The 272,912-nt window shown below is 46.0% G+C and overlaps 27 protein-coding genes and 2 long non-coding RNA genes across 51 annotated transcripts; 15 read left to right on the forward strand and 14 right to left on the reverse strand.

Moving 5' to 3' along the window:
• The first annotated feature begins 1,394 nt into the window (after positions 1–1,394).
• otofa (otoferlin a) lies at positions 1,395–92,750 on the forward strand. Of its 3 annotated transcripts, XM_037244116.1 has the most exons (55): positions 1,395–1,535; positions 15,588–15,655; positions 25,008–25,073; positions 31,496–31,619; positions 49,060–49,261; positions 49,529–49,610; positions 72,626–72,825; positions 74,742–74,800; positions 77,051–77,139; positions 78,037–78,136; positions 79,111–79,310; positions 81,572–81,642; positions 81,716–81,842; positions 81,909–81,963; positions 82,059–82,190; positions 82,605–82,667; positions 82,736–82,820; positions 82,885–83,044; positions 83,111–83,297; positions 83,364–83,550; positions 83,610–83,833; positions 83,902–84,010; positions 84,084–84,270; positions 84,347–84,467; positions 84,537–84,637; positions 84,709–84,799; positions 84,861–84,977; positions 85,036–85,188; positions 85,254–85,449; positions 85,517–85,641; positions 85,711–85,845; positions 86,484–86,645; positions 86,826–86,897; positions 87,097–87,216; positions 87,285–87,446; positions 87,521–87,683; positions 87,806–87,879; positions 87,994–88,023; positions 88,132–88,269; positions 88,342–88,417; positions 88,485–88,630; positions 88,768–88,902; positions 88,978–89,115; positions 89,181–89,308; positions 89,377–89,547; positions 89,617–89,777; positions 89,845–89,987; positions 90,053–90,141; positions 90,679–90,777; positions 90,945–91,043; positions 91,208–91,449; positions 91,514–91,692; positions 91,776–91,876; positions 92,106–92,298; positions 92,447–92,581. In XM_037244116.1, the coding sequence occupies exons 6-54, from the start codon at positions 49,558–49,560 to the stop codon at positions 92,284–92,286; spliced, it is 6,336 nt and encodes a 2,111-aa protein (XP_037100011.1). In that variant the 5' UTR covers positions 1,395–1,535; positions 15,588–15,655; positions 25,008–25,073; positions 31,496–31,619; positions 49,060–49,261; positions 49,529–49,557; the 3' UTR covers positions 92,287–92,298; positions 92,447–92,581. The 3 variants fall into 3 exon arrangements, with proteins under 3 accessions (XP_037100011.1, XP_037100014.1, XP_037100012.1); XM_037244119.1 differs by lacking the exon at positions 92,106–92,298 and having other exon boundaries at positions 49,060–49,244; positions 92,447–92,750; XM_037244117.1 differs by lacking the exons at positions 1,395–1,535; positions 15,588–15,655; positions 25,008–25,073; positions 31,496–31,619; positions 49,060–49,261 and having other exon boundaries at positions 49,488–49,610.
• syndig1l (synapse differentiation inducing 1-like) lies at positions 12,472–24,233 on the reverse strand. The gene is made up of 4 exons (XM_037244149.1): positions 23,846–24,233; positions 20,946–21,514; positions 15,384–15,521; positions 12,472–14,204 (listed from the first exon to the last, which is right to left on the reverse strand). Exons 2-4 carry the CDS (start codon positions 21,432–21,434, stop codon positions 14,046–14,048), a joined length of 786 nt encoding a protein of 261 aa, XP_037100044.1. The 5' UTR covers positions 21,435–21,514; positions 23,846–24,233; the 3' UTR covers positions 12,472–14,045.
• Positions 45,005–48,441, reverse strand: vrtn (vertebrae development associated). 2 transcript variants are annotated; one of them, XM_037244135.1, is made up of 3 exons: positions 48,063–48,441; positions 47,334–47,647; positions 45,005–47,227 (listed from the first exon to the last, which is right to left on the reverse strand). In XM_037244135.1, the coding sequence occupies exons 2-3, from the start codon at positions 47,643–47,645 to the stop codon at positions 45,554–45,556; spliced, it is 1,986 nt and encodes a 661-aa protein (XP_037100030.1). In that variant the 5' UTR covers positions 47,646–47,647; positions 48,063–48,441; the 3' UTR covers positions 45,005–45,553. The 2 variants fall into 2 exon arrangements, with proteins under 2 accessions (XP_037100030.1, XP_037100029.1); XM_037244134.1 differs by having other exon boundaries at positions 47,996–48,441.
• LOC119117700 lies at positions 50,241–51,761 on the reverse strand. The gene is made up of 7 exons (XM_037244144.1): positions 51,657–51,761; positions 51,338–51,589; positions 50,948–51,253; positions 50,823–50,882; positions 50,640–50,744; positions 50,523–50,563; positions 50,241–50,461 (listed from the first exon to the last, which is right to left on the reverse strand). Exons 1-7 carry the CDS (start codon positions 51,706–51,708, stop codon positions 50,354–50,356), a joined length of 924 nt encoding a protein of 307 aa, XP_037100039.1. The 5' UTR covers positions 51,709–51,761; the 3' UTR covers positions 50,241–50,353.
• On the reverse strand, positions 56,182–70,778 carry fndc1 (fibronectin type III domain containing 1). Of its 4 annotated transcripts, none has more exons than XM_037244121.1 (21): positions 70,654–70,778; positions 68,651–68,833; positions 68,232–68,300; positions 67,568–67,810; positions 67,317–67,412; positions 67,121–67,238; positions 66,864–67,051; positions 66,463–66,570; positions 66,181–66,369; positions 63,861–66,104; positions 63,661–63,764; positions 63,482–63,593; positions 63,082–63,414; positions 62,253–62,432; positions 60,527–60,763; positions 59,578–59,686; positions 57,694–57,773; positions 57,509–57,538; positions 57,120–57,281; positions 56,820–56,942; positions 56,182–56,606 (listed from the first exon to the last, which is right to left on the reverse strand). In XM_037244121.1, the coding sequence occupies exons 1-21, from the start codon at positions 70,724–70,726 to the stop codon at positions 56,491–56,493; spliced, it is 5,097 nt and encodes a 1,698-aa protein (XP_037100016.1). In that variant the 5' UTR covers positions 70,727–70,778; the 3' UTR covers positions 56,182–56,490. The 4 variants fall into 4 exon arrangements, with proteins under 4 accessions (XP_037100016.1, XP_037100015.1, XP_037100018.1 ...); XM_037244120.1 differs by having other exon boundaries at positions 67,121–67,241; XM_037244123.1 differs by lacking the exons at positions 68,232–68,300; positions 68,651–68,833; positions 70,654–70,778 and having other exon boundaries at positions 67,317–67,380; positions 67,568–67,704.
• A 1,369-nt stretch (positions 92,751–94,119) lies between the features above and the next one.
• Positions 94,120–101,298, forward strand: dpf3 (D4, zinc and double PHD fingers, family 3). Of its 2 annotated transcripts, XM_037244139.1 has the most exons (12): positions 94,120–94,280; positions 97,100–97,260; positions 97,732–97,839; positions 98,591–98,724; positions 98,794–98,889; positions 98,961–99,033; positions 99,347–99,388; positions 100,029–100,166; positions 100,232–100,360; positions 100,498–100,610; positions 100,684–100,765; positions 100,862–101,298. In XM_037244139.1, exons 1-12 carry the CDS (start codon positions 94,249–94,251, stop codon positions 100,927–100,929), a joined length of 1,176 nt encoding a protein of 391 aa, XP_037100034.1. In that variant the 5' UTR covers positions 94,120–94,248; the 3' UTR covers positions 100,930–101,298. The 2 variants fall into 2 exon arrangements, with proteins under 2 accessions (XP_037100034.1, XP_037100036.1); XM_037244141.1 differs by lacking the exon at positions 99,347–99,388 and having other exon boundaries at positions 94,122–94,280.
• Positions 101,299–101,513: 215 nt separating this feature from the next.
• ttc13 (tetratricopeptide repeat domain 13) lies at positions 101,514–106,856 on the forward strand. Of its 2 annotated transcripts, none has more exons than XM_037244130.1 (23): positions 101,514–101,737; positions 102,352–102,446; positions 102,530–102,605; positions 102,686–102,756; positions 102,833–102,898; positions 102,976–103,068; positions 103,176–103,292; positions 103,375–103,485; positions 103,546–103,628; positions 103,702–103,843; positions 103,923–104,097; positions 104,178–104,334; positions 104,405–104,535; positions 104,596–104,728; positions 104,831–104,923; positions 105,009–105,092; positions 105,159–105,243; positions 105,323–105,432; positions 105,503–105,638; positions 105,726–105,805; positions 105,957–106,035; positions 106,134–106,213; positions 106,279–106,856. In XM_037244130.1, the coding sequence occupies exons 1-23, from the start codon at positions 101,572–101,574 to the stop codon at positions 106,391–106,393; spliced, it is 2,478 nt and encodes an 825-aa protein (XP_037100025.1). In that variant the 5' UTR covers positions 101,514–101,571; the 3' UTR covers positions 106,394–106,856. The 2 variants fall into 2 exon arrangements, with proteins under 2 accessions (XP_037100025.1, XP_037100026.1); XM_037244131.1 differs by having other exon boundaries at positions 105,326–105,432.
• Positions 106,857–107,060: 204 nt separating this feature from the next.
• selenol (selenoprotein L) lies at positions 107,061–109,763 on the forward strand. Of its 2 annotated transcripts, none has more exons than XR_005096577.1 (10): positions 107,061–107,269; positions 107,545–107,623; positions 107,702–107,755; positions 107,973–108,018; positions 108,095–108,225; positions 108,330–108,444; positions 108,514–108,636; positions 108,723–108,860; positions 108,992–109,396; positions 109,431–109,763. XR_005096577.1 is itself a non-coding variant. In XM_037244142.1 (10 exons), the coding sequence occupies exons 1-9, from the start codon at positions 107,167–107,169 to the stop codon at positions 109,256–109,258; spliced, it is 1,056 nt and encodes a 351-aa protein (XP_037100037.1). In that variant the 5' UTR covers positions 107,061–107,166; the 3' UTR covers positions 109,259–109,278; positions 109,406–109,763. The 2 variants fall into 2 exon arrangements, 1 of the variants encoding a protein (XP_037100037.1); XM_037244142.1 differs by having other exon boundaries at positions 108,992–109,278; positions 109,406–109,763.
• On the reverse strand, positions 109,465–112,050 carry c24h1orf198 (chromosome 24 C1orf198 homolog). Its single transcript, XM_037244143.1, has 6 exons — positions 111,712–112,050; positions 111,397–111,447; positions 111,122–111,244; positions 110,814–110,981; positions 110,381–110,719; positions 109,465–110,317 (listed from the first exon to the last, which is right to left on the reverse strand). The coding sequence occupies exons 1-6, from the start codon at positions 112,015–112,017 to the stop codon at positions 110,264–110,266; spliced, it is 1,041 nt and encodes a 346-aa protein (XP_037100038.1). The 5' UTR covers positions 112,018–112,050; the 3' UTR covers positions 109,465–110,263.
• A 265-nt stretch (positions 112,051–112,315) lies between these two features.
• Positions 112,316–113,127, forward strand: ost4 (oligosaccharyltransferase complex subunit 4 (non-catalytic)). Of its 4 annotated transcripts, none has more exons than XR_005096578.1 (3): positions 112,316–112,431; positions 112,592–112,728; positions 113,017–113,127. XR_005096578.1 is itself a non-coding variant. In XM_037244152.1 (2 exons), exon 1 carries the CDS (start codon positions 112,593–112,595, stop codon positions 112,704–112,706), a length of 114 nt encoding a protein of 37 aa, XP_037100047.1. In that variant the 5' UTR covers position 112,592; the 3' UTR covers positions 112,707–112,743; positions 113,017–113,124. The 4 variants fall into 4 exon arrangements, 2 of the variants coding, with proteins under 2 accessions (XP_037100047.1, XP_037100046.1); XR_005096579.1 differs by having other exon boundaries at positions 112,592–112,743; positions 113,017–113,124; XM_037244152.1 differs by lacking the exon at positions 112,316–112,431 and having other exon boundaries at positions 112,592–112,743; positions 113,017–113,124.
• A 75-nt stretch (positions 113,128–113,202) lies between these two features.
• agbl5 (ATP/GTP binding protein-like 5) lies at positions 113,203–119,129 on the reverse strand. Of its 5 annotated transcripts, none has more exons than XM_037244125.1 (16): positions 118,913–119,129; positions 117,705–117,973; positions 117,263–117,434; positions 117,035–117,201; positions 116,790–116,967; positions 116,534–116,712; positions 115,928–116,450; positions 115,680–115,849; positions 115,476–115,611; positions 115,192–115,409; positions 114,921–115,132; positions 114,628–114,837; positions 114,398–114,519; positions 114,265–114,317; positions 114,064–114,167; positions 113,203–113,975 (listed from the first exon to the last, which is right to left on the reverse strand). In XM_037244125.1, the coding sequence occupies exons 2-16, from the start codon at positions 117,914–117,916 to the stop codon at positions 113,896–113,898; spliced, it is 2,736 nt and encodes a 911-aa protein (XP_037100020.1). In that variant the 5' UTR covers positions 117,917–117,973; positions 118,913–119,129; the 3' UTR covers positions 113,203–113,895. The 5 variants fall into 5 exon arrangements, with proteins under 5 accessions (XP_037100020.1, XP_037100021.1, XP_037100019.1 ...); XM_037244126.1 differs by lacking the exon at positions 118,913–119,129 and adding an exon at positions 118,280–118,785 and having other exon boundaries at positions 117,705–117,964; XM_037244124.1 differs by lacking the exon at positions 118,913–119,129 and adding an exon at positions 118,280–118,785.
• A 391-nt stretch (positions 119,130–119,520) lies between these two features.
• On the forward strand, positions 119,521–123,960 carry selenoi (selenoprotein I). The gene is made up of 10 exons (XM_037244138.1): positions 119,521–119,762; positions 120,639–120,707; positions 121,009–121,117; positions 121,207–121,281; positions 121,337–121,599; positions 121,679–121,787; positions 121,868–121,916; positions 121,980–122,160; positions 122,238–122,417; positions 122,611–123,960. The coding sequence occupies exons 1-10, from the start codon at positions 119,703–119,705 to the stop codon at positions 122,719–122,721; spliced, it is 1,206 nt and encodes a 401-aa protein (XP_037100033.1). The 5' UTR covers positions 119,521–119,702; the 3' UTR covers positions 122,722–123,960.
• Positions 123,961–124,185: 225 nt separating this feature from the next.
• hsp90aa1.1 (heat shock protein 90, alpha (cytosolic), class A member 1, tandem duplicate 1) lies at positions 124,186–127,926 on the forward strand. The gene is made up of 11 exons (XM_037244133.1): positions 124,186–124,378; positions 124,868–125,017; positions 125,095–125,461; positions 125,534–125,667; positions 125,733–126,038; positions 126,111–126,276; positions 126,352–126,542; positions 126,614–126,761; positions 126,830–127,098; positions 127,172–127,505; positions 127,592–127,926. The coding sequence occupies exons 2-11, from the start codon at positions 124,868–124,870 to the stop codon at positions 127,699–127,701; spliced, it is 2,175 nt and encodes a 724-aa protein (XP_037100028.1). The 5' UTR covers positions 124,186–124,378; the 3' UTR covers positions 127,702–127,926.
• Positions 127,927–128,114: 188 nt separating this feature from the next.
• LOC119117691 (heat shock protein HSP 90-alpha) lies at positions 128,115–132,550 on the forward strand. Its single transcript, XM_037244132.1, has 11 exons — positions 128,115–128,310; positions 129,230–129,376; positions 129,569–129,935; positions 130,007–130,143; positions 130,262–130,588; positions 130,666–130,831; positions 130,916–131,106; positions 131,182–131,329; positions 131,413–131,681; positions 131,776–132,109; positions 132,200–132,550. The coding sequence occupies exons 2-11, from the start codon at positions 129,230–129,232 to the stop codon at positions 132,304–132,306; spliced, it is 2,193 nt and encodes a 730-aa protein (XP_037100027.1). The 5' UTR covers positions 128,115–128,310; the 3' UTR covers positions 132,307–132,550.
• Positions 132,551–132,797: 247 nt separating this feature from the next.
• LOC119117694 (serine/threonine-protein phosphatase 2A 56 kDa regulatory subunit gamma isoform-like) lies at positions 132,798–142,271 on the forward strand. Of its 2 annotated transcripts, none has more exons than XM_037244136.1 (15): positions 132,798–132,917; positions 133,329–133,391; positions 134,541–134,706; positions 138,130–138,329; positions 138,771–138,881; positions 138,963–139,055; positions 139,126–139,256; positions 139,333–139,392; positions 139,486–139,594; positions 139,673–139,726; positions 139,806–140,104; positions 140,180–140,281; positions 140,359–140,431; positions 140,506–140,622; positions 140,738–142,271. In XM_037244136.1, exons 1-15 carry the CDS (start codon positions 132,891–132,893, stop codon positions 140,870–140,872), a joined length of 1,740 nt encoding a protein of 579 aa, XP_037100031.1. In that variant the 5' UTR covers positions 132,798–132,890; the 3' UTR covers positions 140,873–142,271. The 2 variants fall into 2 exon arrangements, with proteins under 2 accessions (XP_037100031.1, XP_037100032.1); XM_037244137.1 differs by having other exon boundaries at positions 134,544–134,706.
• Positions 142,272–148,229: 5,958 nt separating this feature from the next.
• LOC119117703 (thyroxine 5-deiodinase-like) lies at positions 148,230–150,183 on the reverse strand. The gene is made up of 2 exons (XM_037244147.1): positions 148,963–150,183; positions 148,230–148,511 (listed from the first exon to the last, which is right to left on the reverse strand). The coding sequence occupies exon 1, from the start codon at positions 150,024–150,026 to the stop codon at positions 149,229–149,231; it is 798 nt and encodes a 265-aa protein (XP_037100042.1). The 5' UTR covers positions 150,027–150,183; the 3' UTR covers positions 148,230–148,511; positions 148,963–149,228.
• Positions 150,184–159,879: 9,696 nt separating this feature from the next.
• On the reverse strand, positions 159,880–161,964 carry slc25a47a (solute carrier family 25 member 47a). The gene is made up of 6 exons (XM_037244146.1): positions 161,807–161,964; positions 161,162–161,205; positions 161,018–161,089; positions 160,609–160,788; positions 160,284–160,539; positions 159,880–160,218 (listed from the first exon to the last, which is right to left on the reverse strand). The coding sequence occupies exons 1-6, from the start codon at positions 161,841–161,843 to the stop codon at positions 159,905–159,907; spliced, it is 903 nt and encodes a 300-aa protein (XP_037100041.1). The 5' UTR covers positions 161,844–161,964; the 3' UTR covers positions 159,880–159,904.
• Positions 161,965–162,371: 407 nt separating this feature from the next.
• On the forward strand, positions 162,372–165,969 carry LOC119117701 (mitochondrial basic amino acids transporter-like). The gene is made up of 4 exons (XM_037244145.1): positions 162,372–162,995; positions 163,861–163,904; positions 164,036–164,119; positions 164,259–165,969. The coding sequence occupies exons 1-4, from the start codon at positions 162,968–162,970 to the stop codon at positions 165,033–165,035; spliced, it is 933 nt and encodes a 310-aa protein (XP_037100040.1). The 5' UTR covers positions 162,372–162,967; the 3' UTR covers positions 165,036–165,969.
• Positions 165,970–167,667, reverse strand: sod2 (superoxide dismutase 2, mitochondrial). The gene is made up of 5 exons (XM_037244150.1): positions 167,513–167,667; positions 166,881–167,080; positions 166,696–166,812; positions 166,422–166,601; positions 165,970–166,351 (listed from the first exon to the last, which is right to left on the reverse strand). The coding sequence occupies exons 1-5, from the start codon at positions 167,539–167,541 to the stop codon at positions 166,206–166,208; spliced, it is 672 nt and encodes a 223-aa protein (XP_037100045.1). The 5' UTR covers positions 167,542–167,667; the 3' UTR covers positions 165,970–166,205.
• A 729-nt stretch (positions 167,668–168,396) lies between these two features.
• Positions 168,397–172,705, forward strand: LOC119118082 (WT1 associated protein). The gene is made up of 8 exons (XM_037244828.1): positions 168,397–168,611; positions 169,073–169,110; positions 169,197–169,252; positions 169,332–169,390; positions 169,510–169,628; positions 169,930–170,108; positions 171,376–171,530; positions 171,617–172,705. Exons 2-8 carry the CDS (start codon positions 169,081–169,083, stop codon positions 172,231–172,233), a joined length of 1,215 nt encoding a protein of 404 aa, XP_037100723.1. The 5' UTR covers positions 168,397–168,611; positions 169,073–169,080; the 3' UTR covers positions 172,234–172,705.
• Positions 172,706–172,903: 198 nt separating this feature from the next.
• Positions 172,904–175,795, forward strand: acat2 (acetyl-CoA acetyltransferase 2). Its single transcript, XM_037244734.1, has 9 exons — positions 172,904–173,030; positions 173,652–173,786; positions 173,856–174,037; positions 174,123–174,240; positions 174,333–174,476; positions 174,564–174,686; positions 174,751–174,905; positions 175,014–175,124; positions 175,186–175,795. Exons 1-9 carry the CDS (start codon positions 172,982–172,984, stop codon positions 175,354–175,356), a joined length of 1,188 nt encoding a protein of 395 aa, XP_037100629.1. The 5' UTR covers positions 172,904–172,981; the 3' UTR covers positions 175,357–175,795.
• Positions 175,697–177,097, reverse strand: LOC119118032 (enhancer of rudimentary homolog). The gene is made up of 4 exons (XM_037244736.1): positions 176,937–177,097; positions 176,638–176,725; positions 176,268–176,388; positions 175,697–176,193 (listed from the first exon to the last, which is right to left on the reverse strand). Exons 1-4 carry the CDS (start codon positions 177,081–177,083, stop codon positions 176,091–176,093), a joined length of 459 nt encoding a protein of 152 aa, XP_037100631.1. The 5' UTR covers positions 177,084–177,097; the 3' UTR covers positions 175,697–176,090.
• Positions 177,098–177,351: 254 nt separating this feature from the next.
• On the reverse strand, positions 177,352–180,689 carry paplnb (papilin b, proteoglycan-like sulfated glycoprotein). Its single transcript, XM_037244733.1, has 13 exons — positions 180,525–180,689; positions 180,279–180,345; positions 179,977–180,086; positions 179,852–179,912; positions 179,574–179,676; positions 179,371–179,498; positions 178,982–179,293; positions 178,727–178,903; positions 178,509–178,659; positions 178,361–178,441; positions 178,075–178,225; positions 177,930–178,008; positions 177,352–177,709 (listed from the first exon to the last, which is right to left on the reverse strand). The coding sequence occupies exons 2-13, from the start codon at positions 180,333–180,335 to the stop codon at positions 177,497–177,499; spliced, it is 1,623 nt and encodes a 540-aa protein (XP_037100628.1). The 5' UTR covers positions 180,336–180,345; positions 180,525–180,689; the 3' UTR covers positions 177,352–177,496.
• Positions 180,690–190,343: 9,654 nt separating this feature from the next.
• Positions 190,344–207,301, forward strand: LOC119117928 (pleckstrin homology domain-containing family G member 1). 2 transcript variants are annotated; one of them, XM_037244575.1, is made up of 17 exons: positions 190,344–190,531; positions 195,661–196,235; positions 198,958–199,055; positions 199,511–199,580; positions 200,793–200,839; positions 201,275–201,425; positions 201,497–201,628; positions 201,696–201,878; positions 201,953–202,048; positions 202,215–202,301; positions 202,384–202,417; positions 202,497–202,589; positions 202,745–202,806; positions 202,899–203,090; positions 203,166–203,285; positions 203,360–205,052; positions 205,124–207,301. In XM_037244575.1, the coding sequence occupies exons 2-17, from the start codon at positions 195,810–195,812 to the stop codon at positions 206,047–206,049; spliced, it is 4,410 nt and encodes a 1,469-aa protein (XP_037100470.1). In that variant the 5' UTR covers positions 190,344–190,531; positions 195,661–195,809; the 3' UTR covers positions 206,050–207,301. The 2 variants fall into 2 exon arrangements, with proteins under 2 accessions (XP_037100470.1, XP_037100469.1); XM_037244574.1 differs by lacking the exon at positions 190,344–190,531 and adding an exon at positions 192,477–192,795.
• A 471-nt stretch (positions 207,302–207,772) lies between these two features.
• Positions 207,773–211,240, forward strand: tcp1 (t-complex 1). The gene is made up of 12 exons (XM_037244213.1): positions 207,773–207,890; positions 208,295–208,380; positions 208,447–208,575; positions 208,839–208,936; positions 209,010–209,120; positions 209,192–209,373; positions 209,612–209,738; positions 209,848–210,023; positions 210,101–210,224; positions 210,311–210,503; positions 210,578–210,741; positions 210,848–211,240. Exons 1-12 carry the CDS (start codon positions 207,818–207,820, stop codon positions 211,059–211,061), a joined length of 1,677 nt encoding a protein of 558 aa, XP_037100108.1. The 5' UTR covers positions 207,773–207,817; the 3' UTR covers positions 211,062–211,240.
• Positions 211,241–211,883: 643 nt separating this feature from the next.
• On the forward strand, positions 211,884–217,914 carry smek1 (SMEK homolog 1, suppressor of mek1 (Dictyostelium)). 3 transcript variants are annotated; one of them, XM_037244210.1, is made up of 15 exons: positions 211,885–212,909; positions 213,025–213,080; positions 213,162–213,260; positions 213,334–213,951; positions 214,425–214,502; positions 214,578–214,694; positions 214,785–214,901; positions 214,978–215,109; positions 215,175–215,277; positions 215,344–215,502; positions 215,584–215,753; positions 215,968–216,110; positions 216,175–216,365; positions 216,494–216,705; positions 216,787–217,914. In XM_037244210.1, the coding sequence occupies exons 1-15, from the start codon at positions 212,768–212,770 to the stop codon at positions 216,910–216,912; spliced, it is 2,463 nt and encodes an 820-aa protein (XP_037100105.1). In that variant the 5' UTR covers positions 211,885–212,767; the 3' UTR covers positions 216,913–217,914. The 3 variants fall into 3 exon arrangements, with proteins under 3 accessions (XP_037100104.1, XP_037100105.1, XP_037100106.1); XM_037244211.1 differs by having other exon boundaries at positions 215,971–216,110; XM_037244209.1 differs by having other exon boundaries at positions 211,884–212,909; positions 215,175–215,502.
• A 20,936-nt stretch (positions 217,915–238,850) lies between these two features.
• Positions 238,851–241,149, reverse strand: LOC119118256. The gene is made up of 2 exons (XR_005096682.1): positions 240,842–241,149; positions 238,851–240,611 (listed from the first exon to the last, which is right to left on the reverse strand). It is a non-coding gene; the product is annotated as an uncharacterized LOC119118256 (long non-coding RNA).
• Positions 241,150–244,286: 3,137 nt separating this feature from the next.
• Positions 244,287–245,705, reverse strand: LOC119118097. Its single transcript, XR_005096646.1, has 4 exons — positions 245,349–245,705; positions 244,947–245,053; positions 244,502–244,574; positions 244,287–244,408 (listed from the first exon to the last, which is right to left on the reverse strand). It is a non-coding gene; the product is annotated as an uncharacterized LOC119118097 (long non-coding RNA).
• Positions 245,706–266,340: 20,635 nt separating this feature from the next.
• Positions 266,341–271,262, reverse strand: mycn (MYCN proto-oncogene, bHLH transcription factor). Of its 3 annotated transcripts, none has more exons than XM_037244739.1 (3): positions 271,110–271,262; positions 270,171–270,870; positions 266,341–268,942 (listed from the first exon to the last, which is right to left on the reverse strand). In XM_037244739.1, the coding sequence occupies exons 2-3, from the start codon at positions 270,847–270,849 to the stop codon at positions 268,245–268,247; spliced, it is 1,377 nt and encodes a 458-aa protein (XP_037100634.1). In that variant the 5' UTR covers positions 270,850–270,870; positions 271,110–271,262; the 3' UTR covers positions 266,341–268,244. The 3 variants fall into 3 exon arrangements, with proteins under 3 accessions (XP_037100634.1, XP_037100633.1, XP_037100632.1); XM_037244738.1 differs by having other exon boundaries at positions 266,341–268,945; XM_037244737.1 differs by having other exon boundaries at positions 266,341–268,948.
• Positions 271,263–272,912: the final 1,650 nt, after the last annotated feature.

Consider the following 272,912-nt stretch of genomic DNA (forward strand, 5'->3'; position numbering starts at 1 on the left):
CCTTGACACCGATTGTTATTTTCATAATTGCCAGGACTTTGGAGCCATCTTGTGGCATCTTGAAAAGAGCACCATTGTTCACTCACTGAACTGCAAATAGGTTGAGGTCGACTGTAATTCCGCTCGTGGCCTTCACTCCAACCTTTCCCTGCTGAGACCCCCCCATGGCTTTGACAAGCCTCCCTAAATTAGGCTCATGGCGAGGGATCCACAGCCCGGAGGCCACTGAGCATCTCTGATTGTTGCTCTTCAGGTTTCTTTGTGTTTCTTTGGCACGTCCGACTTGTTCTTGGACCTCACTTGCAGCTGTCCAAACGGATGAGGCGGGGAGGGGATGTCGGACGCATCCGAGCCTGCCGTGTGCCGAGAGATCATGAAAATAATCAGCGTGGCCCGAGCAAACAGCGTGCAGGTGCTCCAGATGAAACAAGGGGTGTGGGGGGGGGGAGCACTTTGCAAGGACCAAGTAGCGGCAGCAGGTTGCCTTGGGAACACTTAACACACCCTTTTTTAATCTCTGGCAACCCCCACCACAACCACCTTTTTTTTTTTTTTTTTGCACTTCTTGATATAGTAGACACACAATACACGCGTGTGCACATTCACATGCGTGCATGGACACCGGGCCCATAAAGATAAGCGCACTATTATATCCATCACCGAGCCTCGTAAAAAGCCATTTCAGTCCGTCTGTGACCGTCTCTGGAACGAAATACAGAACCAAATAAAAATAGGTATTTATAAAAGCGTTTTAATTTCAGTTATTATGTTTCCAAAATACCCTCAGCCTTCATTTAAGCATCATCAAAGGCTCCTTAAACCACCCCCAAGCCCCTCTCGGTCCCGCCCCCTCCCTCCTCCTTTGTTTTCCTTATGTATACAAAATATAAATGACATTCAGTCTCTCTCCAGAGTGCTCCTTTTCTTTCCTGAAGAGGAACAAGATTAAGATGTTAAATGTGTAATTTAGTTTGTTAGTGTTTGTGTGTTTCTTCTTTACAACAAGAAACCATGCATGACATCCGAAATGTGTAAACTAGTGCCAGCTGGGTGTGTGAGTTTGTCTTCTGCAGGATAAATTAGAAGGTTTAAACCCAAGGGACTCTTTTAGAACGCAATGAATTCCAAGTTTGGTCACCAAATGTGTGTTTGTTGACAGCCAGGAGCACTTTGCGCGTCATCGGTGTAATCCTAATACTTTGCTGCCCTCTTGTGGTCACCAACTGAAATGTGCTGTAAATCAACTGCTGTCAATCATAAACCAAAAAAAAAAAATTTCACAATTTTGTCCCCCTCTTAATGGCACAGTTCCCCCCATATGAAAGGGGACAATACTCTGAATAAAGTTGCATTTAAATGTGACAGTTCATCACTTTCCCCTCTCCCACAGGGTCGAATAAAGCAAATGGGGTCCCTAAAATCCCCCCCAACCGACCAGCCACCATCTGCCACTGATCAGGCTGCCGGGAAAAAAAGGCCCATAAAGGCACCAGAAGAAGTTGATCATGGAGACCCAACAAGAACTTCAGAATAAGGTGAGAACACAATAGACATGTCTGAACACGTAACGCGCCACTAGAGGGCAGTGCAGCTTTTAAACTAAACTTCTACTACTTGGCTTTTTTTCGCCATTACAACCAATGTCATGTTTATTTTATCTTGTTGTGTACTTCGAGTTGAGCAAAAATACTGCTATTTCAAGTTGTAGATATTTGCCAATTTTATTTCGTGTACTCCTCAGATTTAAGGTCAGGATTTTAACATTATAACCAAGCGAAGGTTATCGCTCATATTATCAGTCGAAGCATATCCACCTTAAGGGTGTGTGCACATCTCACTTGAGAGGCTCCCCCTGCAAAAAGAATGTAAATGTGACATTTTGGCATGACTAGGCCTCAGTCGTCTGGACAAATGTTGACATTTGTCTTGATAAAGTATCCGACTTTAACAGGGAAAAAAGAAAAAGTCACATCTAAAAAAAAAAAATTTTAAAAATCAAGGAATATTGGGACGTTTGTTTCATTAATGGAATGGTTTGGCACGCACATTGCTAAAGAGGCTAGACAATTGTGCAGAGAGAAGCCATGTAGAAAAAGCCAATGTTTGCTATGGACTACATTAAACCCGCCATTGATCTCCCTCGGTCTCGCGCCGGCATCGATCGCCCGTGCCAGGGGAGGGCCATAGGTAACATCCCTTCTGCGTAGTTTAAAGGTCATAGACCCCCCGCCCTCCCGCCAAAGCCACCCGAGAGTCACGGCGGACATCGCTCACTGTCCGGCTGAATGAGAACGGCCACGCCATTCAGCGAGTCATTGATTGAGCCGAGCTCCATCGTCTCCACTCCTATGTTGTTCCTTGATTTGCCAATTAGCGCTCTTTTCACACTCAATAGCTTTCAGGCCAAGCGTTAAATGGCCAACTGTTTGCAAGATGGCGCTCATGTCGAGGGTCCAGAAGATGATAGATTGATTTATAGTGCACCCCCCTCCTTTCCCCGCGTCCACCTACCTGATGCTAACAGCACATTGCTGCAAACTAGCATAGCTCTGGTATTTTATTTTATTTGGTATTTTATTCAAATCGGGTATTTTATTTATAGTTCTTAGGCTCTGTAGATATTTGTTATTTAGCGCTCGCTTTGTTTGCTAGTTTCCAATTGAAATGACCTGCAACAGCATTCAAATGTGTTATTTATTTAAATCGTAGACACGATATGAAGTCTGCAGTCAGGGACAGAGCAAGTGTGTTGTTATGAATAATAATAAATAATAATGAACAGTGAAACGAATCAAAAAGAGAGGCACGGCGACATCGCTGGCCATTAGCATGACTGACACGATGCTACGCCGGGCCGGTCGCTAATGAAACGTCAATTCAGTCTACCGTCCATCCTGATCAAATGTTAATTGAGGGAGTGATGGATGGAAGCTACACGGTTCCTTTCTTATTATCGTCCTTTCCTTATTTCGACACTTTCTGTCTTCGTTCCGCTATTATGGGTCGGAGATGACCAATGATTAGGGAGAAGGTTGCTAGGAGTACAGGTGGAAAAGGTAGTGAGGCTCGATTTTTGTTTTTTAGAAGCTTCGTTTCATCGTGGAGTAGGTAGAAAGAATTCTTGACGACGGGGTTATCGCAGAGGAAGAGTTTAAGAACGCCCCGGAGGGAAAAAGATTGTCCGATGCGGTCACAAGCTCCAAATTGAGGTCGCGGGTATCGTGTGAACTACATGAGAGGGAAATATTCAGGAAGTAGCTCAACAAAGCACTTCTGGTAGAGTGAGAGAGAAAAATAACTGGGGCGGATTTCATTGGACGAAATTTTGGAACCAGGACAGGAACGGAGGAAAGCATATTAGAAGCATGCGGGGCTTGTCTGAGAGTACTATGGGTGTCACCGAGGAGTTTGGAACGGAGATGGGATTGCGTCAGGGATGGGCTCCTCGCGTCCCCCTGCTTGCCAAGCTGATAGATGGGCTGACAGATGAGCTTAGACAGGAATCCCCGCAGAGCGTGATGTTCGCAGATGACATCGTGAGTTGCAGATGGAGGAAGTTGGAAAGGTGGAATGGGAATTAGGCAAAGTAAGTGAATGAGACAAGGGCGGGGGGGGGGGGGGCGGAGAAGAGCGAGCGAGGGCGGAGGACTTTGAATCCATGAAGTTGTCAACGTTACATGGAGAGTATCTGCCTGCACGTCGGAGGCCATTAGCGCTCCTGAGGAAAATTCCGAGTGTTTACTAATGCTCATTGCTTTTTATTGACTATCATAGCTAATGAGATGGAGCGGCTACATGGAGGGCGAGGTTGGGTTGGGTGGCGGTTAAAAGAAAAATGAAAAAGAAAGAGGAATCGTACTCCGTGTTTGGTCTGTGCATGAGTAATGGAGTGTGCAAACTCCCACTTGCACATCAAGACCCCGAAGCGTTTATTTTTACTCGACTACTACGGCTAGCACGGACCATTAAGACCAGGATTTACTCGTTAAAAAAAAAAAACCCACATTGATTTCACTGGACGTTCCAATTTTGGCTTTCACTTTGCACACTGGAGGCAATGATACCATCCTTTTAGTAATAATTCTCAAAATACAAATTATTACCTGTTGCTCATTTATTTTGACTCGCTGCTTGATGAGAAGCTAGCTTGGGATCTCTGTCCAAAACCAGGGGGATCCATCTTTGTGTTCCTGTCCAAAGGGACCTTTTAGGTTCCTAAGAATAGACCATCATCCCCCTCCTCGTTTTTCTCTTCCTTCTTCCGGCCTCCCGGGGTGTTTTATCTTAGACGGCGGGCGGTAATTGCTTTGGAGAGTTTTTGGCTGCCGCAAATTCTTCATTTGCGAGGCAAATATTTGTGTTTTTTCCCCCCTCCCGGAGTTATGTCTGTGCTGTCTCGGTATAGCTGTGACGCCTCGGGATGCCACAATTCCCCGTCGCTTGCGTAGAGCTTCGTCAAGGGAGGGCTAATTTTAGCTCTCGTCGCAGAATTTGAAAAAGTTAATCTACTCGCAGGACGCCCTGAGTTATCTCGTACCATTTAATGGAAGATTTATTTATTGTCATCTCTACTCTGTATAAAAAAAATGGCGACGTGAGGTGCACTAGTTGATCAAAAACAATGTGGAAAGCTCTTCAAGCCCCCTCCAGCAACGGAGGCTGGCGTCGCTCGCTCTCTCGCTTTCTTTGTTTGTGTTTGAGAGTTTTTCCTTTCACACACACACAAAAAAAAAAACTCGAGGGGCAGGAGGAGGCTGTGTTTCATGCTGCCTCGTTATAGCCAGCTTTTATCAAACAGCACAAACGGTGTTTTTCCACCTTCCCTGCTTGAACGCATTTGATTCAAACAGAATAAAAAAAAAAACAAGACCACAATGGTGGTATTTCCTTTTTTTTTTTTTTTTTTGTTCCCCTCCCCCCCCTAACATGATATTTTCCCAAATAGATTGTGAGCGGACCCTTCAGAGACGATTTCATTTCTCAGATTTACCTGCCGCCTCTGTTATTTTGCGCCAAGATCATCCTCAGGTGAACATGGAAGCCAATTGGAGCGTCATTCATTCGTCGCGACAGTTTGCTCGTCGGGCTTTCGGGGAGGAAACGCGCTTTGATGCCAAGACCCGACCCGAGCCGCGAGACGTCGAATGACGCCAGCGCTTTGTTCAAGCCGCCAATCAAATGGGGTGACCTATTTATAGCAGCAGTTGCACCTCTGACAAGAAAATGCAACTTTTTCTTCACCTGTCTTTTGCACCTTTGCTACTTTAACCTTTGGTGCTGGTGTTTGACATTTTCAAGCAAAAAAAAAAAGCCCATACATGTGTTGTGATGTCACTTTGACCAGAGGTTGGAAATATAACATCTGTGGCGTGGAGGTTTTCGTAGATTGACCTGTTGCCATGGAAACAACCCAGCACTTTTACACTGGCCGTACATTGGCGTCTTCCCATGACTTTGTGTGACGCGGCTCTCGTAATAGTAGAGTGCAGCTGGTCCTAATATTTTGCAGCCACTCTCTTTTGATTCAATAAACGGGATTTTTATTTTTTTATTTTTAAAAAAGCTTGTTTTTACAGAAAGATGAGGCAGTTGCGAACTTTTAAAGCTGATGGATGTGTCAAAGCTCAACAATACACATACACACACACACGCACCCACCCCCCCTCCCACACAGATTAAGAGCAAGGCTGTCCATAAAGCCTACAGGATCCAGTGTGTTGTTAGACCTGTGTACCATTTCCATATAGATTGCCTGTCCATCATTTCCATTTTGACACTGCAGGCGAAGCTGCGGGGATCCCAACGTATAGAAGCACAACGAGCTCCGAGCTCCACTCGGGCTGTATTGTGGATTGCGTACAACACCTTATTTGTCCCCAAAATATTTTTTCGACGCGATCCATCCCGAGACGAATTTATTGAGTTAGCATTGTTGGTCAGAGCTAGATAGTAAAAGTGGTCAATGACATCACCGTCGCCATTTTGTTTTTGTCCATGCGACGGCACCTTGTCTGCCCTCGCACCTTCCGAATGAAGAACCCCATTAAGAATCCAACATTGACCTCGCAGCACCCCAATTATAGCAAACATTAATCCCATCGCTCGGCCGCCTCCAACACACGCGCACACTCGGAGTGCTTTAGCGCTCAAATCAATCAAGCTCCATTTGCACTCACTTCAAAAAGCTGCGAGGCACTTATCAGTGTCCATCGGACTCTCGGTCAACGTGACACTTTCACTTTCAAATCACGGAAAATAATTTTGAAGGAATGAAATCAACTCGTATCCGTTGTGTTTCTTGTATTCGGCAGGTCGGCATCAATAAAACACACAACCGATTCCCTCGAGTAGGAGAAGTCCTTGTAATTCTCGTTTTGTTTTGGTCATGACGCCGCCGCGGTTGACAATTTCAATCAACCAGGACACAGAAATCATGTTGGTTTGTTTCAAAGCAAAGTCATATAAAGGTCGCACCTGCGAGGGAGGGGCGGGGCTAACAAGAGCCGGAGGCTCCATTGTGAGAGTTCACGTTGGCCGTCACGCAGCTCATTTGTCTTCTCGGAGGAGCGTCAAAGGTCACCTATTGTCTGCTCATCTTCGGCCCGTTACGGCAGCGCCAGTCATTAACAATGGCCTTGATAAGCGCTAATTTATGACCCGTGTCACCGTAATTAAATGTTTGTGCAGATCTGTCGGGCTCAGATAAGAACCAAAGGCCTGCTGGGAAATGACGTCCACAGGATTTGGTACCGCTTTGCAATGACCGATGACGGCTTTTTACCTAGCAAATTACAATCTTCCGTCTTATTTTTATTTATTTTATGAAACATATCAAGGCAACAATTGCCATATGTCACTATTAGAGAAAATATTATCTGTTGTATGAACCGAGTACATTCAGTATTCCGTGCAAATGTTTCTTCCTTGGACTCCAATATGGAAACATTCGATATAAATTGCTATGCAAAGAAGCAGACATGCAGATAAATATCGTGTGCAACTTTGTTTCTTTAATGAGAATCCTTTTTGTGAACTGTGTGCGCCTGTGTGTGTACATATATATGTATGTGTGTGTGTGTGTGAGAGCTGGGAGGCACAAGAGGCAACACGAGGTCCAAATAATAATAGAAGAAGAAAAAAAAATGTGACGGATGGAGACAAAACATCCATTAACAACATACCAAGAGGCAAGCTTGCGCTTTCCTGAACGCACATGAACGGTATTTTTCCACTCGCACCTTGTATTAGTCTTTACGACAGACTCGCAGCCGCTTTATTATAAAAATCTGCTCAGGGGTCCCAATCCGCACGATAATTCAATCTCTCCTTTATGAATTAAACATCCGGCAGGCATAACAAGCCGCATGCGCTGACAATGAAATGATTTGCATGTCGCTTTAAACAGCTACACAGCGCGCCTGTTTGTTACTTTTTACGGGCGCTGGAGCGTGGAAATGAAAAATGCATTATTATTATTATTAGGGTGATGATTATTTTGACGGCCACGAGGCTGAGAAAGAAATAGCGGCGGCGTGGTGTAAGTACCCGCGGGAGGTCAATATCGTACACCTGACCCTGGCGAGTTGTTCTGCTCGTCTAAGCCTGGAGGCTTTTTTGGCCACCGCTTCTCCAAAGTGCTTCTGGCTGTCCTCCACCGTGCGCCTTTCAAAGTTTTTACATCGACATAAAAAAAAAATAAATACAGAAAATCCAGTGTTAGGCGCTTGTATTCTCTCAAGCTGCTGGCTAGTGGTTGTCGCTGAGCTCGCTGAGGCCAGGAGGTCACATGGCGAGGAAAACGCAAGCCAAAATGCCCATGAGGCGTGTGTGTGTGTGTGTGTGTGTGTGTTGGGTGGGCAAAAGTTCATGGATTTATTTTTAATGTACTGGCAAAGTTTTTGGACAGATATCTGTAGTCTCACTGAAACCTTTTGCACCGAATAAAATCTTGGCTGCTCGCATGCATAGAGCTCGTTAACTAGCTAACACTTGACTAGGTAGGGAGATTATAAAATTAATAGGGCGTTAAAATATTACCCAAAAAAATAATGCTTAAATAGCCTTTCATCTCGAGGTGAAGAGTAGAATTTAATTTTTCAGGCATTTTTTTATTCTATTTTTTTTTACAACATGGAGAATGAGCGATGGCGACAGTAGTGAACTATATTAGAATTCCTACTCTGTATTAATTATGAAATAAGGCCTGATTGTCAATTTTATACCAAAAAAAAAATTCCCCAGATTCAATCGAGGTCAATGCAACACGGCAGCCAGCCTGTCATGAGAGTGAACTTTCAATCAGCTAGTGGATCTCCAGCCCGATAAGAAAGCTGAGGCCACAATTGCTTCTGACAGCTTGAGCCAGTGGATAAAGTGTTTTTTTTTTTTTTTTCTTCCCCCTCCATCAGCTCAAAACCAGGATTTCAAGACTCTTGTAAAAGTAAAGAAATGAGCTATAGGCTTGCCGGGGTGAATAACGATGCCGTTTCCCTTCGCTGCATTGAAGCACGGACATATTGAAAGACATTTATTGCTCGCATTTTTTATCCATTACTAGAATTCCTTTTCATTGTCTATATGCAGCGGTGGAAATTTAGCATAAAAATATTGGTTTTGGCTGGCCAGTTTTCCTTGTGTGCTGTCACAAATTGTTACAGAATCAAAAGTTACTGGTGCTTGTAGTCCTGTCCTCTTTTCATCACGATCGGAACGTTGCCAGTGACAGTGTCGATATTGAATTCATCCCTTTTGACAGCATTTCATCATCCCAAACGTGAAACAAGACAACGTGCCAAATGGATCCCGCTAACACCAAGCAAGCGTAGCGGTGAATAATTGATGTGAAGTGTGACACAAAATGAGACATTGTGAGAAAGGACGCAGTACGATCGCTCCAATGCCTGCAGTCATCGTGTCACTTTCGGGGCTTTTCAGCTGAATTATCGCTTTAATCTACCGTCCAGCTGGGAGGAATTATTATTATTTACTGTTCCTAGTCAGAGGGGGGGGGAAAAATCGCTTCCCTTCAGTAATGCCAGGTAGCTGCTAGACGTGACGTATTTAATGCTCTTACGGGGCATTTGGAGGCGGCGCACGCTCCCCTTGTGTGGTGTAGTCACCCCCAAATTTCAAATGACTCCCATGTGCACCTATAAATATACAAAAGTGAGTCATTTTAATCTAATTCATTCTCATATATATATATATATATATATAAATCATGTGCCACAACAGCAAGCAAGGAAGCAATTCCCTTCCCAAAACAAAGCTTTCCATCTAATCCTGCTCTGTGCATCAATTCTTCATCGCGAGGTCTCCGGCGTGAAGGTCGCGAGATGGGGGTCAAGAGGCCTGCTACCTGCACCCACCGAGGACTCGTTTGGAATGAAAAACAACAAGGTCAGGAAAGTGAACTTGTGACTTGCAATGTTTGAGAGAAATGTGGCAAAGGATAAAACCAGGGGCTAGTTTGGAGAAATGTTTTTTTTTTTTTTTAAAAGGTGAGATATTGCACAGGCTCCCACACTGTTAGCCTCCATTAGCGGGAGCACAAAGGAAACCGAAGAGCCTGGGAATAAAGCAAACCGCTCAGGCGGAATAAGAAATATTCAGGACGGTGAATGTTTTAGGGCATGCAGTGACTTCCCCTGACAGAAAATAGAGAAAATTCACCAAGGGTGAACCGCAACTCAGCGGGCCGTCAGTGTACGTTCGTCAAAGATCCCATCGTATCATTTGGAAAATAAGTGCTGTGAATCAAAATAAAGCCCCGGGTGTGCTTCGAACCTCGTCACCTTTGCGATTAGTCGTAAAGAAATTGTAGAAGTCAAGCGTCCTCACCGCTAACGTTTCCAATCAATTCCACGCGGCACTTTTGCGGAAAGGTCAAGCGATAATTATCGGCCGGATGAATGTCAGCGTAATCAATAAATAATAAGTTGCATAAATCATCATGCGGAATGAAAAAAAAAATGAACGGGCACATTCCCAATCCGTACACTTTGATGCTCGCTGTTTGAACCACTCGTTCTCGAATATGCACCTTACACAAAGGCAAGCAAACAAACGAGATCATTAATAACAACAACTCGGCCGCATCTGCGTTCCTGTGAATAATTTGTTTCAATTACCAAAAACACAATTAGAGCTTTGATTGCAATGCGGGGTGGATTGCGGCGAGCTGCGCAAATGCATTCAGGCCAAATTAGCCGCCGCGCGGTTGTAGAGGCGCTAATTATCGGAGAATGATAGAAATGCCGATGCTGCCGAGAGACGCTTCACCTAAATGTCCGCGTCGTCGTCTCGCAGTTTCGACCCCGCCGTGCCTTTCTGTTCAGCTCTCAGCGGAATCCCTTTTCAATCGCAGCGAGCGAGCGAGCGCCCCGCAGTGCTCAAAAAGCCATTTCGGAAAAAAAGTGCTGAGTGCACGGAGCAAAGAAAAATGAGCTCATCACTAAAAATCTCTCCGGGGGTGAAGGCGAGCGGTCAATTTACACCGGCGGAAGGTGTTTGGCGGCGCCCTTCTCGGCGGGATGACGCCATTAAATAAGTCCATTTAGCACCGACGGGGACGCTTTGTTAATTAAACATTAATGAGAAAGCTCGTCGGAAGGAGACCTGCGGGCGCTCAACAGTTGGTCCCGCCTCCCAACAGAACTTTAACTGAGAGTGACATTCTCAAATGAAGACCGCACCAATCATTTACAATGAGGAAAACTTGCGGCCATGTTGTGAGAGCGTTAGCACAAAGCTAACAGCGTACGAAATTCCGAGTTGACCAGAGGTCGAAATAACTTTCCACTGTAATCTGGAAACTCACTGTTTGCTCTTCTGGCGGCCTCTGGGCAAACTTCCCTCACACACTCTATATTAATGCAACACACTGTGTGTGTGTATGTGTGTTGTCGTTCTCTCTCGCTTGTATTTGTCACAGAAAGTAGCTTTTAGTTTAGGATCAACTGCTTTGGAACACAAAAGGGGGAGCCCCCACCCACCTGCCCCCCAAAAAATCAATTTCCCTTTTCTTAAGCCTCCAAACAATTCTCTCCCTCAGGACCCGGGCCAGCTCCAGAACCGATCAGGCAGAGAGTCTGGGTCCGCCCGGGTGCCTGCCAGAATGCTGTTGGCCTTTTTCGCCTACAATTGGAATTCCATCTGAAGCGCTTGATTGTTGCGGCTATGCCCTGGGTGTGTGTGTGTGTGTGTGTGAGAGTGTTTTTGAGTCAAAGCTAGCAGAAATCCGTCTGATTTTATGCTCGGCCGACCGCGGAATTGCCGATTGTGGGCACCTTTGCCAGCTAGAATCGTCGGGTGCGTTTGATGTCGAGAAAGCCACTCGGTGGCTTTTCCACTAGTGAACGCGAATACTACGAGATACCGTACGAGATTTTTAGGCACGCTCCGTTTGAAAATCTGCTCGTTACTCGACTCCGTAAAAGACTCCCAGTGAAAGCGAGAGAGGCGGAAGATAAAACGAGAAAGCGAGATCAGAGCGTGTCTGTGGGAAAAAAAACGAGAGTTGGAAGTGGGCGGGGCGGAAAGAAAGTTAAAAGGGAAACGATGGCTGCCAGGGAATATTCACGTTAGCTCATTGTCACGCATGATCGTCAGCCTGCTCAAGTCGCCAGAAGCGGGATGGATCCGTCGACCGGAGTGCCGGCTTCGGGGATGTCGACGGCGCTTCTAGCGTTAGCGGCGGACGATAATTGAGTGTCAATTAGAGGCGGCGACGACAGGCCGTTAATCAAGTCAGGTGACCTTGCGAGTTTGTCTTAATCGTTCCACGTCTTGCTTTCTGCCCTTTTATGGACAACTGGCTTCCTTCTCGATCCTCTTTTGTGTCTCGCCGCCGCTATTTACAACCAAGGCCACCTGACTCCCGCATTCAACCTTTCACAGCCTCCCCACTGCTCCTCGCTCATTGTTAGCGCTCATGTCTTCCTTTGATCCAAAGGCCAAACAGTCACGACGATGTCTTCATCTTATCGACCGGTATCTTGGCGGAAGGTCGCTAAGCCGCCATTTATCCTGGGCTTTTTTTGGTGTTGACCAGGTTGTGAAAAATACTCATGGGGGAGATGCATTTCTCATGACAAACATCTCCACCAAACGCGCCATTGGGTGACTCACGGAGCGTGCACCCCCATTTGTTCCTCGCCAAGTCCATAATGGGAGCGCCTCCTCCCACCCGCCGCACGCATCAACTCACTCGCGTCTTCATCGTGTCCGTTCCGGAGGGGGATCGTTGTTAGTTTGCTTGTATGTACACATGGAGGAAGCTGGCGGCGTGCGCAAAGCTGCCTACACTCTGTGAGTCAGTGCTCGCTGTCGCTCCGAGAACGCCACATGCATCTCAATGACTGAGTTGCGTGGACCCGACAAGAAACGCACATCCAATTTCGTTTTTTTTGTTTTTCCAAGAAAGACCCTTTTCCATTTATTTCCCCATTACATTTGAATGTCTTTTTTTTTTGTACACACCACCTATGCACACACGCACACACATGCACACTCAGGTCCTTTAGGTGCTGATCCACTCATTGAACAAAAGCAGGTTGCCAAAACAGCACAACACAAAGCATGTGGTCATGTCGTTGTGAGCTTAAACCAGGAGGTCGGGCAAATTTTTATACATATTACATATATATATATTAATATATGTAATATATAAGTGCACCTTGTGGTTCTGAAATCAAAATGTCGCCATGTTTACCCCGGAAAGCGTTCAAGCTAGCATGTTGCATCTAAGCGGTCCCTGGTGGACTTCTTTAGCGGATCGTTTACTCTCCGCTGACGCCGCCGCCTATTATTGAAATGAATGCGCTTGTGCTATTTTAGGGCCACGCTCGGGAGAGTACACAATCCCTCGGAGAAGGGTGAGAAAAAAAAAAAGAAAAGAAAAAAAAGAGGCCATTACACGGAGCTAATTGCGCTCCATAAATGTCAGCTATGACTGATGCCGGGGGAGCTAAGCCGAATGTCGCCTTTGTGATCTCGCGGCTTGAACTCGCAATTAAAAATAAAGTCACCTGGGTAATTAATCAGTCTTTTTTTATTTTTTTATTAATACTTTTTCTTGTTCTCGACTATTTGCTGTCACGGAATCTTGCTTGTATCTCAAACGGAGTTGCCTTTTACAGCATGATCAATTTTAATTCAAGCTTTTTTTTTTTAACCCCTCCCGAAAAAGAAAAAAAATCGATATTGGGTGGAATGCTACTGGCAGAACACGCCGAATTGATCGCCCACTCAGTCTGACGCTGTCAGAACGTCGACACAATTCTGCCTGATTTATAACTTCTGTTACCGACCAAACTTGCTTTTTGGCTTCTAGTATTTTTTTTTTTTAGCGCTCATACTTTTTGGAGACAACAGCAAAAGTTCCGTACAAGGCAGTGACTTTTAAATATGTAGAGAAAAACAGCCTTTAAAAAATATGTTAACACGGATTTACCTTAATCGTTCCCGTCGCGGTTATTTTTAGCTTTCAGGCTGCCGTGTTTACATTCTCCAATGCGCGGTGAGTCGAAAACGTAAGCCCTCTACTATTTTCTTTTTTACTTTAATTTGTCCCAGGTGCTTCATAACCCCCGCTACGCTATCGCCACAGGCCGTTTAACAAAATATCTTTAGACACAGGAAGGGAAAAAAAACAAAAAAGCACATTTGGTTCGTAGGCAAACAACATCTGGCATGAGACAATTGTCTTGTCGGGGCTTTGACATCTTCCCGTGAGTCAAATAAAAGCTACGTGATGTTTTATTCATTGGAAATGATGCTCTTATTAGTCCTGGTCTTTGTTGAAAGTTCTTTTCGGATCCGGGGGGAGAGCAAAGTTGTGGTTTGTGGTTCAGGATAACCTCAATATGATGCAAATTGGGCCAACATCCATTTCAACTTTTCTTTGTGTTTGCCGCACCTTCTTTGCTAATTCTGGCTGACAGGGAATCTTCGGGGAAAAGAAATGAGAGGGGCGGGGTAAAACTGTACAGCCACCAAAGAACGCATCGGGTAGCTCTCCTCGCCCCGGCAGATATGAGCCTTGGCTACACGTGTCCCGGTTTGGAAAGGTAGGCGATGAGCGCCACCACCACCCCGACGTAAACGCCGGTGCCGATGGTGATGGAGAGGGCGGCCAGGAACAGAGCGCGACGGGAGGCGATGTTGGCCAGCGGGAAGTCGCCTTTGTGGACCGCCTTGGTGGTCTAAAAGAAAGAGCAAAAAAATTAATAAAATCAGGTTTTGGTATTGACGCAAGCTAGCTGTTGATGAAAGTTGGAGGACGCGCCTCTTGACAGATGAAGCCGGTCGGCGGCAATTAGCAAGCAAATGTCAAGGACTGCGGCTTGTGCTAATCTGCGCCGTCGGATGATAAATGGCAAATTTAACATCATTTGAAAACAGGCATCGACAACCTCGTCTAAATATACGAGCGGGGCAGAAATACTGACATTTTGACGGCGGGTAAACAAATGTGAAAAATGCGCCCGACGGGTCGATCGCAACGAGACGCTCACAAACAACAATCTACAAACTCTGCGGAACAAACTTGACCAAATTCTATTTTCATCATATGGTAACTTGGTGGGGGGGCGGCGAGTGTGGCGTGCCCATTTGCATAATCACGAGAGGGATCTCTGCGACGCGCGACACTTATCAGCATCTCCAAATAACACTCACACTATTAGTGGCACTAATGGAAGTCAGATCCGCTCTCTAATCAAACGCCGTATTTCCACCGTGAAGGTTTTCATATTCAGACATCATTTTTGTTTGTTTTTTTACGCCCATTGCTGTCTTTGTCCGATGACCTTCCGATGGGACAAAGCCGCTATTGATCGGCCAAGCGCAAACCTTATTACGCTCGCTAACGTTGTTTGTCTTTGTTGTCCTCGCGGAGGAACGCCGGAGCGGAATCTTTTCAGCTGTACGCGGAATGCGCCGAAGGCCATCGCGCGGAAAAAAAGATGGGAATGAAAGCTTGCGTGTGTGTGGAAAATCCTTGAAACTTTGTCGACAATGGTGACCATTAAACATATCGACAAGGAGCATGTGAATTAGTGACACATTTGACATCAATGACAAATTTTTCCGGATATGCAGTACTTCAATCGTAAAAAAAAATAATCCCCATTGAGGTTTGAAGTGATTTTTTTTTTTATTGCTTAAGAAAAATCAGCAGGATTCTTGCTAGTTCCGTTTTTGAAGGATGCGTTATACGCTGACAGAATTCATTTTTTTCTGGGTCAAAAATGTTGAGCAGTGTGTGTATCAAGAGTGTGTTAAGGATTTGCTGGGAGAGATGCAGTACAGCTTTTTCTGGAAGTGAACTCATAATAATGCATTGTGTACCCGTGTGTGTGTGTGGCGAGTTGTGCTCTCACCCCTTGCGAGAAGTAAAATGCTGCAATTCCCAGAGGCCAGAAGCAGCAGAGCATAGAGAAGATGGCCAAGCCCAGGTGGTCCCGCGGCGGCACCACGATGAAATTGTCCTCACTCTCGCTGTCGCTAGAGCAGTCTGTCTGAAAGACATCGAAATTTGAATTTGTGATGATCATCTGGCTTCAACTTGTTTGTTTTTTTGACAGGCACGTCCTCGTGTACGACATCACTTCCTGTGTCGGCCCACCTGTGACCTTGACTTCCTCTGATCATGGTGAGCCGCTATTTATTTGTCAAGTGTTTGTATCCTATGGAAGCTTGCGCAAGATGTTACTACTTATATGACTTAAGTCGACATGGGAGTGGAATAATTGCCACGGTCAGTCGTCATGGTAACAGAAGCCAAAGCGGAAAGAGGCGGAGCGAGCAGTGGCTCATATCATGAGACGGGAGAAACGTAAACAGCCCGTTTTTATATTTGATTGCTTTTTGTGTCGTGCGTCCTTGTCGCTACACGGCTATTTAGCTGTCAGCGGAATAAACGGCGGCTCACTTCATTGTTAACGCTTTTGTATGGTCTTCCTTTGTGCCGATTGCTAACCAGTGTGCTCATCAGCTCGCACAATTTATGAGGCATTGAAGTAGAACGGAACTCAAGTCGGAGTGGGAGTGAAAAGAATACGAGTTTAGACAATGGGGAAGTCAGACGAGTCTCTGCCTGCTTGCGCGTAAGACGAATGCGCGTGTTCGTGGCGGACGGCGTGTCGCCGCTCCATTAGCTTCTCATTAGTTTGGGGAGCTGGAGATGCTCACATTTTGTCAGTCCGACCACAAAAGACGTCAAGCTTGAATGCACACTTTGAATGAAACTTTTGGGGTGCAATGAGTTCACCAGTCTGGGGGGAAAAAAATTATATAATAATAATATTAAATAAAAAATAATAAAAATAATAAATATTTTCGTAGCTGCTCTCCATATATATCAATAACCTTCCACTGCAGAGCCAAGACGTGTTGTGTCATAAAAAGACACCAGAGATTAAGACCACATTAAGCCGCAGCCGGCCCACATCATCCCGTTTGAAGGATGATCCAACACAAGGATGGAACACGACAAATAAATGAATGGGGGGAAAAAAGCAGGTTTAATGATGTATTTTTATACCCAAAGAGAATTCTGAACCATGGCGGGGTGCAGCATCCTTAAGATTTGTTTTTTTTTCTCATTTGAGCAACATGAGGCAATGTTATCCTTTTATTACATTTAATCCCGGCATGTTTTCTGTGGTCCGTCTAATAAATGTGAATATTTATTCCATCTCTATTTGCCGTTGAGGGAATTGTCTTCAAGATAAAAAGGGCAGCATAGAAAAACAACTGTAGTGCACGAGTTGTAATTATTCTAAAGAGATGTTCTCAACACTTAGCCTGGAGCTCAAATACTCAGATCAGAAATGTCGATGTCAAAACTCCAAAAGTACTTTGCGCTAGCGAAATCACTTTGAAAGTGCCAGAACAATTTAGCCAAGTCATCCAGTGGTATTTTGTTTTCCAGGACCCACTTTATAATCCAATAAAACCTCATTTTGTGAACGAAGCTCATCAGGCTGTGAGTCGCTTGCTATTCCAAGCTTGTTGTCCTCAACTTGCGCAAGTCCGTCCGTACTTTGTGGGAGTGAAGCAATTAAATTGTACTCGCACGGCCCGCTTCCTTGATTGATGTCAGGATTAGCGAGGGGGCGGTCAAGTTTTGCCCACCTGCCACGCTGATGCTCGCACAGACGCTGGATTAATGGACTCCCAAAATAGAAGAAAACGAGCTAAAAGTCATTCAAAGAAGAAAAAGTGCTTTGCAGATGCAAATCGGGGACACCCTATGCTAAAAAAAAAAAATCCATTCATGACTGGGTTATTGATTAAAATTTCCGACAAGTGACGACGCGAGGCATGCTGGGATATGCGCAGATCCTTCCAGCCAATTACCAGCAACCCAAAAAGAACAACCTTTCCGTTCTAAGTCTGCAAGCACGGCGATGTAGGTCACACGTTTAACCGGCAACTGAAGGCTTCGTAGGGATGAATCACTCAGAGCGTAAATCCTGTCAACGCCTGACCGGTAACAAAGAAATAATGGATGCTTTCACGATGCTCCTGAGACAGTTCTGCAAAGAAGTTGGCCTGTTTTTCCTCCCCTATCAATGTCCTTTCATTTTCATCCGGTGGCTCTTGATCTTATCTGGCAGGTTTGTAGTAGGTTCATGAGTCAGACAATAATCCGGAGATGAAATTTGAGGATTGTTTGTTGTTTCACCTGCAATTGCGTTTGAAGGTCAACAATCCCTTTTGCAACAAATAATAGGTCAAGCTAAAGGCCACAATGAGAGCGTTGGAGGTCATGGGTGGTTCTCAGAAACAGCGGGCCCCCGGAAAAATATAGCAAATTATGCCGGATGCATATTAAATTTCCTTTTAATGAATGAATGAATATTCTAACGCGTGACATACATACTGCGGGCACAGCGGCGTAAATGAAACGACAGACAAATCCGAGAGCAATTAAAGACCTCAACAGAAACAAGCGCCGGCTTTTTAAATGGTCTTATTACTCCAAAGTCGGTGTTGGAAATTACACAAATGAATTGCACGGCACGCGCCCGAGTTGGAATGAAAGAAACTAACGACTTCACCGCCAACAGGGATTCAATTACGTGGCTGAATGAAAGAGCCACGTCAATAAGAAATTGCCACACGGGATGATTTGGCAATTGATTAAATATGCGGCCGGTGTAGGAGCCCAAGGCCCCAGAGGTGAGCAGGGTGCTTGTCTTAAGACTTAATAATTCCAAGGCGCTGTGACAGGCCACTTCCCAAAGGGGAGTGGCTTCACCGCACCGCTGATAAAAGTCCTTGAGAAGAGCTCGGCCGTGATGTACGAGTCTTACGAACGGCGCTACGCTGTCAAATCCGTTTTGTCGTTAAATCAAAAAGACTTTCCACCTGACGTTTCAAATTTCCTATTGTGATGCCGACCCTTTTGTTTTGTTGTCTGAAATAACTCAAGTGCCTCATTTTCTCTTCACTGTCTTTTTTTATAATGTCAGGAAAAAGCTTTTGGAGCTGATCCCATTTGGGATCTTGTGAGAAAAAAAGAAAGAAAAGAAAACACTGCTGAGTTGAGGTAAAAATAGATATCTTAATATGCGTCTTTATAAAAAAGCTAGCAGGATGCTAACGAGTCGCGGTAAGAAAAGACATATTTATGCTCATGTTATTTTCCTACGAGATGCAATCAACCCCCCCCCCCCCCCCCCCCCTCTGCGTCAAAACAAAGCGCATCAAAACATCCCAACAACAAACCCATTTCTTGTTGAGAGATCAGAGCGCCGTGATTGTGGCAGCCCAAACGAGTGAGCCGCAAAACTGTAATTTGCAAAAATGTGATTAGACGCTGCCTATCGCCCGTAATGGGGCCGATATAATTAGCTGCATTTGGTGGAGCTTAGGCCCGCGGGGAATTTTGCTCTCCGCTGATTGCAAAAGCAACCATATCAGCTTGTAAATTAAACATTTAGCCGCGTCGCACGCATCCGTCTGCGAGGGAGCTGATAGCAAACTGTTTGGAACAAGCCACTTTGGTTGAATCCCATTTTTCCTCATCGTCCCTGAAGTTACCTGCTCCTCTTTACTTCACCTATTAGCAATTTTTTTTGTAGCGTTGACCCTAACCGCCATTATTGACTGCAAAAACTTTCCCATTTAATGCTTTTATGTTCTCTCAGTCAGTTTGAGGTTTCGAATGGAAGGACGCTTTCAACCTTTAGCATCATACCACTTTTTCCCTTTCCTTTTCAATTTTGCCTTGGCTGTGGGATTTTTTTGGAATTAGTCCCAAGGCTGCCATTGGAACATCTGTGACATTTCATAGAGCTGCCTGCTCAATAAATCAACAGCCGGAGAGCGTCAAGTACAATCATGCGGCGTATTTTCTTTTATTTTCCAAAGAGTAGCGACTAGCTTAAGACAAATGGTTGTTTTTTTTTTGTTATTTATTCCACCGCATCATGTCTCAAGGTCCGCTCGCTTGGCTTTACTGCATTTTTTTTTTCTCCCCCAGTCGTATATTTTGACACGAGGCTATTACATTCCCGGAGTCACCGAGGGACACTTATGGTTTTTATAGGCGGGGGAGACACGGCGTGCGACGGGATAAATATCATCCGTTAGCGGAGGACAGCCAGTGGTCAAATCAATCGCGCCGGCCGGCGCTTACTGCCGCGTTGAAATGATTCGATCGTTATTGTCGTTTACTGCTAAATGAGAGAAAGGATACCTGTGGAAGATTTCATGAGGATTTACGACTCGGGCTTTTGCCGTCGCCGTGGCTGCCGGCCGGCCTTTCGGCAATATGTGTGCGCTAAACTGAGACCACATTTTAGATTTAATGAAGGCATAAAGGTCTTTTTCCTCTTAGTGAATATGGATCGCCCTTCCAATCGCACCTGCCGTTATGTTTTTTTCATTTTTTTGGCATTGAAATTGCGCCTGAGCAGTCAGTCAGACCACATGGCCAGATTATCAAGTCACTAGCAATCGCACTGATAAATGCAGATTTCATGCACCGGCGCTGGCAGAACAGATGGCCGTCAAATTCAAATATAGCTTCCTACTCCGGCGCCGCCGCTGCTATTTTGTATTCAAGGGAAACTGGCGGATAATTTTAAAGGCGGGAAGGCGTGAGGATCAAACGGACAAGCGCACGGGCGCGCCCCGAGTACTTGAGCCGTGAAGCTACAGTGGCTAACAAGCATGTCAAAGGCAATCTTTGATGGCCTTATTAGACTCACGCTAGCATTAAACGCGTTAGCACCTTTTAATTGGTTGTCGACAATTTCCCGCTTGCGGTGAAAACGAGCTGTACTCATCACATTGCGGTATCGAGGCTCTTATGCACGACTTGAGCGGCGTCTGAAATTTCGAGAAGGTCAAATTGGCTTCCGGTGCATTTCATGTGAAAACGTTTTGCGAATGATGTAACTTGTTGCTCTAGCACTAATAAATAAACAATTTCATGACGTCCAAAATAAAAACCATACAATCTTAAGTAGTCGTGGGATTCCCTCCTCGTGTCCGACTGGAGGCGAGTCGTTGCCGGAGGCAGAAGTCGACTCCATAATTAGCCCCACTGAGTATTTTCTTCGCTTTATATCAGGAAAAAGCGGCCTCAGATGATGTTTTTATTCATTTGTGAAGTTTAAAAAAAACAACTGGACACCCAATCCCCACGTGGCAATCCTAAATCCTTTGGAGCACGATCGACTGTGCCAAAACAGTTTGCTAATGCAGCATTTTGACTTAATATCCCCGGGTAGACTCAGTCAGCCATGGAGACTTATGACCATATGAATCTAGAGCTGCGGGAAAATGGATGACGAGCTAGTGAAATGTTGATATTTTATATTCTGGGCCTGCTCGGCTAATCCAGAACAGCCTGTCTTGAATCTGTGCCGAACACATTGAAGGCTGTTAAGCAGAAGGCCACAAAGAAAACAAAATGGCGGCCTTACCTCGTACTCGACGTACTCTTCCTCCTCCACCTCGTACGAGACGGTCTGGATTTTGACGTGTTCGCCGTCCTCCGGCACCTTGGCCTGAGGTTCCTCCGAGCCGGCGGCGTCGCCTCCGCCGGAGTTGCTGGTCTCCTTGGTCTTCTTCTCGGTGAAGGTGGTCTCGCAGCACTCGCTTTTGTATTCCTTGGCCTTGATGCTGCCATTGTCCTCTTTGTACAAGATGAAGTTGGGCCTGTAGAAGGCCTCCACGGCCAAATGCAGCGAGGTGGCGTCCAGCAGCTGCTGCGACTTCATCTTGCCGTTGCTATTGTAGCCGCCCCCGCCGCTCACCACGTTGCCCGACTTCCCACCGCCGCTTTCACCGCCAAAGTAGTTGATAATGTTCTCCTGGCACTGATTCTTGGGGAAATCTCCTCCGTAACCGTTGATGGTATGCTTGCTATTTTTGTCCAGCAAAGGATTCTGGAGCTCGCTGAGATTCTCCATAGCAACGCAAAAGACTTTTGAACGATAGGCGATTCCTTGACGGGTACTTGACACGCTAGCGGCATTCAGCACTCGAAGATCTGCCGATGAAGGAGACAGTAATGGAGAGGAAGGGGGGTTTAGAGAGATTTTGGAAAGTCCAGTTTGCGACTCAATTAGCTTCAATTTGCTTCCTGGATTTAAACACGTGTTGACACACACAGGATTGTTTTCACTCCAATTATTGGCTTCTTGTTTAGATAAGACCAAAGAAATGCCTTGGCATAAACTCGGTGATCATTCATTTCCATTAATGAGATTCAAATATTCGGAGTTTAGACCACGACAAGCGAATAACAAAACACAATCAAGCCATTCGACCCCGGCCCCCCTTTCCGAAACCTTCCTCTGATGAATGTGCCGGAAATAGAAATGCCAAATGCAGATTCATTCAGGGTCCCGACCCCAATCGCTCGGCGCTGCACTTTTTGTCGACGCGCTTAATGAGACAACAAGCGTACAAACAAGCCTTGTCAGTGTTATTGGCTGTGAATAATGCTTGATGGTTAACCTGTAATCATGTGCAAGTACGCCTTATTAGCTGAGGTCGCATTTGCACGGGACGCTAGATGTCGGTCTAGATGTCCTCTTCAACGTAATTTGCAATGACTTAGAGCTAGTTGAATTTTTTTTTTCAGTTTTAGAGTGCGTCGTTGTTCGCCATGAGTACCTGCAGGTCACTCAGGGGGAAAAGGTTTTTCAATTTGGACATGTTGAGGAGCAGCAGTTGAAAAATGATGGGGGAATCGTAATTAATACTGTATGAAGTATTTTGGTGCAGAAAAAAAAATCCAAGATATATTCCACTCTTTCCCCTCCTCACCTCCATGAATAAATCACAATTCCCACCCTTGCAGTTTTCCTGAAAAACAGCCTCAACCAGCAGCCAACCAACTCTCAGGAACTCCTCCCAGTTGCTCTTCTCTCCTGACATTGCAGTTCTAGCGCTCTCACAAAGTCCGCAAATAGCTCCGAGGATGCAGACTCATGCAGTTCCTCTCTAAAAGCGGACTTGATTATTCACGGCAACCGAAATAAAAATGGATCCCGTCCTCGCTGTCTGCCGACCCAAACGCGGAGACACGTGTCGTCATGACAAGCCAACGTAACCCCGATGGACTTCAGTCCCATCAGACTGTCAGTCAGCTCCTTGCCGTCTGCCTCCGTCAGCCCGCCGCCAATCATCCTCCCACCCTTTGACCCCTCCCTCTTCGCCAAGCTGAGAATTATCAGCCCGGGGGGGCCCCCGAGACCGGCGTGGCGCACCTGAATACCAATGCGCCTTATCTGTCGGCCGCGTTTATCAAGCCACTCCATCCCGGGCGACGCCGACAAATTCATCTCTCTGTGATTTAATTTTGAGCGCAGCGACGGCCCGCGCGGGGCATAATGAAAGCCGACGTTCGCTCGTTATTGATGGGCGCGTGCCAAGGCTCCGAGCGGGGGATGCATATTCCAGACGGAAGTGGAATCAGTCAATAGCGCTGACGTCCACCACAATGACCCCCCCCGAACCCTCCAAAACCTGCTTGATCATATTTTAATCTAACATACCACAAGATGGCGCCAAAGCCATGACTAATAGGAAAGTAGTAATTCAACGAGACTGAGAAAGCAGCCTTTTTGTATTGATAAAACCAAACAGGCTTCCATAACCCCCCACCCCCGGTGGATGATTTTTAAATGTTCCTTGATGTGTAAATCCGCCAGTGGAAATGGAAGCGTTGAATAATTCAACGGGGCCTCGTTGTCAATATAGCAGGCTGCTGCCTGCCAGCGCTGAGTCTGACCTGTCTTCATGGCCAATTGATTGAGGCAACACAATGGAGAGTGTTTTGTCCACTATCATTATGTCTGCCGTTAGTTTTGTGGCTTTTAAGAACGCTGACTCCACTCTCAAGCAGGCTGCCTCGCTTCGGAAACAACATTGAAATTGCATTCTGCCTGGAAATAGAGCGCCTCGTTGTTGGTCGCGAGTGCATGGATGGCATGCATTGGCGCCGGCGTGGCCGCTTAAGTATGCCTCGTTGTTTCCATGAGGAAAATTTGATTGACAGTTGAGTGGGCGTGATTTTTTTTTTAATGATTCAAATTTGACAGGGTTGCGGTATGCCAAATTCAAATTGTTTTTACTTCAAATCATCAGAAAAAAAACTACGCTAATTTCTTTCTCGCTCGCACACTCCCATGTGCGCACTAACAAAAGGAGTGTGTTGATGCCGTGAGCAGCTGGAAGTTGTGGACTAGCAACCTGTACCTCCTCCCTCATGATGATGATGATGATGAGGAGGAGGATGGTGGACACCTCGCTCGCATTTTCATAATGGACCCCCAAAACAGTGACTTTGAAAATCAAATAGCAAACGTCCTACCTGTGAGTTCTCGCCAATCCGGATCCAACCACCGACTGGCGCATCACGACGCATAATGTTGGACTTTCCCACGCGGAGGAACAGCGGACGTGTCCCGCCGAGCTGGTGTGCGCGCGCCCCGGCGGCGGAGCGGCAACTGCGCTCCCCTCCTCCGCGTAAAGCTCTCTCCCGTGCGCCGACAAAGCTCCCCTTTCCCCCATCAAACACTTTTGTTTCCCCCCGAGTGGCGCCCTGCTAAAACATCTCAGCGTGGCGGAAGAGAAACAACGAGTCCACCGTTTGGCGTCCTCCTTCGCTTGACGACGGGTGCGGAGCTGAAGCAGGCGGCGTCCGCCCTCTCCCGTGCGCGTCTTTACTCTCGCTCACTATTTGGATGTGTGGACGAGGTGAACCATGTGGGGGAGGAGGGGGGGGGGGGAGTGGGCGGCTGCTGCTCATCTCCCTCCTCCCGTGCTGCTGCATCATAAAGACCTTTGATGAAAACACCAATCTTATTTTGTCTCATCTTGCAGGTGCATGACAAAAAAAAAAAAAAAAAAAGATCCAGTTCATCACTGTATGCTTAATATTGAGCCGCCCAAATATTAGGAACAGCCAGCACGACGATGCCATGAGTTTGAATCTTTAAACCTGGCTTTAAAAAAGAAACAGCAAGAGCTCACGTGGCCTGTAATAAATCAAATAAAAGTTTGGGCCTCCTCCCAAATGTGTCGTTTTAACATGCTGTGAGAAAGTGGTGTAATTACGGCTTGTTTGAATTGCAATATCTCCGGCGGAGCAGTTGTTTACGTTTGCGCGACTCGTAAATCATACGCTGATTGTCCCCATTAAAATGCAGGGAAACCACTTCAAGCATCCACAACTGATTCGTTATTGTAATAAAGTGGTCTATTTGCAATTCTACAACCAAAAAAGATCATTACAATATTTCAACTCGGCTGTGTACGCCGGGTGCTAAATGATCAATTTGAGTTCTCGCTGGCTGGTGACCTCATCTTGCATTTTTTAGCTAACAGGAAGTTTAGATGTTGAGATGATTCCTTGGCTACGTGTCTTCAGGGATGTGCCACCTGATCACAGCAGCTCTTGGCATAATGATGCAAAAAAGAGGAATTTTTTTTTTGGACCAAAGTAACCTTCTCCTTGTGTTCCATTATCACAGGATGGGAGCGGCTCGAACGAAAAAGCGAGGCGCCCACTAATTACATCGTTGACATTCAGCGTAAAGGTGCGTCATGCTTTGAATTTTTTTTTTTTTTTTTTTTTTTTTAAAATGTCTGTCAAACTGTAGCTGTGCTCCTCAACCACACACATTTATTGTCACATCAGTGAAAGCTATAGATTGTGTTTTCCTAGCAACAAAGACACAAGCCATTGCGTTATTCCTTTGACCACTAGTGAGAACTTCTCCTTCTCGCCGGCGGGCGACAACAAAGAACTCGGGTTGGTCGCATCTTGTGTTCTGAGTTGTGAGAGTTAAGGCCGAGCACGCCACAACAAGCGCAGGCAGGTGGTCGTATCAAAGAAGCAGACTGGCGCTCGGCGGGAGACCCAAAGGCGGCTAATGAGATGGACCCTGCGGGATTTCAAAAAAAAAAAACAAATTAGCTTATTCTTCATGACCCGACAAAATCCACGAATTATTCCGCTCGTGTAGCAAGGCAACATTTAATTTCCGTCTCAGACTATTTACCGCGTCTTGTATTCTTTTGCGTGAGAAAGGTGACATTATGTGGAAAATGGATCATTTCAATTGGAAACAACGAGATGGGAAGTAAATTGTGTCTGTGAGCGAGCCCTTTTTGGGATTTTGCCAGATTATCCAATCGTGGGGCTAATTTAAATAATGTCACTCCCACAGTTTTGCTGACTCTGCAAAAAGCGCAGGTCCTCATTTGCCCAATTTCACGTTGGCTTATTTTTTTTTTCCAAAACGTTGCTACTGAGTGACACTCAAAGTAATACACAGTAATACTTACTAGCGGCATTTTTTGTTGCCTGTGTGCATGTTAATCATAGATAATGGGACTTTTGGCAGAGGCTGAGTGACCTTGTTTTTTTTTTTTAGTGGCGCTAATGGATGCGGCAATATAAACGCAAACACTTAGTCTGACGATGTTCCGTTTCAACGCGGCCGCGGGAGTTGACCCGTTCGTCTCGGCACCTTTCGATTCAATCCGCCAGCTTCCATTTTCTCTGTGGGGTTTTAGTTTCGCAATGTGTCTGACTTTGTGTATCTGGCAGTTATCCCTGTCCTTTAGTTAGACATCCTCACCCATCTTGAGCTGTCATTTAGCTGAGGCTAACTTGCGTATGAAAATAGCTTTTCGACGGCCCCCCCCCCCCCCCTGTACACTTTTCAAAGAGACCAAAAGAGCCTTTTTCTTTTTCTCCTTTTCTTCACCTGAGTGCACTCTGATGAAAGCCTTTTTTTCCCCCCCCCAACAATACCAGTTTTCTTCTGCAGGACTTTTGGCATTTTGACCGAGTCATAGGGGGCTTTGTAATGGACGCCGACACGTGTGCGCTGAGACAAATGAGCCTTCGAGTGTTGCGGAGAAAATGTCAACTTGTCGGCTCTTGGGCGTGTGATGATGCAAATTGTGGAAAAGTACATTGAGAAGCGCTTTGAAACTTTTTTAGGGTCATATCTTCTTTTATATCTACATGTGTATCATATAAATGATACCAATTTTATAATATATCATTTTTAATATATATAAATATTAATCAATAAAATAATACAAAATTTCACAATGGAAAAAAAATCATTGGCATATCATAGCTCCACTGACAAGCGTTCCATGCTGATCGTCATGACTACTGAAAGCAAGCTTGTTTTGCAACTGCGTACAAATCAGGCGAGGCTGTCACCGTAGCAACATGTTGCAGGATGGAAGCCGCTTCCATACCTGCACTGCTGAATCGTGATCATCCGAATGGAGTGTTTGCATGGGGGGAGGACGGGGTGGCAAATATTATTCCTCTGCATAAATCAGCGAGCTCCCTCACGAGGGTTTTAGAAAAGGCCGACAATGAGGACGATCTGCTCGGCACCACTGTAAATACAGAAGATAAAGTGATTATAGTTTTCCGCCCGTTGTTAGTCCAGCAGTGGTTCTGTTCTATCTCTTGCCCCAAGGGATTGTCGCCCGTCTGACGTTTGGACCGCGCTTTTCGAGACCCCTCCACCCCGAAATCTGTCTCCCTTCGTCCCTTTTATTATGTTGAAACTCTCCAGAGATGTCTCATCTGCTTGCAGTGACGGATGGATTTAAAAGGGTGGAGTTTCTTCCTTCCGTGATTTGACTTTAATAGACTCACGAGTATGCAAACGTACCGAATTAAATGGTCAGATCATACTTTAGTTGTCTGTAATATTAGTCGGACGCCTGTTAGCGCCGGTGTACGCTTCGTTGTTAGCATTAGCATCACACGTTACTATTCAATTTATGCTAATATGAAATGGCCACTTTTCCTGATATTTATGTTCCTGTTTATCACTCTTCTGAACCGTCACCTCAAGCTGTCTTTATTAAGATGATTTAACAGCAGTGTCCGATCTGTTTCTAATGATCTTTCATTAGATTCTACAGCCAGCACTTGAGTGTTTATGACGCCGTTAAATGGGCTTTGTTGGCGCTGTTTTGAGCACTTATTAGCCTCCGTGTCGGCGCGAGCGCTAAATCTGGATGCTGTTTGGACGCCATGAGGCAAATGGCACAGCGACGATACCGAGCGAGCGGCCGCTATCGCCCAACTTCCTTTTGATGTGAAAACAAAGTGAGCGCCAGATAGGATGTGAGGAAGAAAACACTCCCTGAGGACATGTTTATTTTTTTTTCTATTTTAATTTGAAATCTGGCTTTGTAGTGGCAAAGGAGTGAGACAATCCATCATACATGACAAACACGTTTTAAAGCGGCCCTGAAACTCTCCGGAGTGGAACTGGAAGTTCACCGGGATGCGTCAAAGCCCGCGGGACCGCGTTGCGGTTGTTCGCCTCGGCGCTTATTAGCATTGGCGTCACGCGTGACGGGACAACACGAACGCCGAGCACAAAAGCGTGAAGGAAAAGACAAAAAAAAAAGGACACACTGTGTAAGGGACCAGAACATGTTGATTCAAAGAATTATTATTTTTTTGGTCGCAGTTGGACGCCGTGTTTCAGGCTTGTTTTGTTTTCCCGCGATCGTATCGTCCTTCCTTCTCCGATCAGGCTTTGCCGAGCGCCGATCTACAGTGGCGCCCGTTTCATTTGCTTCCTCATCTCTCTTACTTGAAGTCAGTCGGCCTCGCTCCACTCTGGTCGCATACCTTATTGCAACTCCATTAGGGACCTTGCAGGAGGATGGAATAGGAATGTTCTTCAGCCCCCCCCCCCTCTTCTTCTGGCCCGAAGCACTGCCTAATGTGCTAATGGAGCCGGTGGATTCTGCCTGACCCCGCCAGTAGATTCACCATCGTCACCATCACCGTCTCGGCTCGCGTTGCTCCATTTGAAGTCTTTTTATAGCTCCTCCGAGGCAGGTCGCCGAAATGTGAAGTGTGGTTGTGGAGCGCTGGCTGGACATTTGTGGAGTATATTTGTGTTTCTAATAAATTCCGTGTGGTCCACAGTTTTCAGCCAAGCATCTTGTAGAGGGATTTTTGATGATGTCATCAATATGACATCTAGATTTGAATCATGTCATTTAGGGGCCACATGTTTGGTAAAGCAGGAGAGAATATCACAAGGTAGATTTTCAAGCATATCTAACACCAGCTGCTGTAGGTCAAAGGTCAACATCAAGCAGCTAAAAGGTGATATTTGTCTGAAAAGCAGAGAGCGTGACAGTCGAGCACGCGTGGAAACATCTCGCCCGTCCGTCCTCTTGGCAGTGTCGACAGCGAAGCTGACAGACACATCACAGGAACTTTTTTTCCCGCTCGCTCCGCCTCGCTATGCGGCAAGCGAGGCTTTAAAACGGCGACTGAAGTCAGCCGCAGAGGGCGGAAAAGCACGTTGAAAGCGCGCCGATTGTTTCCTTTGAATCCGCCGCACCAAAGACCACCGGCGCCTTCCCGAAGGGCTGCGACTGGCGATAATGTCGACGCCGATGCGGCTCTCCAGCCGACGACGATGCGGCTCTCCAGCCGACGACGATGCGGCTCTCCAGCCGACGACGGCTATTACACCCATCTACGGCTTCTTATTATACATTTCAAAATCCATCTCCCCAAAAAAAAAAGTCTCAGCTGCACGCCGACATTAGTATGCGGGAAGCCGGGGGAATAATCTCGTGCTTGGCATGCGGCCTAGCGACAGATTCCGTTGCAATCTGTAAGGACTCAGATGTCATTCGAAAACGCAAACAAACACAATTGAAAGCATCTCCACCTTGGCAGGAAGTCAGCATGCGATCAATTGCGGCGCTTTGTTGATTGGAATTACGATTGTGTCGTCGATTTTGCTCGTCGATTTGCTTTCTTAGCAATTCTCTTGTCCTATGAAGTCAGAATTTCATCGTAAATATTTGGATTCGAAAGCTCCTGCGAGGATGGGAGCAGGTGCTTGTGCTAATTTATGCGTCATTTTTTTTGGGTCGGTATTTCTCCGCGGCTTTGTTTGCCTTGTCCGCACATCATTTGCATTATTCAAAGACAAATCCATTTTCAAGCAGAATTTGCTTATAACTCATCCACTGAAAGACAAATAGCATCTCATATTTGAATAAGATGTGTTTGGTTGAGAGGAAGCGCAATGCACGCCCGGGGTCACTTTGACCCAAGCTGTGCAATTACACCTTCCACTCATTTCTGGCACCAGATATTGTCCTATAAAACTGAAAAACTAGAATAAATGAAGTAAACCGTTTGATGGCCTCTTGCTTGCTCTCAGGCTTGTTCTGCTGTTCTTATTTGAATTTCAAATTTAAAACAGCCCACCTATCATATTTGTCAGCGTTCTCTTTGTCTTTCATGAAGTTCTAACTGTCTGCTCTTTTAGCGATAAGCCACCAATGGAGAAAAAGTCCAGTTTTTTTTTTTTTTTTTTTGGACACAGAAGCCTTTCAAATAGACAGCTTATGTGCAAAAGTATTGCAGCGGCCTTCAAAGACCTAATCTGAGCATGGGCTCCTTTCTGTTCGTACAAAAATGACTTCCACAATGCAACTTAGTTAAACGGAAGGAACGGAGACATTGTGCCGCGTTTTTTTTTTTTTTTTTTTTTTTTTTTTCCCAGGGCGAATTCAGATGAAATGCTCAAAGGAGGAAAACAACTTTCTGTCAGCTTTGACTTAATGATGACGGAGAAGGTTGCTCCCTTTAGAAACGGGCCGACGTCTTTTCTTCTGTCTCGCTTTGTACTTGCATTTTCCACACTGGTTGCCTTAAAATTCACCTCAACAAAATGTTGTTCATAAAATATCATTTGTGCTGCTCTTACAATCATTTACGCTTACTTGGCAGCACTTTTGAACAGGTTTTATTTTTGTGGCAGGACTCGGGAGACAAAAAAAACAATTCTACAAATGAATTGTCCCACAGTTGGCGAGTTTTGCATTCTCTATGCAGGTAGCAGCTCGCGCATGTAATATTCCGCTTCTTAATTTTCCACTGGGGTAACTTCATGAAGCCACTCATTATGAATTGTTTTGAGCTGAGGAAATAACTAGCTGGAGGTAGCGCTTGGTCTTCCCTGTAAAACCAAACGGCATAAATTGAAGCACTGTGTTAGCCCGTTCGATACCTGACTTAACTGACGCAACTCCCCGCACACTTTGACCGCCATTGAAGTGGAGAAAGTGGAAAGGGCAGAAAAAAAAAGAAAAAGTGTGAGCTGCATTCTGATTGGAAAAATCCAACCAGTGTGCCCGCTTTCTCTTTTTTTGTGTGTGTTAATACTTATAAAAGGCTACAAGCTGGAAAGCTAATGTCAGCATGACACAAAATTATTTACACAAAAAACTGAATAATTATTTGAAAAATATGAGCATGAAATCAATAGTTGTATTATCCCCAGCCTGAGTTGCATCATGACTTCATCCAACCCTCGTCGGCAAAGTGCTAAATTATAACCAGACTGCGCTGTAACCCTCGTGGTCATTGGCCCCCACTGGCCACCTCATAGCTCCGTCCCTGCTGTATAAAAATATTTGAAGCCCGAGCTAATGTTGTGGCTTGCAGCTTGTGGCTTCTTCTGCTTGTAGTATTTCATCATCATGTGAGTCCCTCTCGTAGTCGGTATGAGAGGCAAAACATGTATTGATCCACCCAGTGCTGTCTTTCTCTTCACGTTGAGTCGACTTGTGCTTCTATGTTGTGTACAATATGATCTTTAATTCTGAACATTATTTTGTCTCTGGGTATGGAGCTCTGCATACTGTAATGTAAAATATATTTTTTAAAAAGCTGCTGTTTTGGTTAGCAATCTCGTTTCAAGGGGTGGAATCATTTGTATTGTTACCAAGACGAAGAGGCACACTCATGGAAGCCAGCAGTTCCAAAGAGCCTCGCGGTGGATTGACTTTATTTTCTAAATGTATCTGATGAAATATGTAAAGATCACTTTGCACATTTTGCTTGAGCGAGCGCCTCAGACAAAGAAAACTACTCTGTGTGTCGCTATGTCTGTGCGCTAACACCCTCGCTCTGGTGCGTTTGCAGCTTTCACGGTTGGTCGGCGCTTACGGGTCGAGCCCGGCGTCCATTTTCTGACGTTCCAGCTGGTGCCCGCCGGTGCGTGAGCGGGGGCAGGTGAGCGGACGCCAGCCCGGACAAATCGCAGCAGGTAGGCATTACCTTGCATGGCGGCGGCCACGTGGGCGCACTGATGCCAAATGTTGTCTATTCCACACTTGGACAGAATGAAAAATAGCAGCAAATAGCTCACTGACACACTCCTGCAGCTTTATCCTATGACACTGTACGGAGACATCATGTTTTGTTTTGTTCCTGCCACTGGTATGATTTAGCATTCAAGATTATGTTATGATTTTATAAAACATGACTATTGCAGATAAAATTGCATTTCAAGCAAAGTTACGACAGATGTCAAAAAGTCTTAATATTACACACCAAAATTGTAGCATAAATAGATTTTTAAAGAAAAATCCGGAACCAACTTTCTATGAAAATACAATATTTAGCCAGGAAAAAAGTTGTGCAAAAATCTTTTAAAAATAGTTTAAATATTAGAAATATATAAGAATATTATTTGGTTTTTTTTTACAAGAGAAGAAAATCCAATTATTTTGATAATAGTTACACTATTCCAAAAATATCTCTTCAAAAATCTTCCTTGCATCTGTATGCCCTCACTCATCCGTGACCCAACTCTCGTATTAAATCATATTCGAATGTTCATCTCGCATCGCTCCCATTCTCTTTTGTAGCTGATTACCGCTTTTCAAAAATTCCACATAATCACCGTGCTGATTAGAATTGAATATGGAGAAAATTGCACGTGAGTGAAGACTAATGACGTGGGCGTGATACAGGCCGCGAGCATTGCCAGCACAATACGAGAGCCTCGTCTCTTTTCATTCATAGTCACGTTGCAACTCTTACACGGCCGCAATCGGCATCATCGGCAAACATCGCGTGCGTGTTGCTCAGATAATGTCAACGTCTATAAATAACGGAGCCGTCCTGCGGAAAGATAACCCGGCGATGATGATGATGTTGTCGGTATCCTAGCAACGCAAGATGTCTTTGATTCTTTCCTAATTGGAGCGGATGCGGCTTCGCCGCGAGACGAGCGAGCCTCTCCGCCGCGTTTGTGCGCGCGTGTCCAACGAGATGCAAGCTGAGAGGAGGCGGCCAGCGAGACGAGGCCACCGAAAAGCACGAGCTGCCGTGCGGGCGAGAGATTAAGTAAGGACTTGAAGTGTCTTGACCCCAGCCGCTCTGCGTCGTAGCGCCTCTTTGAAAGACTTTTAGTTTCTCAGCAAGTCGTGAAAAGTTGCATCTGTATTTATATTCAAATGTTATATATATGCTGAACATTGAGGTTGTCTTCTGACATTGTGCAAGGTTTCAAATACTCATCAGACTTTTCCTCCTGATTGCTTCCCGGGAGACTAATTTGCCGATAACGTCTCATTCTTCCCTCTCACTCCGATTATCTGGATTATTGATCTTTTTTTTTTCCCCCCGCCGGTATCAGATTAGAGTCTTAGTACTGAGACACCACGACGCTTTGTCGGTGACCTCTCCGTCCTCTCGCGGGAGAATCCGCGCAAATCTTATTTCTATGGCAACGTGAGGTGATTCTTTTATTTTTATTTCTCGTCTCACCCTGTCTACCATCTGTCTCTCTGTTTATTTATTTGCCTTTTAGGTGGAGGTTGGCATTGCACCAAACAGCTTCTACTTGTTTACGTGAATTATTCATTTTTCCCTCCCCCCCTCCCCACTTGTTGTCGTTGTTAATGCTTGTAAGCAGGTAGTCATTTGGCCCTGTCTCAGTCTCGCAAGCCTTTTCTGGGCATGGAGCCTGATGAATGCTCGAATAAGAGGATGGAGCTGTGTTTTTTTTTTTTTTTTTAAACGTGCACACGTGCTCATTTGGCAGTGGCTGCGCCTCTCTTATGCAACGCTGCGGGATATTAAAGTAGTCACAATTAGAAACCGCTTTTGTGTGAAAGCGAGCGGTAAACATTTGATGTGGATTCAGTCTTTTCTTCCACCTTTACTTGTGGCTTTTTTTTTTTTTTTTTTTGAGTTTGACTTCATCAGTATGCTGGCTCTTTGCTATTCTTGAGCAAATACACACAGTTGGCCAGACTGCACAAGCTGGTGAAATGGAATTAGCTTCTTTTCAGACGAATGTCCCGTCTTCTCAAATTTAAAAGGCGCTCTTTTAAAACGGCTGCTATTATGTCCCCCCCCTCCCTTAATGCTTACGTTTATGTTGATGATTTGAGTTGAAGTTAGAGGAGAGCGCTCGGTTGTGCAACACAAGCACCTAGCTGCTCGCCAAGACTTATCGCTTGTGTGAAGTGAGGACAGCTCGCCGTCCTCGATTCATCATGATGTCCAAATACAATTGTGGCATCGGGATCGAGTACGCCATTTATTACGCGGTGCGGGCCTCGTTTGTTCCTCCCTCGCCTCGCATCCCACGGGCCTTGTAGTCACAAACTCCCAGCTCTGGCACAAACAAATCGGCACGTTTTTGTCGCGGTGCTTGTAATGATCACCTCGTCTAGCACCTTAGGGATGCAAGGTTGAAAAGTCGGGGGCACAGTTTTTTCCTTTTCTGTCCAGGAAGGAGGAGGAATTTTTTTTAAATATAATCAAATAAAAAAATAAAATTAAATATAATCAAATATAATCAAATACAAAATATTTTTTCCAATTGAGGTTAACATAAAAACAAATCGAATTGCATATTATGTATTTAAAGCAAACATGTAGCTTCGTCAAGTCCGCCGAGCTTGATGCTAATAAACAATACAAAATGAAAAATGGAGAAAAGAAACGTGTGCACGACCATTCTTTCAATCCACTTTGCCTCACTCGCCTGCTCTTGACTTCCAATAAGCCCGCCATCAGTCATCCATCGTCGGATAAACACGTCGTCTCTTCCCTCCTCTCGGCATCCAAACATGACAGATATAAATGGAATCGTCAGACGAGATGCAGCTTTCCCCGGGTCCTCGGGACCTGATTTTCCACCGGGGCCTCATCTCTCACCCTCGTGTCCTCAATTAAATCTTCTCCAGCATGTTCCCAGATGGTCCCCATGCTGCAAAAGACGGACATGTGTGTTCACAGCGGGCTACCTGGCCGCTAAACGGGGCTACGCTAACTTGTTTGTGTTTTGGGCTAATTGTCGGGCCACGCTGGCAAACTGCAATTTTTTTTTTTGTGTCAACACCGCCAAATGATTTACAAGTTCATCAGTCTCCGAATGAGTTCAACTTGTATTTCAAGGCGCTATAATTTTTCATTTGAATGTCCTTATCGTCGTGGCAACCCAATTGCTTTGAACCCCCACCATGAAAATTCACACCGCCGACACCAATACAGCTCTTTCCTGTTCAGACTTAAAAAAAAAAAAAAAGTCATGTAATGTTCTCATCGAGCACCACAAGTCCCAGAAGAGGCCGGATGACAAAATGTCAGAATTCAATCGTAGAAATTGCTCTTTTATTTCCCTGGAGGCGCAAACCTCAATCACTTCGCCTACAGAAGAATTTTTACTGCAGCTCGCTCACAAAGTCGACTTTACCGTCTTGTTTAACCAGAACCGGGACGAGCGCAACTTAGATCAGCGGGGACTCGGCAGCTCGCCTTTTAGAAATTCTGTTTCCGCCACTTATCTTGGGACGGCAGCTTCACTCATCAGCGGTCCATAAAAGCAGAGTACGTTGCCACCGTGGACAACGTGGGCCTTTTATGTCAAGCATTTAAGCCAAATTGCCTCAGCGGCATTGGAGTAGCTGGCAGTAGCTTCATTTCCACCGGAATTTCTCACTCAAGAGAAAAGTTAGCTGCCGGTAGTCTCCACGCCGTATCGCTTTGATGAAGAGAAATTGCCGCTGTCGACTAGCGTTAGCCGCGTCCCGCTGTGAAATCCATCATATTGCGTGGAGGTAATTACGCAGAGATAATTGCATTGTGTACACAGCGTTGACGCTTTTGCTAATGCGTGTTTGTGTTTCTTATGCTAGCAGGAATAACCTTGTCTTGGCCATGTCTCTTCATAAAGCGTGAGCGCGTGTCAACAAATTAGGCCAGTGACTGATGGCCAAAAAAATGATGGCGAGACCGTGTGAGGTGTTCATTGCTACTGCTCTGAAAATCAATTTTGGGAATGTGTTGTTGACTGTGCTGGGCTTAAATGCCATCTGCTCTTAGGGTACTTTATATTTTCCCCCGTTGGCTCCCCTGCTGGATCTCTTTCCTCCTTCCGTTCTCTGGAGATGATATGGCCCATTTTAGTTCAGGAAATGGAGTCTTGGTAATGTCAGCCCCTCCCTCCCTCCTGCATTGCGGGTTTGACATCATGAGTAGGCATCATATCCATAATGGGATTCTATAGTCCGGGGAAGGAGTTCAATATTCTGACAATCCAAGCGATGGAGGACAGTCATGTTTTGTACCTTAGTGTTGACATTTTTCGGAGAATATTTGTTGATCTATTTATAGCACAGAGTTTAGAGGGGTGTGAAACTAATTCGGGCCGCATCAAAGTCTGTTAGTGAAGACAACTTGTAATTTTAGTCTTGACACAAGGTCGATGCAGAATTTGTCTTGGCGGGCCAAACATAATTACACAGTGGGCCAAATTTGGCCCCCGGGCCAGAATTTGACACCCCTGGGTTACAGTATCACATTTCAGATGATTTAAATGGGTTCGGAGCGGCATGGTGATGAAACCTGCCGTGCTAGTCCTTCATTATGTTTTTGCGCCAGGCGAGCTACAGATGAGCGGTGACACGCGACAAATGTTCCGCCGCTGACCGCAACGTTGAGGTCATCGCTAGGCAACAGGCGCACCTAATGAACGTGATCGCATTTGAATGGGTCGGCGTCGGGTCCTCGACTCGGACACGTGTTTAACCTCCGCTCACCCTGCCGCCGCTCATTAAGTCCTCCCCAGGGGGTCCTCGCGAGGAGAAAAGTCTTGACACCTGGTCATTAAAATTTCCCCGTGGAAAGCGGTCAGGAGTGAGGTCGGGGTGAAAGGGACAAAGCCAGGCTAACACTTTGTCTTAAACGACTGGACAGAAATCCTGCAAACTTGATCCGGTATTTATTTGCCTGTGACTTTGACGGGTTAAGTGTCAGGTCACTGCTAGTTTTTTTTTTTTTTTTGTCGACAGGTGCTGTCAGAATCTGCTAAATTGCCATATTAGAGTTCATTAAAAATAATGACCCCTGACCTTTTGCCTTTTTGCCCTTCAGGCCAGCAATCACTGATGCCTCAAATTGTTTGGATATCTTCTCGACGTTGCCATTTCAGCAAGACGTTAAAGGAAAAATAGAAATGTCAAGTGCTTTGTCAGAATCGTCGAGCGGAATGGGACTTTTTATTGATTTATTTCTTGGCGGAGTTTGCGTTCACCCAATTTCATTATCATTTAAATGAGATCGCTTAGCACACATCAATGGTTACTTTGACTTTATCTTCCTCCTCGACGGGACTCTACCCGTTGCTCGCCCGATTCGCTGCCGGGCTTATTTTCATCCAGCGGCGGAACGGAAAACGCTGAAATTAATCACATAATTTTCCCACCTATGTCGCTTGTACACGCTTGGAAAGCAACACAAGAGACAAAAAGATAAGAAACAAAGTGCGTGCTTGAGTCTCCTCCCGGAATCATTTCTCACCTGCCTAAGCCCCACTTCTCTTCTTTTTTTTTTTTTTTTTACCGCCGAAAGCGTTGAAATGCCACCAAGCTGTGAAGAGCTCCGTAATTCCATTTCAGAGGTGATTGGAGCGGCGCATCTGCAAGGCCTCCATACCTGATGCAGCAGACACTCAAGTGACAAAGGACGTTTTCCGCTCGCCGCTTTATGACCCCCCCCCCCCCCCCCCCTCGTTTTCCCTCTCCCGGGGTGCTTAAATGTGAGGAGGCTCCTCCCGATGTGCCGCTTTCAACGTGACAAATGTCTTGCATTTCATTGTTTCAACGTGGCCCCCAACCTGCGCTTTATTATTTGGAGATGGAACATCACGTCTGCTTTTTATAGTCACATCATAAGAAAGTCTCATTCTAGCTTCCATTTCTAAAGAAAGAACAAATGTTTCGCTGAGTACAGCCACATCGGCTCTTTGTCTGCTTTAAGCGGCTGAGCTGAGATTTCTTTTTTTTTTTTGTCCATTCAGAGAAAAGACTTTTGCGTCATCGGTCTCGTACCCAAGGTATTTGCCAAGTGAGAACAAAGAGAAGAAGGAACATTGAATACTCCACGGAGCGTATTATGAAGCAAATGGAGGAGTCGCTGTAAATTACCAGTAATTCGTGTCAGAGGATATAAATCACTGGAATCAATGTCAAGGAGGAGATAGACGCCATCACGCGCCGTCAACATGGTCGGCTGGTAATGGATTGGCGAGCGGACGATTGCTCACGCGTTATTAAAGTTGAAGAATACGCCAGGAGAAGATGATAAGGACACATCGGCAACCTTGATGGGGAAACTTAAGCAAAAAAAATCATAGACTAAAGCCGAATCTCACCTGAAAGTCCGGGGAAATGAATTAGAAGGGGGCGAAAAGGGCCGCGATCCCATTCGGAATTCTACACGCCGGAGATAAAGGGAATCGCATTAGGGGTAAACGTCGAGTCAGCGCTTTGCGGCAGAGAGCCGTGAAGGGAGCGGGTCAGCCTGGGAGGTCAGCGAGGAGATAATGCTCCCTTTGATGGCGACGCTCCAAATGTGTGTAACGGGATAGCACGAGCGCCGTTATCTAAATCGCGAGGGGGGGGGGGCTGAGTTGGATCGGGGCGGGGTGATAGCAGGGTCACATCGGAAACAGCGTTACGCAGAAGAACTTGCCGATAACGTGCTTCAAAGACAGCTTTGATGATCTCGGGGAAAATCGGACTGGACACACTCGGTAAAAATCCAGATGGTATATGTGTCCTTTTTATTTCTGCCAATTTTAATAACTTGACACAATGGGAAAGACAGAGTAAGAAAGAGCCGTGTCGAGGTGGAAGAGAAGGTAGAAGGACTCCAGACAATTTTAGTAACATGTAAAAGTAAAAAAAAGAAAAATTATTACCTATTCATGGGCGGCTATAAAAAAAAAAAAAAGAGCAACTGCTGTTCACAGCAAAAGTGAACCACCTTCAAAATGACAAGATGACATTCAAGATGGGCAGAATTATCTTTTAATTAGGCGTCATCATATTTTAGTAGGAAAAATGGGAACCCCTTGATGGATAACAAATATTTTTGGGATTATTATGTTGTATTCCAAAGGCTGAAAATGTGATAATTTTTCAATTTTCACATCCATCAAGCGGCGCAGTCAGCTTTAAACAAAGTCCGAGGAACGTCACCTCCTTGGCTTTTCCTCTCGTTTCATCTCCTTTCCACTCCCGCCCAGTTTATCTTCCCTCTGTGGGTTTCTCTTTTAATTACCGTCCCCGCTTTACTTGCCGTCAAACAGAAACAATTAAACGAGGAGTGCTTTTAAAGCCATTCCATGCGACTAATGAAAGGATGGCGACGGAAAAGTTCAGCGGGAGGATTTAATTGGGTTTGGGAGGATTGGACGCTTGGTTGGAGGTGCCTTTCCGTGTCGTGCATTAACAACGTCGGCGCTTAGAAGCCATTAGCGTCCCCGGAAGGTGCAATTTACGTACATTGATGCAACCCATAGAAGTCAACGTATCGCTTCCCAGGACCCAAAAAGGTCGTCACAGATATTTTATTCAGACGCCTGGGGAGAAAATGGATGTGCTTGTAAAAAAAAAAAAAGAAAATCTAAGTCCTAATTTGCTTTTTTTTTTTTTTTTAGCCATGATGAAAACATAAGCTCCTTAAGGGACGGAGCAAGACGGCTAAAAGTCAAATGGATTCTGCGCGGTTTGTCAGTCGCCATGGTTACACCAAGCAGAGGCGTCATCAATGATGCTAAAGGAATGTTGCGAGAAATAGGGAGTGAAAGGGAGCGCCGGTGAACGGGGAAAGGTTGTGATGTAAATAGGATTGGCTCGGAGGGGATTGTAAGCATTTGGAAATTAGGATATAGAGCGCGGGTATTTCCGTGATAGACAAAAAATCTGTTTATAAGGGAGGGATCGTAAACTAGAGGCGGAAAAGTCTGATTACGTCGATATTCTCTGACAATACATCTCGGACTGTAAAAAAAAAACAAGAAAAGAAAGAAAAGCGAAATGCTGCTGCCTCTTACAGGCCAAACGACTTGGAAGCTGCTCCTTCCAGTACATAAGATGGCAGTCGAAAAAAAAGAAAAAATCAGGCAGTGAAGAAAGAAACGGAAGTGTTAGCTTTGTTGCATTTATGTTAATTTTGCTCCTGATACCGCGGCGCCACGGCAACAGAGTCGCTGTCAACGACAAAAAACAATAACAAAAAAATGTTCCCCTGTAAAGATAGCTAGTATCACACAACTCTAAATATATCCACTTGTATTTTCTTCTTTGCTGCTTTAATCCCAGCGGTGACGCTAGCATAAACACACCGAAACGAGTCGTTTGACGAGTAGTTACTTTAGCTTTGTTGAACGCGCTACTAGACTCGACACGGATCAGTGAAAATCCACAACATGGAGGGATGAAAAAAAAAAGTCAAATCCCGCTCCGCTAACCACTCCACGTTTCAATTGTTCAATTTTAAACACTGTTCCGAACAGCCGAAAAGCAAGCCACTCACCCCCGTCCGTCCCCCTTGCGGAAACATGCCAGAGCGGTCGATTACGGCCTCCTCGACTACTCCGATCGAGCGGAATGAACAATAAAGACGAAGCGGAAGAGTTTGCTCGTGCTGCTTTCCAGCTAAAACGGATGAAAGAGCACAGTAGGAGACGGGCGGGAGCGCTCTGTCGGGAATCCGTCCTGAATTATTCCACGAGTGAGAGCGGGAAGGCCTGAAGCTGTTTTGGCTGCTGAGGAAAAACTCTCGGCCCCGGGGTCGGAGAGCGGCCGCCAAGCATGTGGCGGCAAGCGCAATCCATATATCGAAATCAACCACACAATGATGGCGGCGTGCTAGCAAAGAAGTGGACACACGCAGTTAGCTGATTGTTTGATAAGCGCGCTTTTGTAGCTAGCAATGTTAATTATTTATTATAATTATAATAATTATTAAGGAGCGAATACCGTTCGGTCGACGGTATCGTCATCATCCACGCCGACGTCTACATTAGTCCGGCCCAAACATGCAGTTGCGTAATCGGAAGCAACCTCAGCACGCTGCGACGAGTTCGTAGGCAAGATGTCAGTTAATTGGCTCCAGTTTGGGCCCTTATCGGCGTATTACTTTCACGGATAACTCGGAACTAATTAATCAGGGCAATGGCGGGAAGGGACGGGATTTGCTTCTCTCTCAATTTCTCCTCAAAGGGAGAGGTCGGAGAAACGGGAACGATGTAGTCTTTGGAGTATTTCTTGATTGGGGAGGCCGCATGGTACACGCGTAATCTGTTTTTGTTTGAACGATTGAAGATGCTCGGCAGGATGTCAATTTCATTGAAGTCCCTGAACAATTCTGCCCGTGCTCAAATAATTGCTATGATACAATCGCAGCATTTCATCTAATAAGGCCCGGGGAAATTCCGACGGAGCGCCGCTTCTCTACGTCCTTTCATTCATGGGGAGGAAATGAGCTCAAAGTCCCAAAATTAAGAGAATTTAGTCCCATTTTACGAGAAAAGCTCTGACTAATAATTCATTGAGAGTTGCTACATTTGACACGCTAACATGTTTGCTAACAACCAGGGAGTGCGACGCAAAAAGATTTCTGCTAAATGTAAATTCAGGTCAAAAGACTCTATGGCCTCGTCTCACTTTTGCGGTGACATGCGGAGGAATAACTCATGCAAAAACCGTCTCGGTAAACAGCCCGTGGGTGGTGCGGGTATTAGAGGAGATTATGCAGGTGGTGCCCTGCGGGGCTAACTGGCCGCCATTAGCATCATATACGCGTTCTGCCGGCTTTGAGGCGCAGGCGGCATGATGCTCCTAAGCCGTGCACCCGGGACCCCTGACGCTCGGCTCCAGATGCGCACCGCCGCTAAGCCCGCCGACATCGGCGGCGAGAGCTCCTTCCAATCAAGGCTTCATTTGGAAAAAAACGTCGGTCGGTCGCACCGTAACGATTTATCTGCCAATTTACGGCGAGATCCCTGAAAGTGTTTTGTTGGAAATAGAGACACACCGGGGCGTCTTTTCGACAAGCCCTTGCGTTTAATTCCGCGTGTTCATCGGATGAAACGCCGCACGTCGAGCGAGGCCGATCCAAACCGCCCACTTTGGGGATTCGGCTCCATCAAAGAGCGGCGCTTGTTTGTGCTAAAACGCTGCAACGTGAATTATTCTGGGGTATCAAATACTTGAATATAATCCTGTCGCCGTGCCTCGCTGGCAAATATGTTTGCACAAAAACAAAAGAAGGAAAAGAAGCTTTTCCATGGCGGCGCATTGATTGCCAATTAGAGTGGTTCTGGTTTTTGGGAACAAGTATTGACGCCCCAGCTCTCGCTGCATCTTTGTATGCTACTTTTTGATTTGCCGTGCCACCGGAGATAGAGCCGTCTCCCAAATTGTTTCCTAACAAGAAGCTACTTTTTGAATGTAAATTGGCGACCGGATTGATCCACCGCCTGTGCATCCGAGCGCTCCGTCAAATCCGGGATCAATGTATCGACTTGCCGGGGAGCTTCGAACTCTCCTGGAATCATAAAGATATTAATCTCTTTCTCGTCAATTGACTGGCGGAATCAACCGACGCGTTAGTTTGCCGTTTGCGTCGGAATCGACGGCAGCTTTTTGTGCTGAGTCACATCCCGCCGGCTGCAGCGAAGAAGATGAGCATGAAATATTCAAGTGGCTTTCTTGATCTTTTATGAACTGTGTCTTACAGAACGCTTCTCTTTAGCCGGAGCGTGCCTCTGCATTTAGCATCGCTTGAATATGAAATGTGCAATTAGTGAGAAGCGCTCGGGCCTCGAGGGTGCCTCACACTTTCCAGACTGTGTGCGTGCAGCTGTTGGAAGATATTTAGCAATTCACCCATTGCATTTCCAATGGCGGACAATTTCGCCTTGAATTATCCAGTGAAACATTTTACACCATGAAAAAAAAAAATCTCTGTAGGAATGCTAGGAGTGCTAGTTTGCGCTAGGCTGTTAACACGATTAGTCTCCCAGTGCTACGCTAGGCTAAAGTTAAATTGTGCTATGCAGAACGTTAATGCTTGTATGGTATCGGTTTTATTTTTTATTTACTCAAGTCTATGACAGGGAGATTTTAAATTCAAAGTTTCCGAGTGTCTCCTGATACAAAATTGGCCCCCCAAGCCCCTTCTGCAATGTCGTTTGAAAAACAGCGATGCCTTGAGGCATATGCGGCACAAACACTTCCGACATTCCTCATGTAAACAAAGAAAATACTGGATTCGAATGCTCTATGAAACTCACTAAATGAGCGGAAACTTTTGCGTTTGATAAAAAGCTGCAGGAAAAAAAAAATTTGAACGAAGTTGACATTGAAAAACAGCAACATTATCGAGTTATCTTTAAAGAATCCCAATGTTTAAAGCAGTTTATTATGTATTGGATGATCGATGATGTTGTGTCCAGGCCCAGGAGGACAACAAGATTTCCGTTAAGTGTAAATTAAACGCAACTTTCGCCCGGTGGGCCCTAACTTGACTCCGCTTTGATTTATTAGCTTGGGAGACAAAGTGCAGGAGGCCTGGCAACAGATGAGCGCCCGAATCCCGCGAGTCGGCCGGCACGTCCGATCGGAAGCAAGCCTTATCCGTCAGGTGAGTATCGGGCGCATTAATCATTATCGGCCGAGGGTGCGTGTTCTGCGCCGGCTGACGCTGTGCCGGACGAAAGGGAAAGGCGTCGCTGCGGGCGCGGGACCATGCCATCATACATCATACATGGTGTCGCCTCCTTCAACCTTTATAGCTTTTTAATCGAGGCGAAAGCAGGGGAAGCCAGATTAGGACGACATGAGAGAAAAGTCAAGACGTGCCCCGAAGAGCCACTTTACATGATTTAAACACAGCTGTAAATGTGAGGAGGCATCACATTCACTCCAAATAGGCGGCCATCTTTTTTTTTTTGGAAGACATTTTTCTCTCTCTGTTTCACTTGTTCTGCAAAAACAACACTTGGGCGGTTCAAATCCCCAGACGGGGACCTTTTAAAGAAGGCAGATGAGCAAATGCAATCAGACGCAGCACTCTAGAACTCCCTTTGGCTTTTTGTGAAACATTACACACTTGATGGCAAGTGACAGTGCTATGATTCTCTCCTCTGGGGGGGGCACTTTGTGTACACACTGTGTCCAGCGTTAAATTCTTTGTTTTTTTTCATGATCAATACACGAACGGGCTTTAACTCAATACGCTGGCCTTTCTTACTACAAAGTGTAAAAATGTCTCTCTTGACAATTCACTCGTTTTTGCAACACTTGCCATTTTTAGGTTGACATAATCCCTTTTTGTTATCCCAATACAAGTCTGTATAGCAACACCAAAGCACTACTTTTTTTATTTGGCAGAGCTTGGTGACATTTTGTGGCATCTTCTGAAAGAACAGAAAAAAATAGTTTATGTTCTTATTTAAATGAACCCGGTGAAAAATATTGTCTGCAGCCTTTTCCAGCCAGTGGCATCTTTTTTAACAGCACGCTACTGACATCTAGTGGACAGAAAGTGAAACTACACGTCATTAAAATGTAAACACGTCGAGCCAGCCCGCACTGATGAAAAGATGATTAACAACAAGGGAACATAACCCGAAAGCTGCTCTTTTGTTGTCACGCCTTTGCAGCATTTTCTCCAATCAAAACTTTAATGAGGAAACCAATCAAGGCTCTCCACATTCTTTTTATTCCCAATTCACTTTCTGCTCTGATGTAAACACACACACACACATATGCTAAATCCTCCCAAGACCTTCCACCCCTCATTAATTCCACATTGTAGCCTGCTGCTCACATCACACTTAAGAATCTGCTCGCCGAGGTCGCTTTGTTCAAACAAAAGTTGGAAACAAAACTCATCAACATTCTAAGCAGATCAAATATTTTAATTCATGGAAATTAATTGGTTGACTTTTTTTTTTTTTTCTCTTGAATTTTAAAGCCCAAAACACAGAAGGAAAAACTTGGTTAAAAGCATCTCATTTAGTTTCATCAACAACTTTTATCATCTCATTTATATCGATCCAAATTGAAGGGATATAAACAAGCACTGTAAGAAAGCCAGGACCGCAAGCGGTTGACTTTTCCACTTTACAAGTGAGTGGTGGTACCCCTTGATCAAAGTGTCTGAGGCAACCCCCACCCGTTCTCTAGACTCGAACCCCCTTCACAAAAACACAACCTCAGGAGTCTTATCTGCACATCCTTGATCCCCTTGCATACAATTAAGACTTCCCCACCCCGCTCCGCTCCGCTCCGCTCGTCCCCACCCTTGACCATTACCTTCATTAACATGAGCACAAAGATGATGAGTGGCTCTCATCGATACTGCCAGGTCCCGTTTTAGTCCACTCTAAAATGAAAGCAAATGTTTTTTTTATTTGATGAGGTTAGAGTAAATTGCTTTGCCCACCGACAGGAAATAAAAACAGCAACTCTGTGGCACTTTTTTTTAATTTTTTTTACACTAATGTAACACTGGACCTCCCAAAAAAAACAAAAAGGAGCTAATAAAAGGTAACCGGGACTAGGTAGTCTAAAAATAATAAATTCATTTACATTCAAGCGTCGTCAGAATAACCATAAAGGTGCGTTTGATCAAAACAGGACATTCACAGCGTTGGTTGGTGCAAGTCATCATAGTGTTGATTATGAAGCAAAAATACAAAATAGGTGAATTAGAAAAAAGAAAAAAAAGAGAATAAGAACCCTGTCTCCTACAAACGAGACGCAAAAAGCATACGACAATGAAAAGGGTGCCCGGTACGAGGCCTAGCGGGACTCCGAGCTTTGAACTGCTGGCCTTGGACACGCCCGCATCTCAGTCCCAGTGTCACCCAATTTTCCAAATGCTTCAGCCGTGAACCAGCGACACCCCGTGGTGCAGAGCCCGCTTCCACATGTAGTAGGTGGAGCGCGGGGTGAAGGGGAAGTGGGAGCGGAATTCCTTGAAGGTGGGGAAGGACTTTTCCTCAAAGCGCGTCTGCAGGAACAGCTTGGCCTTGGCTTTGAAGTTGGCCAGCGCCACCACGTCCACGGCCAGCTTGTCCGGCAGGGGGCATGCCAGGGCTGCGCCTTGGAGATGCGGGACGTCCAGAGGAGCCGTGCTGCAGCCACCGACATACGAGGTCATCTCAGCGCACGGGAGCTCCTTGTGTGCCACGTCGATGACGCTCAACGGCGTTTCTTCAACCTCGGGGTCGTTGACCTTGCTCCTCTTGGTGTTGCCGCTCCTCCACAGCCAGAAGAAGCAAAGGGACAAGGTCGGGAACCTGAGCTTGAACTTGCCCAGGGACAACTTGGACTTCTGGACGAGCAGTTTTGCAAAGTCTCTGAGTTGCTTCTTACTCATGTAGGCCAGACGGAAACTTCTGTGCGTACGCCTGCAGATCTTGGACCGCGGAGCCGCTTCTCCGATGTTCCGCATGACCGGAGAGATACTTTTAGGACTCTTGTCGGCGTCCGAGCTGTCCGAGCTGTTGGCTTTGTAGCCTCCGAAGAACAACATGGCCTCTCTCCTCCAGTTGTAGTAGGTGGACCTGGAGATGCCGGGGAAGTTGCGCTTGAAGACCCTGAAGGGAAAGGAGGCGTTGGTGGCGATGCAGTTCTGCAAGCAACGTTTGGCTTGCTGCATGTGGGCCACGCTCTGGGCCCGCTCCAGATCCAGAGGCCCCACGCTGAGGCCGAACATGCCCGCCACGCTGTCTTGTTGGTCCGACTCGTCTCGTCTGAGCTCGGGAGAGGACCAGGCTTCCTGCTCCGTGCTCTCGCCGGGACTTACCTCCCCCGTGGACGAGGGCGTGGAGAGGGTTCCGCCTGACCTGAGGAGCTCCTGCTTCCAGTTGTAGTAAGAGGACCTGGAGATTTGCGGAAAGAACTCCTTGAACCGGTGCAGCGGCATGAGCTTCCCTTCCAGGTAGCACGCCTGCAGGAAGTACTTGGCCTCGTAGCGGGCTGTGGATTTCTTACAGTGCTCCTGAGACTGCCTCTTCCAGCGGTAGAAGGTCCTCTTGGTGATGTTGTACTTGTCTTTCAGACTCGGGTACGAGAACTTGGAGTTTTGGTCGAGGAGCTCCTTGCTCTTGAGACTACTCGAAGCAAAGTCGCTCAGGTGGACCAGCGCCACAAAGTGATCGGGCCGGAACAAAGTCCCTGACTTCAACTCGCCGGACCACATGATGTGGAAGGTTTGAGCCTCGCGCTCTTTGGACCAAGTCCTGGGCCGGATGACCCGGTTGAAGTAGGATCGGATTTTGTGGTTGAACATGGGGTAGATGGAGTATATGTTCACCTGGAGCACAGACGCCAGCGCGTACAGGTGCCACATGTTGGCGTACGAGTCGGGGAAGCACGAAGCCTTGACGTCGGCGTCAAAGATGGCCTCCAGGACACTCGCCGACAGGTTGGGCATGGCCTCCGACTCCTCGGCGCAGAGGCTGAAGCGGACCGCCTGGAGCATCATCTTGGAGTCGATCATGCCGGACAAGTAGTACCTCTTCCACAGGACCATCTCCACAACTGTCCTCACCTAGCGGGGCAAAAAGAAAACAAAAGAATGAACGGCTGTTTCATTTCAAATTTAAATGCGGCCAACTGTTGCTTCCGGTATGGACCGCTCAGCGCTGGACGCTCACCTGTAGCTCCAAGCTCAGCCCGCTGTTGCCTATTAGCAACATGCTGGCGGCGTCAAACAGCAAGTTGCCCTTTCCTTTGCAACGTAGCGGCAGGAGGTCCGCAGGGGCGTCCTGCGGGCACAGGCCCTGGGCCACGTCATCCACCCCCACCCACTCGGGGAAGTTCTGGCAGGGCAGTCGGGGCAGCGGGAAAGGAGCCAGGAGCCGGTCCACCTCCAGGGCTTTCAGGATGAGTGCGTCCAGGCCCGAGTTCTCCGTGGCCTCCTGGAGCTCCCTCAGGATGGACAGCACCGCCTCGTTCCGCTGAATCATGACTGTCGGGATATGGCAGAACCAGGCAAAGCTCGACCAAAAAGATCAAATACTTTTAAAAAGGTTTATTAAAGCTGCGAATAATATTTGGTCGCTTAGGTAGTCAAAATGGAAAGCGGGCGCACGTTGTAACTCGTCTTGTAACTTTTCTCACAAAAGTGAATCAAATAAATGACATTTAAAACTCACGAATATCCGGATTTTATTTCCCGATGACTCCATTCAAACGAGACTCGTGCAAAATGCGTGCATCCGCCACCCGAACTTTTTTGCAAACTTTGACGAACGCAAAGGTAAACGCCCCGAAAGCAACCAAACATTTCACGCGAGGAACGCGCAAAGGAACAAACCTGCGGAATTGCGCTGGTGACTTGACGTCGCGGAAGAATAGAAACGCAAAAAAAAAAAAGAAGCAACCTCGCTTGCTCAGAAGTCTGCTCCCGCTGCAGCGTCCTCACTCCATCGCGTGCGTCAAAGGTGACAATGACGCGCAGCCAAGAAAGCTCCTCAGGAAATTGTCCATCGGAGAAGAAAGTGCTCCTCCTTCCTCTTTCCTCCTCCGCTTGGTTGGTGCAGTCAGGGTCAACTTCAATGTGAAGTGTTAACAAAAGGACAGGCCCGGTGGGGGGGGGGGGGGACGAATATGTTAGTATTTTGTCAACAGTTCAAGGTTATTTGTCAACTTTGTTTGTTTCGCTTTGTCCGTGCAAACATTTAGTTTTACGCCCGTTGGGCATGCTTTTTTTTTTTTATGGTGCTCCATCAAGCACAAACGTGCATTATTAGCTTTGCAATTTAAATGAATATTGTAAATGCCATGAATCCATTTCAAAACTCTTTGCAGTGTTTTTAATTAAAAAAGAAAAGGACTTATTTTACTTCATAAGATAAATATAGTAATCTGAAAATGGAATGTAAAGAATTTAAAGTTTGTGCATCATGATTAGTTTGAATCAGCATTTTGCAACAACTAAGTGAATATACTGCCGTAATATTCGTCCCAGATGATTCAGAATATATAACTGAATATTTGGAATCATAATTTCTCTTCAAATTCTGAAAAGCCTTAACAGAACCACATTAATTAGTTTGCAGAATTGAATGCAGTCAGGTGATTGTTTGAAATGACCAATCACGTAACATTTGCAAGCTGAGCTGTGATTGGTCGTTACCTGAAGCCTGAGCGCATATGAAAGCATTTTTAAAGGTGTGAAATGTTATCAAATCCATTGTAGACCAAATATGAACTTTTTACAACTAGAAATGGCGAAATAAAGTCTGACTCGAAGTCAGGCCCGGCCAGTGGCCTGCGAATCCCGTTTGCGTATTGGAGAGGAAAGTATTCAGACTGGGCGTGGAGCTCGGCCTCTGCTCCTTTAACACCTTTGCCCTCTCTCTCTCTTGTGTCTTGCAGGATTTCGGTCATCAAGGCTCCTTTTGTTCCACGCACCCCCAGCGAAGTGACACGCGCACACACACAGCAGGGGCCAGCAGCATTTGGCCCCCGCCGACCCGTCAGACACGCTGGTGCCTGGCTCGGACAGGCTTCGCGGCTTTGACCTTATCAGCTGATTGCGTGACACACCTCACAATGCATCGGTGAGTAAATGATGCATGTAAGTTTTTCCACGCTTGAATGGTTGCAGTGTGTGTGTGTCGAAAGGACTTGCGGAGGGCCCACGCCAAAAGGTTTTGAAACGACAATGGGGAAATTGTTGCGCAAGGCAAGGGGCACGCCCAAAAAGTGCATGAAAAAAAATAAAGTTCAGTGGACAAGGACATTTTGACATGAAAAAAAAATCAGTTAAAAATGATTTAAAAAAATAAAACAAACGTGTGGTTGCTTTTATAACACAAAGTGTAACACTCTGTTTTGTGTTTAGTTTGACAGTAAACTTCAACTTGGAGTGGAATGAACGTTTTGACGCATGTGTCACTTTCGGCCAAACTGCCCGCTGCCATGAGGTGAGTCCAAATTTACGTAGCTCAAGAATAATGTATATGCGCAAACATTTAGAATAATATTCTACAAATTTCTCTCCTTGCAAACATTTTTGTCTTATCTGCTCAACACCCCCACTCGCATCGTTCTGTCACGCACGCGCACACACACACACACACCTCTCTTAGGTGTGGAGATGCACTGTGAACAACACAGTAGTGGGCTGACTAAAAAAAAAAAAGCATTTAAAATGCAAATCGGGCAACGCTGGGACCGGCTCCGGCAGTCTCTCGCCTGCTGAGACTGTGTGTTACAGTGTATGCGTGCACGTGTGACCACTGTGTGTGTGACAATGCAAGCTAAAGTCAAAATTCAGGGGGAAAAAATTGTAGAAATGTGTTTTTATTAGAATAGTCATGTGTTTTTGAGGGGGAAAAAAAGAGTGAATTTTTCTATTTAAATGTAATTTAATTAAAATGTCATTTTAATCTTAAATGTTTAATTTTATTCATTTAAATTTTATTTTAATCTTAAATGTTAAACATTTCTGAGGGGAAGAAAATCCATTTAAAATCCCCCCAAAAAAGAACAGAATGTTCACAATACTCCAGGAAGTCACTTTTCTTGTCACGTGATTTGACACAAAGGGGGAAGTAGTATTTGTTGAGGTAGACTATTTATATACGCAAGATACTTTAACAGCTGCTATGTACATTCAAACGGCAAGAAAACCTGATGAATCCAAAAACGAAAAAAAACAAGTTGACTACCGGTAGCGAACGCAGGCGTATTCCGTATCTTGGCCCTGAGTGAAAGAAATTTGATCTGCGCCAACGGGGAAGACCACATCGGCATAAATGACGTCGTCCGCCGCCTGCGGCGACACAAAACTTTGTTAGCGTGCTCCCACTTGAAAGTGTCAGGCTTAAACTTACATGGTTGCGAACTGGCGTGGGACAGGCGGTTATGGACAAGTCTGAAATCATCATTCAAAAACATCAAAATACATTTTTTGTTGCATGTTAGGACCTTCTCTTCTGGTCACTACTTACTCGCTGCCTTTCGTCGCCTGACCACGACAAACATGGCAGCCAAGGCGGTCAACACGGCCAACGCCAACACCGCCAATATCACGCCGACTTGGTAGCGGCTGCCGCCTGGAGGCACGGCGTCAAAGTCACTTTTGTGGCAATTTCAGTCATTTTTAAAAAAAATGAGTGGACTTCATCCCATACCCTGAGGTTCTACGTCATCTAAATTGAAGTTTCCTCTTCCCTTTCCCTTCATTTTGGGAACTAAACAGGCAAAATGGTGTTAGTCGAATCAGAATAAGAGCTCTGTGTTAGTCGTCGGTCCATACCTAGTACTTGGACTCGCATCGCCGCCGAAATCCAGGAGTTTCCAGGAGATTTTCCCACGCGAGCCAGGCACCTGAACGCCTCGCTCCCAGGAGCTTGCAAGGTGACAGTCAAGGTGACGTCGCACTGGGACCTTTGCGATATGTGATAGTTGGAGTTGTCGCGGACTTCCCGGCCATCTTGGTCCACCCACATCAAACGGACGCTGGACCGGTCCGAGATGAGGCAATGGCGCAGCGTCAAGAAGTGCACCAGAGTGCACTGGAAAGATACGCCAAAGCCCGGCGCCACTTTGAATTCAGGAACTTCTAAAGAAACCACAAAAGAAGACGTTGCTCTCTTGTTTTTGTTCTCCAAAAATTGCAACGTTTTGCTCAAATGGATTTACGGACCATTTTGTGGCACGAAGGCGTTCTCTGTTATTTTGCAGTAATGCAAGCCAATGGTGTCGTCCGTCAGACGTCGGAGCTTCTCGCTACATTTTATATCCTGGTTGTTGTCTCCTGTAGATTCCATCATCTGTCCGTTACTTGTTATCGCAACGTCGATGCGCCGGATTTTTGTGCTGAATCTCCAAAAGTGATAACACACGGAATTGTCGCACGGAAACATGAGCTGCAAATTGTCCGTGTCACCATTGAGGCCTGCAAAAGAGAGTTGGGGTGCCTTCAGTTGGAGTTGTATATATCCATATATTTCTTTTTTTCTTACCTGCTATGATGAGAGGAAGCATAAGCAGTGTCATGGCGAAGCACCCGAGCATCCCGAGTATGTGTGCACTGCTGTCAAGATGCACGCTGGAGTCAATTTGCCGTATTTCCTTCCTTTTCATGCAACTTCCTCTAACTAACTCACTAACCGCTGCTTGTGTAAAGACTCGATGACGTCACAAGTGACTGCGTCATTTGATACTTTGAATTCAGCAAGAGTCAACATGTGAACTGGGACTTCATGATCAATGTGTGATGTTATATGCGTTGATGATAATATCACTGCAGTATAAGGCAACGGAATCCTGCGGCATTTAGTTCGGCCACTAGATGGCAGCATTATACCTTTTACTTTCCTATCAATGATTGCGGCGCTCTACTATAAACGCAACAACAGTCTTTCTTCTTTGTGTATAATTGCTTACTTGAAATGTAAACAATTTTAAAGCCATCAATTACTAAGAACTCTGTATTTGTATATATGACAGCGATTTTGATTGCAAATCACAGAAAAAACATCAAACTATACATACCATGTCTGGATGTTGAGTTGTGGTTAATTACGGTTCATTTGAATCCTACCAGAGGACCAGTTTTCCTTGGCAAAGCCCGTCTTGAATATTCTGAGCAAAAGAGAAGGGAGTTATTTTTTTTTTCTTCTTCACAGAAGGGTGTAACCACGGCTGGTTAGGTCTTTGCAGTTATGCAACACTTAAGGATGTCCTCCAGACAGCCGTGTAATAAAAGACGAGCGGCTTTGGGGTCGTTCGGGTTTAGGCTGGTTTGCTTTTACCTGGATATTTAGTTGTACATAGTTGTTGTCATTTTCTAATAATGGGCCAACGTTTGTCAACCTGTGTTTTGTAGTCTCAATCCCATTTGGCATTGGTCCAATTGTTGGATTTGCAATGGAGATTTAATGAGTGCCCGGATATATTTATTTTTGACACAGCAGCTCTTTGGCCACAGACGTGTCATGTGAACGAGGCTCGAAAGAAGCGAATAGCATCTGGTGGCGAGTCGAAAGGGCGGATATTTTCAAGGTCGTTACGCTTGGCCTTTAGAACGCGGCAGACTTGGCTTGATGTCGACGACGTCCTTGACGGCCGTTCTTGAAAGCATCCGTGACCTCACATGAAAATATTTTCCCTCTTGTCACTTACAGCAAGAAAACTGTTGATGTCGGCATTTTTTTCGTCTCTCAATTAGTCTTCCAGTCAGCTTCACTGGCAAAATAATAAACGTACGCAATATACAAATGTTAATTTTCATCCATGTTTGAGTTTGCGTCCACGTGAGCCGTCATCTTGGCCCTTAAAATAAATTATCCAATGGTCAAAGAATCTACAATTGAGCCAGCAGTGAAACAATGGAGGCAAAAGATGTATGAGCTGACAAAGATGAGAAAAATACAATACAAAGGCTAATCACAAAGCATCTCTCAAGATAATATGGAACAGACCGTGGTTTGGAGTCAAAACTTCAAGATAAAAAAAAAAGAAACATGTTTGCATCCAAAGCGGCATGTTCAGAATAGGACAATAGATTAGGTACACTTTTGTTTCTTCAAGGATTGACTGGTCATTTCCAAAACGTCCACAGGTTCCTCTTTGCTGCCTCCCACTTGACAGACTAAGTGTGATCATGCAAAAAAAAAAAAAATTCATTATTGCGGTCTGCTATGTTTAACTGTCTGTCTAAACACGTCCGCACGAAAAAAAAAAGTTGGACTAGTCGGCATGGAAAAGATGACGACAAAAAGCTTGAGGGGCAAAAAAAAAAAAAAGTGGAGGTAGTTTGAAGGTCAAATGTGTCAAATGACAATAGTGGTGACTAATACAAAGATTTCAGGTGAATTTTCTTATAATTTAATTGGGGGGGGGAAATCAAAATTGCCGTCAGCAAAAAAAAAAATTACTGTCCAAAGTCGCTTCTTGGAAATCCTGAGCGTCTCTTTGTTTTGTTTGGCGTTTGCTGCCCCTGAAAGAAATTTCACAAGTGAACCTTTAAGGTTGACAGATGATCACTTTCAGCTACGGCTCATTTTCCATTTTTGATTGAAATGGTGCGGAACATGCGTTTTTTTTTCTGTTTATATTCCGATGTGAGTGCCCCCAAATATCGACGAGAAAAGAAAACCACCTGGAGCACGACGGGATAAAATAAACACTCGTATCACTCGTAGATTTTTTTTTTTACAAGCATAAGATCAGAGTGGGCAATTAATAATTTCCAGATTTGGATTGTTTTTATTGTTCCTTGAGGTTTTTGGTTCATCATATTTTGTGTTTTGGGTTGAGGCGGGTATGTCTAAAACTGAAACTTTCCTAAATGGGGTCCAGATGCCTTTTTTCTTCTCATGCACTTTAAAGCCAACACAATGTAACACACACACACACATACACAAAATCATAAAAATGTCATAAAAGCTATTTTCAGTATTTATCGGCGCAGCTCCTGTGCCAACTACATTCGAATGCCATCTTTTGTTAATGAACCCAAATTTGAATGTTTAATATGTGTGTGTGGTCTTTAGCAGCCAGTCAGCTAAATCTTTGGAAGTGTTTTTGGACGTTTGATTTAGTGCAAACTATTTACAAATATATATATAATATATAATGTAATATAATATAATATATAGTGGACACTGGTGATAAAAAATAAAAATAACAAAATAAATTAAAAATATAAACAAATAAAAAAAAAGTATATTAATGATGCTAAATATCTATAAATGAAATATAAATGTAAGGTTAATGTGAGTAAAACAAAATAGCTTTCTTCCTGTAGGCAGGTTTTGGAGCAATTCCACTCCAAATAAATGCCTGTTAAATATTAGCGATAACAATGTCGAGGCGACATGTCGAAATGCGGAACTCGAGCTGTAAGTCAAACATCTGTTGTCAAATCAGAGGCTTTTAAATACATTTCCTGCCTGTCAGAGGCTTCACTGTGATGATTTAAGCTTTCTTAACTTTTTCCAGGCCAAACGGTGACCCACTTCTCAATAACGTGACGTGTGTTCACATTCTTTAATCATCTGGAATTAAAAAGGTGCTCTTAAATGCTCCACAGTGATGCCAGAAAGAAGCTCATGTACGTGTGGAAAGTAAGCTCGGGCCTGGACTTAATCAAGCCAGCGTGGCCTTTTGCCCTTTATGCTGTAAAAGTTGTGTCTTTCGCCACGTGCACGGACCTTGACGCTCACCGTCCCGCATGAAAACTATCACACGTGCTCCGACAGATTCTGGGAAAATATCTGACAGTCCGCCCGACTAGATCTAATCAGACCTTAATGTGGTCAGCAGCATAGGTGACGCTCACGGGCCAAACTCTTTGTCATCGGCGCATTTATTCCACAAAGACCACCGCGATGAGATGAAGAAAAAAAAGGGGGGGGGGGGCTTAAAGGCACTTTTCGTGGACTTAATCAACAGATGTTTCTTTTTTTTTGGGGGGCAAGATTGGCTAAATGAAGTGAAGCACTGAGCACTGTACAGTTAAATATCAATATAAAAAAATATATAGCATAATATAAAAATAAAAAAAATATATAATATATATAAAATAAATAATAAAATATAAATATAATGTAAAAATATGACATTGACCCTACCGTTTAAAATTTGACAAATGAGCTCAGTATGACTGCAGAAACAAGCATTCATCTCCCTTAATTGCCCAGCGGCAGGAGTGACATCGAATATACATGACATCAACATTTTTGGCTTTAGTTAGCGCTCATGACAAATGCGTTGAATGAAGTATTTTGGCGAGGTAGCCATTTTATAATGACAGGACCCTGAGGCCTTTTCTTCTCGTGGAAGATGAACGCGGCCGGTGGCTACCGCCGCTTATTTGAACGCAACAGCTGCTCGTTGGAAGCAGCCTAACTAACGTGAGCTGCCAATGAATCTCATGACGTAACGATTCAATCGGCGACAAATACGGCGCAGGCTTTTCCACTCATTTTCCAGCCGACACATCACGGGCAAAGTATTTTTCCCTTTCGACACCGCGAGTCATAAAAAGTGACCGTTGGATGTGAAAATCCATGATCAAAGATTTGATCACAAACATATTGAGGAGATTTGTCCGGCGAGCCCGTTGCACTCAAATAACAAAGATTTCGATTCTGCAACAATTAAATGGGTTTTTTTTTTTAATTCCTCACCATTAAAATTGCGACCCGGCTCACCTGCATCTGTGCTCAATATGTTCTTTTTGGATATTTAGTAGTGTTTTAACTGCTCCAGTTGGCCGACAATAATGTTATGACTCAAGTCTCCCAATGGATCGATTGGAACTCGAAAACAAAACCTTGATCAAGCGCTGATTGACTAATAAAATGTGTCTGGGATGATGAAATGATTTGTGCTCTTTTCATCGCTGCGCTTTCCGAGGGCGCCTTTGATTCCTGAGCTCCTTTATTCTTCATCTGCATACATTTAAAAACATAAGTGGTAATGCTTTAAAAATTCCGATGGAAGTAAATGATCAAAAAAAAAAAAGGTCCGATTTCAGACTGAAACTCAACAGACTTCAGTTTATTGCCTATTATGCATGTTCCTTAAATAAGATTGCATATGGACCTGCTGCTTGGGTGCTTGCTTGACAAGAATTTTACAAAGCTCATGCCTTTTCTTCCCTCATATACAGACTGCTTTATGTAAAAAAAACCAAAACAAAACAAAATACACAGGGCTTGCGTCAAAGCATTATGTTCATTTGATTAAAGTGGTGTCTTTTAGTTGCGGCGAGCAAAAGTCTCTGTTTTAGTTGGCGGGGCGACTGATTGGTTGCCCTTTGTAACAGTGCCCCCCCTCCCACTCCTCCTACCACTTTCCAGGGATGGGCACCCCACATTCATACCAGCCCACGAAAGGATGGGATGTTCTTCTGCCAATCACTCCAAATGTGACAGGCTCCTGTCTGTAGGCACGATAATATCCTACAGGGGAGGGGGGGAGGGGATATAGAATTAGCACCGCGTCCTCAACGTCATTGAATTGCTCCCCATTAAACATCAGTCATCACAAACTCCCAAAGGGCAATGTAGATAATTGCGTGTAACTAGTCGCAACCAGTCCAAGCAAAAAAAAACATCGAGCCAAGCCCGCCTGTTTGAAATTCAAAAGAAGCCCAACTATGAGCTCATGTTTACCTTGAGCTGAAGGCAGAGTAAGAGAGAGATACGCGGGCCCAGTCCTGCCGTCCCTGTGCGAGTCCACAAACTGACAATGATCTTCTCCTTCTCCCACCGTGTCTCCGATACTGTAGAAAGGCTCTGCAGGATGAAACGCTTTTGTTCATACAGTTCATCTTCACGGAGTTTGAGTCTTAGCGTGAAAACTAACATCTGTAATGCATAATAGACAATAAACTAACCAGCACGATTGTTTTGACCTGAATAGATTCAAGTAGGGTATTTGTTATTCAATACAAAACGTGGATTCAAACATACCTCTAAGACCGTCTCCCATGAAGATCTTGTATCGCAGAGAGTTGCACAAAACCACGCCCACAAACTTCCGGTACCACGTCCGCTTGACGTACTGACTGCCTTGACAGGAACTGTGGGCCGAGTTGTAGCGGAAGGAGAAAGGGATCCAAATTGGTTCTCCGCCTGAAACAAAAATATACCCCCCAAAAAAAGATTAAATGTAACTGTAGCAACATACAAGTCCTGGCGTCCCTCAGGGCTCCGTTCTAGAGTTATTGCTTTTTTGATTTCTACGAGGTATGTAGTGGTCATTTCGTTTTAAGTTTGACTTACTAGTATGTCAAAAACTAATTGGACTGCACTCATTGAAGTTTTCGTAGGACACGAGTCAAAATAATGTGTAGACTCACCAGGCGGTCTTTCAATGAGAAGAGGATCGTCTGAAAGAAACAACATGGCGGACAATGTTAATGTTTTCACCTGATAGAGAAACACATCTGGTAGCCTGCGATGGCCTCCTTGAGGTCAGACGATTTTTATTTGTGGCAGAATAAATAACCCCGTCATGACATTTTTATGCTGCCCTGTTGCTCACCTGATTCGGTGACATAGGTGAGCGTATCGCTGATGGGTCCCAACCCAAACACATTCTTGGCCTGGACTTTGAAGTAGTACCTGAAAGAAAACAAAAAGCACAACTCAAGAGGGCTTTTAGTGTCATTCTGTTGTGGCTCTGCAAAAGTGAAGCAAATGCTAATGACGATAGCAGACGACTTTGGTCAGCCCGATTCGGGACTCGAGGCCCGTTTCCTATTGGTGGGGATTCAAAGTGGAGCAGATCACTTTGAAGGTAGGAAGTAGGCTGAAGGGACAAGCGTCGATTAGATGATAGCAAGGCAGGATGAACTCACTGGAAGTATCACAACTTCACGGAGGATTTGTTTGTGCAGGAGTCCATTCACGCAAGTTGGCCCTCCGATCATTTTGGGAGCCAAAAAGCCTGCAACCGCCAGGCCTGGTTCCAATCACCGGAGCCACATAACAACAGTGACCGAAATATACAGCACCGAAGCGAGAAAGAGGAGGAAAGAAAAAGCAGATGCAGAGAGCGGTGATGTCATGAAAAACCAAATTGGAGCGGGGTGGAAAAAAAATCGCAAGCAGAATACAAAAACAAAGGAACTCACTCGAAAATATTTGGAAAAAGGGCCTCAGATGATCTCTTGTAGTTTGAAATGGAGTGGCTTGATTCAACCTCTATTATTCCAAAATAACTCAAATGATTTATATTTCTCCTGCATTTGATCTGTTTGCTAACGAGAAACCGTTTCCAAAAATGGTGGAAACTGTGACTGGTCTTCTTTTCACGATCCGGTTCTGATAAAACTGCCGAGGCAATTATTCACAAACTGTTTTCGTCCGCCCTATTTCGTCAGCTGTCGAGGTTCTAAACGACTTATGCTGCATATTTTGTTAATCTAACGAGCAGAACACCTTGTGGAAATATATCCGCATTAGAGCAGCGACGTATAGTGTGTGTGTGCGTGTCTGGAAAGCAGAAGGAGCCTCAAGTTTTGGGAAATGCCAAGAGTGTCCCACAGCAGTGGTCCCATGAGTAACTGTAACCAAGTCAGACAGACAGACATGCCAGCTTGGATACACGCTGGTTGCTAGGGAGGAGCTAGACCAACTTTCGGAAAAGTTGACACTTGAAACACAGCTCCATTGTTTGACTTTTTCAGCAGGTGCTCCGTTCGGCTCTCGGCAGGCCGTAGACGAAACACCTGTGCTTTATCGTGTCGAAATCCACATAGATGGGTCATTTCGACCCGACTTGAAAAAAAAGGAAAGTAGGAGAAGAATGAGTGTCGTACATTGACGTGCTACTTCTTAATGTGAGACAAGCGTTGTTTAGCCTCGTGCAAATGGATTTCATCAGCTGATGACATGTTTGTGATGAATATTCAAAACATATTTCTCCGCATGCCACCGTCGAGTCAAATTGAGTCAGATGTTTGGATGATCAGGAAGCTTGTCAGAGTGCTTGGATCATCATCAAGCTGTTTTGATTTAACAATCGCATCCCCTCATAAAGACAAACAAATCAGTGCCATATAAATGAATATACAAAGAACTATGGGAATATTTTAGGTGTTGTGTCACGGTGAGATGGAGTCCTAACAGTCCAAAATCCAGCAGAGCCAAGAAAGAGCACCAGAGGCTGTTCCACTTCATACCAGACTTGATCAATTTAGACAAGATGTTCTCTTACTTGGAAAACAAGAAGTTAGCCATTTTTATTGGGGCTTGATCTCACGGAGTTCAAAACGGATCCGTTTTACGACGTTATTGTTTTTTGGGCCGCATTTTGGACGGCTTCAACAAAACATGACTCACCAAATATTGCAGGTGTGTGTTTTTGGACAAGTCGGGCATTTTGTTTGAAGCCCGGTGCTACAAAAAACAAAGTGATTGTTACCTGGAGTTGGGTTTGAGATTCTCCACAGCCAGATGAGTCCCATTGGATACCTTTGAGGACCATCGATTGTTGAGCACGTCATCATACGAAGCACTGTACACCATGTAGCCTGTAAGCACAAAACAGAATTTGAATGAGTCCACTCTGGTCTACCGTTACAAAAATAACTTTTCGGGGTCGGCTTTAATCCAGCCACTTCCTGTTTTCTTCTTCGCGTCACTCGTGCAGTCATGCAGTGAAAACACTCCAATCCGGTACGTGACCTGGAGGTCGTGCACCCTGGAGGAATTCCCTCTAAAGCTTTATCGAAACAACATATGGCAGCACATCAAACCTGACCTGTTGAATTTTGAGACTTTTTTTTTATTTTTATTGGAGCCACATCAACGCAGCTGACTGTTGACAGCGGGGAATAGTTTTAATCTACCGTCATTCCCTACTTCAACTATGAATGAAACATTCCAAAAGAAATTGACCAAAAAAAAAAAAAAAAGCTTCAGAAAAATATCTTAAATACTGCAACAGATGATCATTTCATCTTATACGAAGTGGAAAGTAAAGCAAATGATTCACACCAGCGGGAAGGAAACGCTAAGGGCTGAAAAGAAAATACCAAATACACCCCCCCCCCCAAAAAAAAAAGAAAAATGTGGCACTGGAGACACTATCTGTTTTCCACATCAAAAGACGGCGGCCCGTCCCACAACACAAGAAGGGGCTCGTGTGTGTCTGCCAAATCAAACATTCTGCGACTCTTAAAACCTTGCCTCTGATAGTCCCGCATTTTTCACACACAAGCTCCTGGTCTTAAATTATTTTTAACCTCCGTGCGTCACAGACTTTTTTGTTTCCCCTGAGAAACGGAATAGACTGAGAAATTCCAACAAACTGTGATAAAGCTTAAGAGCACAAGAAGCCATTTTGTTAGGCGGCCATTTTGTTCTCTTACCTGAAACCATGTCATCCTTCAATGGACGGCCCCAGTCCAGGATGATGAACGAGTGGCAGCCCTCCATGGCGACCACGGTGAGATTATGGGGTTTATTTTTGGGCGGCTGCTTTTGATTGGAGACGCGAGTGTCGTTCTTGATCAGATCTTCCAGGATGTCAACTTGGAGGTATTCCAGAGCCTCCGTCAGGGAGCACGGAGATCCCGGGTCCTTTTGGATGTAGTTCACATACGGTGCTGATGGGCAGATGGAAATTCAGCAATGAATGATACCATTCATACAAAATCATAGTCGCTGATATTTATATTTCAAAAGGGAAATAATGTCAGGAAAACCTTGGATCTTGGAAACAGATCCTTTTCATTCCATTTGAAATGAAACTCGAGTTTTGACTTATATGATCTTAAACCAAGTCCTTCCGTCGCCTCCGCCTTTGCCTCTTTGTTTTCTGCGTTTCGGAGAAGGCCAGCTGGACCTACAGCTGTGAATTCCGAGTTTAACTGGGATTTGGAAGCAACCGCATGAGGCTGGACCCGTTCCCACCTCTGCAGATGATTGGGCCGAGAGTCTTCCACGTGTCAGTGTCGACATTCCGCAGCTCTCGCTGTGTGTGTGTGCGTGTATGGGACAGTTTACCACTTCTAATTACAATGATAACAATTTCATTTTTTCTTGGTTTTCGTTGAAATCCTGCAGTTTCCTCATCTTTGTTACGGAACCCTCCCTTTTGAGACTCCGCATCCTCCGCTTGTAATCCAAACATATCTGGCATGTGAGACTCCAAAGCGGATAAAATATGACTGGGAAAAGTCTCGCAGCAGAGTTCAGATACAAGATAAAATATGTCGAGACATCCGACTCATCCAGCACAATTCACTCTGTCGACGTGGACGCAATCGTAAAGGGGATTTACGCAATTTATAAGAATGACAAGCTAAGACTCTTTGTTTCATGTTCGTCTGATCGTAGGCCGTAGAACAAATAACTCGAGATAATGTTAGCTTAAGAGAACAAATGTGACTCGTTTTATTCGTTGTTCACTTTTCCTCGGTTCAGTGCCCGTTTTTATCGCCGCACATAATAAGGGAGTATAATAACTTTCAGATGGCGCCATGTGAAAGGAGGTGGTCACGTTACTGACCAAAATAAACGATGTCCAAAAGAACAAATGTTGATTTTGGAGCAAATGAGAGCCCTCGTAAATCTCCACGATAAGGCTGATAAAAGCAAATCTGTCTTCTCGCAGAAAATTGCATGCTGTAATCGACCAGTCTAATCAATCGTTGAGCTAAGTCAAATTTCCAAGTTTCATCTATATAAATAATCGCAAATATACCAAAATATTTCAATTGTGTTATGACTAGCAGGATTTGGCTCATTAAAACCAAATGAGACCGAAACAATAGCACCAAGGTGAGACCACTAACAGGAAATAACAAAAGAATTAGTTCAGATCAGTGTAGCTGTGATTAAGGGCGATTGTTTTGTTTTGGGTAAAAGTCCAGCTTGGGAGATTACAATGCTTATCCCAACACGCTTTTCATATTCTGATTGCTCCAAGAGGCATAAATAAAGGCTTATGTTATTTGGATCAACATTCATTTGGCTGGATTTGATTGCATGAATCGTTAATCCATGTTCAACTTTGGTCATAGAGTCTTTAAATGAGTTTTATCAGGAGGGCCAACGTTGACTGAGCATCAAACATTTTTTTTTATAAATTACCTGTAAATCGCCTCTTCCCACTTTCGTCAAACTCTGCTAAAGGACCTCGGCCGGATCTGGTGTCTGGAGTCGGCATCTCTGTTGTGGTGGTGGCGACGGTGGTTGTGGTTGTCGGCGGTGCCGTCGTAGTAGTAGGTGTCGTAGTAGGCGGAAGCGGCGTAGTCTGGAGTACAAAGTCATCTAGCGACAAAAGTATTTATGAGTATTTGCTAAGAAGTGATTTATACCCAACTCAACAACAGGCTGGATCCTTTATAACGTCCACCATGAAGTATGTCAAACACAATGGAGTCATTAGCGGGCAGCTGGATGAGATCATTTTGAACGCAATCCATTTACTTAAAGCAAAACAATCGTTATTGACGTGTCATGTGTTTTTTCTGCCCACTTTCTCAGAATGCGTGTGTATGTGAATTAGAATCTAGTCAACAAACACATTCAAGGATGGAAAATGTGTGAAGGATTGTTTCAACAGGCCAGTTGCACTTTTAGAGCTTCTTGTCATGCAGTACCAGAAAATGTTTTGTCATAAGCGCTTCAAACTGTGCATTATCTGCCCGTAATGTTTGAAGCAAAAGCAAATCTTGTAGTAAGAGAGGGGAAATATCAAATGGCGCCCATGTGCAGCGTTGTTCTTTAGACAGCCAAACACCTGCAGTGAAAGAGTGACAGCCAACGACTCACAGCGGCCAAAACAACTTGTGTTTGGCTCACTTTATCCATGCGGATCCAAAATCCCAACCTAAGACTCAATTAATCAAATATCGGAAGAGAGAACCAATATCAAGGTTATATATGTCATATTCGTTTGAGTATTTACAAGACTCACCTTCTGAGTAACAGTTTAATATTCCTTCCGAGTCAACCATTAGATCCCCATCTTCATCCATTTTGGCGAAGGTTCCCGGTGGACATGTCGGGAATAGATCTTCAGTGGTGGACTCCGCCGTAGTCCATTCTACGGTGGTGGGTTCCGGTGTAGTGGTTGGAGCTCTGGTGGTGGTGGTAGTGGTGGTCCTGAGGTGAGGCAAGTCCAAGCCAAGTAGCGGTTTTCCTCCAACCATGAGGATCTTCTCTTTGGGGTTGACCACTGGGCGACTATCTCGGCCGTGACCAAACAAAGCCATGCCTTCCTGGTTCAGCAGGGGGCTTCCCAGATGGTCTAGTTGGAAAGAAAGGAGTCGTTATACACTGAACCTGATGAGTGTGTTCTAAAACCGCTGTAATACCAAAAATGGTGCGTCCATCCTCGCCAAGTACGACTCTCTTTGGTTGGCCCTGGGAGTCCTGGAGGACTTTTCCATCCTGGTTCATAAGGATGCCCAACTCCAGATCTACCAACTTAATCAACCGCAATGGATGTTAGATGTTAGAATAATTAAGATCATGTCTAGTCTTGGAATTTTACCCATTTGTTTCCGTCAGGTCCAGTAATAAGCCTTTGCCCAACAGACTTGCTCGTTCCATGATTGTCTGAGGAGTCTTTATCCAGATGCGGTTGTCCATTTTGACCTAGATGATGAGAAGATTTACACAATCATTGTCTTACTCACGAGTTGCCGTGTGACGTCTCCAAACTATTTCATGCATTTTACCATTTGACTTTACCATTTCCATTGGCGGCTATAGCAGCTCCATTGGGTGTTTTGCCTCTGAGGGTAGGATAGCGACTTCTGCCCCCCTGGCTTCTAAAGCCGTCTCGAGGTGAAGATGGTGACAACGATATCGACTGGACTCGACCCTCTGTGATCCCCCCAGTCCTCGTTGGAGTCGAGATTCTGCTTGCGTTGCGATCTGACGTAAACATTGGTCTGAGTCGATTCGAAGAAGAGGAGTGGGTGGATGATGAAGATGAATCAGATGTTGTTGAAGAACCCAGTCTAGAATTGTGTGTTGATTGTGATCTGCTAGGAAGCCTGGATCCACCAAACAGTCTGGTTCCAAGATGAGGAGAGCGTATCCTCCCATTCATCCCGATATTAGGACGGCGGTAAGACGGAGGGACCACGGGCGATGAGCTAGTCCTCGAAGGGTTGTCTCTTGTAGCTACACTCTCATTGTCCTCCGTGTTTCTGTTTGCTTCGGTTGGTGTTGTGGCTGGATTCGTTTGGTCCACTGCGGGTTTTGCAACATTTTTATTGATCCCACTGTTTTCTCTCTTATCAAGGTAGTCCTTTTTATCATAATCGTTATTAGCATCGTCGTTTGATTTCACATTTATAGATAGGCCAGACTTTGAAGAGGGTGAAGGAGCTGGTGGAGTTGGATATCTTGAGTTGCTATGTTCGGAATTTCTGTCAGTCAGTGAGGGTTTGTAAGAACTCCCGCCCAGGTCATCGTTTTTTAGTGAGTCACGAGAAGTGGCAGTTGGGTTTTCACTCGTCTCCTGAATCGAGGAGCCTCCTGCAGTACCTGAGTCCCTACTGGGTGTCCCCTGCAGAATGGGTCTGCCGGCTCCTGTTGAGGATGCAGATCTGCTCCAAGGAGTCCTGCCACCATGTCTGGAAAATGGGACTCTTGTTCCTGAACCCGACCTGGTTAGGAACTTAAATCTCTCCGCAAGGGAAGGACTAACTCTGATACGAGTTGTTTTATGAGAAGGACTCTCCTCGCTTTTCTTTTTCTCCTCTTCCCTGGGATCTTCTTTGTAGCTTGGAGTAGGTTCTTCAACTTTGGGTTCCCCTGTGTTTTTGAAATTGCTCTGGTGAAGTATTCCCTCATTTGTTGCCGCATGTTCTGGTGATGGATTTGACTTTTCTATGTTCTGTAAAGAGCTCTGTGAATCCCGGTTTGAAGTTGCTATTGGTTGATGCGAAGTTAAAATGTTTCTGGTGTTTGTATCTGAAGCTCCAGCGCCATTTGATGGGGCGGATGAAGCGATTTCCGATTTCTCCGTCGTCGATGATATCGTTTTGCCGTTGATCCTTCCTTCCGAAGATGACCCAACTGCCGCTTCATTGATGGACTGCTCCGGTAAGGTGGACTGCAATGTGACCTGATTGTGAGTTCTGCTCGGCAAACGTGACTGTGAAGTTATACCCGGTCTGTAACCGTTGAGCGTTCTGGTTGAATTTCCTCGAAAAGGAATTCCTAGGTTCCTTCGGCCATAACCGTTTCGTCCACCAAAGCCAGATCCATTGGTCCGGCCGGATGATGCAGATCCTTTGCCTCGAGGATCATTGGACATGTCTTTGCTCTGAAGGTGTGTGGACGCTGTGTCCTTTCTTATGTCCTCTGATTGGGTATTACGCAGGGCTGTGGTCGAAGGTGAAGAAGATGATTTTGGATGCAATGGCAATGATGAAGAGGTGCCTCCTTTTTGATGGAGCCTGAGCTTTGTGGGTTTTCTTTGCTGTGGATAAACAGACGAGGGTTTCGTTGGGGAGAGTGTAAAAACTTTCAGGCTGGGGGTCTCGGGAGTTGGAGCTTCATCCACTTCACTATAAATGTCATCCTCAGATTCAGAGGAAACATCATTATATGGCTCTTTTGTCTCAGGTTCAGACTCCATGGTTGTCGTGGCTTCTTCCGGAGAGGAGGTTGTAGGTATTCCCTCATCATCTTCATCCTCCTCCTCCTCATCCTCCCGAGCTGAGGTTCTGCCTTTGTTTACTCCATTCCTGACTCCTCCTCTTACTGAGGACATGATGCTGTGATAAGAGCGTGTCTGAGAAAGTGGGCGCACCCGTCTACTGACGGGTGCAGAGTTGCGTGGCTGAGCGGCTTCGGTCGCTTCTTCTTCTGGTGCCTCCGTTGATTGGAGCTCTGATTTGTCATTGGTAGCGTCGTTTTTGGAAGGCTTGTAGCTAGTCCTCTGGCTGTCCTTGGTCCTTGAAGAGACGGCACTGCTGGCTAGTAGAAGGAAAAGAATGGACCTTCAATTTATGATGTAAACACTGGAATACTGTCCACGTTGAGTCATTCTTACATCCAGGCATGACAACGCTGAAGGCCTTGCTTAGTGGCCCTTGTCCCCTCCTGTTGGTGGCTTTGATCTTGAAGATGTACCGATCTCCAGGTGTTAGACCGTCTATCGTCGCTGAGGTGGTGCTGCCTCGGTACGTCATACTTTTCATCCCAAATGGCTTCAATGCAGGAGCATAAGACAGGATGTACTCTGTGTGGAGACAACTGCTGTGAAGACACATCCTGGAACTCAGGAGCTAAAGATCTTGGGCATTGCGGTAGGTTTTAGACGATCTGCTTCTACCTCGTATCCTCCCATTGGTCTCCTCAGGAGGATCCCAAGTGGCCGTCACAGCAGTCCCTTTACCCCGTAGCGGTTTGACTTCAAAGTTCTCCGGTGGGCCAGATGGTGCTTACAAGTGAGGAGAGAACAAATGAGTAACACAAGGGCAACAACAGACATGAGGAAAAATGTTGCTTGAAGCACTTGAAGCCATAAAATGGACCAGGGTTCTTTAAACTAAGGAAAATATTGCCGCTATATATCGTTTGCTTTCTTTTGACATCATGCATGGAAGTTGACAGAAAACTCAGCAGGGAGGAAATGCCGACATTGCAGTAAATCAACTTTTTGTCCGATACGTGCTCCAGCCGACGTTGAAAGCCAAGAATAAGCTCATCGGGAATTCTTCAGCGTGCTCCTACCTGACTCGGGGGTCCTCTGATAGACGGATACACTCCACTTGCCATCATTTTCTCCTTGAGAGATTTTGACGGCAAATTCATACATGCTATCAGCAGACAGGGTGTCTACCATCACTCTCCTCTGGTTGCTCTCTTTGTACTCCCAGCGGGCTGATTCACCCTTCTCCCGGTACCGGACAGTGTAGGATCTTCAACGAGACAGACGGAGCTTAACTTTCGATTTTTTTTAATTGCAAGATTTTTGGTTTATTCTTCACCTGAATTCCCCAGATTCGATCTTTCCCATTTCCACAGCAGGGTCAACCCAGGTGATGAGGACTGATTTTGCAGACATGACCCTGACACTGATGTCTTTCGCCTCGTATTCAGGCGGCTCTGCTTAGGACATGACAAACAAAATAAAAGGATTCAAATCAATGGCAATGAGAATGATGACCAATCAGCGCGACGTACCTGGAGCGATCATTTTTGTTGCTGCATCGTTTGCAGGAGCTCTCTGGCCTTGGGAGTTCTGTGCCTGCAGTGACACCACATGAACGGACTCAGATGCTATGAATAGAGAAGGATACCAGGCACGACCAGGGTTTACACGAATGACACTAAAAAAACGGAACCAAAAAAATGCACTCATTATACTCCTGTCACTGAATTCTACATGTAGCTAAATCCCTCACCTAATACTCTGCTATGAAACAGTTTCTTACTTAATTTCTGCGAGTTACGGTTCCTCTGGTCAGACTGAGGCTTGGTGTGGTGTCTTCTCGCCAGTGAAGATGTTCTTGCGAAGCTCCTCTCGGGTTGTCGGGGACCGCTGGAAGACTGAGGGGCCCTCCTCCTGTAGGTCCTGGGGCTAGAAGCACTTTGGCGGTGTGTTGTTCTGTTCACCCGAGCAGCACGCTTCAACGCCGTCTGATTTCTCGCCGCAGGGTATGTTAACCTAGCTGCGCCTGTGACAGAAAACAAATATGAGAAATATCAAATATTTGGAACAGCCTGGAAGGCTCAAGGAAGGAAGTTCTCTCAAAAAACGGTCTGCTTTTCCGCTCACCTGCCTGAACTTGGCTTTGACTTGAGAAAAAATGCACTCGAGGTCAATGAGTTCTATTTGAAGCCCCCGGAGGGGTGTCTTGCATTTCAAAGGGGAAGTAAAAATGTGACACTGCGTGAGCGATAACCTTGTGTTTTGCATCCTTCTCAGCACGTAACCATGTCCGAAACTTGGAGGTCAAGTACCATCTTCCCACTGGGCCTCGCTTGGCTTGTCAAGGTTATAGTGCATTTTAGGTTCATGCAGAAATCGGAATCCGCCTACGAGTGATATGGTGCTAAATCTGCCAAATCAATAATATGGCTAACGGTTACTTTTACCTGTTGATGTGTTGCTGACTGGTGCGCTGCTCAGCACAGCAAAGCCATCAAGCTTTACCCATTCAGGATCTAAAAATAAAAATATAGATTTGGAAAATTATATACAGTGGACTCCCACCTCGCTATTCACTAACCTTTTTTTTTTCCTTAAATGAATCTAACTTTTGTGAGTCATCATCACTTTCCTTTTCCATCACAACTTTCCCCCTTTTGTGTTTTATTTTCCTGAAATCTATTCCACTCCGCCTCTCCTTCTGCTGGCTTGCTCGTAATAAGTCAAAACAAATGTGTCTTTGATGTTTCCAACAGTAGCTGGCCAGACACATTTATGAAGCGAAGGCTAGCGCTGCGTGTTATTTACGACGCTGCCGAAGAAATAACACAAGGTGTGTGTGTGTGTGTGTGTGTGGGGGTCTTACCGACATCCTCCACTAAGGGAGCACGACTCTCCTTGCCCACTCGGGTGTAGCGATGAGTCCTCAATGGCCTGTTAAAGCGCTCCACCGGCCTTCCGTCCAGATGGATGGAAGGCTCCCAGCTCTCCCTCAGGCTTTTGACCAATGAAGTCGCTTTGCCATTATGTGTCCGCAAGGGCTTCTCCGCTGCAATACAAATCAGCCATGCGTGCAATTTTAGTTGACAGAGACGAAGCTGCGAGGAGACGAGATCCCTCGGGTCAAAGCAGGCATGTCAAAACTTTGGAAACACCATGGTGAGGTTTTTACAAGAGCACCTCTCACCTTGCCACAAAAAAATCCCAAACGCCGACCCGGCTGCACGACCCCAACAACTGTACCCTTGACCCTAATAATTCAACTTAACAACCCCTCACTAGCTAGGCCCACCCTTGATCTGCCATTGAGTGTCTACCTGTCGGTCTTCCCTCACTCCTGACCCCAAATGAACCCAAATGAAAAATAAAATACATCTGTAACCACTCCCACAGCGGCGCAGCCTTCCCTCTTGCAGATCAACCAACTCGGGCTTGTCTTTTCCTAATGACTTAAAACATGATCTGTAGAATTCCAAGGATTTGACGCAGATTAATTTTATTTTCTCTTTTAAAGCCTTCCAAAATTAATGTTTGAACTTAGCTTAGCGGTTTAATGACCTCATGGCTGCGGTGACAGGTGTGCATTATTTGTGGCTCAGACTGAATATTTTGGAGCGTTGCCCTGACGTGACATCATGACACAAGACATGTCACTGCTGGCATTTGGCATTTGGCCAGTCGAGGCGCAGGTGCTTGGAGATCATTGAGATCATTTCAATTTTTCTCCGTCAAAACACAATAAAAGGCGCTAAAAATTCCTCATTGTGGAAAAGTCTCCTGCAGAATTCCAGCATGTTAAGAGGGGCAGGGAAATTAAATTCCACTGGCTTGCAAGGACATGATCGCCTCTCCCCCACTCACTCTTCTCCGTCTCACTTACTCTCCTGCTTTCCACAAGGAGGTGAGCTGACATGACCCAAATACACTACGCCTCTGTTCTCCTGTTGCCAAGGCGTCCCGATACACCCAGCAGTCCACAAAATAACTTGATAAATATGACGCTGACAACCCGATGACATGTGAATAGAGAAAGTAAATGAGGAGCACTCGCATCTCCATTAACAACTACTGTAAAAAATGCTCGGGGGGGAGGCGTGTAACTGACCTGTGATTGCATTAAGGAGCTCCCCAAAGTGATTCGTCAGTAAGAAACTAAATGGACCCAACCAAAAAAAAAAAAAGGAGGGCTGCTGAGGAGTGAAGAGGAATGTAAACTTGGAAAAATGTTTCCTTGGTCACTTATCCAAGTCTGCTGCTTTGGAGATTTATTTTCGCATGACTGTTGTTACGACGATAATTTCAAGGATGTTTTCGCAGTGAATCATATCAGACTGTAGGCACCAAAGCATTTGGTGCAGTCAAGTTCCAGGAGAGTGGAACTTGGGAATTTAAGGAAATAAATTATAAATTGGCAACATTTCTGGACTGTCCGTAGGGTAAATATATGCCCATATGTACCCCAAAAAACAAATATTTGTAACATAATTTTTGCTATCAGTATGCAGCCAATGAAACCTTCACTGCCACCTAGTGTAGTGGATGAGCAATTACATTTCATTCTAGTACAAAAACAAAAAAAAACAAGCATGCACACCCCACTATGTTAACAACATCTCTAAACTTAATGACAAAGCCTTATAAAATTTTAAAAATAACAGTAAAAAGGAATGACAGACAACAAATTCACAAAATTGATCTTTTTTCCCCTCGTAAAAAAAATTCCAAAACAATATTGAAGAGTAATCGACTCAGCATCAAGCCACCCCAACCACACCTACTCTGCACCCTTTTCTCCATGCTTTCATTGCCACGAAGCAAAAGTAATATTACGACAGAACATTCTTGGTACATGGTAGAAATCAGCATTACCTGTCCACCCGCATCCAGGTGTGCAGAAAGCCACAAAGAAGGCCAGGAGCGTCCTACTTGCGCACAGAGCCATGCTGCGTGTGGCGCACAGTTGCAGCAGAGGCGCAGCAACCGAGAAGGAGCCAAGGGGCTGGGACTCAATGACCCTCCTCCTCCCACATTGGGCTGGGGAGGGGGGCGCGGCTCACACGCTTGTTAAACCGGACACTTTAGAGATGTTTGGTGCCACTTGATGGTGATACGCTCCGTTTTATGGATGCCACACAAGCTCGATCCACTACTTGGTTCAAACTGGGAGCGAAGGGAACTGCGTTTTTTGTCCACTAGATGGCGAGCTAAGCCACATTTGACAAACTCCACTATTACATATAGAGATTGTAAATTAAAAAAAGTATATCGAAATATGAAAAAAATTACCCATTTTTATTAAAATAATAGTTTACATAATTAGACCAAAATAATACTTTTATTATTAAAATTTGATGTATAACTGAATTACCTCAAATTCACTCCCTAATGATTTGTTGACACTTGATGACTCCTGAAGTCTTCAAATTAGGTTTCAATTCTAGACAAACACTCCCCTCTGTTGGTGTGCCTCGTTATCTGCAATGAATGCAGGAACAGCAGATCTTGATACAGCTCTGTCTTTCTCCACACACACAAGCCGGCACACACGGAGAGTTTGCATCCCGTCCAGGGACATTAGCTTCGCCCGTAATCACTGCTTGTCTGATGCTAATTACTTCTTTCACTACGCCGGCCGCTTGAGCAAACCTCCCAACTCTCAGGTCTAATGAATAATCCAATACAATCCAATACTCAAGTATCACAAATCAAGATGAGTCCAACAGTGCACAAAGCTTGTCCGGTAGAGTCTTCCAACATATTCCGGAGCCTTCCGCAAGTCTGAGTAGTCAACCAATTTTTTTTTTTTATTATTATTTATTTATTTGCATTTTTTTTGTAATAAAGTTGACAACTCTTTTGACATCTAAAGTGAGGATAACATTGCATACATAGCTTTATTTTTTTATAGGAATAACAAACGATAGTGTGTTGAACTGATCACATCAATGAACTGCTTCAGAGAGAGCAAAATTGTCTTCAAGAAATAAAAAAGAAAAATACACATCTGAGTAAGGAGAGTCCTGTTGACAAGGTTTACCTGATGTGACTCCAGCATGACCAGAACCCGCCTTGATGGACAGTGGGAAATTGGTTGCCTAGCAACTGGTCAGCATCTGTCCAAGCCGTTTAATCTTTCCTTTTTGAGCAGCTCCGTTCCTTCATTAAAAACAAAATCGTTCAAGCTAAAGATAATGCGAGAATTGACTCAGTAGACCCATCGCATCCATTCAATCGTATCTCAATTTATTTTTAAGCCGGAAATCTCTGTGTGGTTCGATGATAAATCGATTTTCAGGTCCAATTTTTTTGTTGCAATCCTAATATATATCTACTAAAGTTCATGTTGTAATTTGCCAATGAGGAACTCATTGCATCATCGCTCAAACCGAGCCGTACGATATCGAATCGAATGAATCGTAAACTCGCTGAATCGAATCATTACAATTTACAGTGAACTCTTCTTGAATCGTATCGCACTCTATAAATTGACCGATATAACAAATTCTTATATTTATGACATCACATTTTTTTGATGATGCAGCTTGTATTGTATTTTCCTCTTTACTGAGAAGTAATATTGTGCCAAAGGGACACATGAGGTCCAGCTACTTCATTACAGGGATGCTGTAGCACGAGCGCACACACACACACACACACACACACACACACACCCTTCTCCACCTACCCCCTGCCCGCACCCAAGCAGCGAAGAGAGACGCGTGCCGCAGCCTGCGCAGTCGACTCGCATCTTTTGCCGCGCACGTCGAGAAAAAAAAAAATCACAAAACTAAAAAGGAAAGAAAAAGACAATCGAATCTTCATGCCGTGCACATGGATTTAGGATCGCGGAGGATCTACGCAGGAGGAGACGCTCAGCTTCACGGCGGAGAGGCAGCAGGTTCAAGTTTGCTCGTGTGGAGGTGCGAGGTGGACTTCCTCCCCCCAGCCCCGCCGGACTCATGATGTCCCTCACGCTTCACCTCAAGTCGGTCGCCAACCTCCGGGGGAAAGGTGACCGCGTTGCCAAAGTCACATTTCGAGGTACGGCCAAACTTTTCCATCTAGTTGCATGCTCCTAAATAAGCTGCTGGAGATATTGATTGAAGTTTCTTAGGTTGACTGCCAAGCTAATCAAGACATCCATCAAATCCAAACTATTGGAGCAATTGAAGAAGAAGCTGGTCAGAAATCATCTTATGTAATTCTAGCCAGTGTCACTTGAAGACAAAAAACAAAAAGGTTTCCGTTTCCAGGCTACCGAACCCAAATCATTCTTATCAAGTAAAAACAGTCTCTCGTTAAAAGCTCCCTTATCTTCGCTCCTTGTCAGACACACAAGAATGTGTTCACACAGGAATTACAGCTGTCAACAGTGCGTGTCCGAGAATTTATTAGAAGTGATTAGACCCAGCATCACTATTGTGTAGGATGTCACATTGCCGCCTCCCCTTTCCTTTTTCCTGCCTCTGTGTGTGTGTGTGTGTGTGTGTGTGTGTGTGTGTGTGTGTGTGTGTGTTCAGAACAGGCCTTAAAGTGTTGTGTTGCACGCTGCAGCAAACTCACTCGGCTCTGGGTAGTACAGAACCCGTCAGCCGAGTCGGGGGGATTGGACCTGCGCTGCCTTGATCAAAGCTGGAGCTTTGTTGTTGTGTTCCAATGCCCAATTGCTCCCGCCAACGTCATCATCGCTTTGGTTTTTTTGATTGGCAGCCGAGACCAACCGGTGGGATTATTCGATAAGAGAGGAGAATTGAGGAGAGCTATGTAATTGATTTGAAGGCAGAGTCTTATCTGTAATTGTTCCTGCTTGTGCTCAGCACTTGCTCTCCAGCCTGCCAGAATGGAGTTGAAAAGTTAATTGCAACCCAGTTGCAGATTACCCGACATGTGTATGTGCAGTGGTGCTACTTTCTTATCAAACTTTGCCGCTTTATTTCTTATCATTTCGATAAAAAGTCTCTGTGAACTAGGCTGAAATGCAAGCTGATTAGCGGCAGCATTTTTTTTTTTTTTTTTAGTTTGACGCAGCACGCCTTATGTAAGCCTCATAGCATCTACTTTGGCAAACCCACGTCTCAATGGGAAGGCAGCAGAGCTTCTGTTTTGAATAATGTAGGAGGGATCTTGTCATCCTCTTTGCCATCGAAATTTAAAAAAAAAAATCATTTCAAAAGATGTGGGTTTTATAAGGTGAGTGTAGCTATATCAAAAAGCTTTCATTTTGCACTAGATATGAAAATTAATTTAAATTAATAAATTTAATATTATTATTATCATAATCATACTCCTAATTATAATTATTAAAATAATTTCCCAACCACTCCACATCTTTATCGCTGAAAGCTCGTGAGTGCAAACACGAACACACAACACCTGCACAAAGCAAACTGTGACACGCCCGCTGCCATTCATAAACATCACAAAGCAACCAGGTGCAGCAAGTCGCATGACAGTAAGTAATTCATTGCCCCCCCACCCCGAGTTTATATCACACTTTGCACAGTGAGGTGCACCTGCAGCATTGGATCAAGACGTGCCGCTAATTTGGCCTTTGCATAAATAATGATTATGAAAATTGTTTGCTGGATACACCATCGTATCAGATGTCATTGTGATTGTAATTACCACGCTCATTTGTTTTCCTAAGCAGGGGAAAGAGTTCTGGGGGATATTAAAAAGTCTGCACCCCTCCCCTGCTTGAGTCAGATTACTAATCTAATTTTTTTTTTTTTTAAATCATTTCTCTTCTGATTTCCTTTGCAAAACAAAAGGGCTGCTTTTATATCCGCCGTAGATGCGTTCGCTGAATGTCAAGCACAGATAAAACTTAAAGCCTCCACTTAATTGCGCTTATAAGCGATATACAAATGGTCCCCCCGCTCCCAATTGAAAGATCAGTCAGTGACATTTCTTACCATCTCGAACCTGCCGGCCTAATTCATCTTTTACCTTTTCAGGGTCGTCCTTCTTCAGCCGTGTGGCGGCCAACTGCGACGACGTGGCTCACTTTAACGAGGTTGGTTCTTTCTAATTCCCCAATTATTGCTGGGATTCATAGGAAGATTCATTTAGTCGATACAAATTGGGTTTATTTGGAAACAATGCTAATTTTTTTCTGATTAATGACATCGCTTAATGGGGTTTACCATTGTCGCTAATGATATCACAATTGAATCTCGTAACAAAGTGCGTGGGGCTGGATTAGGTTAGAGCAAAGTTTCCGTCTTATAATAAACAAGGTGATGAACAGGAGGGATCCAACTTTTGTTGTCCTGCAGAAAAGCAGCTATAAACGTGTCCATGGATTTCTACCATGACTTTTTTTCCGCTGGCTTGAACCGAAACGAGCGCCCTGTCACTGATTTCTTATGACAGCTTCATTTGTTGCTCTCTGTGCCGGCGAGTTCATTAGCATCACTCAGCATCATGTCCAGAGGAACAACTTCAAGTGACCTCGCTTTGGGGGGGTGCCAGAACATGTCTACATATATGTATAGTCCTCTCCTCGCTCATAAATGTGGCCTTCTCTGGCGTTGAGGGAGCACTGCGAGTGGTGTTGCTTTATGCATGGTCTAGCACAAACGCCTTTCAACTAGTATGCCGCTTGCTTGGATGGGGGAATGTGCATTCATTATTCATTCCATGGTGGGATTTAGCTTTTAGCTACGGCGCGCTACTGCCTCCCCCTCACCAGCTCGACAGAACTAGAGCGCAGAACGGCAAAGATTGCGAGGGGTTGGAAGTTTGGCTGCGCTCCAGTGTGTCATAACTGGGAACAAGATCATATGCAAAAATGGTGATGTTAATATATTTATTTGTACATGAGTGAGCTGCTGCAGCTCCAGCATTATGTTGTCAATTATTCAAATATATAATTTGATAGTTGACTTACTCTTAAGAAATGATGAACCCCCCCCCCCACAAGAATTTTTCCACTGAATTGGAAAACAGACTGCGAATATGAATGCAGTTAAAACAAGCACCAGAGAGAAATGAATGTTGCAGCGATCGAAGGAAAAAAAAAAAAAAAAGCTATTTCTGTTGGTGTTCATTAGCTTGGACTTCTTCTACTTTAACGAGCCCCACTCAGCAGTAACAATGCACCAAACAAACGTTATTAAAGTGTGAGGGGGCGGGGTTAAAATTATTCCAGCAAAGAGAGAAATTGTGTCTCAGCAGATTTTTTTTCCAAGCAAAAGCTACTTCTTATAACCTCTGGGCACCACAGCAATTTTCTTCCCCCTTGAGGAATTCTGGGACTTCAGCTGAGATGGATTTGAGTTCAGAGGTGTCCGTCTACAAATGTATGAAATATTTTCAAGGGTTATAAAAAATCTCTTCTGTTCAACGTTGCCGTCGATTGCTTCATAAAGCATGACATATCTTCTGCTCATCACGGCGTGGTTTTTTCTAACCTCTTCCTTTTTATCCTTTAAAAAGGCTCTGACAGAAGAGGGGGAAAAAAAAATCTGACGGAGGATTTTGTTTACTGTAAGCTTTTACGCATCCAGATGAAAGGCAGGGTTGTTGCAAAAAAAAAAAAAAAAAAACCTCAAGCTTATGCTTCATAAATAACCAGAGGTGTTTTCATGCTCTGTATCCATGGCAACCAAAATTAAAATCATCACAGCTTCTTTTCTTGTGCATTTAACAACTTTGATAGAGCGCAGTGGCCTTTTGCACTTCTGTCACTTTTAACGAGCAGCCCGCCAATTCGGTTGGGGGGCGGGGGGGGGCAATCTCGGAACGGTAATGAGCAGCTCTGAAAAAGAGAGAAAGATCTAAAAAAAAACATTTTTTTGCAGCAGCGTTATCTTCCGTTGGAATGAATGAATGAATCTTGACTTTCATGTGTTGGGAAGCACTTGGACTGTATTTTTCGTCAATGACTTGTGTTCTTTTTTTTTTTCCTCTGGGGAAATTAAAGCGGTCATCCACTGTAGATGTTGGAGTAACAAAAACAGCTTTGCGTTTCTTCTATTTTTTTTTTTTTTTTTGCCGCTGCAGAGGCAGTTGGGGGAACCCCAGGATTTGCTTAATGGGATGAACAAAGGCCTGATTGATAGCCTGCCTGCGGCGGCGTCTTGAATGAGAGCTCCACGTTAGCGGGGGATGTTTAATGAATTTTAAATCACCTTTTCCAACCTTCATCTCTTCTATCTCCTAAAATGCAACAGTGCAGTGAAATCTACTGTTGGCCTTCATAAAAATGTAAAATGTCAAGAATGCTGTTCTGTTGGTAACCACTCGTGTGTGTCTTCTTCAGATGTTTCGATGGCCATTAGCGAGCAGGCTGGACGGCAGCGAGATGCTGGAAATCCAAGTGTACAATCACAGCAAAGTCTTCAGTAACAGGTAAAAAGCTGCAAAAAAAAGAATCTAGTTTTGTCAGTCCAGTTGTGTGTTTTTACACGCCCGCTTGCACATATGATAGCCATATTTTGCCGGCACGCATGCTAAGTGCTCAAACTATTGATTGTACGCATTTGTTTTATGATATGATCGTTCCCTGCGGGGGCTTTGGTGCCGTCAGTTGATCATTTGCATGCGTCATCAGAGCACGTGCAATGGCGTTTTTCACTTTGTTGACGTTTACAATTAGAGTGTAAGCAAGCCTGCAACCATATTGTGTGTTCTTCATATACTTAATGGTTTTGTGGGCTGGAATCACTTCGGGGTGGAGGTGGGGGGAGGGCACTTTCAATTATTCAACAGCTCTAATTGGTCAATTTAATGGTGACTTGATGTTTATATGAAGTGTATGTAAGCAGTATAACCAACACTTGGAGCCTTAATAAAACCATATAGTCAATAAAGTGCACACGCTATGTTAAGATGCCGTTTGTTTCGGTTGCTTTCAAAAAAGACGACATGTTTTTTTTGGGTACGCTTCCATTCTGGAGCCAGTTAAGCGAGAAAAGCTGCAGCGAAGAAGGAATGATTCTCAGCAGGGTGAGCACGTTACACAATGAAGTCTGCTTGGTGCAGGCAATGATAGGCTGTCGAAGCAATCCACACCGTCTGCTTTGGCTGCGGCGCGCGGTAAGTCTTTGCGAGGATTTGTCGAACAACGGTGAAGACTAGTGGGAGGATGAAAATGTGCAGCAAAGCCTCTACCCACATGGTCCATTCCATCAAGTTTGCAAAATATGCTGTGCTTTACTATTTGACTCATTAGTGGGAACAAAGCAAACACGGTGAAGCGGCATTCAGCTGTTACGCCGCAACGTGTGTCATCACTCCTCTCTGCAGGTCGGTGGGGACTTTCTGCATGGTGCTCCAGAAGGTGGCAGAGGAGGGCCGGCTCCAGTTGACTGACACGCTCATCGATGATAACAACACATCCATAAATGTGAGTCGACATGCACCACTGTATTATTTTTATTATTATAACCCACAAGTTCAGGTGTTTTATTTATTATTATTATTAGCCATATAGTTCAGGTTCAGCAGGAGAATGGCTCTTTTAGTCCACCTAAAGTTTTGACAAAGTAAGAATGGATCGGTCTCTAGGCAACAGCAGCCTAATTGTATTCTTGCCATGATTATAGCTCTTGAGGGAAACTTGTTTTTCAGCGCAGCGAAGATTAGCGCGAGGACGACGCTGGTTTTGAACAAGGCGACTTTAAGGCCTTCTGGCGGCGGCAAATTGTGATGGAGGATGGCGGATGTGCTGACTTTTTTTTTTTCTTTTTCAGAACATAACGCGCGCCGTGGGAACGCATTAACAATTCGATTACTGAGGCTCAAGGTTAACGCTTTTGTTATGTGCGCTGGTGTTGTCGCCATAGTAACACAAAATAAAAAGCTCGACAAAGACAGAAAACATTTACTCGCTGCTTATTTTTCTTTTCGCTTGCAATAAATTGGCTTTAATACAAATTAAGTCAAATGAATAGTCACCCCCCCCAAAAAAGACAAAGAAGCACCAAAAACAAATTCCATTGTCACCATTGATTCCAAAAGAGATTTTTAAATGACTCTTAACCAAATTTCGCCTCGCAGGCAACGTTTAGATGATTTACAGGGCCTGCCGAGTCCATTTCTTATAATGACAAATGCATTAGATCTCAGATAAAATGCGAGTTAGCCTTAAGGTGCTTTGAATTATGTGCAACTGCAACAGTCCCAGAAAGAAGAAGAATGGAGCAGAGACGTTCACAAAAAAAAAGCAATACAGTGAAAAAATCCTTCAAAGTTTACTAGTTTAGTGATTTCTTTTTTTTTTTTTTATTGCAAAATCTAATCTGACATTTCCTATAAAAAAGAAAATATTTGAAGTTTTTCCACGTTCTTCATAAACACAAGACACTTTTTGTTTTCCAGACAAGCGTTACCATAGAGATCCGATACCAGTCAATGGATGGCGCAGCGGGCATGTGGAGTAACGGCGAGCATCTGGATGTCCCCGACGATCGCGACGGGATATTTACCTTCGAGACGGACAGCTTGCTGTCGGGGCAAAGCCGCGGATCCGGGACATCTGCCAAACGATCTTTGCAGGGATCCATCCCCACGTTCAGAAAGTGAGTCCAATATGAGCCCGAATCTGGCATCCTTGCGCGCCAAAGCACACTTTTTGCTGCAAAGATTCTTCCTTCTGTGCCACTTTGGAAAAATACTTTCCCCCTTTTCCATGCGGCAAATTCATTTTGATGTTAATCGGACCGGATCCTTGGACCCTTCACGGCACGGATAAGGTCACCGAGGGAGTGACCTCATCTTCCAGTCGGACGTTTTCCGTTTAGGAACCGCATAGTGAAAAGCGAGACGTGCACTATTGGATAAAATTGAGGTCAGGGTCCGCAGCACTTAGAGCCGCGACGTAATTGGGACTGCATTTGACATCGATCTCAGTCGCCAGCAGGGGGCGCTGCTGCTTAAAATATCTCCTTGAATGCCTATTAAGCAGAATGCGCAAACATAGAAGATAGAAAAAGATTGATTTGACTCTAAAGGTCATCCAAGCTGATTTCAGAATGTTTTGTGCTTCTTTTTAGGAACCTCGATTTATTTCACAGCTCTATATGGAGCTAAGTTGACAGGCATGGCTTCCCCCTGTGGGCTGTGTGCCTGCAGGATGATTTATGACAGAACCCTGAACACATTTTTTTTTTTTTGGGATGCACCTCAGCTCTGCAGAGGTTTTGTTCATCCTCATGAATATATCAAGTCCCGAGTGGGTGGACTGTCACTCAGGGGTATTAGCCGTGAAGCAGCTGACACATTTGACCACAACAAAAATAGCAAGTATTGCTGCTGCAAACATACTAAGGAAAAAAACAAATCATAATAGCAAACCCTTAAAACATCGGACACATTTTTTTTTTCACAAACGAGTTGGTGTAACTGCGATGAATTCAAAGTGAATACAGAAGCGTTCCGCTCGCTCGGAGATCCGCAGTCTGTTTTTTTCTTTTTCCTTCATCCTGGCTGCCTGCATTATGTAGGACTCCTTCATTATGACACTATAAAACACACAAAGGAGACTAAAGGGAGTGGAAAGTATTTGGAAGAACAAATAATATCATTTAGAAAGTCAAGCCCAGAGAGATTTTTTGGCATTTAGCTGAGTTGAGTTGAAATAGCCCCAGACTGGGAAAAAAAAAGCTCCACCTCCTCTCATCCGAGTGATGTTCCCGGTACAGAACACACAAATGAATTATTGAACGTGGCTATATTATTCATTTTCATATCCGAGCTCACGTGCGCCAAACTTGTGATGCGAACTTTGCCGCATCTTCAAATATTTCTGCTCACGTGCGCTCTTGACGTTTGGAAATGGAAATGAAGCGTTCTATTACTTGTTGGATCAACTTTGGGATGTCGATTGTTGTTGATTGATGTATTGACCCACAACATCTTTTGACTGATGGTAACAGTACCCAGCCTCATTATCTCCACTCCTCGCCCCCTCCCTTCCTGTGTACCTCCCTCCTTGACATCCATGTGTCACCCACTCGTTGGTTATATCTGCTTGCTTGTTTTGGACCTGCAGCATTTGGCCCATGACAAATATAACGACCCATTAAGTTTATAAAAAGGATTCATCCATTGAGAAGGTAGGTATGTAATGCTTCTTTTGGCATTGTTTTTTTTTTCTCTTCTCTAAATGATTAAGGCCAATTCCTAATTTTTTTTTAATGTTTTTAAAAAAATGTAAATATTTTTTAGGTGATATATTCTAATGACTTGATCTTGTGAATTGGCCAGTTTCATTAGCTGTTAGATAATACAATTTAAATTAATTTTTGAAAAATTCTGTTTTTTACTTTTGAAAAGTTTCAATATTTTCAAATAACGAGATGCGATTTATGTTTTTTAACTTCACCGAGAAGCTCGCTAACGCGAAACATTGCGCCAGTTTTTCCACACGTGAGCTGGGGATTATAGCAGAAACTGGAGCCAGATAGATTCTGAAATGCTTGAGGAGGCAAAAGTGTTTTTCATTCATTTCCTGACATCTTTCCATAGCCGCAGCAAATTAGACGGTCACGCACTTTCTTAATTATTAAGGCCACCCATTCGTGGGCTGTCGCCGATGACATCACAAGTCTTTGTCGTCGGCGGGATATGCGATCCAGATTAAACAAATGTGCAGAAACCGAACACTCTTGTTTTTGTTCGCAATTGTGGCCGGTGCCAACCGGGGGTTATACCGACTTGACTTTAATGTCGCTATGATTGACTTGGCGGTGTTGGGTTGCCTCTTGATCGGTGTCATTGAAAGTGACCTTGAAGGTGCTTGTTTGTGGATGCTATCACTTCCCACTTTCTTCACCAACAGATCAGGGAACAGAGTGTTTGCAGCCATGAAGCTTGGCAAGATCAGGAGCTCACGAGATGATCACAAGAAAGGTACAAAAAAGGTTGATGAGAACTTTCTTGATAGGACTTTACGTTTCGAATAACTTTCCCGTTTGAACCTCAGATGAGCCAGCAGTGCTCGACACGGAGGACCTGGACAAGAAGGCAATGCGTCTGGCCGGAATGTTGGAACCAGACGCCATTTCTCTGGCTTCCGTCACTGCCGTCACCACCAACATCTCCAACAAGAGGTCTCGAAAAGATGTCAAGTCAAATACAAATGAACGAACGAACGTCAATGAGAAATGTTTGTCCAGGTCCAAACCAGACATCAAGATGGAACCGAGTTCTGGACGACCAGTGGATTACCAGGTGTGCTTGCTGAGCTAACATACTAGCTCAGTCACTTTACATTCAATTCACTGTGACTCCAAAAAGATTCAAACGCAGCACTGACAAATTCTCAGATCAGCATCACGATCATCGAGGCCCGCCAGCTTATTGGTCTCAACATGGACCCCGTGGTGTGCGTGGAGATTGGCGATGAGAAGAAGTACACGTCCATGAAGGAGTCCACCAATTGCCCCTACTACAATGAGGTGAGATTCGGTCAGCAGATGATTCTTTGGAGTCGCGCCGTGAGCCCAAGCTCCGGCTTGCGACTTTGTCTGCTATCGATTGTTTTGTCTGTGACACAAACCCCTGCGGACACACAAAGTAAAAGGTAAAGCTATCAGAGTAATGGCCCTCACATCTTCCCAGACTTATTTTCTCACCCTTCAGCGGAGCTTGCTATTCGTGGATATTTATGGTGCCGTGAATGGAGGTGAGGGAGATTAGGAATGACAGTAAACGCTTGGCTTCTTTTTTAAAGGTGAAAGCCAGACTGACTTTCTTCACAAAAGATGACTAGCACAGCTTTCTTTTTTATCGTCTGCTCAATTTTGCCATTGAACATTGATATTGATATCCGCTAACACGATATGAAATGATTTTCTTCTCCCCCCCCGCAGTACTTTGTCTTCGACTTCCACGTCCCGCCTGATGTCATGTTTGATAAGATCGTTAAGCTCTCGGTAAGCTCTCCACCCTTTATTACTGTCCAATCGTTAATTCATCGTGAACGTAACGTTCTTCGGTCAAGGTTATCCACTCGAAAAACCTTCTTCGGAGCGGAACGTTGGTAGGGACCTTCAAGATGGACGTCGGGACTGTTTATCATCAGCCTGGTAAGCGACAATACCTGAGCTATCCACGCTAACGTGTACTAATTGGTTTATCGGTGGATCCCAGAACATCAGTTCTACCACAAGTGGGCCATCCTGTCCGACCCGGTTGATATCACGGCGGGATGCAAAGGCTACTTGAAATGCGACATCGCCGTGGTAGGTAAAGGCGACAACATCAAGACTCCGCACAAAGCCAACGAGACCGACGAGGACGACATCGAGGGGTAGGCCGGATCTCAAATATTAATCCGCCGAGACCTTTAGCTTCTCAAGATCTTAACTTCTTCCAGGAACCTGCTTCTTCCCGAAGGGATTCCGGCCGAGCGTCAGTGGGCGAGATTCTATGTGAAGGTCTACCGTGCCGAGGGTCTTCCTAAGATGAACACCAACATTATGGCTAACGTGAAGAAGGCCTTCATAGGAGAAAATCGGGACCTGGTGGATCCTTACGTTCAAGTGCACTTTTCTGGCCAGAAGGTAAATTCCCGCCAAAGTTGGGCTAACTGCTGCAAGGGTCATTTTCAAAACATGTACCGTCCGCAGGGGAAGACCTCAGTCCAGAAAAGCAGTTACGAACCCATCTGGAACGAGCAGATCGTCTTCACCGAGCTCTTCCCTCCGCTCTGCAAACGCTTGAAAGTCCAAATCCGCGACTCGGATAAGGTGAACGACGTCGCCATCGGAACCCACTTCATCGACCTGCGCAAAATATCCAATGATGGTGACAGAGGTAGGTCATAAAAAGAAAAAAATATAGGATGTCTTCTTAATTGCTTCCACGTGCTTCAGGGTTCTTGCCGACCTTGGGTCCGGCCTGGGCCAACATGTACGGCTCTACACGCCAGTACACCTTGATGGATGAACACCAGGACCTGAACGATGGACTGGGCGAGGGCGTGTCCTTCCGGGCCCGTCTACTGCTATCCGTGGCCGTGGAGGTCCTGGACACCAGCTCCCCGGAGATCCTCAGCTCCACCGACGTGCAGATAGATTCCGTCTCCAACATCTCCGAGGTGAAGAATCGAGCCACTTAATTAGCGCTCAGCGTTTTTTATTGTCCCTGTGTCCTTCTTCCTGTCAGAGCGCCACGGGGAAGATGGAGGAGTTCTTTCTCTTCGGAGCCTTCCTGGAGGCCACCATGATTGACCGAAAGATCGGCGACAAGCCGATTACATTTGAGGTCACCATAGGTACGGAAGTAGCTTTCTTTTCTTCTCGCTGACGCGTGAAGGTTGACCTTGTGATGATGCACCTCCGACAAAGGTAACTATGGCAACCAGATAGACGGCACCAGCAAGCCGTCATTGTCGAGAAAGAAGAAAAAGGATGACGAGAACGACGACGAGGACAGCGAACTCATCCAGAACTCCAGCGAAGACGAGGCCGATGAGGAAAGCGACCTGGAGTCGGTCTCCTGCACGCCCCACGTGAGGCCCGTCATCACGGACAGGTCAGAAAGGTCACATCCTAGAACGCCAAATGACCTTTCACCCCAAAATCCAACGCAGCTGTTTGTTCCTCCACAGGAATTACTTTCACCTTCCCTACTTGGAGAAGAAACCATGCGTGTACATCAAAAGCTGGTGGCAAGACCAGAGACGCCGACTGTACAACTCCAACATGATGGACAAGATTGCCGACAAGCTGGTCGGTGCGCTTCTTTTGCCCTCCACCCTATTTACGGCTTTTCTTCTCACTCTCTTGTTTGGTGCGCAGGAGGAAGGCATCAATGATGTTCAGGAGATCATCAAGACAGAGAAGGCCTTTCCGGAGCGCCGACTCAGAGGAGTTCTGGAGGAACTGAGCGTTGGCTGCAGGTCAGCGCCATTGTTTACATTTGTCAAAATGCCGGCGATATTTTCACGTCCACCTTTTGCTCTTTTCCCAGTCGCTTTATAAATTTGGCCAACAAGGACTTAAACCAGTCCGGGAGAACCAAACTGGATCGAGAAAGACTCAAGTCCTGCATGAGAGAGATGGTAATGCCTCCATTTTTAAACAGTCCAGACAGATTCTCGCTTATTTTCTCGTTTTTTGTAGGACAACATGGGCCAGCAGGCCAAACAGATGAGGACGCAAGTGAAGAAGAACACAGTGAAAGACAAATTAAAAATTGTGCAAAACTTCCTGCAGAGGCTTCGCTTCCTCGCCGACGAGGTAGACGCTCCAATCCAGAATGAAAATGTTCCGATCTCATGATGTGATTCTTGTCCAGCCTCAACACAGCATCCCCGACGTGTTCGTGTGGATGATGAGCAACAATAAACGCATCGCGTACGCCCGGATTCCATCCAAGGACATCCTCTACTCGCTCGTGGATGAGGAGACCGGGAAGGACTGCGGCAAAGTTAAAGCTGTCTTTCTTAAGGTATGATGTCAGCCGCTCGCTGGCTTCCAACCTCCAGAGTCCCACCTCTGCTGTTTTGTCCACAGCTGCCCGGTAAAAAAGGTTTCGGGCCGGCCGGTTGGACCGTTCAGGCCAAGCTGGAGTTATACTTGTGGCTGGGACTCACTAAGCAAAAGAAAGAATTCCTCAGCGGTCTTCCCAACGGTTTTGAGGAGGTTAAAGCTCCTAAAACGGCATCCAACCTTCTTCACACTGTACCGCCCGTCAGCTTGGTGTATAACAGTGAGTGCCAACTTGGTTTTCCGATCAATGTTTTTGGAGCCGATTGGGTTTTTTTTGTGACCGACAGTGAAGCAGGTCTTCCAGCTGAGGGCGCACATGTACCAAGCGCGAAGCCTGTTCGCCGCCGACAGCAGCGGCCTCTCCGACCCCTTCGCCAGAGTCTTCTTCTCCACTCATAGTCAGGTCACTGAGGTAAAGCCTGAATCTCAACATGGCGATGTTTTATTTTGTCATTTTTCAAGACCTAACTATGTTCTGCAGGTTCTGAGCGAGACCCTGTGCCCCACTTGGGACCAGCTGCTGGTTTTCGACAATGTGGAGCTGTTTGGGGAGGCCGGCGAGCTGAGAGACGACCCGCCGATCATCGTGGTGGAAATTTACGACCAAGACACAGTGGTAGGGTTTGCGCTCGGTGACGTCGGAGAAAAACAACGGTCGACTCTCATGAAAGCCCTTTGCTTCTCTTTCCATCTTCTGACCTTCTGTGCACCTCCTGTCTTTGTTTAAATAGAGTGTGAAATCATCATTTTCAGGGGAATATTGTGATTTTTTTTTTCTTCTTCTTGGGGTGGGGATTATTCAATTTCACCCTTTGCAGATTTTGATTGTATCATCCCACAAGTGGCACCATTTTGTTTATTTTTATCCATCCATCCATCCATTTTCTGTACCGCTTAGTCCCCACGGGGGTCGCGGGCATTCTGGAGCCTATCCCAGCTGTCATCGGGCAGTAGGCGGGGGACACCCTGAACCGGTTGCCAGCCAATCGCAGTGTTTATTTTTATCTATTTTTTTATTTATTTTTATTTATTTTAAGTGTAAGATAAAGAAAAAAAAAACACAATTTCCCTAAAAATTTCCCATTTGGCCAAATACCTCCAAATTCCTTTCCATTCCCATTGAAAGTTTGAACCTCACTTTCCATATATATACATCTAACCAACACTGCCCTCAAGTGGGTGGCGGTGGAAACTGCACCCTCCCTCCCATCCTCACCTAACCCCAACTCTCCATCGCTATGATGCCGCGTCCAGGGCAAAGCGGAGTTCATAGGTCGCACGTTCGCCAAGCCCACCATCAAAATGTGCGAAGAGCACTACGGCCCTCCGAGGTTTCCGCCCCAGCTGGAGTACTTTCAGATCTACAGAGGGAACTGCACTGCTGGAGAACTGCTGGCTGCATTTGAGCTCCTTCAGGTAAATGATGTAGGTTAAAAAAAAAAAAAAAGCTTTCCATTTCCTGTCTTGCATACCAACTCCAACTTATTTCTGAATAGAACTCACCTGGTGTTGTTATCATTTTCCCATTTCAAATGAACTACTGGGCATCCCTCTTCCTTTTCCCTCTCTTGTGAAACCACCCGTCCCTCCCTCCAGATCCCTTTCGATGGCGAGGAGGTTAGACGGGCTCTCATCGCTGTCCATAACTTTGCCGTTCCTCAGATAAAGGTGCTCTTCTCTTTTCATCTCTTCAATCTCACTTCCTTAACCTTCATCCAGTCATTCATCATCATGCAGAGGAAGCATCGAAATCCAGGAGACAATGCTAATAGCTAACATGGATGCTTACAAATCAAGTTTATATTTACGGAGCCACACAGAAATCAATAAGTACAGAACCGAAATATTCTCTCCGATCCCTCGTTAGATTGGTCAAGGAGGGACGGCCGATCTTCCTCCGCTGGAAGGAGCGACAGATTCCGAGCGAGGTCCGATTATCCCGGTTCCATTGGGGATCCGACCCGTTCTGAGTCGCTACCGCATCGAGGTGGGATTTAGTTTTGGATTCTATTACAATTGACAACATAATAAGAAGTTGATTTTTGGCCGGTCCAGGTTTTGTTTTGGGGCTTGAGGGACCTCAAGAGGGTCAACCTGGCCCAGGTGGATCGGCCCCGTGTGGACATTGAGTGCGCTGGGAAAGGTGTTCAGTCTGTCGTCATCCAGAACTACAAAAAGAACCCAAATTTCAGCACATTGGTTAAATGGTTTGAGGTGGTGAGTATCTCCAAAGGCAGGAGCAGAAATTGGAAGTTAGGATTTTTAATGTTGACAACAACCTTTCTCATTAGGACCTTCCTGAAAATGAGCTCCTCCACCCGCCGCTCAACATCAGGGTGGTGGACTGCCGAGCTTTCGGTCGCTACACGCTGGTGGGTTCCCATGCGGTCACGTGTCTGAGGCGTTTCCTCTACTGCACCCCCGACAAGACGTCCAGGAACTGGAGCAGCGCAGGTAGCAAACATTAGTTTCTGTTCATTGATTAGATTTTAAAATGTATATAGTATGAGAAAAAAAAAAAAATAATAAAATGTATAATGAGGTTTTTTTTTTTTTTTTCCTTGCGCCCTCTGCAGGCGAAATCGTCATCAACATGGACTCCATGGAACCTGCCATCCGGAAAATGGATACGTGTGTCAAGTTAGATGCTGTAAGTACAAGTTAAAGTGGTACTTTGGATTACGAGCGTTATAGTTTTTATAGAATCTCTAAACATTTTGCAATGAATTAAACTCATCTCTGATATTCTGATGTTTATTTGTAGACATCTGATGCTGTTGTAAAAGTTGACATGGTAAGTGTTTGTTCCGACAGAACAATGAGCATCAAATGACCTCATACTTGGGTAATAGAGTGCTAAAAAAAAAACGAGTGACTTAAATTTCTAATCTGTTTTGAATAGATTGAGGAAGAGAGTGACCGAGACAAAAAGAAGAAGAAAAAGAAAAAGAAGGGAGCTCTGGATGAAGAGGACGACACAGACGAGAGCGTGCTGGATTGGTGGTCCAAATATTTTGCTTCCATAGAGACGTTGAAAGAGGTTTGTGCAAGACAATGAGAATTATTACCCAAAAAAAAGAATAAATCATCATAAATTTCAAAACCTCTGTAGACCATCAGAGCTCAGGAAGCAGCTCAGGCCGAAGCAGAGGAGCGAGAAGACCTGGAAATTGCAGCTGAGACGGCAGGTATGGAACTGACAAGACCTGCCAGAATAATTTTGGATGACTCGACTACAAAACGTTCAACCCACAGATATCAAATACGATGACGTTATTCGGAAAGGCCACAGGATGAGGGAGAGGCACAAGGAGAAGAGAAGTGCCAAGGAGAAGAAGAAGAGTCACACGGTGGATGCGGCCGAAAAACGAACAGTTAAATCCAAAGTGGACGAGTTGATGGTATGCGACAAAATGGGGCTTAAAACAGAGCCCTGCGGAACTTTTTTTTCTTACTTTGCATTTTGTGACATAGATTTTGCAAATTTGACTGATAAATAGCAAACAATTCACGAGTCAAACAAATTGTATCGTCTCAGGTGTACAACAAGGAGCTCGAGACCGAGTACGGTAACTTTGAAGACTGGCTGCATACCTTCAACCTGTACAGAGGGAAAGCTGGCGACGACGATGAACACGCTCTGGATGAGGACCGCATTGTCGGGCGATTTAAGGTCTTTTTTGGGAAGAATCAAAAAGAGTCAACAAAAGAGTTGAATCAAAGAGTCGATTCTGTAACCTGTGTTCAGGGTTCCTTGTGCATGTACAAAGTACCATTGTCCGAGGAGATGACAAAAGACGTGGGATTCGATCCAAACATGGGCATGTTCCAGAGCATTCCTCATAACGACCCCATCGGCGTGCTCGTTCGGGTGTACGTGGTCAGGGTACGTTGCCCGCTACGTCCAAATCCACCCGGACGTCAAACCTTAGCCATCTTATTGTCCTCCAGGCCACGGATCTTCATCCTGCAGACATCAACGGAAAAGCAGACCCATACGTTGTCATTAAACTGGGAAAATCCGAAGTCAAGGACAAAGAGAACTACATCTCCAAACAGCTCAATCCCGTGTTTGGAAAGTGAGTCAACTCCCAGATTTGGATTAAAAGCAAAAATGTGAATCGTATAATCACATATTGTCTTGCAGGGCGTTTGACATCGAAGCGACATTCCCCATGGAGTCCATGCTTACGGTTTCCGTGTACGACTGGGACCTGGTGGGCACGGATGACCTGATCGGAGAGACCAAGATCGATTTAGAGAATCGCTTCTACAGCAAATACAGAGCCACCTGCGGCATCTCCTCCACCTACTCTCTGTAAGCCATCTTTGGTATGTCCACATTTGACTTTGACGACTCCAACTATTTGTGTTTTGTCCACATTAGCCACGGGTACAATATTTGGCGAGATCCTTTGAAGCCAAGCCAGATCCTCGCAAAGCTCTGTAAGGAAGCCAAGATTGATCCTCCTCAGTACAGCCCGGGAGGGAAAGTCAAGGTGGCCAACTGCATTTTCGTGGGACCGACCGAGATCGAGGATGAAAACGGTAGGACGGCACGCCGTAATTAAGCGTTGAAGTATTTCTAACAAAGTGATGCGCTCACACTTAAAAGGTTTGAAGAAGCAGACCGAAGAACATTTAGCTCTGACGGCGTTGAACCACTGGGAGGAGATCCCACGAGTGGGCTGCCGGCTCGTTCCGGAACACGTGGAGACCAGGCCCTTGTTGAACCCGGATAAACCGGGCATTGAGCAGGTAAAGGAGGGGGGGAGAAAAAAAAAAGGCACGCTTGGTTTGACCGATGTCCCCGTGTGCTAAAGGGGCGAATCGAGATGTGGGTGGACATGTTCCCTGCCGACATGCCGGCTCCCGGGCCGGCCATTGAGATAGCACCACGGAAGCCCAAAAGGTGAGCCCGCCAGGCTTGGAACGCAGCGTGCTGCATCCCTGAATAAAAGTGGAACAAAAATATATAGTTTGGTGGTGTGGGAAGATCTTTGGGCCAATGACAAGGTATGGTGCTAAAGTTTTTGCATTACAAGTAACGCCAGTTTGAGTGAACCTTATGTGGCTAATGACATCATTAAAAAAAAAAAAAAACAGTGAAGGTGCCACTATTGCTAAATACAAAAACTAATTTCAAATATTTTTCCAACCAATTCTACTTAAATGAAAAAAATTCTCGTTTACTTTTGATTTATTTTAAAATACATTAATTTTAAATGTAGGTCCCAATTTTAATTGTATTTTTTTCCCCAAGTTGAAGAAATAAAAAAAAATATATACAAATATATTAAAAATAAAAATATACAAAATACCATAAGTATCAATAACATAAAAATATATTAAAAATAAAAATATAAAAAAGAATTCTTATTTTTAGTTTTTCCTACTATTTAGCTCCCCATGTGCAGTGTCTATGTGTATGTCCTCCTCCCTTTACCAGATATGAGCTCAGGGTGATTATTTGGAATACAGACGAAGTAATACTGGAAGACGATGATTACTTCACTGGGGAAAAGTCCAGTGACATATTTGTCAGGGGGTACGTACAGCGGGATGCAGCCAAGCAAATGGCGCCGGCCGCATCCCCAGCTGTGTGTCGTGTGGACTTGTTTTGTTTGCACTTAACTACTTTTTTTTCTTTTGTTTCCATTTGTCGCGTGTGTGTCCGTCTTTGGTGTTTGTGGCGTGTCTCTTGCTTGTGTGCAGCTTTGAGCTTCGTGTTATTATTTGGAACACTGATGACGTAATTCTAGAGGACGATGCTTTCCTGACAGGGGAGAAGATGTCTGACATCTATGTCAGGGGGTAAAAAAAAAAAATAGACTTCATCGCATGGCTCGTATCACTTTGTGCATGTTTACGGAAATGAGGAAAGGCTTGCTCCATTGCTTTGGCGTAACCATTTGAGGCGCATGTACGGCCAAACCCGTCGACTAGGTTCTGATCCACGGTCTCGCCCGTCTTGCCAGGTGGCTGAAGGGGCAGCAGGAAGACCGACAGGACACGGACGTGCACTACCACTCCCTGACCGGAGAGGGTAACTTCAACTGGCGCTTCGTCTTCCCCTTCGATTACCTCATGGCGGAGGAGAAAATCGTCATCTCAAAGAAAGAATCCATGTTCTCCTGGGACGAGACGGAGTACAAGATCCCGGCTCGCCTCACCCTGCAGGTGTGGGACGCTGATCATTTTTCTGCTGATGACTTCCTGGGTAAGTCATGAAATTTGACTCAATATATGAGAATGCGTCGAGACGAGATTTGGACGACTCGCAGGTGCCATCGAACTGGACCTAAATCGATTCCCTCGCGGGGCAAAGACATCTAAGCAGTGCTCCATCGACTTGATCCGAAATGAGCAGGAACTTCCCTCCATTTCCATCTTCAAGCAAAAGAGGGTGAAGGGTTGGTGGCCCTTTGTGGCTCGCGATGAGAACGATGAAATGGAGCTGACGGTAAGACCAAATGTGATCAGGCAATCCGATTTTTTTTTTCTACCCACTCTTGTGACCTTTTGCTCTCTCTGCTGTGTCTCCAGGGCAAAGTGGAGGCTGAACTCCATCTGGTGACTGCGGAAGAGGCAGAGAAAAGTCCAGTGGGACTCGGACGGAACGAGCCCGATCCACTGGAAAAACCAAAGTGAGCTCCAAGTGACTCCCTGCACAGTGAAGACACGCATGGCTGATTTAATTCTTTGCTGCTTAGCGTTCTTTCTCTCAGTGAGGAAAGCGGTGCAATACATGTGACAACCACTGCTTTCCTCACTGATGCCTTCTCTTCCATTTCTTCTTCTACCCCCTCCTCTCTCCTCCTCTTCTGTCTTTTCTTTTCCCACCCCGCGTCCCCCCCCCCCCCCCCCCTTCATAAGTCGCCCGGATACAAGCTTCATGTGGTTGCTGGGTCCTCTCAAGTCCATTCGCTACTTCTTGTGGCACAACTACCGCTGGCTGATCCTCAAGGTGCTGGGTCTCATTCTGCTGCTCCTCATGCTGGGCCTCTTCCTCTACTCCATCCCTGGCTACCTGGTCAAGAAGATTCTGGGTGTCTGATGAGCCGAGCCGGTAGTCTTGGTCCTCCAACCAACCCCTCTTCCTCCTATTCTTCTTCTATGTTCTGTGCATGGCTTTTGCATCCTACTGTCTCGTTTTTTGTTGTTGTTTTTTTCCCACGGCCACTAATGAGTTACTCTTCCTTGTGTCCACCATCAAGTCGGCCAGACACCACCTTCCTGTGGTTCCTGAGCCCGCTGAAAGCCATCCGCTACCTGGTGTGCAACCGCTACAAGTGGCTCATCATCAAGATCGTGCTGGTCCTGCTCCTGCTCATCATGCTGGGCCTTTTCCTGTACAGTATGCCAGGCTACCTGGTCAAGAAGTTGCTCGGGGCCTGAACCAGAACATCAAGTGGGCGGGGAGAGTGGAAGTATATCTATCTATCTATCTATCTATCTATCTATCTATCTATCTATCTATCTATCTATCTATCTATCTATCTATCTATCTATCTATCTATCTATCTATCTATCTATCTATCTATCTATCTATCTGTCTGTCTGTCTGTCTGTCTGTCTGTCTGTCTGTCTGTCTGTCTGTCTGTCTGTCTGTCTGTCTGTCTGTCTGTCTGTCGATAGATATAGATATATGTAGATATAGTAAAGTGTGTATATATATATATATATAGTAAAGTATGAATATATGTCTGTGTGTGAAGTCTCTCTCTCTATTTATATGTATGTATAGTACATATACAACTATGATTTGACTTAATATTTTTCACATTTAAACATTTTCTTGTTTTGTACCAACAAAATAAACGATTGTTTGAATAATCGCAATTTCACTTATTACCAAGCTAATCATAATTAATATTAATTTTTTTTATATAATCAGGCAGCCTTGAGTTAAATCAATTTACAGTTATGTTGATTTTTGGTTTTACGCATAAACTGTATATATGTTCATTTGTTGGTTCCGATATTATGTCAGGATTTTGTACCTAATTTTGCGTCCATTTTTGTAGCTACTTCTTTACAATCTATGCTTGCTTCAGTATAAAATGGCAAATAATAGGAAACACAGATGTATGTACTCAGGACTTGACAGACTCTTGCAAGAGCATGCAAAGTTCTGCTGTTCCAGGTTCTCAATTTCAGGGAAACAATCGGAGATCTTGGTGAGAACAGCCCTGGAAGACAGGCTGTAAATAGGCAACTATTTAAGATTTGGTTGTGCATATGCATTTGTATGGATTCCACTCACTTACTCACTTGTGCTTTTTCAGTGTGATCTCCGTCCCCGCCCACACTTTGTTTATCCTCGGTGATGACGTCAGCCAAACGCTTCCAGTACACTTCGGCTAATTTAGCGGCAACAAATAAACCACAAGTGGTAAATTTCATCCACATATTGGTAAGATACATACTGTTGGACGTTTTTGTATTTTCAAATGATTTCCAAGATTGCAAAATTCGTCTTCCGGCCAATGAGTATACGTCATTTGGTCCCACCTTAGAGTGATCGTCATTGGTTAATCTCTAACAACAGTGCATGACGTTATTGATTTTCATTGGCTGTTTTCATTTTATTGAATGTAAAATGTGGATTTTGTTTATTCTGTTAAATATTAAAAGAAATCAAATGTGACAATTTATTCCTATAATAAAAAATGATTGTCCCCAAAACAATCTCATGTGGCACTTTATTGCATATTTGTTTACATGATTACGTACAGTGTATTTTGAGTTTTCACTATTCGCAACGTGACTAAAATGCAAATCCAGTTATTTTGTGTTACGCCCTGAAAAGTAAAAACATACTAATAAAATGTTTTATTGTTATTCCTTTTGACAGTAATTCTGAGGCCGCGCCCACTGCCGAGACGTTGCTGTTGGCTGCACACATTGGTTGCTTCTATGGGTCAAACCGCACACTCCTCCTCCTCCTCCTCATTTTTGGGTCCGAAACTACATCGAGATTTCGAATACAGTATTACGTTACTGGTCCTGCTGGAAAATGGCGACTGCGATCCAGAATCCATTAAAATCGTAAGTAAGCGCTTATTATTGACGTACGGGAGGTTGCGTCGGAGCAGATTGTGTGAATGCATAAAAGGAGTGCATGTGCTTCACGAAAATCAAATCAAAATAGCACATTTGAGCGATGCTATTGTTAGACCTGTACAATCTGTGCACGCGTGTCTGCAGGTAATGCATGGCAGCCGATTTGATGGATTGCGCAATGATACGCTATGGAAATGTGCATTTGTGCTCCTCTTTGACTTCGGAAAAGTTGTCCTCAATGCATTCAGGTTTAAGAGAAAGATGCATTATGAGACATTGCGTTCACATTTATGACCTCTTATTTTGTTAAAAAAAAAAAAAGTGCAATATTTTGGGGGGGCGTGGAAAATCAATCGTGCCTAAAACACAAGTTGTTTAACTTTTCAAGTTCTGCACGTTTGTGTTTAATCTTTAAGAAATGTTTGTTTTTAAACATTTTGCTATGGGACATTTATGTACCATACCGTTTAATGATACCAAAAATTCAATACAGCTCTATTTTATTTTCAATAACAATAGATATACTTATTATAAATAAAAGCTTAGTTTTGATGAACACTTAGGGCTACTAAGCTACTGTATTTTAGGCTGTCCATCTCTAAATTCTTACACGATACTGCAGAATTTGGAATGACTAAATATGACATTATGACCATATCGGGGACATGTTTGTCTTAAACACTTTACCGCATTTGTTTGGATGTATTGCAGGCTATTCAGAAGCTTTCCTGCTTTCTCCCAACTCTGTTTTTCCAGCAGTGCACTCTCTATTCTCACCATTATTTTCACTTTCCTGAATTCCCGAGTCAAAATGAATAGGGGCACAATGACGCAGAGTGTAACACACTTTAGCAGACTGGCGGCACTTTAAACTCATGTTTCTGCAGAGTAGTTTAGCCCACAGACAGTGTCCAGATACAGGATTGTATTTGCTTGTTTTTGTTGTCGTGCATGTCTGAACATCAGATTAGTGAGCATCCTCCAGAGGCCATCTGGTGTCATAGGAGTAAAAGGAAGAAAGACCTGGAACTGATTGTAGGACCTCCGCCAAGCCGGAATAATCCATCTTTGGATCTGTACCTTCTTATTCGATAATGGAAAATTGCTCAATAGAATACAAATGCACAGGCTAAGCCCGTCTGCATCAACGTTATTGATATTTGTTTGTCTGGGTTAGCCCGGGAGCTCTGTGGGGGTTGTGTTTTTTTTTTTTTATGTTTGTGTTATATGTCGCCACGCACCCCTCCCCCCATAATGGCGTGGGGGGGGGGCGGGGTCTGGAAGTGGAGGGCGGTCGTCTGGCTGCATGTACTTCATACATGCATAAAGCATTACGGGAGAACCTTGCGCTCCATCCATGCATCCAGCTTTTCATCCATTTCAGCCCAGCTGCATCGGGGACATTTTAACCCCCCCCCTCCTGCGCTCCGCATCAATGATGGCCCTGATAATCCCCTATCCACCTTTTCCCCTTTGTGTGTGTCCCCCCTGTCTGCATGTGAGGGTGATTCGGGTCGAAAGGGAACGAGTGTTCCTCCAAGACACATCACTCCCCCCTCACACACACACACAGCCAACCAAATTTATTCTGTTTTGCCCCAATACCCCCCCCCCACGCACACACACACCCACACACACCGCTCCTTCTCTGTTCCCTCAGCCTCCAACAAGCCCGACATGTATTCACTCATCCCGATACATTTAACATATTTTTGTATTGAAATATGTAGAATAAAACAAAATCTTTTATGGGTTTGCAAAAAAAACAATCATACCAACGAAGTAAGGACGAGGATGGAGTCGGTTTCACTTCCTGTATCACCTGACAGTGATTTATCACAGTCCTGATGAGTTTACCATCGATTCATTGCTGTGTTTCGGGAAAAGAGGAAGTCAAAATACTCAAGTGCGCGATATGAATTTAACATGTGGCAGGCGAGGATGATTTGATGCGGTGGAATGACAAGCAGACATGAACTTCCCCCCCCCCCCCCCCCCCCCCCCCCCCCCTTTATAGCTCATATCCACTGTGGAAAAACCACTTGGCACTCACAATAGCTTCCACTCTTCTGGTGACGTTCAAAGCACATTTTGAGTCAAATAAAAATCCAATATTTCTTTTGGATATCTGCCAGTGCAGCGTTAAGTTAGAGATGGCATATAGTACCCCGTTTATGCCTGTTTGACATCATCCGAATACCTCAACTGGTGACTGTATGAAGAAAGGTTATATAAGCATCGAGGAAAAAAAACATGCGTGCAAAGGAGAAACACATAATCCAATCTTTGAAGGGTGAGTCGTGCTGGTCTCAGGACGCACGCCGCCTTTTTCCATTGCATATCATACAAACACACGTGATGGCACACATGAGCGATGACGGCGTTATGTAAGAGCGAATCAAGTCGCCCGAGGAAACGAGGTGACCCAAGGTCAGGCGGTGGAGAAAATGATTATTATTTTTAGGAAAGGCAGAATTTTTCTGAGATGAAATCCCAAATTGTACGTTAGTCAGAATGCACTGGCGGTAAAGTCATAATTATAGAAGTCATGTTGATAGAGTACCTAATGAAATGGCCAGTGAGCCTTCACTCATCTTCTTGACCCGCTCGCTCACCCTTTCATCCAAACAAAGAACATCTTTGTGAAATCCACATGTTGGTCCTTGTCCAGTTTGACATTCTTTACATATCTTCGCCAGGCATCTGCAGAATCTCTCCAGCTTGTTGGCACACAAATACAAAGTCAGATAGCATCCTGTGTACATGCAGGTATCACCATGTTGTCTATCTATCTGTCTGTTCAGGCTGGGCGACCAGTTCTACAAGGACGCCATCGAGCAGTGCCGCAGTTACAATTCCCGCCTGCGCGCTGAGCGCAGCGTGCGGATGCCCTTCCTGGACTCGCAAACCGGCGTTGCTCAGAACAACTGCTACATCTGGATGGAGAAATGCCAGCGGCAGCCAGGTGAGGCTTGAAGATGAGAAGAAAAAGTTTGGGCTTTTTATGCCCTTCAGAATTTCTTCTGCACCTGAAACCCAACACAACAGGAAGATTTGAGCTCGCATCGAGCCGGACACAAATAGCCTGCCCTCCCTCCACGGCGCCGCGCCGGCCGCACCCTGCACTTTGCGGGCGGGCGGGCGGGCGGGCGGGCGCACATTATGTTACATTCAAATCCTCTCCCGCTGCCTTTTCTTTGCCCCGTGCAGACCCAAAAATAAATTCTTCACCATACAAATTGTGACAAACAACCTTAGTGGGACTTCCTGAATGTAAACACTGAAATAATTGTGCGTGTGTGTGACGGTATCAATGGCAGTTTTGTTCCAATACTAAGCTCGCCAGTGCTTGTTAAAATTCTTCTTGTGTCCCCTCATGTATGCACGACTGTGTACAATTTCCTTGTGTGTGTGTGTGTGTGTGTGTGTGTGCCAGGCAGGGTGTCAGGACAGATGTACGCCTACCCGGCACGTTGCTGGCGAAAGAAACGTCGACTCCACCAACCCCTTGATCCCCAACTACGCTTGTGCGAGCTTCGGCTAGGTAGGCAACATATACGCTCAAAACACACACTGTTGCGTAATCAACATCATTTCATCACTATAAGAAAAGCAAACTGACAAAAGGGATAAAAAATATCACATACGGGAAACCCTATAATATGATTGCAATGTGTGTTCAAGGCTCACTATCTGACCATCTGGCTCTGGTTAGTCTGGTCTCCAGGTTGGAAATCAATGCCCCCTCTCTCAATGTTGCATGGAAACACACACACACACACATACGACCATTGCGGCACAGAAGAACCTTAACAGGGCCTCTAATCATTTGGCCATGAGGCATTAGACTGTAAGTGAGTTCTATTCTGGTGTATGATTTTTTTTTATACATACCAGGAACCTGATAAGAAGGGAGGGAAGCTACTGAGGCGAGTGTTTGTTTCTGCTTCGCCGCCATTGTTTTTCCTCTCTGCCTCGTATTCTAAATGAGTTATTTTAGAAACCCAAAAAAATAGAAACGGGTTAGTGGGGGAGAAAAAAAAAAAAGCTGTGCAGCACGGCCCAGATATCAATGACAACACACGGTGAAGGAATGTGACTGCTCCCCTCACAGGATTATTTTTTTTTTGCTTCATGTTTATTTAATACTTCCTGAGCAGCAGTGTGTGTGTGTGTATGGGGAATTGTACAAGGTCAGCGTCAAATAGGTGGAAAGCTGGCTGAATTTAACTACAGTACTTGTTTTGTAGTTCTTGGAAATTAACAAATGATGACCAAAAAAAATATTTCTTCAGAGGCCGAGCTGGCCCCCAAGCGTGAAGGCCCCCCAGGGGAGGCCACAGCCCTGGAGGCCCTTCTTAGGGGAGACAACCTCCTGGAGAAAAAAGGCAACGTGTGCAAGGAGGAGGAGACTTTGCTGGAAATCCAGGTGATTTGAGCAATAATGTCAAATTGTTTAACCTCCCATTTTTGCAACTATTTTTTTTTTTTGCCGTAGAGAGTGCTGGAAGCCGAGGAAAACGGTGACAGCTTTCAAGACGACGAAGATTTTGAAGCGGAAACGCCCAAGAGGAAGAACAGAAACAGAGGCAAAGTGAGTCCAAATACACTCGGAATCAACAACGCATAAAAGAACGTATGTGAATTTTTTATTTTCATTTACAGAACAGAGGCTCCAGTCGCAAGAAGAGCGAAGCGCTCAGCGTGGACGACCAGGACAAACCTTACGTTTGCGACAGTAAGGCACCAAAAAGCAAATTTCATTTTGATCCTGTCTGTGTCGTACATAGCCTAAATTTTGGATTCAATCTGTATGTGAGGGAAAAAAAGCCATTTGAATTCCCGTCAAGTCACTTCCTGTCACCTGGCATGAAGAAAGAGCGGGCTGTTTGTATGACCTGCCTCATAAGCATGCTCCTCTCCTCCAGGAAGGATTGCAGATGCGGACTGAATGAACCTCTATTTGGGGAAAACAAATTGAATGAATCCTGTCCGTCTTTTCTTTCTTTTTTTTTCTTTTTTTTTTTGCCTGTGTGTCTCCTCTGTTCCAGATAGACACAAACAAAAGCATAACTCAAAAAAGGCTGAAGAAGGTATCTGTCTTGCTGTGTTCTTCCTGTGTGTTGTCACTAATAGCTTCTTTTTTTTATTGCTTTTAAGAGCATGTCATTAACGCTTTTCTATTGACTGACGAGGCATGCCGGCAGCAGGCTAACAGGCTGGCTTTATACGCAAGCATGTTTGCAACAGATAGAGATCATTGTGAGAATCTTTGGACAATTTATAAAAAGTCTACACACCCCTGTTTGAATGCAAAGTTTTTAGCGTAGGGAAAAAAAATAAAAAGAACATGAATGGGGATTAAAAAATGTTTTGAAATAATGTGTTGCTCTCATTTTGTCGAACCGAGTATTTCAACAGGGGTGTGTAGACTTTTTATACTCACTGTGGTTCTGCAGCCTGACAAAATGGCTGCCCATTTTTTAGATGTAAAGCTCACAGGTGGATTGTACAACTTTAATCGGGTAATTGTCGTAAAATGTGACTGAAAAATTCATTTTCTCGTATTCACAACTTTCTTGTCGTAGTCCTATTTTCACTTTTGATTGTGACCCTAACCAAAGCTCTAACCTCCTCTGTAGTTTCACTTTTTTGTCCATGAAAGGAATGATTAGCAACAACCTGGCTTCGTCGTAGACAAGCGATCATTTTGGGGTTCTTGTCGATTTACAGTCTGCGGAAAGCGTTACAAGAACCGTCCTGGCCTGAGCTACCACTACACGCACACTCATCTGGCAGAGGAGGAAGGGGGCGATGACGAGAAGGAGAGCGAGCCGGCCTCGTCCCCCCCGCGACCTGACAACCACAAACGTAAGAAGCATTTCACGACACAATCAAATAGAGCGTTTTCCTCACGAGACTTTGTGTCACTGTAGCTCAGAAAGGTCCCGACGGCGTCGTCATTCCCAATGACTACTGCGACTTCTGCTTGGGGGACCAGGACTCCAACAGGAAGACGGGCCAGGCCGAGGAGCTGGTGTCCTGCTCCGATTGCGGACGCTCGGGTAAATGCTTTGAGGGATCAGAATGGTTCAGATGCTAATGTGCTGCAACGTCATCGAGAGGCTTTTCAAATAGCACATTCATTATGAGTTTGACAAAAATGAGCTTGTAATGCTCATTTTGTCGTTTTTTTGGACAGGCCACCCGACATGTCTGCAGTTCACAGACAACATGATGCACGCGGTGAGAACGTACCAGTGGCAGTGCATTGAGTGCAAGTCCTGCAGCCTCTGCGGCACCTCCGAAAATGACGTATGTACCTCAAAGGGAAACCTATTTTCATTTTGATGACATTCTGTAATGGAATCTCGTGCGTGACGCTCAGGACCAGCTGCTGTTTTGTGACGACTGCGACCGAGGCTATCACATGTATTGCCTCAAGCCCCCCATGACCCAGCCTCCAGAAGGTATCATAATGAAAGACGAGAGAATGCAATTTCTGAAATGATGTGCAGTGAAATGAATTGTTGGAATGTCAAATGTTATCTTTTTTGCGTCCACAGGAAGCTGGAGTTGTCACGTGTGCGTTGACCTGTTGAAGGACAAGGCCTCATCCTTTGGCGACGTATAATGGCCGCCTCTCTGGCAGTGTACACACACAATATAGCCTTTAAATTCAGTTTCGTCATGTTTTTTGCTGAATCAGACTGTGTGTGGGTGTACCTAATGAAGTGTCCATTGAGTGTATTTACAATGTACAATACAGCCCCCTCTATACATACACACACACACACACACACGCCAATGCAGTTTTTTGGATTGATTTTTTTTTTCCCCCCTCTCTACCTCTCATGTAGCAGAGACAACCTTATGCTAATCAGTCTACCTCACCGATCAAGCACATCTCTTGATTACTTATGTCAGTTTTTCTCAACAAGCGTAACTTGCGTAATTTCATGTTAGACTTTGTGAAACAAAAATAAATGTCTTGTAAATTTGACACATCACTGGTAAATGTGAATCATTAAAAAAAACCTCCAAATATAAAAAAAGAAGGCTTGAAAAAGGTCAAAATCAGGCCTGCTATCAAACTCAGAGCTGAAACCATGTAATTCACATGTCAGTCCGGTAGATGGCGGTAATGCTCCACAATACAGTTGACTACTGCCATTTAAATCCAACCTATGAATGGACAAGAATGAAAAGAAGAGGTAAGGGGTGTGGCTTACCGCTGTCCGTTCGAAGCGCATACACGCGCCTGTCCCGGCCAAACATGGACCCCGCCGGCCGGGTCATGCTATTTCTCTGGCTGCTCTGCGGCTACCTGTGTCGGATAGCGCTGGGCACCGACTTCTCGACGCTGACGCTGTTCAACAGCGAGCTCCATAAGCAGGGGTGCAGCTCGCTGTCAGACTGGGAAGAGTACGCGACGGACTGCGGTAAGCGGAACGATGTTGTCCTTCTGCTCAACGAGCTAATGCTAACGCACCGTAGTGACTGACAACAATGTTTTTGACAGCCGCGGGCGATCGTATTTCCTCAGTTGATTGTTTGAATGTATTTGAAAACAACTGATTTGGCGTCTTAATTCATTTTTTTATAGTCTTGCAATTGTAGAAAAAAAGTTGCAGCCTGTTTAGTTTTCAAATATTTGTTAGTGACAAGTGTAGTCTGACGTGGGTACTATGAAAACATTGCAAAACTTGTTTGCTCGAGAATTCGTGAACGTCACACAGGAGAACATGGTATTTTCCTTCAAATACATTGAATTTCAAATAAGAGGAGTAGTGCAGAATACCCTGCAATAAAACAGACCAGCAAGTGTGCTAATGTATCCAGAATTGTGTCCCAATTCATTTCATTGTGACACCCTATTATATCATATTCACAACCCCTAAAGAACATACAGGTTTATCAGGACACACTATGCTTTCAAAATCGTTGATGCTTACACGCCCTTCAAAATGAGATAATTTGGCAGACATGTACTCGTGCTGTACCTTACAAGTGTTTGTATGCCTTCTGTAATTGGATCTAACTCGTCTCTTTTCAGAATCCTCCATTTTGCAGCTGGATGACCCAAATTGCGATGAAGGCAGCAACCAGCCCTGCGAGTCAGTTTTCTCGCTCAACGCCGAGAAAATTCTTGTGAGATCACGCATCAAGAAAAATACTTCACAAAGCAATAATGTATTATCTGAGCTGGAGTTTTTTTTTTTTTTTCCTCATAGAATCAAGCCAAACAATTTATAGAACAGAAGAAAATCCCTTACCTTGTCAAAAACGTCAACACAAATGAGGAACTTGGTATGTTGCCCAAATTGAGCCTCTTTTGCAATTCGGTTAAGAGCCTACAATTTATGTGCTTTTTTTATTTTTTATTTAAGCCATTGGTTATGTTCTGATCGGCAACGGCCTCTACGACGAAGCCATTAAACACTTCTCCCTCCTGCTACAGGTACGTCCAAACATCTCACCATAATCTCCAAATCTGAATGATGCTGCATGTTTTTTTTTGTTTTGTTTGGCTGTAGAGTGACCCTGAATTAGTCAGTGCCATTTATGGCAGAGGGATCGCCTATGGCAAGAAAAGTCATCAAGTAAGTGACATTTTTATTTATTTTATTGATTTTATAATACATCTGCAACTGCTGTTCCTTTCCCCTGTACTTTGTAGGACATAAAAAATGCTGACCTGGCACTTTATGAGCTTACCAGAGTCATCACACTGGAGCCCAACTGGCCTGAAGTGTACGAGCAGAGAGCAGAGGTTAGTAGCCAACACCACACACGGCAACAAAAGGTTTTGAAAACCCCACACCCAAAAAAAAAAACCTCACATTTTACTCCCTCCTTCATTGCTGTGTGTGTCTGTAGATTCTGTCTCCTCTGGGTCGCATCAGCGAGGCTCTGGCAGACTTGACCAAAGCCATCCAGCTGCAACCGTCAGCTCGACTCTACAGACATCGAGGAACGCTACTCTTCATCTCAGAGGTTTGAATTATAAGGCACCGCCACTGTTTTCTTCAATCAAACTAATATTTGTGTTTGCACCATCACCTCTCCCTTCTACCAGGACTACGTGTCGGCGTCGGAGGATTTCCAACAGTCTTTGGAGCTGAAGAAGAATCAGCCTATCGCCATGCTCTACAAAGGCCTCACCTTCTTCCACAGAGGGATGCTCAAGGTGTGCTGACCTAAATTATTTTACTCATGGGGACAAGAAAAAACATGTCCGTATCTTTAGGAAGCCATTGAGACGTTCAAAGAGGCGCTGAAGCTCAAGTCTGACTTCATAGACGCTTACAAGAGCCTAGGACAAGCCTACAGGTAGGCTAACTTCCTGTTGTCTTTTCTTTTTTCGTTCTCTCCCTCCTTTCATTGTACTCTTCCGTCGTCGCAGAGAGCTGGGCGACTTTGAGGCGGCAATGGAAAGCTTCCAGAAAGCCCTCCTGCTGAACCAGAACCACATCCAATCCCTGCAGCTCAGAGGCATGATGCTCTACCACCACGGCTCCCTACAGGAGGCCATCGGCAACTTCAAGGTGGACCCAAGTGCACGCCTTTCCGATTCGGAGTGGCCACAAATTGAACAATGTGGGGTTTTTTTTTTTTTGCCTTCAGAGGTGTCTGCAGCTGGAGCCGTACAATGAGGTGTGCCAATACATGAAGGGCCTGAGTCACGTGGCCATGGGGCAGTTCTACGAGGGTATCAAAGCGCAGACCAAAGTCATGCTCAACGACCCACTGCTGGGACAAAAGGCCAGCTCCGAATACCTCAAAGTCAAATACCTCCGAGGTGGGGGCCGTCCGGCGATCAGGATCATTTTCAATCACGCTGATGTGATATTTCATTTTATTTTCTTTCCCACCAACTAGAATACTCTCGCTACCTGCACTCCCACCTGGATGTCCCTGTCGCCGAATACAACGTGGACCAGGACTTGCCGGGCAATTTTAAGAATCACTGGGCCAAGAATTTGCCCTTTCTCATAGAAGACTACGAGGAGCAGCCCGGCCTACAGCCGCATATCAAGTACAAATTTGCTTCCAGACTCCATTTCAAAATGTCGCAAAATAAAACGGCAATTTCACTCCTTTTCCAGGGATGTGCTGCCTCAGAACTTCGAGTCCTACAGCAGTGAAGTCCAGAAGCTGATTTGCACGGCCGATCATCTTGGAGTGATGATGCAGTACGACACGCCGGGCTTCTTGCCCAACAAGAGGATACACAGAGGTGCCTCGAATGACCTCCTGACCTCTTAGTCATCATAATAATGCTCTTTGCTGTGTGCAGCCATGGGCCTGGCCACCTTAGAAGTGATGCAGGCCATGCAGCGCACGTGGAGCAACGCCAAAGTGCGCGTCAACGGCAAGACCAGGCAGATGCAGTGGAGGGACATGTTTGACATCGCCGTCAAGTGGCGGAGGTAGGAAGTCTAAAGAAGGTTGTCGGGATTACAATTTAATCATGAATTCATCCACGACGTTTTTCACGAGCTCTTGACCCGACTTGTTCCCCATGTGTGAAGGATTGCTGATCCCGACCAACCAGTTCTGTGGTTAGACCAGATGCCTGCCAGGAGTCTCAGTCGAGGCTTCAATAATCACATCAACCTTATCAGGTGGTTGCAAGACTCATTAAACACGCCTTCTGTGAACAGTTTTCTCAAATGTCTACACCCCCCTTCTCTCTCTCTCTTCTCTCAGGGGCCAGATTATCAACATTAGATACCTGGCCTACTTTGACAACATCCTGGACTTCATCAAAGACAGAATACTGGTCTACCACGGGTGCGCATTTGCATGTCAAATTGAGAAAGGGAACTAAACCAAATAAATACATTTCCAATTTCCCAGGGCGTACAACCCCAAAGGGCTGGTCGAGGTCCGCCAAGCCCTGGAGAATGTACATAAAGTGGAGGATCTTCTTCCTATCATGAAGGTAAAGATACAATGAGGGGAAGCGGGGCCCCCCGCAGTGTGCTCGTCCTGCATTTGCAGCTCACGTTTGTTTCCTGAAGCAGTTTAACAGTAAAACCAGAGACGGCTTCACGGTGAACTCCAAAGTGCCCAGCATGAAAGATCCGGGCAAAGAGTACGACGGCTTCACCATCACCATCACGGGAGACAGGTGAGCGTGCGGGATTATTATTTTTTTTTAAGTCAGCAGTCAAATAAAATGATTTTTTGCCGTCTTCCAGGGTGGGCAACATGCTGTTCTCGGTGGAGACGCAGACCACGGAGGAGCGCACGCAGCAGTATCAGTCGGAGATCGAGTCCATCTACAGGGAGCTGACGACCAAAGGGAAGGTCTTCGTGCTCTCCACTGAGTTTGCGGTAATGTCAAAGCGCCATATAGTTAATCAATGATATTTTTTTATTGTTGTCTTTCCACCTGACCGAGGCAACCTTTGCTCTTTGCAGGACGCCGACGCCGTGTGCAACCTCATTTTGTCTCTGGCCTATTACTTTTGCAACCTGATGCCACTTTCCAGAGGCTCCAGGTAATCATTACACATCCAGTTTAAAAAAAATAAAAATAATCTCAGGTTGAACGCCAAGATCAAACAGCTCACATAGTCCACAGAGATTGTTTGACACATTTTGTGCATGTTGTGATTTATTGATTGAGACATTTATTGTGTGCGTGGTCAGTGTGGTGGCCTACTCTGTCATGATGGGGGCAGTGATGGCCAGTGGGAATGAGGTCAGTGGGCGGATCCCGAAAGGAAAGGTAACAGACGCATTTCAGCATAACTCAAGTTAAGTTCACGTATTCATGCATGTATTTTAAATGAAACTCAAATGAGGTTGCGTTTATTTTGTTGTCAGCTGGTGGACTTTGAGGCCATGACGACGCCCAGTCCGGAGAGTTTCAGTAAAACAGCAAAGAGCTGGATGCATTTCAAAAGGTGAGATGAACAAAATGTTCATTATGATCAGAAGCGTCATCATTTCTTTTTTTTATTTTTTTTAGTTTACCCTCTTGGTACCAGAGTCTGCCCTCTGTGGCCGAGACCTTCCCATCCATCAGAACCATGATCGAAGTCCTCAACGCAGACTCGTCGTCGCAATGCTCAAAGAAGTCCTAGCACGAAATGCGCAAGAGATAAGTCAGGACAAGTTGAAAATTAGCGGAACAAATGGAAAAGCACAACATTCAGTCTCAAAAGATGGCACAGCTCCGTTTTTATGCTTTATTATCATTTGGCCGTTAATTGCAAGAGGCAGAAAATAATCGTCGACGTGCGAAAGGAAAAAGCACAACATTTTGGTCACACTCGCACAAACGCACAGTTGACCCGCGCAGAAGAAAAAAAAAAAAAAAAAAGCACAACAGTATACAAACCTTAAATGAAGTGATGTTTACGCGGATTCTTTGTGAGCACAAGGTTTGGGAAGGCTTTTTCATCAACTTTGATATTCTAAATTAATTTAAGAAAAAATCTGATCAAACAAAAAGTTCCTTATGATTTGTGATGACCCTTTAAGAGTGCAGAACCTTGCAGGGGATTTGGAGGAAATGTTTTCCAGCCAATAAAGTGGTTGACCCGTGTTGTTTTCTTTGCTATCTTTTTTTCCCAATTATTATTTATATCGCAAACACAAATGTATTTTTTATTATGTAACAAAAATCCTTAACCTGTCGTAATACACCGCTGTTTAGCGTGATGATCATAAAAGTTCAATTTTATTTTCAGTTTTCCTTCTCACCGCTAGAGGCCGCCAATTTGCTGTAAGCCCATTTGGTCACGTGATTTCCCGGAAGTGTACCTCCCACTTTAGTTTTTATCATGTTTCATTGTCGAAGTTAAGCACTGTCCTATACTGTGCTGAAGGCTTTGAGGAGAGACAACGGCCGGGCATGGAGGAAGACGTGATCCCGGAGGAGAGCCTCACTACTGCCTTGAAGCAGCTCGTCAGTCTGGGCAATGTTTTGCTACAGCAGGCCAAGAAAGACGCGGAGGGTAGGATGAATAGTTTTTTGGGGGACCATCACATTTGCAATGATTTTACTGTGTTTGAAACGTGTTGTTTTTTTTTTTAAAAAAGCAATTCGTGGTACCTCACTAAAGTCACAATTCTTTTCATTTTGCACCAAAAACATAACGAGTTGCGCATCCAAGTTGAAAACAACATATTGCGACATATTGCCTTGATAACAACTATTGCAGTATGTCCAGTATTTTGATCATATTCCACTTTAAGAAATCCAAAGAAATCAATTTTCTATGTTTTCTAGTCTCCATGGAGGACTTTGTCCCTTACAAGATTGCCACTTTGTTGGGCCTGATTGCAGCCGGAGCAGAGTTCTATAGGAGGTAAGCATTATTCTCGCTTTTGGTAAAAAAATAATTAACTATTGTATATTAAGAGTGTATTTTCTTGCCATTGCACAGTATCGGAGTGAAGAAGAAAAGCGAAGCCGAGGCTGCCTGGCAGAAGTTGTATGGGTAAGTTTGAACAAACAAACCAAAGTTCACAGATTACCATATAACTTCTCTATATTGATGCGCCACTTTGTTACCTTGTGTAACAAGTTAAAATATCACCATGATAACACATCGACTAATCTACAGGCTTACATGTTTGCTTTTTTTTTTTTCTCAAGGTCACGCACGTCATTATATTAAAGGTAGAATATGTTAAGTGACTATTTCTGTTTCACAGCCGTGCACCAGTGAGAGAGCAGGTGGAGGAGCTCCTCCAGCTCCAGGTCTGGACCAGAAAATCCACACTCTTTATATGGTTGCTTTTCTCTGAACATAGCATGCATGTGTGTGTCTGTACAGAACGAATGGGACTCCTTCCTGGAGTACGTGGATCAAAGTCTTCAATCATCTTGTGCTCCCGTAAAACCAGGAGGAGAAACAGTGGACATCTTTAGCCCCGAAACTTTGTTGACTGATGGACGCAGTGGAAAGTGAGTATGCGTGTTCCTATTTCAACACTGCAAATTCGTCTAAAACTGAAAACAAAAAAGTCCAGTTGACTCTCTGGCTCTGTCAATTTGTGTTGCGTTTGGAGGAGCGTCACCCTGGATCACTACCGGTCTCCGGGTCAGAAGCTTCTGCTGGTCCTCATCAGACACTATGGATGACTGCCGTGACGCGACCACGTGGCCGAGCTGGAGGGCAGCAGGGTTAGTTAGCCTAGAAATCACCAAATAGACATATGTCATGTTTTTAACTTTTTTTTTTGTACTCTGCAGGCTGCCCTGGAGGCTCGGTCTGTGAAGGTCGTCGTGGTGGCTTTCGGGGCCCTGAAGGGGGCTCGTTTGTGGCTGCAGCAGACTGGATGCTCCTTGGACTTAGTACTCGATCCACACAGAAAGGTTAGCAATCACCACGAATCATCTTGTTACCGGAATTTCATTCCAGCAAAAGGTCACATGGTTACCTCGCTGTCATTCAAACTTAGATCTACCGGAGCTTTGGACTGATCTCATCCTGCGCTAAAGTCATGAACTTTGACTCCATGCTTCGGTATTCCGAGTACCAAGCTGCTGACAGAAGCTTCCCAGAATTCCCCATGCACATGCTGGAGGACATCTACCAGGTACACAAGACGCTAGCTAGCCATGTAAAGTTGACCTTTTTTTACTCTAGGTTAGGTTAACCAATATGAGCTAACTTGTTTTGGTATTGTCAGCCACATATTAATTGTTAAAAAAATATATATATTTCCAGATGGGAGGTGACTTTTTGCTGAGCGGTACCAACAAAGTCCTTTTGTCCCACCCAAGCAAGTACCCGATGGACCGACCCACCCTCAGCGACATCCTACGGACAGCGTCTGGCTCGACCGAGCTCGTCGCGCAGGAAGTAAGCGGTAGTGGCACGCCAATGCACGCCGATGACGTCACGCCTCGCACTCACAATACCGTGAAGAGGTGTGACCGATGCCAAGCTGTGCTGACCGGCCTCCCGCTGCTTCCTCTCAGATCCTTGCTGTAACTTAAACATGAACTTTTTGAGCATTTATTCCATATCCTTAATATCAAGCGCATGGAATGCTCTGACGAGGCCTGGGACCACATCACCAGTTCCGATACGACCTCTGATGATCAGCGGATACCCGATGACATTTAATTGGTATGCATTGCATTTCCACATGTCAGAAAATAAGATTTTAACAATTTAGGAATGACACAAAATTGTACTTTTTTCCTGATTTTCCTTTATTGTGTGAGATCAAAATCACGGAATACAAGCTGAGCACATGCACACTAGTCCTGTTGTATTCATATTTGTTCACTAAAATTGTTTTCTAGTGTCATTTAGGACTTTATGCAACATCGCCTTTAAAAAGATGTCTGGTGTATCACTCAGAGCGCATTCCAAAAGATGCAGACGAGCATGCCATGTGGTGCTATCTCGCGTGTGATTGGTTGACACAAGGCTACAAAAAGTACCTGATAAATATCCATCCAAGGACAATAAATGTAACACTTCAATGAGAGCTACAAATGGTAATGCTTTTTTTTCTTTTTTTTTTAACTATGCGGTTGCCATGACTACGTTTGCCGAACAGTAATATTTTGGCCCTCAAGTTGTAACAAAATGTGATTTTCCCACAGTTCCTCATTAGGAATTGGATGTCATTAAATTAGCGGAAGTAGTTAGCATCTGACTAACAAACATAGCAAAGGCTTTACAGCATTACTTGCAAGAAGCGATCATTGTGCTAGTTATCTAATTACTACAAATGAGCCATGTAGTCCTTTTTGCACATATGAAAAGCTCTCTGATTCTCAAAATGTTGGCACACGCTAACACCAATCAAGCTAAGAAATGCTGATGCTATTGGCAGGGCAAAGGTCCAGTAAAAGGAGTCTAGAAGACAGGCAGTGTTAAAAGCGAAAAGTGTTCAAAACAATAAACAGGGCATGTGAGTGGATGATACGAATGTCATGAAGCAGTGATGACATCATCCAGCGGCCCCCATCTTCGCTTCCGTGGTTACCAGTTGTCCAGGAAGTCGAATCCTGTCTTCAGGATGCTGTTGCTGTTCAACTGCAAAGGGAAGGACATGTTAGAGAAATCCAAAAGAATCGAATTGTTGCCTTCAAGGTTTACCTGGGTAAAGGCGGGATTGCCGGGCGCGGCGTTGTCCTCTTTTTCCTTGTTGCTGGGGAGAGTGGGGCTCTTGACAAGGCGACTGGGGGTGGGGAACACCTCATCCACGGTGTAGCTTACAACCGGCAGAGTGCTCTGCGAACGCTCCCAGCCCGCCACCGATGACAAGACGCTGAGGGGAGGGACGGGGCCTGGTGAAATAGAGATGGCAGCGGGAGCTGGGGGTGCGGCGACGGGAGGTTGCGGTGCAGGAGGCTTGGGCGCCCGTTGCTTGGCCGGCCTGGACAGCGCCAGCGGATGGGGTTCCGGCTCTGGCTCTTTGGCGGGGAAAGATGTCTCCTGTGGACACAGCGAGGCTCCGTTCTTATTCCGAAATGAAGGAAAAAAAAAAAACTATGATGTTATAATAAAGAACTTAGGAAAGCTGTCTCACCTGGCGCAGGTACGAGGGCAGCGACTTCTCTCCTTTCTCTAGGGACTTGATCTGGCTGGGCGTCAATGACTGGAAGTCGGCTTGCTCGCCCTCAAGTCGCGAACGCTCAGCGCTGATCTTCCAAAAAGCAGACTCCTCCTCGGGACGCCTGGCCTCGCTCACCGACACCTTGGTAAGACACACAAGAATCAGGAGTAGACGCTGAGCCACTTTGGCTTTGTTTAAATTCAGTTCCAGCATCACAGCAACCTCATACGAAGCATCTGCTTTTTGAGTCATATTGAACAAATTAAAAAACCATTCATTACCTTGGTTCCATTTGCACTTTTGCTAATTTGAGAGGAATGAGAGGTCTTTGCAGATTTAGCGTCCCCCAGAGAGATGGAAATGCCCTGGTCGGGGCCTGGTGTCAAACTGAATTCTAGCTGGCTCTGAAATACAGTGACATGGCTTTCAGTGGGCATATCAGGGTGGGATGGAGGCCGGTTCACATGAGCCGCCCTTAAACCAATCTCACAATGGAAAGAAATGCACTAAAAAAAATGATCATTCTTGTTCCTTGACATTAACATATCATGTTTACCTTGGTTTCCCAGGAGAAGGGGGCTGAATGCTCATCTTGCCATGTCATATCCTGAATACAAAAGAGTACACACAGTTATTGTCGCATAACTTTAATGTACCCAATCAACGTCAGGTGGACCATGAATATGTATATTGAATACTTGTTTTGAGTATACTGTACAAAATTCATACAGAGCAGTTTTATTTTTCCTCAACTTGAACTGCAGTTCGTGACGTCACGACAATCCACCCCTACGTAGCTCGGGATTAGTAATGCAGCTAGCATGGCCTAAAAACATCGATTTTAATTCCCAGGGTGACTTTTTCTAAGCACCTCTTCTCCAAAATGGACGATCTTCTGTCCGGTCTGAATGAGGAGCTTGGGGTAGCAGACCACCTCCTCTCGATCCACCCGGTGCATAGCATATCGGGCTTGGATGTGCGGGTCCATCATCCAGTTGTCGATCGCGTTGTCCTGCTCTTGCGGCGACATCTTGTCCCACGTCGAGCCGTGGTTGTTTTTTATTTTCTCGCGTTCTTGCATGATCTTGTTAGCCATGGAATTGATGGATGAGAAGTACTGGAATTTCTTCTCTTCCATGTTGTGGGCTTCGAACCCCGCGACCGACGCGGCGGCCATCTTGGATGTCTTCCAGCTGTTTATTGTTGTGGGAAGGAAACGTCATAAAATGGGCGGGGCTGGGTGGATTCGGGTACTTATCGTAATATTGAATGTCTTATGATGCAGTTAGGAACACGGTAATCACTCGAAGCCAAGAGAGTTGAGCGAAGGCGGAAAAACGTACCCACAATCAGTTCTAGTGTGATGTAACTTACGACGTTTTTACTCATAAATTGTTGCTTGGATCACAAGGAAAAAAGCGTTAATTGTTATAGGTGAGTCAGATTTACGTGGTGCAATGAACGCAGCATCCAGCCGGGTTAACGTGACGTGTCTTTCCTTTTAAACCGGAAGAGATTGCAAAGGTCGCCTCCTGTGAGCTCACTCACAAAACCATCACGATTCTCTCAGAAACTCTATTAAAAACATAACGTAAGTTGTCGCATTTCCAAACAATCTAACAAGAACCTTTTGTTTTCTTATTTTGTCTGTGTGTCCATAGCTTGTTTGCATAAATTGTGCAGCTTTGGCTGAAATTGGAAAATGTGTGCAATGCTGCATATTAAATGTGCTGTCTGTGATCACTTGACAGAATGGTGACTGACGTGCAGCTGGCAATCTTCGCCAACATGCTTGGTGTGTCCCTATTCCTGCTGGTGGTACTATACCACTACGTGGCCGTCAACAACCCCAAGAAGCAGGACTAAGAACTGGTCGCACCCTGGGCTGGTGAGTGCAATCGTGGTAGGAAAACACCTAGAAAAGATTTAGTGACATTCATGCACAGGAGAACTGGGTTACACCATAATTTAAGATCATTTAATTTATCGCAACGATGTGAACACAAACTAGGTTATCTAATTTTAACTGCTTATGTTCGGTAACTTTAGAGCCCCTGAAAAATCGAGTTAAATGAGAATATTATCAGTAAGTGGAGGTACCACTAAAAAGTCTTCTTTTGTATTCAAGTCAGTGTGGCAAATTTAACGGCAGCAATTTTTTTTTTTCATTCTACAGATGGGAATCGTCGCCACCACACTACCCAGGAAACAAACATTCCCCCCAAAATGATTTCCCAAGGATTATGTAGTTGTTACTTTTTTCAATAAATAATGCCAAGAAAAATTATTTCCTCGTTTATATCGCGCATTTCCCAAACTTATTTTCAGACCAGTTAAGTAAAACAAAATAACCAATGTGAAGTGTGTGGTCATCATTTAGTTTAATGTAGCCACAGTACACATGATGGTGCCAAAATATATTTAACACTTATTGGTCCACAGAGAACATATTGCATGTGATGTGGTTTTATGACAATCGCAGGAGCAGCAACAAATGATAGGGCGTTAAAGCACGTATCTAAAAATTGTGTTGCTCAAACGGAACCTGCTGGAATCTATGAAAACACACAACATCCATTGTGTATAAATGAGCAGCATACAAGTGGATTCTTCCAATAGGCAACATTTTACAGAATGAGATTCGTTAACAAGGTGCTGTGTGCAGTGTTAGCTTGAGAACGGAAATTTGAAATGGTTGAAAGTGTCCTCCTTGCCCATTTGCTTTGCATCTTCAGTGTTAGTTTAAAAAAAATCATTTGCGGTGCTTGTAAGTCAAGCTATCACTGCATTTTTACACGTTAGGGTGTCACAGTATAGTGTTTGATGAATGAATGAATTCGCTTGCTTATACTCACTGTGAAGGCACTTGGACCTGACAACGACAATACGATTGCACTTAATAATATGGAAATAAACAGTACATGACACTCGCTGGCCACTTCATTAGGAACAGATGAAGCAGTGGCCAGTTTCAAGGTTAGCGTTATTTTTTTCCCCGAGGCAATTCAGCGTTGAGGAAATACGCAGTTCCAATTTTGGTCGGCACTGAGGGTCGCTATTTCACAACATGGCTTCGGGACGCGGTCCTCTTGTGGGATTTACTCGTCTGTTGCTTGCTTCGCTCGTCCTCGGCTCCTGCAGGGCACGAAAAATAACAGTAATGCATTCAACGCTACTGGCCCATTATGCTAGCAAGCCATTAGCTTCTGGACCAACACTATACCTTGAATGAGTCCCTTCTGGCGGCTTTTAACGAGACGCGGCACGGTACCGTCGGACGCCCCTGCCTTCTTGTTGCGTACGGCCACGTGTGGCTGCAGCTCGCACCTGCGTGTGTGACACAAGGTTAGAATTCCAAAGCCAAATATCCCAAAATGATGAAAAATGTACGAAAGAAAAGTAAATACTAATTTTGGGGACTCACTTGGTAAATTTGACCGAGGCTAGGATGTGCTCTGGTCCACTCTCTTTAGGAGTCTGTAATAGATGAACACAAAAGACCATCAAAAAACAGTTTCCGTGTAAAAAAAAAAAAAAAAAAAAGAGTAGATGTTAACCGCTGTGGCGGCGCGGTGGCCTGAGTTTCGGTTTCCTCTTCCGTTTCGGCTGGGGCGTGGGGGTAAAGCTGGTTTGGACCAGGCCGCCGACGAGCCCGCGTGGAAGTCTGCGCAGCCCAAACCTGCCGAGAAAAGTCAAAAACCAACAAAACAGGTGATTTTTTATTTATTTTAAATGCATCAGTCTTGCATTGCCACCTGATCCAAAGAGAACAGGAGGGAGTACACACCAACAATGCTGGTGGGGACCACCGCCGCCGCTGCCACCGCGCACACTGACGATGACGAAGACGAAGAGGAAGAGGAGGAATGGGGGGGTGAGGGTGGCGGAGGGGGGCGGGCGGGTGTATGGCTGCCAGGGGGACGCAGGACAGCACGGTGATGGTGGGGAGTCGGGCGTCTCTTCTCCGCACTTTTGGTGTCTACAGAGACAGACACACCTGCTGACGAACATGCGGGAGTGGAGGGGGGGACATGCTGAGGGGCCGCCCGGATCTAGCGAGGCGCAAAAACGGCTACTCACCCTTTGTGGGCCCGGCAGATTTGCGACCGCCGCCTCGCCCACCGCGGCTGCCGCCAGCGCCGCCCGTTTGGTTCTTGGCGTGCGGCGGTGGGCACCCGAAGGCGAAGCTGGGCGTGTTGGGCGTCATGGGGGACGGCGTCAGGCTGCTGCTGCTCTGGCTGTTGCAGCGCACCCGCGCAAAGGACCCCTCGGGGGTCGGGCCGCTCAGACCGCTGCCAAGCCATTGCCATTAAGAGTGTGTCCAAAATGGTGGCTGTGTGTGTCAACTCACTTGATGAAGGTCTTGGGCGGCGACGCCTTGCCGGGGTGCTGGTTCCCCTTGTTCGGCGGGTGTGTACCTTGGTGGGCGCTCGGGACTTTGGTGTTGCGGAGTTGCTTGAGCACCCATGCCCGCAGGTTGCCCAGGCAGCTGTGCTCCGAAAGCACCAGCCGCGGCCACGGGTTGCACTCGGCCATGTCCAGCGCCGAGATGGCCACGGAGCGTCCCACCTGGTTCGGGGAGCTGTGAGGCTTATGCTAAAACCACAAAATCATCTTTTTTGACAGATGCTGTACCTGTTCAAAGATTTCCGGCGTGTACTTGAGCGGGAACGATGGGATCAGAGGGGGCGTGGCCCGCCCGTTGTCATGGCACGCCGGTGGGATGGCGTTCAGAGTCTTTCCCGTGTTATAGTTGCACTCTAACGTATAACTAAAAAACAGCAAAGACCCGCTTTTGTTTTCTGATGTATTGTGGTGATGTCATCCTTGTGTTTTTACCTGTGCAGGATGCCGATGGCTTTGTGAACGGCGACCCGTCCGCTGCCTTCCTTGGACTGGCCGTCGCGTTTGTCCCGCGCGTACATGTTCTTCTCAGAGAAGTTGCAACCTTGGAAGTCAAAGTGCGGGGAATTGAGGGCGATCAGCCTCGGGTATAGCACGTTCTCCACCTGTGCACACGGGAAGAACCACATATTATTTTCCGCTTGGCTGCAGCAGCTTTTTGAAATGGCCTGGTAAGAGTTTACCTGCTGGCTTTCAGTAGGCAGATTATTTCCGTACATGAAGCAGCCTCGCTTGGAGGCGTGGCCGTGCAAGTCCACGTAATAGGCCACGCCCCCCTCTTTGTGTGGAATGGATTCCAGCTTCTCTTTTTTTGCCTCCAGTGGCGTCGGCGGTGCCACTTTTGGCGGCTTTGGCGGTCTACCTGGCAGTACGGCAGCCGCGACAATCTCAGAGTTGGACAAACTGCTGACATTGTTCTTTGCCGTCCAGCCGTTGTGCGCCGTCGCCGCGGTGACCTCAGTCTGCGGAGGGGTCGCATCCTTGGCTGCGTTGCGCTGATTCAGGCTGACTTCCAGGGCGGTGAGGGCTGGAACCTCGTGTTCATCGCTAGCCTTTGTGGGCGTTCTGGCCTGCGCATTTTTGTGTGCCGTGCGATTGTGCGAGTGGTGGTAGAGCAGCAGTGCTTTGGCGCCGTAGATGGACGGGTGCAGCTCGGGGCTGGGATTCATGTACTGCCGGTTCAGGTTCACGCCCCGTGAGTCGGTCCTACACATTAAAAATATTGAGACTGTGCAGGAGTACCTAATAAAGTGCCCTTTTTGCGAAACAGCAGGGTACATTGCTCTGACCTGTAGTGGCCTCGCACAACGCCATCCGGGTTGAGCATGGGGATGAGCTTGAAGACAAACATGTTTCTGAGCGCGTGAGCTCGCGGGTCGTCTTTCTTCAGGATGAAGTCCAGGAAGCCGTTGAAGACGAACGAGGACGGCGTCTCTCCGGGGTGCACGCGGCTGCTTAGGAAGAACACCTACCAAGCAATCAATACGTGTGAGTTTTACAAACTAGCCAGATATTCGCCACGCCTACGCTAAGGTGTATTTGTACCCTTTTGTTCTCAAAGCGGTGAGGTCGAAGCGTGTCGACATCGGGGAAGAGCTGCGGCAGCCGAGGTTCGCGCTCGTCCATCATTCCGCTGCAGTTGGTCACAGTGAGGAGGTCCACGCGGTTGCCGTCAAGAGAGCGACACAGCAGCTCGCGTCGGTAGTACACCTCGTCTGGAGAGCTGACACACAGGGCACAGCGGGAACGTTACTATTCATTTATTTTTATTTTTAAGCATGCCGTGTTACCTGGCAGGACCGAGCCGTGCCGCGTTGCGGTGCCTGTCGTCCAAGCACCGCAGCATCTCCTGACACTCGGTGTACGAGAAAGGGAAGCAGAAGGAGAAGAAGGTGGTTGCACCTCGAATGTCCAGCAGGCGGTGAGTGAAGGACAGTATGAACTGGCTCCGTACAATCTGTTGAAGCACGAGAGGGGTGTTATCATTAGCAATAATAATGATGCTTAATTTTTGGTACCTCAATGACGGGTCTGTCTCGGATCCTCTCCCATTTGTTTTTCCCAGGTAAAGTCCGAACGAGTGGCGCCATGCCTTGACTGTAAAGCTTCCTCTGGTTGTTCATGTTCATCACATTGAACTTGAGCAGCCTTCCAGGGGCTGCGCCCTGCACGCTGAAGTAGAACCATGACCTCAAACACAAAATTTGACATAATCAAACAGCAGTCCTTCATGAAATTTTGTCTCATAAAATTGCAACATGTTCCCTGCAATTATGATTAATTTTTCTTCTAGAATTACAAAATCACACAAATAATAATGAATCACTGTTTATCAATTTGAATCTCACAATATGACATTTTAGATAATAGTTTGACTTTTTGCAGATTTTATTCCTGAAATATTACATTTATTTTTTAGGGTAAAATTGTTGTGTAATAAAAATAACATCCAACAGTCACCTGTTGCCATTCTCGTGTTCCGTTCCGGCGCAATCGTGCTGCGTCCAAATGTTAAACTCGTAGTCTGGGATGTTGACGGGGGATGCGGCCCCCCCGAGTTGAGTGCCATCATTAAGGAGGCTCGGTATATGCTTGTTCACCTTCTCCACATGGGCCAAGTTGCCAGAGTCGAACTTGGAACTGAACACAATGTTGCCAAAGCGAACCTCCATGGCCGAGAGAGGAGTTTCCTCTTAGGACGTTTTCACCCTCTACAAAACCTAATCAAACTTGACAACAAAAATACAGAAATACATTAGTGAATAGTAAAATATTTAAGTCATGTTAAAATCATGGACTTTCAATATTTGATCCAGTGGTCACTCAAAAATAATTGATGTGCAATATTTGTAAAATTATTTGTAAAAAAAAAACAAATCCCCCCCATTTCAAAACTCAAAAATATGACTTTATTAGACTTGGGCCGGTGGATGTGACAATATAAATAGATAACAGCGACACCCAGAGGCGGGAGCAAAAACTACAACCACGACCAAATGACACTTGCATTTGACAACATTTGATTATTAACATACCACATAATGCATGAGAATGTGACGAATGTGATTGTTTCCAACGAATCCGATCATTTTTATCCTGCACGACACAATGGCTCAGGTTCGGTCCCACCAGCGCCTCCACGACAAACAGCTGACCCACAAAACAAGCTCAGGCATCGGGATTTAAAACCTCTCGCGATGCCACATCCGCCAGACAAGAGAGTTTGATTTTTATACAGTCCGATTATTAAATATCTTAGATACTACGTTTATGTTCTTTGGTCCCTGAACGCCCCTTGACGTTACTAAGCTACAGGGGACAACTTAGCTGCCGAGCTAGCGGTCGTTGCTAGGAAGAAAGGACGATCGCTACGGTCCTAATTCACATCGTATCTCCTCCATATCGTTGCTGGTGCAAGACCAAACGATCAAATATTGACCCGATCGATGATGTTATTGATCGATATCCGTATGTTTTGATGTCATGTTGCCGCCCCCCTTTCTCCCTCAAACTCTTCATTTGGTCGCTGTACATGAGGCGTTCAAGGAACTCCTGAAAATGCCAATATGCAGTCTACGACCTCGTGTATTTTTTTTTTTAATGATGTGATAAATCAATAAAATTAGACTTTTAGTGTCTGAATTCGCTCATAGTTTTGACTCAATTACCTGATGAAATGTAAATTACAGTATCAATGTTCCTTTGAAGCGATTTATCCCACGCAGCATCTTTTCCATGACACGGCCCATTTAGGGTGGTAGAGAAAAAGGCTCATCATTCAAGCCATTTAGCTTGCTTTTCCAATTACTCTGCCATAGTGAAATGACAAATTTGATTGAGTGCATCCCCCGGAAGTAAATGTGACGTCTTGGGGACGTGCTCCATATCTATTTTTCAAAGCGTCCCTGCTTTTGTCATAGCTGTGTTACGTTGACATCAGGCAAATATGAGAACCTATCTACAATGAAGCGTTCAGGTGGCTCTGTAATAGTGATGTGCATTCCAGTTCTTTTAAGTGAACTGATTCTTTAGAATCAGTTCATTCAAAAGATTCATTCAAAAGATTCGTTCAAACGAATCGTTCAACGATGTTTTGATTGGCGAATATAAATACAAGGGTTAGGGTTAGTGAGCGAATCACTTACTAAAGTGATTCGTTCTTTTTTCAGTTCATATGACTTCAACCAGTAGGTGTCGGTAATGCGCATTGAAGCGGGTCATCCGACCTTTGGGTGTCGCTAGTGAGCTCAACGCATTGATAGCATGTCGTCTTGTTTCAGGGAGGAGCGGCCAGAGTGTTCCGATCTCACGTCAGACGGCGTGACCGACGGCGGCTCCGGTCTATGATCGCTTAACGTCGCCTGGGCCGCTAAAATTAAACCCGGCACGTTCGCCCGGCACGAGAAGGAGTTGGATTGTCATTTCTTGTTTTGCGTAGCGGCGACGGACTGTTCCAACATGGCTTTTCTGTACGAATACGTCACACAAGAGCAACTCGCAGGCTTCGACAAATACAAGGTAGTATGCTAAGTGGCTAGCCCCTGTGTGTATGAATGCAAGCAAGCAATTATGTGTGAATGAGGAAACGTATGTGCATGTGTATGTGTTTAACGCAGGTCACAACCTGCAATATCTGCAGAAAGCAATTTGTACATCAATCCGTAGCTGTTATACTTCATACTGAGCTCCTATTTGCTCAAATCTGCCCCTTTTTGACAGCAATAACAATACTAATTCTAAACTTCATTTGCCCTGCAGTTTTCTCTCAATTTAAGTGAGTCACGTGTATGCAATGCATGCTCTATGAATAGAACTGCCTTGTTTAAAATAGCATAATGGAAACATTCATAAATGGCAAATCTAAAAGCTCTCTACAAGTTTTTGAAGAATTAAGACAGCAGTTCGAGCTTGTACTGTGATCACACGTCTCCCTGCGGTTTCATCCTTCCTGTTGCCTTCCAAAATTAGCATAATGTCACCACGCTTACTTAGCATCTTCTGGTTGTAATGACAAAGTCATCTATTGACTATTTTTAGTCATATTTGTAATTTCATTGCTATTATCAAATCCACAGTTTTTGTCACTCAAAACTAAAATGAAGTCAAACTCCCCTTTATGTCTCCCTGGTACAATTAATTTGTATAATTGATATTTGATTTGCATTTTCAGACCCTGCCAGAATATTTCCTTTTCAAAACACGCTTTTAGATGGTGTCTCAGGAAATTTGCATGATTAAAAGACGAAACAAAACTGCAGGTATCTGCAAAGGTGACGTGTAGACAAATGATAAAGCAAAGCTAGACTTTCAACTGCCACGCCAAGACTATTAGTAATTCCAATGAGCTGTATTTGTGCGCGTGTCACTGACAACTTACAACGTGTGTGTTTGCAGTACAGCGCAGTGGACTCCAATCCTTTGTCCATCTACGTCATGCACCCTTTCTGGAACTTTGTTGTGAAGGTGAGAAACACGTTTGAGCGTGTGTTTTGACAACTCCTGTGACACTCCCTGAAAATCTTGCATCATCTTTAAATTGCCTTTGGCAAATATGGCCGTCGCTATCTATTCCATTTTGAAGGGAATTTGATCAAAAGTGACATCAATGAGAAGAACTGGGAAAGAAATGTTTTGAAATGTTCTTCAAACATGGAAGAGACATTCACCAGTGACCTTGAATTTCTGGGTTAAAAAAAAAAAGATATACACAAAAAAGGCTGAAAGGGCGTCGCTTGCTAAAGCACACTTTTGTTTTTCATTGTAGTTTCTCCCAAAGTGGTTGGCTCCGAATCTTATCACGTTCACCGGCTTTATGTTCCTGGTGGTCAACTTCCTCATGCTGGCCTTCTACGACTACGACTTCAATGCTTCAGGTCTGTTCACAAAAATAAAATCTTCCAAAATTAGCTGAGGTTTGCTAAATAATGTGCACAATCAATTAATTTGTGCCCGTTTGTTTCAGCCATTGGACAGGATCATGTGCCTAGCTGGGTGTGGGTGACGGCGGGGCTCTTCAACTTCCTGGCCTACACACTAGGTGAGGAACCTTGCGTCTCCTCCCTCCTCGCGATGACGTCGCCTCCGCTTTGCAGACGGCGTGGACGGCAAGCAGGCGCGCCGCACCAACTCCTCCACGCCACTAGGGGAGCTGTTTGACCACGGGCTGGACAGCTGGGCCTGCATCTTCTTCGTGGCCACCGTCTACTCCATATTTGGGCGTGGCGAGAGCGGCGTGGGCGTGGCCACGCTTTACTACATCCTTTGGGTGGTGCTCTTCTCTTTTATTCTGTCACACTGGGAGAAGTACAACACGGGCGTGCTCTTCTTGCCGTGGGGCTACGACATCAGCCAAGTGGTGAGCTTGAGGAAGCGGCATGTCACACTTATGACTCAAATGATTATTTATTTTATTTTCTTCTTCTTCTTCCCTCCAGACCATCTCCCTGGTCTACGTGGTGACGGCAGTGGTAGGCGTGGAGACCTGGTACCAGCCCGTCCTGTTCCACTTCCTCTACAGAGACCTTTTCAGCTTCATGATCGTTGGTAAGACGCATACATCGATCACATTTTCGAGCAAGAGTCTTTACAATACGAGTTTTGAAAACCCATTTGATGCTTTTCAGCCTGCTCCTTCGCAGTGACGTTGCCCATGAGCCTCGTCAACGTCCTCAGGTAGGTTTTGCCGTCGTCGTGACCGCTAGTTAGCACGAGTCCAACTTAGTCGCGTTTGTTCAGGGCGTACCGCAGCAACTCGCTGAAGCACGAAAGCGTCTACGAGGCCTTCCTGCCCTTCCTGTCGCCCGTGCTCCTCTTTGCCATTTCCACCGTTTGGGTGCTCTTCTCTCCATCCGAAATCCTGGAGCTACAGCCCAGGCTCTACTACCTCATGGTGGGCACGGCCTTCGCCAACGTCACGGTAGGTGTCTTCCATCAACGCTCTTTACGTTTTGTCATTATTATCAAGCAGACTTTGTTTACATGTTTGTGTTGCAGTGCAAGCTGATTGTGTGTCAAATGAGCAACACGCGTTGCCAGCCACTGAGCTGGCTACTGGTGCCGATGACCGCCGTGGTGACGCTGGGCGTGTCGGGCCTGGTGGCCGACGAGACGCGACTGCTGTACTTGTGGACGGCCGCCGTCGTGCTGGCGCACATACACTACGGCGTGTCGGTGGTGAGGACATGACTACTACACTCGATTTACGAGATTAATTTGTCACGTGGCGGTTATTTAAGTGTTCTTCTGATGGCTTCATTATTTAGCAAGTCGACTTTTGTTTATTATTTTGCCAGGGGACATTATTTGGCAAGTTGTTGTGAGTGTCGTTATTTGGCAAGTGTCACTAATTTCCTTCCCTTGTGTGCAGGTCCAGCAACTCAGCAACCATTTTGGCATCATGGCCTTCTCACTGAAGAAGCCTCGCAGTGATTGACATGAGGACGAACGAATCGGCTTGAAAGGAGCAGAAGAAGTTTAGACTCTCCCCGCTCCTTTTCTCTCTCTGCTCAACGACATGTCACCCTCGTTACCGCGGTAACCGTATCCTCCATCCATGAGGGATGCCCCAAAACACGCACGCACACATAGCCACCCGCCTCAAGTTTTTTTTTGTTTTTTTTGGTGATTGGGGGGCTCAAGGAGGTTCGGCTTACCTCATTGGAGGATCGGTCGGTCCACTGTGTCGAGCCAATGAGGTGCGAGTGTTTCCTACGGAAATGTGTTCCATTTATTGGCTAGCGAGCCAATACGCGCGCCCCCCCCCCCACAGATAAACAATATTATGGTATTATGAATGTATAATAATATTAATAATAAGCCTTGATGAAAACTCGGAATTCAAAAGTTTTTAATTTACTCTTTAATGCAATCATTATTTTAATATTTGCGGTTATTTGGAAGTAGACTTGACTAATGGATCCTGCGCGGCGGATCATATTTATTCCGCTACACGCTGCCGGTGATCAGACGCGGATGATACAGGGAAGTGTCGTGTCTTTCACGCTGATTCGTTCTTTATCCCCCCCCCCTCCCTCGTCTTTCGTGTCGTTGGGTTGCCGTGGCGACGGCAGCCGCTTGAATGAAGAGTGCATCCCAAAAGCCGTGCCACGGAACGGATTCACTCTGAGGGGAGCAAGCGAGCACACGCCCGCCGCCTGGCCTCTTTTGTTGGTTTGTTCGTTCGTTTGTTTGTTTGTCATAAAACAATTTTTTTTTTGTATAACTAATGTGTGTCGGTGTCGTCAGCAAGCGTCAAGCCTGCAGCTCTGCTACTAATGCCTGGCAAACGGGACGCGAGTGTTGAGGGACAGCCTGCATGCCTTTCAAGCACATCGAGTCGAGGAAGCTCAAGTTTGTATGTATGTGTGTGTGTATATGTGTGTATATATGTGTGTATGTTGAGATAAGGAAAGAAACTGACAGAATACACGAGATGAACACAGACGTAATGCGTCTATATAGAAAAGTTTATTATGAGCAAATGCGATCAATTCATGACTGAATTGTGTGGTGCTCGGTACACTTCATAATGTTCCATCCTAACATTAGAGAGAAGAAAGAAAACCTCATTGAGTGTAATTTTTTTTTTTCAACCACTATGTTGGACACCACTGTGTTTTTTTGTTTTTTTTTAATTAAAATGGATGAAAAATGCCTGTAAGTGCTTAATACTTCTAATCAGTTGAAAATATCTGATGAATAAATGCTACACAAACTGCAACGTGTCAGTGTGTGTGTGTGTGTGTGTGTCACAGCAGCTGATAGCAAATAAATGGCAGCTGGAAGAACTTGCAAGGCGTGTGCTGGGTCGAGGGGCCTAATGGCCAGCCGAGCTATCAGGAAAGTTCTCGTCTTGACTGACAGGCACTGCTTGTGCCTTTGCTGCCCTACAAGGGCACGTCAACTTTAGAGCTCTGGTGTTTCACGCCACACGTAACCCCCCACCCGGTAGTGCTCGTATCTTCTGGAACCTTCTGAATGGGTGCTTCCAGAAACCCCCACTGAGGTATAAAAAGAAACCGAGGTGTCGTGGGAGTCTGCATCGTGTCCAAAGACACTCATCGGAAGGAGCAGCAGCTCAAAACTGAGATTCAGAACTTCTCACAAAGGAATCCAACGCAGATTTCATATTCAAGGTAAGTCTGGAACACGCAAATCTAACACTGTACTAATTTTGGGCTATTTTATGAAGGGAAAGAAAATAATTGACAATAATATTCCATGTTGACGAGCTACATTGAAGCGTGGACTGAACACATGACCTTAAGAGTGCAATGGCGGACACCGGAGTAGCAGGAATAACGAGCAATTCGTGACAATTTTACACGCTACAATCTTCACCGCATTCAAATAGACTTATATTTTAATTTAAATCAACTTTGACATGGAGGTGTTAGATAACCCATGGGGGGGGGGGGGGGTCAGAGGTGTTTGATTGACAGGAAGAACACGTGCTCTTCCACCATATGCAGCTGCTCACCCACCCCAACCCCCCCCACCAAGCCATGTGGTGGTCTTTATCGAGTTTTATTTTAAAGAACAGAACATTTGTTAGCATGTTAGCATCTGTCTCACAGTTCTTAGGTTCAGATTTGAATTCGATTTTGTTCGATTTGCTTTGATAGATGCCCGAGAACGCCGCACGTGCCATGGAGGAAGATATGGAGACCTTTGCCTTCCAGGCTGAGATTGCGCAACTCATGTCGCTGATCATCAACACCTTCTATTCCAATAAGGAGATCTTCCTCAGAGAGCTTATCTCAAATTCTTCTGATGTAAGCGTAAATTCTTGAATAGTTGTACAATCTTAAAGGTCGCAACAATAGAACGCTTATGTGATTTCTTCTGACAGGCTTTGGATAAAATCCGCTATGAGAGCTTGACCGAGCCCAGCAGACTCGAATCCTGCAAGGACCTGAAGATCGAAATCAGACCTGACCTGCACGCTCGCACCCTCACCCTGGTCGACACGGGAATCGGCATGACCAAGGCCGACCTGATCAACAACCTGGGCACCATCGCCAAGTCTGGAACCAAAGCGTTCATGGAAGCCCTCCAGGCCGGAGCTGATATCTCCATGATCGGTCAGTTCGGCGTCGGCTTCTACTCGGCCTACCTGGTTGCCGAGAAGGTGACGGTCATCACCAAGCACAACGATGACGAGCAGTACGTGTGGGAGTCCGCCGCCGGGGGCTCCTTCACCGTCCGTCCTGACACTGGTAAATCTCGCTCAACATTAGCAGTAGCATTAGCATGTTCAGTAGATCACTCCATCCATTTGTGACTTTCAGGAGAGTCCATTGGCAGAGGCACAAAAGTAATCCTGCACCTCAAAGAAGATCAGACGGAATACTGCGAGGAGAAACGTATCAAGGAAGTGGTCAAGAAGCACTCTCAGTTCATCGGATACCCCATCACGCTTTACGTAAGCGACTATTATCTTCTTGAAATGGAACCAAAAAGATCCTAAAACTGTTCATTATTCTGAAGGTGGAGAAGACAAGAGAGAAGGAGGTGGACCTCGAGCCGGGAGAGAAGGAGGAGGATGCTGACAAAGACGCTGCGGAGAACAAGGATAAACCGCAGATTGAAGATGTCGGGTCTGATGAGGACGAGGATACCAAGGAGAACAAGAACAAGAGGAAGAAGAAGGTCAAGGAAAAGTACATGGACCAGGAGGAGCTGAACAAGACTAAGCCCATCTGGACGCGCAATCCTGATGATATCACCAACGAAGAGTACGGCGAGTTCTACAAGAGTCTGACCAACGACTGGGAGGACCACCTGGCCGTCAAGGTAAATAAAGGAGATGTTTGTCAATCTGACTGTTGCAATGGATCCTTCTAAGCTTGCTGTGTTTGCCTTCAGCATTTCTCCGTGGAAGGCCAGTTGGAGTTCCGAGCGCTGCTCTTCGTACCCAGAAGGGCTGCCTTCGACCTCTTTGAGAACAAGAAGAAGAGGAACAACATCAAGCTGTATGTGCGCAGGGTCTTCATCATGGACAACTGTGAAGATCTGATTCCAGAGTATCTCAGTGGGTATCTCATTCTGAAGGTTCATCTGAGGTTTTTCATCACTGACCAATTTGGCTTGTTTCATTTCTTCTCAGACTTCATCAAGGGTGTGGTGGACTCTGAAGATCTGCCTCTGAACATCTCCAGAGAGATGCTGCAGCAGAGCAAGATCCTCAAGGTTATCCGCAAGAACCTGGTCAAGAAGTGCTTGGAACTCTTCACGGAGCTTTCCGAAGACAAGGACAATTACAAGAAGTGCTATGAGCAGTTCTCAAAGAACATCAAGGTATATTGATCTCAAACTCGGCAATCTTCATCGACCCCGATACATTTTATTCAGCAACATTCCTGTTTTAGCTCGGCATCCACGAGGATTCCCAAAACAGGAAGAAACTGTCCGAGATGCTTCGATACTACACTTCCGCTTCTGGAGATGAGATGGTTTCTCTGAAGGACTACGTTGCGAGGATGAAGGACAACCAAAAATTCATCTACTACATTACAGGTTTGTATCATCTGTTGTCCTCCTTATTTCCCGACAGGCCTATTTATCTCCTGAAACTCTTGAAACAGGCGAGACCAAAGACCAGGTGGCCAACTCGGCCTTTGTGGAGCGCCTCCGCAAAGCCGGCTTGGAGGTCATCTACATGATCGAGCCCATCGATGAATACTGCGTCCAGCAGCTGAAGGAGTTTGATGGCAAAAATCTGGTCTCGGTCACCAAGGAAGGACTTGAGCTACCCGAGGATGAGGATGACAAGAAGAAGCAGGAGGAACTGAAGACTAAGTTTGAGAACCTTTGTAAGATCATGAAGGACATTCTTGACAAGAAGATTGAAAAGGTTTGTATGAAGGATAATTACTTCATGACTATGTTTTTGCTGTGCCAATAACAAAATGCGACATTCTTTGAAGGTGACCGTCTCCAACCGCCTGGTCTCGTCACCCTGCTGCATTGTCACCAGCACGTACGGCTGGACGGCCAACATGGAGAGAATCATGAAGTCGCAAGCCCTGAGGGACAACACCACCATGGGCTACATGACAGCCAAGAAGCACTTGGAGATCAACCCATTGCATCCTATTGTGGAGACCTTGCGGGTGAAGGCAGAGGCGGACAAGAATGACAAGGCGGTGAAGGACCTGGTCATCCTCCTGTTCGAGACGGCACTGCTATCTTCGGGATTCACGCTTGAGGAACCCCAGACTCACGCCAACCGCATCTACAGGATGATCAAGCTGGGTCTGGGTGAGTGTTTTTCCATTTGGCAAATTTCCTCTCATCTAAGTTTAGTTTGCCTAAATGATTTGCTCATGCAAATATATCATTCGCAGGCATCGATGAAGACGACTCTGCAGTTGAGGACCTCGTTCAGCCTACTGAAGAAGACATGCCAGTTCTGGAGGGCGATGACGACACATCAAGAATGGAGGAAGTGGACTAAACTATCGCCTGCTTTCATAGTACTTTTTTTGTAACTTATTATTTAAGTAATTTGTTTCCAAACAACAAATATTTAGAACCATAGCTGATTATGGGAAACCCACACAAAACAAATCTTCATTTGGTTTGGAAATATATATGTAGCTTATGTGTTTTTGTAAAGTTTTTTTTTAATGAAAGCTTTCAAATTTGTAATAAAATAAACGGAGGAATACAAGGAACTTTCTCCCTTTGCCCTTTGTATTGTATAATTAACTCTTGCCTTTATTAGTCACAAAGTGAGGTTTACTACGTTAGATTTTTTTCCAATGTTCCGGAATGTTCCTGAACGCCGCGCGGTTTGCCCCCACCCCCTTCGATGACATTTCCGCTTCGATAGATCCCGCCTCCTTTTTCTGATTGACAGCCAATTCAGGCCAACCAACGTTCGATATTTTGCCGGCATCGAGGAACATTCTAGAGAGTTCCAGAAGCTCTAAGCTCAAACCGACGCTTCTCGAACACTCTTCTTTGAGGAAAGGCTATATAAACCAGCTCAGCAGTCCAGTTCAGTAATTATTCCGAGCATTTTGACATCGGGATCTACTCTCCCAAAACACGGAAGACCAAGGTAAAGTAGCAAAACGTGTTTTATCCTGCTAGCTAAATCATTATTAGCGCTCAATTTTTGCAAATTCATCTCACATGTAACGAAAAAAAATCGCGGGATATGTACTTTTTTTTTTTTATTATTCGAATAGGTTTTAAAACATAAAGGAATGCTTTTATGTTTTGATTATAGATAATCCTAATCCATGTTTTGGTGACTGAATTCCAATGAAGCTGCCGTCTTCGCGTAATATTGTTAGCAGTTAATTGGATTTTCAATTCTTTCCTTCTCCTTTCAATGTGTTTTATTTACTTGCGATAAATATATTCTTCGTTTTTAAACGATACTTTTGATAGACGACCACATGGTCCCAGGGAGTGCATTTGCCAGACTAGTATTACATGTGACCGTTTTAAAGCGACATGCCACGCAGTTTTAATATTTTTACACACAACAAATGGTCCAAGAGACGTTTTGCCATATCGTGAATCATTCAAATTTCAAACGAGACTTTCCATTACAAAATCTCAGAGTACCTTCTAGAAACTTGTAGTTCACTACTGAATTCGCTAGGTGGTGACACCGAGCGTTAATGATGACGTGTAAAGCAACCGCCTGTCAAATATAAATCCTAGTTTACGTCATCCGAGGTTACGAACGGTAGAACAAGAAGGTCACGCGGTTAATAAAGGCTGTATCATCTAGTAGTAGAGAAATTAAACTATCAAATCAAACTTTTAAGACAAAAGTGACTTTAGAGCAGATTGCAATGGGATTTTTGCTTCAAGGATAGATTAAAGGAGCTGCAGGAGCAGTCTGTTGCGCCACCTGCTTTGGGAGAGCTCTCCTGGCCATATTTGTCATCAGGACAAATGCTATAGAAAATGGATGAATAATCTTGAATGCTTATTTTAATAAGCATATGTTTCTTGTGCCGAAGATGCCAGAGTCACAGGACCATCCAATGGAGGAGACGGAGACCTTTGCATTCCAGGCTGAGATTGCTCAACTGATGTCCTTGATCATCAACACCTTCTATTCCAACAAAGAAATCTTCCTTAGGGAGCTCATCTCCAACTCCTCTGATGTAAGTTGCTCCAAATTTGCTAGCCATGTCTGAACCTGTACTTCCCAGCCCTATTAAAGAAAAATTACAAGTTTGTCCACTAGGTGGCAGTAGTTAATCTCTGTAGCTTTGTGATGAATGAAAAGCTGCATAGCAAGGGTTCATTCCAAAAAGACTTTGATCGAAAGTGACAAATGATTATTTCTCTTCAAGGCTTTGGACAAAATCCGCTATGAGAGTCTTACCGACCCCTCCCAGTTGGAATCTGGCAAGGATCTGAAAATCGAAATCATTCCCAACAAAGACGAGCGCACCCTCACCCTGATCGACACGGGTATCGGCATGACCAAGGCCGACCTGATCAACAACCTGGGCACCATCGCCAAGTCGGGCACAAAGGCTTTCATGGAGGCCCTGCAGGCAGGAGCCGACATCTCCATGATCGGCCAGTTCGGTGTGGGCTTCTACTCGGCCTACCTGGTGGCCGACAAGGTGACGGTTATCACCAAGCACAACGATGACGAGCAGTACGTGTGGGAGTCCGCCGCCGGGGGCTCCTTCACAGTCATGGCCGACAAGAGTAAGTACAAGTTGACTTAGCACAGTTTCTTCCCAAAGAAGGTCACCTGTAACCTGGGTTTTGTCCTTCAGTTAATGAACCAATTGGTCGTGGAACCAAGGTTATTCTGCACCTTAAAGATGACCAGATGGAATATGTGGAGGAGCGGAGAATCAAAGAGATTGTGAAGAAGCATTCGCAGTTTATCGGCTACCCCATCACACTCTATGTAAGTGAAATGGGTGATCATTGTTTTTCCCCAGGTCGCTAGTTGCCAGGCAGAATTCGTCATCAGGCTCCATCTTGTAACTGCTGACTATTAAATATCAAACCGAATTTCCATCCAGGTGGAGAAGGAGCGTGATAAGGAAGTGAGCGACGACGAAGCAGAAGAGGAGGGGGAGGAGAAGAAGGAGGAGAAGAAAGACAAGGATGAGGAAGAGCAAGATGGCGACAAGCCCGAGATGGAGGACATCGGCGAGGATGACGACGATGAGCATGACAAGTCTTCCGACAAGAAAAAGAAGAAGATCAAGGAGAAGTATATCGACCAGGAGGAACTGAACAAGACCAAGCCTCTGTGGACGCGCAATGCTGATGACATCACCAATGAGGAGTATGGCGAGTTCTACAAGAGTCTTACAAACGACTGGGAGGAGCACCTGGCTGTCAAGGTTGGTTGTACTTGATAACTCCGCAGATCCTGTTACATTTCCCGCTAACAAATATTTCTGCTTTTATATTTTATCAGCACTTTTCAGTGGAAGGTCAGCTGGAGTTCCGCGCCTTGTTGTTTGTGCCACGCCGTGCTCCTTTTGATCTCTTTGAGAACAAGAAGAAGAAGAACAATATCAAGCTGTACGTACGCAGGGTCTTCATCATGGACAACTGCGACGAGGTCATTCCCGAGTACCTTAGTGAGTACATACAGACTGGTTGAATGTATTTTGCCCCCCCCCCCCCCCAAAACAAATCGCTGACAGGCTTAATGTCCTTTGCAGATTTCATCAAGGGTGTGGTGGACTCTGAAGATCTGCCCCTGAACATCTCCAGAGAGATGCTGCAACAAAGCAAGATCCTCAAGGTTATCCGCAAGAACCTGGTCAAAAAGTCCTTGGAACTCTTCACGGAGCTTGCCGAAGACAAAGAAAACTACAAGAAGTGTTATGATCAGTTTTCAAAGAACATCAAGGTTGGTTTGGTGGCAAAGTCCACATGGCTTTTGGACTCCGACAGACTTTGTTACTAACACACATTTATATTTCAGCTCGGCATCCACGAGGATTCCCAGAACAGGAAGAAACTGTCTGAGCTGCTGCGTTACTACACCTCCGCTTCCGGAGAGGAGCTGGTTTCTCTGAAGGACTACGTAACCCGCATGAAAGACAACCAGAAACACATCTACTACATCACCGGTGAGCGTGCAATTCATCTCTCCGCCTTGACGAGCGGTTGAAACAATCGAGCTGATGATTTACGGAAATTGTCTGCCTGTCAGGCGAGTCCAAAGACCAGGTGGCCAACTCTGCCTTTGTGGAGCGCCTCCGCAAGGCCGGCCTGGAGGTCATCTACATGATCGAGCCCATCGATGAGTACTGCGTCCAGCAGCTGAAGGAATTTGAGGGCAAGAACCTGATCTCGGTCACCAAGGAAGGCCTTGAGCTTCCCGAGGATGAGGATGAGAAGAAAAAGCAGGAGGAGAAGAAGGCTCAGTTTGAAAACCTGTGCAAGATCATGAAGGACATCTTGGATAAGAAAGTGGAGAAGGTAAGCCCAATTGTAGGAGCATATGGCGAGAGCTTTACTGTTTTCCAAAAAAAATGGTGGAACTCCAGAGACTCAATACTGGATCTCTTAACAGGTCACAGTCTCCAACCGCCTGGTGTCGTCCCCCTGCTGCATCGTGACCAGCACGTACGGCTGGACGGCCAACATGGAGAGAATCATGAAGGCGCAGGCCCTGAGGGACAACTCCACCATGGGCTACATGGCGGCCAAGAAGCACCTGGAGATCAACCCCGAGCACCCCATCATGGGGACACTGCGGCAAAAAGCAGAGGCAGACAAGAACGACAAGTCCGTCAAGGATTTGGTTATCCTGCTGTTCGAGACGGCTCTGCTGTCATCGGGCTTCTCGCTGGATGACCCGCAGACGCACTCTAATCGCATCTACAGGATGATCAAGCTCGGTCTTGGTGAGTACTTCAACAAGCTTTTTTCTCTGTGAATGCTCGCGTTTTTATTTTTTTATATAAATTCATAATTCTTGTTCCTCCTTTTTTTAGGCATTGATGAAGATGATCCGATTCCAGATGACACCCCTGCCCCTGTTGAGGAGATGCCCCCTCTGGAAGGTGATGATGATGCATCCAGGATGGAGGAAGTGGACTAAAACGACTCCTCATATGTACTCGGTTATATCTCATTAAAGTTCTGCGAGATCACTGTTAATACCGTTACACTTCCCCTAACTTCTGCAGTTCTGAATGTTTAAAAACTGGTCACTTTTTGTATTTTTTATTTTATTAATGTTAAAGCATTCCATGTGTTTGACTTGAACTGTAAAACGCATTGCAAGAAAGATATGAAGCTGTAAAAAGTTGTGGGAACCTTGAATAAATGTTGAACATGATGAAGAGTCTTGCAGACTAATCCTAAAGAGATTACCTTAAAAAAAGAAATGACCAATGAGACGTTGGATTCAACATAACATAAAATATGACGTCACTACGTGAATTCACTTCGCCGGTCGCGTTCACACCTCTCGCGATAATGACCGGGTCGGGGGCGGTCTTCTTCCACCATTGGCATGACGCCATTAACCGCGTAATTGGGTCAACTGACTACCGTGAGCCAATCAGATGCTGAGAACACAATGAACCGCCTCACACTGAGCGACTGGCAGCGGGCAGAGAGTTGCTGTGGTTACACCAGTGGAGGATCCGAGAGGGGTGCAAGGGCGGCGACGTTTGTACAATGCCGAATAAAACGAAAAAGGACAAGGTGAGTTGCTGGGGGAACTCATACCAGTTTAGCATTTGGACCATTTTTCACGACTTAATCTCGTGGACGCCAATGAAAGAATAAAACCAGCGGGTATGAAGCTATCAGTGTACCACCCCCTACCACTCCTCATCATTGCTAAAGCCAACTAGCTCGGAGCTATCCGCAATCTGCCAGATTTAACCTAAACGCCCGTTTCTAAATGTCGGATAGTATCATTTCAATCCACTCACACGCCCCTGATCCGCGTGAGATTGATTTCTGTCGTGTTTTCTCTCACTCGGGTTGAAATGTTGGGTCGTTATCAGTTTTGCTGAAGTACCGTTAGCTTGCTTGTTAAACATGCCAGTTGGGCAGGATTGAATTGCCCCCCCTCCCACATACCTATATTGTTTTTCTTTCTTATTTCAGGATTCATCAAAATCTGGGAAAGTGGGCAAAAGTGGAGGAGGGCAGGAGAATTCACAACATGAGGTGGGCTAGCTCTCGAAGCTAACGCGTTCTTTTAATTGTGGACCATACAAACGTTAGGGACATTAATACATAACCCCCCCTTATCAACCTTGCTTTTTAAATATTAATATGCAGTAGTTTTAGCGATTTAAATGAAATCAATCATTAGTGATCTTTGTATTGCGCCGTTGTATTAAATCCTTGAACAAGATAAATAATAAAGGCCAGAAAATGTCTCTTGATCAATATTAGATTTCACATTGCATGGTGGCCCATAGAAGTTGAACATTGAATTGTTTAAAATACACAACGTGTAATTAATTATCTTGATCGTAAACTTGAAGCTAGCAAATCACAGCTTGTAGACTCACTGAGCTGAAGTCTCATTGCTAAGTAATTGTGCAACTTTGTGTTGTGTCCTTTCCACTCCCTCCCACACCCAAACAAGAATGTACAATCTACAACGAGTTTGTCTTGTGACACAGCAACGTAACGGGACGTACTATGCTAGCGGACCCGCCGCCGTCTTGTGAACCAACGATGCAAGCGTGATCCTAAACGAACCCTAACCCCCCCCACACACACACACACACACCGTGATTGTGTGAATCACACACTTTCACAGCTGCATGTTGCTGAAGTCAGCGCTGTGTGCAACTAAGCGGGGGGCTCTTTGGTGAAGGCGGGGGTTTACGGCTGTGAGAAACCTGCCGCACGAGGCACATCTGTCTGATGGTGCGCAGCTGGCCTGGACAGATTTGCAGATAACAATGCTTCTTTTGTACCCCAACGTATCTTGGATTGCACTTTGCTGAGGAAATGTGTATTTTTAAATCTCCCGGTATGTAAATTAGAGGTGAAAGACATGTCACATATCCAGGATTTTTTTTTTTTTGTGGAACATGCTTTGTATGCCATTTCTGTCTATATCTCAAAAAGTATTGAAGTATTTTGGCTTTTACCGCCATTTAATTTGGTGTATTTTATCCTGTTTATTCCAAAGGCTCAAATTGACTCGCAGCATAATAGGAAACAAACTGCTGTGAACAATTTAGCTGTCTGACTAAATTTGTTTTGGCATTGTGGAAAATGAACAACCACTCAACCCATATTTCTTTTGTCTGTTTCTCGAAGCGAGTTTGTAATATTTTTTTCCTCTCGTCCGCTCAGCAGAGCTCCAACAGGAAGACCAGCAACAGCGTCCCGCCGACCACCCAGCTCCTCAAGGGCAAGCAGCCGGGCTCCCAGACGCCCGTCAAGAAGGACAAACGGCAGAGCTCCTCTCGCTTTAGCTTGAGCAACAACCGGGAGTTGCAGAAGCTGCCCGCTTTCAAAGGTACTTGATGTTTGGACTCTGAAGCCCAAATCTAAAGCCACCCAGAAGCTTTACATAACCCGGGATTCTCCGCAACTGATGCAATCAAACAGCTCGGCCTTAAATTGCGCTTTAATCTACTCCTGCTACTGTCCGCTCATTGTGCGTTTAAATTGCGGCGTGTAAAAAAACAAAATCTTTAAATCCCTGCAATCTTGTTATGGAGATGTACAGTGGGACTTTCGCTCCAACATCCGCATCACCCTCATTTTCATATTGAGCTGATGACACACGGAAACAAACACGGGGGGGTGGGGGACATACACAGCATTGACTTTGCGCTGGATTTATTCCAAGCGTCTATATTTAGTGGTAATCCAGATAAAGCTTTAATTCCGCAGGCCCTTGTGTTGCGCAATGTTAGGGTTAGATAAAGCGAGGCTTTCAGACGCTGTCACTTGGTTCCTCAGAGCGGTTGAAAAATCTTTTGGCAGGTCCTCGCCGGAGTATGCACGGGTAACCTCGTTCTCACGGTATTCCAGCAAAATAGTGAATAAAGAGTGCAGAGAATATCACCGAGGTGTTTTTTTATTTTTTATAGAGAGCAGTTAAACTGACATAACGCAAAAGCAGGAATGTACGACCGCTCCGAGGCAGTTCTTCCTCTGACCTTCCCCATCGGGACCATACGTTCGAATGCGTTTGGAACTGCAGCTGTTGCCTGGCAACGCGCGAAGAAGCGCCACTCTTATTGTGGCTCGCCGGCGGCTTTTGTGACGTTTCCCCGCGCATATTTTTGACTTCAAATCCGGCCGAGCAAAAAAAAGTATGTCGACTGAAAATAATGGCGATTAGGCACTAAGCTTTTGTTTTTGTTGGGTAATTGGACATTCTGCCATTTTAGGAGATAAAGTCGCCTCACTTCCCACACCCCGCCGAGCGCTCCGTTATCCCACGGCGGGCTGCGAGATGTTATGGCACCGACCTGCCCAAACAAAGTCCTCGCTTGACCTGTTTTCATTCCGTGCACGTACGCCGCCTCCCGATGGACACACATGTCAGACAGCCTGTCCCGGGCACTTGAACCGCATGCTCACCTCCCATGAAAACCCAATTTTCACCCACAACTTTAGCGCAACTACCGCTGCCACATTTTAGATCGTAAAACGGAGGGATAGTTGACTGTGTGGCGCGGACCGGCTAGATTAAAAACATTTGTCGTGTGTGTGTGTGTGTTCCCTTTTAAAAACAGGCGCTCGCCCTCCGAGCAGGTTGTTACGGGTGCCATCTGACGGCCAGTTGTTGTCGTTCACAAATAGAACCAACAATGCTTTGACACTTGTTCTGGTTTCATTTGACTTGGAAGCAACATTGAAATCAAAGTCAGATTTGAGGAAATAGTTGCCCAGATTGGGTCTATACGGAGTAAATGTGATTTGCCACAGAGAAGCTGTGCCATATTTTTTTTTAACCCGGGAAGAGGCTGAAGGGGGGTCAAAATGACACTGGGCTTCTGTTTGGGAGAGCTTTTTGCTCTCAGCGCGTCAGTGGGTGTCTCTCTGCAAATAGACTGTCGCCTCCAGCGCTCGCAACAAAAGGCCGTGACACTCTGATATAGAGGCAAGGCGGGGAAGATCAGCTGACTTTTTTTTTTTAATATGAAGCACTCAGCTGAGTCGTCCCACCGTCGGTGAATCTATATTCATGCTGCTGCCTTACGTCTCATGACTGCAAAACATAAGAAAGAGGTCTTTTATGCCAGTCTGCGTGGAGCTGTTTTATTGTTGACATAGCTTGACGAGGACTAATTGTGGGATTGCCATGTGTGTCTCATTCGAGAGGTTCTGGATCGGAATCTGGCCTCAGGCGTGTGCGGATTTGAATCATATTACATAATATTTCTCCAATTGACAATGAACGGTTTGATCAAAAAGAATTCGTTTGGGTTAAGTCGGCGGCGGCGCACGCTCGCTCGCATATCCTGTGTGGCTGATGTCGACGCTTCCTGCCTTGCCGTTTGTGTCACGTCCACCTGGGCTCCTGCTGGGGCTCGGAGACAGCCATCTGTCATGTGCATGCGCGGCAGAAGACCAGAAATAGCGTTTGTATGACAAGCCGTGTCACCTGAAAGCAGGCTTGGCGCTCCTTTTGAGTTTGTCGTCGTTTGAATTGGAGCGATGCTATCGTGGTGCACGAATTGCCACCCATATTATAAATGGGGTTTTTTTTTTTCCCCCAAACGTTGGTTGATTCAAAGTGTGAGTGTGCAACATTAAAGGTCTGCTCTCTCGTTTTAATTTGTGATTATTAGGTGTCGAGCAACTGTGACTTGACTACTTTGTGTTTACATTCCAGCAACTGATGGCGGGCTTCCAGTTTGCATTGAAAAAAAAATGTCGCCGCTCGTCCTGCTTCAGTTCCACCATTTCCCGCCTGCCCCCCCCTCGCCAAGCCCTCCCTCAATGTTTATGTATCCCCCACAGCCGGCCCACGTGAACGCTGCCGTCCAATCGGGGAGTCCGAACGCAGGGGGTGGGTGGGGGGCTCGCGGCTTCCCTCTAGCTTCATTTTCTGCTCGCGGCGTTTATACTAAAATGGAAGCCGGCTCCTCACCTTGCTAGTACCGGAGCCCGCCTCCCTCCGCTGTCCCGCCGCACCTCCCTCATGTCGGCATGCGTTGGAGCGGTTCTGGATACGCCGGCCTCCAATTGGCCTCTCTTGCATTTTCGAGGTGAGAGCAGGAAATGCACCTAAGTTGTGTTTGTGCCCGTGTTGCAAGTTGTGTAGTTGTCATGTGACTTTTCTGGAAGTTGCTCAAGTCGCAAACCAGGACTTGGGATGTCACAAGAAGTGAGGTCTAAACTTGGCATCCATGACTTGTGCTAAATTCTGTCTAAATTCTTGTGCTATTTTCTCCGCTAAACACTTTATTTATGACCTAGTTAGGGGTTTTCTGCGCACGCTCAGTTGAGAAAGGCTCGGCCCGCCTGTGCAGCAGGCGCGGCTTGTAATATTTCAAGCTCGCAGGAACCCAAGTGCTGTTGTGCAACAGGAGCTGCAAGCCCTCTCCACACCTGCCTTGATGTGGAGCCTCCCCTAACAAAAGATTGAATATTCACCACTTGCCCACGCAAGCTTTGTTTAGTTATTCCCCAACACGACAGACGATAAGACCGAGAGCTGACTCCCAAAGGCCTTCGATATATTTGAACTTGCCCTGCTGTACTTTTTCCAAGCCATGAGCGGAAATGAAAAGGTGTAGCGGCCGGCGCCACGCTGTGACAGGTGTGGCTCAGCCGCTGCATTATTAATCCACGCTAAATTATTGATTGGTTGAATTTTGATGAGTGCGCTGTCGCTGCTAGGCGTCGGCGCACGCGTCAAAATATGAGGAAAACATGACCACTGGATTTAAACTTCTCCTCCTCTCCCCTCATTGTGCAGATGTTCCCCCGGCCGAGCAGGAGAAGCTTTTCATCCAGAAGCTGCGGCAGTGCTGCGTCCTCTTCGATTTTATCTCGGATCCGCTGAGTGACCTAAAATGGAAAGAGGTGAAGCGGGCGGCGCTGAGCGAGATGGTGGAGTACATCACGCACAACCGCAACGTCATCACCGAGCCCATCTACCCCGAAGTGGTCCACATGGTCAGTAATGTGTATTGACGGCTTCAAGCGGGGCAAACGTGCTCTCTCGGGTCGAGGTTGTGCTCGGATGTGCTCATGTATGGCATCGCCGCCTTTGAAGTGAATCAAAGCGCGGCCTCAATGCCGCGTGACGCGCAGCTGCCCGACCGAGGTGCAAATTTGCCCTCCCGGCTCCTCCTCGGTTTTTGCGCGGCTTCGTTTCATCCGTGCGTCAGAACCGATCATCATAAATATGAACCCCGAGCCCCTCCGCGGTCCGTCTTTGAAACCCGTCGGCGGCTTTCATCATCAAAAGCGCCGACGGGACAAACACGTGTGGCGCGGAGATTTTGTACGCGGCAGGTCGTTTCCGAAAATGGTGTCAAACTGTTGGTTTTGCACTTTAAAAAAAAAAAAAAAAAAAAAAAGGTGACGTGGCTTTCCTTTCCCTTTTGTCCCCAGTTTGCCGTGAATATGTTCAGGACCTTGCCGCCGTCGTCCAACCCGACGGGCGCCGAGTTCGACCCAGAGGAAGACGAGCCCACGCTGGAGGCCGCGTGGCCGCATCTTCAGGTGCATTTTCGCAACGACGGTCACCTCGACGGGGGTTAGCCTCTCGGCTGCCGTTTGAATCCCTCGTTTCACCTTCAACAGCTTGTCTACGAATTCTTCCTGCGCTTCTTAGAGTCGACCGACTTTCAACCCAACGTAGCCAAAAAATACATTGACCAGAAGTATGTAATGCAGGTAAGGTGCGCTCTGGTTAAGCCTGGCTTTCCCCTCCGCATTTGATTAAATGGTGCCACTCTGCGTTCAGCTCCTCGAATTGTTTGACAGTGAAGACCCCAGGGAAAGAGATTTTTTAAAGACCACCCTGCATCGCATCTACGGGAAGTTCCTGGGCCTGCGAGCGTACATTAGGAAACACATTAATAACATATTTTATAGGTGAGTGCGCGGTTATGTGAGGCGCAGTGTTTACTGAAACGCTGGTTTCCTTTTTTAATTTTTTTTTTTGTTACAGTTTTATTTATGAGACTGAGCATCATAATGGAATTGCTGAACTACTGGAAATATTAGGCAGGTAAGAAAGGAATTTGGTTATCATTCAGAACGCCATCCGGTTTGGGCTTTTGCTGTAACATTAATCCAATTCTTCTCTCCGCAACCCTTCAAGTATAATCAATGGATTTGCGTTACCCTTGAAAGAAGAACACAAGATATTCCTCCTGAAAGTTCTGCTGCCGTTGCACAAAGTGAAATCATTGAGCGTTTACCACCCGCAGGTACCTTCAGCGAACGTTTTTCAACTTCCGAATCAAAAGTCGGTGCACTAAAGGTTGTCCCTTTGTTCGCTTATTTAGCTGGCCTACTGTGTGGTACAGTTCCTCGAAAAGGACAGCACGCTCACGGAACCGGTGAGTCGGGATTGATTTTTTTGTTGACGACAGTACGCCCGTCCGAATGCTAACGCGAAGACTCTACTGTGCCGAGCAGACCGTTGTGGCTCTGTTGAAGTACTGGCCCAAGACCCACAGCCCCAAAGAGGTGATGTTCCTCAACGAGCTGGAGGAGATCCTGGACGTCATCGAGCCGTCCGAGTTCGTCAAAGTCATGGAGCCGCTCTTCAGGCAGCTGGCCAAATGTGTGTCCAGCCCGCACTTCCAGGTGGCCGAACGGGCGCTCTACTACTGGAACAACGAGTACATCATGAGCCTGATCAGCGACAACGCCGCCAAGATCCTGCCCATCATGTTTCCCGCGCTCTACCGCAACTCCAAAACGCACTGGAACAAGTCAGCCTCGCCATCCTCACCCGCTTCAAAAAAATGATAAGGTTCCGCGTGACCACGTGCGCTTTGCACTTGCAGGACCATCCATGGCTTGATCTATAATGCGCTCAAGCTTTTCATGGAGATGAACCAAAAGCTGTTTGACGACTGTACGCAGCAGTTCAGGGCAGAGAAAAGCAAGTAAGACAGCTGCTTCTTCTTTTTTTTTTTTTGTGATGGTTAGTTTTTGTCATTTACGTATTGTCGTCGGTCTGCAGAGAGAAAGCCAAATGGAAGGAGCGAGAAGAAGCCTGGCTCAAGATTGAGAATCTCGCCAAGTCCAATCCGCAGGTAGTCAACAATATCACGCCGGCCCACTCGTGAGGGCCTTTTAACAACAATGGCCGTCATTTTATCTTCCATAGTTTCTGACGTACACTGAGCCGGTGAACTCCAGCGGACCAACGGACATGGAGACGGACGGGCCGCTGCTAGATGACGTCAGCCTGCTGAAGAAAACAGTAGCCGAGGAAGCCACACAGGTAAGGCGTTGGCGCACCAGTGCTCCATCAGACAGTCTGGACTTTGCCCGCTGATATACGGCCGGAAAACCGACCGCAGACATCTTCACTCGCCGTGTGTCCTCGCTCGGTTCAGCTGCAGAAAGACCAGCGACGAGAGCGGCCGCTAATGCGGAGGAAATCCGAGCTGCCCAAGGACATCTCCACCGTCACAGCTCTGGAGCTTCACCGGAGAGCAGAAGAGATGTTGACCACGCACGACGGCCACTAACGGGCCACGAATCTCTCGGCCCGGCCAGGCACAACGCATCCGTTCAACCCCCCCCCCCCTCCCCTTTTGCCCCTTTTCAACCTCAAGCTGCAGCGGACAAAGCGGCGCTGGGTCGTCACCCATCACCACCTCCTTTTGTGTTCTCCCTTCCGCTTGACTATTATATCTGGGGTGCTGTGCTGCCCCCTTGTGGTCATTGCTCTCAGGCGTTCCGTCTCTTTCTAGATGTCAGGTGCTTTCACAACAACAACAAAAACAAACAATAATGTCAGGATGTGCCCAGTGTAAAATTTTCAAGTGGAGGCAAGTTCTTAGTATAGTTTTCCAAATATTGAAGGTGATGGTCACGCCGACTTATCTCCTGAGTTAAGTTCTGTCAAAATAAATCCTCTTATTTTTGTAGGGGAGACAGGTTGTTAAGCATCAATTTCCTGAGAGGTGCCGCCGCAATGGGGCGGCAGAATCTACCTGACAGTCTTCGCTTCATCTCAGATGTGACCCCTCACCCCCCCACCCCACCCCTTCCTTTGCTCATTGACCCCCAGGTAGGGATGACACTGCTTCACACAGGAGGTATGTTTGTTTTCATTTTTTTAAGAAGAGCTCAAACGCGCCTTTCTTTTTTCGCAGTGCCTTTTTTATGAAGGGGGACATTTGATCAAGTAGGAATTTAAAAAAGTCCTCCAAAGCACACGCCTTGCTTAAAAGCCCGCCCCCCCAACCTCCTGCCGAATAAACGGGGGGGGTCTCGTTAGAGGTGCAGGAGCCACTCGAACGAACGAAGCACTTCCTGATTACACTTGAACGTTTAAAAACTCGTAAAGAGATCTCGTCGCGTCTCACCCATTTGAACAATCTTGGTTTTGTTCCCACCCACCCCGCCCCTGCCCACCCAACCATCCACCAACACCTTTAATCATTAAGCTGAATGTGCGAATTATAAATATGTCGCCTGTCATCAGTATTGTCTGGTTGCTGTCCTCTCTGGAAAAAAGGCTTTAATAATGGCTCCTTTTTGGAGGCTCTCCCGGTTCCACATAAGCTTTTTTTTTTTTGTTCTCACAGAATGACTATTACAAGTGTCTTTTACGTCTCATACTAAATGGCTTGTACATATGATGTACTATTTTATGTTACAAATAAATGTTTAGAGTCCATATTTTGTACAAAATATCCCCCCACACTCTCCCATGTGTACAGAAGAAATAGTCAAATCGTGGCAAAACAGTTTTTTAGCAGTTTATTTTTGTCTCCAACATGTTGAAATCCTTGGAAAATAAGATTTCTTTTTGTGTGTGCGTGTGCTTTATCCCCCCCCCCCCCGCCCGTGATGTACATCTATCTATACACAGCAAATAAAGAGAACATGTGAGTTTTATATTTTCATCCTAAAAAAAAACCTAAAAAGTCTTATTTTTTGTTGTTGCTTCCATCCAGAAATAGTGGATGTCCTTTAACCATTTAAAAAAAATAAAAGAATATTGTACTTTGCTGCCCTCTGCTGGACAGCATGCTCTATTGTCACCTAATTAAATGTTGGGTTGACAAAGTACATTTCAAACAACCACATTGCTACTTTCCATTCATCCATTCGGACTTGTATTATATTTCGAATGTGATCTCATGTCATCTTTTACCACCAGGCAGGAAAATTATCAGTTGCCCCCCGACTGAACGTTACTAATGAGATCTAGTCTCCATTTGATCTTTGTCCTTGACACCATTTGAAGGAGTTGCAGCGTGCTGCTTGCCCTCAGCCATTCACAGTCTCCAAATTGACTCCTCCAAGGTCGTTTGGGTTCTCCGTGTTTCAGTCACGCGTGAACAAGCAATGTTGGCACACCCATTAATAGTCCCTAAGGCAACACTATTGATGATCTTAATCTTGCGTGGTTAATCCGATTTTTGCTTGATTATAAACACATTGTTCGTCATTGAGGATCAAATACGTCAGTCGCCGCGCTCGCATCTTTCAACAAAAGGTCACTTGCGTTCATGGTCGTCGCCGGCAGACAAAAGCGCTCAACTTTAAATTTGGCGTATTTTGTTTTGTATCAAGCTTTTCTCTCACAGCCCTCCTTTTGACTTACACTCAAGCCCACCTCCCCTTAACGCTCGTCACGACCGAATATGTCAGAACCTATCACTATGGAAACAAGGCTCCAAAAAATAGAAAGTTTTGACATTTCTAAGGGGGAAAAAAAATGCTTCCATCAATGTGGTACTTTACCTTGCATTATACATATTCAAGTATGCTTGGTGACTAAGGTGTGGGGTGCAGCATTGAAAGTGTGACTCATCAGTCCGAATCTAATGGGCCTCCACTCAAAAGGTTTTTTTTGATGGACGCCTCGGCTTAGAATCGAAACGTTGTCTTAGACAACCGAGCTAGCAAGGCCGTGCTGACATCATTTATTTTTCTCCTTTTGTAAATAGTCCTCAACGGTGCCAGATGACAGGTAGCTCTGTTTGTACAAGCAAGTGTTAAGACAGGTTTACTTATCACTGCGTGCACAATTTTGCAGAAATATGTGGCACTGTTTTTTTCCTCTCATTTTTCAAAACACTTTCCTTGCCCTCAAAACCTCATTTGTGCTGCTCATGAATCGTCCGCCGTTGATGGCAGGGGGAAGACCAGCCCCGTGACCGGATGAAAAGATAAAAGCTGTTGCTACCATTTGTGCCGATGCGATTCAATTTATCGCGCAGCATCTTTTTTTTTTCCTTAGGCGCTGGCACGATGCAGCGGCTGTGCCCTCAGGTAACCTCGATGCAAACCGCTGGGTTCTGGAGCTTTCTCAGACGTGCTGTATCACGTCGTGAAGACCGAAACATTTTCTTTGACATGCTTTCTGGGAACTGTCAAAGGAAATAAAACCGCAATTCCCTTGAAAGTGGCCTGCGAGTGCTCGGAGAAGATGATTGTGATCCATTCAAGACCGCTTGGAAATAGCAGTATGCTGACTTCATGTACTGTAAACACACACAGCGCCGCAGAACTGCTGCCACTATTTACCGCCGTGCTTAAAATGTTTGTTTTTGTCTTTTTTAAGTTCCCACTGACACTAAGACCAAAGAGGACCTTTCAGGTGTTCACCTCCAAAGGCTCCTGAGTGAGCAGCTGGAACATTCCGTGACTCCTTCATGCAAGTCAAGTAAGGCCAGGTAATGTAAGGTTCACTCCATTTTTTTTTTTTTCTTCTTTGGCTATTCATGTTCGAAGTCAGGCAATAGCAGAGGAAGAAAATGTGGCGGCCCATTTATGGCGAGTGTGTGTGTGTAAATACATTGAGGACATCAAGCAGCGGGGGCCCTCTTCAGCTATAATGAGTAGGTCGGAGGCTGGCTTCATCCACAATGCTCCTCCGACTCCACCGTCTGGAACACGAGCATATTTCGAGCACCCGGGGACACACACACTTGCACATCTCTATAGAGTAGTTACATCTCACACACACACAAGTGACAAAGGTGGAGGTGACGCGGCGGAGACGACTCAACCTCACCTCACCTGACTGTCTGGAGCTGAGATACACTTGAGGGATATGAAGTAGAGGAATAAGCAGCAAATTGACAGGCGGGGATAAAGGGCGAGGGGGGTGGGATGACTCAGATGAGTGTAAAGCGCAATGTCCCGCAGATGACCTTTTGCGTGAGCGATTTGTGTGTGTGTGTGTGTGTTCCATCCTGATGTCCTCGCTTTGACATGTATGAAAGGCGCCCCCCGCCCCCTTGGTGTGTTTCGGGAGATTACAGCGAATATTCGAACACTTTTAGGCAATAGAAATGAAAAAAATCATTGTCAAAAATTGCTCCCGGATATTTCCCCCAATTTTGTGTTCTCATCAAATTATTTTTCATTTTTCCCCAAATAGTGTTTGGTGAATTTTTAAAACTTAGCTTAGTTTTGTGATTTTTCTTAATTTAAAAAAATATATATATCTACATAAATAAAAAAAAAATCACATTTAGAAAAATAATTTGTTCTCATTTTTAGCAAAGTTTTTTGTACATTTAAAATAGTTTAATTTGAAGCACGGCATAACAGAAAGATTGAAATTCATCTAAAACAACAGTGCATCTCGTGTTTGTGTGTGACCAATATATCAGCAATGAGCGTATTTGACGTTTCTCTTCCTCAAGCAATCTCTTAAGCAGCAATACATATTTATATCGCAACAATATGAACACAAGACAACTTGACTCTCACCATAAAAGGAGGCTTTACAAATATGCAAATCCAAACGACGAATCCCTTGCACAATGGCGTTTTGTAACCCTTTCTCACTGTGCGAAAATAAGATCTGCTTGAGTCGAGTGTATCGACACAAAAGCAAACCAAAATAGAGCAGGAATGCGACTCATTTATCCCGAGTGGTGTCTATAAAAGGTCACACTCTTAGCCCCCACGTGGTCAGCACAAAAACAGGAGCGCCTTTCTCGAATTGGAAAACAGCGGCCAACTTTGAGGTCAAGCCGCGTTAATGCAACTCTGGCATCGTATTGATTTTCAAGCTGAGCCATCACTTCCAATGAGATAACAGCCCTGATCAAATTGTCCTATTACGCGCCGTTGATAGTCACGCAATCCGATTTTGCCGAATCTACTCGGCCCGTAACTGTTCTCTCCCACTATCCGATTTCTGGTCCAAAATGGGATGGGTGATTTTGGGGAGACTAGTTTTGAGCCAAAAGCCCTTTTCGCACTGCACTTAGTTTTATTGTTGGGGTTAGCGCAGACCAGAATTTTTTTTAATTATTGACCGGAATAGAACTCGCTCCCGATCTAATGCAATCCGAGTCTTCCTGATGTGTGTTGGCGGCATTTTTTTTTTTTCCCCTCTGCTTTCACTTGGGAGGTTAACCACTCTTACATGCCTCCAAATGTTCATATTTTTAACAGTCTGTAGAGCACATGGCAATCTGAAAACACACTCCATCGACAACACCATCCCCCCCCAAAAAAAATACGATTCAACGCCTTTTATCCGGCACCAAGTGGGGATGCAAGTCATTTATGATTGAGAACGTGGCTTAAAAACCACCGGAGTTTGGAGAAAGAAGTCTCCAAACAATGTTTAGAAGAGGGGAAAATGTCGACGTGCTGGCCAAAGACAGAAGCTCTTAGCAGGACCTCTTGCACGGATAACTTCCAATTCTAATCACTCATCCGACATCACTTCTTCGTAGTAGTGATACTTTCTAAAGAAGTCGTTGGACGACTCGGCTCTGGTGTCGTTAATCAACGTTGCTGTCTGCCTGCCTTGGACATTCCAAAAGGCAACAAAGTAGCAAAAAAGTCTTTGTGGGGCCTGGAAATGTATTAACTGAGCTCAGATCGATCAACTTGGCCAATGTTTCTAATGTTGCTTTATGGATCAAATCTCATTCAAGTGAGATGCTTCACCTTTTTTTTTTTTTTTTTTTTAAATGCTTCCTTCAAATAGATCCTGCCACTGAGCGTCTTTGAACGACGACATGCGGTCGTGGTACCCGTCAGCGATTGCAAGGCAAGCGAAGAAGCATCAACGTATCGCAGCAAAGTGGAAAGTGAGTGGATGCACAGCCGAGCCACGCGTCAGACGCGCTCAGACTTGTGTCATGTGGAGGAGGATGCAGCCAACCTGAGTCATCTGGTTCCATTCATGAGTGCCACTTGGCTCTCCAGGGAAAAAAAAAAAAAAGGTGGTACCCTAAATGCTTAATTTTTCTTTTCCAAATAATTTTTTTTTTTTGTCCATCTAATGTGTCCACTGTTTGCTTTACACAGTGTTGTTATTGAGAAGCGGTGCCCGGTGACATCTGCACCAGCAGCTGACACAACTCTCCAGATAGAATGGATCTCATGGCAACCAGGTCGCCATGGCAACCGGGACACAGATGCCACGCTGAGGTGAGCCGTGCAATTTGCACCTCCTTTTCTCACGCCCGCATAGAGCTGTTTTTGTTTCATCCAGTTTTTGCTTTATTTTGGTAGTGTTTGTAGTCAAGAGGTCATAAACTCGTAATTTGCCGCTGCGAAGAATTGTCACGGCAGCATCTGAGCCCCCCCCCTTTTTTTTTTTTATTAATGTGATGTTTCTACACGCCGTATGACTCACTTTATCATTGTATGCATTATGTGCACACGCACAGCACTCTTTCCCATTTATTATTAATAATAATTATTAATCCGTTTGTTCATTTCATACAACAGAATCGGTCATGGGTCATCGTGACCCGAGTCACATTTTGTTTTTTTAAATCCGAAAATAAAATCGTCGCATTGCACAAACTTTTCTCCTCCACTTTTAGCCGCTTGGGTTGAAATAATAGCTGCGCAAATTCAATCATAATGAATTTTGAAGAATACGCTGACAGAAATATCTTTTGTTGTTTTCCAGACCCACGAGATTGTTCTTTCGGTATCTTGTGAAAGTCGTCATGTGTGTGTCCAAACTTTTATCTTATCTTATTTCCAGTGGACACACTAATCATGTGAAACACACGCAACACTGTTTATATATTTTTAAACGAGCATGTGAACTATTCATACAAAATTACACTCTCCCATCAATGTCACACAATGTCTTTTTTTTTTTTTTTTCCTCCCTTTGTGCAGTTGCCCGAAAGCTAATTAAACAGCAACCTTCAGTCTTTTGTTTACCCTCCCTTTCACAAGCATTTTGTTAATTTTCCACCCATGTTTATGGATTTATGGAACTATTTTTCAGGGTGAACTTACAACAGGTTACTGAGCGGAGAGCCCCTCAACACTTCAAAGGTCAACCCGAAATAGTGATCTTTAAAAATAGACTCTGAATTGTGTGCATTGAACTGCTAGCGCCTGGAATTGTGCATTTATTTACATTCTATGAACACAAACATGAATTGACTAACCAAGCAATTTTTTTTACCCGAAACCGCTTGAGTCTTCTTTTCCCTTAACAGCAAACCGAGTCGAGATAATTTAGTGGCGCTTTAAATGCAACCGTAAACAACTGCAACAGTCTCGCTTATCAAATCGGTTTGCTCTTTGGTCAGCCAGATATTACCAATCATCTGATTTTTGTGTCTGCTGTTCTTTTTTTTGTTGTTGTTGTTGTTTGTTCCTTGCCCAGCACAGCACAGGACAAGACAAAAGTGACAACAACAGGGCGTCTGAGAATTATCCAGGATGGAGGTGAGGGCGTTTGAAAAGTGAACCTCTTGGGACCAGTGTGAATCAGAGCTCGGTAATCCCTAATTGCATTTTGTTTGCATCTTGGAAATGTTCAACACGTATCTTACACAATCGGTCTATAAGGGAACATCAATGTTTTAATGCAGGCGCCTTCAATTATGCATCATGAATGAGGTAGTCAGGAAAAAGGGCATCATGATATTGTCACTTATTTATTTTATACAAAAAATAGGTTAATTACACATTGGCGTGACATCACGTCATATTGCACCTTCGTCATCCCCGGTGTCCACGGGGGCAGCCGCGCACCCGCCTGCCCACTGGGGTGTCACAAACATCAGTGTCGGTTCTGTGGCTGGGCCGTTGAAGAACTGAACTTCACGCAGACAACCCAGCGTGCCACCTGGAACCCAACCGGTCTATAATAGGCGTTTTATGCTTCTCAAACTGGGGTCTGCCAGCTGTAGCTTGGAGGGACTGCAAAATAAGTTGGAATCAAAGAAAAAAAAATTGTCTGTATGAAACAACTAGCGACAGTATAAAAAAAACATAGTAAACCCATGACTCCCTTCCTAGGCTTGGGGCTAATTAAGTGTTTTGATAGTGACATAACACTTGAAACCGGACTTTACTGGATAACAGAACTTTGGGAATTTGTGTATTCCACAAGAATGCCATTTATTTGTAGAACAAAAAAGCATTTTTTTATTCAACAGTTCTATTTTCTTAGCTCGTAAAGGCTTCCTTCAGAGAATAAAGGGGATATTAGGGTTGCATTAGAATGTTGTATTGTATATGGGAAATTCGTTTTTTAAAATGTGACTTTTTTAGACTACTTTGAAAAATACCATTTAGAGACTGGTCCTGTCACGATAATCTGTTTTCTTCGAATAATTGTCTGAAAACAGTTGCATTTTTTCAAATGCACGTTAGTACTTTGTTGGGTCGAATTGGCCCAAGTGATGGGTTGGTTCATCTTTTCAAAATTGCAGCAGTTGTAATGGTGTTCCTTGAGGGATACGCATGGCAGTTTATTGGGGGGGGTCCCCCGCACCCAGAATGTTTGAGAACCCCTGATTTCAAGGAGTAATCACACACATCGAAACGTATACGAAAACTCCGTATGTGTGTGTGCAGGCAAAGAAAAAGTTTTAAAAAAAGAAAAGAACATAAACAAGGCTGCTTGCTCCTGGGTTAGGCTTGCAGCACCGGACACGCACTCATGTCCCTCCGGTACTGTTCCAGCCACTTCCTGAGCTCCGAGATCCGGTAGCCCTCTGGGCCCCGGTCACCCTGGTAGACCACTCTTTGGTCACGCACGATGTAGAGTCTCTCGAAGTAGGCTCCGTAGGCGGCATTGGACGAGTTGTCCATGTTGTCCACCACCACGCTGCTGCCGGGCACCCGTGCCAGCATCAGGCGCGCGGCGCTCAGCCGGTCCTCTAGGCAGCGGTGTTTGAGGATCTGGTAGGGGGCGTCCGAGCTCACCCAGCCGTCCGCCGGGTGCGCCTCCTCAATGTAGACCACCACGAAATCGGCGATGTCGCCGTATTGGCTGACGACGCGCTGGAAGGCGGCCAGGCGCGTCATGAAGGGCGGTCAGGAGCAGCTGCCGAAGTTAAGCACCAGCGGCCGAGTGCCGCGCACGCAGTCCAGGATGCGCACCTGGCGCCGCTCGGGCACCAGCACCACCTCCGTGTTGGGCGCCGCGCGTCCCAGCCGCGCCGACTTGAGCAGGTCCAGCTTCTGGCCGTACCACACGGCTCGCAGCGACTCCAGCGTGAACATGCGGTTGGAGTCGGACACGCACAACGGCGGGTCGTCGGCGCTGTGCGGCCGCGCGCCCATCTGGAGTAGCACCTTGCGGCGAATGCACAAGAAGTCCAGGAGCCACAGTGTCACGGCCGCGGCTAGAAAGCGAGGCACCAGCAGCAGAAAGAGGGCGGCGTGCCTCAGAGCTCGCGCCAGCTGCACCCCGCCGGAGTCGTGCATGGTGCGCAACGAGGAACGGACTAGACGGATCCAAGATCCAAGGCGGCCGTCAGTCGCCTGCACACATTTGGAACGGAACTCTCCCGACGTGCGCGCGCCCTCCTTTTATATGCCCTGCACCGTTTAAGTCATCTCCGCCCACTCACATGGTGGGGCATTACCTCCTCTCACCTCGTTTGCACTAGTTTGCGCACACACGCGCGCGCGCTCTTACGCATATTGTAATCACCTTAATAACACACCCTTTTAGATCCATATTCATTACATTCTGTTCTCTTTCCCCAGTGGATGGTGAAGAAAGAAGGAAAAAAAAAAAAGTTTGACGTCAACACCAGCTGGGAGCTCCTGAAGCAAGTGCAGGGACGTTTGTCAACGCTAGACGGCGCTGGACCCACACGCACAAGTGAAGGTGGGTGAGTTAGTGCAAGCAAGATGAGATTGTGTGGGCGATTCATTCACTGTTTGGAGCTCTCATTAAGAAACAGCAAGTGTGCTCAAACATCTTGTTTCCATATTGTTTTATTTTTAGGGCATTTCATCGGAAAAAAACGGTCATTGCCAGCTTGACTTGCAAATGAAATTCAAATAGAAAAGAAATGTACTAGATTTATTTATTCATAATCAATTGATTCCCAATGAAATGAAACAAAAAATTACAATATTCGATATTTTTAGCTGGACAATTTAATTATTTGTAAACAACTATGTGCAAAAAAATGCACTCGTGTGTCACTATATTAGGCTAGATTATTTTTTTAGATTAAATAAAATAAACATGTCTATTCTTGTTTTTTTGGTTTACCAGAATATTCAATTCCGTATATTAGCTGCTGTTTTTTGTAATAAATGATTGCTTTATGAAAACATATTGAAGTATTAACAATGCCATGTAACGTATAGTTCAGATACATTCTTAGCGTTGCCTGGCCAGACCCCGTCAAAACCCACTCACCCCGGCCCTCCCCTCCTTTTTTTTGGGTGACATCATCACGCTCATCATCATGTTCTCCTCTCCCACTCCTTTCCTTGCTCGTTCCCTCCTTCGCCAGCCACGTGTGAGGCATATGCGTCATCGTCCGCCTCCTCCGCCGAGCAGATGGAGCAGAGTGTGTTTTCGATGAAACGCTTGTCAAGGAATGCCGCCCGGGCGTAAAAATGAGCACAATTGCCCATGTGTATGTTTGATACAGCCACTCAATCATATGCAAAGTCGGTGAAAAAACATAAGATCTCTTCAACTAAATACCACAAAGGATATCTCCCATTGTTTTCTTGTTTTTCATGATTGGATAATAGCGGCAATTAACATGTTTTCAATTGTTGACCTGGGCCAATAGAGCAGCAAACTGTGTACCAGATGAAAATGGAAGCTTTCTTGTATAGCGCCACCTGCAGGACACTCTTTCTTGGGGACGTGAGGAATGTTGCTTTTTTTTCTTTTCAAGAATAGTCAGCCGCCTTATGAATAAGTCTCCCGAGCTCATTATGTTCGATCGCTTGAGGCCCGAGCACACACACGCACACATGCGCTTGTAGACACGCATTTAAATGCACTCACAAATCAAATATATATATAACATGTTGAGTCTTTTATATGTCTCACACAGTCAATATATTCCCTTTGTGAGGAAGTAGTAAATCATTTTTGATTGAAACAAAAAAAGATTTCCACGTAAAAATGTCTCGTTTTTCCATAAACCTCCCGTCTGCTGCCGCGTCGTCACCTTTATTTCCCTCACGAGTCAATTGGACGAGCGGGTCTTTGTGAACAAACAGTCGGCTTAATTTTTTTTTTTCCCCCCTCCAAGATAAAACTGTTGGAAGCTTTCTTTCATTAGATGCTGGCAGGAGACCTGCCTGGGTTCATGTGAGGACATCCCAGAATAGTAAAAGCAGGCTGGAAAGAGCCTGCAGCAAAGCCCAGTGTGACAGCGGCCTAGCTCAAACCATTAGACTGGATTGTCATGAACTACTACACGTGTGTGTGTGTGTTTTGGATGTAATCGAGTTCTACTGCGATGATACCCGGGTGAGTCAACTCTGCGACTTGTGCCTATTCATGGCCCGTCTGCTCTCCAGGCAACGTTTGAGTGGGTTTGTAGTTGCTAGGCAACCATCACGCACTCCCGTATGGGTATGCATCACCTCGCATCGCGCGACCCCCCCGTCCTCTCGGCTGCGTGTCCCTCTAATCGATTTGGGGCTCGCTTCGTTAGCGGCTAGCGACGATTGCCGTCGGCCCGATCTTTGTTGACGCTTTTTGTTGAGTGACGTCAGGTTTTGACCTCAGGTGATGTTAGAGCGGTGCTCACTCTAACTTATCTTGCAAGAACCACACGGGAGACAGTATGCCCTTTTTAAGCATTTGCAAATGGAGAGCCATTCGTCACTGCGCGTACAGCGATGATCGAATGAGGTCTGACTCTGGCTTCTTGCAAGAGCATTTTTATTAATAAGAAACAGGGTGGGGGTGAGAGTAGACTGGATGGAGTTGAAGCCCTTGACCTCTAGTCAAAGCATAGCAGGGGGTGTTTTACGACCTTGTGTAGGGTGGGACAAGCTAGGTTATTTATTACAGGTTACATTCCAACATAAGCATAAAACTAATCTAGCTCGGTTATTCATTACAGGTTACATTCCAACATAATCATACGATCAAGACAATCTGGAAAACCCTGACAGGTGACGTTCCAGTTCATTTTCCCTCCTGGAAATTTGCATTGGCTCTCACTCACGTATTGTCTTTGTAGTTTTTTTTTTTTTTTTGGAGCGAAGGCCACCTCACGAGTGAGGGTTCAAACAGAGGATGTCGAGGAACACGGGAGTGTTTTTGACTCTCACAGCAGCACGGCATGTCGCTCAAAGCGCCCGACAGGGATGCACCGGGGCGGATTTGGGATGCGAGGGGAGAGACGTGCGCAATCCGAGATGTTATCGCAAGGAAAGTTCCAGCTTGGCTGACGCACACTCTGACCGTTGACATTTTGGAGTGAATCCGTGTGACGGAGCAACAGGCATAACATCACACATGTCGTGTTTGTCGTTCTATGTTTTGGAAGACAGTACGGGTGTACCTAATAAAGTGGACAGTTTATCTAACACAAGACTTACTTTGAAGTAGCTCCGAATCATTTTATTGTGTTATTATGTCTTCTTAACTCTAGTGGAGCGATAAATACAGGACACAGTGTCCATACGGAAGCCTATTGTTGAAGTTTATGAAGTTAATAAACTACTTGAAAGTCAATCATTAGTTCAAAGGGAACCACGTGGCAATGGATTCAAATCTACCCGGGCCTGACCTCGGATGAAACGACATTTCAGATCTTTGCTTTGTTGTTGTGAGTTTGGAAATTTCCCAGTTTACCTTAATGCGCCGTGCAGCATCTCAGTCTTGACTTGTACAGTTAAATCTGACAAGAGAAATTCCAGGCCTTGTCATTAGCGGCGACGTGCAAAACAAAAAAAAAGAAAAATCTGTTTGCGTTCAGTTCAGCGGAAGTCATTCGTGTTTTTATGAGCCTGTTGAGTAATTACAAGCACGTGAAGACGTGTTCTTCTGGCGTGCTGGGATCATGCGAGGACACATACACGCAGGTTCAGTTGGTTTAATAAATCCCGGACTTGCTTAAGTGGTGCTTTCACACTTGTCCGTGCGTGATGCGACCCGCCACTTTGTTGTCGTAGCGCTTTGCTCACTTGGTGTTCCTTGAAACGTACCCTGCGACGTCATCTCGTCAAACAGAAAGTGAAGTGCTGGATGTTGTTTGTGTGCTAAGTTCAAAACGTTAAGAAGATAGCCTTGAAGAATCGATAGACTTGCAGCTTGTTGACTTGGTGTCAAGTCTTTGTGTGTATGTTGGGGACTTTTGTTTTGCAGGGTTTTAGTGCACTCGATGACGCCTTACCTCACCGTGTTATTTGTGTCAGCGTACACACGGCCTTTTTTTTTTTTTCTTCTTCTTCCCCACATTGCAGCTGTTGCGACAGGACCGCCGTCATTATTTTGCTTCGGAGATCGCTTTTGTGCGTGTGACCTTTTGCTCCCCGTGCATCACTGAATCCGGCCAGTACATTTTGTTTGTGAGTTGACGTTACGCAAGCGTTATCAACCCCGTAAGTGGAGGCATGTGAAGAAAAAAACAGGGGGGGGGGGTTCCTTTTTGTGGTATTTCGAGCTTTGTTTAGTCTTTCCAGGAATTTTAAGGTTAGCGTCAAGACTTGGGTTGCGGTTTCGGATAACAGCTAGTCTGGTATGAATTTATGTCCTCCACCTGTGTGATTCATGGATGTGTAGTTCTTTTCCAGCTGTGAGCAGCAGGTGTTTTCAAAGTGTGACTCATCCGATGAACGCGCCGCCGGCCATTACAACACTTCTGCTCTGCTCGCCGCTGCCGTCATGTTTACCGGAGCGCCGTGTCCTAGTTTTCGGAAGCAAAAGACGTGTTTCCGCTTGTTGCGCCACTTCAACCCGTTGTTTTGCGTACCAGCTAGTTCCAAACGCGACCGCATTTGGACAAATGAATCAGCCGTCCAAGTTGTCGATTGGAAACGGATGTGCTGGCACATGCCCATTGGATCTCTATCAGCTTTTTCTGATTCTTCCTGTGCTTACCCTTGAGACCTTTCCACAAATTCTCTCTTGGCTCAGGGATCGTGCGTCGCTCCAATGATTGACTGCATGGTGCTTAGTTCCCGTGGTGAAAGCGCAAGATATCATTCGGTCATCAACCATATATGCACAGCACCTGCACAATAACATCAACATAGTTCAAATTGCTCAAACCATAAATTGATTATGATTCAGTAATAGGTCTGTAAAAAAATCTGCAAAAAAATAATCGTCATTTACCCTTTAGAGGTTGAATTTATTGATTCATTTGAGAATCGATTAGTTGCCGATTTAATTGACTCACCTTAATAATAATAATGAACATATTACAGTATATGTCATGTGGATTAAAGAAATAAAGGCAAAATAAAATTATTATTTTATCAATTATCTGTATTGACGTTTAGAGACAAAATAAACTTCGGCATTTGACTGCGCCGTTTCGTCGGCCAAAAAAAATACTATTCAGTTAATTGGACCTCGGCCACGGAGCGAACGTGCCCTTCCTTCCTCTTGGAGGTTTTTCGTTTGCTCCTCGGACTTCCGGCTTTCTTTGTCTTGCCATAGTCCTGTCCTTTAGTGCACTCTCTCCTTTTCATATCCTGTCCTCGGCTCACCTCACCTCCCCTCCTTCTCCGCCTTCTTGATGCAGCAAAGAGTCACATAACTCACTGACGCGCTGTTTGGTTTGGCATAAGCGCTGAAGTTATGCGAGCCATTTGTTCGTTTTGTCGTGGAATTCGTCTCTCGAATTACTCAACAGCGCTTGATCAAAAATTGCACATTCGGCCGCCATAATTGACTTCCCCATGTCTTGTCCGGCGCAATCACATGGCATCCACTCAGGCGCCAAAGATTTTTTTTTTTTTAATGGGGTTGTGTTTTTTGTTTTTGGAATGCGGAGACTGTCCCTGAGCCAAAGCTTTTGAGGACACGACCCCAGCCTTTGAGGTCTTTGGCAGGATGTCGTCCACGCAGGGGAGCGACCAACTCGCCTGACGTGACCCTGAGAATCTGTAATAATAGGCGTGTTAAATAAGAGTCTTTAAAAAAAAAACATTATTGTATGTAACTCATTAGAAATAAATAATGTCTTAAAAAAGACATGTTTTTAACTGATGATGCAATTTTATTTTATGTTGAATTTAACTGAAATTATTTTAGTATCATGCATTTTGCTTGCCTAACTTATCTCATTCTTCTTGCCTTATATTGCGCTTTGTGACATTTATTTGAACTCAAGTCAGTCAAATTTGATTCCCTGCTTCCTTACCCTGTAAAAGATATTCGTCAAAGAATTACTGTAGATGGCTAGCTTGACAACTTTCTGGTGCGAGGTTGCCCTCTGTTGGTGAGGAGTGGCCAGTTCATCCACACTTCAGTAGAAATACATATATAGATATATTTTAATAACTGAAATTCTCCGCTCAAAACTTAAAGTAAAGTTGGCTGCAAATGAGCAACATATGTTTGTCACACGTAAAACGTCAAACGTAAAAAAAAAAAAAGTGAAGTGTGTTTGCTTATGTCATATCTTATTAATATTTAAGATGCAAATGCCCAAACCACATTATCGCCACTTTTAATAACCTGTCGTGTTTAAAGTAGTGCGTCAACATTGTCTTGCTTCGGGGAGCTTCTCTATTCAGTTTTTTCAAGATCGTTCAAAGTTATGTCCAAGTTAATATAAGTAAAATACAAAGAACGAGTTAAAAATAAAAGGAGAAGTTACGACACGTTTTACTTCTTTTACGAGGAGGATTAACAGTAATACCAAATAATCTCCTGGTATTAATTTCCTCAGGCATAATGGCTGAAAATCAAATATTTGGATCCCAGGACCTTGTTAGATACATAAGAAGCACGTTTCTGCTTGCAGATCAAAAATGAAGGTAATCGGCTCGTGTTGGGATTATCATTGAGCTAAAATTGTTCCAGTTACTGACTCTAATAAACACTTTGCAACAGCGTCAAGCAAAAAAAGCCCAAACAATTTGGTCAAAGTCACTAAGTGTCGTTCTTCGGTGTGCGGTTGCGCCAGAAGGATGCCGATTACAATTAGGCTTAATAAGGCCCGTACGTTTGTTCTCATGACCCCACAAAGACATTCGCGGGAAGGTGGGGGGTTGCTTCGTACCGAACTCGAGCGACAGTTGGGACGCTTTGGCCACAAAGGACTTAAAGTAGGGCATCTTTTTTTAATTTGGAACGTTTACAAATGTTTGGTGATATCCAGCGAATACCAACTCTGATGCTACGCCTGCTGTGTGCAGCCTTTTGTACAAGCTGGAACGTCCGCTCGGGTGACCTGTTTACTCTTTGCCACGATAACTAATAAGCGGGCGAGGGGAAGCGGGGGGCTCCTGTGTCCTGATATGAACTTTACTGTATGCTAACGATGTTAGCGCGTAACTCAAAACCAAAGTCAATACTGATGAAAGAGTTAGTGCTCATTGAACTTGTCCAAAGTTTCGAAAGAGCTGATTTCCACATTTGGTAAATTATCTTTATGGTTTTACGTTGGACATCGTCATTAGTTTGTAGCAGCAAAGACGCCGACGAGAGCAAAGGTCCGACGAGAGCAATTATGCAAGCGTAAAGAGCCCCACGGAGGAATGTCGGCCATTATTCTATCCAACATCTGCCCTATGTCCAATTGAATGCTTCACAAGCCATGAGAAAGTGCAGTGTTTGTTTGTTGTGGGCTAAAAAAGTTGGCCATTTTTCCACCCGCCTCTCAATTATAAAGGAGGCTGTTCTTGTTGGACAAACACGGCTATGATGGACAGCGTCCACCGTCCATGGGAATGATGGCTTGGCTACATTCATGAAAAAATAACGGCCGTGCGTAATTGAGCGTCGTAGCCGGGACGAAAACACCGCTCCATGATCTGATAGGTTACGCAATTAATTGGGTCCCGACTATTATTTTGATGTCAAGAGGGGGTCGCCGTCAAACGGTGGTTTGAGGCTACGCTTGACAAAGGACACAAGGCTTCTTTTGTAAGGAAGCCCAATGTCCTCCCACTCTACTTTTTACTCGGTTCGTTTTGAATGCTCATTGTCAAGTTAAAATAGATTGGACCTGTAAGATAAAATATAGTTTCTATTTTTCAGGATATGAATTTATGGACCGCCAAAATGGCCGTCTTCCTGTTCCGCTTTTTTTTTTTTTTCCAAACCCAAAATGGCTTCTTCCAAACAAAATGGCTGACTTCCTGTTTCACTGAGACTCTTTCCTTTTGTCCCAATTTGTGTAAATCATGTAACTGATGTTTGGAAACACACACAGTTAGCAGCAAAGGTTAAAGGTCATCCGGCATAGGCAGCTCAGACTCTACATGTTGACCATAAATCTTTAATCGAGAATTGGGACAAAGAATGTACATGGTCACCTTTTAAGCACTACTTAACCAGTTGGCATTACCCAACATATCAAGTGCTGGGATGTACTTTAAGATGACCTTAATTAATCAATCTCAAACAACAACACGACTTTTGTTGAAGTTTTTTTCGTTTTCTAATTAGCCAACTTGAGCCAGGTCACTCGTGAACATCCAGTGCGGTCCTACGCATTGCTTCTCCTTTAATTCTTGTCTACATCTATCGAAGATGTGAAAGAACATCGTCGTCATCGACATTCCAGTCCCGTACTGGTTTTCCCTTGAAATGTGTGCTTGCCCTTTTCTGCACTGCATTGCCGAGGACATTAAAGCACTCACTGAAGAGTACAAGCTCATTTGGTATTCCATATGCGGGAAGGATCCTCCGTAGGGTGTCAGCGTGTTGGCTGTCAAAGGCTTTTTCCACATCTGTAAAACGCACATACAGACGCTCTGTGTGCTGCTCATTAATGTCGTTCCTTGCAAAGATCTGCTCCCGTCTTTTCTGAATCCTGCTTGATGTTGACCTACGGGATCTCAAGCGCATCTCATGATGACTTTAGATTTCTAAGGGGAATGGTGCACAATCTAGAGTATCTTTTGTGGAGTGAATATTAAAACCAGGCTGGGGATTATGGCATTAAATGACTTTGTCTGTCTTTTTGTTAATGACCTCGCCACTTGCGTAATTGCGTGCTTTACAAAATGATATCCTTCACTCCCATCTGCTTTCGAAGCTTCCTCCTTGACGCCTTGTGAGGCTTCTGTCGGGGTCCGGGGCCGCCTGAGCCGCTGCGAGTTTTTACCCAGCAGCACACGTCACCGCCGTGAGAGCGCAGACCTCCCAAAATAGCCCAGACGGCAATCGGCGTGAAAAGGGCGGATTCGAGCGCTACAAAAGGACAGACGTTGATGCGGACTAGGCGGAAAAGACTGATGCACTCGTTCACATGGTTGTCAGCCGCGGTCGTTATCAGCACCTTATATGACTTTTTTTTTTTTCTTTTCCCTCCACAGCTGGCGCTCTCTGCACGGCTTTAATGTGAAGACGTGATGTCAGCATGCTGGTCGGAATGATAATGATCTCACATACCCACTCAACTCATAAAAATGCCAGCGGTGTAATTTTTATTACATCGTTAGCATAGTTGTGACCAAACCATGTGTTTGGTTTTTCACACAATCAGAATTTTTTTTTTGGAGTGAGGCCTTGATTTGTGCATACCTGGAATAATATTAATTAAACCTTTTTAGCTTATGTGTATGCTGCAATTTAAATCAAGTGACAGTACTTCACGTAAGATCGTTAATACTGAGCAAGGAACTCGTTTACTGTGTGCTATATTTTGCCGCCAAATGCGGTTTGGACGGGAACATTATAATTGTCATTGGAGCGGTCATCCCTGTAAAATGTAAGGTCGTATTTAATACTGAAACTTGCAAATACAAAAAATTGTAATCATAACCACCACATGGATGACACCTTAAAAATGTAATAACTTGACCTTCAGAAAGATCCTTCCTGCTTGGACCACAATCACAAGAGTAAAAACAACTCCAAAGAGCGCCACAAGAGGGCGTAAAATCCCCAAGAAACGCCGATGAATAAATATTTTGAATGAACTTTTTTAAGTCGAGGAAACGCTGCTTTGATATACAACAAAATTACCAAATACCATTGCATGACATTTTTTTTAAGGCGCAAAAATACTCCCATTCACCAATAAATACAATTACATATACATTTTAATGTGCGTGTTGCAGCTTGTTTTTCCCCAGTCAGTTCTTTCCGGCCGAGAGCCACAATTGGCAGACCGATAGCACCACCTAGAGGCCACAAGAGGCTACCGCAAGGCATGTCCCAAAGTTGCAGAATTATGGAGTCATTCCAAGCCCACCCGAGGTGTGTCAGTGTTGTCCGGCTTGGCCTGCAAGAGGCTCATGAAAAGCTCGTAGGTGACAAACACCACCAAGTTGACGGGGAAAGCACGCAGGCAGTTGATGCCCAGACTCCGGAAGAAAACGCCCACTCCCTCGGTGCGTATGGTCTCGGCGATGCAGTGCGCGAAGCCCCTGTAGCGCCGCGTCTCCCGTGCGCCGTCCGCCTGCAGCCGGGCCTTAATCACATCCATGGGCGTGCTGATGGACCACGCCACCGTTCCCGCGAACCCCCCGGCCAACATCACTGCGCTCCACGCTGCAAGAGAAGACGTTTTTACACCAAAATCGGATTTGGGATTCTCTCCAAGTGTTACACTCCACCTGGCTTCTCCCTCCCGCTCTCAGTCAGCCATTCACAAATGGTGTTGTAGGTCAGAAAGTACATGGCGAACCCGGGGCCGTCCCTCAACGCCAGTGGCATGGCCCCCCGGTACAACCCCCGCAGGCCCTCCGCCTTGAGGATGCTCAGCATACAGTGGACCGGCCCGCGGTACTTGGGCTTGGTCCCTCGCCGCACCGACTCAGTCTGACACTGAAGGCGCACTTTGACAATGTCACCTGGCGCTACCAGCAACACCTTGGCGAGGGAGGAAAGGAAATGTCATCCATCTATTTTCTGGAGCCTTATGACTGTCGAGTCTCATACCTGCATTATGCCGCCCACCATCCCTGAAAGGAAAATCTCCGGCTTGGTGCTGGGGCCGTGGGCGGCCCCTCGAGCCTGCTTCAAACACTGCAGACAATTCCTGTAGGTCCCGAACGCCACCGAGGACGTGACGGAGATGGTCGCCATCGGCAGCGACATGCCTTTGAAGAAGCCGTGCACCTGATGATGTAACAAAAAATATTATTGTACACGTATGTGTTTGAAGCATCTTCTCTTTCTCTTTTGCAGATATTTTACTTATTGTGGGTGACTCTGGAACATGGCAATTGTAAGCGGATTGTGACAGGATACTCATCCATCTGCATCCAAATGGTAAGGCCTCGAAACGTTGACAAATGAATGCTTGTGTTGTGTACCTAACGAAGTGGCAATGTGCGTATATTCTCACCCCTTCTTTGGAAAACGTGGTGGCGATGCACTGCCATATTCCCGTAAACTGTCTTTGAGTTTGGATCCTGACCTGGAGATGGATTCAAATGATTTTATACATTTAATTTTAAATATTTGCAAGTTAAATAAATAGACTGTGCACCTTGATGGTGTCCAGCGGGTATCCCACAGACATGCCACAGGCCCCTGTGCAAAGAATAAGAGCATCACACACACGCAGAACTTCCAATTTGACAGACCTTGACCTTTCACTTCTTGCTCCAAGCAAATTGACATGCGTTTTATCCAATATAAATATCTATTTACAAGTCAAGAGGATTTTTTTCTTTATTTAGTGTGATACTATAAACAATAGTCAATTACAGAATTGGACATATGCATATATATATATTATAAATGTGTTGTAGCATTGTAGCATCAATACTTTCGTCACTTATTTAGCAACCTATGCTGTAAGATAATTGTTACAAAAGCTGACCAAAACAGTGCACAGCACTTGAAGAAATTGACTTTCATAAAAATATGTAGTCGACTCAACGTTGCAAAGTAAAATATTACGGAAGCCCTGGGGGTCAGTTTACAACGTGCAAACCGGCTTGCCTGGTTCGTTCAGTATGAAATCTTAAAAGACAAGTACCCTAACAAAAATAAGCTACTACTATTTATTTATTTATTTTTATTACCTGTGTTTTAATTGATAACGACGATCGCTGTGTGCAATGTCGATTATGTAAACACAGACAGACAACGTCATAGACAGTGGCCGCCGGCATGTGTAAACTGTTACCTGCCAAAGAGCCAGACACGAAATCGGCGATGTGCATCCTGTCAGCAAGTCAACACAACCCGCCGGGAATACGTTCATGGGTGTGCCGCCATTCTTATTTCCAGGGTTACTATCTCGCTCTGCGTTCACGTAACCTTGCAGAATGACTAATGTAATATCACGGGTGAATCATACGTCACTACAATTTCCGGGTTTAGTCGAACGACCAAATAAAAAAGTAATCGTTTAAAACAAAGTGCTTTACTGATAAAGAATTCCTTTTGGAGACATTTTGCTTAAGTCATTTATTATCCTTGATCCATTTAACGTCACATTTGGCCCCAAAAAGCTCAACTTTACATCGCTTGTGACGTTGATTAAGATCCACCCCCTCTCCCCTATTGGCCAATGGCAGGCTAGGTAAATGTACACAAACCGAATGGCAGCGTCTGATTGGTCAGAAAAACCTTATGATACTTCCGGATATGTCGCAAATCCGTCACATTGTATTAAAACAAGAAACTTTAGTGGTTTACAAATGTTTGTGTGTGGATTGTCATATAATTTCTCGAAATAAATATTACCCTAAACATTTTCCCGTTGTTAACCAATTTCCTAGAAGTATCAACGCAGGTGTCGGCTTCGTTCCAGCCATTTGATTGGTCAGAAACCCCCAAACCCCACACTGACGTAATTCAAACCTGTGGAACCCCCTCTCCCAATATTAGCCAATCCCAAATTGTAAACATTGATACAAGCAAGGTGTTGCCTTCGTTCGCGGCCTCTGATTAGTCAGAAAGGTGTCAAACTCCTCCCCCTCGCCAATTTACTTCCTGTGACGCTCACTGCTCCAAGGCAACCTCTGTGAAGCCTTGGACACACCAGCTGTCAAGCGCGCTTCTGGGAGGACGAAGAGGTCACGCGGTAGTTGTATTATAAATAAACACAAAATTACAAATGAGTAGTATTCTAACGTAACAGAGCCAAGAAGGAAAGAGGATCCCCAGCGCTAGATATACGTCGCTCCACTTGCCATATAAATAGGCCGTCACGGGGGTTGTCATTATGCGCGTGGGCGTGTAGGAAGTCGATTAACTAACTGGGTGTGGAAAATAACCTAGATTAACGTGTTTCCCCGTGGAGGTGGAATTACACATCGGCAAGTAGGTGACTCGAGCGGTGATGGACTTCTTGGCTGGCTGCATTGGTGGTGAGTGCGGCTAATCTCCCCCCTCCCGTTTTACCAAAGTGATGCAAGTCTGTGTTCAGATTACAACTCAATGCATTTTTAAAGAGGAACCGCGTGTAGGCACGTTCAGGCGCGTCCTGATTTGTGAATGGTCAGAGAATCCTGAAGATCCTTGAAATGACTTCCAATTGAACCTCTCTGGTGTTAAGGGACTGATTTAAAAATGAAATAATCATCCTCTGTTTATGCTGTCCCAAACAAATATTGATAAGCAAACAGCTTTGAAGCTAATATTGCTTTGTTTACTTTGGCCTTGTCGTTTCCAATGCGAGATCACAGGAAATATAAATGAAATAAGAATTTTGTAAAGTTGATCCAAATGGGAAATTTGTAATATGAGAGAAAAGTAAGTTTTATGTAAAAATTGTAAAGTCTGAATATTACATGACACCTTTTTATTTGATAAGAAGACGGCCCTAAATCTACATCATAGATTTTTAATATCACATCCAGTTATAATCATTTCCCCTTTTTTACATAATTTGTATATTTTTGTGAGATCTTTTTTTATTTATACTTCACCTCCACTTTCACTCTTTTTTTTGGGGGGGGGGGTCCGCCTCTTGTCTCTATTTCCGTGTCATTTGTGTCAAACACACACATGCTTGTGTTCTTTTCCTGGCAATCAGCTGATGGCCACCCCCTTTACAAATGGGTCATGTGATCAAACAGGTTCTTATGTCGGATTAGCTTTCGGATATTTGTTTACAACTGTAGGCTTTGATTCGTCTGCCCTCTGCCTCTGAGTCACATTATTTATGAAAGACGTTAATCATTAAAGCTTCAACTTGATGGTTTCATATTTATTTTGGTGGTTTGTCCTCAGGTGCTGCTGGAGTTTTAGTCGGTCACCCATTTGACACAGTGAAGGTAGGAAAGAACCTTCATACCTATTTGCATACGAAACAATAAAAAGACATTCAAACTGACAGAAGTAATATTAAATTAGAGCCACCTCACTGACAGTCATCAGTATGCGTGTTTGTGTGTTTTTCCTCAAGGTCAGACTCCAAGTCCAGAATGTTAATAAGCCTCTGTACCGCGGCACCTTTCACTGTTTCCAGTCGATCATCCGCCAGGAGTCGGTATGTTTGTATAGGCATATTTTCTATTTTACAGTACAGTGAGCGCTAATGGTTAGCAAGTATTCAATTCTTGAGTAGTTGCTGATACCAAGTACCGATACCACAAGTGATTGAAACGTCTTCTCCGTGCCTCTCGCAGGTGTTTGGTTTGTACAAAGGCATCGGCTCCCCGATGATGGGCCTGACCTTCATCAACGCCATTGTGTTCGGCGTGCAGGGCCAGGCCATGCGCGTGCTGGGCCAGGACACGCCCACCAACCAGTTTTTGGCGGGCGCGGCGGCGGGCGCCATCCAGTGCGTCATCTGCTGCCCGATGGAGCTGGCCAAGACGCGCATGCAGATGCAGGGCTCGGGCGAGAAGAAGTCCACCCGGAAGCTGTACAAGAACTCTGTGGACTGCCTGGTACGCATTTATCGCCGCGAGGGCATGTGGGGGATCAACCGGGGCATGGTGACCACCTTTATCCGCGAGACGCCCGCTTTTGGCTTCTACTTCCTGACGTACGACGTGCTGACGCGGCAGCTCGGCTGCGAGCCCGAAGACCGCTACATGATCCCCAAGCTGCTGTTCGCCGGCGGAATGGCGGGCATCGCCTCGTGGCTCTCCACCTACCCGGTGGACGTGATCAAGTCGCGTCTGCAGGCGGACGGCGTGGGCGGGGTCAATCGCTACGCCGGTATCGCCGACTGCGTGCGGCAGAGCGTGCGCCAGGAGGGGTACATGGTGTTCACGCAGGGGCTCACGTCCACGCTGCTGCGCGCCTTCCCCGTCAACGCCGCCACTTTCGCCACGGTCACGCTGGTGCTGATGTACGCACGCGGGCACGAGAGGGTCGCCAAAGAGTGCGAGGTGCCGCCCCAGCCCGCCAGCCACCACCCTCAAGGTCAAGCTCAGGCCCAAACTTCCGGACTGTGAGTACTGTTGCGACACTTTACAGCCTTGCAGGCCAAAGTCCAAATCGCTATGAGGTTGTTGTTGTTTTTACTTCCTTGACTAGATTTTGGCATTTTATTCCCATTTTATTCTTGACCGAAATTATTCTTGTATCAAAATATTTTTCTTTTGACGGTGGCCCCAATCACGGTTAGTCTTCCTGCCTTACTGAGGACAAAGCACTTTGTTGTCGGTTAATGAAATTGTGATCGCAGCTAATTGTGTTGATACAAGAATCAAGTGTTCTTTGATTGACACAAGGGAACAAAAGCGCTTTAGAAATGCACAACTTTATCATGTGACGTGACGGAGGTACCGATGACCAAAACGAAAGGGTATGTTCGAACTGGAATGTTTATTTTTGGTTGCCTGTGTGTTTTTACGGCAACGCTGAATGTACCGTCATTACACTCCAGCATTTGATACTGTCGGAACTTTAATTTGACCTATTTAAGATTTTACTGTCTCACATGCTGCTTTTTAAAAACTGAATGCTGGATTTGTCATGGAAAAAAAGCTATGCAATAAGCTGAGCATCAAATCAGATGTTTTATTTATACTGTCAGAATAATAGAGGGAAAATAAGTGTGTTCTTGCATTTAATAATAGATTATTCCAACTATAAAAATTTATTGCTATAATTTGCCATAAAAATTGTTTGTGTCTTTTTGTTTTGGGCACCTATCTGCTTTCTTGCCTTGCTCCTTATACAAGTGCAAGTGATACAAAAAATGCTTTGGAGGCGGTTGCTATTTGTTTATGATTTTTTTTTCCAGTCTATGAATGTCACAAATGGACAATTTGAATATTTTATTGCCTCATGCAGTTGGCTGTGAGTTTAACTTAAGACCTGGATATGATGTATATATATTTTTTTGTTGATAAAAATAAAAAAAAAATAAAAAAATCACATGCATACAATTCAAATCAGCTTTTTATTACACATCCAAAGTAACAACACTGATTACATGATCTGGTTTGACTGCAACAGATTCCAATATATGATTGCATTGCTGCTCCTTCAGGTAAGATGTTAACTTTTTGACAGTCACTTTTTGTGCGCTTAATAGACAGGAAGGGAACCTGCATTTTTAATAAAGTAGGTACCGGGTGCTCATGATACAAATGATCTGCAATGACTTTATTTGGAGTCTATTTTTTGGCAGTCTGCAGACGCTCGCTCACGTTCTCCCAGTTGATGACATTCCAGACGGCCTTAACGTAGTCAGGCCGGACATTTTTGTATTGCAGGTAGTAGGCGTGCTCCCAGACGTCGATGCCCAGGAGCGGGATGAGGCCTGGTGAGGGTCACAGGGAGCTTACAAAAGAAGCATTTGATCAGATGAGAGGAAAATAGATGCTGCTGACCTGTGGTTCCTTGCAGGGGATCCTGGTTGGCGCAAGCGGCGATACTAAGTCGTGCCGCCTGCTTGTCGTAGCCCAGCCAACCCCAGCCTGAGCCTTGAACTGCCACCGTGGCAGCAGACATCCTCTCCTTCATGCTCTGGAAGGAGCCAAAGTCCCGCTGGATGGCTGCCATGAGGTCACCTGACAGAACAATGCCGAAAATGTATTTCTAAGCTTTGCATTTTTCTCGCACCAGATTTTACCCAACAACAGGAAGCTAATTGGCTCATGTTACCTTGTGGCTCACCCCCACCATTGGGGGAGAGGTTAGTCCAAAAGATGGTGTGGTTGATGTGACCTCCTCCATTGAATTTGAGAGCAGGCTGAAGGGCAACCTGTGTCGTCACGTCTCCTAAAACAACGACCAAAGGGGAAAAAGTAGTCACAACTTGTACTTAACTAGCCAAGTACATTCACTACCTTTTGCGAGCGCCTCCTTATATTTCTCCTCGGCCACGTTGAGGTTGTTAACATATGTGGCGTGGTGCTTGCTGTGGTGCAGCTGCATGATCTCAGCGTTGATGTGAGGCTCCAGGGCGCCATAATCGTATGTCAGGTCAGGAAGCGTGTGCTTCTGTCTGTGTACCTGCTGGACGGCTTGACCCAAACTTGCAGCACACCTGAGACAGGTAGTGATGCAGATTTCTTTTTTTTTACTAAAGCATGTATTGGCTCAAAGATTACAGTCCTGCACACTCAACAAATAACATTATTTGGTCAATCATTTGCTTTTGAGCTTTTAGTGACTCATGGCAACTTAAAAGTGACTTAATTCCAAGTTATCGGGTTTGATTTGAAAGGAATTGGCATACATTATCCTGAATAGTTCACATACGTTACCTGAACGCATTTGAAGCGAATAACTTGGCAGTCAAAGTGCGTCTTTCAAAAATGAGTGCGCAACAAACTAACTTAGCCAGTAGCCAGGCAGCTTCAGTGTGTTAGCATGTGTTAGCTTTGCATAAGCAGCACAGCAGTGTCGCGCCCTGGCTAATTCACGGACACTGTACACCAAGTGCACATATATGGCTGGGAAAGTATTTTCGCTTTACCTGCGTATCTGAGCAACTCTGCAGAGCATGTTCGCGATGATGTTAGCAGAACAGAGGCTGCTTACTTAACTGAACGCTTTCAATGACTGCCCTTGAACTCAAATGCGCAAGTTCAATTTGACAGCGGCGTGCGACCGTACCATTGTCATCAAGCGGGGGTGTTTTTTGAAATGATTAGCCACATTGATATAAAGTATTGTGAGGATTTTGTAATTCCCGATTGCATTTTAAACCCGTGTTATTATATTATATGCGCGCAACATTTGTCGTGTTGTGTATTTGTCGTAAAATATAGGCGTAAAGTTTGTATTTATAGTTTAAATTTACACACAATTCAATGAGCAGTATTAAACAACGTAGATTTAAAAAATATTCTTAGTATTTATAAAATATTTGCAAACATTTTATACACTTAAAAGGATATAATCACAAAAACTACGATGACGACAGAGCTCCAAAGATCGTATGCGAATAGAGACATGTCTATTCTTCAAAACACAACCAACCGGACAATAAAAACCTCTATCGAGAAATTGCGTGTGAATAATTAAGAGTTGACGAAGAATTCGAAAGCTTTGAAATGAAATGTTAAATAATTGAATGGAGAATGTGAGAGTTAATGTTGTAATAGTTATTTTTCCTCAATGTATGGGGTGGGGACCAGGCTGAATAAACAGTTTAACCTTGGATTAGTCGATCAAGGACTGCAGAAGAAGGTTTGTGGCAAATAATAAATGAAAAAACAAAATCTGGATTTTGGCGCATCATTAGCAATTAAGATGAATACTTTTCCCGTGAAACTCAGTGAAACTTCCATTTTGTGTCCCTAAACGTGTGGAGAGTGATAGGTCGTGTTTGTTTTTCATTTCTCTGTCTCCCCCCCTCCTGTACTCTTTGTGTGACTCGGCAAGAGCTCGTCGCCATCCACCAGCCCGCCTGGCTCGTTCGTTCCATTCCGCTTCTGTCCTCCCCCTCGTTCAACAACATGACGGAGCTCCTCGCCTAAATATCAACTCGTTTTCGACAACCCGCCGTGAAGGAATCTTTCCAGCCGAAACGCCCGGAAACCACCGCCGCAAACGGGAGGTGGGGGGAGCTGGTAAGTGGCATTTGAAGGCCCCGTTTCGTGCAGCTCGACAGTCCGCTAGTTTGAGGAAAAGGAGCGAAAGGGAGGGAGTCGTTTCCTTCACCGCCATTTTGTGATAACAAGGTGCCCGAAACACAGGCGAGATTGGTGTGTTATTGCTTTTTTTCCTCGGGGAATTATCGAAGCCACGCGTCGCGGGGGGACATAATGCGTACGTTGGAGTAGCGGGGGCGATGCCGTGTGCAGTTTTAGCGGGCGAGCGTTAACGTTAGCTTGTTGTGGCTCTCGTGCTAACTGCTAGCCACCACACTTGCGAAGCTACGGACGCTCTTTACTAGCGGGCAGCTTCATCTTCCCTTTACCGTCTTGCTTCAAAACAACACATTTGAAATAAACATTTCTTAGATTGTAACGATGTCTTAATGTTTTTAAAGCAGTTATTTTACTATGTGCCCCCCCCCCCCCCCCCGTAGAGTTCACAATGACCAACGAGGAGCCTTTGCCCAAAAAGGTGAGCTTATCTTCTTTTTTATAACTGAACTACTACAATCAGTTATAAATCTAATATTGACTCTCCTTTGTTTTCTTTTCACCCAGGTTCGCCTCAGTGAATCTGACATGAAGACCTTGACCCGAGAGGAGCTGTGCACACGGTATATATACACACACAGTACAGTTTTGGCTCCTTTTGGTACAAGCAGCTCATTGTTGCATATCTTCTCGTATTGTTAGGTGGAAACAGCACGAGACGTACGTGCAGGTCCTGGAGTCCAAATATGCAGAGCTTTGTTGTAAGTAAGCATATTCACACACACACGTGTGTGTGACTCCTGATGGCAATCATGCGTGAATTGTTGATGGCTGAGACTTAGTTTCCTGATGCCTTTGCTTTCTTCGCTGGGACCGGCAGCCAATGACGTACCAGGCCTGAAGGAATCTGAGGAGAAGCTCAAGCAGCAGCAGCAGGACTCTGCCCGTAGGGAGAACATCCTGGTCATGCGGCTTGCCACCAAGGAGCAGGAGTGCACAGTATGTACATTTTTCTGCTCCTATCAATGGCAGTGGGCTTTCTCATGATTTGCATTACAAATAGACTTGAAAACCTTAGAAGATGCTAATTGCGCTTATCTTGGGTGCTGTCAATCAACGCATGCTTATTGACATTGTCATTGTAATGCGTTATATTTATTAACCAAGTCTTGGTCATGCTCCAGATCTTTTGACTAACAAACATCACTTACAAGCCACAAAGGCTTTTGATGTTTGCTTTTTGTTCGACTTACTGTCCTGGGACGTTTACTCATAAAGCTGTTTTGTTACCTCCTCGTAGACGCACATCCAGTACCTGAAGCAAGCCCAGCAGCCCAGCGCGGCCCAACTGCGCTCGTCCATGGTGGACCCGGCCATCAACTTGTTTTTCCTCAAAATGAAGGCCGAACTGGAACAGACTAAAGACAAACTGGAGCAGGCCCAAAATGAACTGAGTGCCTGGAAATTTACACCTGATAGGTAACGACAATCAAAATAACACCACCCGCTGCAACCACCACCTCCCCAATAGAAGTCAAGACTTCTGCACGCCCCCACCAACCTCACTCTCACTGCAGGAACTATGGTGGGGGAAAACTGACTAAAAGCATTCAAACTACAAAAAAAAAAAAAAAAACTGTTTTTGATCTGCGCTGCGGCAGCCGCACGTCATTAATTTTATTTAAAAAAAAAGAAAGAGACAGTATGGTCAGATGACACTTGTGTCCCCCCCACCCACCCACCGCCACCAAAGGAGTCCGGACTGTTCCTGAAGACTGTCCCTTTACCGCACGGATATGCCGCCGCCCCCCCACCCCACCTGCCTCCTCCGCTCGAAGCAGACAGTTGACAGCTAAAATAGGGGGCGGCTAGCCGAAAAAGCGCAATTGGAAGCCTCTAAAGACAATTGTCGTACTCGTCTAAACGGTGGAACGGGCCACACGTACCTGACTTGTGGGACAGTCTAGACACCACCCAGTCGCAGTGGCAGAGTTTTAAAAAGTAAGACTAGAAGTGTGGGCGGAGCCACGACCCGCAATGTACTTTTGGGTGCACGCCACCTTTCCCCGCCCACCCCTCCCGCTCATGGTAGCGTGTTTCCATGTTTTGTGTTTGTTTATTTTGTGCCTTGTTTTCCTACCATCGGCCTCCTTGGCGCGTCTCGCCGTCGAGCGCCGCGTTTCACCCCCAGCGTTGGGAAACGCGCCGCTCGAGGCGCACGGCGAGTTCCCTTTGCGAGCTGTCAATGCAAAAATGTTGTTGAAGTTGATGACAATGTACCGGCCGCTTGTATTTTGGCATTGTTGGCTCTTTGACTGTTTTGTGCTGTTCTGTGTTCAAAATTCATGACCTTACAAAGCCGCCGCTCAGCAAGACATTGAGTTTTATTTTACTTAATTGCTTTATGGTATTTCTGCAATATGTGGACAGTTTGACAGGGCGGGACTGCAACATGCTTAGGTTGAATAATGTATTGAGGTGACTCCCATTTCATCACATTTCATACAAGCTTGTTTCTGGTAACGCAGAAGAGTCTTTTAAATACATAGATTTCATTTTAGTCCAGTGGTCTTTTTCTAACTGAGCAATTTCTTGCTGCGGTTTTCGATGTTGATGACATCTGATTGTCGTTTTAGAATGCACGCAAGGGACGGACGGCGCCGCCGTCCGTCTCTGGGATGCCTCTGCCTCGCCATGTTTTTGTCTCCTGGTTCATCATGTGATGTCAGCCTTGTTTCCCTTGCAGCCAGACGGGGAAGAAGCTGATGGCCAAGTGTCGGATGCTGATCCAGGAAAACCAGGAGCTGGGGAAACAGCAGTCGCAGGGGCGCATCGCCCAGCTGGAGGCCGAGCTGGCACTGCAGAAGAAGTACAGTGAGGAGCTGAAGAGCAGCCAAGATGGTAAGAACCAGACAATTGTTTTCGAATCAGCTGCCATATGTGTTGAAAATAATCTGAACCTGTGATGCTGGTTGCCCCCCCGTTAGAGCTCAATGACTTCATCATCCAGCTGGATGAGGAGGTGGAGGGCATGCAGAGCACCATCTTGGTGCTGCAGCAGCAGCTCAAGGACACCCGGCAGCAGCTCACTCAGCCTCCTCAGGGAGTCTGCGCAGGGCCCAGCAGGACGTCAGCGACCGCCGAGCCGGCCGTCCCCATGGAGCAGGGCGCCTCCTCGGACCCTGCCGGCAAAGACTTCGGGCGGGTGTCCAACGGGCCCAGCAAGGCGGCCGCTTCCCAGAAAGGCGCCGCCGCGCCCGCCCTCTACCGGGAGGTCAGCAGCACTGATGAAGACTTCGCCATGTCTCCCATGGCGTCCAGCCCCGGTGAAGCCGAGACCAAACTGTCCAACCACTCGGAGGAGGTGTCGGGGAGTCATGGCGGGGCCCGGAGTGGGGCGCCGGTCGCTTTGAGCGCAGGCTACGAGAGCGTGGACTCTCCGACGGGCAGCGAGACCTCATTGACTCAGCACTCGAACGACACGGACTCCACCACCGATCTCCACGAGGACAAGGCTGCTGCCCAAGTCAGCAAGGGCACCAGGACTTCACGGCACGCTCAAAACGGCCTGGACTCCACCGCAAGCGACGGTGCCGTTTTGTAATGTACCCCTGATTAAAAAAAACGTATGGTCTTTTTTTTTTTTTTATACAGAACAAGATGACAAATGCATAGTGTGTAATACAGCGTTGCTGTCAGGCACTTTGTTTTCCTGCCCTTCCCCTTTTGCTTCTCGTGAAACACATTTGGGAACATGGGAGATGGTTAATGTTAGATGCAATTGAGCGGATGTTTGATTTAAAACAAAAAAATACACTAGTATGTTTCAGTCTGCTGTTCATTTGAGTTGGCCATTCACATCCACTGTTTTAACTTGTCAAGTTCAAGAATTGTGGCATAAACATCTCACTTAGCTCACCTGTGTTCATATTTTTTTATTTCAATTTTAAAATTTCATTTAAAAAAAAAAAAAAATGTTCAAATTCTTCTGTGAGTAGTTTCTATGAGATGTTCATATTCTGACTTCAGTCCTTTTCATGTACTGACCAAATACAAATAAAGGATTTTAATACAAAGGGAACAGCCAGTTATTACTCTTGATCAATACATGACTCGCTAAAAAACCCGAAATGTAGCTTTTAATTTTTTTTTTAACTATAATAAAGGTATATAAATAAATAATTGGCTGCCTTTGATCCATAACAGGAGCTCCACAACTTCCACGCCACACGGTGGCGCTGGCGTGCTGTTCTAGTCCAGTAATAGCGCAGAATTGCACCGAATCAGCTGCTGTTTGCACACAACAGGAAGACTGGACATAGCAAAGAGCAGCAGACTGCAGCCAAGTCAACATGGATAAAGAGCCCGTTGTCATCGTCTCTGCCGCGCGGACACCAATTGGTAAAGTACACACACTTTTTGCGCCACTTTCATTCATTTAAAAGCCACTTCCTCAATTTTAATTGTTTTTCTCATTGAATTGATATGAACCGTTGCTCGTCGTTTTCTCGTCGTCCTCGCGATTTATTCACATAGAAGCGACCGTCAAAATATTTCTTTTAAATTGTGTCAAATGTTTGTAAATTAACCATATTTAGCAAATGTTGAAAGTTTAATCAATAAGTGATTTCGTGACGTAGGGTCACGCTGAGTTCCTATTGGTTACATCCCGTGTCCTCTCTGGGTCAAAGGCTGTGATTGGCTCAATAGTCATAGGCCCACGGAAATGGCACGATGTGATTGGTTACTGACAACATGGGAGCACATTGGACCATCATTTGTTTAGTTTTGCATTTTTGTGAAAGAATAATAACAATCTATTTTTATATCATGCGAAATATATTTCTCCGTTTTATTTTACCATCACATTTATTAATATTTGACATTGACAATGAATATCAATTAATGATATCCACCTAATACAAACAGATGTACTAAATCGAACTACACTGTCCTCAAATAAAAAATCTGAATGCATGTCCAGTGTTACAATATTGCATTTCTATTTTTTTTTCCTCAAAGGGTCCTTGAATGGTTCTCTGTCCACGGTGCCTTTGCATGATCTATGTTCCGTGGTGATTAAGGATGTCCTGAAGCGGGCTGCAGTGAAGCCAGAAGACGTGTCCGAGGTCATTTTGGGGCACGTCCTGACGGCAGGTATGAGTAAAATTGGCTTGGTGAACGTCCAGTCACTAATTAAATTGAATCTGTCCTTTTGTCTCTGAGGTCACGGGCAGAATCCGGCGCGTCAGGCCAGTGTCGGTGCAGGCATCCCCTTCTCGGTCCCGGCGTGGAGCTGCCAGATGGTGTGCGGTTCTGGGCTGAAAGCTGTCTGTTTGGGGGCTCAGTCCATCCAGACCGGAGAGTCCGCTGTGGTGGTGGCAGGAGGCATGGAGAGTATGAGCAGGGTGAGGATTGCACTAGTTGATTCAATTTGAAACAAAATGTAAATTCGTGAAGGAGCCGTGTGACATCATTGTTTTCCCTCTTCAGGCTCCTCACACACTGAACATGCGGGCAGGAGTGAAAATGGGCGACGCCTCCCTGCAGGACTCAATGGTAGCCGACGGTTTGACCGACGCCTTTCATGGCTACCATATGGGCATCACAGGTGGGCTCCGTACAAAATGAGTGTTTAAATGCAGAGTGTTTAAATGTCAGGTTTTTATGATATAATAAACCATTTTTTTTTGCTACTCTCAGCCGAGAATGTGGCCAAGCAGTGGGACGTCAGTCGAGAAGCGCAGGACGTGTTTGCCGTCCGGTCGCAGAATAAGGTGGAAGCGGCTCAGAAAGCGGGATACTTCCTTCAGGAGATTGTCCCAGTTGTGGTTCCGTCCAGGAAAGGCATGTAACAATTTTTTTATTTCACTGATGAATTGGCTGATATTAGCTGGTAACGTTCCTGCTGTTTTCCCCCTCTCACTTCTGCAGGCGCGGTGGAAGTGAAAGTGGACGAGTTCCCTCGCCACGGCAGCCATCTTGAGAGCATGTCCAAGCTCAGGCCGTGCTTCGTGAAAGACGCTAGCGGCACCGTCACCGCCGGCAACGCCTCAGGTGAGTGGAATGTTGCACACCGGTGCAAATGAACTTGATCTTTGAGGACTTTCTCACTCTGTAGGTATCAATGACGGCGCGGCCGCCGTCGTACTCATGAGCCAATCGGAGGCCTCAAAGCGAGGCCTCAAAGCCATGGCCCGGATTGTGTCGTGGGCTCAAGCTGGGCTCGACCCGTCCGTCATGGGCACTGGGCCCATACCCGCCATCAGGAAAGCGGTGAGAAGTGGACACTCATTTATTTGAATTAGCTTGTTTTTGAGATGGCAATAATAATCATGGGCTATCAAAAAAATGCTGGTGATTTATCTAATGGTGTTTTTCTAGGTGGAGAAGGCAGGGTGGCAACCGGACCAGGTTGATCTCTTTGAGATCAACGAGGCCTTCGCCGCACAGTCCATTGCCGTAGTTAAAGAGCTTGGCTTGCAAGAAGAAAAGGTACCATTAAAATCTTTTAAAAAAGATTCTACGTGGGCATGAAACTCATTTTCTGCTACAGGTGAACGTGAACGGCGGCGCCATCTCACTGGGTCATCCCATCGGCATGTCGGGCTGCAGGATTCTGGTGACGCTGCTGCACGCGCTCCAGAGGACCGGCGGTCGGACAGGCGTGGCGTCCCTGTGCATCGGCGGAGGGATGGGCATCGCCATGTGTGTGGAGAGGCTCTGATGTCACATTGTTTACACTTCAAGATTGCTCAATGTGGTGAGTTTGGACCGCAACCTTATCAAATGTGATGGCAAGTAGCAGCCCCCTCACTAATAGAGCTGAATAAATGTCCCTAGGTGCGTAATTACTAACACTTAAGAACTTTAGATGTTCTCTCTAAGAGAGTATGGTCGCTTGTAACTCAACATTCCATAGGAATGGACTCTAGAAGAACGATATGTGCCATAAGATGAGGTTATGTGAATATTCATCTAAGACGGAACCAATGACAGAATTAGTCCTCCATTTTAGCACGTGTGCACGATTTGTGAATGTGGGCACATTGCAAAACACGTCATATTGTTAAGTTGTTTATTAAAGAACAGTTCCGATACCAAAATGATCACATTTGAAAACAGCCACATTGCTGGTTCCTTGGAATCCTATACAATGTAAAAAACGTTTACAACATCAACAGAAAGAAAATGTAGTTTGAATAACATGACAACTTTTGTAAATTTAAAGTCCGTCCATCAAAATGACAATTGAAATTTCACTGCATGTAAAAAACATTAAATAAAAACATCAAATACAAACTGAATGTGAATTCGCTTAGAAACTAGAATGCCTCAGCTTGGTGACCCAGACCTTCCACGGAATCGATATGGACATCCTCTCAAAGTACTGGAAATGTATATTTGTCCCCGTATACTCCTTTGAGATGCATGTAGAAGAACAAGGGGCAAATCGTCTCACTACTTCCCTGCTTGGTGAGCTTGACGTCTCAGCAGTACGTAAATCTTCTCCTTGATCCAGTCTTTGTTGTACGGCTGGTACGTTTGAGTGTCCGCTCTGTAACTGGGGGGGGGGGGGGGGGGGGAATTCAAATTTGGAATCATGCATATTGTGTTTAATTCAATTGAGACACTTACACAAGACAACTCAGGTCCGCCAAGTCGTCAATGAAGTCAAACAATTGACTAATGTCGTATGTGATGGACGGGCTGTTTGGATTCATTCTCTTGAGGTGCTCTTCATACATTTTGCACACACCTGGGAGAAATATGCACATGGGAAAGACATTAGAAACTTCCATGTTGCTCCCTTCGCATCATAAAACAAATTCTCAGTCATGTTAATGTACGCATCCTGAGCCAGAGGGGTCGTGCTTTGAAACTACGGAAGCCGCACGAGTTGCTAACATTGTTCAGCTGTGATCATTAGCAAATTGGCAAACTTTCACCACACAAGATAAGTCACAGGTTGTATTTTAGCGAGATTAGCATGGTGAAACTTTCAGACCTTCCATGCATTCATTCACCGACTCGTAGTCAGCATACGTTCGGCCTTCGGGTTTCTTGGTGGGCTGAACCAACAGGATCGTGTGCGACTACGAAATGGACAAAAGTCGAAAGGTGAGACAAGAATCATAAAATAATACGTATGACGAGTAGAGAAGCAATATTATTTTCTTTATTTGTGTTTGGTTCGCACCGCACGTTTGACCCAGTTAGCCAGCTAGCTCGTTAGCGTAGCTGCAGCTGCCCGTTAACTTAATTTGATGCACATTTGTTAAAGCCTAAAACAATGCATTCACTCACCATGTTCGAGTTTAAATGAAACGAATGTATTCTAATTCCTGCACGACAAATCTGGGATGAAACGGCACGACAAATACGATTTACAAATCCCTCTTTGCCTTGAAGCTGTTTACGTTTAGATACTGACAGGAAGTGACGTCTTGGCATTTCCTGTATCAAGAGAAAGGATTTCAAAACAAAGTGTTTACAAAGTAAGAGTGTAGTCCTCATATACAATTTATTATTATTATATCAATTAACTGTACTTTACTGTTTTGTTTTTTTCTGATGGTATTAGTACATTGTAAACATTTCAACTGTAAAGTACCACCAAACTGAATTACAGCATCTATGTAATATACGTGTCAAATAGTTTGTGATTACAGTATTTTTTCAAACACTGTGACTTTGAAATTAAAAAGGGACCTTAGAAGCATAAGATGGAAGAGTATTTATTTTATTCCTTTTGTTCCTTGCAGATGAGCCGTAATAAACAAAAAAGTCAAACTTTTATTTTACCAGCATAAAAGAAGAGATGAAGCAAGCCACAATCACATCATGCACACTTTGCATTTCAATTGTTAGTATGCGGTGGCGGTCTCACATGCCGTCTGACACTCCCCGAGAGAAGCAAAATTGTTATTGTTGCCCTGGCAGCCTCCAAACCAAAACTCTTGGCATCTGCCAGTGCTTGCGTTGTAATAGAAGCGTCTCTTCCAGGTGTCACAGGGGCCCTCAAAACGTGGCAGCGAGCAGGCACCGTGTGGAACAGGACGGACTGGATGGCTTGTGTGCTGCGTAGGAATCAAAGGTAAATACAGTCTGAATCATATTTTCGAAGGGAACGAGTCTTTTGGGTGCTTGTGTTTCGAACACTTATTTTACTATAATGCACCTGCAAAACATTTAGAACATTTTTATAGGCTTGATGAGGCCCTCAAAATTAAAATTTGCTAAATATATCTGAACTGTTTCATCACACAAATAGAAAAGAAACAGAACAATTATTTTTACCACAGTAGTTTGGTATTCAGAACATCCGGCTCTCCCAAATCCGCTAGCAGCAGTGACCCCATCCAGACAACATCCATATCTAAAAATGGAAGGCATGTCAGCATTACATTTATTTGCATTGTAAAATTGGCACCAAAATATCTACCTGCTGTTTACGCAGTTATGTTGGGCGCAACCCTCAAGTCCCGGCCCGCTGGCGGAGCTACGACCATCGGGGCAGCAGCCGTAATAAGACCGGGCGCAGTCGGGAGCGTTTACTCTCACGTTGGGATTGTTGTTAGTGTTTGGCCTGATCGCTGGATCGGATGAAGAGAAACGATGTATATGAATGTCATAGATTTTGTCATGTGAAGAACCGAGATCTGGAATATTTTTTTTTCCTCTTATGACAAACTGGTTGTAAATACCAAAAAAAGTAATTGACTACACACATGATGGATTTGCAGGAACGTAGGGTACAAATCCCGTCGTGGTGCTTTCATGCAACCCTGGACTCTGTAGACTCGGGACACCTCGAGAAGAAAATATTCATCAAGTAAATACAACTTCCTCGAAAGACTGTTTGGCCACTTGACTGACTTTGAGCTTGGTGGCAGGGCTGTACGTTGCATTCCTCCACAGTTACGGGCCTCCTTGAAATCCCGCACCTGACCACCGGGTAAGGGGTCAGGCTGCCGTCGAAACAGCCCACCTGCCTTTCCCTCACGCCGCCGCCACAGCTGCGAGTGCACTGCAGATATGCAATTTCAAGAATTCAAAGTCAAGAATAAGGCGACCGCTTGTCCCATTCCGCTTACCAATCCGTAGGAGGCCACGTGCCATGTGACGTGCTGGCGGCAGGCCAGTCTCCTGCACACTTGGACCGAGGAAGGTCTCGTGAAGGCGGCGCAGGCGCCGTCGTCCAGACGTTCACCCTTGGCGCCCTCGCAGGTCACCTCTCGCGTCTGCTGGCCTACCCCGCAAGTCACCGAGCACTGCCGAGCGAGCCGATCAAAACGGAGAGATTAGCCAGCTGAAATCTAGTTTCCTCGCGAATGTTTCTAGATAGCAACCTGGGAGAAGACGGAGACTCTGTACTTTGCTCCGCACGAGTTGGTGTTGCACGCCTGCTGCCACTGAGGCCTCTGCAGGCCCTGATCGATGCAGAAGCTTTCGGCCACCGTGCGGGAGTTGAGTTGGTCCCGAAGCCAACACTCCACGGTGCGATACTGCATCCCGCCACCGCAAGTAGTCGAGCAGGCACCGTAAGCGTTGGCTCTATACTCGTACATTTGGGTCCCGTCGGGGTTCGCGGTGTGAGTGGGAGCCGAGTACTCTGGTTGTGGGACATTTTCCAGACCCAAAATAACCCCTTGGCTCACTGCCTGGAAGATCCATCACATGATAAAGAAAAAAAAAATTAATGAGGCTTTGCAAAGATGAAATCTTTATTAGTTCTCACCTTGCACATGCCGTCCACACAGATGTCATTTCGGCCCACGTGGCACAAGGTCCCGTCCACCACTTTGGGCCGGTGACGATAAACGGTGTTATGTTCTCGGGTGATGCAGTTCAGCTCACACGGGTTGGCTGCAGAAACGGAACATTCTCCATTCTTGTAACCGAGTATTTGAGCGATTTAGATTTTTTGGGGACGCCGCATACCTCCGTAATATGGCACCCAAGTGTGATGTTTTCCCTGAACGAAAATTCTGTCAAATTGGGAACATTGCTCCTCTCGGAAGTCTCTGGATCCCACCGGGCACTCCTACAAACAGGAGAAGCCGTTGAATGCTACATTTTATCGGCTACACCTGAATAATTGATTCATTTACGATATTCCAACAATAGTCTTCTCTCTTTCCTCGTTTGATTGTACTGGTGTACCTAATGTATTGTCTGGGTAATATCAGTACTATATATGTTTCAAATTGAATACTCACATTCAGGTTACAGAGCTGAAAGGACTTGGATGATCCCTTGCAGTTATGACCTCCATCCGTCCTACAAAAAAAAAATTGTAATCATTAGCTTAATTATTTCAATAGCGGGCTAACCTGTGTGTTACCTCAATGTGATACATTTCCTCGTCCTCATTGCAACTCCCGTGCCGCAAGAGCGGCTGCAGGGCCCAAAGGGCCCAAACTCACCCCAGTGGTCCTGGAGCGTCTGTGATTGCTAGAAGTGCAGACACATTTCGAAAACAATAATAATAATTTTAATCATTCCCATAATATTGTAAATATCCTGCAAGTACAAGACAAGTTGAGCACGTCACATAGAGCAATATCGCTAGCACGTCTTGTGGATTTTCGGAACATACTGTTCTGAAAATCCCCCATGTCAAACATTACCAGATGTGAGACTCACTGTAAAGGCGGGTACAGCCAGAAGATGGACCAGAGCCAAGACCCTCAGCGTGTCCATTTTTAGCACACTGCAAAAACATCAAGTAATTTATTTTTGACTGCATACGCATTCAAGCGTAATAACCAAAAACGGCATTTTTTTTTTTTTCCCCGCACAAATTAAAAAATCTTTGACTCCATTTTAAATGTAAATGCCATCGGTTCCAATACTTTTGGCAATATTGCACTATTATTCTGATCTTCTTACCTTCTGGAAGAGAACGCTCAAATGGTAGGAATTCAGTAGCTCAGCAGTCCAGATGTGCTCTTAAAAGTGAAGTGACACACACACACACACGCGCGCCGCTTTTCTATAGTCTTCCTCCCTCTTGGCGCCGCACCGCAGCCAATCAGGTGTCCGAGTTCAACCATAACGCTTCATACCACGCCTGTGCCAGATTTAACATGTCATTTACGTGTTAAAGGGGTGTTTATAGTCTGGAGACTCGTGCAGAAAGAGAGGAGGAGGGAGGAAAAAAACAATTTTTGGAAGAGTATGTTTAGTCAGACCGCATCTAAGATTGTCATTATCGCAATTTTAAAAAAACACGTTTTAAGATTCATGGATTGATTAAGTCAAGGTCAGTTAAAATAACACAGTTAAATTGTTTATTTGAATGCATTTCAAGATAAGCGTTTAAAATAAGTGCCGTGGCGCCATAATTGTTGGGGGAAACAGAAAAATGCAAGCAAAACCATCATTACGGAAAGAAAAAAAAAAAATCTCACTGCCACTTAAAGCTCACACATTCAAACCTCAAACTCATTCTTTTCCCGCAAAGTCATTTTGTGGCCTTGAAAACTACTTGTTTGGCTCCTCGGTGTCCTTCTCTCTGGCTTCGAAGGCGCTCTTGCTGATGCACACCTCCTCCAGGGCTTCCATGATCTCTTTCATATCGGCAGCCAGCTCCTGGTAGCTCTCCTTCAGATCATCCTGCTGCTGTTTCAGATCCATGGCAGCTGCTAGAAGCTCTTGGGCCTGGACTCTGCACTGGCTCCTCAGCTGCTCCACGTCCGCCAGCATGCTCTCCATGCTGTCCATCAGCTCGTTCAAACCCTGCTTCCATTCCGCCGGCGGCCATTCCGACAGCGTCCATTCCACCGACGTCCCCACCACTGCTTCTGCTTTTGGTTCTGGTTCTGTCTTTGAGTCTTCTTCCATGACTGATAGCTGGAAGACAAGTGAATCACTCAACTTGTAGCTAATCTGGTGCGCTTGGGCGCCATGGGGGGCTGCGCCGACCTCTAATCCATTTCTATCCCAAGTGACACCCTCCAGACGGATTGGCAGCCGCCCACAGTCTTGACACTCAGGTGCATCATCGCACCTTGTGGCAATGCAACCAATCTTGCCATTTGCTCTCCTTTTATATTGAATACAGAGCAGTCATTCTATCACAATGACTATCCAGCAAACTGCTCAAACCTTGGGATAAATATATATATATATTTTTTTACCAATTTCCATTGCTTGAAAACATATTGAAATAATATATAAATAATAAAAATAGTGCTGCAAAGGTGCCTAGCCTTTAAATGTGTGTCGAGATGAGGATGACCTCACCACTTCAAGTCTCTTATCAAGGCAAGACAACTTGCTCTGCAATAGATGACAAGCGATGCCCTTTAAATACAGAATTGTCAACAAAAGTGGTTTTAAAACTATTCATTAATTGATATATACATATTTATATATTTTTACAATATGCATAATTATTCATGTGAAGTCCTTAATCGTGTAAATTGACTCAATGACAACTAAAACCCATTTTCCATTACATTACAGTTAAAAAGGGAAAAAACAAAAAAGTTATTCAAAATAATCAATGCAACAGTTCCACCTAAAATGAAAGAAATCGATCAAACATCACATAGCTAAAATAAGAGAAATGCTTACTTGTTTCTCTGGTTGTTATGTGCACGTATGTAGACTGAAGATAAGTGGATCCTCTCAGGAACTCGCCCACTGCTCACGAGATGCACGCAACACACAAAAAGCGACAAAAAAAATTTTTTTTTGTCAATATTTGTATTTATCTACATTTATTTTGAGCCTTAGACTTATTTTCAAAATAATATGGAAGCGTGATATTATTTAAATACTTAAATTATAAATATTTTTGCAAGACAATATTTTCCACTCTGTAATAAAGAAAAGAAACAATTGAGAATGACGATATCAATTTTGCTAAGTAAATAGACTGGTGGTTTTGGACATTCATCTTTTACAAGCATAGTTTATTACCATATTTTAACTGAGAAGTGCGTTCAATTTGTAGTTCTCACATTTCCGCCAGAGGGCAGTGTTGTAATGCGTTTAGTGCTTTTCAGCATTATCGAGCCAGTTTTTCCACTGCGTGTGTTTTGGTATCAAGTCAAGCATGCGATGTTGGAAATGATGTGATTGATTATATTGTTTGTATTTCGACTTTCATGTGATTATTCCCATATTTATGAGAGCCTGCTCGGCACATGCGATCATTTAAATTCCAATATTGTGTGTGAAAGTGCATGTGAGAGAGCTGTGCGGGGGGTTTCAGGAGTATGGATTATTTGCTATTCAGGGAGTCCAGCCAAGCGTGAGGCAGAGGAGAGAAAAGAATCATTGTTGTGGTCCAGATGAGTGTCAGAGGTGCCTGGCGATATAGGGGCTTTTTTTTTTTAGGGGGGACAAAAACACACTTGCAACAACGACCTGACCCCCATCATATAAGGTCTATTTTAGAACTTCTCCCCCCAAAAAAAAAAAAAATCACATTTAAATGTGCTTTATCCCAGATGCGACGATTATCCCCAAACTGCAGCTTAATATTCCGCAGACACCAAAGAAGACCGAACTGGAAAGAAAATTCCACAAATGGGTCTTTTCTTCAAAGGGGAATTGCACAAACAGTTGAGCTCCACCCCAAGCCTTTTATATCGGGATCACTTTCCTTCTTCTGGTAAATGGGTGGGATTCCCGATCCCGTCCCCCCGGGGGGAAGAGTACAGCTACATGAATGGCTAATTTTTTTTTTTCCTCCAACAATGGGACCTCCCTCGCTTCCAGAGAATTACTTTTCCGTACTGTTAGTGACGCAACAGTTCAGATTTTTAGATTTGACTGGGGGGGTGGAATAAAAACATGGCGGCATTGTCATGGAAAAATGTGGGCACCTGTTGGAAGATGCTAGGAATAGCTCCTCGAAGCAATACTTGACCTCATTCGTTTTTCCGACGCATCGCTTAGCTTGGAACGCTTGCGAAAGTAATGTAAAGCAGAGCTTGAGCGAGGGATGAGAAACATTTCAAAGAAGACGAGAACAGATGTGCCTTTCATGTCGCTACCGCCCTTTTCACAAAAAAACTAAACGGGCCTCGCGAATCGACCAAACAATCCATCAGACAAGAACCAAACAAGGAATGTTGACCTAGTTATTGTTGTTGCATTCAACCCAGTTTTTCTTCCACATGCTGTCATGTTTCGTGTCCTTTTGGGTTTTTCCTGCCCTCTGCCAGGACCTCATTTGAGGCTGGAAAGCAGGTTTTCAGACACCAGGGGAAATCTGCTTTGCCTCCGCTCCCCTCGCAGCTCATTATAGCGTGAACTAATTGCATGCTAACTTTAGCAAAGTGGTAGCCTACTTCCGTCCGTTTGCTATCTGTAAAGTAGGTTGGGGATGGAGCTGACACTTAACATCCCGGACAGAGGGAAACTTTTACCTGAGCAGTCCGCTTGGCAAAACAAATTGAATTTATAATCTGAGCAAAAGTGAAACCAACTAAGTGAGGCTAGCGTTTGAAAAGATCAGTTGATTCAAGCTAAGCTAATATGGGCTCGATTGTTTCATTGGATCTGAACTCAGATAAGCTCTTTTGAACGGCGCTACAGTATGGCTGCTACACGGGGCAACGGCCAGAGATGGCATGACACACCCTCTTTGGCATTTCCTGCTTTCCTCATGACCTCATGCGCTAATGTCCATTAATCCCGGCCAACTCTCGACAGCCCATTCTGTCTCAGGGTATGCTATCACAAAGGCTCTCCCACACACAGTCAGCAGAGCATGACTCCCAGTATTTCCCAGCTGATGGTGGAGATAAGCTTTGTCGTGAGCCGAGGTGTCTCTTTGTGCGTGCGAGCGAGCGAGCGCGTGGAGGTCGACGTATAGCTTGGCCTAGGGGAAAACCGCGCGGCAATGTCATGGCGACGGCAATCTGTTTCAAATCGTGTAAACAAATGTACACGGTACCCTGCGGGCGTTTTTCTTCAGTCTTGGGGTTTGTGCTGTTCTAATTGATTTGTTGACAACCGGAGGAGTCTTTTTAAGAGGAGCCAAGACCATAAACGTTTGTGTTGAACTCCAAAGTATTTGGACTATGAGACATGTCGGTTCACGTCGAAGCGTAAACGATTATAACCAGCTATAAAGTTTTTTTTTCCCTGGAAGCCGAGACGCTGACATGCCGAGAGGTCAGCGATGTTAATAGACAGCTTCGGCTTTGTTTGCGTGTTGGGCTGCTACCTGAGGCCAAATGCTTATCACTGCCAGGACTTTAGCGGTTTCAGTTGACAATGAAGTCATCTCGCATCGGGAAAACCGATATTACATGCAAAAGCCTTCAAGGCCCAGGCGGCCAAACGGACCGCCGGATCGGCGGCGTTATTGTTGACTACGAAACAATCCCGCCATGTATAAATCACATTGAAATTAACAATACAGTCACGAGACAAAGATCTCTTTGGATGGGTATCGGATAGTTCTCAATGGAATAAAATTACATTCTTCGTGGGGGGGGGGGAAATAAAGGGCATAGCAAGGAGGGGCCGGGAGGTGGATAATAGACATGCCTGGGGTTCCTCATTGTGACCCCGTTTCCATTCAGGAGATATGAACCAATCCAGCATCCGTGTTTTTTCCACTTAGCTTAGCTTAGCCGCTAACAGCTGGGGAGATGGTAACCTGGCTTCACCCAAGCTTAATAAAAACAGTCGATGCATTTATTATTTATCTCACGTCCTGACTGACATGATACAGATCTTAAAATTAATAATTCACTGTGAACCAGATGGGTGCGTGGTAGCTAATGCGCGCGTTAGTAAATCTGCCTCTAAATGAATGCCAGTTGAATGATGTTTTTTTTGCCCGTATCACATGTTTATTTTCTTTTTTAAATCTCGATAGAACATATTCGGAGACTCAACAACCTCTACCAGTACGGTGTAACTTCAAACCAGCAACAGAACAAACATTTCCCACCCTGTTTTGGCAGATCTTTCAGATTTACTAGCTTTTTTATTTGATTTTTTTTAAAACAGGGAGAGGCACTTTGTTGGTCATGTGGAGTCAATACTACATGAAATTAATTTCTGTTGGGCACACATCAAACACCTTCTGCTAGACTTTTTGTCCGACTTTGAAAATCAAATGATGAATGGTGCGCTCGCAGCTGTCAAGTCACTTTGGCGCTTTCCCCATGACGAATGTTTTTAGTGCTGGAATTTGCCCCATGATGTCTTTGCGTTTATGATGTGTAACATGTCTGTCCCTTGAAGATAATCTCAAATTAGCCCCCTCATCTGTACAAAACTCACATTACTCTGTTTTTTGCCCTGATGGGAAAGTTTGGCTGTGTGAAGGCTGAGGATCAAGCCGTGTATCATTTTCGGCTTTGGTCTGAACCAGAGGACCAAATTACAAGATGCACTTGAAGTTCTGTGATGTCACACTCTGGCTGTTATTCTTAGAAGCATATCTTGCAGGTGATTTGGACTCGTGGGTTTTGCAATCAGGCCTGTTGTTGATGATACTTTATCTGCTTGTTTTATAAATCCTCGCTTGAGGCAGGAGGAGGGCACTGGGGTTGGCGACCTTTGACCTTAGGCTGGAAGCCTTCCCTGCTGGCATGTCACGTCAGGGCAGAGGCGTGACGAAACGGACAAAAGGGGTAGAAATTGAGGCGACGCAAAATGAATAGGGACCTTAAGCGGTAATATATTCTGACATTACCCCAAAAAAAAAAAAAAGTGAAGCCTAGCAAGACAAGATTTTTTTTTTCTGCTCCATGTAGCTACTTGCTTGTAATCCTTTTCTTACAGTGAGTCTGCACGGAATTAATGGTCATGCATGACGGATAAGCTGTCGCCCATCCATCATCTCCTGTGTCTTACGCTGCACAGCTGAGTGATTTTATTTATTTTTTTGCCGCTGGCCACACAGGAAAGGGAAACGTGCGGTCTCGGCACGAGCTGGCCGTCTCGCTTGTCCATTGCTACACGTGCGTGTACCCCATCGTTGACCTTAAGCTAGCTGGGATAGGCTCCAGCTCAATGTTTAATGTTTCCAAATATGTTGGCTTCGTGTTTCCTGTTCAAGTCAGGTGTGTATGTTATATAATTTTTTTTGTTTGTACGGGGTAGTTCAGGTCCAGCCCACATTTCCACGCCTGAAACTGGCAGCAGCAGACCGACATGCTCAGACGCGTTCTGTGCTGCAATTGTATTTTTAGCCGAACCGAGTAGAGATGACTTCCCTTTTTTTATTTATATATATATGTAAAACATGACCAAGGTCCCACTGCAATGTCAAAATAGCAATCATGTATGAAGTCTTGTTCATCCCTAAGAGCTTCTTTGTTGGGACCTGGGATGTCATCAGATCTGATTTCGAAGTCTGTCAAAGGGGGATTTGGCGGGAGATTAGACCTTCATTTAAATTTCAACACCTCCGCTGGCAATTACACTGATGACTGGGCCCATTTGCACCGGTTCTCTCAAAGAACACTCGTTTTCATATCCAAGCTCCGGAATGCTTCAAAACCCAAGCGTGTGAAAACTAAAGCAATATTTCCCATAGGAAATAATGTAAATCCAATTAATCCGTTCCAGACACCTTCAACGTTTACCTTCTTTCGGCTTAATCCTGAAATAAAATTTTGTGGAGAACAAATTGTGGGCTCCCATGCTTGAATACAGCACGCTATTCCTGGCCGTATATTCATTTGAATGTACGTGAGAAAGGCGGAGGGTCATAATGACCCATATAAAAAGCAGTGGCGAGCAAGTTGGCAAACATTTCAATGTTATTCAGCGTGCCCTATTAAATTAGAGAGCAGGCAGGCTATGTGATCTGAAGTCGCTCAAATAAATGTTTTTTCAGGCTCCGGTGGCAAACGTTTACATTTGGCTGCTTTTCTCCTCGCAGCTGGTCGCGTGGGCCGAGCAGCTGCGTTTTTGAACGTTGGCACGGACCAACACGAGCGAACCCAAATCTCACGTGTCGGGTGTCTCGTCGATGAAGACGGGGTCAGCGTCTTTGTGGTCTTGTCGGTATGTGCGTGGCTTGGCGAAGGGCGGCGACCTCGCCCTAACAACAAAGTAATTTATCTCCCCGCCATTGAAAAAAAAAAAAATGGCAAGCACCCCGCCACCAACTCCTCTTTATCCAAGTCTCCCACTCAGCAGCTGTTCCTCTCACTTTCCATCCCCCCCCCCCACCCGCACCAGCCGCACTATGATGCCTTTGTTTTATTGTTTGGCAGCGTCTTGACCCCCCCCTCATCTGGAGCAGGACAGGGGTCCGACTCCCTCAGACTGCAGCCGCTCAGCTGTATGCATCAGCTTTTAAATCTGTTTTTCTGAAAGCTAGCCATACCGCCGCGCTAGTTCTTAACACCTATGTCTTTATGCTGAGTTTGCACTTTTCTTGCAAAATGCAAAACTTCATTCAGTGTTGCCAGATTTGGTGGCTTTTCCCAACAATGTGGATCTCAGCCCATATTTGCGGCTCCGCGGGTAAACATTCGTAGCAGCGGGCCGTGCTGTGTAAAAAATAAATAGCACGTTGGTTTCCTGCACGGTTTTACGCTTTCCCAACTTTGCGACGTCAACGTCTCGCCTGTGGACATGTCGGGACGATAACAATCAGAGCTGTTTACCCTCCAGGGCCGCTTTTCCTCATCGGAAATAACTCGGAGTAAATGGGCAGAGAGAAGAGAGACGGCGTAAACTGAAATAGAGATAACCGCTTCATGGGGATTTGGCGGCGTATAAATAAATAAATGCCTATTTTTGTTTTTGGAACTTTCCTGTTATTTCCGCAGCGCCATGTGACGTTGAGTTGGTGCGACCGACTGTCCAACAGGTGGTGTCAGCTATTGGAGCTTGCCCCCTCAGAGCTTGAACAAAAGCTGGGGATATTTTGGAATGCCGGCTTGTGTCTGGCTCTTGTCGCACTCTTTGTGTGTTCCATGTGTGTGTGTCAGTGTGTGGTCAGCTCCGGACTGGCCATTGTGCCCTTGGCCCTCAGCAGATGTGGTCTGAACAATGAGCCGGGTAAATAAAAGGAAGTGGTTTATAAATAGCCCCTTATGTCTGCATGAGTGGTGTTCTGCTGCAATGTGTGTGTGTGTGTGTGTGTGTGTGTGTGTGTGTGTGTGTGTGTGTGTGTGCGTTCCTGTTTGTATTGGACAGATTTTACTGTAGAAAGTTGCGATAACGCAGGTGCCGTTTGTTTCAATATCAAGCTAGCTTTTCCCTTTCCGGCATTTCCATAAATTTGTCCTCGTGGTTGCTTTCACTTAGCACGACACCCAACCGTTGCTAACCATAACAGCAGCACCTACCGAGTCCGTCCAATGAATTGAAACGGTGGCGCCTGATTGGCTGCCCGCACATTCGGGTCATTCGAGGGAAGAATTTGCTGCTCTTGAGTGGCAGTTTATATTTCAAGCCCGGCGACCTAGATTCGGGGTTCTGTTACAGCTCCTCGGGGACGCGTGGCCACTTACAATCAGTGTGTGTGCGTGTGTGTTGCAGGCCGGGGGTCCGTGCTGGGCAGGAGCAACCGGGTGTTGTCCGCCGATGCCCTCAATTAACAATATTATAATTTTTCATAAAAAATTTTAGCAATCACTTTGGCATTTTCTTTCGGGCTCGCTTGCAACAAAACCCGCCACTTTATTATGTCGGGCGAGACTGGACTGATTGGCGAATAGCGCGGAGGCTGAGGGGAGGGGGGGGGGGGAGCAGCCATTTTCTTTTGCTACTGTAAATAATAGCCCCCGCTTGAGTTGGACGGCCTTCACGGCTCCTTTTGTGCGCCGTGACATCCGAGGTTCCCTAAAGAGAGCGAGCGGGTCTCCAGCCCGGCATGGGAACGGCAGAGTATTAGCGCCATCTGAATATGAGGCAAAGTAAGCCTCGGCAAGGTGCCAACACACACTCCTGCCTTTTTATTCATCCTACTAAAAGCCACACAGGCAGGAGAGCAAGTCATAATTCACGTCGCCGGACTCACCCCGTGGCTTTATTGAATTCAGGTTGCAACACTTTTGCCATCAAATTTGTTCTTAAATCCGTATTATGAACTCTTGCTAAATATTTTTTTGGTGGTATTCAACAGTGTGAGGGCAAAATGGGTTTTGTTCAAATATCTCAGGTGTCAAGTGTAAGATGGTGTTGAACGTTCCAAAGTTCCTTTTGAGGTTTACGACTTTATCGTGGAGAACTCATGACTCGTGAAAGGTGACAAGGATCACAGCAAGCTAGCAAAAAAAGCAAAGACGTCAACATTTCCTGGTCATCATATGTCCGCAGGAAAGTCGGAGGAGATAGAAATCAAATCGGTTGTCACATGAACGTGATTCACCTGCCTAATGATGTGGCATCCTGTTTGCTAGCTTGATCTGTAAACAACCAAATGAGACATGCAGGAAGCAGGGTGGGGCGGAGCTGATTGTTCTTCCTGTAGATTGCCAAAACAATTCACAAGTTCCCTGCCGCTCATCTCCTCCATGTAGAACAATGACCAGAAGACTGTGCAACTTTTTGGGGGATCAACATCTCATGGAGTTTTCTCGTTCCGAACCTTTTGCGGTCAACAGAACTTGGAGCCATAAATCGAGCTCACCCTTCGTCACATTTTGGGTCAGACGCCCAGCGCAGCTTCTTTGCGGTCAGGAAGTGGGCTGCTCAAATACGGGAGCCCCCCTACCTCCTCCTCCTCCTCCCCCCTCCTTCCAGTTAGTGGGCAGTCAGTTTGCTTGCTTCCATCTGATCCATCTGTGTGGTTCTCTCATTCTCTCACTATCGACCTCATGCGCAGATCGGATCGCCTTGACAGAAAGCCTGTTTATTTATTTTTCCCCCCACCAAATGATAAAACCCTCGGACGTGGGATTAACGTGATGGAATACCGGGTGAGCAAGGCTAGTCCTGGGCATGATGGCCCAGAGGTGAGTGACAGCTTGTCATTGTTGTGATTGCGGGCAAAACAAAAAAATGGGTTTCCACTTAGTCCAGTCCAAGTAGAATTGTAATTGCATTATGCTACGAAAGCCGCTTTGACCTACTTTCATTTGATTTTAAATTATTTAAATTATATTTATTATTTAATTATTGTTATGAATTATATTTTATTATATTAAATTATATTTTTTAAATTATTTTTCGTAACGTTGCAAAACAAATGTCATCACGGCAACAACTTGTATGCGGTGATTCTTTTTTTTTAGGCGTATTTTGCTGCATGTCACATGTTTCCCCTTGATTGCAAAAAGTCCCTCACTCCCTATTCTATTGGACTCCTTTTCCTGGAGCGAGACCCCCGTCTTGTATTTTTAATCTCGGGCCAAACACCGCTTCCTCCACGTATCCGCTACTGTACTAGCCTCAATAACTCATACACACACACGGAAACACACACACACACAATGGTACAACGGCAAAGTCTTGGAGGAGGGCGGCAAGACTCCCAAATTCCTGAATTTGTCTTGGCACCGCAACAAGCAGACAATCTCTGGGGAATACCGTCCGGGAAAGTAAAATCTAGGAAAGCGGAAATCGATACGTGACTTTAGTGAATTCCTTCAGTGAACAATAACATGAACTCATTAATTCGAGAATCTGTGAAGGGATTTTTTTTTTTATGTCTGCTTACACACTCTTAAGCATTTGCAAGAGGCCGGTTTCTTCAAGGCTTGAGTTTACTATGTTGTCCAAAAGCAAATACCGCTTGTGTGTGTGTGCGTGCCAGTAAATGTTGAATAGGCCGTGTGTGTGAACCCTCTTTGGCGTTAACGCCGGGCCAGCGTGATGAGGAACAAAGTCGTTTATTGGCAACGAAAGCATTTGCCCGCTGGATCCTCACGCCGCGATGAACGCTTGCTGTCGCCACGGCGACCGTGTGAGAACTACAGTCCAGTTGAGTCGCTGCGTTTTTCAGCAACAAGGATTTAATTAAAAGTTTCGAAGGCCCCGTGTGGTCTTTGTGTATCTCCGAGATTTCAATGGCGGGATGGCTTTTAAAGCATTGATCAATTTGTCCTGATTGGCTTTACGGGAACCGAAGCACCCTCTCGGGTCATTTGCCGCAATTTTCTGTCATCGGCTGGTCGCGCTCGGCTGAAGCAAAGCGTTCCGTCTGTCGCCGCCGCGTGTGTTTACCAAAGTTGGAGATGCTCATTCCGCTCCAAAGGGGGTGAAGCTTTAAGGCCTTCGTGGGTCAGCGGACCTTCAGGAGGTCGCGCTTCTTGGGCTTGATTATTGTGTCGGTTGGGAGCTGGGAGGGGGTCCATTTGTCCCCTTAAAGCTTAGGTGTCAAACTCGAGGCTCGGGGGCCAGATGCGGCCCGCCACATCATTTTATGTGGCCCGCAAAGACAAATTTTCTTCACTTTAAAGAATAGAGCTTTTTGAGATATTTCGACAATTTTTACTAGTCTCTGATTTCAAAACTAGTTATGGAAACTATGGCTACGACAAAAATGAGTTTGACGCCGCTATTGGCTAGCTAGCCCAATGCTAGCAAGGCTTCTTGCTCCAAAAGTTGGGAATATTTTGAGACTATTGTTGATGCGGCTCATCCACCCCCCCCTAATATCTGCGTGCGCGACGCGTCTGGGCCTCCCGTGTCTTTTCTTACACTTCATTGAGCTGCTGGAGTTTTCTCTGATCTGGCTTTTGTTTGAGCCGGCCTATTGATCAAGCGCTCCCATAGCCGCACAGCATGTAAAAGTGTCTCCAAAGCGTTCCACTCTGATTGTACGTGGGGAGAAAAAGATGAAGGGAGCGGGGAGAACTTAATGGAGAACTCCTTGTCATTTGTGGCTTGGGGAGTGCTGGATGGGGAGGAGTCAGGGGGAGGGGAATGAGCCAGCAGGGAAGGAGCAGAGGCCATTCACACACACATACTCACACTCGCATTAAAAGCCACTCGGGAACACTTTTCCACACGCTCCGTGGGCGATGGATGTGTTGCCACAGGGGAGGGACGGATGAAGAGCCGAGCCAGGAAGGGAGCGACCCCCCCCCTCCCTTGGAACCAAGGGACACAGTAGCCAGTCAGAGTGTGAGCGAGGAGTGGACTGCACACTTTTGACTCCCTGGAGAAAGGATTCACAATGAACTTATACGAGGGAATCACTTTTTGGAATACTCGGACCATGTGATGCACGAGGCAGATCTTTGTCACCCTTGAAACTTTGTCACCATGCCGACCGGTAAGGACTCCTTGTGTGCATTTGTGGAATGAGTTCAAAAATGGACAAGATTATTATTTGATCGTTGGGTTTTACTTGACAGCTGCGTGCGAAGCGACCCCGTTGTCCGAGAAGACATGCGCTTGTTTTCTTACAGAGGGCGTTGAAAGCGGCGCGTTTGCTTTCTCGCAAGTTCATTTGGACCTTTCGGGATTTTAATTGAAGTGTCTGAGGAATTCTGGCTAGGCTCAGCAGAGAAATAAGAACATTTAATAGTTTGTTCGAATGCCTGTAAATGTTAAATAAGGACATAAGTGGCACCATGTTGAAGTGTGAGTGAGTTTTTATGAAATTATTTTTAGCAAGAACAACCACAAATTGCTGTTGATGGGGAGGGGGGGCAGTTTCCTTTCGCTGCGAGTGCCGCCGGGATGCCATTCTGCAGCCTGTGACCCAAATTAGAGTCTTAAGGGTAGCCCAATTGGGAAAGGGGAGGGGGGGGGGCTACAAATGGCAAAGCAAGGAAGGAGGGGGGGGGTAATTACTGTTTAGAGCAAACTATTTAGTTTTGAGGTGATGGAGACAAGGAGTCGAAGAAATGCCAGTGGTTGGACATTTGTGTGATTTATTGCAGCAGGCCGAAATCCAATCAGGTCAGAGAATGAGACGAGGGTCGCACGGGTGGCCCAAAATTGGCGGCCATCGCCTAAAAATAGCCGGTGTAAGTTTTCCCACCGCTGCTGATTTATTCCAATCCTGCGCGTGAAAAGTAGAAGTGAAAGTTTTTTTGCAAGCTGATTAGGGAATTTATGAGTCATTGTGCATGTTTGACCTTTAGCACTCTCTTCCAGGGAATAAAAAAAAAAAATGCAGCCAATTAGCAGTAGAAGATAGTGTTTACAAAAAAAAAAAACTGGATTGCTGAGTCAGCACAGGTCTTTGTTGGGGCAGATGATACAAGCCCGCCCCCTTGCCCCCCCCCCTCCCCCTAGTGTGCTGCTGTGAAATCCTGAGTGACACTTTAAGGTCCTTAGCGTCAGTTGAGATCAAGTCTGCATCTCTATCACGGCGGCCGTCCCGCTGATGACATCACATTTAGACTTTGGAGGGTTAGAAAGGGATGGATTCAAATTGACGGATGGTCACCAGTGGGAGAAAGGAAACATGGGAGGGACCAATAGCAAAAAGGGAGTGGGTGGCGTTTGGCCTTTTGTCCTCTCCTTGCTTCTTCCTACTTTCATTCATCCGAGGGGCCCTCCTCCTCTCCCTCGTGCACATATTCGGCATTTTTGCAATATTACGAGATCTGATATATTTGGAGCTGACCTAGAAACGATATGTTGACCACCAAGGTTGAATGAAACATCTCTGGAATGAAGATAGATTAGCTTTGAATGCATTCAAGAAAGTGTGAAGAACATTTTTATACGCTGGGGGGAGGTGCCATTTTTTCCCCCGAATCTGAAAAACTAAACCTGGTTGTTGATTTGGCACATGATGAGTCACTCTTTTTTTTTTTTTGGGCTTTCTGGTATGATGGAGAACACACCCTGCACACCATGAGAGGGGGAACAGTCCCAACCTGCATACTTTGCAATTAGAGATCATTGACATGGATCAGGTTGAACATAATCTGGAGAGGAGGTAACCTTAGCTCGCTTCTGTGTGTGTGTGTGTCGTTCTCTGTGTACACGAGCCAATTCACCCAGGAAACGTGCAGGGTGGGTCCCAAACATGAAGGTGGGAAGGAAGGCTTGGACAAACACAAGATGGAGCAATCGCTACTCATGTTTGGCTTACAAAAGGAAACGCTTGCTTTCGCTACGCTAACCTGACTTGGCCTTCAGTGTGTGTGTGTGTGTGTGTGTGTGTGTGTGTGTGTGTGTGTGTGTGTGTGTGTGTGTGTGTGTGTGTGTGTGTGTGTGTGTGTGTGTGTGTGTGTGTGTGTGTGTGTGTGTGTGTGTGTGTGTGTGTTTGTGTGTTGCCCACCTGTAACTAGATAAAATAGCTAATGTGAGGGTCATTAGGCTTTAAACTCTATTAGTCTTATCTCCTTGGTGATAAACTAGCTGTTGTGCGATGCACACACACACGCACACACACACTCCATAGTTTAAGTGTATCGCTGCCAGTGATAAGCGTCTGATGCATTTATTAAAGGGCAAAGGAAACGTCCAGTTAGCTATTAATATCACGATTGATGATAATGTCGGCCTTTGTGCTTTGTGTACTTGCTTATCAGAACCCCCCTCCTCCTCCGCCCCTCCCACCCCGCACGTCTTTCATCGAACCGATTCATTATTATTGTCTGGCGTGTCATCGTAAAAAAAAAAAAAAAAGTGGGTCAGGACCTGTGATGTTCTCCATCACTGAGCAGGGCCGGCTGCCAGTGCGAGGCGTCGGTGCACCCACTCGAAAGGTGAGAGAGTGTGAGGGCACGCTCTATTGATTTCTTTTGAAGCCGCGGTCAGTTTCCCGTTTCATGTAGCTTTTTTTTTTTTTTTTTTGGGAAGGCGACTGTGTGATCTGGACGGAAGACTGGACTTAGGAGGATCTTAACGGCTCGGTCCGTGAGCCAGTTTGGCAGCGTCCTGATGTGAAATAAGCGCAAACATAAACCCGCCTGTCTTGGTGGAATAGGCCTTTCATTCATTGCCCGAGGCGAGCGCTCAGATTGAGACGGTATCTTAATACAAGCCTTCGTCTAAAAGCTCCGCATTCCTTGAAATGAGCGTATTTTATCTCTCCTTGGCTCGTCCTGATTAGAATTCTTGTCTCAATCCAAACCGTGACGGTTGGACCGCGGTCAGCTAGCATGCTAGGAATTCCCGTTTGTAAACCGATAGCCTCCGTAATTCTGATTGTCTGTTTTTCCCCTCTCTTCAGATGACTACAGCTATCTACCCGATGCGTTGCCACCTGTACCCGAAGTCCCGGACTCTGGCTCAGTCCTGAGCTCCAGCGACATCCCCGCCCGTTGCCTCGGCAACCCGGCCTTCCGTTACGCCTCCTCGCGCTATTGCTCAGCCCACAGCATGGACTCGTCTCTGGACAGCGCCGAAAGACCCGTCAGCTACAGCTCCACCTCTTCCTCCGCTTCCTCCCGGGACAGTCACTGCTCGCTGGGCAGCCGCTCCACCCTTGTCCACACCCCCCACTGCAACCCGGTGAACTCGGACCCGGACTCCGGGGCCATACGTCTGGAACTGGTTCCCGCCCGGCAGCTGGGATGCGGAGAGGAGGACCCCAGAGATGACGGAGGGATGGAAACAGGAAGGCAGCCGGGCAGGAAGGGCACTGAACAGACACCGACGGATCACTCGGAACCGGAGCTGGGTCTCGACGGGGGCATAGAACGGATCGCTCAGGTGCAAGGACCCAGGACCTATGTGGACCGTGTGGTGCAGGAGATTCTGGACACAGAGAGAACCTATGTCCAAGACCTGAGAAGCATCGTGGAGGTAAGAAATCAACACTTTGGGAATTCCAAACTTAGGCCTTAGTGTCTATAAATAAATGAAATCCATTCACGTTCCACGTTTGAAGCCGAGATTCAAACCCAGAACCTCCCGACTGCGACTTGTTTGAACCTGAGTGAGGTCAAGGTAGCTTGAGTTCAAAGTGACCGTTGTAAACGTTTTAGTCAGGTAGGCGGTTGACTTTGTTCCTTTCAAGAGCGAGGGCACCTTTCAATCAGCTGATAACACACACACACACACACACACATTGGGTTGTTGTGTATCTCGCACACGTGACACACACCAACACACACACTACCGCTTGTTGTCCGTCAGAAACTTCTCAACACAATAGGGTCACCTGTGCTCGCAGCCTTCGGGGTCGGTTGAGTTACACGACACCGGTGCCTTTGTACTGCAGGAACAGGCGCACATTGAAAACGTGTGTACCTAAACACACACACTGTACACACACACATATTTAGACAAACGGGCTATTTTTTAACGTTTTGCTTGGAGGTGAATAGATCTTGTTTGCTTCCTTTCAAGGATTTGCAGACTTTGGTTTGGATGGTCCGGGCGAGTTGGGTCACCTTTCTTGATCCCTTCTTATTGTGATTGACCTTTTCTAGTTCTCAAATGGGTCCAACAGATGTGACGCATGTCCGTTAGCCACTTTGGATTCAAGCGATACCTAGAGTTGGCCCGGTAGAATTGGCCTTCAACGCACTGCCCGGCAAATCCCAGCGTTCCATTTCCTGATACCTGATACTTTGAAATTCGATGGCTGCTGACCTAGACCCTAACCGGAACCGGAACCCCCTCACCTGGTGGGAGTCTGTTAATCCCCGAAACAGCAAACAAGACTCGTAATCAATCTGACTTTAAAATCGCTTGGTCCAGTTGGAGACAAACTGAGTCAAGACAGAAGATTAGCGGTGACACTTGTGATTGATGTTCCGCTTTCCCGGATGCAGAGGTGAGGAAAAGCCACAGGCTGACGACGGGAGGCTAGGAAGAAGAATTTAGCTCGGGAGATAACAGCAGGTTAAGACAACACGGAAGAGGGCTTAAGAGCTGCAGACCACCACCAGTCCACGTTTAACGGACCACCCACTCTTGGATTACCGCTTTCCACGGCGGTCCAGTGTTCAGACGCCAGAATAAATCTGCATCCGAGCTGTCCCTGCCTCTTTAATGTTGAGGGTATCCGTAGCAGCAATGCTAACGTACCAAAGCCTGCATTATTGCAAACCCCGTCTTCCATAATCCCTGAGTCCATGCTGCTTCCTGCAAACCAAGAGGGTGTGACAGGCCCAAGACAAATATTGACCCAGACTCCCATGGGCCCGGGATCTCTCTGTGCTCATACCCGTCCTGCGAGTGAACTGTCATGTGGGCCTGAACTTTGAATATCCAAAAAAACCAAATTCTGGTTGTTACTACCTCCAAAGCTGCAAGGAAAATAATTTCTTTTGGACTATAATCATTTTGGTGAGTCAGCGCTTTTTCAGCTAACTCCCAGGATTAGCGTTGGTAATGAAGCCAATCAGTCATCTAATCTCAATTTTTTTTTTTTTCTTTCTGCGCTATGACACCTGATAAACATGGCGAGGCCTTTGGGAAGTCACCTGTGACAATTCCAGTGGGGATGTTTACACTGGTAATCGTCGAGAGTAATGACTTCCTACTACAGTGCAGGGTAAAGTGTTTGGATTGGAAAGGAGTCTGCGTTAGAGGAGGTTAATGGTTAACTCCACCCAGCGTCAAGTTAGTACATGTTGAGGCTGATGCTTAGCGGGGGAGTTTACCTGCCGAGAGGTGCGTAAGCTGCCCGTTCTTGAGCTCAGTCAGGCTGGAGGAGAACGCATTGAGGGAGAGAGGTCGTCAAGCCGGGTCACATCCGTGACCCCGCGACTAATAGAGCATCACCTTACACATAACCTCACATAATGAACAGAATCTTGACGCGGTCCCCCCCCTCTGACATGACCCCTAGATGGCGCTAGTTCTATTAATCATGTTTTTAACCCTAGACTTTTGTTTTGAATATTAGCATTAGCATTAGCATATATGCTGTGAAATGTGACGAGTGCTTATGCAAACTGTGCTTGGAGGTAAAATGACGTTTTTGCTTCGCGATGTGATGTCATAACCAACACGAGCATCTCAAGTTCACCGGCTAATTCAGAAATAATTCAATCCGCACTCAAATTCCTGTGGGCAGTGCTTGCACTGAGTTTATCGCAAGGCGCAATTCTATGATGATTATTGGCAGATTAATAAACAACTTTTTTCCAACGACTTTTCCGAACCTATAAAAAAACAAAAGGAAACAGCTGCAGGACATTTTCTTCATTGTGTGCTTGCACGGGTGAATTTGAAGCAAACATTCTTTCCGCATTAACAGTTTTTTCTAAAATTGCTTGTCGCAACAGATACAATCAATGCTGTCAGATTCTAATTTTTATGGACTCTATTTTTATTGATTTATGTGCAATTCATGGTGAGAAGTGTTCCACGCGCTATAGACGCCAAGATAAAAGTTGCGTAAGGTCGAATTGAATTGACTGACTTTGAAACCGGGAGAGGTAGATCATTAACACCCAAGATGAGAACTTTTATTGCTGACCACCAGTCTTTCTTTAAATTTAAAAAAATATTTAAAACTTTATTAAACCCACACAAAAAATTTTAAGTCATCTTTTCCTCCTCCTCTTTGTAGGACTACTTGGAGATCAGCAACCAGGCTCGGCTGGGTTTGAGCAATGAGGACAAAGGCTCACTATTTGGCAACATCCGGGACATCTACCACTTCAATAGGTACGGCATTTTTTTTACATTTGTTTTGTTTTATATCCACTCATGAAACTCGGACAGTCAGTCCCTATCTGCCCCGCCCCCTCCCCCCCCCGTGCAGTTTGAAGAATAGTCGAGCATCATGGTGGTCTTTGGAGATAAACATGCTGCCACCCAGTCATTTGTCAGCTGTCGGACAGCCCCCCCAAAAAAAAAAAAAAAAAAAGTGAACCAGTCTAAGAAAGCACAAAAGCAGTTTCAAGCAGTGACCTCAAGCGTTAGTCATGAAACAATAACTTCAGCACCAGGGGACAGTTTTGTGAACACAGGAGCTGCGCTTTTCAATTCAAGGAAGCTTCAGCACTAATTTCTCTTCCCGACTTGACACAATAGTCACAAACAAGAAAGCAGAGCATTATTTTATGGTCCAATGTGTGATTGGTGTGATCTGGGAACATGGCGGACATGTTTGTTTTCAGGGATTTGCTTCACGAGCTGGAAAAGTGCAACGCGGACCCCGTGGCCATCGCTGAATGCTTCGTATCGAAGGTAAGAACGATTGTTTTGGTTTGTGGTTGACAGTTGAAAGGCCACATCGTCGCTGAATGAGTTCATATTCATCGTTCTTGGCAGAGGATCAAGAATATATGCCTGTTTCTGACGAGGTTTCATTCCAGCGTTTGTGTTCAAATAGTGCATCGACGCCGTTTATTTGCCTGACTATGTAACAACTATCATGTCGTTTCAAGCTCGAGTGCTTTTCGTCACCTTTTCCAACGCCCAGACAAATTTTTTATTTTTTTTTCTTCCCCATGTTGCTTGTTGCGGCCTGTTCTGACACTCACGTAAACTTTGGACAAATGGAAGAACAGGGAATTTATTTATGACTTTTCTGCTCCGAAACACATTTTGAAAACGACCAACTTTGTTGGATGGAAAACAAATCAAGGAGAGAACATCCAAGATGACATATCAAAATTGGTCGTTTTTTTTTTTTTATGTAATTGATATATTTTGAGGGCACGTCTGCATTTTCCCATACGCACACGCCGCACAAATTAGTACTCTATCCAAACGTTTATATGTCCTGCGGTCGCTGTACTAAAGTTCAGCCCAATGTGTATTAGCGCTTCGTGTGTGCCATCAAAAAAAAAAAAAACTGGATGGCGGACACATCTGGTTGCGTTTAGGCCCGCCGTGTGGTAGCAGATTACTGGAGACGAGGAGGAGGAGGAGACCTCTGCTCTTCAATTTAGCTCCTTTTTCCCATGGAGAACCTCCGGCTACTGAATTATTGGCTTGAGGTCCTTCAAGTTTCCCTACGGAGATAAAAATAAAAAGCAGACGTGATATCTGATCATCTTTGCTGTTTGTGATTTCGCTTCCTGATCCCCCCCCCCGCAGTGTTTATGGACGCGAATAGATGTCGGCGAGACATGTCTCGTGTTACGCAACAGCAGGGGGTGGGGGGAGGTTCAAGTCAAATTTTGAGTTGCCAGGCAAACTTTTCAAGTTTGATGTTCACGGAGGCGACCAAGGTCTCAATTAAGGGGGCGGACAAGTTGAACGAAGCGCTTTTGAATCGCTGTTGGTTGATTGAAAAGCAGAGTCAGCATTTTTTGTACGCCTGGCTCCTAATTTTAAGTACAGGCCGATGAGCCCGATAGACCTGAAATTATTTCACCAGCACGGCTCCGGTTATGTCCAACGAAGCCATGTTGGTTTTTTTGGTCTCATTTTTTTTTTTTTTTGTAATTGCAGAGTGAAGAATTCCACATTTACACTCAGTACTGCACCAATTACCCAAGGTAAGACGCTTGCATGACGACACTCGAACATCTGAGCTAGCATTATTATTATAGCGACACTATTCTGTCGCCCACGTTTCTTCCCAGAGTCTCGTATAACTCCGTCGTGTATGCGAGGAGTCAAATTGTCGGCCTCGGGGGGTCACTACCCGCCCCTCCCTTTTTTTCTTTCTTCGTTTACAGTAATGCTTGATGACATTCTTATAGCGCACGTTGTTGATAGAAGGTGTATTGTTGTTATCGACCTACTTCTAATTGTTGTCTGCCCTGCGGGACGCCTCGATGGACGAACGCGTGATGGTCTAGTTTGAAACGTGAGGCTGCTCCTTACCCTCAGGATGCAATTTCCCACGGTTTATGTTAATACCCTCGTGATGACATCGCTCATGTTTTTGGGGCCGTCGCCTCAACAACAGTCGTGTTTTGACCCGGCAGGTCGGTGGCTGTGCTCACCGAGTGCATGAGGAACAAGGCGTTGGCCAAGTTCTTCCGCGAACGCCAAGAATCTCTGCGCCACTCCTTACCCTTGGGCTCCTACCTGCTGAAGCCGGTGCAGAGGATCCTCAAGTACCATCTGCTGCTTCACGTACGGCATCTCCACTCTTGGAAAGCATATGGTACTCGCCGCTCCCCAGCTCACTTTGCCAACGTTTGTAGGAGATAGCCAACCATATGGAGAAGGACACGGAGACGTATGAGGTGGTGCAGGAAGCCATAGACACCATGCAGAGAGTAGCTTGGCACATCAACGACATGAAGAGGAAGCACGAGCATGCTGTGAGGCTGCAGGTACGACTCCAAACATCATTTCCGAATATTGCAGACTTTCATCGCCATGACGACCGATTCATTGCAGGAAATCCAAAGCTTGCTGACTAACTGGAAAGGCCCCGATCTGATTGGCTACGGCGAGCTGGTCCTGGAAGGGACGTTTCGACTGCAGCGGGCTAAGAACGAGAGGACGCTCTTCCTCTTCGATAAGCTTCTGCTTATCACGAAGAAACGGGAGGAAACGTTCACGTATAAGGCTCACATCCTGGTGGGTCGCCCGTCTTGTCACGTGACATTTTGTGACGAGCGACAGGACGCTTAAGCTGATGTCCTTTTTTGCAGTGCTGCAATTTGATGTTGGTGGAAGTCATCCCGAAAGAGCCGCTGAGTTTCAGCGTGTTTCACTACAAGAATCCAAAACTACAACACACGGTCCAGGTACCATCACATAACATACGTGCTGACTCGGCAAAAAAAAAAAAACAGTGTGGGTGCGTGTAAACCTTCTTTGTTGTGTAAGAAAGCAGAGTAGGGCTTTATCTCTTTTTTTATTTTTTATTTTGGGAAATGTGTGATGTTCTCTGATGTTTGATGCCGCCCGCAGGCCAAGTCCCAGCAAGATAAGCGCATGTGGATCTTGCACCTCAAGAGACTCATACTTGAAAATCACCCTGCCAAAATCCCTGCCAAGGTGAGCTTTGTTGTGATTTTGGCGACACCTGGTGTCCAAGATTATAATGACAGTCTAACCTGTTTAATTTCATCTTTTCTAGGCCAAACAAGCCATCCTGGAGATGGATGCAATGCGTAGGTGACACTCAATATAGCTTTTCATTTGTCAAGTGATATTTTGCAAATTAAAGTCTGATATTTCTTTTTTTTTCAGATCATCCTGGATTCCATTACAGTCCTGACGGTGAAAAGAAGGATTCCCCACACACCAAAGAAGGCCCCACTCCTCGCAGAGGACGTAGAAAAGGTGCGGATTGCAGCATTGAATCTAATCAAATCAAATAAGTTTTGTATAATAAATAAAATCAAATAATAAAAGTTTTGTAAATTAAATTAAATTAAATTAAATTAAATTAAATTAAATTAAATTAAATTAAATTAATAAAAGTTTTGTCTCCTCAGAACCGCTATCAAAAATACTGAAGAACGCCAAGCAGAATGCAGCCAACAGCGACGGCGAGAAGGTCAGTCATAAAGATGATGCACGGTTAAGGAACATGAGAACCCGCATCCACGCTAACAGAAACAACCCTTTGTATTTCCTCCCCTCCCTTAGCGAACAAGTCTGGGCTCGAGTTTGCTCTCTCCCGTGTCCCAGCTGGCTCTGGGGACCATAGGCCGCAGCCGCAGTCTCATCAACCAGTCGCAGGAGTCGTTGGACCCCGCTGACCACTACGACCACAGCGATAGAGATGAAGGGGAGGAGCCACACCAGCAAGATGCGGACGATGAGGACGAGAGCATCCTGGTAAAATGAGCTCATCGCCTACATTTGATATTTCTGGCGTTTTCTTGGACCTACATTTTGTGGCTGTGCCTTCAGGGTGGTGGAAAGAGGTTACGAGTCCCGGGGAAAGGCAGTCGGAAGAGGCTGAACCCTCAAGCATCGGTGGACAGTATCGAGCAGTGGAAAACCTTCAACATGAGCTCTTCAGATCTTCAGGTTTGGGACTGCTGAAAATACACTTGAGCACCTCTTTGGGATGCTTGTCTAAATCTTTCCGTCTGTCGCTTCAGAGAGCCAGGGAGTCTCTCGTAAGGGACGGGAGCCACCATCCGCCGCTCCGCAGGACCGCTCGTGTGACAGAAGAACCTCCAGAGTCGCCCGTCCCGTCGGTAGTCGTGACAGATAACGATCATTCCGTTCGAAACATCTGGGCGGACCACCGCGCTCGCAGGGCCATGTTCCCTACCAGACAGCGAACCGTGCACCCGGACGACGAGGACGATGACATCTACCAGACGTTCGTTCCCACTGAGCCGAGCGGACCGGAACCGGACTTACCCCGTGAGGGATCGGAGGCTACTTCGTCCCCACGGACCGCCCGGCCTTGCAGCTGGCACGTGGAGCAGATCCCCTCGGTCCAGGTTGAACCTCCATCCGGTGACAGCAGGGTTCTTCGAAGGGCGAGCAGCGTCGGCGAGAATGCCACCAAGGCTCGTGAAAGTCCAGATGACAACCAGGTCGGTCGCAACTTGGAAGTGATTCACACGGAGTCCTCCAGCAATGACATGTCGGGATCGTCATCAGCCGAGCAGCTGACCACGGATGACATCGAAAACGTGTACGACAACATCAGCTACGAGGACCTCAAGAAAATGGGCCTGATCAGAAGAGACTTGGACCAATGCCAAGCACGGAAAGAACCTTCTTCTGATGCACAGTGTTATCAGAGCCAAGCAGCTCGGGCACAAAATGTTCCAGATGCCCTCGGCACCTCAGAGCCCATCATTAAATTAGACAGATGTTCCAAAGAGCACATTCAGTTCTCCACCCTGGAAGGAAGTCCTGAGCTCAAGATAGTCGAGGAGAACATCTACGACACCATTTGTTTTCGGGATCCTCCATCCATGGATAATAAAACCGATCTAGTGACGTCAGAGCAGGACTTAACGTTTGTCTCGCAGGAGAGCCTTAACTTTGTCCCGTGTTCCTCAGAGCCAGAGTGCTCATCATCATCTGCTTCGTTGGCCTCCCGACAGTCACAGAAAGGCACCAAAACATCAGAGCGCGCCGATGAGCTCTGGGTCGACTTGGAGAACTACATCAGGAGCAACGAGAAGAAAGCCGACCGACTGCCCGCCGCCTTCCCAGTCAGTGCCGGTGAGTCGGCCAAGCAGCGATCCTCAGTCAACGGCAGTCCAACCAAAAAGTCTCCTGTGGCCAATCAACCGAGACACCCTCCCGTGCGCTCTTCACAATCCTTCAACATCCCCGCCATCAACATCCCTGACCTTCAAAGTGACGGAACCTCCGAAGACCCAAGTCCTGTTCCCACTCCGGTTCTGCCAGAGCCCCAGCCGGGCACGGTTAAGAGCATGCGTAACAGACTAGCCCGCCTCAGCAGCGGTAGCTTCCGGCTCGAGGACGACGACCTTGTAGAACTTCCTCCAAAAACACCTCCGCAGGGGGATAATCCCATCAAGGATATCCACCGTCTCTTCCCGGGGCAACTGGACTCGCCGCTGGCCTCTTCTTCTCTCCTGCTGGGCGAGTCCGTAGACTTCCCGTTAGAACTTATGGACAAAACTAAGAGTCGAGTCTTTTTGATGGCGCGGCAGTATAGCCAGAAGATCAAGAAAGCCAACCAGCTCCTGCGCATGAGGAGCATGGATCCCGGCGACTCTTGTAGCCGAGCAAGAGCCGACAGGAGGCAGAGAGACCTGGCGGCCATACTTGAAGAAAAAAAACAAGGGGGAGCCGCCATAGGTAAGACAATATTTGAGCAATTCCAAATGTTCTTTTGATGGTGACCTCTTGTCAATTTCTCGCATCTCCAGGTGCCAGGATAGCCGAGTATTCCCAGCTTTACGACCAAGTCGTGTTCAAGGAGTCCTCGGCGACGACACACCACGCTCATCCAGGTCTTTCCTCCTCTCCATCCATGCCCGAGACCTCCCTGGAGGAGGAATGGCTCCACTCCACCTACAGCAACGGCGAGCTCTCCAACTTCATGTCGTCCGCGGGCGACTTGCGCAACCCGCGGGGCGCTTCCACCCCTCAGCGCAGACTCGCCTCTTCCTGCTCCATCCCGTCGCTCAAGACCTCACCGAGCAGCCCCCCGCCGTCCCAGAGGTGGAGCTCCTGCATATCGGCACCGAGCGAGGAAGAGGAGCACGTCTACAGTACGATCAAGAGACATCCTTCCTTGAACGCACCGTCCTCGCCGTCTCGGAACTGTCAGTCGGCCAGCTCGCTAATTAGCGAGCAACCGGAGAAAAACCAACTTAAATGTAACGGGTCGACAGAGAGACTCCACGGTCCCAGTTTGGGCCGCGCCGGTCGACAGAGCAGCCTCCCTGAGAGGTCCACCCAAGGCGAATCGGACCTCACCTTACACGACGGCCAACACGTGGTGGTCCTGAACCGAGCGTCGGCCTTGAGCATCCTCGCCGCCACCCAGAACTACTTTGCCAACTTTAAGGACAACGGCGACGACGACGACTACGTGGAGATCCGCTCGGAGGACGAAGTAGAACCGGAGCGGGGCGGGCTGACGACGGCTGATCCTACCTACCGAAACCGGGTTCTGGTCCATTCGCGTAGTTTGCCCGGCACGCCCGTGCGCTCCAGCGACGCGTTGAGATCTCTGGAACGTGAACATCTGGAGAAATACCTGTGGAGCGAACCGCAGCAGAACCAGCCCAACATCGTCCAGTCTCTTCGGGAAAAATTCCAGTGTCTGAGCTCCACTAGCTTTGCCTGACCTCACAACCAAAATATTTACACGCTAACATACAAACTACAAATAAGGGATCTTGCTACTACTACTACTTTATCAACAATTTACCCAACAAACAAAAGGGAATATAACAAAGTTCTACAAAAGTCAAAACTGATATTTTTTAACGGTTAACAGTACTGTAAATAGAGATATTTTATCTAACAGGTTAATGGTCAAACATGGCGCTTTGAATAATGCTTGCAAGCTGCCTTGGCACTTCTCATGAAGTCATCAAACTTTCTTGAAATATTTGATCAATTGTGCTTACGGCAATACACACGCTTCACAAATTTGCACGTCGAATGGCTGTCTTCAGGGTAGAGTGTCACTTTGCACATACACTCCTTTTAGCAAATTTAGCTAGCACAAATATGCGATCCAACAATTATGCTTTAAAACAAGGGAACCTGCTGATATTTTACAATAAGAAACGTAAAGATTCATATTTATTTTGAACAGGTTAGAAAAAGGCAAATGTTGTAAGTGACACCTGTATTTTTTCATAATTTCAAATTATATTCTGGGACCATAATGGCTAGTTTTAAATTCATCACCCCAAATCTCGTATTTTGAAAATTAACACCGACTCGACAGTTGAAGGCATATGTTGATTTAAAAAAAGTTTGTATTAGTTTGTTTAAGATAGCAGCAACTTTGCTACAGATTACCCACACACCATTTTATTTATTCCAAAGCATCCCTGTAATATTTTACTAAGAGGGCAGGTCCATTACGGGTTGTAAATGAAAGACTCATGTATTTATTAAAAGATGTTTGGGGGTGTTCATTCGCCAAATTCAAGTCAAATACTGTGAATTGGTAGTTTCTTTCTTGTTTTGTTTTGTTATGCACTGCTTAATGCAAGTTCCAAATGTAAAGTTAGAAAGCACAACATCACGGTCTACTGTTCATATCACGACACATCAAAAATATAAGTTAGTACTATGAAGTATGTTTTTTTTTTATTGTATACGTTTGTCCTCTGCTTCACTGGTGGGGATTGTTGGTCTTCATTGACTCGTTTTTTTTTTTTTTTTGCACTTTTCTTCAAACGTCTACTTTGTAAACACTTTGTAAAGATATGTACATTTTAGGAAAGTTATTCTTGTATGTCATAGTATGCTTTACAATGCTTTAATGTTTAGGTCAAGTGTACTGTATATTTTTTTAACGGCTTAGTTGTCATTGCTCAACAAAACAACGTATTGGAGTTAATAAATTTCAATTTAAACTATGTGGTGTTTTTGTCCTCATTTAATATAAATAAAAGTTACTTTGAAATTGGTAACTTGTACGATGACCCTTGAACTCTATTGCTGAACGTTTCATAAAAAATTGGGGTTTGAATCTAGTATATGAATCTAATATATGATCATATACATATATATATGAAGTTGAATCATTAAATTATAGATTTGTATGCCTTCGTAATGGTTATTAACGTAAACGACCAGCAGGTGGCGCACTGTCTGATTGCTCGGCCATACCAGGTTCCGCGAAGAAGAACCAAGGGTTTATGGGATATGAAGTTTATACAAATCAAAATATAAAAACACGATATTCGTGCCGTTGCGTTACATATATTCAACATATTCCTATGTGATATAAATTCTAAATTAATGAAATTACACGATTCAAAATTTGAAGACAGAATGAAAAATATTTTTCTCGAAGTTTCCGATTAAGGCCGGTTTACCCATAGTGCATTGCGCCGCCCATTTCTTTCTTCTTGGTGGTGTGGTAGTCCAAAATGTCTCTTCTCGAGGGTCCGTTAAACGTGTTCGGCCAGCGAACAACTGGCGAATCTGTTCGCACCCAAAATGGTGAGTAGTCGTGCTTAACTACGTGACATGTTTAGGACGCTTCTTTGTGTTTTTTGCACTCCGTAAAGGCCAATGAACGATTCGTGTTTAGCACATGCGGAGCCATGTGCTAACGCTAGCTTAAAAGTGGCTGTCATGCTCTGTTATAATGTCTCAGAAAACATTAATATAACAGCACCAAAGTAGAAAATAACAATTTGCAATCCCGTTTTAGCACCTTCCATTCTAAATCATGAATGGATAGATTTATTAACGGGGTAGAAAATCTCTGTCTTTGTCTGAAGGTGTGGTTGCATCTTTTGTTGCCGTACCTAATAAAACGACAGAACAATACGACCAAAATCGCATTTGTTTATGATCCATGATGTTCCCTCCTCAATCTCACTATGTGTGATGTGTTTCAGTCATGGCTGCGGCAGCCATCGCTAACATTGTCAAGAGCTCCCTTGGACCAGTTGGCCTTGACAAAATGTTGGTGGATGATATTGGGGTGAGTTTTGGTTGATCCACCTTGTTTTATATACAAGTGTATGCCATATTCTTTCATTCTGTACAGGACGTAACCATCACCAACGACGGAGCAACCATCTTGAAGCTCCTGGAAGTGGAGCACCCGGCCGCCAAGGTCCTTTGTGAGCTGGCTGACCTGCAGGACAAGGAAGTCGGGGATGGTACCACGTCTGTGGTGAGTCGAAAGTTCTTCGGTCCTGACCGTGGTGTGCTGTCGTGTCCTGTTTTAGTACCATACGTCTGCCTACTTCTACGGACGTGTGGCTATGCTAACAGGAGAGAGAAACTTCATCTATGTCTTAAGAGGATATGCAGCCTCACTTCTGCTGCCTCGACTGAATAGATGCAACAGTGGATTTTTAAAATATTTAAGACAGTTTACACAAGTCATAACTCCAGTTGCTGTGTGGTGGCACTGAACTCTGCATTCTGTGTTAGGTAATCCTCGCTGCGGAGTTATTGAAGAGCGCCGATGAACTGGTCAAGCAGAAGATTCACCCCACGTCGGTCATCAGCGGCTATCGCCTGGCTTGCAAGTGAGACGTCCTCCCAGAAGAAGGTTGGTCACTTGTCGCTGACTCGAGACGATCTGATGAATTTTGATTCCAGGGAGGCGGTGCGCTACATCAACGAGAATCTCACCATCGGAACAGACGACCTGGGCAGGGAGTGCTTGCTCAACGCAGCAAAGACCTCGATGTCCTCCAAGATCATCGGAGTGTATCCTTTCCGCTTTGAGATGTTAGCAAAGCTGCCGCTACGTGATTGCCGCCTTGACCCCGAGTCCTCAGAGACGCCGACTTCTTCGCCAACATGGTGGTGGACGCCGCCATTGCCGTGAAGTTTGTGGACAGCAGAGGGACGGCCAAGTACCCCATCAACTCCGTCAACGTGCTTAAAGCCCACGGTCGCAGCCAGAAGGAGAGCTTCTTGGTCAACGGCTACGCGCTCAACTGCATGGTGGGCTCGCAAGGTACGTTGCATTTGGAAGACGGACGTCCCCGACTCGAAAGCACCTTCCCATTTTTGTTTGCTGCCTCGTCTTTTGCAATGACTTAGGCAGTGATACGCGTGGGATACAGAAACCTGGCTTTGGGGAGAACACGGTCACAATGGTTACGAGCCTGTGACGACTCTTTCCTGGCCAAACACTTTGTGTCCCAACTCGTATAAAATGAAACTTTTGAGAGAAACTCTCCTTTTCTCCGTAGCCATGACAAAGAGAGTTGTCAACGCCAAGATTGCCTGTCTGGACTTCAGCCTGCAGAAGACCAAGATGAAGATGGGCGTCCAAGTCGTCATCAACGATCCAGAAAAGCTGGACCAAATCCGACAAAGGTAGAATTTTTTTATTTTCCCACAGCACTGCTTTTCCAAAATTACAAGGACAAAATAAATAGTGAATCGCCAACATAGTGAGTGAACAGAATGGGAATGTTTGTGGCAGGGAGTCCGACATCACTAAGGAAAGGATCCAGAAGATCCTGGCGTCCGGAGCCAACGTGGTGCTGACCACCGGCGGCATCGACGACATGTGCCTCAAGTACTTCGTGGACGTCGGCGCCATGGCTGTGAGGAGAGTCCTCAAGAGGGACCTCAAACGCATCGCCAAGGCCACAGGCGGTAAGACGAGCCAGCTTGACTCCTCAACATATGGCGTTAATGTTATTTTGATATTTTTGTTTTGTCCGTTTTATCAGCCACTATCTGCCCGTCTCTGACCAATTTGGAGGGAGAGGAGACATTTGAGGCCACCATGCTGGGTCAAGCTGAGGAGGTCGTGCAAGAACGCATCTGCGATGACGAGCTCATCCTCGTCAAGAAGTAATTGCTCAGAACTTTACTCAAAAAACAACCACAGCTTCATGAAAAAAATTCCACATTAATCAGAATAATATGCTACCCTCTAGCACCAAAGCGCGCACGTCGGCCTCCATCATTCTCCGCGGGGCCAACGACTTCATGTGCGACGAAATGGAGCGTTCGCTGCACGACGCGCTCTGCGTGGTCAAGAGGGTGCTGGAGTCCAAGTCGGTGGTCCCGGGAGGTGGCGCCGTGGAGGCGGCTCTGTCAATCTATCTGGAGAATTACGCCACCAGCATGGTAAGAAAAGCGTTGCCATATCGATGGCGACCGGCGGCTAAATGTGCCACTTTTGCTCTGTGATGTACGCTCAGGGTTCCCGGGAGCAGTTGGCCATCGCCGAGTTTGCTCGCTCGCTGCTCGTCATCCCCAAGACGCTGGCCGTCAACGCCGCGCAGGACTCGACGGACCTGGTGGCCAAGCTGAGGGCCTTCCACAACGAGGCACAGGTCAATCCTGAACGCAAGAATCTCAAATGGTGAGTGGTTCTGGAAGAAAGGTTCATTTTAGTTTGGAGCAGCAGTTCCTTTTAGTTTAGATTCCAAACAAAAGCGATACTTGACGGGCGGTGTGTTTTGCTTCAGGATCGGTCTGGACCTGTTGAACGGCAAGCCCCGGGACAACCGTCAGGCGGGCGTGTATGAGCCCACCATGGTGAAGACCAAAAGCTTGAAGTTCGCCACGGAGGCGGCCATCACCATCCTGCGCATCGACGACCTCATCAAGCTCTTCCCCGAGCCTAAGGAGGGCGGCCAGTCGTACCAGGACGCCGTGCGCTCCGGCTCTCTCGAGGGTTAAGTTGACGTGATTAAGCTCTTGAAACGGCTCTCTTCGAGTGTATGTAGGCTTTGCACTTTGCCTGTTTACTGAGTCCCCCACTCCTCCTCCCTCTTTGACTGTAAGTGATTTTGCTCTTTTGTTTTGGACACTTAAATAAAGCTCCAAAGGCGGTAAGATGGCCGTTGATACAAGTTCAACATTTGTTCTTGGTCTGTTATTTGAAAACAAAAGAAAACCATGATGCAAAGTTTCAATAGCTCTTCACGTTACAGTTTTTGCCCAAGTTTGGACCCTCAAATATAGCATTATTTTCCAGGACTTTATTAAAATATGACCTATAGAAGTAATAAATCTAGCAAAGGGCAAAAGTATGACCTGTAAATGTGCAAATATAAATGTACACGTGCCTCTTTGCAGAGGCAGATCCAATGTAGTGGGACAGGTCTCAGTTAGACCCAGTAGAGGGCGCTACAGCCCCCCTATTCTTGTATGGCAACTTTAAAATACTATTACAATATTTGCCAGGCATGTTACCTGCAAAGTATGGTGAGTTTTTGTTCATGCTTAGTGTTTCAAAAATTATTTTCCTTACGGGGAAAAATGGGAATCCATAGAAAAACAATGAGGACCTTCTAGCAGTCTGTTTGGGCCCTTAATAGCATCGTATCGGCCCCCAAATATATATATTTTCTCATTTACAAATTCTGTAATTGTGATTTTTTTTCCTAAAACACAACAAATTGTGTCTTGACTGTTATTACGTGCTCGTAATAAAGAGAACGCGACTTCCGTCATTTACTGTCTCTTTAAATGTGGCGGGCTGCCCTGTTGTTGCTGTGCTGGAAACCCCGTATAGCCTGTTGGGGCTCAAGATGGCTGAATACTCACGGGGGACTGTTAGCAAATATCCGAGCAAGACATCGGGAATGAATGGCAAATAGCAATGCGGTATAAAGCAAAACGCTCGAAGTAATTTGACGCTCACGACTTGTTGCTTTGCATTATTTTTGGCATGTATAAGTACCAGTAAGGAGAGAGTTTTCTCTCCGCGGCCCCGAGCCAGAACATGGCGGAACACTTTGGGAAGAAATAGCAGCTAGCGCTAGCCAGCTGGCGCATTATTGAGTAACATTGTTTAGCATCAAAACAAACGATCAGTACTGCCCGCAAGTGTGAGAATAATGTTTTCGGTGTGCAGCTGGGGTAATTTTGCCTTAACACGGTCAAGATACGAATTGCTTGGATTTGGTTTACAAGGAGGCAAGTCAACTCGTTAGCTTCGCTATTCGCTAACGTTGCGTGTGTGTGTTGAGCGCAACTAACAACGGGGATAATTGGTCGACTTTTGGATTTATTCTCACATATAAGGGCACGTAATTCATGTCACCATTGCGTGGTGTTGATGTTGTGTAAACTCCCACCACGTCCGCGTTGTATATTTAACATGTTTTGTTGTTATTACTCATCACGTTGGCTTTTATGTAATACCCGGTGATAAAAATCTTTTGGTGGAAATCATATCGTGTAAAATACATTGGTGTGAATATAGAGCTGCACTTGTGACGGAGGAAGAATTGTCAGGTCATCTGACAAGCTCGATTGGTGGACCCGGTCCGAGAGGTGAATTGGACGTTGTGGCGTTACTAAGGTGAAGCAGGTACCCCTGTAACAGCCCATCACGGGTTGGGTGGAAGGTGGGGACCGCTCACGACCAACCTGCCAGGATGACGGACACTCGACGAAGAGTCAAAGTTTATACCCTCAATGAGGACAGACAGTGGGACGACCGCGGTACCGGACACGTCTCTTCGGGGTATGTGGACCGACTGAAGGGGACGTCTCTTGTGGTGCGAGCCGAAAGTGACGGTGAGTTTGCTTTGCGTATGCGCTCCTTGACTTGAATAATATTTGTGTTAAAATAAAAAAAAAAGACTGGTAAAACTTCCATTCTGATTAGTTTTCTCTGTTTGTTGCACTCAAGGTTCTCTACTACTGGAGTCCAAAATAAACACAAACACAGCATACCAGAAACAGCAGGTGGGTACTTTTTGTAAAGTTCAAGTGCAGTGTCGTCATTTTGTTTATTGACATGCATGTGACACTTTTTTTTTTTGACAGGATACGCTGATCGTGTGGTCAGAGGCTGAAAACTACGATTTGGCCCTCAGCTTCCAGGAGAAAGCCGGCTGTGATGAAATCTGGGAGAAAATTTGCCAGGTAGCTGCAAATGTCCCCTTATTTCCTAATTAGTACAGAAAAAAGTGAATTGAAGGCAATTTTCTTTCTCAAGGTGCAAGGAAAGGACCCGTCTGTGGACATCACCCAAGATGTTGTGGATGAGCTGGAAGAGGAACGCTTCGATGACATGTCATCGCCCGGTTTGGAGCTGCCGCCGTGCGAGTTGACTCGTCTGGAGGACTTGGCGGAGCTGGTGGCCTCCTCGCTGCCTTCGCCGCTGCGGCGCGAGAAACTGGCGCTGGCCGTCGAGAACGAGGGCTACATCCGCAAACTCCTGGAACTGTTCCGCGTGTGCGAGGATCTGGAGAACCGGGAGGGACTGCACCACCTCTACGAAATCATCAAAGGCATTTTTCTACTCAACCGCACGGCGCTCTTCGAGGTCATGTTCTCGGACGAGTGCATCATGGACGTCATCGGCTGTCTGGAATTTGACCCGGCGCTCCAGCAGCCGCGGCGGCACCGCGAGTTCCTCACCAAAACGGCCCGCTTTAAGGAGGTGATCCCCATCTCGGACCCTGAACTGCGTCAGAAAATCCACCAGACGTATCGGGTGCAGTACATTCAGGACATGGTGCTGCCCACGCCCTCCGTCTTTGAGGAGAACATGCTGTCCACCCTGCACTCCTTCATCTTCTTCAACAAGGTGGAGATTGTGGGCATGCTTCAGGTGGGTTGGCGTCATCCATGACATCCGTGACAATTTTAAGGTTAAATAACTCTGGGAGATTTTTAGATCACATGACCTTGAGTGTAAAGTGTGCGCGCGTGTGTGTGGTTGTCTCCATAGAGACCAGGAAGTGTTGTGCAAACCTGTCATGCCGAATAGAAAACTGAAGTGTGTGTGTATTTGCTGTTGTCTCAGGTGAAGTTGCCTTGACGACTAATGTGGATTGAACTCAAGCGCACGGACTGTTCATGCAGTACTTGCGGACAAAATGTGAATTGAGTTAGTGCAAAAATAAAGTTGAATCTCTGCACTGATTATAACCCAAAGCCATAAATTGTGATTTGTTTGCTTTTTCACCTGCCACGTCGGATATGAGCCCAATGACACTGCAATTTAGTTTCGGATATTATTTTTATGATTGATTGATGGTTCTAACCCCCCCTCCTCCTCCTCCTCCTCTTCTCCGATGACAGGACGATGAGAAGTTCCTGACAGATCTTTTTGCACAGCTAACAGACGAGGCGACAGACGACGACAAAAGACACGAACTGGTATGACAGTTTTCAGTTTAAGCGCCAAGCATCGTTTTTTTTTTTATTCAACGGCGTCTTTTTTTTGCTTCGCAGGTTAACTTCCTGAAGGAATTCTGCGCGTTCTCACAAACATTACAACCTCAAAACAGAGATGCCTTCTTCAAGACACTGTCGAATATGGGCATTCTTCCCGCACTGGAGGTCATACTGGTGAGCGGAGACACCTCGACGGCCATTTTAGCAATCCCGCTTCACTATTGGGATGACGCTAAATCCAAGACGCCTTTATTTGTGATGCAGGGAATGGATGACGTTCAGGTGCGGGGGGCGGCCACCGATATCTTCTCTTATCTGGTGGAGTACAACCCCTCCATGGTGCGGGAATTTGTTATGCAGGAGTCTCAGCAAAATGATGACGTGAGTAGACGATTGCAAACATGGGCCAAAATTACGGTTGTGTTCTTATTTAATTTTTTTCTGGGGGCGTTTGCAGGACATCCTACTGATCAACCTCATCATCGAACACATGATCTGTGACACGGACCCCGAGTTGGGAGGGGCCGTGCAGCTGATGGGTCTGCTCCGAACGTTGGTCGATCCAGAAAACATGCTGGCTACTGTGAATGTGAGTTTGGTGCTTTTTGAAGCGTCTCAACAGAAATATCATTTACACCAGTCGTCTGCCTACAGAAAACGGAAAAGACGGAGTTTCTCAGCTTCTTCTACAAGCACTGCATGCACGTCCTGTCAGCTCCGCTACTGGCCAACACCACCGAGGAGAAGCCGAGCAAAGGTAGCGACCGGATTCCCCCGTTTCGAGGAGCTTCTGTGACAACTAAAATGTCCTCCCTTCTCTTAGATGACTTCCAAACCTCGCAGTTGTTAGCGCTCATTCTGGAACTGCTCACCTTCTGCGTGGAGCACCACACCTATCACATCAAGAACTACATCATCAACAAGGACATTCTCAGGAGGGTCCTGGTGCTCACAGCATCTCAGCACGCCTTCTTGGCACTATGTGAGCTCACCCTAGATCTTTTTTTTTTTTTTTTTTTAAGAGTCCCGTAGTTTTCTAAATTGTCTTCCTGCGTCGCGCCAGGTGCCCTGCGCTTCATGCGGAGAATCATTGGTCTGAAAGACGAATTCTACAACCGCTACATCATGAGAAACTTCCTCTTTGAGCCCGTGGTGAAGGCCTTTCTCAAGAACGGCTCGCGTTACAATCTCATGAACTCGGCCATCATCGAGATGTTTGAGTATGTCCGTGTGGTGAGTAGTTTGTTTCGGTCAATCTCCTTGGAAAAAAATACCCCGATATCAAATAATGAAGACTTTTGGGGTGTCAATGATTTGAATGCTTATTAATTTGTATGGTGCATTTCCTTCCCTCCCCTTTTTCTTTTTGTTCTCCTCTTCTTGCGCCCCAATATCACTACCCCCCCCCCCGCATTACCCTCCCTCTCCTCTTTTCCATTGCCTCTAGGAGGATGTGAAATCTCTCACCGCTCACATCATTGAGAATTATTGGAAGGCTCTGGAGGACGTGGACTATGTCCAGACCTTCAAGGGCCTCAAGCTGCGCTACGAACAGCAGCGGGAGAGGCAGGACAACCCCAAACTAGACAGGTAGGCACAATTTTTGCCCAAATATTTGCAACAAAAAAAAAGTAACTTCATTATTATTCATTAGCATGCGCTCCATCCTGAGGAACCACCGCTTCCGTCGCGACGCACGCACGCTGGAGGATGAGGAGGAGATGTGGTTCAACACGGACGAGGAAGACCTCGAGGATGGCGAGCCTGTCGTGCGTCCCTCGGAAAAGATGAAGAGCGAGGAGGACCTCATGGAGCCTATTAGCAAATTCATGGAGAGGAAAAAATGCAAGTCACTTATTAAAAAAAAAAAAAAAAAACTTATTGATGCATATTTCCGCTATTAATTAAATAAATGATCAGAATTTTGTTCCATTTTATCTTACTTGGCATCTGTATTCCATCTCTGCCCGCAGTGAAAGACACGGACGACAAGGACATTCTGGGGAAGTCGAGCTTGTCGGGCAGGCAGAACCCGAGCTTCAAACTCTCTTTCTCCGGCGCCACCAAAACCAGCCTGTCAAGCCCGCCGTCGTCCGGCTCCCTGAACCCCGGTTCTCCCGGCTCACCGGAGTCTCCAAGCTCGGGAACGCGGAGCTCAGGTGCCACGCCAGCGGTAACCACAAAGGTGTGTCTAAATATCACTATCTTTTTTTTTTTTTTTTTTTAATTCCGCTTGTAGAAAATGCTAATTCTTTGTCTTCCGTAGGGAGGATTAGTGGGACTGGTGGACTATCCCGATGACGACGAAGACGAGGAAGAGGACGAGGAGGAGGACGGCGAGAGTAAAGACGACCCCCTGCCGCCTTCGAAAAAGTCCAAACTGAACTCCTAAAAGACACGCCGCCATTTCCTCTTTGCGCTCCAGTCAGACGTTTTCAGCAATTTCTTCTTCATACGGGAACGATCAACCCTCAACAAACGGAATGAACGAAAAGCCGCACTCTGCCGCCGCCGGAGGAGATGGGACGCCAATGGATTCTTCCTCCTCCTCACCTTCGATCAGCCCGATTCAAACAAGTGCCAATCATACGAGCGGGAGGGAACCGCGTCTTGACGGGATGGACGTCAAGTCGAGGCGGAGGAATGGCCGCGCAGTGAGACAAGCGCTGGAAAAGACCACATGAAAAAAAAAAACGAAAACAAAAAAAAACATGTATATGCAGACTGAAATCCCCCAAGAGCTAGCGCACTTGGATCATAATCCCACTGCCCCCCCCCTCCACTCAGGGAAGGACATCATTTGGCCAAATGGTTCAGCCAATTCAGACCCACACACTCAAACCCCTCTCCAGAATCTTCTTCTCGTTCTTTTCTTCCTCTCCTCCTCGTCCGTTGCGTTCGTGTCCTTTCAGTTAGCATCGAGGACCAGACAAAAGAAAGCCGTCTTGTAGTTTGATCATGTCATCAGTGTTGTCGTTCTCCGGCAGATGTTTGGTTTTTCGAAGAGGAGAAAGGAGGGGAAAAAAAAGCCAGCATTTTATTTCATTTTCTCACTTTGTCTCACAAACCCTTCTCCTGGTTTTTGTTTTTTTTTTCTCTCCCTCTTTACGTTTTTGTAAATGACGACAAAAAGAGACCTGCCTTTAAACGTTCAGGATGTTTTCAGTCACACTTGAACAGGTTTTTAAAGACCTCAGTAGGTGAGCTAGTTTTACCATTTTTGCCCTTTGAAACTGCAGATTTTTTGGAGAAATTTGTAATCCCGTCTTGATTAAAGATTGAGTGGAATTCTAGATATGATGTATTTTGTCATATCTTCTCATTTTTGTTTCCTTTTACATGAGTGTACACTTAGTTGTTCAGAATACTTGGGACCATTAAAAAGAACTTTGCTGTAAGGTGTCCTACTACCGTGTGTCCTCAAGTGTCTCCATGTCGTGGCACAGTTTTTAAATCAGGATTCTTTAAAGTTAGTATTTTGACACCACGCGGACCCAAACGTTTTCAAATAAATGCCCATAGTAACACAACTAAGCAATAAATAGTTGACGTTAAAGCACAGACTTGCAGGTTCACTTTTTGTCCGCCAGAGGGCAATGTTGTCTTGTAAAAAAGCCTGAAGTCAATCATGCGTTGTCGTTTTAAGTTGCTGTTGTATCTTCCTTCTAAGCATCCTTCTGCTTCCCACAATAGGCCTAAAATTATTTATGCTTAGGTGCATTATGGCCTTCAACCAGTTCTTATTAATTAAAAGTCAACAGAGGAGCAGCACACTGCTCAGATGGCACACATATGCCTTTCACATGAAAGCCATCATGAGACAAAAGAAGCCCTCCCTACCGCCGTGAGCGGGATCTTCTTCGTCTCTGCTCCGGCAAGCCGCCCGCCGTTGCCTAGATGCCGCCGCCCGTGCCGGCACGACCCGTCTGTGTGTCTGCCAGTCTTGTGGGGTCACCATCCGCGAGACATTACTGTTGCGCCACATCCTGCTGGGTCTGTGAAAAGCATATTTGACACTTCTTTTTGATCCTCTCGGCTCCGTGGCATCGGCCCTGTCACGGATTTGAAAAAGGGCCAGTGTGTGTTTTGTATAAGTGTCATTCAGTGCACGAGAAGAGGTAAGAGTTGATCATCAGACAGTTCCTGGCCGAGAAAAGCAATCTCCCCATTCACCCGACCCGACTCCCTTTTTTTATCCCCTTTTTCTTTCTCAGGCTCAAGAGGTCATCAAGGGCACCCATTCTGAAGACAGTGACTGACATCAACATGGCCGTGACGACGGAGGTGCAGAGGCTGGACAAATTCTTGCATGGTGTGGTGGAGGAGGTTGATTGGCATATAAGGAATTGGAAAATGATCACAAGCTTTTTTTTCCTCCTGCTTTGGCCTCCATTGGGGGTGGGAGACTCCACATTCAAACTCAGAACCTCAGAACTGCTGCAGTACTGCTGCAGAGGTGAAACCATTTGTAAGGCTATAGTGGGGGTGTCTTAAATTCCAAACGGCATTTAACTTGAAGACAACCTCCCAAAACATAAAAGTGTCAGTCACACACTTGGCATGCACAAAAACGGATAGCCTAAAATAATAATTATTAAAAAGGAAAACAGTATTGTATTTTAATCCTGGTAGCCCATCGGAGCGAACCCCTTTACCTGCGGCTTTGGTTGATTAGAAGCACCTGTGGCCAAAACCAAACTGTTTCTCCTTTCTGGACCGGAACTTGACGCTTCTGCAGAGGAAATATACCGCGCACGCAGCCATGCAGTTGTAACTTCGGAAGCCCGGCCGAGGTTATGTCAACACCGGTACAAAGTCAACCCTCGACGACCCCCCCTACGGGCCACGGCGTGTTTCCCCCGCACAAAGTCTTCTCTGTGTCCGCCAAAGTTCCTCGGGCCTCGGTGGGGGCGCCCGGCTTCGCACGCCCGCCCGCCGCGTCGCGTGCATGATTAATCACCGCCTTCCATGCCTGGAGCTGCCCGCCCCTCCAGGTAAGCATGGAGGGGCTTCAACTGACAAGGACCCCTCTGCAGCCCAGACCCCGGGGTTAGCAAAGACATCCATGAAAAGAGTGCAGGAAAGACATCCTGCGTCCCATCTGGTGCACATTACACAAGAGGTGAGGATACAGTCATGCACAGAAGCGCACCCCACGCCGCTTTTCACTCGCTGCCCGGCTTGTTATGGTGGCCTACTACATTTGATGGCTTGACAACTTCCAGTCAAAAGGGCAGAAAGTGAAATTCCCCAAATATTTAAAAGCTGGTCAAACAGCCTGGCTACATTTAGGAAAGTGGTGGGAGTCAACGCAGGACATGGATCATGGAAAATTGACATTTTTTTATTTTTAAATAATTTTCTTGTCTATTTAGAGTATCCAGGAGTGTAAAAAAGTGTAATATATCCCTTCAGGTGCTGCAGAGATACTGTTACGATCGTTTTGGGGGGCTAATTTTTAATCTATTACGTCACATCCGTTGGGGTAGGACGAACATCCGGGTAATAAACATAGCGCGAAACCGCCATGTTTTAAACGAATTCGCCTCATTACTGTCAGACTTTTGTAATCCAAACAACTCGTATTAATCCACATAATTCATTGGACAACATTAGAACCTCAAAGAAGTGCCTGGTGAAATTTCATTTTTCAAACAGTATTTTCACGTCTGTGGGCAAAATTCCGCTTGTTAAGGAGTGTTTCAGAAATATTTTGAGAATTTGCCGAAATACTTCATTTCGTTGATAGTTCGGTTCCTTCAATCTATGGAAACGACGGACACAATAAAGGGGTAAGTTTGAGATGATACAAAAATAATAAACTGTATTTCACTTGAATAATATCGTGTCTACACTCGTTTTCATATCATTATCGTCAGTCTTTCTGCTGATTTTGGAGCTGTGTGCTCTATGTTTTCACTTGTAAGTGTATTTTGAGTAGTTGTATCATTCTGTATTATTCTTGGGTAATAATGGTAATGTGTTTAACGCATTCATTAGCTTCTCGCTAACGCTAGCATTAGCTTCGTAGCTTGAATGCAGTGCTTAATTGTTTATAAGAGGTTCATGAATATTGTGAGGGGATTTATTTTATTACGTGTCATGTATGGTTGTATGGACAATGTCGTCGATATCTTTTAATCAATCGAAACGTTTGTGGCGCGAGTCAACGATAAAGCAAAAAATAATAAATAAATAAATAAACACTACCTCGGCTAAAAAACTACAAATGGCGACCGGAAAGGCAGGTGCACATCTTCCGGCCTGAGGGGTGTGACGTATCTTATTTGCATTTGAAGGGACTGCGCCTCAGAATACGACGAATTCAGACAAAGGCATTGTTGTTCCACTTTATATAGACCAAAACTAAATGAGTAAAACAGTAGAATTTATTACCGTGATATTTGGGCTTTAAAGTACTTTAAAATTTTTTTTTATGTCTCCTAGAACGTACACTTTATTCGTTTTATGGATTATTGTGCTCTTTAATAGCCACAAGATGGCGACAGATCCCAGACTTCTTAAACAATTGGTGTTAAGGGCGTATTTTGAAGTGATACTATGGCTGGAATGACAGTTTTGGGGAAGGGTCAATTCTTCAACTGACAAACGGCAAGCTTTTTTTTTTTGCCTTTACATTAATGCTGGTTGGAGGTAACGAGTTTAACCATCCAGTTTGCAGTATGCCTGTTGTTCTGTTATTACTCTTTGTCAATTGAAATCCAGCTTTTCCCATGGCCAATGTCAGGAAGTGGAAGAATATGTTCCTGATCTGCCATCACTAATGTTAAGTGACCTGTTTTGTGCCTAGGCGTGGGCGCAGGAAACATGGATGTGAGCGCGAGCACTCCATAGGCTGCATGTTAAATGGCAATGTCACAGTGATAAAGACTGAACCTTACACACCCTGTGTGTGTGTGTGTGTGTGTGTGTGATGGGTCGGAAGTACAGCAGGCAGATGGGGGCCCTCCATAAATCCGCACGGATAGTAGCAGCAACTACAGAACTGATTTATAGCTTTGTGTCTTCCTGGTAGTGGAACTTCTAAGATCTACCAGCAGTGAATTTTGAAAAAAAAAAAAAAGAAAATCGAGTAACCTGACCACAAAAATGTGTCGACACACAAATGTCTGCCTTGAAACTATAAGTTATCATTTTAAAACCAATGTTTGGCTATGTTTGTCAACTTGAGTCAAAGTTTATAGAGTACACAAAAGTTCTTTTTTTATGGAGAGAAAAGCGTGACAACTTCTGTGAAGGAAAATGGAATAAAGTGAATAAAAATAGTTATGAGGAAATTCAGCGCCTGAATCCGCCCGGCGGCTCAGCGTGTTAGCATGAATGAAGCCCTTAAAGGTGTCGGTTTCCAGTCAATAAACATGCGGATCGGACTCTCAGTTCAGCGGGAGTTGAACATGTGGGACCAGTCACTCGCACATTGGGCCCTCTGGTCACTTTTTTTGTGTACATTAAAGTCACTATTCAGCCGCACAAATCAAACCTTCGCTTAGCTAACAGCCGGTAACCTAAAACTAGCAAAACACAACGTTTCCCTAAATACAGTAGCAATCACAGGTCTGTTTGACAGAATGAATATTGCTCTATAATCAACTTTTTTTTTTTTTTCCCCTCCCCTTCTTTTCTCGTTCTTCTTTTACAGCCACGCAGCTCGGCCTGATGGCTCCTGCTGCCGGAGTGTCTGAGACTATTGATGGTGTCTCGAAGTCATGCGGCGTTGGCGCGCGTCGTGCCAGGTTCATCACGCCACGCCGGTTAGCGTGTGTGGTCAACAGGCGACGGGGACGCCATAGGGGAGGCTTCGTTTGGTCCAAAGCTGCTGTGTCTATTCAGGGTCTTCCCTGGCTGACCCAGCGGACCAATTTTTTTAAAAATGGCATAAAAGCAGAAGCATGAGGTGACAAACTACCTTTTTATTTTGATTGTGTTGAATGTCTTATTGTGTGTCAGGTCACAACCACCTTGAATCTCTGACTGTTTTTATTACATGCTGTTTTTGATACAATCTAAACTTTTGAATTTTTTTAAAGCCTTCCGCTATGGCGAGCAATCGCAATGGCGCTGAAAAAATGGAATTGCCAAATCATGGCTCATGAATGACACCAAATGCACTATCCTCCCCCAACCACCAACAAGGTAAGTTTGGAAAAACTTTAAGACATTTCAAACAGTTATAAATATGTTTAAATACACAAAAGCCAATTTTTACTCTATTGGGTCTTTTTAGACTACAAAAATGGTATTAATCATCTATTGCGAGCAATCACAATGGCACTGAAAAATGGAAGTGCCTAATCATGGCTCATGAATGACACCAAATGCATTCTCCTCCCCCAACCACCAATAAGGTAAGAGACATTTCAAACAGTTCTAAACATGTTTAAATACATAAAAGCCAATTTGTACTCTATTGATTGTTTTTAGACTACAAAAATTGAATTAAATTGATGTTTTACTGTTGGTCAAATGACATCACTTCTTAAACTAGCCTCTATTGCTTCCCCTGGTGGTCGTATTTAGAAACACAACGGTGTAAAATATTCTCTGCTCATAAGTCAAATTGATTTAAAAGTTCCATGCCAAGAAGTCATGTGTTTACAGCATCTTAATCAGAAAATCGCAAGCTCTATAAAAATCTATGCATTTTGGTTCGGGCCATTAACTTAAGGAAGCTGTGAACTGTACTTTGCACATTCTCACAAACTTCTCGCTCAACTTTCTCCCCTCTGGCTGGCCAAGGGCATATGGTTAGTCTGGGCAGCAGATAAGAGGAATGTGTCAGTGTGCGCTACTGAACAAACACATCTTTCATTCCTGCCTTTCTTCTTCCCTCGCGTTCCCCTCTTCCCGGCTCTTCACCTCTTCCGTCTCGCTGGCGGCTGGGCACAATTAGGAGAAGGGGCGCTGTTATATTTGCGGGTGACGGCGAAGAATGGGCTTCAGATGGGGCTGCGAGGGAGCCCTGCTCGCTCGCAATGAAAGGCTCTTTCCTCTCTGCTAGGGCACATCAGAGATGCCGCTGGCTTTTGCGGAGGGAGAAAAGCGCAACTCTGCTTCCATTTAGCTTTGCCGTCCCCCGACACGCACATTTGTACGGCACATGCATGCACACGCACGTACTCTGCGCTCGCTTTGATTTCCGATTGCTCGGGTTCCTGACGTGTGTGCGAATACGGATAAAATTTTTACGATTAAGGCATAATCAATTCATCAACTGTGACTTTGAGTGTGTATGGCTTTTAAAAGGCGGGGCTAGCTGTTAACTAGCTAACCCGTGAGCGACACAGTTGTCGAATGGTGTGAAGATGGTCCTCCTTCAGCCGGTGTTGCGAATAGCACCGTTCCAGTGGCTATTATTAGCGCACTGTTCCACAGGCCTGATTCTATCACCCCCCCCCTCCACGTTTCCTGTCCAACAGGATCGTTTCATCATTATCTCGCCGCGGCTATCGCGGCTCACGAAGAGAAGGGCAGCCCCTTTTGCTTCCATTCCAACAAGGCTTTTTATAGACTTGGACATACATTGTGTTGCTCACGCGGCGTGTCAAGGGCTCTGGGTGTAATAGTTCCCAGAGTCAGGCGACACGCTTATCCTTTCACTGAGCACTCAAACGCTCGCGCCTCTTCATCCGCCCGCCATTTCAAGGGCGGCGCGGCGTGGCGCGGCGGCTGCCGTCCGAGCATATCGCACCTCGGCCCGTTTGCGTCGCTCTCACAATTCGTGCATACAAATAGAAGTACAGATATAGCACTTGCTCCATAAACACCCCCCTGGCCTAGTTTGGGAAAGTGTCTTAAATTACAGTATTGACAAGGATCGTCTCTGCCCGGACATTTTTTAAGCGCAATGCCAGTTATACGCGCCGTGTAAATGTACTTTTAAGCGAGTCCTCGGGCCCTGAAGAAAAATAAATGGCCAATTAAGAGCGTCTGCCTTCCTCTTGTGTTTAATAGCCGACCCGCGACCGGCACGGTGTTGCTTGCTCCGTCCCCGGAGCTGCGAGGCCGTTCCCGCCCGGGGACGAGACGTCTGTAAGGTTTGTCAGCGCTGTGTTTTTACAGCTAGTGTCAGTTTCGGAGTTCAGGGCTCGACGCCGTAGGAGGCGAATTCTGATGCAGTCTAAACACAAGTGATGAAATGTCATCCTCGTCAGGCACTTGGGCCTTTCCTTTTGGGCTTTTTTTTTGTTTCCACGCTCGACGGGGATAGGAGTTTGCTCATTTCTGGGGAATTTTAGCACAAAAAAAAAATTCTGGTCAGCTTCAGTTAAATCTGCTTGTTCGCTCACGAGGTATCGCAGCAAGCTAATACCGCCGCAGCCGACCCGCTGGGTGGTCGTGTTCGTCAGGTGCCACATGAACCCAAGTGGCACCGAGAAGTCCTGAAAATAGTCCTGAGCCGAATCATTCCGAGAGCAAAACCAATATGAGGGAGCGGACTTCATCTCGGGTCCGGCTGGCTCTGTGTGGTCCTCCTTTCCTCCACCAAGTCTCATCTTATCTGTCATCTCCTCCATGAGACTCAACCTTATCAATGGTCTTACACACGCTGTCCAAATACCGCAAGCTAAGGCTAGCGCACGGAGGCCAAAGTTCGCCTGTCCCTAATGCGACCCCCGCGCGACCCCCTCTGATGTGATTGACCGCTCGCACAAAAGAGCCCCAGTGGTCCGAGCCCGCTAAGGGGTTCTGCTCCATCCGTTAGCCACGGCGGGGGCCTGATAGGGGGGAAAGGTTTCTGGGTCAGGGGTCGGCAAGATGCCACATGTTCGCTCGTCTGTCACACGCTCCGCCCGTCTCTGGTGACAGTGGCCAGCTTTGAGAGGCAAAACGCCGCACCCCGCCCCTCCCTCGGAGAGGCGTGCGGTTCATTCCTGCCCCAAAAAAAATGCGTCCTACACTCGGCGTGATACTACAGGCAATCCGATTTGGAGGTGACCCCGTCCAGACTTGGGCGGTGGCGTGCTTGCCTTACTGCTGAGGAGGTGAAATGTGAGCCGGCTCAGCTCGCTGTGCTGGATCGATGGACTCGCCCCTGCTGCCGTCCCAGGAGTCCTCTCGATCACTGTCAGCGCCCCCCCCCAACCTTTGTGTCGTCCTGCCTCGGCGTCCTGTCGACTCCTTTTGGCTTCTCGTCTCGTCTTCACTCATTTTCTGCCCTTTTCTCCTTGCCAATATCACGTCAAATCTGCAAAGCCAAGCAAGCGTGTTCCTGCTGAGGCGCAAGAAAAAGGCTATTTGATTCAAATATTCAATAACGGAAACCCTTGACCGCTATCTGCCCACTATTATTAAATTCCTCAACATCCTGCCCCGCCCTTTTTCCTCCATCCTTCATTTTTTTTCCCCTCTCAGCTTGGATTTACCGAAATATTTTTGATCTAAAGGCATATCTAAAAATCAACCATTTGTAAGTTAAAAAGCCAGTCCCTCGTTTTTACTCCTATGTCAAGGTACCAGTGTGTGTGTGTGAAAGCTCTTTTGCACTCAAGTACTCGAATGAGACACATGAATAATATACGTCTTTGTATCTAATTTGTGGCCGGGAGCAAAGACCACCTTGACTTTGATCGCCTGACGTTGTTTGCCTCTGTCCTCAACACATGTGTCTGTGATTTTTTTCTTTTTCATTTTTGTAATGAGTTGAAAACTGCAAAGCGGGCTCGCCGGCCGATCGCCTTTCTTCTCCGGGTCGGGAATATCGGCCATTAATCATCACCTGGCCGGGTGACAGCCGGCGTTTGATTGTCGGCGCTTTCTCTCGTCTGTGTCGCTAGAGGGCTAAAAAGGTGGCGGCGGCTGTCGGGAGGTGTGAGGGAGGGAGGTGGGAGGAGGAGAGGGGGCGAGCACACATCACAAGAAGCATAATTGGCCATGAGTGAGCGCTTACTGGATCAGCAGCCCGGCCTCCTGACTAAGCGCTGTGTATCCGCCGAGCTGGACCCCCTCCAAGCAGCCGGGAAAATTTTTTAATTTGCCACCTACATCAGGCCTCAGGAATGTAGCCCCTCCCCTACCTACCCACCCACCCACCTTCATCCTACCTATAGGCATCCAATACCTCCTTCCTCTTGGCCTGCTTCCTATTAGCGTCATTTAAAATGCAGATCTATATTGACTCATCAAAAACACATGTAGCGCGTCATACGTGCGCTAACGCCGCGCGTAGCTTTTTAGTCTGCGGGCTGACTGTAAAATAGCTCCAAGGTGCACTCACGCCGCCGCGGATCAAAAGGTGAGTCGAAGCTTTGCCTTCAATTCCCTGGAGGAAGGCGAAGGGGCGGCGTGCTTTGGCAGGGTTCACCGCCGAGGTCTGAATGCGTGCGTTTGTGCGCGGCGCGTGCCCTCTCCGTCGTTAGCGAGGTCCGCCTGAGCCGAGCCGCCCCGGTTTCCGCCGCTGAGGTAAATTCCTGCGCGCCTCTTACGGCGTCAGCGCCGACAGCGGGGTCGTCTTTAAGGGCGGTCACGCTCGAGAACCGGTTTCAAAATAAAGAGGCTCTCTGTTTTTGTGCTCTGGAAACATTAGCAATATACTCGAGTCAAGTAGCTTGCGTTTCAGCTAGCAAGCGAGGCCTTTGCAAGGAAGGCTTTGTTTTGAGGTTTGGCAATTTTCTTGAAAGTAATTTATCCCCCCCCTCTGGGGTTGCCTTCAAATTGTTGCCGTATTGCTAAAGCATTGTTGTGCATCCGGCTGGAGACCGATGGTGATCTCCAGCCAATTAGTGTTGGAGATGCAGTTAATTATTCCCGTTGTTGATTATCCTAATCATGTCTTGGGGAGGAGCCACCAAACGTGCACGATAAGCGTTTTATTGTCTCTCTCAATTGGACCGTGGAGGGAAATTGAATGGCAAGGGGGGGTTGGCTGCTACTGTTATCTAACATCTGATGCGATTGTAACACTTGCATGTAACAAAGCAGTCAGCTGGGGGCGGGGCTAAAGGCAAGAGACTTCCATCAATTCCTCCTCCTCTTTGTTCGATACATTGCTAGTATGCGGTAATGCTACAGTTGCATGACGTCACTCTGGCGCTTGCACCCGGGACTGTAATAGCTTCTGTGAGGGGAGGGGGGAGGGGGAGAGGCCAGACAGCTTATTTTCCAGCAGTACCTAGTAGATGGTCTTCCTTTGTCCATAGCTCTCCTCAAACAAAACGAGCAATTTTCTTCGAGTAAATTCCTCCACTGGTCCGTCCTCCAGGCTCAAGGCAAAATAGTTGCTTTTGTTGCTTTGCAGGACGAAACACAAATGCCACGACTGCTTTCGGTTAAGCAATTGAGACGCTCGATTGTGGGGGGGGGGAAGTGATAAAGGGGGGCAAACCAGAGCGCAGTACTTGGCTGCAACCAGTAGAGGCGCCGTTGAGTCAGACTCTGAGCAGCGGCATGTAAACATGTCCGCCCTGTCAACGCTCAGCCCCCTGATGCGAGCGGACACGAAGAGCAGAGCGGACGAGCCGTGATTGATCGGCGGAGCTTTCCAACCTACAGCGGCGTCTTTCATGAGCCTGAGAAGAGGAAGAAGAAGAGAAGGAGTTGAAAAGAAAAATGCTCCTCAACTCTCATCGGGGCAATGAGAGATGATGGCTGGTGACAATGCAGCTTTCAGCCAAAATGTTCCGCTGACCCCTCCCCGATCCCGCCTCGCTCGTCCCCTCCCACCCCCCCGTTCCGCTGCACCTTGAGGTCCTGGCTTGCCAACCTCGACAGCATCCAAGCCACCCTCCTTCGCTGTCAGCCATTGAACGCCTCGGCGGGGCCTCCGACCGAAAGCGTGCGAGTCCTTTGATTGGACGTGGCCCGTAGCTTCGCCTCCATATCAACCCGATGTGACAATGGCAAATTACCAGCCAACGAGAGGCGCCGAGGGAAGCTACGACGAGTACAAAGCCGCTGTCCAGCCGCATTAGTTGTGCCCGACGTTTTATTCGACTCGCCATTTATTGCTCCTGTCGTGGAGAGAAGCTTTCGAGTTCTGCTCGCAGTCTGCAACTTATGGATCTGCCGTGCGGAACCGCAAGCTGGTGTGGCCGACGCCGAGATTGTTTGTCTGCTATCGATCACGACCAGCCGGAATCAATCAGATGTTCACGCTAGCGAGAATCGCAAACTACTCCGACTGAAATCCCCGATTCATGTAATCTGGCCCACTTGGGGGGCGGGCCGGGCCCTTGGGTGGTCAAAGGTGATGTAACCCCCCCCTCCTCGATTGGGGACCTGATAAGGTCACGTGATCCATGTCGAGGAATCCTCGCTCAGCCTGACCCCGCTTGTGCTCCACATAAAGCAAATTACTGTTAACAATCTGCTGGCAGCAGAGGCGGCCGATCAGACGTGGGCGCAACGGCGACAATGCCATTGTTCTCCCGTCTCCCTCCTTCCCTCGCTCCCCCCGACAAATTGTAACTACCCCACTGGGCTCCAGGAAGCCTGTCAGGCTTAATTCCCAGAAACTGGCGACATCTAAACCGTCTTACAGATGGCAGTGAATAGAAAAATGTTTCTGCCTTTTTTTTTTTTTTTTTTGTGTTTTCTGTCTTTTGTCCTCGAGCTCCTTGATTGTCTTTTAATGGCTGGCGCTTTGAGGTTCAACTTCATCGGGGATTTTCCCATGCCGGCGATTGGCCGGACGGGCCCTGGGAAGGTGATTGCAAAAAAAAAAAAAAAAAAGAATAATGAGATTGGACGTGACAAGTTAGCATGTGTAAATGATTTTGAATCCATTTTGAATCGTAACCTGAAGAATCCAAATCGAATTGTAATTTAGAGAATTGACTCTAATTTGAATCTTTTTTTTTTTTTTTTTTTTTTGCTTGACAGTTGCGTAACATCACCTAAACAACCCTCGCTCGTCCTTGGCTCTCACTCTCATCATCTCCCAGACTCTTTAAAAATAGACATTGCGCAAGAAGCCACACTTCACTGCTGCATCCATCTTGCCCCCTTCGTCCGGGTCACCTTGTGTTGAATGCACCCCCCCCTCTCCCGTCTATATTTTGAATAAATTTGCCTCACAGTTGCCGATTTGCATATTCATTTAAACAAGGATGTTCTCATCATATTTCATCCAACGGCCTATCTGGGAGCGCCGCTCGGCCAGATTAATTAAAGTCATTTATCTGCCAAAGTTACCTGCTGGGCTCTTGCAGATCACCATTTGTCTTTTGGAAGATTTTTTATTTTCTTCTGGTTTGAAGCAAGGTTGTCATCTCTCTTTCGGAGACAAAAGAAGCAGAGGCGGCGGAATGTAGTCCAAAACATTCGGTGCATCGTCGCACCCAGCCCCGTCCCCGCTAAGCCTCCTGTTGTTCACATGGCGGCCCCACCCTAAGCCCCCCCACCCAGCCCAGCCCAGCACCCCACCTCTCCCCTTCTTTCTGTTGCATAATAGCTGCTGATGCTCAAAAGCTTGCAGCGGTGAGCTCACAGCGGCGCCTCGCCCCGCCCACCTGAATCCAGCCGTTACTGAAAAGCAGCCAGTATTTCATCATCCTGCCCAAGCTCCCCTGTTTTGCTGCACTACCTGCCACCGCCTCAGGGTGGCAGCGCAGGCACGCCTGTCCTCCACACGACCAGACACGATGCCCTCGTTGACTCTGCGTGCGCGTGCTCGTGCGTCTAACGGCTGACAGGAACAGAAAGCGCCTGGAGTCTGCTCTCGCTGCTCTCGCTACAGTCTGGCATCGACTATCAACAAGATACACCAGGGAGGAAAGGAAGAGGAGAAAAACTGAGGGAGGGGAAGGGGAAAAAAGGACAAAGAGAAAACATAAGCAAAAGGGAGGGGCTGTAGAGTGATGTATGGAATGATGGCGAGAGAGCAAAAACGACATACGCAATAGGATGCGAGAGAGGGATTCAGGGGAAGATGATTTAAAAGCACGGACGAGGCAAAAATAGACAAAGGCGGGAGACAAATATAGAACAAGAAAGACAGGGAGGCCTGATTTAAAGACAGATGTGCTTGGAATGCAAAAGACGTGAGGGGTCCGTAGGGTATTTGAACTGCTTTATGTCTGCTGAGTTAGTCCAGAAGGCAATGTGAGGTTGGAAAAAAAAAAAAAAATCTGTACAAAGGTGCATTAGAGGCGCAAAGGGAAAAATTTGACAACGGTGAAGCTCTTTGTTCGGAATGATGTCTCCTTATGGTAATTGTAATTTTACATTAGTGATGGTATTGGTACTTGGTATCGGTGTACACTTGTTTTCCCGTAGAGTTTATTCTCAAACAAATGCAACTTTATTTTTATATATTTGTATTTTTGGGTGCTGTCAAATGCAAGCACCGAGGTACTTCCGTTAGTTTATATTGTCGAAACGTTAGCCGGAAGGAGAGTGGCACTTAAGCCTGCACCTGTCGTGTGCTAGTGTTTTTTTTTTGTGGGTTTGCAGTGAGGGGGCGGCTGCCTGTGAATAAGAGGGAGGCGGGGAAAAAAGTGTAGGAATTCCGCTCTATCCCTTGAGGTTAGCAGGTCCCTGCTGTCATGCACCATCTCCCCCCGATGATTCCACATGGCGCTTTCATGAGCTAACGTCGCAACTGCGTCTATTACACAAAGAGGGAAGTCACAGACTGATGCGCACACGCTCGTGTTCAGCCGCAGTGCCCAAAGTGCACCGTGCAAAACGTTGGCCAGAGGATTATATCACTTCCCCCGTTGCTTCAATGGGGGGTCGGTTAATGGAGCCCCACCTGTGCCAATGCAGCAGAGCTTCCCCTTCTCCGTTTTGGCATCTCCGCCAAGCCAGCTGCAGCCAGATTCCAGGCGGTTAGAAATGGACATAATCTAACGGCACGTCTTGTCTGGAACCATCTAATTTACAGTTTTAATCCACAGCCCTTTTAAAATCTCTTCGGGAGTTCATGTATCATTTTTTTGATGTTCATAAACCGCTTCACCGGTATTAACAAAGCCATTCCAACCCCAAACAATTTATCATTTGGAGACATTAGCCCCTTGTAAGTGCTTGCGGATCCTCTATAAAAAAGCATTAATGTGAGCTGTCTGGACCCCTTTACTGCGTAATGACCTCTTAACGTGAACTTTGACCCGCAGATTGTACCCACAATGGGGAGCAATGAAACGCCGGGGATGCGGCAAAGTAGGGCAACTCCCCAAGGTCGCTGGCTTTATTCGCCTCAGAGGGAGCAAGAAATAAAATTGACACGAAAAGGAAGCGGGAGCGAAAATTGTTTCGTTTCACACAAAAAAAAAGACACGTAGGAACACAATAGCCTACTTTTCCACTATTGTTTTGGCCCGCTCGAGTCTCCGAAGTAATTATGAAAATTAATTACGATTCCTCTGGGAGTTGGGTAGAAATGAGCTTCCACTTTCCAGAGCTGGATTGAGAGAGTGGCAGAAATTCTCAAACAGGATTACCAAAGTGTTGAGTCACTTCACGCCTTGAGTACATTTCCACTTTTGTCGTAAATGTCATATATGTCATATGGTGTTCCACAGGATTCAATTTTGGGGCCCCTGCTGTTTTACTTGTATTTGCTGTCCCAGGGTTCCATTCTAAGAAAACTGTAATAAATATTATTTGAGTGTCGTTTGACTTTAAGAGCAATAAACTTTAGATGTCCGACTGCTCTGAATGGATTGTAACTCGGCAGATTAAACAGCGCTTGACAGAAATTTGTATGAGGTTCGATCGGCCGGAGCGAAAACAGAAAGCAGCCAGAGTCAAGTGCGACGTAAATCCAAGGACGCAGATGTTCCGCGGAACACCACAATCCAATCGCGTCTTTGCACTATGAAATGCAGTCAGATGTCATAACAATATAGCACATCAAAGTATGGAGGCTTGTAAACTCTAGGGGCTTGAATAACCTCTGAGATTAGCGTTGTAAGTCAAGGCAGCCATCTCCACTCAGGGGGACCCAGACGTCATAAATGTCCCCAGACACTGAAAGCCAGTCTCGAGCTTGGCCTCTCTGACCCCTGGCTGGACGTCTCCGGGCGTGAAGTAACGTCGTTAGGCGGCTTCCGAGGTCAGTCTTTGTTTGTCACGTCGGGTGTTAAAAGCCCATCGGGGGCTTTTGTTTTAGATGCTGATATCTGAGAGCGAGTGCACAGGAGCAGCTGCGCCGGCCGGGGAGGTCCGGTGAGTGCAGCCGTGACTTGACCCCCGTCACAACCGGGTCCCGGTGACCCTGAAAAAGCAGATGTGTCCTTGAGTTCCGCGAATCAATGGAAAGGAGTCACGGTTGATTTATGGAAATATTAAGCATCTCTATGTCAGATACCCAACCAAAGATAATCACTTTTGATTTTGGGCCGTTCCTTCATCAGTCAGTCGAGGAGATTATATTCGTTATTAGTTTGAAAGATTATGCAAATGGTCTCTTAGCCATTTCCACTGTACTTAGAATGGAGTATGAATGAATGAATTCAGTTCTGGCCTGGTTTTGGATTAAAGTGTGGATTTAGGATTTTCTCCATGAGTCTTAATGGAGGGGAAAAAAATTTAAAATCAGTAAAATGATGTGAATCTATGAAATTGTATAAATTGCCATGCTAATTGCTAAGCTAAAATAGGATTGACAGAATAGCTGGAGGAACAAATGAGGGATGAGGTTTTGGTCCCGGCGCTTCATCATCGGCACCACCTGTCAAGCAGAAGCGTCGGCGGCGCACAGGAAGTCAGCTGTAGCGCCAGCGGACGCGGCGGACATGACGGCGCACATGCCCTCGCCATGTGTGAGCCGGCCGGCTACTGCATCAAGTGGTTTGTGACATCACGGCACCATATGAGCTTGACTGACAGACGCGCTGTTTGTTTTCCTCTTTTGGAAGGAGTCCATTATCCTGTGCTGCCTTTGTTTTAGAGCGCTTATTTTAAAGGGGGGGGGGCGAAAAAAGATCTCCCCCTTTTTAAATGTGCTGTTTACATTGTGTGAGTGCTTTGAGGGGAAAGCACAAAGCCACCGCACAGTGGCTGGATTATAAACTTGGACCGAGTTTCAAACGGAGTGAATTTATAAACACGGAGCCCCCACCCCCTCACTCGTGGCCCGCTCACATATTACTTTGGATCAAACCCAGACCAGGCCTTGCACTTTGACTACGTGCGCTCGCTTTGAGTTTGCACACCTTCGTTTTTGCGCTCACATGCAAGAGAACGATCGGAAAACAAAGACTCTCATTTTCAAAAGCTGTTCAGAACCTTTTCACTGCCAGAACAGCCCCCCCCCCCCCCCAAGGGTGCATAATAGCCAGCACACCTTGACGTGTGAAGAGACAGCGAGCGACGACCCGAGCGGCACTTTGGCGCACGAGGGGGGACGACCTGCGAGCAAAGACGGCGAGGACCTGAATGGCCAGCTGTTGAGAACGAGGAGTAATGTTGGCATGACTCCACATGGGCCCCAGTGCTGCGGTTATACCCCCCCCCCTCGCCCCACCCTTCGGAACTGCCTGACCCATCCAGGGCCGCACTTATTACACCTCAGCAGCGAGCCCCCACCCCACCCCCTTTACCGCCAGCCCTCAGTTCCACATTCCAAAGGGGGGCACTGGTTAAATCGAATCCCATAATAAGACGCTCAGCTGTCCGGGAAAAAAAAGAGAACTTTCCTCTGGTAAATTCTAGACTCCCTTTTTTTCTTGACGCCCTCCCTTCTTTTCAACCAAAGTCGAGGCAAGATGACACTCTGGGCCCCATTGGCCAGTTGCTTTTGTCTTTCTACGACCTTGATTTATCCTTTCTTCTCACTGTTTTATGTTTTTTTTTTCTTCTCCCCCTCAATGGTATAAGATTGCCTCTGTGTTGGGTCTCGGGAGCCTGAATGCATGAGGGGGTTACCTTCCTTAAGGGCCACTTTGCTCTCTTTCGCGTTCTTGTTTAGGTTCCAAACAAGACAGATGTAAGCAATTTTACACCTCAGATCTCTGAATGATTTGATATTGTGTGTCCAAGTGTTGCAGAAAAGCCAAAGAAAAATTGAAATGGAAAATAGGTCCACATTTTTTTTTTGGAACCTCAGTCAGATGTTCAACTTTAAAGCTTCAAATCCAAGTGTAATCCGGATTTCATCCAGATCTTGCCACTTGGAAGCAAATCCAATGTGGCAAATACCATTTAACTTGTTGTCCGCTCTCAACTCTAATCAGATCAGGTGGGATATTAGCCACGTTAGCTCCTATTAGCTTTTGAACATTTTACTCATAGATTTACTGCGTTACCAAAAGTAAAACATTTTGTCTATTTCTTTTATTCTTTTAAAACATTATTATAAAATTACAATTTATAAAATAAATTAAAAAAAAAATCAAATAAAATTATTTTGTTATTTAGATAATTTAGACATATAATAAGTAGTTAGTGCTTTGAAAATGGAAAAAAACCAACATGCTACTCTTTAATAATTAATACCACATTGATGTAATGGTTTGGTGGGGGGGTAAACGGTGGTGGAAAAAACAAAACAACAGATGGACCGTGAATGTCTTTAACCCAGATTCTGCCGCTCTAATCCCGTCTCCCCTGCAAGAATTTCTACGTCGCGTGCTCGACGTGCCACCGAGAGAATATTCAGGTGCCACCCTGACTCAGGTTGGGATGGCTTCTTTGCCGTCGTCAAGGCAACCCGAGTGTCTGTTTTGCATTTTTCAAGTGGCGCCGAAATGATAGAACTCATTGGAAATGAGCAGTTGGTGTGGGGGTAGTGGGACCCAGACTGTCAGCCGTCGGGGTTTAAAAAGGCGGGGGGGGTGGCATCCCTCAGCTGATTGTGGGCGGGGTTAGTCAGCTGATGGCATCAACAAGAGATGGGGGTGCTCGCTTAAGCAGTCAGCTGGCATAACATCATTATTTGACCTTGTAAAGCAGGTCAGTGGGAGGACTTAATGGCCCTCATTGCACGCACCATGTGTACCCCGTCGCTGTCACGCTTTGGCGCCCTCTTGCCAATCTAAACCTTTCTAGGTCGGGTCAGAGGTCATGTTGGATATAAGGGATTGCCTTGTAAATTAGTTGATTACAAATCCCTAATTACACATTTCTAGTCTTTGTCCGGTGTGCCTTAAGTGCTAAAAAAGATGAAGAGACAGTGTGAAGTGAGCTGTACATTTTTTTTTTTTAGGCCTCTTTTGTAATGTTGGTTTACAATTTGTAGCAGAAGATATCAGTTGCTATCGACAGCCGGCCTGGCGTTTATCCTCCGAGAGCGCCATCGACGGCTGTTTAGAGCTTTTGTCGATTTTTACCTGAAATCAATACGATGCCATCGCTGACGCGGCACAAACGGCAGCCAGACAAGAATCAATGAGTTTGTTAATGGGATCAAAAACCGCCGCAGTTGCCGGAACACCTTCAAGGTTGCGACTCGAAAACGAGTATTAAACAGAAGCAGCGCAATGAGAGAAAAATTGTGTTCGGAAATGTCCATCTTTGAATATTTGCTTAAATGTAGTCTTAAAAATTAACCTCAAGATCTTTTTTTCTGTCTTTTTTAGAAATTCTGTTCATCCATATCTATGATAAGGACTCGGAAATTCCATATATGAGGAATCAGGAAATCCATTAATGAGGAATCAGGAAATCCATTAATGAGGAATCAGGAATTCCATACATGAGGAATCAGAATTTCCAAGTGATCCCCATTGCATCTTCGGATTCAAGGTAAGTTTGTTTTCCATTTTCAAGAGTCTGTTTTTGTTATTTACCGTAGTTTTCTGACTACAAGGCGCACTTAAAATGAATGAATTTTTAATGATTCAAAGTAAGTTTGTTTTCCATTTTCAAGAGTCAGTTTTTGTTATTTACCGTAGTTTTCTGACTATAAGGCTCACTTAAAATGAATGAATTTTTAATGATTCAAGGTAAGTTTTCCATTTTCAAGAGTCTGGTTTTGTTATTTACCGTAGTTTTCTGACTGTAAGGTGCGCTTAAAATGAATTAATTTTTAATGATTGAAGGTAAGTTTGTTTTCCATTTTCAAGAGTATGTTTTTGTTATTTACCGTAGTTTTCTGACTAAGGTGCACTTAAAATGAATTAATTTTTAATGATTCAAGGTAAGTTTGTTTTCCATTTTCAAGAGTCTGTTTTTGTTATTTACTGTAGTTTTCTGACTATAATGCACACTTAAAATGAATTTATTTTTAATGATTCAAGGTAAGTTTGTTTTCCATTTTCAAGAGTCTGTTTTTGTTATTTACCGTAGTTTTCTGACTATAAGGTGTGCTTAAAATGAATTAATTTTTAATGATTCAAGGTAAGTTTGTTTTCCATTTTCAAGAGTATGTTTTTGTTATTTACCGTAGTTTTCTGAGTATAAGGCGCACTTAAAATGAATTAAGTTGTAATGTTCCCTAATGTCCCTAATGCCCCGCCCCTCCGTATCCGTGACCCCCCACCCTCCTTCCGTTTACCTGCCCGTCTTATCTGCGGGCTCCATAGACCCATTTGTCATGTGTGTAGGTTTATCTGAAAATACCCCCGAATAAACCTGCTGATCCGGTACGGCCTGAAAGTCCGAAAAATACAGTAAATCAGCCCTTCACCCGCTGGCTTTTAACTTGTTGATGGTATTGGCAACGCCACTTGCGGCTGCATTAAGAGGATGAGCTTGCAGCTTTTACCTTGACAGCACTTTTATTATCGCTCCGAGCGTCCTAAAAAGCTGACTGGCTCTTTTTTATTCCCTTGTTGGCTAAAACGACATCCTTTTTTGTCCTGTATGATGTGTGAACGTTGGATGTCAATGATAATTAATTGGAGCTACGCAATTAATTGATGATTTATTCTACCGTAAACTGGCAAAATATGCTAATCGGCTGCAATTTGGCTGTTGTTTTTATTTGTTGGCTTGTAAAATGTTAAATGGACTGATGTTGTTAAAAAAAAAAAAAGGCTTTAAAATGTCTTGACTGATAAAAATGTTGGAATAATGAAATGGGACATATAAAATTGTTACTTGGGGGCAGAGTTTTAAGTCGAGCGAAGGAATTTGGGGAGAGAAAACAGAAGGCGTCCGAAAACGGCCGTGTGGGCGTTTTTTATTGGTGTCATGAGAGGAGAAATCAATAAAAGAGGTGAAAAAAAGCTTCACGCTTTTAAAAACTCCATCACGGAGGCAATTAAAGAGGCCTTCAAAGAGTCGGCCTAATCAGCGCTTAAATAAAGATAGGAGCGAGCGAGGCGGCGCTTCTGTAATCTAACCGCCCTGGACTTTGTGGCCCTTCGAACCCGACGTGTGTGTGTGTGTGTTTAAAATGCCTTCTCTTGCGCACATGTGGCAGAAAGCCCGGACGCGTTTGTGACAGCTTGTATGTGGTTAACGGGCCCGTTAAAGGGTCCACTCCTTCCCTGTCAGTCTGGCGCGTCTGACCTCTGTCTAAACCGACAAAGCAGATGTGTACGCCGGCGTTCTAAATGGCGCTGGTTCCGCGGATGCCCCGCCCCTCCGTATCCGTGACCCCCCACCCTCCTTCCGTTTACCTGCCCGTCTTATCTGCGGGCTCCATAGACCCATTCGTCATGTGTGTAGGTTCTCACCGTGATAAGGCGCCTTGCCGGTGAGTCAATACGGCCGGCGTTTGCTCTTTCTTGCCTTGCCGCTCCCCGCTTAAAGAGGCGGCGTGTCGACATAGCAGATTCCAGCCGGAGCAATGAGTTTACTCTGGGCACACAAGAGTTCGTTAGCCAGGTGGAAGAAAATCGTACATATGTCGTCGGTCTGCAGCGGAAGGGAAAACATTCGACTGAGCTGTTCGTCAGATTGCCGCGATTTAGTTTGTGAAAGTGGACGTAAAAGTCAAGTCGTCCCGTGTAATGGTGTTGACCATTAAAAAAAGATTACAGGTTAAAAGCTTGGCTTTTCACAGCCCTGGAGGCCGTGTCCTTTCTCCAATCTTGCCAATGGCGGCCCAACTCCTTTCCCTTCCTTGCCATTAACCCCCGTCACCTCTCGCCTCCCGGCACGTCAACCCGCGCTTAAGCTAGCGTTATTAGCGCCGCTCATTAGGACGGCATTAGTGTCAGAGATGCACACATTGATATGGAAGCCAAAGAAGACACCCCAAGCCAAAAAAAAATCTTCTCTAGCTTCAGCAACTCTTCACGCTATTGTTCAGGGAGGACTGGGTCAGAGGTCATTCGTCCACCGGAGCCATCCCGCTTCTTCATCCCTAGCTCACTGTCATGACAATTCACCAGTCACGCCGGTCCCTGTCAGCGGGTCCCGACACAGCCGTCACTTACGCTCGCTGGCGTGTGAATGTGCTTACGTACGCTTTGCCGTCTGAGCGCTGGCGGCCCCTCGACTACTTAAAAACCATCGAGCCCGAGAAGACAAAGAGACTTTTCTTTCATAGTGACCCGGTCTTATTGGAGGCAGCATTGGCACACAAGGCGGCAGGGTCAAAACATTTATTGTAATTGGGCTTTTTGTGTCATTACGTTGGTCATCTTGGCTTTGGAGAGATTTGGAAGGATCTGGAAACATATGCCTGCAATCTCTCAAAAGTGGAGTTTGAACCATGTTGAGGAGCTTACGAGGTGACACTGAAGTTGAGATTGTTACAGATTACCAGTATATGATATTTGAAGTCGCTAATGATGATTTAGCGGAGGTTAGCGATAGACTGACTCCTTTTATATTGTTTGTATGTTTTACAGCGTTCAGGTGGTTTATACAAGCCCACCATGTCAGTTTTGGAAAGTTAAACTACAACCTGACATTTTGTCCAAATAGCATTATTCTTCGAGTTCAAACACAGAACCTCAAAACTATCAGACAGACATGCTAGCTAACCACTAGTCCACCATATATAGTAATTACAGACTTGGAGTTCTATGGGGTTAAGCTCTGTTGTCGTTTTATTTGGCGAAAAACAAACGGGGATCAAAGTGCTCTGGTCTCTTTTCCACGTGAGTGAGGAGCCGGGCTGATAGCGAGCGGCCGCTAGCCTTGGCCCTGTGACCCAGATAGCGCCACTTAGCAAACCACTGCCCACATTCCCATTGCTTACTTGCAAATGGCCCCTTTCCTCCTAATCATTAACACGCTAACACATGTTTCTACACGTTTTTGTTTGGTGCTCAACAGATACGTAATTGTTACGTGGTTACATTTAGCAACATTAGCATCTTTCCTTTTGTGTGTTCAGAATGTGATTGAGTCCCCAAGAACAATGTATGTGATAGTCAATTTAAAATAAAACAAAAGCCGTAGACGTTGACTAACTCCTCAAACAGTTAAGCTACTTTATGATATGTTTGATGTATGCGCTGTGTAGGCTACACGTGTGCCTTCCCGCGAGGTCACTCCAGCTCACATCCCTTTCCTTGTGTTTATATCTCATAAAAGAACACACACACACACACGCTGTCAGACGTCTCACTGTGATTTTTCTCGCGGGGGCCCCTCGAGGCTGCTCATTTAACAAGCAAAAAAGAATGCGTGAAATAGAGCGAGTCAAGAGATGAAACGCTAGCAAAGCCGTGACTCAACAGTATCGAGTGTTCAGGTGAGCAGAGGTGAGAGGACGAGCATGTGTGGGTGTGTGTGTGTGTGAGGTTCTCCTGCATCGTTGGAGGAGTGATTGACTTCTCGTTTGTTGGCTGACTGGTGTCCTAAGCAAGGATCCACCTCGCGGAAGCCACCTGATAGGCTACTTGAGCCTCAAGGAGACAGGTGAGGGTCAAAGAGCCCAGTCAGGAGCCCAAATGGAGTCTTCTGATTTTTCTTTCTATTTGGATTAGCCATCCGTTCATTGTGTTCCTGCAGAAACCGGAAAGGATTCGGAGTAGGGAATTCACCCACGCAAAAACAAAAAACATTGCTCGGTTGCTGCGAGGGTAGCGCCGCCACCCACGCTTCACGTTCCTCCGCTGATCCCGCTGTAGGTGTTCGCCTGACTTGCATCATCTTGGCTCAGGCACACTCGAGTTGATTCTGGAGAGCACCGACGGGCAACAGTTTCCGTCTTTTTAGATTCATTCCTCCGCGAGACGTGTCGGATTTGATTCCTGAGGCAGTTTTCGGGTAGCTCGGGCGAGATGCCAAACCTCTCCGGTTTCTTTCGCGGCTGCGTGAAGCGCTTTGATTCCATGGGCGCCACTGTAGCCGGAAATCAGATTGCAGATGATCGCAACACAAACGCACAGCAGATTTGGATTAATATAATCCACCAACAACAGCCGGAATCTCTTAGAGTCAAACGTTAACACTCCCCTCTGAAGCCTCTTTTAAAGTCCTCCCAAGAAAAAAAAAAAACTCAAGACATGATAATTACACGGAGCGCCTCTTCACTTATGAATATCGCAATAAATCTTCCTCCTCATACTCACCTGTGTGCACCTGAGCGTCTCTCAGCACCTTAAGAACGTGGCAATTTAATAATATTACCCCTTTAAAAATAATAAGCAAGGACGTAATGATCGCACGGGAGAGCGCCGTCGATTTGAAATCACAAACGGACAAAATCTTTGAAGTGTCAGGGTGTAGGCGTTTACCTGCCAGAACTATGGATTTATTATTTTTTTGTTTAGCCACACTCACTTCATTTTTAACACAATGAATGCTTGACAGTCTGTTTGATGTGCTTAGAAGCTCTGAAGTAAAACATCCGTCAGCTTTGATGTGTTAGCTTAAATGCTCACCCCCCCCCCCCCAAAGCTCCATTTCACTTTTTGTTTCCTTTTTCACTGTCATCAATTATTTCATTTCTAGATCAAATCATTTTTTTATACAATCAAAAATTAGCTAAAAGACGGCGGCAGATGTGTTTCCGGTGCCAGTTCCGTTGCGTTGGCAAGCGCACTGAATTTATCGCCTCCCAAGCCGGGAGTCCTCCCGCGTCTGGGACGCAGCCGGCTTTGCGAGATCGGATCAGTCCGGGACAGGAAATACCCTCTAACAAGCAAGAGTCAAAATGTGATTAGGCTTCATTTTTTCCCCCATGTCTGTGGGTTTTATGTGCCTGTTCTGGTGACTCACATCGCTCAGGTAATGACACATTATCCTTCGACACACACACGGTAAAGCGGCCGCTACTTTACAGCCGTGATCAAACGCAACGTGGTGTTGTTTCATCACTCTTCTCCACCAAATGAGGCCAATCATTTCGTTTTATGACAAGTCTCCAGCTTGCTGCCACGATGGCTCCAGGCCTTTGCCTTCACTTTATTTCCTAATCGTGCCTTTATGACAAATTGTCCCGGCAGTTTTGTTTATGATGAACTCCTAACCTTAGGCCAGCCTGGTTTTTGGGTTTGACAGGATAGTCTCTCCCCTGTCGGTCACTAACGAGTCGCCGCGCACTGACCTCTCGGGCGGTTGAAATTAGATGTAAATTGTGCCTGATTTTTACGGGGGTCCCTAACGTGATCCAGATCCCCCCCCGGCATCCCCTGCCAGCGGGTCAACGCCGTGAGAACGTCTCGCTCCCTAACGACATTTGGAGTGGTCGATGAGAGGGGTCGCGGGTAATGGTGACCTCACCGGCCTACACTTCACTTCCTTCTAATTAGAGCGCCGGGCCAGATCAAAGGAGCCGTGCATATCGCAGCAGGAGGGCTACTGAAGAAGGAGGCAGGCTAGTAAAGACCAAGGGGAGGCGGGAGCAAGACCAAAAGCCCGCAGGAGGCTTTTCTATAGGTAATCGTGTACGGATGGGGGAGATCTTTTTTTTTTTTCATTAGTTCTTAAGGTCAAGGGAGCTCTCAACCTGTGGGATGGAACTTCTCTCTAGTGGCATCCGGCGTCCTTTAAAGGCTAAGCAGAGGACTCGAACGATAGACCGAGCCAGACACACAGGAAGTGGTTACACAAATTTGTAAAATACATACAAATTAAGCAGATGGAAATTAGGTGGTTCCCATGGTTACTAAAAAGGAGCGCAAGCTGGACATGTGAGCGTAGGAATATGTAATTGCAATTGGGGACACTTCAGTCCTGTATAAAATTAACATTGAGCAGACGCAGTTCGAAAGTTAAGTGCGGCTTTTATGCCACTTGACTTATACAAATATGAGGTCAACTCGTATCCTGCCACAATTTTAAATTGAAGCCTTAACATGGCTGACAAAATCCAGCAATATATATATATTTCAACTTTTAGCCTTAACGTTGTTGACAAACTCAGGGTGGTATTGTAAGGGTTCCAAGATTGACCCCTGGGGAACCCCTCAGGTCATAATTTGGTTTCGAAAAGCATATCTATTTTTAATCTCTCTACAACTGTTACATTTTGCTCTTTTATGGAATATCCTTTGGTTTGTTTGCGGCAGCTTTGTATGGGTTTTATATTTCCGAACATATGGTAGAAATGTAGGCTAATGTGATACCCTTCAATGAGCTTTCAGTAATTTGCCAGCGATCTGCTATCGAAATCCACTTTCCCCTACGAAACAGATGCTAGAGCTCCAGTGTGTTGGCCGACACGCTCTACTGAGCTTTAAATTGCATAATTAGGATTAAAGCCGTATTAAGACAGACTCCGGATATCGTTGCGATAAAATCGTGTCATCCCTGTCGCTCACCTGGATCAGGAAATCTTGGAACGCCACGACATTCCAGTCTCGGACAATGAAGGCCACAGTGAAACGAAATTTGGCACTGAACGGCGAGGCCTGCTTGTCAAAATACATCCATCAAGTTAAGTTTGGATTATTTGTAAACCTAACCGCGGAGGAAAAGGGCGATTTTGGCTAATCGAAAGCACTCATAAATCACAGTGATTAAAAACTTGTTTGTAAAAGTCAAGAAGCAGAGCCGCTCTAGTCAGCCATGTCGCCCCCCCGGGGGCGAACCAGTCCGCGAAACAACCCCCTAGTATTGATGTTGACATGTTCACTGACCTAGTCCGTCAACACACGCACGCAAACACACACGCACAATTGGGCTAGCTATTCCGTGCGAACAGGCTCTGATATCATTTGTTGTCTGATCGACTCTAATCTGACCTCGGTGTGTGTGTGCCCCCCCTGCATGAAATTCAAGTTAGTATCTTGTATTTTCATGTGTTTAGTCTGTTTAAAGATGTGGGCCCGTCTAACGAGTGCTACTAAAATAAGTTTGCAAAGTGACTGACAGCTCTCGACGCCAACTCGTTATGGTAACAATTACCTTGGAATCTATCGGTCTAATTTGAGTCCAGCAACTGAGGCCTTATTGTGCGGCGGCGGCGGAACACAGCGGCCCGCTTCTCATCTCCCAGTCCGGCGCATCATTTTGGGCTTGACCCCTCGGGGCCCCCTTCAACCCTTCTCCTCCTAATACCTTCCTGTCTCCATTATCGGTCCGTGGAGGTCACGCTATGTAAAGGTCAGGGTTGAGGGGGTCGTGGCGTCACCCAGGCAGGATGCCAAAAATAGGTGGCCTGTATTTTTATTTTTTTTAAACCCAACGGAAATAACTGCGAGCTATCCACTTGAGCCGTGATTTATGTCTTTGCGTCATTCATTTTCTTTACTTGGAGAAGTCGGCATGAATAGTTCGGAGAAAGTCCTACTGCGCCTTAACTAAACAAGTACCAGTTTATCGGCCCGCATCCCAATGTCGTTGCTCATAACTGAAGGCAAGTCGCCGTCCATTTTGAGTGAGTACCGGAGTTGTGATACTTTGGAGTTATTTACATCAAAGTACCTGGATGTCTATTTAAGTGTGAGGCCTGCATGCAGGATGCCCGCCCGCTTGCCGTAATCCAAAACGACGCCCCCCCCCCCAGCATAAATCACTCCCAGTGTGGTCTGCAGGATCTGAATACGCCTGCATGGCGGCCTGCATTCCCGAGCGGCGGCTCACCTGCGCGGCGGCACGGTGACGGCAAATCGGGGCTCTTCCTCCTCACCTTGCCTTGTTGCTGTTAACGCTCCCGGCGCAGCTGCAACGTGAGAGCACTTCTTAAGGTTCTGCTGAATGGGACGAGTCGACGTCGTTGGTTAAGTTGACACGCAAGTGACAAATGGCGCCGCGCCATTTAAGTGCGTGCGGGTATCTACAATTACCTGAAGAGCTGAGAGGAAATGGTTGACCTTGAAAGTTATGCGCGCCGAAGATTGACTCCGTCGAAGTTCTTATCTGCATCGTGAGCAAAGTGCATTGTTAGTTAGCAAATATGAATAAAGAAAATGGCCGCCGTACACTTTGGATGATTTACTTGCTTGTGTAATTTCACACTTGACAGGTAGAGGGGCATTCCTGAAACCAAATACTTAGGGTATACTCTAAAAAAAGTTATCTTGACATCCCTCATAACTAAAAAAAAGCATCAGTAGCGGATTTCGCGCTATACTAACGACCGCTAGCATCGATTAATGACACGAATTCCGGTTTGAGGAATGCTAGCTTCCTTTGATGCAGACAGCGAACAAGCACCTTTCATCGGCAGATTATTCTCAGAGCGAAACGACTTTTTTTTTTAAAGGAGGAGGAACTGATAATAAATCCCACCTGCGCTAGCACATCTTGCATCTTCCTCCAACGGAGGATGTGAAGTTTCCGAGGCACCCGCATGCGCCGCTATAAAGACTCCCACCTCCTGACCCAGAGGGGCCAACCTGTAATAAGAACCGTTGGAATGGCGTGATTGATCGCGCAGCTGAGAACGCGGCAGGCTGAATGGGCCGCTGCTTGCCAGTGCTGACGATGGTATGCAGAGCGTGTGTGTGTGTGTGTGTTTCGCAAAGGAAGGCCGCGTTCACCTCAAGCGAGGTGTTTTGTTTGTTCCTGCCAGCTGTTTGTCAACGCACTGTTTCAAAGTGACATCTGCGTAATAGATGCCCCGCAAGCACAATGAGGCTCGGAGAGGGGAGGGGCCGAGTTAAGCGTTTGTTGGCGTCCCGTTTTGCATACCTGATGTCATCTTGAAGCGCGTTCTCACGGTCCTCGCGGGCAAGTTGTGTCTTTGTCGCTGTTACGTCTTTGCATTCTTGTGATTGTAGCTAGCTAGCGATTACGCGTGTGAAAAGTAGCCAAAGCGGTCACATGTTGTACTTGAGTACTCAAAAAAGAGGCGGGGGGGCTTCAAATAGCACGTCTGGCAATTTACAACACCCATCCCCCATCTCCCTGGAAAAAACAAACAAAAAATGAGTAGGTGCGATTTGCCGGTCGGTGTCTGATCCGATTAGCCTCGTCTCCCGAGTCCGCCCTCCTGCGGGTCATGAGGGCGCTCGACGATTCCCTGCCGTGACTCAGTCACACCTGCAGCCGCCAACTTCCCGGCGTCACACTCCACTGAATGCAAGTCCGATTCCCCCTATGATAAGGATTGCGCCTTTGTGGGCGGAGCTTGAGAGTCAAAAAGATGATTGAGCGTGTAAGCGCGGGGGTGGCAGAAACGGGGTTGCGTCTCAATGGGTGGGAGGCGTTCGGATGGGGCGAGTGACAGAAAGATGAAGGGGGCGGATTGGATTTTTTTTTGACGTCGGAAGAGTTGATTGATTGATAGTTGAAAACTCCCTGAGGGAAATCATTGCTTGAACTTCTTTTGCTTTTTATGGGTGCAGTCTTTAAGCCATTTTTTTTTTTTTTTTTTTGCAATTCACACTCATAAAAAATGCACACTCAGCAAAATGAGGGCAAAGATTGGAAAATAATAAAAATGATATTGGTGATTTAGAGTGCCTCGTTGTGGCACTGAAAAATCCTGCAGTGACTTTGTGCCATATCTTCCTGCCTTCTTTTTGAATAAGAAGCAAAAAAAATGCAAACAAATTCGTTTTTAACGCTTTCTTCTGAAGTGAGTTCTCGTCAGATCATGCTGACGTGCGTCGTGCAATTAGACGTTTTTTGTCTCGCGGGCACGTTTTCCCGACAACGTTGGTCAATTTCCAAATAGACTTCAAAGCTTCCACTTCCACTACTTCCTTCCATAAATACCTGCTTTGAATGTACTTTTAACCCGCCCCCTCCCCCTTGCGCATGTGTGTAGCACATCTCTATTGAGTGCCCACTTGCACCCTTGGTGTCGAGTTGTTTCCTACAAGACACTCAGGCGTCAACAAAGGTGCATTGTGCACTTTACACTCCAAAATAAAAATAACTGAAAAGGAACAATGGAACGTTTGTGGATGCTGTGCAAGAGGTGGGGAAGGGGGAGGGGGCAGGGGGGGGAATCTTTCCAGGAGGAGAAGTTGTTGTGTAAGTTAAGGAGGAATTCAAAGTGTTTGAGGAGATATTAGGTAGAAGAGCTGGCAGAACATTCTCTCACGTTTGGCTGTGAAGTGTCGCGGTGAGCGCCAGGCCGCGTTGCCCTGGTGGGGGCCAGTTCCCCCCCCCCCCCCAAACACACACACTGTCTCAGAGGCTGTTAACAGGCTTGGTAGCGAGATATTGCCTAGGGGGAAAAAAAAAAGTCAAGTGTGTGAAATTGCTTTGTGACCAGGCCGAGTCGACAAGAGTTGCACAAGGCTGGTGACAAGCCGGCCTCTCCTTCTTTACGGCCCTGGATTATTTGAAAATGCATTACTCACACCCGCTGTCAAAATAGAGCTTAAGGCTAATGTGCGCGGACGAAAAAAAGAAAAATGGGTTCACACAAATCAAGCGTGGGTAGCTGAGGTCAAAAGATGAAAGTTGAGCAATTATTAGTGGATGGAATTAAAAAAAAAAAGCATCATCACGCTTAGTTGGCAAACGTCGCCCACCAAAGACCCCGGCGAGCCTCAGCGACATAGAATGTCCCGACGCAGCGTTTTTTTTTTTTATAACATTTTTGCACGTGTTACACGCAGGCTGACGAGGGCACTCTGGCCTGGCGACGCGTAGGCTCTGCAAATCTGCTGACATCGGCGCTTTGCACTGACAGGCCTCAGTCGGCCATCGACACATGCAATGAGCGACCCAAAGATTGTTGCTACGTAATTTCCGACCTATCTACTCTGCTGCTAGACGGGAAAGCAGACATTAGCCATTTTTTTTGCTGCGGAATTGTTTGGGTTGAGGTGGGAAAGTGGGTCAGTGTCAAACACCCCCGGGGAAGAAATAATGTAGCGAACTGGGGTATAGTGACTTGTGGAGAGATGGGATGAGAGTCGAGTGAATTAGCTACTCATGCAGAAAAAAAGCAAGCCTTCAACCTTTGCAGCCGTGCCCCAAAAAAACAAGCCGATTGCCATAGCTCTGCCGTCCAAAAGGAATGAGAGGAGATCATTGCTCCCCCCCCTGCCTCCCAGCTCCTTCTCGACTTCCTTCCCGCCTCTCCTCGACAGCAGGGGAGAAGCGACCAGAAGGGGTGAGAGACGTGGACGTGTGAGCGAAGGAACACTTTCTTCCATTCGCTCGCATGAAGTCGTCACCGTCCCCTCCGCCGCCGTCTGTCCTCCCTTCCTCGCCCGCCCGCCGCCTGCTCCTCAAAGTGTTTATTCAGGCTGTCATTGTTTCCTCGCTCCTCATTTTCGCAGCAAAGACTCCCCGAGCGCGATTCAGCGCATTCACTCGAGGACAGTAGGGGAAATGAAAAGACATTTTGGGGGGTAAAGACCCCCTAAGTAAGCGGGAGGCCGAGGGGAGGGCGTCCGTGCCAGTGAGAGGTGGCAATAGTGGAAGGGGGCCTCTTCGCTCCGTGCCCCTCGCTGATTGAGATGTACCCCACACAGGCTGAACCCACTTTGAGGTGGTACCGCGGTGCGAAAGACCCCCTTTAGCCTCCGTAGCGCCAATTCCAGTCAAGAGCCTGCTGAGAAGCGGCTTGTGGAGCGAGGGGGCGACATGCCGCTGGACACGGCCGAAAGGAAGCCGTGGATGGGCAGGATGGGGTACCGCTCGCTGCCAGGGTTGCCTGGGTTACAGTCGCCAGGAAGAGGCATGGACCCCCCTCCCTTCATGTAATATTTTTAGAGCGAGCTTTGTGTGTTTGCCGCTGTGGCGATGCGCCCATCCCTGCCGCTCGGGTGTCTCGGATGCTGCCCTTCGATGACACGGCCTCGGCGCCGCTTTCATTTGAAGCTAGACGTGACATGGTATGATTTAACGACAAAATTCAAATTTTTCGGCACACTTTGATTACACTCTAAATAGAAAGCGGAGCCCTCAGGAGTGTCTGGCAATCGGTGACTTTTATGACGGCCTAAGCACAATAGTTGGAGAAATTACCGAGTCGACAGATTGATTGTGCAGTGAGGTGTGTGTGTGTGATTTCAAGAGCGTGGCTCATGTTATGGCTCTGCGGGAATATAAAGCGCTGAGTGTATTGTGAGCCGCTAGAAGGTGTTCTGGTATCCATTTGGACCAATCGGCACTGATGACAGGGGGGTAGCGAGAGGGGCTTAGGGGGGGAGTTTGCCCCCAGATAACTACTGCTCTTCCCTGATCAAACAAACCGCCAAGGGAGATGCTTTGGCTTACTCCACCCGCCATATTTTCCTTCCTAAGCGGGGGGGGGTCATGATTCATCAGCTGAAGCGAAAGACAGGAAGCATTTTGGAGCAAACGGCGATTCAAATGGAAATGTAACTTATACCTGATGGGAATGAGTGATGCATGGCGAGGTTGAGGCCAGACGGTAGTCACCCTTAACAAAAAAAAAAAAGATAATTGGCCTCTGCCGACTTAGTAATGGAGCCGCGAAATACGTGAAAATGCGACCCTTTTTCGAACTGAATTTGAAATATCATTCAGGTTGAACAAAGATGAGGAGACAGAGGTAATGGCGAGGGCCCGACGGTCCTAATCCCTCCTTGGTGGCCCGGTTTGCCTTCAGCACAACAGGTCGTGTAATTACCCCCGCTCGGCTGGCAGCTCACAACTCGAGCGGCGGGGAGCAGGCTAATACTCTTCATCCTCCCTGCGCACCGGCCCACGTCCGGAAAACGGCACAGAAATATTTTTTTTTAGGTGGGTTTAAAACAAAATTTTTTGGAGGGGGGCAACAAGACTCGGTCTGTAATGCACCTCGATGCCGCACCTCGCCAGGAGATCTCATGCTTAATGAAGCAACCGTAATGGACTGCCAAGAACATTAATAATAGATCAGCTGCGGGTCTCTGATAGCATCTAAATAGCTCCCGAACATGATGACATATTCCGGATCAATAAAAAGACACTTTACACCCGGCGCTAGTGCTAACCTCAGGAACAAATTTCCTTCTACGCTCTGGATTGATTTAGTGTTGTGGTTAGACTCTTTTTGGGTGCCGACGTGTCGCTACTTTTTTTATTTTTGCACTTCTTGCCATATTTAACATGGCATTGACATGTGTCAAAACATATTTTTCTGTCGGCTCCTCCTCACGGTGTAAGACAACCATCCTGGATCGTGCACCCCTCTTCATCCCATCTCAACCAACCATGACACCCCCCCATGGGGGAGGGGGGGTCATACAATGACTGTCATGCATATCATTATTAGCAGGGGCCCTCCTTCCCCTCTGGGGGTCCGCTCATTGACCTCCCAACAAAGGATGAAAGTGTCCCGTCCAGGGGAGGGGGCCGGCCAGGCCGAGGTTGGGGTGAAGAGGCCTGCGTCCTCCTCCGGGTCGGGATAAGACCCAGCGGGGCTTTCTTCACGCTAATAGGCACGACCCCTGAACCCCACACAAAGAGCGTCACTTCAGGAGCCGCTGGCACTCGGTGGGTGAGAGCAAGCGGGGACCAATGGGACGGAGATTGGGGGGACTGACAGAATGGGAGCGCTGACTTTACAGAGGACACAAACAAGAGAGCAGAGATCACAACCACGGGGACATTCGGGGACGCTCGGCTTTTTGTTTTAAGGGACGGGACTTGTTGCGGAGGTTCAAAGGTTCTTTCCCCATTGCAGAAGTTCTCCAGTGTCTTAATAGCCAAAGTGGGAGGGATTGTTGTGCTTTTCACATTGGCTTTAATTACTTGTTGCTGGTGTGGCGTTTGGAACGTTACAACAGCGCCTGACATGTGTATCCAATCTATTATTTCAGCCGGCTTTTGAAATACGCTCGGTAGAATCGCTGGATGGTAGCCAAGAGCACGCTTTGATTTTTTTTTTTTGTGTGTGTGTACATCAAGCCATCCGTTTTCTAGACTTACTGTCGGTGACTCCTTAGGGTCACGGATGAGCTGGAGCCAATACTGGTTGACTAGCGCGTTAGCCGAGCCTCAATAAGAAGCCACATTATACGTACTATATTTTAAATTTAGGACATAAATTATTTTTTTAAATCATGTGCTTGCTGTTGTATCGGAGAACATCTTTTCAGTAGAGTAAGCTCTGAAGGAGTTTCTAATGTGGGAACCAGAGGCCCCTCCTGGCCTTCCCGTTTCAGCTCCGTTGATCAGAAGAGAGGAGTGAGAAAGTGGGTGGAGGGGGTCTACTGTACCTGCAGGGAAGCTCCAGTGTGAGGCAACAAGAGGGGTCCACTTTTTGGTTCTGCTATAATCCATCCACAATGGCTCCCCTCCCTCCCCCACTTCTGCTTCACCTTCACCCTGCAGGGCGACCTGTCCCCCCCCCCCCCCCCCCACCTCAATAAAACTCTCAGCGTCTTCCCACATCCTCATGATAGCGGAGGGTGAATGATGGAAAATGTATTCCACTGGAAGCCATCATGAGATGTCAAATGGTTATTTTGGCTACGATTGATTTTGTTTGCGGGGGTGAAGGGGGTTCATTTTTTTTTCTTCAGGGTGTGTGTGGGGAAGAATATGACACTCAACCCACAAATAAAATGCTGATTTTTGCAATATAGGTTGTCATTGTTTTTTGATAGGTCATGTCAGCTGTAATACCTTCATGATATTTAAGATTATACATTTTATTTCAAGATAGTGAATGTGATACTGGACACACACACACACACTTGTGCACACGCACACACACGCAGGCTGGAAGAGTGTTATGTCAAGTACCTCCCATCAAGCTTTGTTCCTGTGCACTGAAGTGAGTGAAGCGAATGCCAATTCTTCATTCTCACCCCAACTTTTATCCTCTCCTCCCTCACCCCCCCGCCCTCCCCGCCGAGTTTGTCCTAATCCGTATTGAGGAACGCCACCCCACCCTTCCTCTTTTCCTTCCTCTTCACCTGAACACCCCCCCACCCGTTTTTTTTAAATTATTTGAATTCATTTGCTCCCCCAATTTAATTCCTGATTTCCTTCACGACTGAGATTTTGACTTTTTCTTCAGCGTGATTGACAGCTCAGCTCGCCCCCTCCACTGGCTCCCACCGTCATCCCCGCAACTCACTATACCTGATCCATCACTCCCATTTATTTTTTTTTACATTCCATTACTCTTCTCCAGCATCCCATCATGGATCTGAGACAAAGCAGACCCCCATGGTACCCCCCCCCCCCCACACCCTACTACCCTTCAGTTTTCGACCAGGCTTGGGCCGGTTAATCTTCCCGAGGCGTTCAGTGTCTTACTGCCCCCCTCCCCAATGCCAGCAGACAAAGAGAGGGCTCCCTAATTCTCCCTTTCTCTCCTTTGCCCCCCCCCCCCACCTACATTCTCCATCCATTGGGCCTCAGAACCAGCGGAAAGGCTTTGAAGACTCAGGCCCCCCCTTTGCTCCCCTCTTCCATCCTTCTAGTACCCTGAAAAGAAATGGCTGAACTGTCAGGGTGGCCCGTCTTCCTATACCACCCCTGTCCTACCATATAGATGCCCACCCCCCAAGTCTCCACTTATAAAGGAAGGACATGCTAGAGAATGCATTTGATCCTCATTGAGTGTGTGATTGGTGACGTTGCCAGATTTGCTCGCAAAAGGCGGCCATTTTTAACTGGGCATTAATTTATTGCGCCGCAATCTCCAAATGCGTCATCAATGCTAGCCGAAAAGTGATATCTTGTGAGATACTCATGACAACAACACGCGCTTCGCACCATCTTAGTGGTCTTTGTTTTGTTTTTTTAAATGTCACATTCCAAATTATTTAACCCCACAGGCTTTTGGATACGTTCCTCCTTACAACTGCCCTGAAGTTCTCAAGCGAGGAATCTTCCCATTCATTCAGCCCAAAGATGACTTTCATATTATTTTTACAAAATCTGCCTCTATTTATCCACCCTGGTAATAATTTTCCCAAAAATGTTTGAGGGGTGAAATAGAAAGCCAATGGGGAATAACAAAGTAGTTATTATCGCACAGAGGTGAGAGGTGTGTGTGTGTAATTCTCGTATGCATGTTGTTCTTATCGTGGTGCTCCAATTATTTTGAGATGTGGTTGAAATAGCTTTGGAGTGGGACGTGATCAGGTGCCGGAACTTTAAAGCAGATGCAACGTAATACAGGTACACTAATAATAATACACTGTAAACTGGCAAAGTGGAAATCTGAGATGGAAGCATGACCAAACAATCGGTGCTGGCGTTTCTCTCTTCCCCCCCCCCAATGCTTGTGGCAAATCTTTTCAAGGCCACTCTTCTGCGGCATTCCAAAATCCATTAGCAGTCAAAGTAGAGGCTTTGACTTGTTTCCGTGGGTGGATACCTGCTTGAATGGCATCTGCACAGCTGGAAAAATGATCCGACTTCAAACAAACGTATGAATGAGACGTATCGCTAACACCACCCACTCAAAGGCAGTAAAACAAGCGCGGGTTAGCCGCACCCTTGTGCCAATGCAGGAAAAGTGAAAGGGGCGCGATTAAAAATAAATAAATAAATAAAATGCCCGCTGATGGTTTTCATGGAATTCCCCAATTTGGCAGACCTGATTATAAGGCACATTTTTTAAAATTTTGACTGAACTTTGACATCTATAGCTGTGAATGAGTTAGAAATGGAAAAATGAAATGGTGTTACTTTCAGTTTCGCGGCATGTGTCGCCAGGCAGCTGTGCTAGTTATGTAATCGGGCTAGCAAGCGGCAGCGGCGGCGGGGGTACGTATAGGGGAATCGGGAGGGGGGCCATCGCTTCAATAAGATCTAAAAAGGAGGGTGCAGGATATGAAGTCAGGCCTTGAAATTGCCACCAAGCTTCACAACGCACGCCTTGAGGCCTTTTAATGCAAACACAGAGCAGTGACAGAACGGCGCGCCTTCTTAGCTAACTGTACCAAAGACAATTTAGAACTTCAAAGACCCGCCGACTTTCTTTTTCTTTTGTTCTGCCGTATCTTATCGCAGTACAGGAAGCACAGTCATAACTTTTTATCGTTGAGCTCATAAAGAACATGAATGGGAATCGTGTGGGCGGACGTATATGTGTGGAAGATCGTGTCGGATACGGCGCGTTAAAATAAATCAGAGTCATAACCGACCAACTGACCTTTTCGAAAGCATTTCTAGGAAACGCTTTATCTACGACAGGAAAGTGAAAGTGGATCACCCGAGAAACAAATCAAATCAAATATGTTTGAATTTTATGATGACTGAAAAACACAACATGCTAAGGCTAACACGCTAGGTGTCCAGTCCGGTCGGCTGGTTTCATCACCTGATCCGAGGGAAATCTTCAATTTCCAAAAAGCCTTTAAACTTAATTTACGCTCGCGTCTTTCTCCGTAACCGCCGCTTTCAATGAAAATAGTCTTTTTGTCCGGCTCGCCCCGAATCCAGCGCGCTGGTTTCAATTGACCGCGGCAGCGCACATAAACCACCGAGCGAGCCGTTAAATTGAGCAGCACATCCTTTTTAACATGGTGAAAAGCCACATATATTATTTATACATTGGCCTTGACGGCGCTTCAATGCACTCAACAGAGAGTGCCCCTTTTTGTTGCGCCCCGTTACGACTCCACCGGCCCCTTCCTCGGCCTCGCGCGCACAAACGTACAAATACTCCAAGGCAAACTCGTAAAAGTGTCGCATGGACCCATTTACCCCCAAAAGAAGTCATATGCCATTGTGGCCCCTGCTCTGTTGAAATCTGTTCCGCTAAACTGAATGGAGGGTCTCCGTCCGCTCTCTCCTCCGGCCTTGTTGTGGCGGCTTACAATTTCACAGAATCTCTTTTTTTTATTGTGCTTTTAACTTGTGTACATTTGCTACAGGCTCTTGGAGGCATTTTATGGCTGAAAAGACCGTTGCGATGGCAAATCTAGAATTGTCTTCATTGTGCGCTCGAGATGTTGCCAACCAAGAACACTGCGACAAGTATAGCAAGAAAAATAATATGCACTTAAGATCATTTAATCAATCACACTTGTCAGAACTTTCGCTGCCTAATCTTCAACTCAAACGCTGTGTTGCTCTCACATGCATCGGCGCCATCTACAGGGATCTGTTGGCATTACACCGATTTACAAACTGGTCAATAGGAGTTATCAGTTGGATTCTAGTTGACAATTAGTAAAATCCGCACTGACGTAAATATAGTAAATATTTTTTTACAAAATAATCGGTAAACAATCATATCGACCGTCGTGTTGAATTTCCACCTCGTGGCATTTCCATGTCAATGCTGCTCTTGAAAGCACCGTCCTCTACTGTAATATAATAATCGGGCTTGTCAGAGCACATATTTCATTGGCTCAAACTGTGCAAATGATCATTCCTATTGTCATTTCTTGACATATATTCAAGCTCTAATTTCACATTTCATTTCTCTTTTTGATTCCCCCTCCGCTATTCATGGCTCACATTCATACCCGTGAGGCATATCGGATGCTCATCAAAGACGATTAAGGCTAATATAAGCCTTTTATGTACACAAAATCATTTTACATACATTTAATGGCTGCCCGCATCGGCGCTCGGGCTTTGAAAAGTGGAATAATTTCAAGGCTTTGAGGATGATCGAGAGTGATTGGAGGGCGCTGTATGGAGAGGCAAGGCGCGCTTTTTCCCATATCAATCAAGGCCTATGGATGGCCGGGCTAGTTAGCGGCTCGCGATTGTGTTGAGGCCCTCGGTCGGGCTTCCAGCGTGTCCCCGAGGCCGCTCCCTTTTGCTTGGCCCAGTGGGGGGGACGAGGTGGCGCCTCTCCGGCCCCAAATCCAGCCCACGTTCATGCGTCCGTTCGGATCCATCATTGCGTGGCTGGTGCAAGGCCCGGCCTTTGTCCGGCGCCGCATTCTTTGGCCCATTGTAGGACCACCGCAACCATTTAGGGATTTTAAAGGCTCGTTTGCACAATTCCTTTTGTCGGCGACCCTCGGCACAAAAAAGCGACCGAGGTTGGGGGGGGTGGCCAGCGGTTTTTCCAGTGAAAGGAGGGAAAAGATTTCAAACTAAATGGGAAGTGGGGAATTTAGTTTGTTGGCAATGTTCATTTTTTAATGAGTGGAACCTCTAAGGATGAACACAATCCGTTCCGGTATGCTTTTTGATCTCTGCTTTGTTTGGATTTTGCGACCGTTTTTCGGAAGTCATGGAAATTAATGCGAGTTTAGAAAAAGAAAATTCAATATTTTTAATAAATATTAAAAGTGTTATTTTGCTAATGTAGTTTAAGTCAGACAGCACGGCTGATTCTGAAGGCCTCGGGCAGATTACATTGACATGGCAACACCTGGATGCTGAAATTTGATTGGATAGACAAAACCACTGAAACAAAACTAAAAAGTTGAAACCAAAAAAAAATAGCTAAATGCATCCACAGACAATCCCAGAACGCTCGGCGAACTGAGCCACAAAAGCACGTGGGTGCGTCCTTGGCCTACAAGGCGGCCATGTTTTTCTCATGCCGTAATGGGATGTCCAGATAACGACTCAGACGCGTTGCATTTTCTCAAGAGTTAAACAAATGCGGAGCAAAACAAAAGCTATCGCTAGCCCCTCCCGGCAGCCTGTATGAAAACAACTCGTTATCATTTCAAGGGGGGGGGGGCGGTATTTTTGCTGTTCTCTGCATTCCCAACTTGAGCTGTGAGGGACCTTGGTGCAAGACTTATTTTGACTGTGATAAATGCTGTGTGTGTGTGTGTGCGTCTGAGTCTCTGTGTGTCAGTCTTATCCCGCATGCTTAATGACATCATCATCTCCAAGCAGAGCGCGTATAGATGTCAGATGATTTAAAGGAAGTCGTTAAAGCTACTTATTGATATTCAACTGCTGGAGCGACCACCCTCGCACCACTTTAGTGCCTTAACACCGATGGAGATGTCGCACTGTAGGATTGTAATGTGCCCGCTGAAAGAAATCATTCTTGTTCAATTCTTTTGTAATATCGCACTTATGTCTTGTTCAGTTCTAAATTAAGGATAAAATTATGAGATGCATTGGTGCCTTATTGTGTCGAATCATTTTTGCCATCTGAGGTGAATGGAAATGACATTAATGATGCAATAATATATTTTTTGTGTGGTATTTCACATTCTAAAAACACAATGAAAAAGAATTAATCAGTTTGTGCGTCATGATTAAGTCGTATGCATCTTGACCACCGGGGGGCAGTACGATCTTGTCATGCAGACATAAACAAAGAATTCTTTCACCACTACAGTAATAGTCGTCTTTTTTGCAGAGGATAAAGAATATATTCTTTGTGATGTGGCACAGCTTCAGAAAAGTAAATCAAATATTTCTCCAAGACTTAATCCACACAATTCCCATTAACAACAGGGGGAGCCCTAGAGCAAGAAAAACTCATTGTGGCACAAAACGGAAAAACCCGTGAAGGCTTTTTCGCCGCAGTAATCACTTTCCCACCTCTGAAAACACATGAATACAAATGGGATTGTTTCATTGATTAGCACTCAACCCGCTGATTAAGCGGCTTGATGTATAGGCGACTGATGTGACGATGCGCCGGGGGTGGTGGTGTTTATTTCTGTTATTGTTGGCCAAAGACTGCGCGTGAATATTCCGCCACCTGGGGGGCACGCTTGATGCTAGCCGGCTAATCTGATGCTATGTAGGATACTTAAAGACTCTTAAGGCCCCTCCAAAGCGCATTGTTATAATCCTGATTGGGTTTAGCACTCAAGCAGAAAGCAATGCATTCCTTCCTATTGTGTTTCATTCAGCGGAAAAGCTCGAGTGAAACAAAAGACTCTGCGCATCTCAATCTGGGCCTTTTGTTCCTCATACAGTGACGAGCGGAGTCTGTAGGAGGCTTTTACTAACTTAACACTTGACTGTGAGCTGCGATCGTTTGCATTGTATTTTCATTCAACGGGACTTTTTGCGGCTGGATTCGGAGATGGGGAGGGGAGGGGCGATGAATGACCGAGGCGGGGGTCGTGGCTTGTGGCTGAAGAGGTCACCGATGTAAAGACATGCAAGGTGGTGATGAACCAAAAGCTCAAAAAAACAAAAGGTTGCTATGGAGAAACAGACGGCATTCGAGCAGCGGACTGCTTTTGAGAAATGCTTTATTAGGTAGATTGTCTCGCATCCCGCGTGAGTTGTTCGACTTGCGATTTGTTTTGACGACAACTTGGGCCATCGATCAACGGGGAGAAGTCGTCGTAAACGTTTTGACGGATGGATAGATGGTCGGGTTGTTCATCTCGGTAAATGGGATTTATTTATGAATCAACTGCGTTGACTTGCCGAGATGCGTTTGAGGCACGTCGGATTTTAAAGCTCTCGTGGAGCACACCTGATGCTTCTATCGTCCTTGTCTTCCAGGCTTTTCCGTTTTCTTGCGCCTTTTAGCAGTAACTCGCAGGAAGTCATTCACTTCCTAATTATCTGCACATCAAACGGAGGCCGCCGCGGAGACGCGGACCATAAATTCAAGCTCCCCCTCTTCCCCTCCTTTGTCCTCTTCCTCTTCGATGCTGTGGTCCGATAGCGAGGCGGCAGCTGCCTCTAATTGGGGCTGTATGCTTCAAACTGCAAACATATGACTTCCACTAATACCAGGGCCGCGGCGTACGGATCGGGTGGCCCGCACCGTGAGGGATGAAGTTTCAGATAAAGAAAGGCGGAGAGGAATAAAGGCCCTCCGTGGCATTGGGGGGGGCGGCGGTGCGGTCTCTGAAGTGGTCTGGCGTGGTCCGCTCCTGCTGCACGGCGGGCCTCCGGGGTCAACGGGAGCTCGCCCGGATTGATAAAGAGAGAGAGAAAGCGACGGGCTGCGATAGCAAAGGCGACCACAGTGCGGTTCGGTGACGGCTCTCCGGGCCAGCGCTGACGAGCTGTTAGATCCGGCCCGGCCCAGATGTTGCGACCCCTGGAGATGGCTGCTACACTTGCTGCACTCATTTGGCCTTATTGGAACCTCATGCCGCAGCGCTGCCTAGCTTACCGCGCTAACAACTGCAGCTTGATTGTACTCAAATAGAAATAACCATTAGTCACCACTTGCGTCTTTAACCAAATAGCAGCATCGCACTTATACAAACCCCGCCCCCTCGCAAAAATAACATCCGGACTCTTAGCCAGGTGAGTAAACGAATGCCTTTAAGTCAATATTTGAGGAAATACCGCCTGACAAATAAAATGAGATAGACTATTTCAGTTCAATTTTTGAAACAAATTTAAACCCGATTGTGCTCAACATGGCTTGAGTCGTATTTTTTGTAACTTTCTAAGCAGCCACGAAATATTTTGAACGCTTCTTCTAGCCAAGCCAGAGGTGTCGTGATGGTCGCAAGCTTTACTAGCTCACGCCAGTGTGTGAATTGGACCCTCAGAAAGTAAACGGGGGCCCGTCTATTGTCCGTAATGGCCCCTCTTGTTCCCAACAACGACCACAGTGGGAATTTGACTTGCTCTGGGCTATGTGCATATGCACTTCCTTGCTTTCTTTACTACATTCAGCAGGAAACACAATTAGCCCAATCAAAGTGAAAGGAGTGCGGGGGTTGGGGGGGGTTGGGACGGGGGTAGCCACGGTGTTTTATGAACACGGGTGGTGGGACGGCAGCATCGTGACAGCGGAGGGTAATAGGTGTTGCCCCGCGGCTTTTTGATGTAAAAGAATTACGAGCGGGCATCTGACTCTTGTTAAACACTGGACGCCGCGTTCAATTAAAGATATACGGGCCGACGCGGCCTTGTTGTGAGCATACATTAGCAGATTAGATTTGAAAGGGACACGTGTAAAATATGGCCAGTAAATATTGTTCCGCGCTAATGCCGGCGTTTTAAAAAGCACGTCAGCGCCAGTCGATTCAAAGCGGCGGCGCAAAGATTCACGACCGCTCGGCAAACTGCTGCGTGAGCCGGTTTTGATGAATAGAGTCATCGGCGGAGATGCGCCGTTTGATTTCCTCCACTGAAAGCCTCTCGCTCGCGTGTGACCTTTCACCCCGTGTTGAAGACGTTCCGTACGATTGAATCATATTGGTTAGCCAATGTTAGCACGTGTGGTTATTTTTGGACTACAAATGCCGGAAGAGTCGTACCGAGTTCAAGAATCAGGAAATTCTTTAACATTTTGCGTGTTTCGGAGTTGGAGGGGGGGGCTGAGCTCGCCCTCTGTTTCCAGCCCTCTGAAAAAGTAGGCTCACTGGATGTCCGTAGTCAGCAAATGCAAGGGGTTGCGGACAAAAGGTCCATTCTGGCAACAATAGGGGGCATTTAGAGCGTCACATACCCTGGTTATTCTGAGGGTGGGGATTTTGGGCTGGGGGCGGGGAGGCAAGAGCCCTGAGGGAGCAAGAGGAGATAGCAGTGAAGGGGGCGGGGGACTTCAATGGCGTAAAAAAAAAAAAAAAAATGCTATCTCTAGAAAAGGGTTAGCGGTGTCCAAAAAGCTAAGCTTACCTATGGGCCAGGGTCAGAGGTCAGGTGCTAGACACACAGAGCAATCCCTGTGCTGGACTGGATGGACAACATAGCTGTCTGAACACAACACCTGAACAATCTGTTAGCGAGGCTGGAAATTAGCATGTATGCGTGAGATGCAGAGATAAGCTAACGCTTTGGGAAGGAAATGAGCTCTCGAGGCGGTCGTCTTCTCGAGGCCCCAACGTTCGAGCGGACAAACAGCCGTCCTAGTCGAAGTCGTTTTTCCAGCTTGCATACCAATTTTTTTTTGTTTCCCCATCTCTTGAGGGTTTATGCCTTCTAAACAGGTCTATCGTGATGAAGAAGCTTTATATGGCCCCAACCGCGCCCCGTTTGGGTTCAAAAGTCACCAAATTGCCCCTTCAAGAAAACACCTGGCTGTTTACGGAGTCTCCTAAGAATTTCGCTTAACAGCTGTTTCATAAATCAAGTTCTACGAGACTTTTTGAGGGCCCATAAGATACGGCCGTCAAGTAGATGCTAAAGATACGTTTTCAAATATATTTTTTCCGCCACCATGTCAATATCTGAGTGGAAAAAGGTCCACTTGTTTTTTTTTTTTTTTGAAAGAGCGAGAGAGAGGGAAGATGATCTGCAGCGGGGCACAAAGCAAGGGTACGAGCACCGGGACACCCCCCTCCTGCCCCCCCAGCCCTTTACAATTGGCCTTGAGGATCGTTAAGTGATTGTATTACACAGAACAGGTGAACTGCGTCTCTCCCCGCCTCGTCTTTTATATTTGGCTCCCCATTATGATTTACGGGTCTATTCTTCTCGGGCCGCCGTAACTTGTGCTGTTCATTTGAAGGCGGGCTGCTCGCCGCCATTGTACCTCCTCGACTTTGAAGTGCCCCGGTTCTTAAATGAGGATGAGACGAGGAGAGTGAATTTCTACAGAAAAGAAAAAAAATGGGGGCTCTTGTTTCTGACAGGTGTCTTTTGTAGAAGGGAGTGTGCTGGGCTGCTGTTTTGTCCCAGCTCGGGTTCCAGGCAACCCCATCACCTGCTAATTGAATAACACAAGCTTGCCATCTGTGGAGATTTAGCCCAGCTGACCTCAATGTACTGTTTCGATGAGTCGACGATACATCCGAAGGTTGACGCCGTCATGACGTTTCGAATTGCGAAGAGTTAAAATCCGAGGTGGTCAGCTGGAGCGCGCACAGACCCGAGTGCCGTCATGCGCGAGCTAATCGCATCAGCTGTTATCTCTTCATTAACTCCAGTCTAAACACTTCACCCGGGTTTAGCGCCACGGCTTGTGAAAATGAGAGAAAATCAAGCGTAATGTTGACACGGGGGGGGATGTTTGCGTGTTATTTTTTTGTTGTTGTTGTTGGGTGTGTGTATCGCCGCTTGCTATTTAGGAGTCCGCTGGCGACAGAGATAGCACCGACATGCCATCTGAGTCTGGCCCCAGGCTGGTGTTTTCAGTTTTGGGGAGGGGGGGGTTGTTGGTAGAGGGTTGCCGGACAGTACTGCAGATTCAGAGGTCGGGTTAGACCAAATACACCCCTCCTCCGATGGCGAGAGCCTGAACACACAGCTGTCCTCGGCCATTATCAATGATGGATGAAGCCACATCAGAGCATCAATGGCATGCCCCGACGCCCCCCCCCCCTCCCCCTTCCCTGTGTCCGTGTGTGTGTGTGGTATCTGCGACAAAGACTGAAGGGAATATCCCAGTGACATAAATTAATCACTGCCGGCGATTATAAGGACGGAACAAAAGAGGAAATGTGTGCTCAAGATGCCTCGTGCAGTAAATCCTCCCGTTGCGACATCGGTTTTCCAGTGGGCGTCGGCTTATCGCTGCAGCTGGCCTAACCGTCGATTTGTTTCCATCTTCCGGTTTGATAGCGCCACCTGTGATGCCCTGTGACAGGCCGGGATGTCTCGCTCAATTCTGGCTCCTTTCACGATTTGGAAATCGGCGCAAAATACGTGTTGAGGGTCGGATCCAGACGTGCGTGTGACGGATGGCCTTTCAATGATGTCCTCCACTCCGACCAATTAAACTAATCAGCGTCACGCCTGAGTTGATCGAAAGGAGCATTGTGACCGCTATTACCTTATTCTTCCAAGCCATCAAACCATTGTCCCCCCTCTACAAATCGAATTCATCCATAATTAACCTTGTGTGTAATCCCTGGGAGTTGGTTGATGGATGTCCGAAAAAGGGACTTAATCCCTGACAGAGGTTTGCGCTGATTAGATTAGTCTGCCGCTGACTCATATTTTCAACAATGGCGAGGTCTGACTCAACAGATGTCAAACATATTAAGAGATGGGCATAAGCTTGCCTTTAAACAAGTTCATATTTTTTTTATCCGTTTACATGGGACAAATTATGAACAGGCCGCCGGTCACACGTCCTAATCTGCCCAATCTCGGTTTCTCAGGTTAAACCGGGCAGCGCCGTGTTTTTCTTAGCAATCTAATCAGATGCATCCGTTTGCATCCGTGTCGGCCCGTGAAGCAGAAAAGCGCTCGTTATTAAAATGAAGACGTGTCTGGAACGTTCTGATCCATCACAGGCAAGTGACAGCGGGCAGACAGGCCTTTAATGGAGCAGTCACGGACCACAGATTCAGAAATGTAACATAGACGGAACAGGATAAACGTGTCACGTGTTTCAGGCTAACATTGAGCTAGCTTAATGTACACCAATGCTCAAGTGTAATTAAAAGAAATGGAGCAACCTAAGTGCCTTTGCATGGACTCCAAATTTCAAGGCCGCAAATTGATACAGTTTTAATTTGGGCATTTAAAACTAGCTGGAATTGTGACTAGTATGTGATGCGTAGTATCGGTACTCGCGTATGTCTACTGCCCCAAACAACAAATAATAAACTGTACTTGATTGTAAGACATCCAAATAGCCCCAAAATGACACATCAGAGTGCTTGCTTTGTCCAAGTCGTTGCATTGTGTTCCCGTCTTTTTTTTAAATTTTTTTTTTGGGGCGATCCATACTTGCTACCTAGTGACCCCGGCTGTCTCGGCCTGTCCCGACCGCGCAGATGAGCGCCGCTCCGACTGATAGTGACGGCGGGGTATTGAAAGGCGAGCAACCCCGCCGCTCGCCCCGTTCTACGATTCATTAACCCGATTTCCACTGGGTTCTGTCCAACGTGTCAGCCAGGGCGCCCGCTGAGGATCCCGCCGCCCCGGCTCGTCTTTCTGCCCGCCATCAAACTGACAGATAACTGTCGGCAAGTGAGGTCGCGGCCCTTTTTTCATACGCTCTTTTACCCCCAAACTCCTTTTTGGGCTTTTTTTTTTGGGAATATAACGATGAGCGCATATCCAGACACTTCACAGACCATTAAATCTGGAAGTGGTGCTTGTTTAGCACCATTTCGATTAACTGTTTTTTTTTTTCCATTATTAAAGTGTATTACGCAATCGTTTCACCCTCTCTTACAGAGGTCAACTAGCTTCTAAAATGGAATTATGTAAAAAAAGGTTGCTTAATATGTGTCCAATTATTTTTTTAATTCAGTTTTGAGCTTTCACAGATTTCAATTCTATTCCATTAAAAATGTTGCTTGAGCGTTTTCTGCCAGTGACAATTTGAGCAAAGGTCAAAAAGGTCAGCTACCATCCCAAATAGGATTGCGTTGAGCCTCGAGAGCTTACACACTTTATTCATCCCACCTTCTCGAGTATGTCAAATATCACTCCAAGATGTGTTTTAGCGGGTTTAGTTTTAATCCAATCCGATCCTTTGGAGGGTCAGGTCAACGGTCAGGCCTGTCGGAGTGATCAAACTCCCAAGCGGAACTAAACGGGCGTTAAAGCGCCGGTGCATGAAGATTGTCAGGAACAATCGGATCGGCAAACAATGCACATGCTCCGCCGCATTTTTACGCTTTCTAATCTCGAAGGCCGACTGACAATAGGCATCTTTAAAAAAAAAAAACGTATCGTCGATACAGGCCGAGTCGGCTAGCGAGTGGCTCACCGTTAGCATAGCTACGCAAATGTAAACCGCGCTAGCAGAATTTGTTTTAATAATTAGCACTTCACAGTGGCTTTTTCCCCCTCTTTCTTCTCATTGTCGCACTTCTCTCCCTTCACTAATCCCGTTCTAATCATCACGGCTTTTTTTTTTTTATCTCTCTCCGTCTTTTCCTCTTCCTCAGTCCGGGCCGGGCTTTCTCTTTCCAGCCGCTGTGTTGTGCGTCCAAGGCCGTTTTCTTCGTGCTCTTGAAAGGCTATTCATGGGTTCTTCAATGCGGCCCTATTACATTTGTGTGTAAGGGAGAAAGAGAGAAAGAGAGAGAGAGCGAGAAAGACAAATAAGGCGAGGGAAAGGTATGCTGGGGTTGGGGTGGGCCGCGCTACAGTACCATCTGTATGCAAATGTCTTCAGACTTGGTAAACTTTGATCAAACACGCAGGCCTCCCTTTCTCTCTCTCTCTTTCGTAGCCCCGACCCCTCCCGTCCCTGTCCACTATAGCGCAATTACTGTAAGCTTGCGTCTTTTTTTGGCACCGGACTGCCTGGAAGAAGTGACCCTCGACCCCTGCCCACACACATCCACATCTTCGACCCTCCCCTCAAATGCCCCTCACACACGCAGAGTCTCTAAGCACCTGCGGCCACACTGGACCCCTCAACAGATGGTGAACCCCCCCCCCCCCCTCACACACACATCACATGGCTCTTGGCAATGGGTGACGGGCATGCCTTTGTGCAGAGGTTGGGCACGACACACACACACACACACACACACACACACACACACACACACACACACACACACACACACACACACACAGTTGTGTACCCATATACAGCAGCCATTGTTTGGGCCATATGGGGAGGTTAACATGTTGAATACAGATCGGGTGTCGGTCAGGACAATAGAAGTGCTGTCCCAAGTGTGCTCATCGGAAGTGAGGAAACAAAACAAAAACACGCCGCCTTATCTGTTGTGCAGCTTTCTTGTATGCCAGTCAAGAGATTTGTAAGCCCATTAACAAGTGTGTGTGTGTGTGTGTGTCTGGCCTGTCCAAGCAGCCACCCATTCCTGGCAGGATAAATGGGTATTAATCAGGGAAAAGCCATTGCCATATGTTTGTTTAATTCTGTGAAATTAGCCTTGTTTCAGACGGGACGTAAAAAAGACAAAGCAGACTCACAATTGGTCATCCCGAGATGAGGACCACTAACAGTGGTGCATCATTGTAGATTGACAATGAGTGTCCTGGTGCCTCATTCGGGTGTCACCTGCTCCAGCCATGCCCAAATCCTGTGAAGTGTCACACTTCATCTGGATGCCCGCCATTTTTATTCGCCCTTGATGTTATTGTCGATGAATTTGTTTTCATCCGGTAACCTAGTAGGATAAGCCATCAGGCAGATGGCGAGTGGAGTGGAGGCGAAGGGGAGGGGCGGGGGTCCCGTGAGGGGAGCCACAAACACTTTGCAAAGACACCAGACTCCTGTAGCATCCGCACACATGCAGACACCAGACCCCGGTTACGTAATCCACCAGTTGCACTCCCCCGCCGTGAGGCTCAGTCTCGAGCTGTCTCAAGTCCAAGACAAAGTCATCCGTCTTCATGTTGCGTCTTACGTAGATGCTGATGGCGGGAAGAGCACCGTCCCGTGCGTTCTTGGCTAAACCGGATTAATCAAAGTCATCGCTGATGTGTGTTTTTATTTCATTGAGTCTTCCCCCTACGTGTGCGCCCCGTCCCGTCCCAGACCGCGGCGACAGATTTCTCTTTCAGCCGTCTCCAGAAAACGCCCGGCTTGGCCCCTGAGTGGCACATAGTTGGGCTCAAGCCCGGCAATGGAAGGGGGAGGGGGGGCGGAGCCATGTGGTTGATGTTGGTAAACAGTATCCAGGCTTGTCCTGGCATTGTGGCCGCCGGCGAGCGAGGTCGAGGGTATCGGGCACCCGTGGGCCACACACAGACCGGGAGGTGGCGGCGTACGGCGGTGGGGCGGGATCTTTTACAATAGATACACACACACACGCAGATGCATTCATGCACATAGGCAGAAATGCACCGGGCAAATAAAAGACTCACTCTCTGTGTCTGCCACTCAGCAGCTGCTCTAGTTTCCATGGCGACGCCCGGAACAATGTAGTAGCGAGTGGGTGTGCGTGTGTGCGTTTCAACGCACTTCAAGTGTGTTGAGGTGGGTGTGTGTGTGGGTGGCTGTGAGAGGCTACGGGGCGAACAGGATCCAGAACTCTTTATTATTTCTTTGGAAAAATAATAGGGGAATTGTAAAATACATAAGGAGGGGTAAAAGAGTAACAACAACCAAGATGCCGGTTTAATGATGTCTATTTATTTGTCAAAATGAGGTATTTCAAAGTGCTATGAGTTGCAGCACTAATAAATGTACATTTGAAAAATCGGGAGTGGGGGGGGGGGGAAACATCTCATATCCATATACCCAGTTCTATGCGCCCGATAGTTACAAATATAAACAAAAGAAAGTTTTGGGGGAAGGGGTGGGGGGTTAAAAAGTACATTAGGATAGAACACGTTTGCTGTACAAAAGTCTGAGATAGAAGATGAAAAAAGATAAGTTGATATCTACCGGGAACTCATTTTCATACGAAAATATAAGTATCAAATTTAGTATGTCTCAGGTTCACACTAAAAAGTGTCAAAGGTCTGTAGAATTAGTAAAATGATACTGTACAAAGAAGAAAAAAAAAAGAGGAAGGGAAAAGAAAGCAATATATTGTTAGATTACAAAGTTCCTGACTCTCAAAAAGTGAGGCCTTACAGTACTTTTTAAAGGTATATAAAATTCCAGTCGAGTTATTATTGGCAGCTTCCTGACATGTATAGACTTATATAAAAACCCCAGGACAAAATTTATTATAAAACAAGGCAGATCTGAGTGTACTTTGTCTGTACATCGCTGGGATGGTGGATATTAAAAAAACAAAAGTGTGCACACCCCTGTTTGGATGCAACATTTTTATGATATAAAAAAAATGAGATAATTCATTTCAATCTTTTTTTCCCCCGTTATTAATGTGCCCTATAACTTATACATCCCAGTTGAAAAAAGAAATATGTACAAAAACATAGTTGCATAAATATGCACACCCTCTTCAGATCACACCAGCTGTTCCACCTCATATACATCTGGACTCTGGGTGGGCCTTCTCAAAACCTGACTGCAAAACAAATTTTGTGGATTTAGATGCTTTGGGCCATTTTTTGTAATCATTGACTGTTATTGTTGTTTTTGAAGACAGGAGATTGTTGACATAAATGTCAGGAATAGCTCACTAAACAAGCTCAACTTTATTTCAGAGGCACTTTAAACTACCATTTGACATAGGATTCCATTTAAATTCCAGTTCTAAGAGGGTGTGCACACTTATGCAAACACCTCAAATTTTTGCTTCACCTCTATTGTTTTAGTCTAGTTGTACAAGTTATACAGTAGAAAATAATCTTGATTCATCGTCAGCTTTTTTCTTTTTCTTTACAAAAAAGGTAGCAGTCGAACCAGGGGTGTGTAGACTTTCTCTCCATTGTATGTACAAAAGTGTCTGGTAGAAAGGTGCACAGGTATACATCCATTTACTTGGCTGGAGCACCAGTGTGATCGAGGAGTGAAAGAAAACCTGTAGTGGCATCATCATTTGTGTCCATATAGTCTTAGTTTTTTTTTTTCGATTTCATATAAATTTGTCCGCTTTTGCAGTGGTGAAGGCAAAGTTAGAGTTGCGCACGGCTTCTTAGTTAAGTCGAGCGCTCCGAGCAAATTGCCCTCCAACACCGGTCCCGGTAGGAATCCCTCTTGGATTCCAGGCTGGTGTCACAGTGAGTACAAAAAAAGCACAATGCATACAATACAAATAATACAAAAACAAAAAGATATAAAAAAAAAAAAAAAAAAGCCTCTATTTCCTCATTCTTTATCGTTCCTCAATGTGACTGGATTGAAAAAAAGTAAACCCTAAACATTCTTAACGTCAACAAATGTGCAAAAAAAGTGGCGGCAGTGAAAGTCCCGACATCCCTCCGATGCGCATCCGCCCCCTCCGAGATGTTTGTGTACATGCGGGCCTGTTTGTCTGTGCTTAAGTGTGAAGGCCAACTCAAAGTTTACCCATCTGGAGTGGGTGGCTGAGGCGGCGGCGGCCGGGCGTCATCCCGGGAACGTGTGTGAGTGTTCTGGGTGTCGACGGCGGCCGATGCGCGTCAGCGAGTCCTGGCTAGCTCGAGCCTGCGCATCAGCTGCTGTCGGCGGGCTTGCAGCCTGTCCTTCTCCAGCTGCAGCCGCCGTTCCTCCCTGTCAAGGGAGCTGACGTACTCGGTGGCTTTCTTCAGGATCAGAACCTTAGCCGCCTTTTCGTTGTACGCTAGCTCGGGCACGTGGTCGCGCAGCGTGAGGAAGCTAGAGCGCAGGTCGTTGCGGCGCTGGCGCTCCAGGATGTTGTGGTTGCGCCTGCGCTCGCTGTCCTCTGAGTCGGAGCCGGCCCGAGGGCTGCTTTCTCCGCTGGAGCTGCGCTTGCTGCGCGGAGCAGAGGCGCAGGACGAGGAGGCGGTTCTGGTCGGCGGTCTCGCCGAGTCCGACGTCCGCTGCTTTTTGGCGGGCGGCGCCCGGTCGTCGTCTGACGTGTACGGAGAGGGCGCGGCGTAGTTGTGTTGCTGCTGGTGCACCGAGCTCCTCTTCAGAATGAGCTCCTGAGGGGCTCGGCTGACAAAGCGACCGGCCACGCCCCCCGCGGCGCAGACGCCCCTCTGCTCTTGACCTCTGCACGCCAAGGCTGTTTTGCTGATTGTGGAGCGCCTCTTTTCTACCGTCACCACGTCAATTTCCTCCTCGTCCTCATCATCCTCCTCCTCTTCATCATCATCATCATCATCCTCATCTTCTTCCTCATCTTCTTCCTCTTCTTCTTCTGGGAAAGTAAAACGGAATGAGTTCATCTGTCAGACCCAACAAGCATTCTCAGAATGTGATATATGTGTACCAGCTGGTGACAGGTATGCATGCGTCTTAAGAGAGACAGATAAAGCGAGCGTTGCTCAACACCGTTTGCATAAGCAGAAGCGCCTTAATGCTTCGTGTCTGTCACCGCTTGGCTAATCTGCCGCGCAGGCGTTGACACGTCGAGCCGCAGCGCAGAGCAACTTCTAATCGGCTTCGTCTGGACGGGACGAGTCGGAAGTCGCCCGTGGTCTGTCCCTGGCACCGACTTTGACCTTTGACGATGACGGACCCTCTTTAGGTTAAGCCGATCTGCCTAATACCCGTCAATGAAGTGTCCAACGAGAATACTTTCAAATTTGCTGACTATCCCGATAACAGTTCTTTTTGTTATTATTATTATTTGTATCTTATTGGCTGCGTGAGCGCTACGGACGCCGGCGTGCGGCAGCAATCGGATCACCGGCATTTTTTAAGCCCCCTCACCACCTCCCCACCCCCGGGCTTGGAGGGGCGCCAGGCAGACAGCTGTCGGGATGGAGCGCTCGCTCAAAGCTGTCAGCCCCCTTAAAAACACACAAAAAAGGAGAGAGGGCTGCAGAGGAAGCGTTTTGGCGAGGCTGCCTTGAGCGTACGCTCGGTGCCAACTCGGAGGCTCTTTGTGCTTTAGTGTTTGTTTAGATTGGTAAATAGATATAAATACTGACTTCCCCTCTCCTGTCTCAAACGGTGCAGCATCAACATATTTTTTTTGTAACCCGCTGATGACGTCATTGCAAGTCCCCAATGAAATGACTCATTGCAAAAAAAAAAAAAAATAGGCTCCGTGATCCATAATCGACTGCAACATTTGATCACATCATTTGTTATTTCACACTGTTCTACTTCTGTAAAATGGAAAGCTTTTTTGGGGGTTTTATTCACATGCCACTTGGGCACGCACAGTTCCCTATTTTGCCGCCATCTGCCGGAAAGGGGGGGTGTCTGATTACATAAACTCAGTTCACTGTGTCACTTTACCAGTGTGTGTGCGTGCGTGCGTGCGCGCGCGCGCGTGTGTGTAATCCGATTGCGGGCCAGTCATATGAACAAGTCATTCCAGGGTGCGCACAGTGCGCTTTTGTTATTGTTGGGTTTGGCAGTCAACTCGCCGTAGACAAAGACATTTGTTGTTGACATGCGCTCATTCTTACCGGAGTCGCTGTGGGCGCTCCCGTGGGTGGTTGTCGCGCTCACGCTGACGATGGAGTCCCCGCTGCCGTTCCTCTTGTTCACCGGGAAGGGAAACACCACGGCGGGGTCCACGCACTCCGACGCCGCGCTGCGGCTCATCACTTCGGGCGCTTTTACGCACACGTCCCGCCTCCCGGTAGTAGTAGCAGCAGCAGAAGAAGCGGTAGCCGCCGTTGCGACCACCGTGGCCGTGGAACTCGTAATAGCCTTGCCCAATTTCTCCGTGACCGCCCTCTCCAGCTTCTCCCGGGCTGAGAATCCACTCCACATACAGTCCTGCAGGATGATGCTGTTTGGGTTTGTATCCAAAGCGGAACCGAACAGATCCAAATCGTCGGACGCCCCCCAGATATCGTCTTCGGGCAGGAGCAGCAGCTCCGAAGCCCAGTCCAGTGGGTCCCCCAAGCCGAAGCCCAGGAGGTCCCCCTCCGGGGAGGCTGCCGCCGCCGCATCCCCAGGTAGCGCGGCGCGGCTCGGGGAAAGGGGCGGGGTGGGCAGCAACTCGAATTTCTTCCAGATGTCCTCCCCCGGTGGCGCCGAGTCGGGACCACAGAAGTAGAAGTCGTCCTCATCCGGGTAGAAGCACGGTTGTAAAGAGTCAAACTCCATGTCGGAGTTTTTGCTTACGACCGCCGGCATCCTTCCCCACGCTTGAGAAACCTGCGTGGAGTGACAATTGCAAAAACTTAGGGCGCTCCTTGCTATACCTGGAGACACAGCCCACACACAGACACGCAAGTCCTCTCTCCACACTGCATTCCACTCTCACTGCCGTCCCTTGTGACTTTTTTCCACCCTCCCACTCCGTGCGTGTAAAATGTGCCACCCGTGCGTAAAAGATGCAAGTCTGCAACTGACGGAGCAAGCTTCCAACGCGTCAGGTTTGCGGGCGCGCTTACCTTATCCTGACTTGTGGTTGTTCACGCGTGGACCAGTTGGTCTCTACAGTGGCAGTCAGCAGCGGCACAGACACCAGATGTGGAGCACTCATCGACGTGGGGAGCTCAGACAGTCCTCTGACACGCACCGTGGCCGGCTGCACTGTTTTACTCTCGCAAGGCGAGCAAGCAAAGGCGGGCTGGCTCCTCCCACTCACCGGAGCTTGGAGAAGGCGGAGTTGGGGGGGGGGTGATATTGGGTGCATAGTGAGTGTGTGTGTGGGGGGTTATGCTTAAGGCTCGTCGGCCTCTTTCTCTCAAGGTGAATGGAGATAAACATTCAAAGCGAGACATAAAGACGAGTGTAAAACCCACTAGGACAAAAAGCTTTACGAGCCAAATTTACGCTATGTAACATAAGAGCTCTTTGTTGATGTTTACATTTATTGTATTTTTTAAAAATAAATGTTGAATAAATATTTTTGGAGATATTTCAAATTGTAGGTACTGCTCTGCAATTTGTTAGTGGTTTAAAATAAAAAAAAATCCTAATATGGCTCTATATTGCATCATATTTTCTCCAAATGGATTACAGTTACGTTTCCCTCCCATTTCTGCAATCCCTTTAGTCAGCAGCCTCTTTGGTGTGAAGTTCCGCAGCTTGTCTGGTTGCGGTTATTCAAAGCTCACTGCGCCCTCTTGTGGCTACATTTGGAAAGGCAGTCCTTTCAAAGTCAGACAATGAGCAATCCGGATGTGTTTTTTTAAGGAAGAAACACAATTGGTGATGAAATCTTCTTTCCTCAGCGATTCCCAGTTATATTTACACTTTTTATTTAGATGTATCTTAAATTTAGATCGTTTTATTGAGCACACGTGAGCTATTTTCAGGGTGTCATAACAATTTCACGCTTTTTGGGAATTGATTTCTTGGATAGCTGCAGTGTATCTTTCATCCTTTGTCATCTAAACTTGGTGCTACTGCTTTGACTCATATTTAATTTAATTTTTTCGCCATATTATTGATTCAAGATCGGTAGAGTATTCAATCTCTAATTTTGACAACTCTTATGTCTTGGCTCAATAAAAGCTTGGAAACACTGCAACGAGGTGTGTTCGTTTACCACGTTACGTAAGCGGTGGTTGTAGCCTGGAGTCATTCCCACCCTCATTTTTTAATGACAACTTCGAATAAAGGGCACATCTGTAATTATGCGCACGGACGGGCACACACACTCGCACACGGATATTGACATAGGGCAATGTTTACACAATGCCTTCGATTTAAGTCCAGCTGGAGGAGGCGGAGGAGAAGTGACTTCCTCCTGTTTTCCTCAGTCAAACAATAGAAGATGACTTGAGCAGAACGCGGGATTATAGCGCACCTTCATATCGCAAAATGACATCTGCTGCAGTGGCATTAATGCTAGAAGTGATTATTGTATTTTTTTCGAGGTGTTTGTTTTGGGGTTAAGTTCAAACAGCCAGTGAAAAGTGAGAATGCGCAGCTGTCTCCTCCATGGAGAACTCTCAGGGAGTTTCCTGGGGCCGAGAGAGACGGTTGAAGGAGTGGAAAAACTCCCCACGGGCTCTTGGCTTTAACTTTCCCAAACTACTGTTCGGTATATTCCGGCAGCTACGGAAGCTTCGTATGGGAAAATAAAACAATCCTAGATGATGAGCCGTGATATTTAAAAAAAAAAAAAAGCAGGTGTAAGTATAACCTGCATGCAACGTAGCAGCTATGGCTTTTTTTACTGTGCACATCTTTGGAACTGAAGGAGTCGTGAGGGCAAAGGGGGGCATCCCGGTTGTTTTTGATAA

This window comes from Syngnathus acus, chromosome 24 (assembly GCF_901709675.1).
Source record: "Syngnathus acus chromosome 24, fSynAcu1.2, whole genome shotgun sequence".
NCBI classification, from domain to species: Eukaryota; Metazoa; Chordata; class Actinopteri; order Syngnathiformes; family Syngnathidae; genus Syngnathus; species Syngnathus acus.

What these genes read in the sequence shown, in the direction of transcription:
- smek1 (XM_037244209.1), top strand. Translation starts at nt 212,768, where the DNA reads ATGACGGACACTCGACGAAGAGTCAAAGTTTATACCCTCAATGAGGAC. An exon ending in TCTGGGAGAAAATTTGCCAG is followed by an intron (nt 213,261 to 213,333) that starts GTAGCTGCAAAT and finishes TTCTTTCTCAAG; the next exon opens with GTGCAAGGAAAGGACCCGTC. An exon ending in GCACGCCTTCTTGGCACTAT is followed by an intron (nt 215,503 to 215,583) that starts GTGAGCTCACCC and finishes GCGTCGCGCCAG; the next exon opens with GTGCCCTGCGCTTCATGCGG.
- ost4 (XM_037244152.1), top strand. Translation starts at nt 112,593, where the DNA reads ATGGTGACTGACGTGCAGCTGGCAATCTTCGCCAACATGCTTGGTGTG.
- LOC119117691 (XM_037244132.1), top strand. Translation starts at nt 129,230, where the DNA reads ATGCCAGAGTCACAGGACCATCCAATGGAGGAGACGGAGACCTTTGCA. An exon ending in AGTTTTCAAAGAACATCAAG is followed by an intron (nt 131,107 to 131,181) that starts GTTGGTTTGGTG and finishes TTTATATTTCAG; the next exon opens with CTCGGCATCCACGAGGATTC. An exon ending in TGGATAAGAAAGTGGAGAAG is followed by an intron (nt 131,682 to 131,775) that starts GTAAGCCCAATT and finishes ATCTCTTAACAG; the next exon opens with GTCACAGTCTCCAACCGCCT.
- dpf3 (XM_037244139.1), top strand. Translation starts at nt 94,249, where the DNA reads ATGGCGACTGCGATCCAGAATCCATTAAAATC. An exon ending in GAAATGCCAGCGGCAGCCAG is followed by an intron (nt 97,261 to 97,731) that starts GTGAGGCTTGAA and finishes TGTGTGTGCCAG; the next exon opens with GCAGGGTGTCAGGACAGATG. An exon ending in CATGACCCAGCCTCCAGAAG is followed by an intron (nt 100,766 to 100,861) that starts GTATCATAATGA and finishes TTGCGTCCACAG; the next exon opens with GAAGCTGGAGTTGTCACGTG.
- LOC119117700 (XM_037244144.1), bottom strand. Translation starts at nt 51,708, where the DNA reads ATGCTCGGGTGCTTCGCCATGACACTGCTTATGCTTCCTCTCATCATA. An exon ending in AGATGACGTAGAACCTCAGG is followed by an intron (nt 50,745 to 50,822) that starts GTATGGGATGAA and finishes CCGTGCCTCCAG; the next exon opens with GCGGCAGCCGCTACCAAGTC. An exon ending in CCACGCCAGTTCGCAACCAT is followed by an intron (nt 50,462 to 50,522) that starts GTAAGTTTAAGC and finishes GTGTCGCCGCAG; the next exon opens with GCGGCGGACGACGTCATTTA.
- ttc13 (XM_037244130.1), top strand. Translation starts at nt 101,572, where the DNA reads ATGGACCCCGCCGGCCGGGTCATGCTATTTCTCTGGCTGCTCTGCGGC. An exon ending in ATCGCCGTCAAGTGGCGGAG is followed by an intron (nt 104,729 to 104,830) that starts GTAGGAAGTCTA and finishes CCATGTGTGAAG; the next exon opens with GATTGCTGATCCCGACCAAC. An exon ending in ATCTTCTTCCTATCATGAAG is followed by an intron (nt 105,244 to 105,322) that starts GTAAAGATACAA and finishes TGTTTCCTGAAG; the next exon opens with CAGTTTAACAGTAAAACCAG.
- otofa (XM_037244119.1), top strand. Translation starts at nt 49,558, where the DNA reads ATGAACGTTTTGACGCATGTGTCACTTTCGGCCAAACTGCCCGCTGCC. An exon ending in CGTCAGCTTGGTGTATAACA is followed by an intron (nt 85,450 to 85,516) that starts GTGAGTGCCAAC and finishes TGTGACCGACAG; the next exon opens with TGAAGCAGGTCTTCCAGCTG. An exon ending in AGTGACATATTTGTCAGGGG is followed by an intron (nt 90,778 to 90,944) that starts GTACGTACAGCG and finishes GCTTGTGTGCAG; the next exon opens with CTTTGAGCTTCGTGTTATTA.
- mycn (XM_037244737.1), bottom strand. Translation starts at nt 270,849, where the DNA reads ATGCCGGCGGTCGTAAGCAAAAACTCCGACATGGAGTTTGACTCTTTA. An exon ending in GAGCGCCCACAGCGACTCCG is followed by an intron (nt 268,949 to 270,170) that starts GTAAGAATGAGC and finishes TTACTTTCCCAG; the next exon opens with AAGAAGAAGAGGAAGAAGAT.
- acat2 (XM_037244734.1), top strand. Translation starts at nt 172,982, where the DNA reads ATGGATAAAGAGCCCGTTGTCATCGTCTCTGCCGCGCGGACACCAATT. An exon ending in TACCCGCCATCAGGAAAGCG is followed by an intron (nt 174,906 to 175,013) that starts GTGAGAAGTGGA and finishes GTGTTTTTCTAG; the next exon opens with GTGGAGAAGGCAGGGTGGCA. An exon ending in TTGGCTTGCAAGAAGAAAAG is followed by an intron (nt 175,125 to 175,185) that starts GTACCATTAAAA and finishes TTTCTGCTACAG; the next exon opens with GTGAACGTGAACGGCGGCGC.
- hsp90aa1.1 (XM_037244133.1), top strand. Translation starts at nt 124,868, where the DNA reads ATGCCCGAGAACGCCGCACGTGCCATGGAGGAAGATATGGAGACCTTT. An exon ending in TTATCTCAAATTCTTCTGAT is followed by an intron (nt 125,018 to 125,094) that starts GTAAGCGTAAAT and finishes TTCTTCTGACAG; the next exon opens with GCTTTGGATAAAATCCGCTA. An exon ending in ATTCATCTACTACATTACAG is followed by an intron (nt 126,762 to 126,829) that starts GTTTGTATCATC and finishes CTCTTGAAACAG; the next exon opens with GCGAGACCAAAGACCAGGTG.
- tcp1 (XM_037244213.1), top strand. Translation starts at nt 207,818, where the DNA reads ATGTCTCTTCTCGAGGGTCCGTTAAACGTGTTCGGCCAGCGAACAACT. An exon ending in CTGCATGGTGGGCTCGCAAG is followed by an intron (nt 209,374 to 209,611) that starts GTACGTTGCATT and finishes TTTTCTCCGTAG; the next exon opens with CCATGACAAAGAGAGTTGTC. An exon ending in CTGGACCAAATCCGACAAAG is followed by an intron (nt 209,739 to 209,847) that starts GTAGAATTTTTT and finishes TGTTTGTGGCAG; the next exon opens with GGAGTCCGACATCACTAAGG.
- syndig1l (XM_037244149.1), bottom strand. Translation starts at nt 21,434, where the DNA reads ATGGAGAATCTCAGCGAGCTCCAGAATCCTTTGCTGGACAAAAATAGC. An exon ending in AAGAGTACGTCGAGTACGAG is followed by an intron (nt 15,522 to 20,945) that starts GTAAGGCCGCCA and finishes GATGTCTTTCAG; the next exon opens with ACAGACTGCTCTAGCGACAG. An exon ending in CATTTTACTTCTCGCAAGGG is followed by an intron (nt 14,205 to 15,383) that starts GTGAGAGCACAA and finishes TCTTTCTTTTAG; the next exon opens with ACCACCAAGGCGGTCCACAA.
- agbl5 (XM_037244125.1), bottom strand. Translation starts at nt 117,916, where the DNA reads ATGGAGGTTCGCTTTGGCAACATTGTGTTCAGTTCCAAGTTCGACTCT. An exon ending in GAGACAGACCCGTCATTGAG is followed by an intron (nt 117,202 to 117,262) that starts GTACCAAAAATT and finishes GTGCTTCAACAG; the next exon opens with ATTGTACGGAGCCAGTTCAT. An exon ending in GCCATCGGCATCCTGCACAG is followed by an intron (nt 115,612 to 115,679) that starts GTAAAAACACAA and finishes GCTGTTTTTTAG; the next exon opens with TTATACGTTAGAGTGCAACT.
- LOC119117694 (XM_037244136.1), top strand. Translation starts at nt 132,891, where the DNA reads ATGCCGAATAAAACGAAAAAGGACAAG. An exon ending in TGAGCGTTTACCACCCGCAG is followed by an intron (nt 139,595 to 139,672) that starts GTACCTTCAGCG and finishes TCGCTTATTTAG; the next exon opens with CTGGCCTACTGTGTGGTACA. An exon ending in TTCAGGGCAGAGAAAAGCAA is followed by an intron (nt 140,282 to 140,358) that starts GTAAGACAGCTG and finishes GTCGGTCTGCAG; the next exon opens with AGAGAAAGCCAAATGGAAGG.
- fndc1 (XM_037244120.1), bottom strand. Translation starts at nt 70,726, where the DNA reads ATGGCTCTGTGCGCAAGTAGGACGCTCCTGGCCTTCTTTGTGGCTTTC. An exon ending in TCAGAGGACCCCCGAGTCAG is followed by an intron (nt 66,571 to 66,863) that starts GTAGGAGCACGC and finishes CTCACTTGTAAG; the next exon opens with CACCATCTGGCCCACCGGAG. An exon ending in GGATGGACGCACCATTTTTG is followed by an intron (nt 63,415 to 63,481) that starts GTATTACAGCGG and finishes CTTTCCAACTAG; the next exon opens with ACCATCTGGGAAGCCCCCTG.
- vrtn (XM_037244135.1), bottom strand. Translation starts at nt 47,645, where the DNA reads ATGATTCAGCGGAACGAGGCGGTGCTGTCCATCCTGAGGGAGCTCCAG. An exon ending in GGCTGAGCTTGGAGCTACAG is followed by an intron (nt 47,228 to 47,333) that starts GTGAGCGTCCAG and finishes TTGCCCCGCTAG; the next exon opens with GTGAGGACAGTTGTGGAGAT.
- LOC119118032 (XM_037244736.1), bottom strand. Translation starts at nt 177,083, where the DNA reads ATGCCAAGACGTCACTTCCTGTCAGTATCTAAACGTAAACAGCTTCAA. An exon ending in TTCATTTAAACTCGAACATG is followed by an intron (nt 176,726 to 176,936) that starts GTGAGTGAATGC and finishes TCCATTTCGTAG; the next exon opens with TCGCACACGATCCTGTTGGT. An exon ending in GCGGACCTGAGTTGTCTTGT is followed by an intron (nt 176,194 to 176,267) that starts GTAAGTGTCTCA and finishes CCCCCCCCCCAG; the next exon opens with TTACAGAGCGGACACTCAAA.
- slc25a47a (XM_037244146.1), bottom strand. Translation starts at nt 161,843, where the DNA reads ATGCACATCGCCGATTTCGTGTCTGGCTCTTTGGCAG. An exon ending in CCACGTTTTCCAAAGAAGGG is followed by an intron (nt 160,789 to 161,017) that starts GTGAGAATATAC and finishes TTACATCATCAG; the next exon opens with GTGCACGGCTTCTTCAAAGG. An exon ending in TGGTGGGCGGCATAATGCAG is followed by an intron (nt 160,540 to 160,608) that starts GTATGAGACTCG and finishes TCCCTCGCCAAG; the next exon opens with GTGTTGCTGGTAGCGCCAGG.
- LOC119118082 (XM_037244828.1), top strand. Translation starts at nt 169,081, where the DNA reads ATGACCAACGAGGAGCCTTTGCCCAAAAAG. An exon ending in CGAGAGGAGCTGTGCACACG is followed by an intron (nt 169,253 to 169,331) that starts GTATATATACAC and finishes TCGTATTGTTAG; the next exon opens with GTGGAAACAGCACGAGACGT. An exon ending in TGGAAATTTACACCTGATAG is followed by an intron (nt 170,109 to 171,375) that starts GTAACGACAATC and finishes TTTCCCTTGCAG; the next exon opens with CCAGACGGGGAAGAAGCTGA.
- LOC119117701 (XM_037244145.1), top strand. Translation starts at nt 162,968, where the DNA reads ATGGACTTCTTGGCTGGCTGCATTGGTG. An exon ending in ACCCATTTGACACAGTGAAG is followed by an intron (nt 163,905 to 164,035) that starts GTAGGAAAGAAC and finishes TTTTTCCTCAAG; the next exon opens with GTCAGACTCCAAGTCCAGAA. An exon ending in CGATCATCCGCCAGGAGTCG is followed by an intron (nt 164,120 to 164,258) that starts GTATGTTTGTAT and finishes TGCCTCTCGCAG; the next exon opens with GTGTTTGGTTTGTACAAAGG.
- c24h1orf198 (XM_037244143.1), bottom strand. Translation starts at nt 112,017, where the DNA reads ATGGCCGCCGCGTCGGTCGCGGGGTTCGAAGCCCACAACATGGAAGAG. An exon ending in TCGTCCATTTTGGAGAAGAG is followed by an intron (nt 111,448 to 111,711) that starts GTGCTTAGAAAA and finishes TTTTGTATTCAG; the next exon opens with GATATGACATGGCAAGATGA. An exon ending in TGCCCTCGTACCTGCGCCAG is followed by an intron (nt 110,720 to 110,813) that starts GTGAGACAGCTT and finishes CTGTGTCCACAG; the next exon opens with GAGACATCTTTCCCCGCCAA.
- LOC119117928 (XM_037244574.1), top strand. An exon ending in AGTACCATCTGCTGCTTCAC is followed by an intron (nt 201,426 to 201,496) that starts GTACGGCATCTC and finishes CAACGTTTGTAG; the next exon opens with GAGATAGCCAACCATATGGA. An exon ending in CGTATAAGGCTCACATCCTG is followed by an intron (nt 201,879 to 201,952) that starts GTGGGTCGCCCG and finishes CCTTTTTTGCAG; the next exon opens with TGCTGCAATTTGATGTTGGT.
- sod2 (XM_037244150.1), bottom strand. Translation starts at nt 167,541, where the DNA reads ATGCTCTGCAGAGTTGCTCAGATACGCAG. An exon ending in AGAGTTGCTCAGATACGCAG is followed by an intron (nt 167,081 to 167,512) that starts GTAAAGCGAAAA and finishes TACCTGTCTCAG; the next exon opens with GTGTGCTGCAAGTTTGGGTC. An exon ending in TCCCCTGCAAGGAACCACAG is followed by an intron (nt 166,352 to 166,421) that starts GTCAGCAGCATC and finishes GACCCTCACCAG; the next exon opens with GCCTCATCCCGCTCCTGGGC.
- paplnb (XM_037244733.1), bottom strand. Translation starts at nt 180,335, where the DNA reads ATGGACACGCTGAGGGTCTTGGCTCTGGTCCATCTTCTGGCTGTACCC. An exon ending in AGGAAATGTATCACATTGAG is followed by an intron (nt 179,913 to 179,976) that starts GTAACACACAGG and finishes TTTTTTTTGTAG; the next exon opens with GACGGATGGAGGTCATAACT. An exon ending in CATAACTGCGTAAACAGCAG is followed by an intron (nt 178,009 to 178,074) that starts GTAGATATTTTG and finishes TTCCATTTTTAG; the next exon opens with ATATGGATGTTGTCTGGATG.